We start from the raw sequence: 226164 nt of genomic DNA, 5'->3' as shown, positions 1-226164 counted from the left end.
ACCGATAAATTATCATATTACTTAATGATCGAATAATCCGAACAATGTAACTCCGCCTGTCTCGCGGCGAAATAAACGAATGAAAAATCCGGATATTTAAGATATTTATTCGGTCCGAGCTGACTAGAGCGCACTTACTGACGGTAGCACGATCGCTTTACGACAAATTTCAAATCCATTCATAACTTTACGAAACAATGAGCTGGAGTGTCGCAAAAACTCTTAAATCAGGTACGCGACACTCCGTTCAAAACACCTGTGGCATATTACTCCTGAAATTGATTACCTTCAACGTGCCGAAGACTTTTGTCGCTAAAATTTTTACTCCAGTACGATGAACAAAATCTAATTTCTAATACGAACTAACTCTAATGAAATATATCGAAAGATGTAACAAGTGAAATTCCGATTCTTACCGAAAAACTGATTTATTTGCTTTTGACCATTCACTCCTCGATTACTGTAGCCAAAATCAGTAAAAACCTTCGACTACATGTTTTTTTTCTCTATTTTTCAGAAGTCCTATCAATATTCAAAATTGAAATGCTATATGCTTCGAGAATTTTAAAAATCTAAAAATTTCCACCGCATTCGCATAATGATCGTTTGTGAATAGTTTGCACCTGTTCTTTATTACTTTCGATAACGAAATAAAGCCAGGTGTACTTGATACTTGTATATGATGTATATCTACTAACAATTATTTTTATTAAATCGCTCATCAAGACACGTACATACATCATATTATTTGAGCAACCATTATTGTTAGTGCAGATCGATGTTCTTATTTTTGTCTATCTAATCTTGCTTTAATCGAGCAGCGAGTCGAGGTTATAGATATAGTAATGATTATTATTATCGCACAATCATATATCGTAAATATATAAATTAAGTCATGCGGATATTGTAGAAAGTATAATTAACTACTCTAAAATCAAAATTGTGCGGACGTGCTCATTTATTTCCTTCAGTTTCCTTTTTTTTTTTTTTTTGCACATAATAAGTAACTCCAGACATCGTATTCGGCATCCATACAATCATTTTTTACTTTTCATCGCCTTTATGGATCTAACAAAAGTATTGATTTCGGTCGAAAATCACTTTCTGATTTCAACGACTCTTTCAACCTCTAAAATCTGAAAAACAAGTTTTTATAAAAATCTCGGTCTGTCCGACAAATTCTCACGATGATCTCGGAAACGGCTCGATGAAAATCACTAAATCATACAAGATTTTACAACAAAATAATGGGCATGAAAAATTGCCATGTCCCGTTCAATCTAAAGTTCCGGTTCTACCGGAAATCTCTCTATTGTAAATATTTCTAATGAAAATTAAATTTTCTAGAGTAAAATCGACGGTAAATAAAAACAAATTAGTTTTTTTAATCACGCGTCGTTTGAGAGCCGTCAGAGCTACTCTCATTGTCAAATCTAACAGCGGGAGTGAGTCACGTATGAGATAATAAATACGGTCGTGGATTACAGAAACGCCGGAGAATTTCTTTCCCGACTGACGTGTATTCCTGATACTTCTCTACTTCACTAAAGAATATCGTTTTTCCTGTGAGAACAAGAAAACTGCGGCCGTTGTGGAAATTCCACTTTTACCGCAGTTTTTCACACGACCTTCTGGCAATGCTGAACAAATATCGAAACGTCTGATTCAACTACCATGGATACATATCATCCCAGTCTGAGTCACGAAGAAAACGCGCATAAAATACCCAAATCGAAGTGAATCAATTGAATTGAGGCAATGCCTATAATTCAGGAACTTAGAAGATATCTCATTGTTAACACTAGAACTACAGTCAAAATGACTAATCTTCAAAAAATCTTAATAATATAAAATTTTATGAATTGGTGTTTTTTGAAGACCAGTTATTTTGACTTGTTTTGGTAGAAATAGCTTCGTCTTAATTTCGGTATTTCTAATGTTAATTACAACCGAATAATCGACGTGCTGGATCGTGTGGGAAAAACTGTAAATCAAAGAACCTTGACGCGTTATAATGATATCATACATCTGAACGAGAGATCAGCTTCGAAGTAAGTCAAATGCGTCACTTCAACGTCTACAAATGTGTCATGCATTTGTATCATACGTTGATGACGATAAATAGTATTTTAGTCGGTACCCGAAGGCATCGCAACTGCTCTCATACCACTTATACAATAACTTCGCATAAACCAGTTTAATACTGAAATAAACTAACTTCAATACGGTGCATTCTTCGCTACGTAAAAAAAAATATAACCGACAAAAGAAACATACTTACGATTGTCGGTAAAAGAAAACTATGAACGATACATGGTTCTATGGATAAAATTATTTGGATAAACTTCCATTTGTTCTCTGATTGAAATAGTCTCATAATATCCATATTCAAAGATTTCAACGAAGATGGAACTACTTTATTCTCTTTGCGTTTTGAAATTATACTAGATACGTTAAAATCTGTTCGAAATAGTAGAAAGTCTTGCTTCGATGTTTTCCATGAGCGGTTAATGAGGACAGCAAAATAGGAAGGAAAAAAATTATATTGCAATATTAATTTAAGCACCGTAATATTATTTGACCGCGATAAATGCTACTCCTAATTCAAGGTCTCGCGTGCCTTGAATATACGTGTAACGTTCGCTCGAAATTCAAATGCGAGAAAGCCGTTTAACGGTGATGCGCCAAATTCGCAACTATTCGCAACTGTAATAACAAGTATTCAGCTGTTACTCCACCTAATTCGAATGTAATCATACAACGTGTCTATCCAAGATTTTTGCACACCGCATAAGTGAGCTGAATTCGTGGCATGAAATTAACCTGATAAAAAATTCTGATCGGTGGAAATGCTAAAGTGCTCGTAAAATCGTTTGTCCTTTTTTCCTTTCTTGTTTAATTATTTCTACTCGTTCAGCAATTGATACTTTTTGATATACACGGATTGCGACTTGTTTATATTATTCTGGAAACGGTATATATCGCATCGCATATGCTGCAATAAATTTCCACACGGCATTCTGCTGTACGTACATGGAATATCAATGCTACCCACTGGCCGCCTGATTTCTGTTTAAGTAGTTCGGTTAACAGTGTATTTTTATATACTTGTAACGACGTATTATCATTATTAAAAAACCGTAGGTTTCGAATTGAAAAAAAAAACAAATTATTCACGTACACATTCACGTGTTATTAATAACTTCTGTTCGAATCTGCGTGATGTTTAGTTTACTATTAATTTACTTTGCAAGTAAGAACTGACAATATTAATCATAAGATATAATTAGATACGGACAGACACAAACATACTTTTATTCCCGACTCACAGCCATAATGTTCACGTTTTTTACCTGAAAAGCGGGACAAAATTGGGATATTATTCCCGCTTCACTGTTTTCCCCTCATCTTTGGGAAAAAAAGTAGCATTTCCCGCATCTACGGAAAGTATTTCCTCCAAATTCAAATTAGCGGGAAATATGAAATCGTATTTCGCGCAGAGCAAAATTAGCGGGAAATATGAGATCATACAAAAAATAAAAGAAATTGGAAAAATTCACTGGTTAAGATACGTTCGAAACGTCGATCTTCTCATTTCGATTTTGTCTAGCGGTAACTAAAATTAAAAAAAAATTATCGAAACTCTCAATAAATGTGATCATTTTACAGCTGTTGAGCGGCTTCGTTCGTAAGAAACAAAAGTTAAACATGGAGGAAAGAATTAATTTATGCACACGATGTATAATAAATATGCATACATACATGTATTACGTACTTGAACACAATACAGTGAACACGAGTTGCTAATTGTCTTTTTGTATTTCTTCTACTTTTTCAATTTTTATTCTCTTCTTTTTTTTCCTTCTCTTTGTTTCACCTATCACACAAGTTTTCAACGACTTACATTAATTACGACGATACTAGCACGTGCAGTTAGAAGCATTAATGAAGACAAATTTCAATAATTTGTATATACGTTTTTTGATCATGTATTTTCAATGGGAAATTTGAACAAATTCACATAATTAGAAGTTTTTGACTAACAGCTAATATAATTACACAAGCATATCAATGCGGTTTATTGGAAATTTCGGGGTTTGATAGAAAATTCTTTTGATCATACTTGTCGTCGCAGTTTTCGTTTACAATTCGAATAAACTTTTGTATGAGAAATAAACATAACAACTATATAGTATACTCAGGGGGGAAAAAACCTGAACACGAAACGACAATAAGAAATACGTATAAAAATGTGTAAAAATAATAATACGTATGTACGTGTGAAATTATATTTCGATGAATCATTTCATCGTTTTAATTAATTGTCAGTAAATTTCGTTGATTGTATAAAATAATGATTGTATATTATTTACTGTGTATCATTGTCATGGAAAAAATTTAGTGCTTTTTTTTTTTTAATTTAAATTTATGTAGGTACGTATTTCTGTATTACAAATAGGATTCCTCTGAGGCGAGAGATTGAAATTTCTATTACTGATATGTCAGCTAATTAAGCGCCATACTATTTAACGTAGTTATATGCTTCATAGAAACGAAATGAAAATTTTTCGGCAATAGTAATATCTTATTCATACCATCACCAAGCTTATCCTTTTTTTTCGGCACCCTCATCTTTACTTGTCAGGTAATTTATATTCTATTTTATTTATTTACAAACACGTTGATCAATTGAGAACTCAGTATAGAAACTCATTCACATTCACATACGATTTATAATTGTATCAGTATGTGTTTCTATTACGTACGCAGCTAAAAAATCATTTTGTACTAAGGTTACTTCATCTATTTATATACTGTATCTATATATCGCACCAAAATTAAACAGCCTAGTATTCGTGATAATAATTAATTACGGGATGTTATAAGGTATGTATTTCATGAACGACAAAGAGCGAAAGTGAAAAAAAAAAAAAAAAAGGAATTTAACAACGCTTTAATATTAAAGCCGAGAATCCTGCGGTATATAAAATAATATTTATGTATGCAAGATTGATTAAGTGAAGATTTACAATTCTTACGTCAATTGATAATCAAGTCAATCGACTAGATTGCTGATCTTCGATCCATTTACAACTCTTTCTAAAGAGCCGAAGAATACGAAATTACTACATGCTTGCCAATCTTACTAAATGTTGATGATTAGATTATTGTAAAAACCATCGAACATGAAGCATAGAATTTTGTAGTATTCCCAGCTGATGTCATACACATACATAACACAATCGCGACAATTATGTACATAAATCAAATTAAAATTCTTTTTTCTTTCTTGTTTTGGTTGAGTGTTTGGTATTTTTTATGACGTAAATGTCAAATTTCTACGTAAATAGAAGTATATATAAGACAAATATATACTACACTTATACAGTATAATGTATATTGTTACTATTGTTGTTGTTGTTGTTGTTGTTGTTGCTGTTAATATAATTGTTAATATTATTATAACCAGGCAAGATTGCGTAAAAATTATGCTATCAATAATTAATTATACACGTAGCTGAAAAGCATTTGTTTTTTTTCCCCCTTTTTTCATCTACTAAACTTTTTCTGAAATCTCAATTTTTATATCGGTTCTTCGATTATTTCTTGTTACGATTTTTTTTTTTTGTGCTCTTCGTTTCAGTTTTCACTGAAATAAGAATTTGAAACGAAAGACAATTAGCATTCAATTAGCAGTTAAAGATTCTTCGAGTTGAATTGTTTTGTGTTTTTGATATTTTTTTTTTTTTTTTTCTACCGTGCTTTAATTTTTCGACCTGCATCGTTTTGCCAGACCGTTCATGCCGAACAATTATTATGACCTATCACAATGAATATAATAGTATTAGGTATAGTTACTAAGAAGTATTTTCTAGTAATAGTTTGTCTTTTTGTCTTGTTGTTTTTTCACCTTGTTATTTTTCGTTCTTTAAAATAAAAAATCATACACAAATATACATATACAATGTGCTCGTTTGTATTATTATGTATGAAATTTGTACCGCAATTATTGCAGCAGATTTAATATTACGATTAGAAATTAAACATTTCCCCCATAGTTTGCTGTTTTTCGATGTAGCTCTATTTACCTGTAATTTTTAAAATTCGGAATATTCCCAAATCTCGTCATTCGTCATCAACAATTTTTCAACCTTTCTTTTTTTTTTTTTTTTTTTATCACCACTTTACTAGTGCAAATTGTACGCGAAAGTTTTTTTTTCTCTCATTCTTACTTTGTTCGTATTTTCTTTCTCGTTTGTTTTTTCCTTGTCGTTCGATAAGTTAAAAATATTACATTACATGGATTCGATTCAGCACTGATTTGAAAAATGCTTAAGAATTGTATCTTCGCAATTTTTACGCCGTACGACAAATTTTATTATCATTATCATTATTATTATTAATATCATTACTATTATTATTTTATTTGTTTTTTTTTTTTTTTGTTTTTCCACACTCGCAATAATTAATAACTATACACAGGTGATATAGGTATACAATGAATTACCTATTTCAATTTATTTAACTTTCCTTCATAGTTTTCTCCCGCAAAATTTTTGTTCAACTCTTTGTCTTTACAACTAGATTCATTATAAGTATATTGCAATTGACATTCGTTTACATCTATATATTATTTATACAATTTCCAAGTACAATTGTACAACGGTTCTCGGACTTGATATTATTCGCGTAAAATTTTTGGGGGGGGGTGTTTTGTTTTGCTTTGTTTTTTTTTTGGGGGGGGGGGGAAGGGATTGAAAAATTGGTCGGAAGTATTTTCAAACTTGTTTATGTTTTTTTTTTTTTTTTTTTTAATTTATTTATTTATTCTTCTTTCTTAGAAAACAGCGCAAGGAAGCAATCAGTTTTACCGATAAGCACTCAGGCTACGCGAATTATTCAAGTCGAAGAAACATCGTTCGTGTAAATATATTATTAAACTATAAAGTTCCTATGAAACTATACAGTTTTGCATGAAGTTTTGGCATGTCAATATTTCGCCTCCGTTTCGAGCAGAGATTGCAAATTAGATGAGAGTGGAATGACCACGGCGATTCAAAAGAGAACCGGATGAAATAACTTGTAAATAATTTTACACAGAGTGCGCTCGTTATATATCGGAGACGAATAATTGATTAAAAAAGATTTTCAGTACAGCGTAGGCACTTGTAGGAAATAAGGTCAGTCCGAAAGTTTTCACGGGGAAAATATCGATGCCATCGCAATCGTTCCGGTTTTGTAACGTTAAATATTTAAGATAGACAATCTTTTCGCAATCAACTTTGGCGCTTCAAGGATTCACAAACGCGAAATACAATGACAGTTTACAAAGATTCGTCTATTTCATTTATCAGGTTTATTGTGTATTTAGCTTTCTGGTTTGTCATTACAGACACAAAACTTGAGAGAAGGAAGGTGATTTTTTTTTTTTTTTTATTCGCTCAATGCAATTAACAGCTGACGCATGGATTTGCAAAAGGTGTTTAGGTTTTTTAGCTCTGCGGTACAGGGAAATTTTCTGCTACGGCTCGTGTATTCGTGACAAAAATCCCTATCTTTTACAACAACTGGAGCTGCGATTCATTTCTAAGCGGCGGCATTTACTATAGAACAATTTTAATACCCAAGCATTTTCTTATCATTACCTCCGACGAATAAATAAAATCACGCCAAGTGTCCTCGGTGAATATTTTTTTCCCTGCAAACTTCTGTAGATCATTTTTCATTTAAGCTTATAGAGAATAGATTGAACAAATTTTGCCAATTTTTAATGAACATTTGTTTTTGGATAATATTTACATTTCTTTCTGGTTTTTCGCTACCGAGTTTCAATCCACAGACTTATGCAAACATATGTTGTTTTTTTTTTTTATTTTATTTCGTATTTTTTTTTGTTTTTTTTTTTTTTTGTTTTTTTTTTGCTGATAAATTACACCAGGAATGCGTGAACATTATTTCTACGTCTACCAATATTAGTGGATGTAAAATCTTCCTAGTCGATAAGAGTACATTTCACCAACAAATAAAAACAAATCAGATCTATCAATTACACAAATAAAATTTTACACTCTTACTCTTCATCGCTTCGTTTTACACCTTCTTCATTATTATTCTTTGTTCACTTTCATCGCATTACTCGGACGCTTTGTGGACTAGAAGAATACACGAAATAGAGATTAAAATTAGGGAATGAAGGCATACGTGCATCGACAAAGCAACTTTGAATAAAAATTGATTTTGAATAGAAAACAAGCGTGGAGAAAAAAAAAAAAAACTCGATCGTAAAAGGATTTACATACGTAAACTTATGTAAGTAATCAGGAACCATGAGAGAAAATTTAAACAAAATAATATATTATATAAATATATATGTGTATATATAAAATGTATCTGTATGAAATAAATATGTTAAATTAATAAATATTAACCAATGATATGCCTTAGAGGCGGCAAGAAAATATTTTTAAACTCAGTTGAGATATTACCAACGGATAGAATGGCGTGTAATGATAAATGAATTCTATATTCAATCTAAACTATACAGTGTTTCTATATTCACTTAAACGAAGCACATTATATTCTTTACTCTGTCATGCCATCTATTTTAGCGATAAAAACGCATACCCTTAAATCCTACGTATTAATTGCTTTTCGTTGAACATTAAAATTACCTAACATTGCTATAACGATTTATTATATTAAATCATTTTTGATTACATCATCTATTCCTCAGTTTCCATTTGACGATAAAATAGGGTAAATTTCATTCTATAACGCGTGCTTTTATATATTATATAGCATATTATACGCATTGATAGTTTGTCAAATAATTATTAGTCCATGATTGAAAAAATGTTCACACCTACTTTCGCTTCGAATTTAAAAAGAAATAATTGAATTTTCATTTCTGAATTAAAAAAAAAAAAAAAAGAATAAAGTCATTCTTTCAAAGCCAAAGGCCGGACAACGCGCCAGCAGATTATTTACTAATTAATTTTCTTTTTCAGTTAAATCACAGCGCTCTTTTTAACCCTCGTTAAGATCGTGTCAGCGATTTCGCAACAGGTAGTAATTCGCAAGCCACAATCGAACACGTACAAAAAAAGATTGGCGTTCAAATTAAGCAATTTCAATATCTGCGGATGAAAGTTGAAGTAATTGAAACTCGGAAGTTTGGTCACTTTGAGAGAGGGTGGCAAAGATACTGCGATGGAATTCAGATTCCAGTTTCTTAACGTTGCAAGTTACGGGCATCGTGAAAGCGTAAAAACAGCTTAAAACCAAAAATATTAATGCTGCGATTGACTTTCAAGTCGTCGTAATGTTAACGTCGTACGTTAATTTAGATTTGATTAGAAGTATCGCGGTCCGATTTACCGCACGGTCTATTATAATAGTAAACCTATCTCGTCCCTGATTAAATTGGCACTGTCGTTAAGAGTTTAGACTATGAAAATTTTTCTCATACCGTAGACGACATCAGAACAGACCAAATTTGCTTTTTAAAAATTCCCTTATAGGTGCGTAGCACTGATTCCTAAGAGCAACCATTTCCGGTGTCTTTCGCATGCTGTTGAACAGCGCGGTGTCAGTTTCGAATATCAGCACCGTCACAATGCAGAGTACAACAATGGTCAGCATCAGCGCCGGGACGAAGATTTTTATTACATGGAGACGTTTATGGGACACTTTTCCCGAACCCTGAACTTGTAAACATAATTTCGAATTCTGCAGCTTCTGCATCTTCGGCACAGGCGTCACCGATCTACTGTGAGGCTTTCCTGTCGCGTCTAATAGTTGGCTTTCGGATGAAGAATGGTCGAACGAATCCCTGAAGTAATAGTCGTTCGTGTCCGCCTCGTCAGCACCGACTGCAACAAGCATATCAATACCTATATTAGTTATGAAAATTCAGGTTCTCTTGTCTCTTTTTTCCATTATTCTTTCAAAGATTTGCAGCAATCCTTAAACGAGTTGAGATTAGATTATTCTGGAATCTGTTCTATCTACGAAAAAGACTTCAATAATATATTATTCTTGTTACGACAGAAGACTATTTGCTCACCATTACCAGTTTCAAGAAAAACACAAGGTGAATATTTCATGCGTATCCATTGTCAAGTTTATATAAAATGGTAAAAAATCAAGGCAGGATTTATATCTCATTACACAGAATACAGCTTTTTCCATGTTAAAATATTTACAATAACACAATTTAGATGAACCGCATTTCTCTGTAATAGCGTTACAATTATATTCAAATCAAGGGATTTCATGAAATCTCGTGATATCTTTTATTAGTGCCGTTTTTGCAAATTTTTTTCTACACTGATTATCGAAAATTAAAGTAAACAATAAGTATTCGGTCCCTCTAGCTTGACTAAATCGTCGGTGACCTAAATAAAAGAGTTTTTCAAGTCTCATTATTACGTATATTTAATAACGAATGAAAAGACATGCGAGGTAAAAAAGCCTGCGAGCTGTTTATAAGAAGAAAAAAAATAGAAAATCTATACACATATAATGTAACATATACGTATGAAGTATAAGGGATAATTTACAATAGGCAAATTACAGATAGAAAGAGAGAAATAAAAAAAACTAATCTGATTTATGGAAGAATATATATTTATACAAATTTACAAAGCTCACCTGTGTTCGAAAGAGAATCACCGTCCGTAAAGTTAATTCGATTTCGCCCCGGTGCTGGATCGTCTATCTTTGGGTTTACCTGGAACTTCCTCATGCCTGCGATATCCTGGAGATCGTGATCGACGAGCAAAGGCCCGGACGAGGAAGATAGACCTCGGCTCAAATCCGTTGGGGCAGAGTCTTTGGATAGGTAAACGTTACCGTTCAACTTTATATTTGAAGTTGAGTTGAAAGTCGATGAATTTGGGCAAGAAGAAATTCCATTTGCCAGTGTTTTTGACGTTTTAACAATGAGGGCCGTGGATCTGACGACTTTTGGACTTTTTTCAAATGAATCTATCTTTTGCCTCACCAGTTTATCGATATTTTTTCCACTTAACTCCTCCGTACCTATCACTATTCTCTGACTGTATAACGGCGGTGCCTTGCTGAACGTCGTCTTTGCAAATTTCAACTTTTTCACCGGCTGTATCTGTTCGCCGGCTGCGCTCGCATGCGAATCATTCTCGTCTACGGCTAAAGAACAGAAAGAGAAATAAAAAAAATAATAACAAATGAAAATCTAAAAAAGCCTATGAGTAAAAAGCAAGACTTTGGCTAATCGTTGCAACCCGCTTAAACTTATCAATAATTATATAATCGAGATAAAATTTTACCATGATAATAAGCTTGATAGTCAAAAACGTTTCGTCATGCAACTAATTTGTGGAAACTCAAATAATGCTCCTAACATATCCGAGCTCATTTTCAATGCATCGTTTTTTATTTAAACTCTAGATTCGCTAACCGTTTCCTCATTATTTTCTCGTTTCTACTACGGTACATACCTTTTTTCTCTGAGCACAGATCATATCTCAGTAATAAACTTAGAAAAAATAAATGTCTGATCCAACAAACGAATGTGATCGGAAAAAATTAAAAAAATTAAAACTGTAGTAGTTATGATCGTTACTGACTTGCAGTTGTAAAAACTTAAGATTTCTGAAAAAAATTTCCAACTTGGTGAAATGATTGTTCAAGAAAAAAAGAGAAACAATTACTATCGAAAAAATTAACACCTGCATATTAAAATCGTGAACATGTGATAAATTTCGTGAGTGATGAGTGAGTTTATAAGTAATTAAATTTAAGATACTATGTGCACGTCGTATACATACATATGTATACATATGTATACTAAAACTATACAATATATATCTACACACAGTGTTTTATAATTTCCCATATATTTCCTGATAGCAGCCTGTTTCTGCTTTCTCAGGTATGTACATAATTTTAAACGCGGTGAAAAAATCTGACACCTTGCTTAAATCCAACGGATTCAAGGGGACGAGACAATTTGGAACGGGGTTTGGAGATCGAAAAACGAGGATGAAAAAGCTGGGAAGAAGTGGCGGCAACCAACCGTTATTTCGACGAGCGTGAATCTCTTGATCTTCCGACACCGTCTCCAACAGAGGCAGAGTGTTGTCTGGGCAGTACGGAGAGCTGAAAGGAACTCCGCCACTTTCACACATCCCAGTACCGTCGAGACCAGCACTATGACAGCTCCGTGGCAAGCTCGAGTATCCTGTTGATTTTCAAAACAGTCGTATATAAGTATCGCTGGTATGCAACAGGAACAAAGTATTACTAGACCTTGAAAAAATATTCCTACAAAAAATGTATACACGAGAAGGAAAATCTCAGTCGATATGGTTGCGAGAAAATTCCAGAGGCATTCCAACTTGGAATTACAAGAAAATGTGGTACAAGTAAGTATAAATTGGCGTGATTAAAGCTGTCTGAAGACTATAAAAATTTTTTATTTTATACACGGAACCCTATATTTCAGTTACGATAGAAAGTAAAAACAGGTACAGACTTCATAGTGTTTTATGTATATATAAATTCAATGAAAATGCGTTCGCTTCAAGCGTAGCTAATTGGTTCCACCGATCAAATTAATCCAACGACTCGGCTTGATCCGGGTTAATTTACTCAGTCTGTGCATAATTGCATTACGTTATGAATAAACTGCTTACGAATTTCGACCAAATCTTGACTCGGGGTGCTCGGCGTCGCAGGAACGCTGCTTGCCTTTCTTCTGAGACTAGATGTGCGTGCGTTACCACGTTGAATAGCAGGTTCCTCCTTTCGAAGCGGACCCGTCTCTTCGAGAACTTCTTTCTCTGTGCGACCGGTGTACTTGAACTTAGTGCCCCATGAAAATATCGAACCGCCACTAACCACAGGAGCGTCGGAAGCCCGGGGTAAGCTGTTGATTAAAATTTGTATCAGGACAGTAATTGCGGTGCTCTCACCTTATTTTACAAGTATATTCAGGTCTTTCAACCAACTCTATGACGTATCAGATAATGCCTCGACAATTAGCAATTCACAGAAATGATATATGGGAAAAAAGTTTATCCCTATGATTGTAATCGTTACATCACGGTTTAAGAAATCTGTATCGATACTGACTTTCGAATACTTTTTTCTAAGCTCCTTGTGGAAATGTTTCACAATGTTTTTTTTTTTTTTGTTTTTATTTGTGAACGTATTTTTTTGTTATGTTTTCTTTAGAGTAAATAACTGTATTGTTTTTAGGTGTGTGTGACATTTTCTTTCCGTCCGGACAAAATAAAAAATATAGAAAATCTTATGACTACAGCAGAAAAATTTGCACCTTCGACTGGTAGTCAAAGCAATCGTGGTTTGACATTACTGGATTGTAAAATGAGCGTAAAGGTGATATTTGCGGTATAATGAGGCAAATTAATTCCTTCGAAGAACTGGAATATCAACAAGTATTCGCGTGCGTTGCAGTTGAACTTTCTAACTGTATGCAAAGGTGCAATTTTTACTGCACATAATATACCTATAACGTATCCCGCATAAAAGCACTTAGCTCTAATTCAAACTCGCGGCTCATACCTATCTTGGACAACGGCCAAAACTCGCACCTCATTTCGCCATTCCGGCCGTAAAATTCAATTTCAATATCGGTATAAGATTCGAATGAGTGTCTAGATAATTTGAAAAACGACCGAGAATATCAACGAGATGTAATTATATATCTATTTCAAACGATATCCGATGAAATAGTTTGGAAAATATGACGATAAGAAAGCCGCAAAAAAAGTTTGATGATTTCCGCAACAAGTTTAAGCCTGAGTGTCGATTTTTAAAAAATTCGAACGTTGTTCATTTTTTTTTTTATTTTCTTTCCAACGGTTTATGTTCTAAATTTAATATAATTCCGTTCTATTTGGTATTTCTTTCCGCAATTCTTAGACTTGTTCGAATTTGGAGAAATTTGAAATAAAAAATTCTTTAAGTTTGTCAACCCTACAAGTGATCCGAATTTGTTTTGTCTGTCTCGCTTGTGACATGAAAATGTTTTCAACTATAGATTGGATGACCATACATTCTAGGCTAACACTAATACTTGAGAATAACGAATTCTATCGACTAGTGCCGTGTATGACTAGGTATTGTATGTATGTATGTATGGATGTGTGTATAGTATCCTTACTGGAAAGCTCCGATGGCAATTACGGTATTCTTTATTGATAGAACAATCTATACTAATTTGCATCATCTGTCTGGAGATAGTCTATATCTATTATTCAAAATAAGAAAAAACTGAAAGTAAGGAATGGTGAAAATAGGGACGATACGATGTTATAACTAATATAGCTAAAAACTCTATTACATACATTAAATTTACTGTTGTATATTACAGTATTTACCTAATTTAATACGATGCGTACGGAAATAATAAGCTTAGTAGAGTAAAAATGAGAGTTCTGGATACAGATTCGATGACCGACACGTCACTTAGCCAAAACACAAACCTTTTTCTAGAATGTTCAACGGTGGGGGATATTCCAAATCCGATTGACTGACTTTACCGATCATCGGGTCATTTCGTTGCTCTACCTTACCAGCAATTTTCCCTTCCTTACCAAAGTTTCAATCCTTATCAGGCAAAATCCCTCGGTAATGCAGATCCTCGATCTTGCTCGATGACGTACGCATATCGCTAATACAGTTCCCAGATTTTACCCGATAAGTGTTGAAACTACGATAAGTCAGACCGCAATCCCGAGTGATTTTGCCGAATATGCGTTGAAACTGTGGTAAAGCAGAGCGAATTATCGGTAAGGTAGAGCAGCGATATGATCCGATGATCGATAAAATCATTCAATCCGAGCACGGACATCCCCCATGCTCGAACATTCTGGAAAAAGGTTTGTGACATGTCTAAGTGACATGTCAGTCACCGAATCTGTATCCAGAATTCTTCTCGCTACTCTACTAAGCTTCCTTAATATAAATGATGTGGCCAATGTAATACTCACGTGAAAAATAGCATTTGTTCTATCGCACACCTCCAGACGTGCCGGCAACTCGAACCGGTTGGGCACTTAAAACCAACCGTATGCTTTTTCTGAAAATTCGTGAAGAAAGAACAAAAAAAAACACACAACGACAACAACAACAACATAACAACAAGAACCCAAAAACACCCAAGGAAATTCTAGCTTCTAATAAAACTACTCTTCTCTATGTGTATATAATATTATATTATATTCAAATAATTCTCAATAATCACGGTATAAATAGTATTCTATATACCTGATTTTTCAAGTTACGGGGCTAGTTTAATCATAGGTATAATAACGATTATAACACGAAAATTTTTACTATTTTCTCTTCCATATCTATTTCAAACTAGTTTCTTATACTTGCAATATTTGCATCACTATATTATATATAAGAATATATCTATAAGAAAAGCTACGTGTGTATGTGAATTGAAAAGGAAATGCAGGCTTTTTTTTACTATTGTTTTAATCAACAATTTATTCCACAATTTAAATATTATAACAAGATTGAATAAAATCAATGCTACAAGACAACTGGAATTAGGAAAATAGAATATAAAAAATATAAAAATCTTAGTAGGTTTTCCTTACAGTCTTCAGTATTGTCAATATATTGTGGTTTATAATTGCGGGACACGAGGTGCACAGAATGGCGAGAAGTGCGATAACGAGATTAAAAGTTGCGCAGCACTTTTTTTTTTTATATTTCTTTTCTTTCAATCCTTCCTTACGCTTTTTTTCCACTACTGCGATAATACGGACAATTCAATAATGTAATATTACTTGTACTCACTTTCCACGTGAGAATTTTGCGACGAAAAATTTCCGGGATTTTCGACACCATCGAATACCCGCGTTTCTCTTCTTATAATCGTAATCATCATCACTTTCAGCCTGCATTTCCCTAAGCTTTGCTAAATCTTATTTATCGTCAATCTCTCTTTTTTCTTTCTCTAATTGGAATTAAGTGCCGTGTGTAACATAATTTTAATTTCGCATTTTAATACCTCGTAACGATGGAAATTCGACCACTCGGGATTAAGATTAAACCTCCGGATTACTTATATTTCGTAATAGTTAAAAATCTGCACAGATTCGCGAAACGCAATTCGACCAAAGTTTGTAAGTAAACTTATTCGATACTTTCTTTCTTCGCACTTTCACGCGATAATTTGAAAAAGGCGAATAACGTGTAAGAGAATTTTCACAAACGCCCGAACTTCAACGACCGATTCGATAAACGCGACTGACTTACCTTCGTCCTCAAGTCCTGAGCAAAGCAGAATGCGAACAGATATAATCGAATTAGTTTCGCATTCAGGCCACAATACGTACATATTATGTGTCCGAGTATAATGCACCGGTATTGTATCTACATATATATGTGCACACATGATGCAATGTAAGAAAAGGGACTGAGCTGAATTTGCTCGAGTTGCGAATGATAATTAGATAATATAATGAGGGATGAAAGAAGAGGTACAAAATTAATTTCAATTGACTCGGTCTACCAGGCGAGAGATAGATTTGCAATTAACTTGGTACTGAAGAGTCTCTTCATTTGAGAAATTAAAATATCGCGTTGTCGGAGAAATTGTAAGCTCGGCAGAAATTTTAGCGAGATTTTTCTTCTACTTTTATCAACTCTTTTTTACATCGTTAAAATTGAAGAACTAAAGAAGAAAACATATCGTTATTCATTGCGTGTTCTCAAAACTGCAGTGAATGTATTTGAGAAGAGATTGTAATATCATTGAAAGACTATTCGTAAATTATACGAAACTACCGAACGAAATTAGAATCAAAATGCAATTACGATGTCGTATGAAATAAACTCTTTTGCTAGTCATTTTTATGTGCATACACCTGTATTCTCTATATTATGTATATACAATTTGAAGAAAAGCTGAGATCTGCAACTTACGACAGCAAATTTTTTATTCCCCCGTCTGTTTTCACACCGCTTTATTTCTCTCTCCGCTAATTATTTTCATAGCTAAATTATGCAGTTTTCGTTACTGATATGCGCCTAACTGTTTCCGCGTTTTTAGTCTTCCTCTGTTTTCTCTTCGCGGTTATTTTAACAGTGAATTAACAAAACTCTGTTCCCTTTTTTTTTCGTATCTTTTAAATTACGTTGAGAATCACAAAATATCAGCTACAAATATCACAGACAAAAAAAAAAAATATATATATACATATATAAGGCAGTAGTATGAGTGAAAAAAGTGTAATTTGCTTTGGGATTCCCGATTAAACTACGTAACGTGTATAAAAGCATGTACAATTGGAGACAATGAATCTGAGACGGCTAATTTTTTACACTAGACAGTTATGTTGGCAACACTGAGAAACCTACAGCGCCACAGTCGGCCGAGCGCGAAACAAACTCGATCTCTATAAACGTAACATAACCCATGACCGTCGAATTTAACCTTTGAACAATGACTTGTTAGAATGACACGTATGCTAAGGTTAGATTCGACGGTCATGGGTTATGTTATGTTTATTGAGATTGAGTTTGTTTCGCGCTCGGCCGACTGTGGCGCTGTAGGTTTCTCAGTGTTGCCAACATAACTTCTTTTCTTTCAACAAATTTCTTAACTTGTATAGGATAAGTGTAGGCGGGTGTATCTTACATGGATATGTATATTGTATATTTATATGTATGCACGGCATGACGTAACTAATAGCACCTTATACTGCAGGTCAACCCTCCTCTGTGTAGGTATAAGTATACCGCATTACGTCCACCTCATATGCATGTAAAGGGTGTTCCAGTAATATTACGACAATTTCCTAAATATTATATACCTCGGTGAAATTTTTTTCTTCTCTTTCTTCGCTCCTCTTTGTTGGATGAAATATGTTGGTTATTTTATATGATTACTAAAAAATATTATATGTGTTCTAAAATCGGTATTGATTTACAATATAATTTTTCAAATATTGTTGTACATAAAGTTCGATTTTTTTTTTTATTTCATATATATATCTCCCTATTTTATCCGGAAATTATTGACAATGTACATCAAATCCATAACTTTATTCATTTTTTTTCATTTTTTTTTTTTTCATAATCTACGACTTTTTTATACGAAATAAAAAAATTTAAAAACAACCTGAAATAATCATCCAACCGCGCGGTAATAAAAAAAAAACTTCAAGATTACAATGTTTTACTCTCGTTTGTCGTTTGTGTTTTCGTGCCAATTATTTTCCAACAAATCAACCGCACAAACTGCACAATATTTTTACGTGTTTTTTTTTTCTTTATTTTTCCTTTGGTCGTATGAATTAATTGAAAATATATATTTGGTAGTGTATATATATATATAGAGAGAGAGAGAGAGGTATAAAAAATTTGCTTAGCAAACACAGTTAATTTTTCAAATATCATTTACGAATATATCGGTTAAATATTTGAGTTTTCATTTTCCGTCGTTATAATTCACCAATATCACATAGCATACGTCTGTTTCTCAGTCACGTTTGTAAAATTTTGCTATCATACCGATATCATTTCTTATAACGGCCTTGTTTTTTTTTTGTTAACGACTCTTTCATTCCATTCCATACTCCATTTCCTTGTCTATAATGCTTTAGAAATCACGCGTGATCGGGTTTATTGAATTAATAATATGGAGGGAAAGAAATGAAATGAACGGAATAAGAATGAAAAAAAAAAAAAAAGAAAACAGAACGCGCGAAAACATGACTAGTTAGGTGATAAAACACGGCAACAGCTGTACGGGCAGTGATCGAAATCGCGTGTCGTTTAATCGTAAGCGGCGATAAACGCAAGACAAAGGGTAATGCTATATACATATATATTAAATATATCTTCACAATGTTCTATGGTGCATGTAAAATCAATGAGCGGGACAAGTTAGACTGTAAAGATGAATAGACAGTGAGATGGATGATAGATACATAGATAGATAGACAGGTAGATAGACGGATAGAGGAACGGACAGACATAAGAATATGGATAGACGTATAGACATATAATTAGATATGTAGATAAATAGAGAGATGGATAGACAGATAGATATATAGATAGATGGATAGATGGATGGAAAGATAGACAGGTAGGCAGACAGGTAGATATACGGATGGAGGGACAAATAGACAGATATAGATAGACGCATACGTATAGATAGATAAATAGATGGATAGGTAGATAGATAGATAGTTAGATAGGTAGATGGGTAGGTAGGTATATAGATTCGATAGATGGACGAATAGATAGACAGACAGACAAATGGTCCGCTTACCTCGTTAAACGTGAGATGTACAATAAACATCTTCCCCTCGTAATTTATCTTTTGTACTTCCGGCCAGCGGAAGTGATGCGTTTTCCTCGATCCTTGAAAGGTCAGAATGCCGCAGTGATTTATACCCAAGTACAGTTGAGAACCTCTGTGATCCTGTGAAAAAAAAAAAAAAAAACGTGAAATGGTAACGTTTTTTTAGCAGTAATTAAAGAAGAGGAAAAAATCAGAAAACAACGGAAACCGATTAAAGCGAACTTGATATGATGTGCAGAGAAGAGATAAGCTGTTATTATTGTTCGTATATTTTACGGTACACCTAATGTAAGAAGAATACGGATTATAATGCACTTGTTATTGTTTAACTTGAAAATTTCACATTTCGTAATACGGTATACCTAATATGTAAAATCAAATCACATGAATTTTAGGTTGAAGCGTAAGTGTAATCTCAAATAATTTTAATACTGCATGAAGAATAATAAACTACAAAAATATAAAAATTGTTAATGTATGTATGAATAATTGCGATTTCCAGAAAGGCGAAAATTATACTGCGCACACTTCTTGCCTGCGGGTGAAACGAGTATAAAGAGAAGAAAATCCAAACATTGGGGATGCGATTAAAAAAAAAAAAAAAAAAAACCAATGCAAACAGTTATCTCCAGAGTAGATAAAAATCGATTTGTACAACTCAGCTAACAAAACGAGTCCAAAAACATTACAATCGCATGAAAAAGACCAGAGTTTGATTATTTTGAGCGTTAGAATCGTCAAACTTTTTTTCAAATTGTCGACGTCTCAACTCGGGTTCTTCGAAGTTGTTCCGAACAATATTTATTAGATATTAGTAAGGTTTTTTTTTTTTTTGCGTTTGTATTGAGGATAATCATTGCGTTGGGGATAAAATTGCTAAAGATCCGATGTTTCGAACATTAATTTTATTTTTTTTCTCTCCATCTTATACAACTTTTTATTCATCGTTAATCGGTCCAACCACACACCCACACCGGATGTGGGATACCGATAGCCGGTATATGTGTGTCAGTATATATACATATATGGGGTCAGCCGAGCTGCAGATATAAGGTATAAGGTCGAGCTAAAAAATGCAAAGAAATTGATCGGCCTAGCTGTAGCATACAGCAAAGAAGCCGAGAACCCCAGGAGAGCTTGGCCTCCCTTGGAGAGAAGGCTGACAAAAATCGGAGGTCGAGGCGGTGCCGATATACCTTAAAATAAAGAATACCAGAATACTACGCTAGAAACTTCAGCTCCACGTTTTTCTCGTTTATAGCGTTAAAAAGTGTCGGAAATCAGCCGTTTTAGCCCCCTTTTCTAATGATCCAGTAGTAGTCGTCGTAGAGAAAAGACCCGCGAAAGCTTTCACATGTGACAAAATTAAGGTTGCTGCATAAATCAAAATTATTTTAGAAACAGTCGATTCTTTTCAACTTTAAATTGTAAGCACGCATTTTGATATTAAAGCATTTGTCCGAAAATTTTACTTAGTTGGCTGATAATTCGTTTGATAAGATCACGAACCTAATTATTTATTCTCTAAATCCTAATTCGTTACAATGCGTTAAACTTTCTTCGCCCTGGCGATATGAAACTGAGGCCAGGAGCCTGAGAGTTGGCAACAAAACGTGTCAAACTTTTTGGAAACCGAAAAATTCATACAAATTCTATACACAAGTAACAAAATTCTGTAAAAGTATTGAGGTGTTTAAGGTGTTTCAAAAAATGTTGATTTTTAGACTTCACGCACTTTATTCGAATTAACATTAGAACGTTTGGGTTCTAATTCAGCCTCGTCCTCGCAAGCCTGGTGAAAATTTCTACTGCTAAGAATTTTTACAGAAATTGTAACATTTCGTATTATTTCGTACAAAACTGTAAATATGCATAGTTTGTCCGTAAAGAATCGTTAATTCTCGTTAAAAATTGTAGGGTCTTGTAGATTTTTTAATGAAAAAATACAAATTTTCATAAAAATCTACAAGTTTTTATTAGAAACTATGCATAAATTTACAATATTTACGAAATGTCCCAATTCGCCAAAAAATTCTTACAAAATCGTAGAAATCGTTTTTACCAGTGAATTTTCTGCCTATAAATCATGTAAAAATATTTCACTTGTACGTTTTTCGTTTAGACGTTTTTCGCACAATTCTTATACGCTACGTACTCCATCCTCTAGAGCTGTTCTCTATTCATTTTTTAGATTCAATGTTTAAATTTTCTACCGCTAGTTGGCGCGCGCGTTTTCATGATTCGTGTACTCGTTTACCGCTGGATGGCGCAGCTTGAGATGCGCACCTCAGCGTTGCCAATCCTAAAAAAATTAGAATCCGTTCAAAGAAAAGAGAAAAATAGTTTTCATTATTAACAAATATTGACGTTTAGGCAAGAATCCGAAGAAAAGAAACGACGGAGAAAATATTCACTAATTGTACAGCGCCTGCAATTTTCAAACCCATTTATTTGACAAATTGACGGTCTTAAATATTGAAAATAAATGGATATGTAGGATATTAATCTGTCTGTGTAACCTCGTTCGTTAATTATCGTTATATATTTATAAGAAAATTCATGTTCATGTTTATAAAGCTATTAAAATTAAATATATTATGTATTTCTGTATTTATTGAGTTTCTGTATTCGAAAACAGAGAGAAGAAAAACAGAAAAACATTCAAACGCGAGGTTGAAATTTTTTCGCACTATTTGCAAGTACATACCAACATAAAAAAAATGAAACACTAGATGCAATTGTATAAATTTATCTTTTTATTTGAGAACATAAAAATATTTAGTAACGACTAAACAGATTTGATCCGAATTGAAAAAAACAAGATCAAAAAAAAAAAAAAAAATTTATTCCGGGGTGATGTAAGACTATAAAACTTTGTCCAAAAAAAAAAAAAAATAAATAAACCCGCAAGAAAAAGAAATAGTTTTTCTATAGAGGACGATATAATAATATGTACGGGGATTACAATTTTCGAAACGTCGTAATAGACAATTTTCACAACTATCTTATCTGTATGATAGAAGATTTCATTTACACGATGTATACTGTTTATATTTGCACATATATGTTATACGCGTATATGGTTATGTACATATTATATACAAGCCTAGACTTCACGTCCGCATCGTGAAGTATTGCGAGATAGTATTTGGGTCAAGGTGCATCGGTTCTTGAGATTTTAAGACAGTCATTCGAATCAATACGAAGGAGAATCCTCGCGTAAACATGCGTGTAGAAATTATTTATAAATACAACGAGTGTAATTTGGATGTTTAGAAACTTTGAACTTTGAAAATTCAAGATTACAGGATTATTACACTCGGATGGAAGAGTTTTTGAAATATTTGAAGACATTTTTTTTTTTTTTTTCTCGTCAAAGAACGATCTTAAAGTTTAGACAACTTCGTTTTGGCTGTTGAATAAAATTACTTTTTGAATCATTGGTTGCGTTGTTTTTTTTTTTATTTTTTTTTTTTTATTCACTTCATGTGGATACATATTTTCTCTCGTTTATTCCAGCAAGTTTTATTTTACAATTTTCACGAAGATAAAGATCTGAAGGAATTTACAGTCTTTGAAGGAAATCAATGATTTACACAGGCGTGGAGGTCTGACGTTGTAACTTCGATACTGAAAAATATCCAGGGGCCTGCACATCGTTGTATAACTTCACATATAAATGTAAATAAATAATATAGTGTCTATAAATATATCCCTGTCTGTACAATATAAATAAACGAAATTCCTGCAATCGGGCGCGGAATTTTTCTATTTCTTCTTATTTTTCGTGTACGTTATACAAACGCGTTAACTGCATAAATATTTATCATCAAGTATTATATATGTATATTCTTTCCACCGTACTTGAGTGGTTTGAAAAAAAAATTTCATTCGCGTGCAATCTTCATTTTCTGTCCTTTTTTTTTTGAAAAAAAAAACCCTGATTCTATTACCATCCTTGCAATTAATTGTGGAACTTTGATCACATGATTATATATCGACTATATTCAGATGTTTTTGCTTTTAAAGTAATTACAAGTAATTATTTTCCCATTGCCACGACATGCGTCAAGGTTTACTAGCTAGTAAAACGATCGTGTGTTTCGATTAAATAATTTCTATTCTTCATCTCTTGAGGGTGAATAATGACTGTTGAAAAAACGAGATGAAAATAATTATTCGATAATCTTACACGTTGATGGAAAATATTGTTCAAGCTTGTTGTAGTGTTGAATTGTGAAAAATCTATCTCGGGAGATCTTCAGCGAATGATTTGTGTTTGTGAAAACATTTTTGAATATAAAAAATTGTGACGATCGTGTCTTAAAAGTTTTTAATACATAAATATCAAAATCGAAGAAATCCATAACAGACGTTCAATAACTTTTCATTCGATTTGACATTAAGCATCGATATAAAATTCTGGTATTTTCAATTTTTTTATTTTTTCATAAACACAATACATTGATAAATAAACAACACGCGATAATTTCGTAATAGTGCATAAATACAGGTATATGGATATGTATATCGTATATAGTCGGTGCAAATAGAGAGAGAGAGAGAGAGAGAGAGAGAGAGAGAGAGAGAGAGAGAGAGAGAGAGAGAGAGAGAGAGAGAGAGACTGACCGCAGATGCAAATTACGGTAGAGAATCGATTTCGCCATTCTGCAGCAGTTGCAGCAGTCGAGAGTAATTCACGAAGTTTGGTGATTGTAAATTATTCTATCTGTTATGCCACAAACAAGTTACATCGTTGAATTAAACCGGTCGAGAGTTAACAACGTATGAAGGTTTCCGGAAGAAGAATAATCCCGCAAGATATAAGCTGCGCGATGCGAAATTTTCGATACTGCCAAGTGGAAAAAGTAAAGAAAAAACAGCAAACGGAAAAAAAAAAAAACCTGACATAAATTTCCCTGATCAATAATTGTTTACGCAGCTTGATTTTCCTACAATGAATTCAAACTTTTTATAATATAACAAAAAAGCCAACTTTAATATATATATATATGTATATATATAAATATATATTTGTGTGTGTGTGTGTAAAAAAACAATTCTCGAGAAAATATTTATAATTCACTAACAAAATTTTTTGTACAGTGTTGTTCGCGGGAATTTAAAACGCTGCAATAAATCACGAGCAAATATCTGCAGCGCGGATACGAGTAGCTGATAAATTTACTGCAAGGGAACGAAGAAAGTGTAGGAAAAATTCTAGTCGAGGGGATGTTGCTGTGTGTATATAAATATATATATGTATTATGTACGTTACATCGTACGTGTGGGGAGAAAAATAAAAAGCTGATAAGGAGAAAAGAGAAAGAAGAAAGAATCGACTTGCGCAAATTAACAGCGTAAATGCTGAGCGAATGTTTTTTTTTTTTTTTTTTTTTTAAACCGTTTATTTCGTTGCGATTTTTTTCTTTACTCTTTTTCCTCTTTGTCCTCCTTGTCCTCTTGACGTACAAGGAATAATCATGTAAATTAGTTTGTATAATTGTGTAAACGTAACGGAAATCGTCTCTCGATTTTTCCATCTCTTTTTATATTTTCATTTTGGATTATTTGAAATATTGATCGATACTTGTACAGAATTGCGCGTAATGGAAGTATGCAATTTTTAACGTCGAATAAAAAAAAAAGATGGTAGATTGTTTTTACGGTTTTCTCGAAACGCGGTTTTTCAAAATGGCGGACACTATAAAAAGAAGAGTTTTTAAGCTGTCTGTATAAATAGGCTGGATTCGATACTTTTTTTTCAAACCAGCACCATTTCGTTAATTTTGATTAAAAACAAAAACAGATCTTGGTTTTGATTTTCTACGTAAAGTATGACGTTTGGAGGCAGAAAATGCAGTTTTTCTATTTTCAACATTTTTTTCTACACTTTAGTTTCTCAAGTCTATATATTATAGGTACATATTTTGTGATATTCAATACATATTTACAAAAAAAAATTTCTACAAATGATTGTCTAACGATGTGAAAACAATACAATTCAGTTTTTTCGGTATCGTGCGGATGGAGAAAGATGTAAAAACAAGTTCTCAACGTTTTTTCGAAATTTTACGTAAAATGGAACATTTTTGATTTTCACATTCCTGTTGCGGAATAATAATTTTATAGTGATTGATTACAGAGGTTGGCGCGAAGAAGGTAAAGAGAAAAAAAAAAAAAAAACGAAAAACAAACAACAATAAACCAACTTTAATATCACTCGATGAAAAAAACTTGATCCGATGTAAAATTCTTTGATAATCTGTTTTTGTAAATTTATACACGCCGTGAATGAGTTTCTGTAACAAGAGTCCGAAACTCATGTATAAGATTATAAATGAAAAACCTTAAAATTATAGGAAACAATTTTTATAGATTTTTTTTTTTTAAACTTCGTTTCGTTTGTATTTTCGGAGAGTTTATAAGGAAAATTATCTTAGATATAACGACCGTAATATAATGAAGTATACGAATATTTCACCGTGGCTTGATAATTGGAATCTCTGTGAAGTTGGTGAAAAATTCATTGAAAATTAATGTCTTGTAAACTTTCATCAGACAAGCGTTTCCATTGTAAAGACAGGCGTTTCTATTGGGGCATGCGTGTGTCTATAAATGACTCGTCGCGACTGGTATAGAAGACCATCAGGGGTCGGGTCAAGTGCCAAGTTCATAAATACTGTTTTCAATCTATATTTTATTCACGGAAGGTATATATCGGCGGATGATGCGGTAACTTTGACGGGAAGAGGCTAAAACCTGTTCGATGTAAACTCGTTTATGGGATAGAAAAAGAAAAAACGAGATTAAGGTGGATGTAGATGAGTAGAAGGTACGAATCGATACAGCAAATAAATTTTTTTACTCGGTAGTTGCAAATAAATGTTCATAAAATGCACAAAATATCCAAGTGTAAAGATGGTTTGTTTAAAATCGGTTCAATGTTTTGAAAAATTAAGTAGTTTCGTTCGATTTCGACAGGCGAGGATTGATTTTATTCGAAAGCAGTATTTATTATGTGTACTAAGGAGTCGATGAAACTAATTTTCATTTTTACGACAGTCGTGGCGATTCGATATTGTTATTTGTTTGTAATAATCAATATCGGCGCAATGTGGAAAACCGAGTCAACTTTTATAACAAAATAATATTCTACGGTTTTTGGGGTCATTGATTACGAATCTGAAATCAGAATTTGAAAATTTCAAATTTCAAATTTGATCGAATACGACCAAAAAAAAAACTTTATCCAAGGGTTTTCAGAGTCACTGATCGGATTCGCCATACTGAATTTTCAAAATTTGATTTCAGATCGTAATCTGCTACCCCAAAAACTTGTGATTTATGTAAAACATGTATCGTGCAGAGGGGTAACTTTTTCGAAAATGAATTATTTTTTCAATTTTCACAATTTTTTTTGAATCAATTTGTTTTTAACAATAATAATTTACATTATACCGCAATAATTATTCTAGAGTATTGAAAACCTATTAGTATACTATCAGAAATAGCAAAAAACCGTAAAGAAATAATCGTTCCTAATTCCGGTCTCTTCAATATTTTTATTTATACAAAAATTTTCATAGCTTACAGGAATATAAATATTTGATGAATACCTACTCAGTGTTTGACTATCTCTTGGTAAAATAAACGAAAAGTAGTATTTATTTAAACTGGCAAATCTCTTTTTGAGCAAGTATAATACCCAACAATAAAATAACTTCAAAAATCTTAGTAAGAAACCAGTTTTGACAAGTTATTTGATAGCCAAATACACAATGACATATTATTTATACAAGTTGTAATTATCCCGACCAAGGAATCGATATTTTTTATACACAACGCACATGAAGAACTAATTAGTTTCAAAAGTTCATCTCTGACCCCTCTCTGTATCCGTATGTCTGTATGTCAAAGTTCAAGCACAAAGATTCAACGTCCCGAATAACGATTTGACAGAAATTAACATAATACACAAAATTTTCTGTCAACTTACATTTTGTCTTTGCTCTTTCTATTTTCTATTTTTTTTTTTTTTTTTGTTTTTCGAGATGTGCTGTCTACTATTTGCAGTTTCTAATGTGTCAACTGCAACTGCCTAGCTTTAAGGATACGTGGGACGTACAGTTGGGTAAAAAATTATTCGAATCAAAAGCATAATAAAACGAAATTTAAACAGTAGAAATGAATCAAGAAAGTCTCTGCGATTCAGATGAAAACGATTCAACGCTGAATTTAAATCGTAAACAACCTTCGAAACAGTCGAAATTTGCAATTAGTTTCGCAGAATTTAAAGTAAAGTGTGCAGCATATTTTTATCGATACATAAAATTTGAAGAGAAATATGTTGAAAATAAAGTCACATATACTATACCCGTAATGCAAATATTCGTTTTTATGATAGGCAATTTCTGAGCGACATTTTACGGCACTGACATTTGACGACATTTTTATTTTCATTTGAAACACCAGTTAGAAATTTAATTCGCACACCACGCAGAATATCGATCGTATGAAAAACTTTGGCGAAATATCACATCATAGACGTGATGTTGTCCGATTTGACGCGTAAAAGGGAGACAAAAGTAATCGACGATAGTCGCGAATTGTATACGGACTCTGAACAATAAAAATGATGAGCGTGTTTATCCAGCAGTCGTCTTTTTATACAGCTGAATTTTGTTCGACAAGCAGAAGAAACAAAAAAAAAAAAATAACAAAAAAAAAACAAAATCGAAAAGATGACAAGCACAAGTAGAACAGTATGTAGAAATCCAAAACTTGTATTTTTTATGTAATCTTTAAGACTGTGAGACCGAATGATTCGTTAAAAGGGCCAATTAATCGGTTGCTCTAAAGAGAATGATTGATTGAAAGGGGTGATTGTTCGATTAATTGGAAAAAAAAAAAAACAACTAAGCGAAGTCTAGGATGAATTATTAATTGCACTCGGAGTATATATTTATTAAATTTATACATTCGTCAGGTAGAACGGTTCACGGAGAAACAAACACTGAACTAATTATCAACGAAATATTGAATACGAATTGATTTTACATTTCAAAACAATTTTGAAACGGTAAAGAAATCTAGTAAATTTATTCAAATTTACTTTTCACGATGGTTTGAATCTTGTTAAGAAAACTATTTTTCCTCACAAATTTACTGGGACAGATTTTTTTCATCCAATAGTCAATTCAAAATTGCCATTTACTGTTGATAAAAACTTGATACGAATTAGTTCAATATTTAAAAATGAAACGTTCGACGATATATCGTCGTAATGAAGAAAAGTGTCTTACAGTGAAATAGTGGAATAATAGTATACCGAATAAACAATTTACCGAATCGAGACAAACTATCGAGCAGACTAAATTCGATCGAAGAAACTAAGTTTTCAACCATTCAAAAATGATTTAAAATTAAAAATCGATACAGCTGCAAGCTAGCGTTTAAAGTTTTGCTAGTTTTAAATATTCACCGGTACCTTCCAAGTTGGAATTGCGATCTGCCTTACCATAGTTTCGAGTTTCCAAGCCTGATCGGGGATAAAATTCCGGAACTGTATTGACGATACGCGTAACTCATTGAGCAAGATCGAAGAACTGCATTATACCGAGGAATTTTACCCGATAAGAATTGAAACTACGGTAAGGCAGGGTTAATTATAAATAAGGTGGAGGAAATAAATAATCCGATGGTCGATAAAGGGGATATTCTTAATCCTCGAACATTCTAGAAAAAGGTTTGCGTCTTGGCTAGGTGTCGGTAAGATCTCGGTACAGGAATCTGTAAGTAAATAATCCGATGATCGATAAAGAGGATATCCTTCATCTTCGAACATTCTAGAAACAAGGTTTGCGTCTTGGCTGAGTGTCGGTAAAATCTCGGTACAGAAATCTGTATTCAGAACTCTCCTTGTGTATCCATTCCGGATCAACGTATATAAATTCGATGAACACTAAACGCGCAATTATTTCGTACAACAAAATTACGAACAAGTAATAATTCTGAGTTACGATACTCTTCGAAGGAACTCCAGCCTGTAAAAAAAGCATGAGGAGAAGAAGAAGAGGAAATAGAGGAGGTAATGGCTCACCTTAACCGGATGTGGGTCGACGGCGTAGGTGTCCAGCTGAGAAGCCAGCCTCAAAAAATGCGTCTCTGCCTGTTCGGGCGTGAACCCCTTAAGTTGGGTCTGGTGGAGATCCATCGCCTTCTCCTCGATCGTCTCGGTCTGTTTCAGTAAGAGCTTGTGTTCCGAAATGTAGTTACCCTCGTGTATTTCCGGATCGTAGTCACCCAGCTCGCCTGAAAGCACAAGCCGACAGATTTTGGAAAACCATCAAGTTCCTCAACTCTGTAAAAATTGATAAACATTATCGAGCATCTCGAGTCTCACGTCTGTACAATTAGACCCACTCGACATCGAATCAAACTGGAAACTCTCGTTTCACAATCAGCGAATAAATATCAAGCTGTAAAATCGAAAAAAATTAACATAATAAAATACCCTGGCTCTTTGCCTGACTCGAGTTGCGTGTGAATGGATGAAAATGTGGGGGGATTCCGTTCCTTCCTTTTTCCGCACGGATCACTCTGCTATCACTTTGTGCTGCGTTGATGAAAGAAACTTACTTTGAACGACGCAAGCAGCCAGCAAAGCAGCCTCGCCGGGACTGCAGTAAAGCCTGCCGTGCAAAAGGTCCCTTTTCAGCTGCTGATACACCTGATATCTGGTTATTTCCTCCTTCAAGCGAAAGGGATCGGGAGGGTAAAATTTTACACGGAAACTGAAGAGGATCGGATCCATGTCTGAAATAAGATTGAGCCTTTTATTAGCTCACGCACCGAATTACTGTTAAATATAATTGATGTAAATAAAATATGCAATGGCAATTAACGAATTTCGTTCAAAAAAATGACGCCAGAAAAGTATTGATAATAGGTAAATACAACGTTTCGATTCCAATGACATGGATTTTAATTTAGATGCGTCTGATATGAAAAAGAAAAAAAAAAAAAGAAAACGACAAGTAGTTGGCCAAAATTTGTTCTTATGATTTTTATAGTTTGGTTGCAGAAACATTTTTTATGTGACAATTTTTTGGCACCTTAATTAATTATCCGTTATTAATTGGTTACATAAATCTTAAAACCCTTTGATTATAAAACTTTTTCAAAGTTTTCAGTGTTTTGTACAATTATATGAAGATCGTTCGCGGCATGATAATTTCATTTATTCCTGCATTTTTCTATAATACTTTGAAAGTTTGGGACTCACGAGAACGAGTTTTTCAGTACGCTAAAAATTTTCAAAATGATTTTAAATCTCTTCAAATTCGTAAAAAACAAATTTTTAATTATATTTACGTTAGAAGGTGAGATCAATATTTGTACTATTTTTCATTACATTAGCGAACAATGTTACAAAAAATTAATCTCACCTTTTGACTCATTTCACAAATTATTATGATTGCAAAAGTGCGATTTTCATACCCTTCCGATAAATTGCAACTGATTTTTCATCGTCTCCATAAAGTTATAACGTTCTCTAAATGTATAATCGCAATGGCAGTAGATAAAAGGTATTCCACATATACGGTGGATCATGAATAATGATTACACGTTTCTACAACCAGCCTGCAGCCGATTTAATGCAAGGTCTTGGAAGGAAGGAAAATGTCTGAAATTAACCCTGTACAGTGCTTTACCTTTTAGATCTTTACTCATTAAATTTTTACCGCAAGTTGGATATTGCGATAAAAATAAAATGTTTAAATAATTCCCCAGCTGACTCAGCAATGAACTTGAGAGTACGAAAATCGATGAAAAAAGAAAAAAAAAAAAAGAAAGATCCATTGCTGCGTAGCGAGAATTTCGCAATTCTGGCAAAATTTCAATTTGTTTTACGTTATTCTGCGGAGGAATTAAATGAAAACAATCTTCGTTTTATATATTTATGTGCATTTTCGTGATACTGTTTTTTTTTTTCCTTCATAACCGAATCAGCGAAAAATCCTTTTTTTGTCTTTCTCTGTGTATTTAACTTTAAAAGTGTAACGAACTCGAGAGTTTTAATTGCTTTCAAAGTAAACAGCTGTAGTCATGCGAATAAGTGCATGCATTTGCATAGAACAGCGAATATATTCATTATACTGACCTTTGACTTGTTTGATCGCGGTTTTGGCCAGATCCAACCAATGCTGAAAAAAAAGAAGAATAATATACATATAATATGCATATGTATCGGAAAGATTATAAATGTGTAAATTAAAATACCTAATTAATGATAAATCGGTAAAAAAATAAAATGGAAGAGAAAATATCATATGTTTTTTTTTACATGATAAATAACTTCGGATTCGTTATTTTTAATTTCGATTTTTTTTCCCCGTAAAGTTTAGGTAACTCAAAAATGACAGACATCACGAGAATTATATTGATGATCGTGGAAAAGTATAATTTAAATCTTTGTAAAATCATTTAAGTTTCTGCAGGATTTTACTTCGATTGGGAAGAGGATTTTTCATTGCAAAACAATCAAGGAAGTATGAATTGAATTAGATTAAATTTAGAGATAATTGCTAATGCCGCAACATACGTTTTTTTACACCATTTTATAAACATTTTTATTACACATTCAATTATATTATCAGTACGCGAAATTGTGATTCGAGAATAATTTTATTTCTGGTGTATTATAATATATGTATATACAATCCATGTATACGTATATCTTTATATACCCGAATTGAGTTACTGCGTTTTTTTAAATACCCAAGTTACACATATATGTATACTTATAGGGCATTCCACGACATTTCTATCAAGACTCCAAGTCGATGTCTCAGATTGGTTTTATAATTTTTTTGTATCAAAGTACATGACGAAAAACGCAATCGCAATTTTTTTCAGAATTTTTCAATCCCGCGTAACTGAAGTATAATTTAAATACTTGAAACAAAAAACCCCAACTTTCTAAAATCTGAAAATTTTCGAAAAATCTTCGACACCTGTTAGAGGATGGAGATTTTATAACTTAAAAAGATAAGAGATGTAAATATTAAAAAAAAATATATACATTAAATATAAATATTATCGTAACATATTTGATTCATTGTAACTCTCCAAATAAACATTTTTCAGCCCATATTATAATCAACTTTCACGTTCATTCTTATGCCAAAAATCCAATCTAATAATAATCAGTATAATTTTTTCATTTTTCTTATTCATCTTTTGAAACGATGAAATCTCCATCTTCCAACAGGTGACGCAAATTCTCTTCTATTATATAAGATGTGTTTGAATTTTTTCAGATCTCAAAGAGTCGAGGTTTTGTGTTTTTTTTTTTTTTTCCAAGTTTTTAAATTACACTTCGGATACGCCGAGTAATAAAAATTCTGAAAAAAATTGCGATCGCGTTTTTCGTCTTGCACTCTTTCCCAAAAGAAAAAAAAAAAAAACAAAAAATATCACAAAGCCAATCCGAGACATATCGGACTTGGAATACTCATCGAGATATAACGGAATGCCCCGTATACATATGATATATTTATACCATGACATCGCGAATCAAGTGCTACAAAGGTTTATTATTAGCGATCAAGTCATCATTGAATACGGTTGCGTTTCTACGGTAAAAAATCATCACCTGAATATACGTATACAATATTGTGTCAGCAAAAGAGGAGATCAGTATGGAGATATTTTGTACGGATATTCAAATCGAGCCAGCGTGACGTAATGTACTTGTATACGTTCACGATATACATATACATGTAACTACTGCAATAACTACGTATAAATACATATATATATATATATATATATATATATATATATATATATATGTATTTATACGTATATATATATATATATATATTATATATATATATATATATATATATATATATATATATATATATATATATATATATATATATATATATATATTACACATTCGGTCTGTACGCGACTTTTACATTAGCGAGAGCCCGGCCAGATTTTCGGATCTTACATAATCATATCACTGCCATTAGGTCATCGGGTAATATGTATAACGATCCGCTAGATATGCATTATATGTGAATTTGTACACTGAGAAAAATTTCATTTGTTATAGTAACTAATACGGAAAGAAATTTCGATATATACTATATATATATATATATATATATTAGTGTTTCAAATAAAAAATTTTGGATTTTTCTTAACGCTACCCAATAAAATGCCTGTTTGGGGCCTAAAAAATAACCTCGTAAAATTTGAGCCACGTAGCTTATGCGTAAGAACCGGCGCGATTTGATTTTTCGTTTTTTTTTTTTTTGTATTATTTTTTTTTTTTTATTTACTTTTTCCTAAATTCTCCCAAAATACAATACACGACAAAAAGTCCGAGAGGATCCTTTTTATGAAATTCAATTCACGGTAAGAAAAGTCTGTTGTGATTTTTTCACACATTGCGTATTTATCAAGATACACAAAATTACAACTTCAATTACGGACTTTTATCTTTTCCGAAACAATTTCCTTTTTTTTTTTACAAATCTTCTTCAGATCTCATATATTAATTTTCAATTCTCAATAAAAAAAAAAAAAGAAAAGAATTTTCATATCGAATCCCAAATTTTGTTGATCAACTCTGAATTGACAAAAAGAAAAAAAAAAATTGTCTTGTAAAAGAAAAGTCAATATTTGAGTTGCAATTTTGCATTTTGTAAATATCTTGATGTTTCGTCAGATTGTTTATAAAAAGAATTTATATTACAACGCAAAGATACGTTGAGAATAAAATGAGACAAAGTTAAATCGAATTGACAAGTTCTGAATTTAGATATAACAACAAACGATAGTATTACATATTATACATGTAATGTAAAAATTAATTCCATTTGAAAAGATTTCCCAAATTAAATCGTCAAATTGTTAAAAGCATAAATATACAAGGAAAAATTTTATTCCATTTGCAAAAATTCGCAAGTGTGTAATATGACGAAGTGCGGGAAGACGATGGACGAAAATATGTGTGAAAAAAAAAATAAATAAATAAAAAAAATTACTTCGCCAAATTTATCTAAAAGCATAAACTCACCCTCTGCCTCGAATGATCGACGTATCTCAGGCCGAAGTAATCCGTCTCCAATATGTTCAACTGTTTACACACGTACTCGAGGATGAATCTTCCCTTGTGTTGAGGCTGTTGTGACGAAACAGAGAGAAGAGGAGAAATTTTAAGACGACTTCTGAAGAGAGATGGAGAAAAAAAAAAAAAAATAGCTACACGTGCAAAGTTGTATGTAGGTAATTCCATACGAACCTAACCAACACGTCTCACCCTCGCCAATTTTGATTTTCTTTGAAAAAAAAAATTTTTTTGCAATTTTCCGAAATGTGAAACAGTACCCTGAATTTTTTTTACATTTTTTATTCATCAGTTTAATCATTTGTGAATCTTGATGGTGATTTTGAAAAGAAGCTTCTTTAAAATTGTCAAATAATTCTCAATAGCTTATATTTTGAGGAGTTGAATAAAAAATCTGAAAAAATTCAGAGTACCGTTTCCGACTTGGAAAAATTGCAGAAATATTTTCAAGTCGGAGTTTTAAGTTTGTATTGATGAATTTTCGGTGAAAAATCAAAATCTTCTCTTATAAAACACAATTAAATAATTCCTTCACAATTTTGTATAATTTTTAATCGGACATTTTTTCATACACATGTAAACTCGCAAGTTTTCCAGAACATGCAATATTTTTTCAAAACGGTGTAAGCACCGCAAAATATAAAAAATGCGTTCTTTTTTCTTCTTGAAAAATTTATAAAAAAAATCCACACGCTCGTCCTCGCGAAACTATGCATATATACGACTGACGAAATTTTATACGCGAAATTATGAAAAGTTGACAAGGCAAAACGATGCAAGCGCGAATATTCAAGATTGTTTTTCAGAAAAGCAAAAGAAAAAAATTGTCCCAAAATTTGAATGATTCGTTCAAAACGAAAACGATAAAAGCACTTTTTAGAGTTTTCTCAAGCTCGTCAAAATTTCCCAAACTCGGAGGTAATATTGTAATCCATATTCGAGAAAATGATTTTTTTCCTTAACGGTGTTTTTTTTTTTTTTTTTTTGTGAATGTTGATTAAAAACACAATTAAAATGTAAAAATTACGAAAAATTAGAAAGTTAGGGAAATTCTGAAAAGTACTTTTTGATTACTTGTTCGATTTTTTTTTTTTTTTTTTTTTTTCAATCAATTGTAATCAAATTTTGGGACAGTTTTTTTTTTTTTTTGCTCACCTGAAAAATCATTGCAATGACACTCGAATCGTTTTGCCGTGCCGCCTTTCGTTTCAAGATATTACAACATACAAGTATAACACACGGATTAGACTTGTAGGAAAACGTTTGATTAGATGTAGTTGTACAGCATGGCACGATATTGTAGACCGAATGAATGGGTTGCATGATCAGAAGACCGGGAATCAATCAATTTTCGCCGGGTGATTGGGGGTGTCAATATTAGAGTTTGCGAGAAGATTGAATTTCGCCGGCGCGGGGCGTGCAGATCGTTAAAATTGAAAAAGCTTATCTCAGCTTCTCTCTGCAACGCTGCAGGAAGTAAGAATCGATCGAGAATGCAAGTTTCTTACCGTGTAATACCACCGATTACAAGGGTTAAAAAATGGATTTTGTTTTTTTTTTGTTTTCTTTTTTATCAGTTATTAGTTTATTTAGTTATCGAATAACGACCAAAATCACCATATTTTGTCGATTATGGTAAAAAAAAAATGAAAATAGTCAAGGACTGAGCGGTGACCGGAATTAACAATAACATGATCTCATGTAACAAAAATAATTGATAAAAGGTATCAATTTTTGGCCCACCAATTTTGATCCTCAAAACAAAAAAACCTAAAACGTACTAAAGCTCTGTTGTTTTTTCTTTTTTTTTTTTTTTCTTTTTCTTCTTCTTTTTTGTTTCTGCTACAGATTTTCGGAATTGACGAATTTCGTGCCAACAAAAGACGTGACACGAAAGCTGATCACGCCCAATTAGGTAAGCAATAGCAGCTAAGCTGCAGTCGTTTAGATTCGTTCCTTTGAACTGACCGCAAAAACGGTGACTTCTGGTAGGCTGACCGTAATATATTACAATATGACAAACAGCCACGCACACACACATGGATTACCTAACCGCAAATTAATTTACCTTCGTGTGAGCGATCATATTTTTATACATCATACGCGTGAGACGAGTAGACTCGAGTACTGCAGGAATTATTCGCATTCTTTTTCGGAATAAAAATTGAACTTTTTTTTAAACAGATTGGTTAAAGAAGTGAACCTGATACCTGATCCTTGAACCAGAATTAAATTGAAACTGTGTATTTGTAAGGGGGATAAAAAAAAAAAAAAAAAAGAAGAAAACGTTAAAATCTTGATCGTCACACGTAATACAAAGTCTGAGCGACCGTTCACTCCTCATCCTGAAATCAAAACTGGATAGGTACAACAATTATAGACGATCGGTAACCGGTTACGGGCGTGAAAAAGGATCGGCAAAAATCCACTAATTATCCAACCACTCGACCGTTAATCCCAGAACACACGACGATGATTGGTATCAAAGGTTGACTGAACGTTGCTAAATTTTGTCTAACGTGTACGTAAGATATCAGCGATAAGTGAAGCGAGTGTCTGTATACTGTAAGAATATCAGGCTATTGTTAAGCTGAATCTCTCTGCTGCTATTTGACTTTCCGTCTTTGCTGCTATTTGTCAATCGGATCGTGAGACTTGAAAGCGACCAGCAAAGCAACTTCAGCAGAAAGCCAAAGGTCTTAGCAACGAAATTTCAGTGTCAACATACATCTGACCAAAGATTATTTTAACACGGCGAAAAAGTTTCGTTGATTTTATACAGCACGCTGAAAACATGATGTTTTATTAATGTCTAAGAAAAGGTTCGGCATCACGATTCCATATATTCCGTTGCTATTGCGAAATCAGATCTACGAAACGAAATCGTTTTGCAAGGATTGATAAATGATTGTTTAGTTGTCGCGACTGAAACAAAAATTATCGTGCGATTTTGTTTTGAGAAATATACCATTGCGAATTTTAACACACTGATTCAATGATGTTAGACCACGAATGATTTCATTTCACCGACTATACTGGACAGACGCCTGAAGCCTCTACTAATAACTCCTCGTATCACTTCTCTTGCGAGAAAGGACTTTCAACGCGTTTACAGAGACTATTTTTGCACCTCAATAAAAAGTTTTATAGTTTTACGATGTAAAATATTACTTGACAGCTGTAATTAATTAGTAGCTCTGATGAATTCGTAAATTTTATTCGGGGATATAACGCGATTTAGTCGAATCAACCAGAGGGTATTGAATATTTTGATAATACCGTGAAAAATAGTAATATTAAATTTTCACTCAACCGACTGAATTAAAATCGAGATTACGTATTTATGAATGTATTTTGTACAATGAAACGCGTCGACAAGTTGATTTTTTAGCAAAAAAGCAAAACAGTTTTCTCTGATTATACTTCCGCGTTACGATTGCCGTCAGCAATCCATGAATCAATCGACCAATCTCTGAAAACCAAGTACTCGTAGACCGTGTTTTATATATTATTTATATATGTATAGAATGAGCCGCGAGCTATTGGAAAGCAATATTCCAACATTCGAATTACGATTGCAGCAATGAACGTTGACGTGTTGTTGAGCTATCGACGAGAAGTCGATTCCGGTTATTCCACTCATGATCAAAGTACATTACAATGAGCGGCGACAGCTGCTTTCCAACAAACTTACAATTAATTAAACTGATCATCGAATAGGTGTGGAATTTATGAGAGGAAATTCCGGGACGAGTTTAATGCGAATCGAAAATCAATGCTTAACGTTTAATTGACGACCAGACGATACGGCACCTTCGGTATTTTTAACGTTAACTGTACCCTGATTCACCAACATCCTTGAAGTGATGATAACACCTCGCGTACACAAAATCAAGGGTTATTTTCTGCACTTTATCATTTCAAAACAAAACGTCGGTGGAGAGGCTGATGAAGAAAACATCTTTTTTTTTTTACAGGCAGGTAGCAATTTTCAATCTAGAACAAAAAAAAACTAACAACGCTGAGAGAAATTTTTATTTTCGGTTACCGCTCAGTCCTTAAATATTTTCATTTTTTACCACAATCGACAAAATATAGTCCTAGGTAGAAAATGAAAATTAGTTTTCTAGCCGTTACCGGAAAGTCTGGTATCCGTTACTATTCTTTCTCATTACGATCACTGTTACTAGATTTTCTTGCAACTGTTGCGAAAATTTAACGCTCGTGCAACGATAAATTGACGTTAAAGCCTTGTTTAACTAAAAAAGTAGAGTAAACCTCACAAACCGATTTTGCGTTGCAATAACGAAAGAAGGATCGACGATAGCGCAAAATCGTTACGTTTACCTCGTTTTTCGTAATACCAACAATATTTAAACAGTTTTTTCAACGATACCAGTGTTACTGAATTTGTCCTAGTTACTGTAACAAATGAAATTTTTCTCAGTGAAGATTTTAAAAGAAGATGACAAAATCTAGGTAAGTACGTAGAATTTTCTCATAAATATTAAATTATACAAAAAATGGCGTCAATTTTGTCGAAAAAGTGAAAAAAAAAAAACGTGAAAAAACATTTTCCTTCTCAAATCGACGCCATTATCATAAAAACTATTCATTCTGAGGGAAAATCCTACGTACGTACTTCACAATAGATTTTGCAATCTTCAATTAAAATCTTGTACAAGAAATTGGACTACATATAAATTGGCAAATTCGTGCATGAAGTGAAAATATCACGCGGACAATGTGAATAAATTTGCAATGGTGAAAATTACAGATCTGGCTAAAAGTCAGCGGGCGGCTGGCGTCTGCAAGGCGACTGGGATTCGGTGGCTCCTCGATTCTCGCTTTGTTGAATTTTCGACGAAAGCAGACGCTCGCTATTTTCTTCCCTTCGTCGCCTCGGCTTCCCCAAACTTTGCCGAATATGGGTCAATAGGCCAAGAGGGTGAGAAGAGAGAACAGGGATGAAAAGGTATGAAACCTACTGACTAGGGTCTCGCGTACCGAAGCTGCCACCGAAATTCGCGCAAGCTTTCGATATTACCTGTGTTACACTGGTTGTGAGAGATATTTCTCGATGCGGTTAGCGTGAATTACAGTCCTTGTATGTATTTTTGTTTTTTTTTTTTTTTTTTTTTTTTAGCGTAACCACAAAATACAGATTACACAGACACAAAATGAAACTGCGGTTTCATAGCTGTATTCGATTACGACCACTGGTATTTTAATTTCTCGTAACCGTTGGACGCTCAACGTACGAAGTACAGTATTTTTTCAAATTGTTTTCAATGCGTCGATTGATCGTGAACCTAACTTCATTACTGCACGACTTCAAAAGACTTCGTGAAGTCAATTGACTTCAAATGACTTCCAGTGACTTCACTCACTTCACTGACCTCAAGTGACTTTAAATGACTTCAGGTAACTTCACCGATTTCAAATGACTCCGAGTGACTTCATTGACTTGGCTCACTTTACTGACTTCATTCACTTCACGGACTTCAAGTGGCTTCGAGTGACTTATATATCGTGACTCTTTATTGACTGCACTGACTCTACCGGCTTCAAGTGACTTCAGGTGATTAAGTGACTTCGCTGACTCTACAGTGACTTCGTATGACTTCACGTGACTTCAAATAAATTTAATGATTTCGCTGACTTCACCGGGTTCCAGTGACTCCAAGTAACTTCATTGAATTGGCTGATTTTTTCGACCTCACTCATTTTGCTCACTTCACGGACTTCGAGTGGCGTGAAGTAACTCTTTATTCACTTCACTAACTTTACTGACTTCAAGCGACTCCGAGTGATTAAGTGACTTCGCTGACTTTAAAGTGGCTTCAGATGACTTCACCTGACTTCAAGTAACTTTACCGATATCGCTGACTTTACCGAGTTCCACTGACTCCATTTAACTTCATTTACTTGGCTGATTTTTTCGACTTCACTCACCTCACTCACTTCAAGTGGCTTCAAGTAACTTGAACCGACTTCAATGACTTCACTCACTTCACTGACCTCGCTGAATTTATTGACTTCGCTGACTTTACTGACTTCAAGTGACTTCGAATGACTTCATTAACTTCGAGTGACTTCAAGTGACTCTGAGTAACATGTATACGGGACTTCGGGAAACGGTTAACCCCTCGACGTTAATTAACTTTAACTTTCAACCTCTTACCAAACTTTCCAGCAAACTGCACTTCTGGTCAATTACTGATGTCATCAACTCTCTAGCTAACTACACTTTCTCCTATCCTCAGATAATCTGCAAATATACGACAAGTGACAAGCGATTCATTCGGACTAGAAATTGAATCTTCCCTCTTTTCTCGCAACTCTTCGTCCGTGCATAAACTTACACACATAATGCAAGTTGTGCCTAAACAATACACAGAGGATTATTGCGGCAGTGTAACAGCTAATACAACCTGTCGTTCTTCTCTGTTTTGCAAGTACCGGCGGTTGGCATGTAGAAAATGGCGAGAGAGAGAGAGAGAGAGAGAGAGAGAGAGAGAGAGAGAGTTTTCCGCCTCCTCCTCATCCTCCTCATCCTCCTCGTCGTTCTTCAACCACTTGGCAAATGATCCTCAACAACAGGCGTGCAGGGTGAATTGTAAAACAGGTCAGCATAAAGCTGCCTCTGACTACCGTTCTACGCTTTTGGGGTTGACTCGCATCAACTGCTGCGACCACTGATGAACCGGGACACATTGCCGGACAATAGAGAGAACGGACAGATAGACCTGGACAACAGATGCCGGGTAAAATTCTCCGTTCGGCGATGATAGTGTCGCGGTCTTTGAACTTCCGATTGTTATACTGGAGCTTTTGATCACACCGCAATAATCAGATAAGAATAACAACCTGTCGTTCTTCCCGCGTCTGATTAAATTTCGAATCGCGTTACGAATACCTTTTATCCCATCACGGATTACACGTTTTACACGAAGTTCAACGGGCATCGATTAACTTGAAGTGACGAAACGTTGAAGAAAAAAATCGCTGCATATGTCATTCAAAAATTCAGAATTAATCTGAGACGCAATTCAGTTCTCAAACTATGTCTTACTTTCACTTTGTTATATGTTCCATCTTATTTCAGACAATCTCAAAGTTAAGAGGTAACGATTCTTTACCCCCTAGAAAAAAAAAAAAAAAAAAAAAAATCATTAATTCAACTCGGGCAGCGTTAATTGGTCAATAATTATCAATTCTGCAGGCGTTAGGACATGTTATACAAAATCTTACACAACGATGAAATAATAGGTACGTTATTACAGATGTAGATAGTTTGCTGTGTAGATTCACGCGTTAACGCGTTACGCAAACTATTTTTAAGCAATACGTCAATACGATATCACATCAAGTACTATTACAGCGAGCTAAATACAGGTATAAAGGGTATTTGTTAGAAAATCGGCGAGTCATTCATTCCTGTTCGTCTTAAAAGCTCTGCCCGTTACGACAACGTCACCCAGCGTTCAATGTCAGACACGCGGTCTGCAGTTAAGCATACATATTGCGTATTATACACGTGTATCTAATAATTAGTGTAATGTACATGGGAAATTCCACGCGAATCCGACCAACCTTTGATCCTCACCATATTCAAAAAATTTTCCGCAGTTGTTGCAACCCTGAAACGACGCCCTGAATTTTGTAGATTTTTTTTTATTCACCTACTCAATTATTTAAAAATATTTCGAGTGATTTTGAAAATACTGTAGTTTCTATTCCAAACATTTCAAGACTAGTCAATTTTTATCCGTTTTGGTTCGGTACTTTCAATTTTTTCAATCAACTAAAACATTCTTTGAACGGTCTGAAAATTTTCAAAACTTCTGTTTTCCACTTAGAACATTTCTAGACCGATTTCATTGTGGAGCGATTATTTGTATATTTTTTACCGCATTCAATTTTTTATTTATCAAACGGTCTGGTAATGTTACAAGTGATGAATAAAAGTTTTGAAAATATATTGGGAATTCTCGCACTGTTTGAACGGTGTTTTAATTGATCGAAAAAATTAAAAATGCTTAAAGAGAAAACGGAAGAAAAATTCAGCCCGTTACAGGGCCGGTTTTGAAATGTTTGTAAAATAAAATACAGTTTTTGAGAATTTAAAATAATATCCTTTTCAAAATCACGCTCAATATTTATGAATAATTAACGAGTTGGATAATAAAACTGAAAAAATTCAGGCTACTGTTTCAGAATTGAGACAATTGCGGAAGAAATGTTGGAGTAAATAAAAAATAGCGAGCGTCAGACGTTGATTGAGTTCGCATTTAACGGTAAAAAAAATATATTTTTCTTTTCCGAAATTAATTACTTCGATGAATGAAATACGAAGAATTATACACGAAAGCGTGACGATTGACTTGTTTCTTCTTTTCCTATAAGATCCACTTTCAACCAAATTTATGTATATAATAACAAGATCGGATATGTAAAAAATGTATATATATATATATATATATATATATATATATATATGTATATATTTGCGGAAGAATGAAAAAAATATTGATTCAGAAAATTTAAAAATCAATTCCTCGGTCAAAATCTCAAACTATAGGTAAGTATACACTGAAAGAAATTTTTAGTTCCGGTTAGTTAGTTTTCTAGCTGTCGCCGGAAAGTCTAGTATCCGTTACTATTCTTCCTTTTTTTTCTTTTAACGATGCGTGTTTTACCGAATTTTTCCAGTTACCGTAACAAACGAAATTTTTTCTCAGTGTAGAAAGTTTGATCACAACTTTAAACGTCGATTCCTTGACGATCAAGAATAATCATCATCCGTATACATAATATAATATCTTTGTTTCCGAATCCCCCCCCCCCCCCCCCCGGTCTTAAAAAAACATCGTAGTTAAATTATACAATCACCATTGTATGAAAAAAAAAAGGAATATATCGTACAATCTCGTAATGAAATTTACGGAAGAAAAAGAGAAGAGAAAAAGCGCCGAACCCCGTTGAAAATAATACTTCCGGGCGCTACTCGAGCTGATTCCCAGGGGAATATATGTATGGCAAAGAAACGCGAGGTTGTGAAAAGCGCGTGTTGTATACAGAACCGAGCGCTTTATACACCGGGAAGGAATAATAATGATTAACGATTCATTCACGGCCTCAAGGGTGGTGGTGGTGGGAGTTGACGGGGTGGGATTTTGCGCCGCACCAAACTTTTTGGCTCGGGGGCCAGAGCGAGGATCGATTAGACCGGAAATAGACCGGAGGACGCATTATTGCTCGGCGTATGATCGCAATAAATATACCGGAAAAGTTATCTCGCTCTGCATGCCGGCTCAATGCTCCGTGGCTATTATGGCTGATCGCTCTTACAGCGATTATAATAATAACAATGACGATAATAATAATATTGTACAACCCTGCATTCTGTGAGAATTCGAACACGTTTCGGGGTGTCTCGTGTAACGAACGACGAAGATAATAATTCTCTCCACTCGTTGTGATATTACGTAACGATACGTGTGTGATATGGTTACACTGACCTGGGAGAAATTTTTATTTCCGGTTACCGCTCGGTACTTAAATATTTTCATTTTTTACCACGATCGACAAAATATAGTTCTAGGTAGAAAATGAAAATTAGTATCCGTTACTATTCTTTCTCATTACGATCACTGTTGCTAGATTTTCTTCCAACCGTTGCGAAAATTTAATGCTTGTTTAGCTAAAATAGTAGAGTAAACCTCAGAAACTGATTTCGCGTTGCAATAACCAAAAAAGGATCGACGATAGCTCGTTTTTCGTAATTCCAACAATATTCGAACAGTTTTTTTTAACGATACCCGCTTTGCTGAATTTTTCTAGTTACTGTAAGAAATGAAATTTGTCTCGGTGTAATAGGACGAGATATGTATGTTATGCAGAAAAATGATTCTGTTAAAATTTGACCCGATTGAAAATTTTCTATACTTTCTTCTCTCTCTCTCTTATTCTTTGTTGAGTTAATGTATTGTTTTCAAAACAAAGAGGCGATAAATACTTCCTATAAAGAATGATGAATGTGTTTAATATTTCTGGTATGAATGAATGAGAAAACAATTTTCATATGAAATATAAAATCATTGTACCGTTCAAATAAAAAAGCTGGTTGAATTTTTACTTTTTCAAATCTTCAAATAAAATATTTTCTGAAGTTACTTCGGCAAAGAAAATTCGCTGACTTGCAGAAGATAAAAAAATATTGAATCTCCGATTCGGGGGTGCGCAAAATTTTGAACTTTGATTCGTGTTTTACCGTAATACGTATATATGTGGCATTCCGTGTCAAATTTCCAACCCAAGTACCTCACCCCCTTCGATTTTTATAATTTTTTTTTGTGTAATTTTGCAACCGACCCAAAAGGGGTCTCGAAATTTTTTTCAAATTTTTAGTCACCGATGAAATTAACAAACAAAAAAATGACAAACCAATTCTTAAAACCCTATTTATAAAAATCTAAATTTTTTTTTTTTCTTCAATTATAGTGTCACGATTAAAAATCACATTTCAAATCATAAAATCAGTGTACATTTTTCAGTTTTTTTAAAAATGGCGTTTTCGGAGTTAGGTTTTAATTTTTTTTTTTTTTTAACTTCATTGCTGGCTAAAAAAATTTAGAAAAAAAAAATTCCGAGACTCTTTTTAAGTCGGTTGCAGCATCCTACTAAAACATTATCAAAATCGAAAGGGGTTGAGATACATGGGTTGCAAATTTGACGTGGAATGCCCCATATACATATCTACATATATATGTATACATATATATTCGAATACTTAGAGTGTAATTCCAATTAGATGTAGTAGAAAATCAGTGCCAATTGTGTTTTTGAATTGTGAATTATAATAGAATTAATTTTTATATATCGTTGTTAGTTATATTCATTGCAGAGAGATTCTTCAGTTGCACTTATCGAGCCTTGATTTTGTGGATTTAAAAAAAATTCCAATCATCTCGACTCGGTTAATTGAAAAAAAAACCAACTAAAAAAAAAAAAAACCCTAGTTTGCCTTTCTCTTCAGAAGGACGAGATATACGCAGTAAATAAACTAACAAATGAGTATATAATCACAAGATAAACATTGTTGAACAAAGTTTTGTTCTGTTTTAAAATAATTCTACACTATAATACGGGTAAATATTTAATATCTTATAATACAATCTGTATGAACGGTAGATATTTATTTTAATATACTTAAATACTAAAAACAGAGAGACCCCTTTTTAATCTAACACGCTCTGCTGCCCTCGATACGATATTATATTGTAATATGTATAGATATATAATGCATAAAGACAATAAAGTTCTGCCGCCGCCCTCTTGGGTCATTTTTCGGTTTGGGGACTCGATATGATCCGCAGGTCAGGTCACGCAACGTTTGGAATTTAACAATAAGAACGGGAAAAAGTGATGTATTATACAATCGGGATCGAGAAGCTCAATTATTACGTAATCCAACGCGTGTTTCGATTCTTCAAGTTTAATTAACAAACTGTTTTTTTTTTTTTTTTTTTCTTCAACATTCTCTGTATAGTGTACCGTGTATATTAGGCTGTATAAAAAAAATTCGTCTACTGTTGTTTGTTGTTTTTTTTTTTTTCTTTCAAAACTCGAGTCTAAAATATTGTTCCCGATGATGAAAATATAATGCTGTCCAAGTTTCAGGTCTTAATATTAATATTTTGAGCTGCCTCGTGGCGGTTTTCTATTTTACTGTACATAATTTAAGAGACAAGCTTCTGGAGAGAAAGAGAGAGATAGATAGATAGATATAGAGAGAGAGAGAGAGAGAGAGAGAGGCGACGGATCGATGAAGAAGGGGTATATATAATAGAACGTAAAGTTGCGTATCGTAGAATTTTTTTTTTTTTTCGCTTTTTTACTTTTGCTCCTTTCGTCTTTACTACCCTCCGTGGCTTCTGCCACGGAAGAAGGATATAAAAAATTCATTCAACTCCGCGATTCTTTCACGATTCTTAGAACATGTAATGAGAGAGGTGAATTTTATCTTACATTATTACGAGGCTGAAGTTAGTAACGTTGTTGTGACGATTAAAGTTCCGGAAGAGCCGTTATTTCGTAATTTTAGAAATCTCTAAAATCCGGCAAATTATAATAAGGCAAAGCGACGATTCGTATTTTCAAAACTTGACCGCTTCAAAGTCACTAAAAAATTTCAAAATAGTAATTTTTTTTCCCCCCAATGTTTCGTTACGCTAACGTTACCGACTTCAGCCTCATACATTATTCAAGTACATATAACTAGGATTTGAAAGAAATTTTATTACACGCGAAAATATTGCCAGTTAAGTAACACCTCCGTACACGCATAAATATAAATGATTTGAATCGATTTGATGATATTGGCGATTTTTTTAAATATGTACTGTTCGTATCTATATATATATATAAGCTGACGAAAAGTAATAACGAGCAATTAGTTATCCTAGTTGAGTGAAAATTTTTCTTCGAGTATAAAAATGTAACTGAATTATTTCTGCTTTGAAATCGAAGAATCGTTGTATGATTAAATTTACGGCTTTGATATCGAAATATTTTTCTCGCATTAACAAAGCGCAAAATTTCCTGCTCCGTCACGTTGAACGTACCATGTTTGTCGTTTTTAGTTTTCTATTCCATTTTTTGTTTTTCTTTCACCCTTTTCCTTTTGGAAAAATTACCGTACCTACGAAATATTCAATTCGGGCTTTGATACGCATTTGACGATTTCCATTTTTTCTACATCTTCTTCTTTATCTTTTTCTTTTCCCCCTCGTTTCTCGTACACCGAACAATATTCAGATACATTTACATGTATAATGCATCCGGCATAATGCGCGCTGCGCGTTTTTTTTTTTTTTTTTCTTATTTAATACGCACGACGTCGTTTATACATCGATTCGCGATACAATTCGATCTTCGATCTTCTCATTGGAATTGCGAATATCGCTCAGCAACGATTCTATGGAAATTTAGCACGGGAGCATAATTCAAGGCGAGAATAATTGATTGCTTGGTGTGATTATTGTACATAGAATTGTACTAAAATTACAATAAATCGATACATTTTCTGCTCGGTGGAATATTCATTATACACCTCGCAACGAATTTTATATTTTTAGTAGGAAAAACTAAAAAAAAAAAAAAAAAAATACCGGATAGTGATTTGTAGTATCGATGTTTTTTTCAAACATCTTCTATGATCGATTGATTTTTTTTACTCGATTCTGAGAAAGTTTTAAATAACCAACCGATCTTCACGATTAATTGTAGAATAAATAAATCGAAGATCGAGGATTATACTCATGCAATTTCATTTGAGGAAACTCTGCCTTTATTTTTATCTTCATACTTTTCTATTTTCATGGAAAAAATACAATGAATTTTCTGGGGAAAAAAATTGTTACAATAACATTTTCACCGTAATTAAGGAAATAAATTCTATTTCACAAGACAATATACGAATTTATTTTTCAATCGCGTAACGAAATATGTTAAATTGCACAGCTTGAAAAGTATCCCAACTGTATTACAACCCACGTTAGTGTTTATATATCCACAGAAAAACAATAAATTTCTGTGTTGAATTAGCTTAGTCAGATGATCTGGATGACATCGCGGCATAAAAGAAAAAACATCCAAACCTCAATTTCAAATATCGAACAACCATTCGAATTTCGGAGTACATAGTAACCGGATACGGTAAAAAAAAAAAAAATAACAGCTTTGAAACGTTTTCGTACCTTCAGGTCTGTTAGAATAAACCACCGAGGCTGAAGTTTGTAACGTTATTGCATTAACGCGTCTTGTAAAAATAAAAAATATAAAAAAAAAAACTAATTTCTTTGGAATTTTCGGTTTCCCTGAATTTTAGGAAACCTTTAATAAAGCATGAACAAACTGAGATTTAGTAAATTCAAAAAATTATTCTAAAGGCGCAAAATATTAATATCTCTTTGAACGTTTCGATACGGTAACGTAGTTAAGTTACTAACTTCAGCCTGGTAAGTCTAAGGGATGAAGAAACTTACCTGAAAATCGCACTGTATAATCTCGGTGTCATCCAAAAGGCGAATAGTGGCCCGATGCACCACTGTCACGTCGTTTTTGCTTCCAAACTTCAACATTTCTAGTCTCAAATCTTTGTCGGCAATATCCCCCTGTCCCTCATCCCTCACCCCACAGCACCACACACTGGCTTGAATAAAGAAGGGGGATGTGAAGGAAAAAAGAAAAAAAAAAACAAAGAAAAAAAAACCGACTATCGGCCGCGGTTTCTCTCCGTGTTTTGTTTTTTCTTCTCTTCTCTTCTCTTCTAATTCTCTTATTTTACACGCCTTTCCGTCGCCCTATTTTTGAAAACATTTGCTCGTCGCTGACGCTCGTTTGTTTTTACTATCCTCCCTGCGCCGCACTCGATGTTCACCTCGCTACTTATCGGCGAATGCGGTATGACTACTACGTTCCGTCCTCGTCTCGTCGTCGTCGTCGCCGCTGTCGTCTCGACAAAACACACCGAGACATCACTGATCGTGAGGCAGGTTTCGGGCCCGTTTGCAGTCACCCCAGTACCCGCGGTATAGCCAGGCTCGACCACTCGTCGTAAGGAATACCGATTGACCCGTGGAACGACGGAAACCGTGAACCGAAACAATCGAAGCTCGAACGTTCGAACCGCGGAACGCTGGAAGAGGAACTCGAACTCGAACTCACTGACCGCGAAGTTTCAAACTATTGTAGAGTTTTGAGAGATTGATGTTTTGATTCTGAAGAGAGCGAGACTAATTGATTGGCAATGTCACATCGTCAACTTCCATTAGGCTGGCGATATTTCTTTGGAATATGGTTACTCGATATCTGATTACAACTGGGTGAGTCGGTAGGATAAAACTCGGAAGTCGCCTCAAGCCATAGAACTGCGAAGCTTGTTTGCTTGAAAGAACAAACTATGATGGAAGACAAACATGGCTAAACTGCAAAATTAAAATTGATTAACCATGTTCTACTAAAGAGAGCCGGTCCTGGGCAATTGTTCGTGCTGGTTCAGGGTCCGACGGAATCGAAGTCCTAGTCGGTAATCTTAACATTTTGGTGGTCTCTGTTGATGAAAGAAAACGTCTGTAGGCGTTTCGTGGATAACCGTGCATATTTTTCATCGTCTGAAAGGGGAAATGGAAGAGGTATTGATACCGGTATTATCTCACTTAACCATGCTGGTGTTGCTAAATGCATACGTAGTGGCTATTCTTTCAAAAAGTCGGTAGGTTACCATTAATCTCTTCAGTAGAACATAGTTACTCAAAGTTTGAAATAGCAAACTTCGACGGAAGATAAAACAAACGGAAGTATGTGTGCAATCTAAATTGCTCGTAGATTCGACATTACCGACTATGACGACCCCACCCCCGCCGAAAAATAAAAAATGTAATGTAACAGAAAATCTCCTGAAATAAAATAACGTAAGAACTTATAGATACCGCCTACTCAGCTACTTAAAATTAAATCACTACAAAGAATCAAAATCCACAACCACTAAGTCAAAACTGTCATACTGACTGAGCAGGTAAGCTCGTAAGGTAAGTATGCGGTGCTCCTCTACTCGGTTGGATTCTGAAGATGGCGCCACTGTACGAAAATACAAAGATCGCGGATGCACTCTTCGCATTGCGGCGGGGGCACGGCGAAAGGTGACTCATGACGTACGACGCATGGAAAAAGAGGGGGGGAGCCGGTTGCCTTGGGTGCGTTTCCGTGGCCGTTAGGTCGTCGAGCGGTCGACAGCTCGCATTCACGATTCAAACATGGCAGCGGCTACAAGCGTCGTGGTACTCGACCGAGGGAACAATACCACCTGCACGATTAATCTACACGGTGTGTGTTTATCCTATTGTTATAGAAATACGTAGCGTTTTTTTTATTATTCGGTTTACTTTTTTTTTCCTCTGGTTTCCGCTGATAATTTTCTCATTTATCCATTCCCCCGCATCTTTCTTAATTTGTCTGATATACGGGATCATTTTTTGCCTTCTCCGAGTGAATAAAGTGTTCGTTTCGTTTGTTTTGTTATTTTATTGGTTTTTTTTTTTTTTTTTTTTTAAGGTTAGGATTTTTCAAAATCGCACCAAACGGCTGTACGTCGGCTCGCAAATTCGAAAAAAATGTATCTAGTTACCCATGTAAATTTTACCAATGAAAACAGAAAATAAGAGAAACGGATATTGGCGATATTAAGTGCGCTCCGTTTTAATCGGTGCTACGGAATCACGGCAGAGAAATGACTATCGCAATGGGAATGGAACAGTGATAGTTTCTGATACGGCGAAGCTCTGTACATAAATGCATACTATACAACAGTTCAAGTGTCCTTTACGCATTTTCTATTGCGGAATAATTATGTCACAATTACACGAGGTTTTTTTATCTTTGATTTCATTTTTTTACTCACATGTCGTTTATCTTCAATATCCGTTACTCGCGAAGTTTACTTCTTCTGTGATCTGTGTTGTGTTTGTGTTTTGTTTTTTTTTTCTAGACCGTGTTCTTTTGTTTTTCCCAACCAACGAAAGATGGGAAAAGTATAGATGAGAAACTCGATTATACACGTAGAATAAAACTCGATCTAGATCGTCGCGGTAGATTTAATCGCTTGTAAATAGTTGACAGAAAATGATACACGGAATTTAGTTTACGCACTCAGGATAGGCGATGAATTTTTCACATACATATAACATAAAACAGAAATTGTTCAGCTAATTCGAACAATTGAAGATACATGATGCGAAATACAAATGCAGAATATCCTTCACGTGTCCTCTTAAATTCTAAACACACACATGCAAGCGCTATGAGTGATAATTACTGACAAGGTTAATTGCTAACCGCTCCGCGAGGCTTTCAATGAGAAATTAATAATAAGATTGTACAGAAACGGGTTGAAGGATTGGGAAAAAAAAAAAAAAAAAAAATTGAAACCAACTATTGTATAACTTTTATTTATAATTTCAGGAGCTACCGTGGTCTCCTGGCGAGTCAACAATCAGGAACAGCTATTCGTCAGGTGAGTTAATTTATTACCGATTTATTATCCTCGTGACGCGTATTCCCGAAAAATTTTCATAAATATAATTTCATCCACAGGATATCGAAAAACACGACATTTTTAAATCATTTTATACTATGCGTCACGATCGGCGTTTTAATTTCTGTTTTTCCCCGCCGTTTTGTAAACGCGCGAGTGTTCGAAGAAGAATTCGACAGAAAAAACGCGTGACCAGATGACAGACATATTAAACTCGAGATGAGTTTCAGGTCGTTCAATAGTTTTTTTTTCCTAAGTTACTCGTGATCATCGATGCATGTAAAAGGCTGTTCAGGTTGCGTTCTTTTCCTGTTTTCATCGTTACGCCGTCCTGTTGTTGTTTTTTTTTTTTTTTTTAGTTACCCCTACCTACTATATATTTTCATTCTTTCATTCGCCATTCGTATTTTTCGTCTTATCATACGGAAAATAAAAGTCGCTGTAACACGATTTTTATTTTATTTTTTTTCTTATTTGCTTCATGTCTTCTCTCACGAAATCTCACCCGGTAGAAAACGATGCAAATGTGTTGAAAAAAAGACCTGCCTCTCACCCACGTTCATTAATTGTACGAAATTGGATTAACAGTTTTTGTAAGGATTATATTTGGATTAAGCCACGTTTTTCAGCAGAATGTTAACAGACGTGTGTATTTGAATATTTATACAAATCCGGCCATTTTATTACATGTTAGTCCCGCATAATGACGTCACGATGCTCGAATTTAAACCCATCCAAACGCTTCTTACTTTCATATTTGTTTGTATCACAGTATTTGGTACTCGACGTAAAAAATATCATAAAGCAAAAAAAAAAAAAAAAAAGAAATTAACCACGCAACAACGAAATTGAAACATTATCAATGCGATATCGTTAATTTAGACGACGAAAGTTGGAATGACAACGTTTTTCGATCCCGAGAACGTGGAAAATTACACAAGTATAAATAATTTTTCGCAGGTACGAAGCAACTGTGTCAATAGGTATATAAAAAATATAGAAGATAGATAAGATATGACGAAAGAAAAAAAAAAAAAAAAGTGAATAAGATAAGAAAGATACTACGAGTTAAGTGAAAAATAAATATGTATAGTATTTCGCGCGTGTGATATACAATCGCGTGTATGTATATGGGGTATTCCCTGTAAAAATTAGCAACCCATGTACCTCACCCCCTTCAATTGTGATCATTTTTTAATATAATTTTCTTACTAATCTAAAAGGGTCTTGAGAATTTTCTCAGCGCTTCTTCAGCCACTTGTGAAATTTATACAAAATCGCAAAACCAATTACGAAAACACCAGTTTTAAAAATCTTTAATACAATTCACACCGATTCTATGATTCAAAATGTGATTTTTGAGCAGCAAACGATAAAGGGATCTCAATATTTACTACATTTGTCGCAAATTTTTAGTTTTCCCATTTCGGAACTGCGTTTGCTTATTTTTTTTTTTTTTTTTTAATATGCCTCGATTTAGATAGATTGCAGAATCACATTATTTTCACGATTCCGTGATCTATTTAGATCGGGATGTAGTAGAAAAAAAAAAAAAACTTGGGGAAAAAATACTAAATATTGAGACCCCATTACCAGCGTGGTGCTTGCAAATCAAATTTCAAATTATAGAAGCTGTGGGAATTTTTTATGATTTCATACAATGGCATTTTCGGACTCGGTTATTTCGATTTTCTTCAAATTTCACCAGTGGTTGAAAAAATAAAAGTGAAAAATATTTCGAGACCTTTTTGTATCGCTGTGAACATCATACTAAAAAATGATTAAAATCGAACACGATGAGGAGGTACACTTGGGGACAATGAATCTGAGACGGCTAATTTTTTACACCGGACAGTTATGTTGGCAACACAGCGAAACGTGGGTTACGTCATGTTCATTGAGATTGAGTTTGTTGCTCCGCCGACTGTGGCGCTGTAGGTTTCTCGGTATTGCCAACATAACTGTCTGGTCTAAAAAATTAGCCGTCTCAGATTCATCGTCACCAACTATAAAAATGTGCTACTAATTTATCGTGGAATGCCCCACATAAATAAGTATCAAAGTTAAGGATCTAAACGCGGGTTTGATATCCATAACATATCATAAAAGTACGTGTAATCGAAACAACGCGCAGAGAACGTGGCAAAGAAATTCCAGTTGGCACGCATGATCTGTGTGAAGCACGTAACCTAACCGCATGAGTAACGCGTTGCGTTCTGTTTCCTCGAGTATCGAGACGACGAAATACGAGGACGAAGAGGACGAGATGATGGCGGAGAAGGTGGGGAGATTTTTAAAGAGAGCGTTCGTCCGCCGCCGTTCCTTTTTTCCTATATATATATATACATATATATATATCATATATATATATATACCCTGGTATACTTATGGACGGCGGAAAAAGGAACGAAAAACAAAAAGTAGAGCGAAAAAAGGAGGGAAGAAACGGGGGGGGGGGGGGCAGCGGTTAACACTGCGATACGTATGTACGTAGCTGGTATACCTCAGTACTCACGGTCTACGTCTCGACATTGGGAAGCGGCAGTCGGGGCCCCCGGGCCCCTTTTTTCCCCTCCCTTCTGCCCTGCGAGGGACCTTAAGGCCGCAGCATTCGCCTCCGAGACCAATCATCTCGTATTATATATGTGTATGTATACACGTGTATATGGGGCATTCCACGCCAATTCTACCTGGAATTTTACGCGATTTTTTCTATGATTGTTCTCACTTTGAAAGGTACTTGGTTTTTTTTTTTTTTTCTCGTGTCAATTTGAATTTTATAAAAAATTTTGGAAACTATTTTATCGAACGACCAAAATCAGAAATTTGAAAAAATTCTGATATATCCTCTGTCAGATGTAAAAATATTTAGGTTCGGAGTGGGCCGATTTTCCCTTCTTATTGTTTTCAAGTTTTATCTGGAAAAGAACGTAAAAAAAATAAGAAGCGGAAGTCATTTTACTACGGATGGTTACTGAAACATTTTTATATGTCACATTGGATATTTGAAATTTTTTTCAAATTTTTCGCAGTTTTTTTTTTCTCCATTTTGCCAATAAAAGAAATTGTAAATGTCGAAGTGGCGTGGAATGCCCCATATACACATACTTACGATTGAAGTAGCGGTTAGGACCCTTCCGCCGGATGTTAAAACTGTAGGTATGAAGATATCTGGAGGACAGTTTTGAAATGTGTGTCACGATCGATTGACAACAAAAGAACCGACGGGTGGAAGTCAAGAAGTAGAATGATTATAAGGGCCGTAATATCGAATATTTAAAGAGGTGAAAATTTAATTTTTAAAGAATTGAAATATGTAGAAAGCCAACGCATAGAAAAGATATATAAAAAAAGAAATAAATAAAAAAGGTTAGAATATAAAATGCCAATATGTAGAATCTTCAGAATTTATCTCGACAGTGTAGAATCGTGTACCTACAGATTGTAGATCTTGCCGTTCTACGTTTCGACATTTCTGGATTTTACCTTTCTATGCTTCAACTTTCTGTATCGTCAATTTTTTATACTTGGACTTTTTCTACATTTTAATCATTCTACGAATTTGAATGTTCGCATCACTGAAAATTCTATGTTATTTTGATGATAACTTGCGCGTCAGGATGATATATAATTGTTTGAATAGTTGGCCACGCCTAACTTTGAACCTTCCGCACATTTGAACTTTTGTTTCGTAATGTTATTGTTTTCAACTTGTTTTTGTAGCTATACTGTACGTTTGATACTCCATCCTTAATTACGATCCTTCAACTCTCGTTGTCTTATTTCTTGTGTCAAAAGTTCAGCGAAAGGTCGCTCACGCCTGAATAATTTTCTACAGTTGAAAACGACCTACAGACAAAAATAACAAAAAATAACAAAAAAAAAAAAAACAACAACAAAAAACACCCCGGTTGGGTTACGTATTTGCAATAAATTAAACTATCACAGCTCGAATTCAACTGTACAAATTAACTGTCCTTGTATCTGCAGAAATGGTGATTATAATAATTATATCGCAACGAATATATTTGTTCATATTCACAGCAAAACGAGATTCTATAACGTTTTTTTCGTTTTCAATTGGCACGAGCGAAATTTTGACATGCAGAAAACGAGAATAAAAAAAGTAATTCAAAAAAACGCCAACGGGCCATTTTATTGCTCGGCAATCGTTAAAAGAAGCAAGAAATTCGATATTCGTTTGCGAAAATAAAAGGATCGCGACGTTAAATTTGCAAAAAGATGAAAGAAAGAAAAAAAAAAAAAACTTAAATTCGTAGAAAAGTCAATGAATAAAAAGCCAAGCAACAGAAACGTCGGAGTTCCAATGCTTTGATATTCTGGTTTTCTATCCTTTACCTTTCCACATTTCGATTTGTTAAATATTGCAATTTTATTTCGTGTTTTCGAAAACTCGTTATTGCGGCCGTTCCATTTTCTAATCCTACATTTGAACCCTCATTTGCAGTTTGTTTTTTATTTATTTATTTCTTTTTTTTTTCTTTGTCTCTTTTCTCCCGTTCCACACCCCTCGGTAAGACCTCCTTATACACACAAAAGGAAAATTAGTACGTAACGAATTGTGGACACGATGAAGAAAGAGACGCGGATAAATATCACCAGCAATATAATTCAGCTCGTGACGTAAGGACGCGACTTTTTGGAAAGCGAGCGAGAAACTTTCGGAGGGATTCTAAACACGCAAACTCCCCGGTCAGGGCCTCCGGTGTTTCTCCGAAGGGTCGCGCCTATTCTCATAGATCATCCTTCGGGACGGAGTGAGTGTAACACGAGCCATGTGGCATCAAACTCCGTCGTTAACTGAAACTGGAATAACACCGCGACGAGGTTCACGCATCCATTATATCTTTCATTATACGAATTACAATACGTCTTGTTATTCCGACATGCAGGATTTCGTCTCGTCTCCGCGGAATTAAGACAAAGCCACATAAAAAAAAATAATGTTGGAAAGAAATCAGAAAGCACGATTAGAAAAAAAGAAATGGAACTTAGTTTTAGATAAAATCTGGGGTTTTTTTTTTTTTTCTTCTTCTTTCTTTTCGTTGGCCATGGTACAAAATCAGACATTCTTCCACTCTGCCTGTGAAAATAAGAAAAAACCGGAGTTGTAAATGACTGGAAGTTTAAATCCTGAAGAAGTCGGTGGAATTTATCTAATTACTGGAAAGATTTAAGTTTGAACGTTATATTTTTATAATTTTCAAAAATATAATACTTGACGTAGGTTGAATCTTGTGTATGCCTTTTGGATTGAAAAGTTTCCCGTAAGAGAAGTACAAAGACTTTAATATAAATGAAATATAATTTGTATACAATTGATGATAATATTTTTGTTCGTTGTGTGAATTTCGAACGGGCGCAAAAAGTGTTTGTAAAAAAAAAAAATTACAAAATTACAGACGTTTACAAAAATTACACAATTCTAGATTTTTATCTGGAAAACCTGACAGATTCAGGGAAATTTCATAAACCGAAGTTGGTGGAAACTCTGAAAATACACGGATTCAAATTTTTAACAGTATAGCAGTTTGGCTCGTCTTCACTTTGCGATACGATAGAGATTTAATTGATTGGATATACTTGTATCGATTCGAATTGATTTGAAAATATTTATAACGCCATAAAATTGTTCACTTTTTGATGATTATACGAAGTACCGTTCAAAAGAAACGACGAAAATTAGACGAAAATGTTACGAGGCTGAAGACAGTAACATTGATGTATCGAAACGTTGAAACAAAAATTACTATTTTTCACCTTTAGAATAGCTGAAGAAGTTGATTTTACAAAATCTGTGTTTGTTGATGCTGTATTAATAGTTTACCAAAAAATTTCAGATTTTCCACTCCGTATTTTATTATTTTTCTACCGCGTCTTGTCAAAAATCACGACGGTGAAAAAAGGCTGAATTTCGAGTCTGTTTAAATCGAGGAAATTGAAACTCTACAAATTTTACCACCTGGACAATGAAAATGCGGTGAAAAAGGGGTGAGAAAAATCCGAAATCAAAGCTGCACAAATTCTCTTAGCCTTTACTCGAGTCGATGCACCCTTTGGGTAATATTCGGGCGGGTCTTATATAGAGGACCGGTTAGCAGAGTGTATTCTGGCCCGGAGTATCCGCTGTAAAATAGGGGAAGCAAACCACCACAGAACTCGTGTGGAAAATCCCAGGTCAACGAAGTGTTGCAGCAGGTAACGGATGGCAAGAGGAAAGATAAAGGAAAGTGGAGGAAGGAGGAAGGAGGGATGGGCTGTTGAAAGGAAGGGATGGTAGGGCGATGACGAAGGGTTGGGGGGAGGAGGGGACGGATGAAGAGAGACGAGCAATGCACCTAATGATGCACTGCAGCAGCCGTTGCTCGAATAGTTTTTGCCCGTGCCCCCCATTCTCTAGAGAGAAATGAGAGAGAAACTTTGAGGATTCGGATTCTTCGCTTGGATCACGTCCCTGCAGTCTGCAGTTTCAAGCTTGAAATTAATCTACGGCAGGGGTTGAAAAGCACAATTTTCAAACGACGCGGAAATCTGATAAATGCATTAATTTTCAACATCGAAATACATTTCCAGTCGTCATTTTTCGTTACCGAATGATTATCCAACGGCCGAATGGCCCGTCGTCTGTTACGACGTAATGCGCGTGCGCTAAAATCTGAGGGTAGTTGTTTGCCAGGGTGGCCAACCGTCAGGACCGGAACCTCAAAAATTTTGACAGTTTTAATCGGCAGTTGTGCTCAACACCGATAGCTGTCAACGTTTTTCAGGTTAAATAGATCGCGGCGAACTGTCGTCTGGATTTACGACGGTTGGCCGCCCTGACGAACAACTGCTCTCGAATTTTAGCGCATGCGCATTACATTCTGTCGCACGACGGACCATTCGGCCGTGTTAGGTAATCATTCTGTGTATATAGCGCTGGGTATATAATGAAACGTGAGTTTTGTAGCTTGTGAAACCAGAAAACCTGATATCACCATTGTTATTGATGATGGTTATTCGCACGATATCTTCTCGGTAACTATTGCGGCGATTTGACGTTGGTGTAGCAATAAATTGATTTCAAGGCCTTGTTTAGTTGAAAGAAAGAGAATATAGTAAACCAAACAAACTGATTTCGCGTTGCTATTACCGGTAAATGTATCACTGGCAACTATAATCGCACAAATTTATCGTCGCTTCATCTTACAATTCAAATAATATTCGAACAATCGACGTAACGATACCCAGTGTAACAAAATTTTCTATTCACTAAAATCAAATGGAATTTTTCAATTAATTATGAACGTTAATATACCGTACGTACGAATGATTTTTTTAACCCTCCTCCAATTTTTCTGTTTGATTTTTTTATTTTTCACGCTCGACTTTATCTTCTCTTCATCTCTGACGAAAAAATGAAGGAAAAAAAAAAACGGCATTTTTGTTTTAACTTTGTTGCAAGAACGCAACGCGCAAGTCGACGATAAACTTACAATTAGACAGAATAAGGAGGGAAAGCTGATTTGACCGTGACAGCCAGACGTGTATATAATTCGCGAAGCTACGACGGTCAGAGATCGGTCTCCGTAGCCTCCGGCTTCTCGGGTACGAATCACGTTCGAACAAAGTCTCTCGGTAGCATCAGCAACAGCAACAGAGCACAAGCTTAACCAGCGGCGGTATCCAGCTGAATGGGAATGCTGTAGAATGTCGGCAAAAACGTCCGCAGCCACTGAAATCATTAGTCGATTGTGTGCAGGACCCGGCGAGAGAGCCGCGTGTATAACCGTACACACAAACACGTACAAAAGGGTATATATATATAGGGTATAACGTGATGTAACGGGTGACGCGCGATTTTCGAACATCGCAACCAGTGTCGCCAACAAACGAATTTTTCTTCCCCCTGAGAAGTATTTATAAAATGCCTAAAATAAAACTAAAACCCCTAAATTGGACAGATGTTGAAAAATATGACACAGGTAGGAAATGTAGGATTCTATTCTAATATCTAGATTTTGGAGCTAATGTATAGGCAAGTATTTTACAAAATTATTAAAAAAAAAGTAACTAATTATTAACAGCATCGATTAAAAAAAAAAATGTTGTGGTGAACAACTGTGAAGCTGATCAGGTGACTGTAAACTGATTGGGCTTTATGCGGTTCACCACCAGATATCGTACCTATGGTAAGATATTTAAATATTAGAGTAACAAATTTAATATTCATATTCATGGGGAAAAAATTTTATGTAATTGAATAATAAATTTTTTTTCTGTCTCGGAGCAAAATTTGTCAAGTCCCTAAAAAATCTCTAAACATTATTCTCCCTTGAAAACAACCCAATCGCAATTATTTCCCCCCCTAAATTTAGGGGTAAAACATTCAAGTTGGCGACACTGTTCGCAACGCTTCACGAAAATTCCGCCAGAGTGCGCGCACTGGAACATGGAATTGATGGAAGGATGCGAAAAGGTTGCAGAAATCAGAAGTTTGAGGTTATAAAGTCCGGAATGTTGACGGAACGATGCAATATTTTAAAGAAATATCGATATTTCGCAACTTCGGAATTTTGTGAAATTCGGCGAATCGTAATAGAGCAAAACGCGTACGTTATTTTGGAAATTCAACTCCTCCAGTCATTCGAAAATGGCAAAACAGTTGTTTTGGTTCCTATAATGTTTCGCTTCGTTCAGACTCGTGTAGAATTTTGAGCTTTGGTTAAGAAATTTTTTTACGGAAATTTCGATTCTACAGCAATATGTCGCACGAATATATTATTCTTTTTGTACACATTTTTACTCAGTCATACAAATTTACTCGTACGAAATTATCAGGATCAACTATTTACTTTAATTGTAGTTTGTTTGAAAGGTAGAAAATGATTCACAAGCGACATTTTCTTCTCTTACCCACTTCAAAATTCAATCTTTGCTTCAAATTTCTTCTCTGAAAACTGCTATTTGTTACAGTAATCCATTTTTTCGAATAAAAGAACGTGAAAACGTTTCAAAAACGATTGGATATTTGAAAAATTAAGATAGATGAAGAGGAAACAAAACTAACAAATAAGATGTGCAAAAAAGTTTCACTTTTAAAAGACGTCCAAAACTATCACCACATTATCCAACAAAGTACTGTTCAAGATTCATTCCAACAAAAGCAAGAAAGGAAACAAATTCTAAAACTCTTTAAAATTCACGATGAATAAGCTGTTGCAAGATTTTCGAAAAATTCAGTGAAACGTTGATAATTAATTGTTTCACTGTTAGAATTTAAAGGAGAAAAAAGAATGAGAATCAGGGATTTAGAATGTAACTTTTTCGTGAAATTTACGTGTTTACCTGAAAACGGTGAAAAATCGGTTCGACGATCGATTCTTAATTGACCCCAACGAGAAGAGATGGGGGGAAAAAATTTCGATCGATGGATCGAGCGAAGAAAACTGAAAAAGAAGAAGAAGAAGAAGAAGAAGAGAAAAAAGGAGGAAAAGAAGAGACGACATCGATCCTCTGTACATGTGTACCGTGTATCTATATGGATAAATTCACCGAAGATTCCTTTCCTATTTTTTATCCGATCGTACGTACCTTTCTGCTGCAAAGGATAAAAGAAGCGACGGTGAAAAAAAAGTAAAAAAAAAAAAAAACTGGCGAGTTTTACGAGCGTGACTAATTATTATGCTCGCCCCGATTGTTACGCCCTGACTTCAAGTCGATCTGAATTTGTTGTATAGGTATGCAGGCATCGATCAATTCGCTCTAGGAATCGATTCTCACTATTGTTCACCGGCAAAAAGGCGACGTTTTAAATCCGAAGAAACGACACGGAAAAATTGAAAAAAAATTAAACAAATCGACGATAATGGAACAGAGAAATGCTCAGAAATAGGAACAGTTTTATTTTCCTGATTTACAATCGTCTTTGGTTTCTTATATTTCTATATTTTTTATTTATTTATTTTTTTAAAGTATTACGCTACCATATAAGGATATTGTTGTTGCGGTATTGTTTATAAATATACCTATCGTCAAGCATCTAGAATTTACGCGAGGATTTAATTTATTTATATATTCTCCACGCTTGTTACGATAATTGGAATTTCCCAAAGTTTGTATACTTTACCGAGAGACGAAAAAGTTCACATTATACTTATTAAAATGGCCGTCCATCAGTCAGTCCATGTGCATAAATGTGTCATTTTTACTGAAAGTGTCCTTGCAATTTTTGTAATAATTTTTAATAACCCCGAAGACGAAATTAAATGCTGATATTAGAATCCTGAAACACCGGAATTCTTCGATGCGTTTTACGATAATTCGTGTTCAATATTCTATTAGAAATAAGGAAACGTCGGGGATTTACAAATTTCAGGTTTTATAGCTACCCTGAATTTTCTATACAACGACCAATTCATTACTACAATTTTTGTCATTTTTCATCAATTTTTCGAGTCACAAATTGTGAGATCGTCCAGTCTGGTATCAATTTTGATTTATTTTTTTCTTCACGTTTACCAATTGTTCAATTTTCTACATTAATGAATTTTGCCAAATGTTCAACATTGGCGCAGAAATGGCAACATGCAATTATCGTTCAATTCACACACGAATACACAGCAGACGTTTGTATGCGTTATCGTTGTAGAAACAACGAGTCAGTCCCGAGCAGCGATATAATTTCCGTACATAATAATATCCAACGAAAGCTATGATACGAGTTAAGGCGGTGATATGAGCTGATTTAGCGGCCCTTTGTCAGTTTACAACGTTATATCGTATAATGTAAGTTGATAAGTGGTCGCGTGGGCTGCGTTATATGCTGCAAGAATTCTTGAGGAATTGTTATATCCTCAACCGCGGCTCGGTTGACTCTCTGACAACGATTACGATGTTGCAGCAGGTGATTGCAGCTGTATCGCATGCAGGGAGGTCCGAGAAACGGACACTTTGTGACACGCGTCTGTATTCACAATTATTTCTTACTTTTATGTCTGCTTTTAGCAGGAATAATTGTATCGAAACATCAGTTCCTTTCGATTAGTACCTACCTACCGATCAAAAATCTAGTAACAACACTCGTATATCATAGTGTTTAAATCCAGGATCAGAATACCTGAACAGATGAGATAAAAATCGAGCCCCTGCGTGCAGCAACAATTTAACACGGGTCAAATTTTGAACAACGAAACATTGGTAAAGTATTTGTCAACCTATGTTGAGGTGTTTTAATGAAAAAATGGATCGTTTTTTGTTTTGACAAAAATTGTCCTAACTTTTGTTATCCAAAACTTAACTCGAGTCAAGTTGCTGTTGCTCGTAGAGGTTCTTATTCGTTGTTCGAAATTTTGGAATACCTTTCAAATTTACTGTCAAACAGAATTCATAATACAATTGGTACAGTTTACCAGATTCAAAGGTGCGGTTCGACTTACAGACCAATAAAACTGCGAAACCATTCTTGACTTGTGGAGGTAATTCAGGAACACCCCAAGGATACTGTATAATCGGCGTCATTGGGGTGTTGGTACAACTTATACACCTATGCGTTGAACCGTGCTAAGGGAGCGGGGCGTATAAACAATACATGTATGCATAAGGTCTTGAGAGCCGGTGCAAGCACCCCGGAGCAGCTCGACGACCGCAGAGGAGTTTTTGCGTTATCCCCAGGCTTGAACGCCGGCGACTGAGTCAGGTTAGGTTCGTCGAAACCTGCAGCACACCCTCGTATCCATCCCGTCCCGACCACCGACTCCAACGACGCTATAGCACAGAACTTTGTTTAACTAAGCAGAACAAGAACCAGACCTATTTATACCGAGATGAGATGGAGGGAAGGAGAGGAGAGGAGAGCAAACCACCGTCCGTTCTTCTTCTTCTTCGCTAAAGTCTGGAAATCGGATTTCCACCCTTTGGTTTAATCTGGTATTTCTCTTCATACAGCAATTAGGGTACTGATCCTGCAGGTTTGGTATAACTTCACTTCCGAAATCACGGATTACATACAGTGTCTCACGATGCAAGTAAGTAAGGTGTGTCAGGAACTGAAAACCGATTTTTCCTCAGTCTGCGTTACAGAAATCATGGATTCTGATTCAGATTCAGCATGCCGAATCCCTCTGATTCATTGGTGAACAACATTCGGTAATCTGCTGTCAGAAATTATGTGAAGCTATTTTCATTGTCACTCTGGCTTGTTGTCGTAGACATTCAATATTGCCGAATCGTGCTGTACTCCAATTTCCAACTGCTCGGGTACTCAATGGTTAATCTTTGATATCCGGAACAGATATACTGGATGTCTGTGAACTAACAGCGTTTTGGCGTTTCTAGTACAATACCGAAGATAAAATGAATCGTTTTTAAAGTTCAGACAGACTTCGAAATAGGTTGAAGTGCCGAAGTCTTTCGGCTGATGTTACCACTAGATTCTGTATTCCATTCAATCGATCTTTCGGTAACAAAAGTTTGAGGAAACTCACTGACCGAGCAGTGGATTGAAATGTACTGACTCTTCAGTGTTAGACATAATCAGCTAGCTGATTAGACAGTGGACTAGGGTTAATGAAAGTGCTGGCGATGATGTCTGTGACGTTACTGCGATAGTGTTTTGTTTCTTTAGAGAACTTAATTCATGATTTTTTGAAGATGGTAAACTATAATACAGCATTAACATTTTGACGGTACAAAGTAATGATTTTCCTTTCATCGTTTTGTTGTGTCGACGTTACTAACTTCATCATCATTCAACATAACACTTCCTATTCCTGTTACAGTTGCGTTTCAAATTACGAATGAAGCATGGAATCATCACTGTTTCAAATTTGGAGAGTCTAAAATTGAAACATTTGCTCTAACGGTCTATAATAATCATGGATGATGCAATGTGCCTTAAATTTCTGATATACGAGATCCGAAGAACACGAATAAAAAAAAGTTCGAAAAGTCCCAGAACAAGGTGTCGTCAGTGTTGCAAATCGAAAAAATTTCTGCTGAGTAAACGCGAGTGATGCATAGAGAAAAGTTGACCACTGAGCCATAAAATTAGAATTTCGAACAAGTTTTCTAACTAAAGCAATCGGAAATGATGGTATAGGGCTGCGGCTAACCCGCGTGTGATCTGCGGACCGAGACCATGGTGGGCCGATGTATGTCCCCCAAATATCGATTTCGCATTAGCGAACTCCATCAAAATAGTACGCTTCCTCTCATACAGATATAAGTGTGTACAATCTGTGATGTATACATTTAAAGTCCGGAGTTTACTGTGAACACTTGAAAAGCATGCATGCCCATCATTCACAACGTCATCGAATAGCGATATTTCCAACGCCACCAACGCCGTCCCCCACATTCAAATCAGAGAATCCAAACAGCCTAGGTGATTATCCGGGTGTGTTTGCTCATCGTTAGTTAGTTTTCCATCCGAAAATGAGCTCGAAAAAGGTTCAACAAAAGTGACAGTAACGAAATGGGGGCTTTTTGTAATCGGGGCTACCTCTGCTGATCTAGTAGAATTTTTGTGGTACCGTCCCATGGTTTCATTTTGTTCGTATCAACGAATGACTAAACGTTTTTTAGTCCACCTCACTTCGTGATCCGACCAGTGTAAATTCATCATCGAAATATTCAGCGGTTCCGAGTCCGAAGACGATCTCAACCTTAAAGAATCCTTTCCATCTTGAAGAGAATCATCGAGAATAATCTGACAACATTCAGGATTATTCTTGCTATAACATGGCGACTTGGAAGGTCGATTTTTAACCTCCGAGAAGATACTAAATTTTAAGCGTAAATAAAAAACTCGGAATAATTCTAAGCAAGTTCTCCAAATTGGTCAACCATATTCGTACACCTTGCAGCTATGACGAAACTCCCGCATGACGAAATGGCCATCTTTTAAACTGGACAGATTTCGTTTCTTCACTCTGCACTCCCAAGAAATATTCTCCGGTTAACGCTGCTGGTGCTGCAGACTCTGGCTCCAGCTCCGGCTTCAGCTCCGGCTTGGTCGATGGTGGTTGGAAACTGCGGCGCCCACAAAAAGCTCGGCAGACAGCAGAGACGGTTTTTGCTGGGCATCAGCATCAGCATCAGCCACTGGCACTGCCTCCCTTTCTCTGCCCCTTCGTTCCCCTCGTCACCTCTCCTCTCCTCTCCTCTCCTCTCCTCTCCTCTCCTCTCTTCTCTTCTTGCCTCCTTTCCTCCCCGCAGCTTCCTGCGTGTGTGTATGCCTCCGTGTGTGTACATGCACACCATCCACTCTTCCACTCTGTATAACTACTCTACCCTTCCTCTTACACTTTGCACAGGCTTGAACAGGCTATAACCATCATTTGCGATCGGTATACCAACTCCGAAACCCGACGTGAGTTCCTCAGGTTTCAAATATCCCCCGACGAAATTCGTGAATAATTTATCCCATCCATCGGCAATGCAACCCTGCCTCTCTATAAATCGGCTTCTTTACACCGTTTCTCTGGACGTGTATATAATACGAACTACTCCACGATCAGTTTCAATCTCGAGTCATCTTCAATACCTGATCGTGTGAAATGCTTCACTTTTCATTCTTTTCAATGTTATTTCACTGGTACAAACACTCAGATTTCTGCCCGAGGCTGCAACAGCGCCGATGGTCGAGCTGATGATAACGTCTGGAAGTTGATGCATGGCACATTGGACAGTGCGAATGGACACTGGAAGGATCATTATTCAAACCTGTCGCATAGGGTCCTTAGAGCGTTGAGAGTGGAAAGTCGAGTCCACTTGCCCTTGCTAACACTTTAGGGCTGGTATGTTATGTTCAAAGCAAATCTAAGTCGCAGTTGAAACATAAGAATGCTCCTTCATGGACTATAATGGATCCTTGGAATCTCTAGCTTTGGAAGAGAGGCAAAGCCGCTTCTTTAAACTTTGACGATAGTCGCTCTTCGTCGATTAGTCTTCCGTTTCCTTGAGATCGAGTTATTTGCTCGAAAAGCAAGAATGTTTTCGGTGTATTCACACTTTGCTGGCACGTGCAGCGGATGCGATGACAATGAAGGAATTTGCGCAATGGGGAGTAATGCGGAGCCGATCGTCGAGGCGTGAAGAAGAGTCTCTAGTACAAGCGGCCACAAAACCCATAAGATCGAGAAAATCCATTATTAAGTTTTCATCGAGCACCACCTGTTCCGCCTCACTATCAGCGGGAAAGCAGTGAATAAAATCGCGTCAGGATCGGAGAACCAGAGCTTCTTTGATGCTCGCTGTATGTAAAGAGATTTCGATCAGAATTCGAGATTAATCTCTTTCAGAATTAGATTTCTTTAGATTTTCTCTCAGCCTTCGACGGGGCGATTTGCTCTGCGATTAAAAGACGAAACCTCTCTCCCTCGTTCTAGTGATTAATTGCAATCCAAAAGCTATTCCAATTAGCTAATGACAATCAAGGCTCGAACGACTAAAACGGAGATAATTCTCATTATTTTTGTTTCAGTAAGCAAGCTGTTTTCGATGGGAAGAAGGCGATCAGAGGCGGGATTCCATTCGTATTTCGTAAGTATAAATTTATCATGTTTTTACGATTTATAATCACGTTTGCAGCGAGCTCGATATCCCCAACATTTCTAGAAATTTAATTACTGAACTTAAACATCCCAATAATATTACCAAAATCATGTTACAATTATTATTTTCAATGATGGATGGGTGGATGGATGGAAGTCCCTGATGTTAATGGTTTGTACGTCCTTTGAAATGATTTTTTGTCAAGATTAATCGTCTCATAACGTTGTATAACGAGATCACGAAGTTAATTACGAGTTTCATTTGCACAGTGGAACGTGAATACGTTTTACAGTAGCTTCAATTTGTCGCACGTAAGACTTTTTTCACAATCCAGGTCTCTGCCGTGAAGTTTTTATGTTAGCATTTCAGTGTTCGGTACACTCATGCAGCTTCGAATTGTATAACCATCTATTTCCTGAGAATCCTATTTTCTCATCATTTGGAAAACAAATCTCCGATTGATAAAACTTGTCTGTAATGTTTCCTTTCATTGTCCTCGCAACATCAAACTAGCAGTTTTTTCCAACAGTTTCTAACATTATGCCTTCCAATCTCAGTGAATAATTGTTAATCTTATATAAATTTGCAGCCCAATTTGGAGCGTGGACGTTCGGTCCAGGTCATGGATTCGCTAGGATCGTTCGTTGGAATCTTGAAAAGTCACCAGAACGTCTGCCAAGCGGTGATATGGAAGCGATATTTTCAGTAATGGACAGTGAGTTCACACGCTCAATGTGGAACTATCCGTTCAGGGTTACGTACAGGCTGATACTGCGGGAAAAGGAGCTCCACTTCAACATCGGGGTCTACAATCCCAGCAAGGAGCACACCTTCAGCTTCAATTTACTTCTCCACACGTACTTCAAGGTCCCAGATGTAAGGCGGTGTCAAGTGACTGGACTGCACGGATGCACGTTCATCGACAAGGTTTGACATATCCACCGATGTCCATCGCTATAAGCTTGAGAAGAAAGGCCTGAAATTTTCATTCGCATTCACGTTAACATTACATGTATAATTTTCAGACAAGGGACAATCAAATATTCCAAGAAGGCAGGGATGTCGTTACCATTTGCGAATGGACGGATAGAATCTACCAAAACACACAGCCGGAACACATAATCACCAACGTCGTCTCCGGCAGGAAGATGAGAGTTCAAAAATACAACTTCCCGGACACGGTGGTTTGGAATCCGTGGCAGGACAAGGCTCGAGACATTCCTGACTTTGGTGACGATGAATTTCCAAATATGATATGCGTCGAAAGTGGACATGTCAGCAGTCCCGTTATGCTGTTGCCAGGGACCGCCTTTGAGGCTAGCCAAATTCTACAGGTAAGTTGAATTCGTCTTCTGCGACTCTCGCAAGCTTTCAAAAAAGGCACGGTGTAATATCATGATTCGACAAATTTCAGCGGTGAAACTATGACACATTCAGGTACAAATTCAGACTCAATATTCACTCCCAAAAACGCATTATCGTACAAAATGTCTTAACCAAGCATTCTATAAGCCTGCTAGTGTCTTGCTATCTTCGAAAGACGAGTCCTGACAGAGAATCTTTCAGTTTTACACGACACCAAAAAGATCCTTAATCTGTTTTCCAAAGTCCAAATCCTGAATTGTAACCGGAAAAATGTGAAAATCTAGAATTCACATCAACATGATCTGGGTTTATTCGATTAATGATCACTTTCGCTGGTCGTTAAATTATATTTAGATTAAAAGAGGTGATCTAAATGACCTAACGGCAATTTAAAACATGTGACACCACATGAATGGTGGGTTTATTTCATATTCTCAATTTGGAAACTGACTGCCGGTCGCCTTTTGTAAACAGAATGACCCAAACGAGTATCGTCAACTTCACAACTTTTCATTCTCGTTGATAATATCCTCTGTAATTTTCTTGCATAGGTGATGTGAGCGGAGAACGGACCATCAAACGGGCCCAGTTCCTCGCTTCCGGTAACGTCGACCAGAGCCATTGCATCGCATGTTTGGCTCTCGGAAACGGAAAACAGCCTTTGGCCCTACCAAGCGGAGTTCGAACCAGGACCATCGCCACCACAGCTATGTCGAGAGAGACACTGTAACGCTCGACATTGCTCGATATGTACTCTAAACCTTTGAATATCCAACCGTATAAACAACGATAAGCCATGTGTGAGAGACTTTTTACTATAAAAAGTTAGGTTCATCATATCTAACTGTTATTCTTGCCAGCAAGTTGATATGCAAATAAACTTTAATGATGCGCTGTTCATAGAATGACTTGCGTTGAAATTATGAGATATCAAAGTTTTAACTCCTACTCGTAAGTTTACAAATTCGTATTTCTCATCAACTTGCCAAATTATTCAGTATTGATTATTTTCAAGATTCAATTCAGTACTAAAATATGCGTTCCATTTGTTAGGAACAATCTGATTTTAATGATGCGACGTATTTTTCGGTTTATATATATATTCATAAACGAAGCTGCGGCGCGCAAATCACTCTTACAAAAATATGGGGGTGAGCAGGTTTAATAATGTATAAATAGAGAAATGGAGAAAGAAGGAAGAAAGGGAGCATGAAATAGCGTAGACAAATTATAAAATGGTTTAGCAGAGTACCGGTGACGTCGGTTAGTTGGGCATATAGATTGAAAAAAAAGCGTTTTTCGAAATATGTACGTTGGTCGATTCTAAAATTAATTCTAGTATAAATAACGAGTAATTGAATTAAGGTAATTGATAACCCACAATGTATTTTACACTTATTATGCGCGTTGATAGCAATTCCAGAGTTCCAACACGAAAAAAAAAAAAAAAGGGTAAATGTTCGCATACATGTTACGTTTGCTTACCACGTACTATAATTCGTTACCTTGAATGCATTCCCGCTAAGTAAAAATTTCGCTAGGATATTATTTTTTTTCCCGCTTTTGTCACCGACGAAAAAGATGAAATTTCTATTTTGTAACAAGTACATATTGCCGTCTATCTCAACGTACAAAATATACCATTCCATTAGAAATATATACATACGTAGATCACACAATGTTGTATATCCACAGAACAAAAAAGGAGATGCGATACAAGGTTGACTGTTAATATTATATTATCACTTTTTATCATCACTATAAAACACGTTTCCGGGTGTATGAAATGTTTCTTCCGCATTCGAGCAAAAAGAAAGGAAGGAAGACAACTTTAAATTCAATATATAGAGATGGTTTTCTTTTTCTTAGAGATAAAGATGAAAGAAAATAACTAGCAATTTTCAATCTTTCTTCTTCGATATATCTACCACGATAATATGCATATTAAAAAATTGTTTATAAGGTGGAAAAACTGGTCGATCATCTGCAAACAACACAATATGATACATTTATGGTGCTATAATAATATATATAATACTATAAATAAAAGGAATTAACTCTTTTTTAAACTACGCAAACTTGTACGTATAGTGAATAATTTTTATAATAGGAGTTATAAACCGTCAGTTTGACAAATTTATTAGCGACCGGTTTTCTTGTTCCCCTGAAGTTACGATCTAATACTCTCTTCTTCAAATCTAGGCCAGCAAGAGAATATATATATTGGTGAATATAATTAAGGATATGAAATAAAATATAAATTACAAATGGGAAAAAAACAAGTAACACAGTTAAACTGGCAACAAGTATACGATTAACAACAGATTTAACAACGATTTTACCTTTTACCGTAAAGGTTCGTTTATCAAATTAGGTAAATAGTAAAGAACGAACATGAGATTAATGCATACGTGAATCATACGTACCATGTTGAAAAATTCAATAAGTTTTTCTTATCCTAATTTTATGATGAATGTATTTTTTATTGAAAAATATATATATATGTATGTATACACATATATATATATATATATAAAGAACGTAAGCAATCTGCAGCAGTTGGTGATAGCGGCGGTGCTCAATTATTAGCGAAACGAAATACAGACAAAACTCGTTCAAAGAGTTCATTTTCCGTACTGTTAGACGTGTAATTAGAAGAATTCGATCTATCGTTTTCTCATATCGTTGAAACAAGAGACTCTCTCAACAAGATTACACGTCGTTCAAAGAATTTTACTAACAAAATTATACTTACTGTATGTTGAAAGCTGAGACAAACGTTTCCCCCAGTTATGAACTAAATTTCATTTAATAAAATTGTTCGATTATTTTATTCATGTGTTCAAAAAGAAAAAAAAAAAAATGATTTTTAGATTATAAATAACAATAATATGCGATCGTCCATCTTCCGCGAAGGGACCGTCAATTAATAAGACATTAGTAGCTCGGATGCCTTAATTTCGTGTATGAAACAGGATACGTTAAAAATAATAATGTATACGATGAGACGCACCCTGTTCCTTTTTTAAACGTGAAAAATTAGTCCTATAGAGCGTATGTGAAAAGAATCTTTTTCTCACACTTTAGGGTTCCAATTTATTTTTCTTTCTTTCATTCCCATTCTCTAATATATCGCCAAAGTTCCTCGGTTAGTTTGTATACTCACATAATAAGAAGAAAAAAAAACATAAAAGTTAACGTTTGACCTACAAACGTGATAATTTCTTGCGTATGTTTATAATATTACGTATTATAAGTGAAAGGTCTGGTGAAGTAGTATGAAAAAACGTAAAATAAAAGAGACAAACGAAAGAAAAATCGACACGAAGGAAATATACCTATGCTTGGGTACGTTTTGTATACATGCCTGCGTGTGTATATATATATATATCACATATATATGGATATGCATATGCAATACAGAAAGTACGGATATAGACCCGAGTGATTGATTAAGCAATTCGTATAAGTTATAGCAATAAATTTCATTACCGTTAGCTACGTAGTATTTAGTAGACAAAAGAGTAACAAAAAATGAATAAAATAATGAAATATTTGATAAGGGTTTTTGGTCTTTAGAGGCTAGACAATATTTTAAACAATTTTAATACAAGAGAAATAATGTAATTCTTCTTTCCAACTGTTACTCTTAATTATGATTATTATTATTATTATCATTATCACGTTTTCTTTCCCACGTCAGCGGATTATAATATATACATATATTTACAACGAAGTAAAACTCAACGATCTTCCACGAAGGACGAAATGAGAATCCGATCGTATGCGCGTACTTAGTCGCGAATGTAACGTTCCTTTTGTTATTCAAATTTGCTAAGAATTGAAAGCTTATAAAATACGGCGATCCTTCGTAATAAACAATGCATTTACACATTACCATACCATAGCATATTAGTATGGTATACAAATTAAACTTAAAAAGAAGAAAAAAAATTCCATCACGATATTGTAAATGATTAATGAATATGTTGATTAAATGTACTTTGGGAAAGTGCAATAAAAAAAAAAAAAAAAAACATTACGTGAGAAACTGTTTACTAATTTTCAGTGTTTACTGTTGTATAACAGCATAATCCTTACTCCACTCAATCAGCACAATAATGATAAGAACGTGATAGTAATTGAAGAGTTTCGCGTAGAAATTAAAAACTATGCAACTATTTGTTACATGTAAATTATTTATTCATGAAGACAGCTACTCATTGCTCAAATATGAATGAATGTATTGAATGAACTCAACCTGATTGAAATTCTGTTAATCAGAGTTTATCAACGACAAAACTGGGGCAGTTCAATGTTGAGGGGATTGAAGCGAAAATTTTTTGAAATTGGAATCTTATCGAAATAAATCAAAGATTTCCATACTTTGAGAATAATGGAGATTGAAACGGTTGGTGAAAAGTTTGTGATTACAAAACAGAGCTATTAGTTCTTGAATAGTAATCACTAATGAAGATCAAGGCTGACACAGAAGTTGATACTCAATATTTTCTATCATCACACAGCATAAATTGAATTTATTTGAAATGACTTTTGGAAAATTGATTTTTCATCGCGATCAACTACAACAATATACATGTTACATGCGATATAATATTATATAACAATACATTCTGCAATTACCTCACCGTTTAAATGTAATATAACGTCTTGCTGGATTATTATCACGCAGAACTAGAACGTGTGCATGTGCATGTAAATACGTACATCACATAGGCGAGAGTATCATATAAATTAAACCATAACTAACCGTGAAATCGTTTAAACAACAATATTGCGGTTCTATCACTGCATGCTTTTCGCACGTGATTATTCATAGTTAATGATAATAGTAATAATAGTAATAATAATGTACTCAGATAATGTAGTAGGCAAAGTGGTGTTTTTTATTATTAGGAGGCTGTTTGTATTCTCAGTATTTCAAAAACTTTCTTTTTTTTTTGTGCTTTTCGTTTTTTGATATTTTTTTTTCTTTTCTCTTTTACTTGTCGTTTTTATAATATGAGATTGACTTACTTATAACTCTGTTAATATTTGAATCTTGGTATTATCTATGACCCGGTTAATTAACTCGCCCCTTGTTGCACCTTCCCATCAGCTGGCTGCTTTTTCGATTGCTTTTCTCTCATTCGGTCAGCATCACTGTAACAATACAATTAACAATTATTCATTTAAATATCAGAAGTAACATTTATATCAAAAAAAAAAAAAAAAAGAATAACAAGTCGAGCGGTACAACGATGAAAAAATATTTGACGACAATTCAGAACTGCATCAGTAAATCATTCATATTACAAATTTTTCTCTCGAGCATGGCTTCGCAGACTTATGAAGTCTGAGAACTTGTTGTTTTGAAACTAATTTTAGAAGGATAATGGAAGAAAAATTGTACCGTTGTTTGCGTTGCTCGAGGGTTAGACCCTTGTTGCTCTCCTGTTCTGCGGCAGATTTCTTTGCAGCCTTTTTCATGTTTTTGGCCCGAGCTAAGTCTCGCTGATTCCCACCTGCGGGTCATTATTTTCAAGACATAAGTACTTAGGTGGGTAGAAAAATGCCCCGGGCTTTTTCGAAGGACTTATACAATATGTAATTTACGGAGAGCCGATGGCCGCGGGCAAATACCATCGCTACCTTCACGTTATTGATGGAAAACGAATTTTCGAACCAAACGAAAACCGGACGATAGTCATCTGTTTCACAACCGATTGCCTTCCCAGCTTTGACGGCCCGTTTCGCAAATGCTTTTTCCGATTGGGCATAACTTTCTATAGCGTATGACGTGTGTACGTGAATCATCACCTTGAAAATAAGCCGTACAAACTAAAGGTGCAACAAAAACGAATAACAACATGAAGACGGGAAAGAAGAAAACAATCTCAATAGTACAAGAAACGATGTAACGTTCAGTTGTCTTACACGCGCATGAATATGGTTTATTTATTTTTCTGACAAGGTATTTCGCGTACGCATGATATATGCATACACGAGAACGAACGCTGATAATTTTATTAGCGATGGTATAAAATTAGAAACGATGATAATTTAATATTTAGGTGTAACAGGACAATTTTTTTTTTTTACGAGAACATGGAACGTTAATTGATCTTGTTATGCAGCGTCGTCGAACTTCAGGTCGTACACATGAATATCGAAAATAACGAACTGGAACGTCGGTAAAAATGTATAATCGTGAGGCTTGGACAAGGCTTGTAACATATTCGCTTTATAATCGTTGGGAAATATCGTTGTGAATTAAGTCGTTGACTACGCTCAATGCGACAAGTTCGATTCGTAGATGACACGTTCGTTGTATGAAATGAGGACAGTGATATGGCGATGTGACGACAGAATGCGAACAGAATTGACACTGGTGAAAGAAAAAAAAAAAAAAGTAAAAAAACACTGCAAAACAAAAGATGATGCAGAAAAAAAACCAATACTTACGAGTCATTTTTCAGCCTTGATCTCCGACTAGCAAGTACTTCGAAATTTGACACGCAAATATCTGCGACGTCTCGATCAACGAGCTCCTCTATCTAACTCTCTCGCTCGAAAATTTCTGAAGTGAATAGCGAACCAAAAATAATCCGATATAAAAGCCTTCTGCTGTTCACTGCTCCACCTGTAGTTCGAGTTCTGTTATCGTCACGATGGCGCTACTGTCGACAAGCGGATAAAACTAGTAACGCCTTTTGGCATGGAACTTAGCAACTAAATTTCAAACTTTCCCACGTAACCGACCCGTTGTTATCACGAAAACAGTCGATCATGCAGAGCTGATTTCAAGAACTAAATCATTGGCTCATTGTTACTCGATAGATAAAATTTTTGGGATCTTAATGAAAACTTTCATCCTGATCCACAATATCCCAATGAATTTCGAAGACCACAGTAGCATGTACACAATTAGCATGCGGTGTACAATAACCATAATACCTATGGAAGGAATATAAGAATGTGAAGTTCCAATGATTAATGATTGCAGATCACACAGCAATCATTCGTAAATTTTATGTACGATTACGTTATGGGAACGAGAGTAAAGGTTTTATTATTCATTATAAAAATTCTATTTATTCAATCGATCGATCTATAATAATAATAATATTATCATTATCTTAATCACACATGAAATAATTTCGTATTTCCTATACGTATGCATATATTTTATTAATTGTGTGTGTGATATAAAAACAAATTTACGTTTCTGTAAAAAAAGAGAAAAACTAACTCGTAAGTAATTATTCCTACTCATTACCGCTGAACTCAGCCGAGTTCTGCGACGATGTTGGAATGATACAATATCTAGTTAAAAATTCTTTTCTCTGTGAGAAGGAACGCGAATTATTCAGTTTCCATCGGCTTTCTTTGCCATTATATAAGTTTGTATAGAGATTGCTAGTTTCTTTGTTTTTTTTTATTATTCTTAATTTTCAAAGAAGAAGATCTAACCGCACAACTGGTATTCAAACGTATAGAAATACAGAAAAATTACCAAACCTTACACGGAAAAAACGCGAGGATAATGATCACCGACACATTCAAAACAACTTTGTATATGTTGATGAGTACATGTTCCTCTGTTACAATCGTGGCATTGTTGTGAATGTTTACTGACCCTCTGCGATCTTTGATTCCTTAAAGTATCGTGCAAATGAGAAATTAAACACTTTCACGCTATCAGCAATATTTCCGCTATTCGCGCTCGCTTCAGTTTAGGTACGACGAATATGATACAACCCAATTTATACAACGCAAGTTTGAGTCATTAGCCGATAAATGTCATTATGTACGTATGTATGCATGTATGTATGACGTGTATGTATGTACACAGATCTCAAAGTATACTATGTGTACGATTATTTTTAATGTTTATATTTCAACGGATGACATTATATCGTTATCACTCTCCCAAAATAAGACTGTTGATAGAACACCACCTTGTCATACTTTACTATTTACGATTCATACCCTTTATCTCGCACGGACTTAGATACGCCTGGAACATCGTTAGTAGGGTGATAATCGAACTTAAAGTTCGTCAGCCGGAGCCTTCTTGGCCTTTCCTTTCCGGTCGTATCCTTGGAGCTCGTTAGTCGCATGTTTAGCAATGTATTTAATGAAGTCATCGAGATCCCTGCCACCCTCGTATTTGATGGGATCGTCTTTAGAGTTCTTGGGTGCCCAGAAGAGCGTTGGGAAACCTTTCACCTCGTATGGCGCGGGCACATCGTTATTTGATGCATCGAATTTCACAATTTCAACATCCTCATTGGCCAACTTGTCTCCCAATTCGTCGTAAATTGGAGCGAGTTTCTTGCAGTGGCCGCACCAGGGTGCGTAGAACTCAATTAGCGTATCCTTGTCATTGTTGGTTACAATCTCGTCGAAGTTTTTGGCTACCGCAATCTTTACGTTTCCACTATTGTCCTCGGGGATTGGCTCGGACTTTAGATAAGGCTCGAGAACTCCGCCTTCGAAGTCCTTCAAGAAAGCCTCAAAGTTTTCGACGGAGAATTCGTCAGTCATTACGAATTTCTGGTTCTTTGCATCGCGCGCCAATACGGTCGGCTTGTCACCCTTGGTGAAACTGATTCCATAGTCATTGAGCTCGTGTTGGAAATCGTCCTTCGATGAAATCGCAAAGTTTAGACTTGGGAAATCCTTTGCAACCTTCAGTATCCTGTTACGCCAGTAGTTTGTTCCCTTTACGTTCTTCACATAGTCGACGTTGTAGTACGCAACTACCAACGGGTTCTTGAAGTCTGCTGCGTTGTCTCGTGTTCTCACGCCAACAATGCCAAAGCTGGAAAAGTGATGTTCACGATAAGTTATCATGATTTAGTACCTTATAATTGTCAATATAACAGATTCTATAAAAACCAATGAAATCAGTGGAGAATACTTACTAGTTCTTGGTGATAAAGTCATTCACGTCGGCAATTGAATCGCCACCTTCGTAGGTCACGCTGCTTGGCTCAAATTTGCTGTGCAAAATTTTTGGACGGTAGAGGACAATGTTATTTCTGAAAAATAGAATTGGCATAGTTAAGATTTCAGCTGAAACAGAGAAGTTCGTGATAATCGGCACGTATATTTTAGTGTGAAGACTTTTGTTAGTTGGTAAGCAAATTGATATTGAGTTTTCTGAAAAATGACGCAGTTACACTTACTTCAATCCTTCCTTTTCAAGTAGTGCGTTGGCACTTGTATGCGCGAACCTGACCTTCTCCCTCAGTTTCTTAGCAACAGTATGGAAGGCGGCTGACAAGGGTGAATCGTCCTTCTCAAAGTAACCGATCACTCCAACCTCGTCAGAATCCAAGAAGCCCTTCTGGCAGTCTTCGCCAGTCAATTCCTTGGAGGCAGGTCCAACTTGAGCCTACAAGACGACACAAAAACAGTGTAAAAGGAGGCTCAAAAATTTCAGGAATCAAATAAATATATTATTTGCATACCTTATTGTGGTTATTTTATTTAGTCATACCTTCATGTGCTTTGCGATACCAGGAGCTTCTCTTGGGCCGTTGTAATCGCCGACCATTTCATTTTTGGAAAATACCTTCAGCGTCGGATATCCGCTGACCGAGTATTTGTTGCAGGTGGTTTTACCCGCCTCTGTGCAGTCAACCTTGGCCAAAGTGATCGGCGGATCATTACCTTTGAGAAGTTCCGCCGCTTTGGCATATTCGGGCTTGAGGCGTTTGCAATGTCCGCACCTGTACGAATGCGAGAAATATGAACCATAATACATAATAAACTTAGAATAAAGCGAGACATAGAGATTCGTTGTGGCGAAGTTCAATATTAGATAACGGCATTCTGCACACAAAGAAGCAACGATTTCATGCGAGATAAGGAGGTTACGTGATTCTGAGAGAATACATCTCGACTTGAGAGTATATGTGCGTATGTATAAAATATTGTTGTCAACGCTACTAAGATTGGTGAATAATCATCGTCGCATATGTCCCGAAAACAGCGGCGAGTCCGTCTGACGTTTAACGTCACGTTCGAAAGGAGATAAGCGGTCTTTTCGACCGGGTGCCGGTGCTTCGGTAAGCTATGGGGCGGGTAGCGACTGTTCGAGATTTTCCGAATCCAAAGCCACGGAATAAAAAGTGAGGTAAATAACAAGCTTCGAATGCTTACCAAGGCGCGTAGAACATGACGAGTGAATTCTCATGGCGTTCCAACTCGTGGGAGAAATCGTCGTCCGTCAATTCGAGGACGTCCTCTTCGGCGGCGAAAGCGCCGAGAGCCAGAGACAGCAGGATTAAACTTCTGAACAGCATTTCGCGAGCTTGTCGACCCTCCGCTGGCGAAAATTGTCCTTCTGAAGTACAATGCTCGGGAATCGGAAGCAATCGGAAGACTAACGACTGACTGGAATCAACGACTGATAGACGGAACTGAAGGGAGAGGACGACGTGGCTCGCGTGGAGGCCGCTCAGAGCGAGGTACGACCTGCGCGTTGTCGCGAGCTGATTGGACGAATTTGAAAACACGCCGCCGGATCGCCCGCAATGGAAGCGCAGGAGGTGCTCGGAGTTTTCTTTTCTTATTCCCCGTTCATCGTTTCTCCCTCCCTTCTTCGTACTCATTCATCGGCAAATTACGTTTATTCGTTGTCAGCGCTTTCAGCATTTTTCGGCGGAATGCCAGACAAGTCTAGGTCCTCGTTTCTGAAATCGTAGATTAGGTTTGAACAATCGTTTGTCAGCTGTTAAGGCTTCTCTCTGGCTGTTATACGATTCATCGAACCGAAATCTATCCCGAAGATTTTCTTTTTTCTCGGAGTTTTCATTATTTAAATATCTTTCAAACAACATCGGTTCACTGGCTCACACGTAAAAATAAAAGCGAACTCTCGTCAATCATGAGGCTGAAGTTCGTAATGTTTACGTAGCAAAATGTTGGGGGGAAAAATTACTATTTTGCAAATTTATACAGTGACTTTGAGATAGTTAATATGGGTAAGCTTTCAAAATATCAATACATTTTGCCCTGTTGTGATTTACTGAATTTTAGACATTCCTGCAACTGCGAAATAACGATTTTCCAAAATGTTATTCATTACGATAATGTTACTAACTTCAACTTAATCGTCAATCAGCTACCGGCGATTCAAGTTCGACAAACAAATCAAAAGGATCTGATTCAATTTTACAAGTGAAACTGACCAATCGCATCGTCTCGTGTTTAGAATTCAATATGGCCGCCACTGTTCAGCGTAATGTCTTCTTTCCTTCCTCGCGTACTGCCGCATTGTAGTTTCGATGGTATTGTCAATCAGAAGAAATTCAGAATAACAAGAAAATTCTAATTCCGAGCTATGACTAGCCGTTCTTTAACGAACGGCATGAGGCTGCGATCCATTTGCCGTTGCCTTGCGACAAGAGGTTATGTCGGCGTATGTAATCGCCCGGATTTATGTACGAACGACAAATCGGGGCGTACAAATTTCGCAATTGCTAGTATTAGCGATGCGTCTCGTTGCTGCAGGAATTATTCGAGCGACTTACCCTCTAAATGTTGGAAATGCGACTTCCAGTACAAGTCAGATTTATTTTGCTCCAAGTGCAGGGCGCTACAGGAGCCGCCCGAGAATCTGAATTATTTTCAAATAATCGGCGTCAAACGGGATTACGACCTGAAGAGTGACGAAATCCATAAAAAGTACAGAGAATTACAACACTATTTGCATCCTGACAGGTTTAGCAATAGCACAGAGGTGATCGAGTGCTTTCACCGAATTTTCTGTTTTATTTCATCTTTACTGAGAAAACTGACCCATCTTTTCAATCCTCGCAGAAAGAGAAGGAATTATCGGAGAACCTATCGTCGCTTGTCAACAAGGCCTATAGTACGCTCTCACACCCTCTGAGCAGGGGTCTGTATATGTTGGCATTGGAGAAGTTGGAAATACCTGAGGGGACGACTACTTTAGATCCTGAATTTTTGATGACGGTGATGGAAAAAAACGAGGAGATCGAAGCGGCCACTGACAATGCTGAGAAAGTGATGAAATTGATCATGGAAAATAGGGAAATATTAGCCGATTACACCAGGTAATTTTGCACTTTGTTTGACAAGGATTATAAACGTATGGTTAAGGATTTCCTTCCGATCTTATTCAACACTTTTCATACTTCATTATTACTGCTTTTCTAATTTTTACAGACAAGTGTCAATCGCTTTTCGAGAGAAAAACATTGAGCTGGCTAAAAAACTTCTTGTCAAAATGAAGTACTATGCCAGTATGGAAGCAAGATTGAAAAATCTGAAAGAAAATCTAGGCATTGTTGAGTAGAATGACTATTGGAGCTAGACTATAAAGCATCTCGAAGCTAGAGGAACATAAATAGCAGAAAGCTTCTGTTCTGCATTCGTAATTAGTATTTCTCGGTTGATCGGTAATCTTGTTTACCTTATTTTACATTTCACAGACGGTTTCCCCTGTTCAAAGTCATCTCATAATTACGTAACACATAAGCTACACTTTCCTAACAATATTTTATCATTCCTAGACGTTCCTTTATAGACTTCCCTCAGATTGTCACTACAAAGCTCCACCAATATTCAATTTGTAAGCATGTCTTACAAGAATCAGACTGCACATCACTTAATTTATAGCTTCTGAGACTTTCGCTTCGACATCCTCGAAGCTATTTACTGAAGATTTAAATTCGAATGTATAGATAACGTGTACAAAAGTTGAAAAAGTCTTCTTCAGGGGCAGAGGATTCTGAAGATTGTAAATAAAATTATAGAATAGTCTTGGATGGATGCAATATGTAGTAATGATTCTCATCTTTCAATTAGACTTTATTTAATTTGAGTCTAGACTTGCAAGAAACTTCAGCAAGAATCAAAGCTGTAACACATTGACTCAATGCTTTGGGTTTAATAGGGTCAACTTCATTGCATGAAAGGTGATATATCGTTAGTAACCGTGTAAGTTTAGATGTGTATATAGCATCTTGCTGAAGTAGAAAAATTGTGATCAGAGCCAAGGATCTCTGATGATTGTAAATAAAATTATAGGATACTATTTGCTAGTTACATCATTGCGATAGTCTCAACAACTAGTACCTTGGGGGAAAACAATTTTTATGTTAAACAAAAATTTCGATTTATTTATTGTCAATTTTCCACTGCTCAAGCCACTGGCATATCCTGTTTACATTTTGCTCCATTTCTTCAGGTGTGTTGCTCTGCAATTCGTGAACTATTTCATCCCTATACGAGGCCTTGGCTTCCTCCAATATCGTCTGAAATATCTCGCAATCAATGTTGTCTTCGAGTTTCTTACCAGTGTAACCCCTCGCCACCAATCTGTCGTATAATATAGTGTTGTCTGCTCGCAGCACGAATACAATATCGAACCAACGTTCTGGGAAGAATTCTGCACCGTGGTAATCCACGATTTTTCCACCCTCCTGCATCGCCGGTTCCATGCCATCCAAGAGCTGCTTGCAAACCCGAAGAAAATACACAAATGTGTTCAAATTTTTCGTTCGAGATGAGAATTGGAAGAGAAAATTAAAGGCGAGGTGAAGTCTAGAGACAAATTCTCCAGAAAAACAGAACTTCAAACAAATGGAGTCCAAAGGGATTCGAAAATACCTTATCCTCGTCTAAAACAGGGCATCGATAAACCTCGTCGTACTCCTCCAGGCATTTGTTTTCAATAGCTAACTTGCTCACTTCTAGCCACGTTAAGCCTGATCTTTCCGCGAGCAGACGACACATTGTGCTTTTCCCGACACCCGGCGTTCCTGTAGTGAAAAATTCATGACATAAACAGAAATCTAAAAACAAGAGATTATGAGCTTCGACATTAGCCGGAATTACCTGTGATCAATATATTCGGACCTGGGCGATTTGAACCGTTCATTTTGTCCCTAAATTGATCAAGTTTACCACGTGGAAATAGTTTCCTCACCCCTGTTGGACGCTCACGCTGAATCAAATTGTCGCGTGTCCCTTAACCTGTCAGACACGCGTGCCGGCGATCAGCTGTGCTCGGTTTTTTCCAGCTATTAGCGTGACGTGATTGGTCAAAAACTATCATATAAGAAGATATGGGTGTGCTTCTGCGCAGCTATCGTAAAGAACAATTGCGTGCCCCGACCATATGACGGCCATCCTGGATTTTCAACCGATCGTATTCAAGATCATTTAGCGCACAATTTAAAGTAAATATCAGTGGCAAATCTCCAACATGGTATATAGCGGCGTATATTTTCAGGATGGCTTCGATACGGTCAGCGCAGAACGAGACGAAAATGCGCCCGCCGGAAAAACACTCCTAATCTTTTCGCATGATGGGTCAAACATTTCTTGGATTTTGGTGGGGATTTTTGCAAGGGAGGAAAATTATGCCCTCTAATCCCTCTAATCGGTGTTCCAAGCAGTTTAGGAAAGAATTCGTTATTTCCCGCGAGATTAGATTGAAATCGGCGTCGGTGGCTGAAGAGCATAAAAGAGGTTAGAATGCGGATATGAGTCCGTTCTCGAATCTTCGTCTACAAATTCTTTTGTGCACAGTAGTTGGCTTGCACGTTGCCGCGTTTTTTGTCAGGCCGATTTTCTCTCCGAAAAAGAGCAGCAAGGAAGATTCGAGGCTCAGAGTGCAGCCGGACTATTTGAACCTAGCAGAAGACAGAGAGCTAGAAACGCAACATGCGGTGCGTGAGGATCAAGTCAGCTGATCGTCATGAGGATTAGGAAGCGTAGAACTATTCTCAGGGGTGAGATATTCCTCGTTATTGTACTGGGAACTCTTGGCGGTTTCTACACCTATAATTCTTTGCTTCGTAAAACACTCGGGCAGAACAAGGAGCCAAAAACCACACCGGACGCGACTGCTGAAACATAGTAAGTTTAGTCGTAACTAACCGAACTTAACCTAATCCAGTTACCTGAAAGATTCTCGAGTTATTGGGTTATACTCTTATTTCCTAAAATTGAACATGAAGATATGAAGAAAATTACTATTCCTCATCTTTAAGAAATATGAAGTGGAAATTTTTCCATGTCTTTTTGTGTCGGTAAACTTTATACAAAAACATAGTAAGTATGTATCAACAAAAATTTTCATTCGGTTATACCATTGGGATACGAATCAATAAAGATACAGTATATTTGGGAAAAATTTCCAACTCTCAAAATATTCCTGAATTTTTAACAGGGTTGAAAGTTATCTTTACCAATGCCATTTATCGATTTTACACGCGTTTTACACTCATTTTTAGAAACATGTTGGAGCGGTATAAAAAGTTTGTCAGCGGACCAACAGGCTTGTTGGCAGCTGGAGTAGGTCTAATGACTGGTGTAATACTGGGATGGAAGTAAGTGAAGTTTAATGGTATTATTTAATTTGACTTTATTCAGTAATCAATCTCATTTTTAATCATAAATTATTCCTCAAGGTGGGGCATTTCACCGATTTTAAGGAAACGGAAACGAGACCAAGCCGAAGAATTTGCTGAATATATATTTCAAGAGCGTTTAAAGAAGAGTGGAGAAAATGTACAGCAATGAATATTTACAATCCAAATGGAATGTATAAATTTAAATACCACCTTCTGAGGTCTCAATTCGTCGTATGCTGTGTTGGGAGAAGCAATGGTGTTAGGTGTATACTTGAGTAAATAAATAAATAAATCATAGAAATAGGATCTTACATAGTTTTATCTTAACATTTGTCACAATTATTCTATGTACCTGGCAAATTACATTATTTAAACTTTCTCAGTAATCGTTCTAACGCGAAAACGCTGATCGACTAGTAGTAATATTGTTTCGTTTATACATGCAACTGTTCCGTTACTCTTCGCGGTATTTTAAATTCCAAACTGGCACGTATTGGAGAACTTCTTTCCATTCAGTAAAGTATAGAACACCTAGACCTGAAGCGGCACCAAAGGTCATCAACGTAGGTACCCTGGAACACAACGATGCGAGAATATTGAGATCCACAATTGTTGCTGAAGTGATATTCTTCACAGGTCTAATGATGTCAATGGGAATGAAGTTAGGTTAGGATCGAATTTGTCGAGTTACATAATACGGCTTACGTAAATATTTTACCAGAAACTTGAGACAATTGTTATTTCTTTTGATTACCAGAGATTAATCCGGCTGAAGAAAAAAATAATACCGATTCTCGAAACGACAATTGCTCAATAATTTATGAACAAAAAAAAAACTAGATACGATTGCAACTTCTTTTATGATCGGAATTTTCTGTTCCTCACCATCTGCTTAGTTGTTCAACGTGTTTTCTGCCGAACATTTTCAATGGTCCAACAGGCATTTTGGCTAATCGTTTATAAAAATAGGCAGCCCACTTTCGTCAAACTTCAACCGAAGGACCAAATAACTTTAGTCACTTGGGGTTAGCGGACAGTCCGATTGATGTTCAATACCACATACCCGTGTTCCTAAACTACAGTTGTTATAGTTCTATAGTTGAGGCACCAGATAGCGCAACGCAACCAAGAGCGGCACTTTCTGCGGCGCAAAACCAAAAAGGCGGCAGACAGAGTTTGTCACTACGCTACGATCGAGTACGAACGTTTGTCATGTTGTACCGTTCGCTATATAACGATAAAGTGCATTTATTCGTGTTCTAATCAACGTGCATTGATTTTAATATACCGCAACAGTAGAATATGACAGTGGAAAAATTTCAGTGGTGGTAGAAAAAGAGAAAAGCAGCCGAGCTACTCAACGGCGGCGATGTTCACTCGCCTTACGGATTTCGCCGGACTCATTTCCCCGTAAAATTGAACACCAATGTCGTGAAAGAGCTCTGTAGAGTATATTTACTTAAGGTAATAATTATATAGTTGTGTTTACCTCAAATCTAAGAACAGATCGTATTATGGTATTTAAATTTCAGACGCGTGAATGTCTCTTCGCTTGCCTATCGCAGTTTAAACTTTAGAAAATATAGCGAAATGCTGACAAGTTAATGAACGTTAAAACTTGTGTGAAGTGCAGAATCCACAGCGATTTATCGGGTATTACTGTAATAAATCGCCGCAACGGATAAAAACTTACCTGATTACTGCTTAAGCACACGATTGAGATCAAACGGGCGGTGTGAAGTGTGTTTATATGTGGTGAACAATGATCAACGCAATCAGTTGTTTACGTTCTTGTTCATCCGGATTGTTGCGTTTGGTGATTACCGCGGTGAATACGTTGGTTAGTACGAATAAAAGTGGATTTGTAACGTTTTCTCTGACGTATTGTGCACAATGAGTAACAAAGGTACGAACACGCGATCTGTAATTTACGTATATTTCTTTCTTTCTCCCGTGACAAGTCGAGTTCTAACATGTTTTCTTCATTATTTTAAAATTGAAACGGACTAAATGTCATTTGTATGTGTACAACGAAAGTGCGTGATTAAATTACAGTGAAGTTTTACGATCTGACAAAACGCCGGCGATTGAAACGACGCGTCTTATTGTTGATCACGATGATTAGTCAACTTGATGCAACTGCAGATGCAGAAAAGCAAGGTGTGTTGATATTTTGCAGGCGTTCAGCAATGAGTAAGTCCCTCATCACACATACATAAGTATTATTACGCCTTTTGATGAACAAAGCACCATATTTCTGCAAAAGTCGTTTTCATTGTTTCCTCACATAAGCAACTAGGCATTTACTGAAAATAAACAAAAATATCTGCTACCTGTTCTTAACGAAATTTGCCTTCAACAAAAGAATGTTCATTTCTTTTCTTTAACTGATGAGTTTAGAATAATGAATGTCCATTAAACGAATGTTACTTTAGTAATGTGAAGTTTTGGTACTTGTTTCGAAATACAAAATTTCTACAATTAGTAGCTTGAGAATCCTCAAGTTCACAACAACTCTTAACAAAATATACAAACGGTATATGGAAACTTTTCATTTTTATAAATTCCAGTCAGTTTTTTCAAATTACCTTGTAGATCCTCGTCGTCATCTAGAAACTCACTATAATTCATACGATGAAATATGAAAAAAAAAGAACACCAGTTTTTTTTTTAGCAATTAAACATTTATAATGTATAACTCGATTATATACAAAACTCTGGACAACTGAACAGTGAATTTGTCATAAAATACACGCCATCTTCATAGTTAATATACTTATATGTGTATCAATACTTTGCAGTAAAACGGTCGCAAGTTACTGAATACCTTACTTATACTTTACAGTGAAAAATAACATTTAAATCCGTGCCAACAGTTGTCGGATTTGTAAAGTAACGAGTAAAAGTGATTCCGATTTCTCTGGAAATCCGAGACCTGCTCTTCTCGCGCAATCATTGACTAATAGAGATAAAACTAGGGTCATTTTCGGAGACTTACTTTGCTTAGTAATAACTATTACCCGACTACAGCATGTCGAGTTAAATACTTACATATGTAGTTAAATTGATATGAGATTAGAGGTTCCAGATGTTGTTTATGCATTGAAGTAGCATATGGCTGGAAGATTAAGATCTGCCGGCTATCATTTTAAATTTGAGTCGACTTGGCGCTTACAATCAGATTCCCCCTTAGTAAGCTTAATCGTTATTCGTGTAGGTATGTATCGTACGATGTGTTTTTATTACCAATTACCATTCGATGGACTATTCTGACCTAATTTATTCTTCTCATTCTAATTTAATTTCCTGCCTGATCCGCGTCCAATTTCGATCCTTGATTCTTAAGGTTGTCTTCATCTGCTGCCTCTCCCCCATCAATATTTTCGTCAATTTGATCTTGTTAAAAAATATTTTCAATTAAAAACTTGAGATCGATGGACGACAATTGAAGAGATGGATAATCCATATAGTTCCGAATGATTATTTTTACTTACCATCTATGCGATCGTTGCCAGCATCTATACCGTTCTGTGCATCTTGATTACCGCCGTTCTGCGTTTCGTTGCTCAAAATTGGAGTTTCTGGTGCTGGAAATCATTCAGTTATACAATTCTACTAATCTATAATGAAACACGAAAGGTGCTGGTTTTTCTTAGTCCAAATTTTAATTGCATCTATATGTATGTACATATTTTCACATGTACGTAAGCATTTGATTTTGATTTTTCTCCTGTGGTTTATTTTTTTTATTTTATTGTTTTATTCGACGTTGTATTTATTAAAAAACTAAAGTCCTGGTCTTATTACAGCAGCTTATTGGGCCAGTTTATTATCTTCGTACTAATCAAACTGCACCAGTATCTACGAAAAATCAAAATACGTTTAGTGTTTGTGATTTACGTGTCAACGATTCGGTACTGAAGCAACACAGAGAATGTTGAAAAAATTAGAAAGTTTTGGTGCATCAAATCTACTGCTATACTGCTACGCTCATGCACCAATGATTCGTTGTTGTTAAGTCTCATTTTAAAATGATCGGGATATTGTAAAAAATCAAGCATACGATGATAACTTTGAAAAACGTGACAAGGAAGAAAAGAAAATCATCATCGCATTACAAACCGAGGTGAAATTTTTCTCTGCATAAGGCTGTGCAATATTTTTATCCAGGCTTACAGAAACTTTGAGAATAATTTAAAAAAAAAAAACAGAAAGTCGGCTTGAATAAAATTAAAAATCTATTTCAATAAAACGACGTTAGACTGAAAAAAACATCACCGAAGAATGCAGTTTGGCGAAAAGAAAAGTGAAAAGCGTTATTTGCTGAAAGAAAGGCAAAAGCAGAAATCGTTTGATCTTTATGCAATTTTCATCTCGGTGAAGAAACAGGGCGATCACGGTTGAAAGATTTTATTTCAATGTTATTGAATCTGGCGTCGGGTGGCTAGTATTCTTCCTCGCATCAGATTATACCTTTGATCATCGTGACCGAAAGTCGAGGGAGTTGCCGCACGGCACCCGGCGGATCTCGAGGAAGAATCGGAATGCCGTGGTACAAAAGACCTTGCTGACCCGGGTTCGATACCTTCACTGCGCCCTCGGGAACTGGTCCCAAGTTTGGTTTACTTGGTGATACAACCCTTGGCGGCGATACTAATAAGTAAGGCAGATTCCGTGTAAAAACTTGAAATTACTGTGCGGCTAACGAGCGATGCGATGATATCTTGCCCCCCCCCCCCAACCAACCAACCAAATGTTTTTTACACAATCGAAGTTCTGTCTCGCACCAAGAGCTATGTCTGTTTGGAGAAGTTGGAAAGATGGTTGAATGATGAACGGGAATCAATTAGCGATCAATGCAGTATCTACTAGAGTTCGTTAATTTTTTTATTTGCAAAATTTCTTTCCACTCTTGTTTAAATTTCATGCAAAAAGCCAATAGCAAAACGACATGCGGTTTTTCACCCACTTTGCTAATCAAACGACACGTCGCAACTCAATAGGCAATACCATAATTTAGTAAAAAAAATTATTCACAAGCCAATGTGACGCTGGACAAGTTGAACGAACCAAAAATAAAAAGAAAAACAACAAAACACTTGTCAAAACTTGGCGATTCTCACGCGCTGAACTTACCTTGCGACACAGGACTGGACGGTTTACTGTTTCCTGGTGAATTTACGGTCAGTTTTAACTCACTCAACTGATCCCGGGCCTAAAACGAACGATATTTGGACATCTGTTGTTGATTCTTATTCGTTTAAAAAAAATATTCCACAGAATACGTTTTTTTCCAAATGATTTGGCAGATAGTAAAAAGTCGAGATAAACTTAATAACAACATTCGGCGTTTGAACGGCGTTGGGTTGACCGATTTGATTGTAACATGCGACAAGCCGCTATAATATTTTTACACGGATCAACTTACTTCTTCCAATTCGCTTTGCAGTCTCTTAATATCCTCTTTCTTTTCATCAACCTCTTTCGTCAACGCGTCCTTCTCTACTCTGAGAGAATCCAAAGTGGCTTTTTGTGTGATATCCACTTGTTTCTGAGATTCAAGCTCCGTCTTGCACATCATCTCACTGTCTTCTTGCTTCTTTTGCAAAACTTTCTCTTGCTCGATTTGGACGTGGAGCGACGCTACCATCTCGTCGCATCTCTTGTATCGCTGCTCCAGAGAATTTCGCAGCATTGTGCATTGATTTCTGTCCTCCTCGCTGAAAATCATCACACACGAGCGATTAAAACTTACTTTTTTTTTTATTCCATTAATCCTTATACTTAGATACATGGTTTCAAGTTTTGGGTAAAGTATTATTGTTGCGATCAGAAATATGTTATTGATTCTAGCGACCAGCCGTAGTGAAAAGAATTGGCATGTATGTTGACATAAATTTACGAAGTTGAGGTTGATCGTCAAGTTGAAAGGACGGTTGACTTTTGGAATTAAAACGCTATATTCGCAATTTTAGAGTCGTCTAAACACTAAAAAAAAAAAAAAAAAAAAACTTGTCTCTTTCAAAGTCAATTGAAATTTGTAAAATTGTGATTTTTTTTCCTACGTTTCGTTACGAAAACCTTAGTAATTTCAATCTAGTTTGAATTTGAGTTTTTGTAACACCGTGTTTTTAGATGTGGTACTCGAAAAAATTTCAATTGTTCTCATTAGTATACAATACAACTTGAATTAATCATACAAAAAATTGGTGAAATGTTTTTGAAACGCGTAATTGCGGGAGTTTTAGTGACGTCACTTATCACTAGCCAATGAGAAGAGACGGCGGAATGCGGGACTATTTTTCATCGCCGTTTTTATTTTCGAAGCAAGGGGTTGGTACAAGGTATTCAAACTTGTAAAAAAACAAAGAAAGAAAAAAAGAAACGACAACGGAAACACGAACAACGCGTTCGAGATCTGAGTGGGAAAGTCAAGTATTACTTAACGGAATTTACAATTTATGCAACGTATAAATAAATATTCTCGCAAAGATAACGTGCTGGAAATAAGTTATCCGACCGCAAGTGCAATATCTGCCAATGCGTATGAAATTTAATCCCTTTGTTACAGCGGTTTTTTTTTTTTGCAAATTCGCGTAAAAATAATTTCTCCTTTTACACTATCGCCGGTAATAGCTAATACGTGGCACGAAATGTGGCAGTGAAGAGAGAAAAATAAAAGAACTGCTTAAAAAACGTTACCGATGTACGTGCATACATCACAGGATGTGTCGATAAGTTATAATCGCGATACCTTATCAGCGCTTTACGCACATTCATAAAACCGACCTGGTTTTCAATTGGAGAATAAGGTCGTCGATCTGTCGAAGAAGTTCCGCATTTTCCGTCGAAAGCGTCCACCAGTTACATACGAGTAAAAAACACGCGAGGACCAAACCGCCCACCAAAAGTGGAGGGCACCGACCACCACCAACCCTCATACCGTCGAATCCCATCGTTCGATTATTTTCCCTGATTAATTAAATTCACCCCTGATTAATCCGGGAATAGTTATCTGCGATCTGGTTGGACGGTAAACGGCATCGACGCTGAGACGGTGATTTTTTTCGAGACACTTAAAGCTCCTCCGCCCTAACCTACAGTTATAACTGATTTGCTCGTTCTTTAGGCCTTTTGTTTGATCAGCTTTTCGCCACGTCTAACCTCTGCGGTTTTATACGTCAAACTGTTGTGGCTCTTACACTCGTGAAATAAGCACCACGAATTACCCGGGTCAATGTAGACGACGTAAACTCAACGCCAATCCTAACCTTACTTTTTTATAACGCCAATGGTAAGAAGGCGACGGCTCCCCTCCTTACCGGTTAAAGGTAAGACTCTTTCTAATCGGTTGGAGTTCTACTCGCGTTATATGCTCTTTGCACGCCTTGTTTTGTTTTATATTATCCCGTGAATCGTAGGTTATCAATAATTGGGATTTCTGGAATAGATGAGGACAGTTGTGATATTATATCTAGTAAGAAACTATGTTTAGTTACACACGGACGAGTCTGTTGGTAAGGACGGAACTTTTACAAGTAAGAAACTTCTATGCGACAATATTAATTTGTTGGGGATCCTAATTCTCATCATTCATCAAATCTCTATATTCGATCAAAACAATCGAATATGACGGGAAAAATTCATTATCTTTGCTTCCAATTTATGTATACGAAAAACTCTTGCCTCGGTTACCGACGATCATTTTATCTTAAGAGTTGAACTCTGACATTCGGCATATTTACCGTTTTACGGTACATTCTCTTTTTTTTATCGTTGACAGAGAGGTTTATAGTTTTGTATACACGTGGCATTCGGTTCAATTGTGTTTTGATTTGCAATTTTACACGTTGCCAGCAAGATTTGGAAACAACGATAAGTCGGTATTAATTAAATCATTTCCCGCAAGTTGTTGAAAAAATTATTATTACGCTAACAAAGGAGATTAATTGAAAAGTTATAGCTCTCATTAATCAATAACTCTTATAAATTTTTCAGCAGCTGTAATTGTGAGTAGCAAAAATCTATACGTATAACAGATTTCACTTGAAATTGAAAGTTTCTCGAATTAAAAAATCTCAAACACTCGTGTTATACCTTTGAATGTATTTTTTTTTTTCTGATAAACACAGAAAGACGTCTACTTTCAAAGAGAGCTCAATTAATCGCGATTGAATCGACGCGCGCGCATATAGCGCTAAATAATTCATTATAAAAATCTCCCATCGATGTACGAATTAAAACGACGCTCCATTTTTTACAGGCTCAGTTGGATCCAGGAAATTTTTATCGATATGAACCAATAATTACGTCTATATATACAGGCACGTAACGTGATACAAGGTAACCGATACAGGCTGTCGACACGGACACACACGCGGTTAATATTACACTCTAAATCTTGGCATGAGAGCATGTGGCTAATTACATTTCCTTTTTGGATCAGCCTATCATTAATACCGATCGTTAAGTAATAATTGATTATTCGAAACCCGACGTTGTAATTTTTATAGAGCGATAAACGGCAGGTAGGCAAAAATATATTCATCCTTTACGATGTATGATATAATTATCCTGCATTTACTGCCTCCTTCGTCAAACAAGTGTGAGAATTCAGGCTGTTGAAATAGTTGAAAATGTCTGACACTAAAGTACTCGAGTACAAAATAAACCAAGTATTTCTAACACGCGGTTGTGTGGAGTTGTCTTTTTTTTTTTTATTACTCGTATTAAACGATCGAGTGAATAATTTTTTATTAAATTTCCTTGCAATCATTTTATCACTTTGCAAAATTTTCGTATTTACTCGAGAAAATGTCGAAGCCTTAGCGTTGAATATTTACCTTGAAGATGATTAATTTTTTTCATTCGTAACGAAGGGTTCCGTGTGTCGTTAATTAAATTTGTTTTCATTCCACCTCGGTGTATTTCGATTTGTCGTTAAAACATTATTTACACATCGGTTTATCGAAAGTGATCGACGAGAGAGGACAGTCGGTATAAATATTTAATCTGATGCATTCGACGCTCGGAAAGTTTAAAATAAAAAAAAAAAAAAAAAAAAAAAAACACTATCAATATTAATTTTACTTTATTTTCATTTCAATGACGCCAAAGAATATCGATAACTTCATTAAAGCTGTTCAACAAATTGCAAGTCATTGGTAAATATTTTTCATCTTCTTCTTTCAATCTAGCGATTAAAAAATTCTCTACCAAAAACTTCGATCAGCATTTGTTTTTTTTTTTTTATAATCGTCGACGTTTCGACGTTGAAAAATACGAAAGAAATATATTACAAAAAAAAAAAATTGTAGGAATGCCAAAATTGGATAACAATCTATATTTCTCGGATATCTGTTCTATTTTTTTCAAAAATAATAACCACAAGCCTCGATAGTTTTGATACAACTTCTCTTAACTTCTTCTTGATGCTAGGAATTTGTTGCAGTATTTCGATTTAAAAATTGTAAATGCTTTATGCCGCGGCTGCCACATACAGACCACACATTGCTTTTGTCTACACGTACGTATATGTATATATTATATACATATATTTATATGTCACACATGGGTGTATATACATATTACATATACACATAAGTTGTAGCAGGAGAGCGAGTATTGCTTTTAACGAATGACTCGTTGAGTTAAAAAGCGTTTAGAATTCAGGCTTGATTATCCTTTGAGGGTCTCTCTCTCTCTCTCTCTCTCTCTCTCTCTCTCTCTCTCTCTCTCAGGGCGGCTTATACTAAACCGTCTTTCAAGTTTCTACTTCGAAACTGCTGTTCCCGCTGCCGTTGGTCTGCATGCACCTAATTCCTCAATCCTCTGCACACCGTCACGAGAGAAGAAACCTTGAATAACAACGTCTTAAGTTTTCTTTTAATTATATACGCGACGACGCGTTACGCCAAGTCTAACGTCTCTAACACCTTACTACTTGCCGTACCTCGTGTTATCTCTGCCGTGCTTGGGAGAAGAAGTAAAAAAAATGAAAAAAATAAATAAAAAAATAAATAAAAGAAAAAAACGAAACGTACGACGGATGAAAAAGAAAGAGATACCCCCATCCATATCGAGTATTCCCTCGTATTATCGTTGGCATAATACGGATGTTTCGTGGAGAAATTGAGGATTGAGAAGAAGAAGAAGAAGAAGAAGAAAAAAAAAAAAACTCGAGCGAAGATAGAAGGAGTTCGAATATAGAAGTGGAATAAACAAAGAAAAAATGAAAAAAATTCTAAGTAAAAGCGAAACTAAGCGCTTCGAAACATCGACGTTTCCAAAATCTCGAACCGGATACGTGATATAAGCTTTACTAACCCGCAGAAGAAAATATCGTAAAAAACGTGTAGTAAACTGTTGACGAAAAATTTAACCGATTATTTAATCGATAATTGTATACCAATAATTTATATAATAGTAATAATAATAATATGGAGGAGCTGGCTGCAGGTTGATCGATAATCGATATTTACTGTTAATTGTATCACAATTTTATGCTTGTTCATAAAGAGTATTTCCTGAAATATGAACGTAAAAAAATAGTGAATACTAGATTATAATTCAACAAATGTCTGAAAGTTGGACGGATTCCTTCGTTTTCACTCCACGATGACTGTTTTCATTCATTACGCAGAATTTTCCACAAAGTCACAGTAACAGATTTTTTTTTTTTTTTTTATTGTTTGCCAATTCATCAACATTATCTCTTCATTATAATCAACATCGATGTAATTTTGTGAATTTGAATATTCAACGACGCCAATACAATAAAACAAAAAATAAACAATAATAAAAAACATTGTCCCAGTGAATTTGGTTGAAAATTTAGTGTTCCGAATGAAACGAATTATTGTAGAGCGAAATCTAACCAATTCGCTAGATTTTTAAACGTTTTAAAGAGGTTTGAAAGGGTGCATCGATTTATATATAATTTCTTATTTATAAATTGAGTATTTTTTTATTTATTTTTTTTATATAGAAAGAGATTTTCGTAGATTACGAATATCGTAATTTGACGGTTTTATACATTTTCGTGATAAAATGACTAGCAGGAAAAGTATCGATTTGAAGCTAACCCACAATCTTCACTCAAGGGTGTAGGAATGTTGTATAATATCGATTTTTCTATTTTCTATTTTTCTATAACCCACCTCTCGGCGACGTGGATCGAGAGAGGATGCAGATGGTTGGACTGCAGGCTTTTTCACGGGTCAAAATCAAACTGTAATATTTGATTTCGAACTGGTATGTACACGCACGCAGAGGCGTGACTTGGTGAGAACTCGAAGAGTCCCCATTATGCCTCGTCTCAAGGGGGTATTATATTATTATATGTATTATGGGCCTTACAGAATAGGTCAATCAAATTCTACTGTGTGATGCTTACGTTGGGGAATTTTTCCTACAAATACATGCATACTTTTATTACATTATCATACATCGTATGAATACGTCTATTGGTACGCTGAGAAAAATTTCATTTCTCATAGTAACTAGAAAAATTCGGTAAAACAGGTATCGTTATAAGAAAAACTGTTTGAATATTGTCCGAATTATGAAAAACGATATACGCCTAACCATTTTGCGCAAAATCAGTTTGTGAGGTTTACGCTACTTTTTTTAGTTAAACAAGACTTTAACGTCAATTTATCGTTGCACGAGCTTTAAATTTTCGCAACAGTTGCAAGAAAATCTAGTAAAAGTGATCGAAATGAGAAAGAATAGTAACGGATACTAGACTTTCCGGTAACGGCTAGAAAACTAATTTTCATTTTCTACCTAGACCTATATTTTGTCGATTGTGGTAAACGATGAAAATAGTTAAGGACTGTGCGGTAACCGTAAATAAAAATTTCTCCAAGTGCGCTGCATCATTTTTACATGAAATAATCAATAATGCTTTTCAATCCAATATCCCTATAATTTTATTGTACAAGAAAACCAAAGGCTTAAAATCGGATCAGAATTTCGATATCGTGTATTAGATAAAAGCAAAGCAGCTGGTACAGAGATTCTATGACGATGTTTTTTTAGTATCGTTATTACAAAGTAAAAAAGAATTTTATCATTTGTTCAATTCGTATTTTAATTATTATCGACGTTTACACGTAAGAAATATTTTTCAACGACTGCGGAAAACATTTTTTTTATTCTTCTTCCTTCTTGCTTTCTTTTATTCTCGAACAAAAGTACGCAAGAATAATTTTTTTTTTTTCTTTTTCCTTACAACCATTTTTACACATTCTGGTTTATCAGCTTACCGACATAACATCGAATTTTGTTACGTATACAATATAACCGTTTCAATCAGATGATTCCAGCGCTTCCGCCTGGAACGGTTTTAGAACACTTTATGTTTCAGGGGTTGTTTTGAGGGTTAAAAAAAAAAAAAAAACTAACACAGGGGGCGGGGTTGAAGTTCCGAATTTGAAAAATTCCGAAAGTGCCTGATTTTTAATTGCTTAGGGGCGAAATTTGAAGTAAAGAGATCAAACTTTGGAGAAACAACAAAGTTTCGAACGGTTGAAAACCCGACGGCTTAAAGTTCCGAAAATTCAAGTTACGATTTCCTTTCAACTTCGCCCCGAGACGACAGGAACAAATTTAATCCTTGAGTGTAAGGAATAAACAAAATTCGTAAAACAACAAAGTACCGGAAAACAGATCATTCTACTCAAATAATCATAATTCAACCGATTTTTCCAATATTTTGAGCTGAAAATTGGCCAACTCTCAAGACACAGTTATTTCATAAACAAAAAATAAATAAAAAATATGGAGATACCGAGCAATGAAAAAAAGGGTATTTGTTCGATCGAATGATGTTGAATTATTGGAAATAGAATGAATTAACGATTTTTACGATATTTCATTACTTATCTCGGATAAAATCAGGTTATCTTGAATATTTTTCACACGAAATTAACGGCGAACATACATCGGGGTCATTTTGACCCCGGTGTGTATCGTGAGGGTTAAAAACCGTAATAATTATTTGACAGGAGAATAAGCAGGACACAATATTATCTTATTACGAACGAATCGCAACGGTTTTTTAATCATAAATTTTTACACATGTATAATATTTATACGTCACAGGCCGTTTGCGGGTATATTTAATAACGAGCATTACTCATGGCAATTTTGGATAATTATTCAAGTGGCATGACAGATGACGTAGTATTTTACGTTACGTACACCGAATGGTATAATAGTCGCTAATTCTCCTTGTCTTTGAATCAAAAGATATTGTTGACTAATGGCATATGTTGCACGCGTGTGTGAAACATTGGATTGGATTTCGTTTCAACGATAATTTACACGATTTCACGCAACGATCAGCCACTTGAACCTTTTTATCATCATCTCCGTACATCTCTTGCTTTTAATCCTCGGAACGTTAATTCTAAGATCGTAATCCGTGTAATCAATTATTGAGAATTTTTTTTCTCGTTCTTCGTCTTCTTTGTTACGCTTTATATCCTACAATAATTCATTAACATGTCACGCGTGCCTGGTTCTTCGTAATTACAACTTTTTTTTAACGATACATGTTTTGCTCAATTTTTCCAGTTACTGTAACAAATGAAATTTTTCTCAGTGCGAAAATTGGTGACGTAAACATGGCGTAAGATAAAATTTCAGGTATCTACCTGATTCATTTCACTCGTCGAAATTAAAAATATACGACAAGTGTAACGAGAATTTTTTTTTCTCATCATTCATTTTTATTAGTACGACATTTCTGATTTCATTCAGGTTTGATTTTTCGAATAATTTGCAGATCGTTTATCCGCAGTAAAATTTTTCGCTTCGTATAGTACGAAGAAACTAAAAGAAAATGAAACGCTTCCGCCGGGTATTTCAACCTTTTTTAATCTTACTTTTTGCGTCACTTTTTAACTCGTTTTTCAAATCCTCACCTTTCTCGACTCGTTCGCCGGATATACCAGAGATTGGCGATCGGCTTTTAACGGGTCTTGTAGCTGCGGGATTATACGTATTATATCAGCTGCCTGACCCCCAATTTCGTCACTTTATTCAACACGGGGCATATATTTTGCGGGCAATCTTTTTTCCGCCCGTGTTTTTCGGCACCGCAGAATCACGTGGATTACGCGAGAATAATCCCTGGAGAGAATTTCACCCTCCCCCCCCCCCCCCTCCCCCCCCCCCCGTACCTAAACATTTAAGAATGCTGCGCAAATTTTATGCTTAAAAAAATACAGCAGCCTTCAAAAGTATTTCGATAGTATGAGATTCGTTGTTACTTTGACAAATCGTTTTTCTTACTTTATTTTCGAGTAATCGAGAGATAATTTTTAACAATTATGTAGAACATCGAACTCGTTTCAACAAATGATGTTACTGATTTTTTTTTTTTTTACTTTATTCTTGCATTTAATTATAACTCGATTACTATCTTTGTCAAAATACTTTTTAGCGCTACTGTACCTGTACCGTATATTTCACAACTTTCGGTATCACAGTCACGAGAAAGTCAGAATTTTGTTTACCGTGCGAAAAATGTCGGTAAACAAATTCGAAAAATAAATGTATGAATAAATAAATGAATAAAAATAACTTCACATCTTTGCAAATTATTTTTAAGTTTTAGCAACGAACCGGATGATGAGGAAAATTAGTAGAAAAGATAATATATTTGCGGTAAGAATAACCGGGAGATTTACGTCTGAAATGAAACATTATTGTTATTATTATTATTATTTTAATACCGTTTATACGTGTGCTTTTCGAAGTTCGTTCAGTTGATTATTTTTAAACGACGCGATCGTTTCAACAGCTTTCGAATCAACGTCATGGAGACTGAATCAGTGGATAGTGATGTATATATATATATATAGGTTGCGATGGAAAAATTAGATGTTTTCTATTTCATCGTCAGATCGTTTATTATATAACTGTACAAAAACGTTGATTTTTCTATTTTCTTTTGCTTTCTTATTCCATGTTGTAAAAAGAAATTAGGGAATAGGAGAAAAAGAGGAGAAATTGCAGAAGAACAAAAGTTTAACCAATATCGAACGTAGGATTTTAGAAGGAGAAGAATAGAGCAAAAAACAAACAACGATTTATGACACGGTTCTTTTTATATGATTCTTATCTTGATCAAAATCTCGAAAAAAAAAGCGTGTCGCACAGTTTTCAATCTACTATAACATATTATAAAAGAAATGAAATCGAAGGTATCGACCCGGGATAACTTCCTTGTTGGAAAAAAAATTGCCCGTACTTAATCCTGATCGAATGGCGGCAAAGCGGGTGAAACGCTAGGATGAGAAAATCCGTCCAGAGCTGCAGACGCAGCAGAAGCTAGGCTTAATTATATCCTCTTGTTTTTACACGATTAGCCTAATTACTTGTTTACCCTTTCAATCTTATCCTAACGTGTGTCAACATTGCGCGGCCATATATTTCAAGAGGTCGAAAGCGATGCCATTGCATTCTTTGGATGCGACGGGTTGTGTATCATGAAACCTCGATGCGGACGACGACGACGATGACAAAAATAAAAATAAAGGGAATCTTTAGAACGCGTGAAACGTGCAACCGTTTGGTTTAAAAATCTTAGGAAAAACCAACGCGTGGATACACGAAATCAGTTTAAGGATGTAGCCGGTGTACATTATCAACCAAAAGTGAGTCTCGTCGAACAATGTTGGATACTTTGTGATTAGATGAAAGTCGGAATGAAAATCAACCACGGTAAAGATGATGGGAAAATTAAATTTGAATAATAACAACGTCCAAAAGTTATAAATAAATTTTTCAAATAAAACATTGTGCAAAAAATTTGTTGGGAATGTTTTTTTTTTTTTTTTTTGTCATGTGAAATGAATTCATCTGATTTTTCTGATCAGGGATGAATTTTTTTAAAGAATTTTCTCATTGTTTTGAAATTTCCGCGCTCGGAAATTTTGGATCTTGAAAAATGGAGGAGAAATTGAGAATTTTCGATACGTTTTCGTAAAAACGTTTTACATCACAATTAAGAACTTTCCGGGGAATTGAATTAATAGTTTTGTAAATACAACATTTATAAAATAATGAAAAAAAAACTCTTGAAAAATCAACGAACTCATTTTACACGTAAAAAAAAACAAAAAAAAACACACTTCCTAAAAATTTGTTACACAATATTTTGTTCAAACAATTTCTTGATAACTTTTTGGCATCACTGTTATTCAAATTTAATTTTCTTTATCGCTTTTCTTGCGGTTGATTTTTTCCGATTTTTATCCTTTTATTAATATTGTCGTGATCAGGTGTTATTTATTACTTTTGTATCACAGGGAAATTTATAGTCAAGAATTGGCAGTAGGATTATCTAATTCAGTGACAGTTTTTCGGAACCTTCGTTCCATTTCACCTTTTTCTTTGGACATTTTTTTCCACCCGACTGTACATCATTACACGCACACATCCATAAAGGCTTCCCCTATTTCATTCAACGATGCAAGAGAAAAATGTCAAAAGGGTGCGGAGTCCTTTTCACGGGTCATTATTCTGCTCTGGGCGGGGATATTTTCAAACGTGCGTTTTGAGGTTTCACTCGAGCTACGAAAAAAAGTTCACATCCTTGCGTTTCGTTTTCTTCGCTAACGATTCGATACGGTTTTCTGAATTTGAAGAAAAAAAAAAAAGTTTTCGTATTCAGTCGATAAAGCGGGGACAATCTCTTGAAACTTGAAAATGAACCACGCATGCGCCAAACAATTGAATATCATTGGTCGGCGAAATCTTCCCGCAGCGATATTCTTGTCTGCGATGCAGGCCGGCCAACCTACGCAAAATGTGTACGTTTGAATTTTCAAAGGGTACAAGCATTAAATTCCGACCGTACTTCGAAGAATCAACTTTCCGAACCAACAACAAATTCTTCCCAAACGTTTACAGAATCTCAATTATTCGAGATTCTAACCTCGAAAATTCGTATCAACTACATCGCCGGCAGAAACAAAGTTTGAAAGCTGAAAACTCGGGTTGGCCAGCCTGCGCGAACAGCCGACAAAACTCGCGCATGCGCGGTTGGTTTTCAAGTTTCAAGACATTGTACCGGTATATGTAATATCGGTAAATTCAACGAAACTGTTGCAGAAATTTTGGAAAAACGGGGAATTTTAAAGTTGCGTCTGCAAAACTAAAAAAAAAAAAGCAAAAAACCAAATAAACAAGTATATCAGAATCGAAATTCTTTGTAATTGAATTTAAAAATTACTAAATCGTAATACGTTGTATTACGTAATACCCGAGCATATGAGGTTCGAGAGGAGAAAAATTGGATCAGGGAACTAAAAATGTGCATAATATTATACAGCTATATATATATATTATGTGTATACTGTAATATATATATGTATATATATATATATATATATATATGTGTGTGTGTGTAAGATCTACGTGAAAAATGTTGAGACATAGCGTAGATCCTTCTCGCATCCAACGTGAGCTATCAATCAAACAGCGGGTCGGAACTGTTCCAGTCATTCGCGCTGTGCATGCCTACATCATATACTTTGTACATTATACATATTTACCGTGGTATGTGCCGCCCTGAGACTAATTAATTAATTTATTTCCGACACATGCAATCAGCCTAATTACAGCTTGGTATAAAGGTTCTATAAGGAACTTCTTGCGCGTTGTATTTAGATTCGTTAACATTATTATTATCATCATTATCGTCGTCGTTCCTTTTTTTTTTCAATTTTTTTTTTTTTTTTTTTTGTGGTTCTCTGATTCGTTTCGTTTTCTCCGAATGTAACCTATTCGTCATTTTCATATTTATATACGGAGCGAATCGCTACAACGATCTAATGGTTTGATACGCGTGCGCAAAAATTGTAGAGCAAAGAACAACGGTCGTTTTGTCAGGGTTACCAACATTCATAAGGCGCTGCGCTGTATCTAACCTCAAAAATATTGGTCACCCTCACCAAACAAATGCTTGTTGCTCTTGAAGTTTGGCGCATGCGCATTAAGAGGGTGCGTCTAGTGCGAAGACTGTTGTTTTTTTTTTTTTTTCTTATTTGTAAGGTTTTCTGGGGATTTTCTTAAGACAAACCGTTGAAACAAAATTTCTCACAATTTTTACATTATATTTATTGACGTTTAAAAAAAATTTGTGAACTTTTGGAGACGAAGCAACGAATATAATCTGATTTATACAACACGATAAGAACGTATGTAAAAAACAAAAAAGTTTAGCCATAATATGTCAAAAAGCACTAGACCGATCCTGCTCAAATTTTTACAGCATCTCTATTGCACTTTTTGACGTATCATGTCCACACTTTTTTTTTTCAATACGTTCCTATCGGACTGTAAACATTAGGTCATATTCACTATTTCGTCTCCAAATAATGCCCAAAAATTGTTTAAACGTCCTTAAATATAAAGTGAAAATCGTGAGAAATGTTGTTTCAACGGTTTGTCTTCAAAAAAAAAAAAAAAATACCAAAAACACGATGAAAAAAAAACAGCCTTCACACCAGACGACTCCGTTAAACCATTCGGTCGTTAGCAATTCAATCTGTACGTATATTATATGAAGTTTTCATTCAATACGCGAGTGAAAACGAATGAATGAATATCCCATGTATAATGGATTGTATACTGTGAGAAAAAAATAAAATAAATAAAAAGTGAAAAAAAAAAATCAAGTAGCCAGTTGATTTTGTAGGTATTTGATAGCTGGTGTAAATATATTTAGATTTGTTTACCTATAATATATACCCTCTGTATGCATACATGTCATGTTATATACTTGGATGCATGTATATATACAGCTATTTTTGTCGGACCATTCATTTCTTATTCCGTGAGCCCCGAGGATGGACGCACGACTTTGTGTATATTGGCCTTGCCCTTTATTTATCCACAAGTTCGACCGCCCTGAGTAAACAAACCGTCATCTCAAATTAGCTCTCCCCTCTTCTTTTCTCTCTCTCTCTTTTTTTTTTCTCCCCTGCATCTATAGTGGTTTTATATATATATTATATTATATTATTATATCATATATTACGTATATGCATACATACATATATACATATATATGGGGCATTCCACGCCAATTCGACCCGCGTTTTACCCTTGACCTCTCAAATTTGGCGCGCGATTTTTTCTACGAATGTTCTCACTTCTGAAAAATCCTGCGTCGGATATCAAAATTTGTTAAGCTTGAACCCCGAGTGAGCCGATATTTCCTTCTTACTGTTTTCAAGCTTTTCCGAAAAAAAACAAAAAAAAACGTAGGAATCGTAATTCTGTTTCCATTTACGATTCATTCTTTTCTCCAATTTTTTTAAGACGGTTAGTTACAAAAAAAAAACAAAATCAGCGATTAATTCTATCACAAACAGGCAACAAATTGGCGCGATTTTCAGACAACGTTTCTTTTTATTAATAATTTTTTTTATTAATTTTTAACGCGTACTGTATACAGTAACATTAGAACATAATACAAGGCTATAGAAAAATAATTAGCCCCGAATTAGGCCGCGTCTCGCGCTGTCGTTTGCGATAACTACCCATACAGACGAGTCGAATACACGTACGTAAATTATATTTACTATTTCTACTACAACTACTGCTAGCGCCGATGCGATGGAGATAATCGATGTCGGAAACCGGATGTTGTATGAATCTGAAAATTATGTGAACCGGAAAACTGGAGCGCTGAATCATCTGATTGAAACGGTTATATTGTATACGTAACAAAATTCGATGTTATGTCTGTAAGCTGATAAACCAGAATGTGTAAAAATGGTTGTAAGGAAAAAAAAAAAAAAATTATTCTTGCATACTTTTGTTCGAGAATAAAAGAAAGCAAGAAGGAAGAAGAATAAAAAAAATGTTTTCCACAGTCGTTGAAAAATATTTCTTACGTGTAAACGTCGATAATAATTAAAATACGAATTGAACAAATGATAAAGTTCTTTTTTACTTTGTAATAACGATACTAAAAAAACATCGTTATAGCATCTCTGTACCAGTTGCTTTGCTTTCATCTAATACACGATATCGAAATTCTGATCCGATTTTAAGCCTCTGGTTTTCTTGTACAATAAAATTATAGGGATATTGGATTGAAAAGCATTATTGATTATTTCATGTAAAAATGATGCAGCGCACTTGGAGAAATTTTTATTTCCGGTTACCGCACAGTCTTTAAATATTTTCATCTTTTACCACAATCGACAAAATATAGGTCTAGGTAGAGAATAAAAATTAGTTTTCTAGCCGTTACCGGAAAGTCTAGTATCCGTTACTATTCCTTCTCATTACGATCACTGTTGCTAGATTTTCTTGCAACTGTTGCGAAAATTTAACGCTCGTGCAACGATAAATTGACGTTGAAGCCTTGTTTAATTAAAAAAGTGGAGTATTCGAACAGTTTTTTTTAACGATACATGTTTTACTAATTTTTTCCTAGTTACCGTAACAAATGAAATTTTTCTCAGTGTGTATTCCTCCAACGATTTTCTCACATATAGGCAGAATTTCATATTATTACAAGTACATGTTTCATTCGACGAATGGAAGTGATTTGTAACTTGAGTCAAAGACTACAGTGTCACTCGACGGAAACATCGTTGTTTCATATATCCGATATCCCCGCAGTCTGCGTATGTCTCGTCTCAACGTCGCTGACACGAATGACCATATTTCATGTCGTTGAAAAAGCGAGAGAGAGAGAGAGAGAGTAACGTATATGGCCTCCGGCAAGGGATGATCATTTTTGTTCGATTTCAATGGAGGATTGATCACGCGACGATCACGGGCACTGGGCGACACGAAAATCGGTTGTGTACCACTTTTGTACATCGTTTCTTGGCCATTCACTAACCTCCACAATCAGACCTGCAGTCCTCCTAGCTCTCTAGAATTTTCATATTATACGCTTATTCCGCGTACTGTGAATTCGACATTTTTACTTTTTTGTTTACACGTTAAATCGACCGTTTTTAAAGCTTCGTACCATAATTGCAAACAATACGCTCACGACGGGTATTTTAACACGTTTGTCATAGAGGCGAAGAGAGTTTTTAAATTTATCATCGTGTCATTTAAAACATTTGAACGTTTGTTTCTATTTTTTTTTTTTTTTTCGGGGTTTTTTATTTTTTTCCGTTATGAATTTAAATTTTTCAAAGTACGGATGAATACAAATGAAAAGAAGATTGCACATTATGTAGAACGTGATATGTACGTATATTTTAGTTTTTCAAAATTGTACGTCGCCGCGTCGTTCAAATTGATTCGTAAGAAAAAAAAAAACTAACGAAAAATTCCGAGTCAAATCAGAGAAGTTGAGTTGACATGGAATGCCCCATATATACATGTATATATATATATATATATATATATTGTACGTAAAGTAAATTTTCGTCTTCTTTTCGTGATTAGTAAATATACGATGATGAAAATAATAAGAAAAACAAGCCCGAAAAAATCTAGGCATTTGTAAATTTCAAATAAGTTTCTTGTACCGATTGGCGTCTAATGTATACAAAATATCGATGCATCGATTAATCGAGCCTAAAGAAATAATCGAAGACGACTCGATTGAATAGGTAAAAATTAATCGATTATTTCGTATTTTTTTTTTTTATTTATTTCGTTTTTTTTTTCCATACTGTGCGTATGAAACTAAAATTTCGTAAATTTCAGTCTGTTGTTTTAATAGCGGAAAAGTTTTTTAATAATTTCTAGTTTCATTAATTTTCTTAAGCTTTCACTTATTTTATCAAATGGATATCTCGGTAAGTAAGGCAATGATAATAATTGAAAGTTCAATCGCGTTAATTAATATTGTATCGCTCAGTTCAATCGGAGTAGAAAACGAAAACCGATTTTTAGAAAAAACAATCGAGTTTGAAAAATAATCGATTATCACCCGATTAATCGGGGTAAAAATAATTCGATCTGATCGAAAATCGATTATTTTTTCGTCACTATTGGTTTCTTGGCGCGGGAAGTGATTCTGCCTATAACAGAGATGTAAAAATACCGGTATATCAAGATTCTCAATCAAGTTATCAAAAAAATACCGTGAATTGACGTTGTTCTTTTTTTATCATCTAATCTTGTGTCGCGAAATAACGGTCACATTTTTTGTCGGTAGTTTTACGGCAAAAATAAGGTGACGCCACTTATTTAGATGCAAAAATACCTGTCACGTTTTTTATTTTATTTTTTAATTTTTTTATTTTTTTATTTTTGGTAAATTGACGATCGCCAAAAAACATGACCGTTCGTTTACAAAATTACAACTGTAACAGACAGAAGCAGCGCGTCATCTGTTTTTCCATCTCTCATAATCATAATTTTCGTTGTTGTTGTTTGTTTGTTTGTTTTTTTTTTTTCCCTATCAGTAGAAATCAATCCAAAATCCACAGCCGATACACGAATATGTCGATAAATTTATTACAGTTTAATTGCAAAAATATATTCCTAAAAAGATGATTCTTAGATTTCGTCTCAGTTGTTTTTTTTTTTTTTTACATCAAGTATGACATGTTTCAAGATTCGACGAACGTGGTAATTTTATTCGCCGTCACGTCACCGGGTTTCTCCGACCGTAAAAATACGGTAAAGTTTTACCCGTCACGTTTACGACTCAGACTTACGTCTCTGATTCCGCGCATTTTAAACACTGTCGTCGTTTGGAGTGGGGAGAGTCTCGTTAGATCGAAGACGCGGGGTTCGACCGTAGATGTAGTAGAAGCTGTAAGAATGATCGAGGCGGAGGTGTGTCATTATCGTACGCGATAGCCAGGCGTACACCTTGTATAATATACACATACGTGTACGTATATTTGTCGAATTAGAGGAACATGTTAATACACTTCCACACGACGAATAAAGCCGCGGTGTAATACTGCGGGTGGAATTCGATATCGGTATTCCTCTGATCTCTGTTATACGCGCGTGTGTGTATATCGTATATATGTATGTATACACACACACATGCACACACACACCTACGATGACGATAATAACGCGTGTTAAGGGTTTTATGCCGCCCCGACGCACGGCATGCGTGCGTGTATGTACGGAATGATCAGAGCACGCACCGATCCATCGGAGGAGAAGAACGGGAACACAAAACCGGAGCCGATTGAGACGGATCGTTTATTGATCGATGGAAATTTGTGCCTCGGTTGTCCACGACGAGGGGATTTAGTCGCGATCAGATTATAATATTTATTGTTGTTGTGTACATCTTGACGTCTTGTAATATATACATATATATACACATGTGTATGTATATATATATATGTATAATATATTGTCCCGTATGTTCGACGCTCTGCACAACTATGATGCACAGCCAGCGGTGTATAGCGTTTCAGGTATCGTAGCGTCGATCGTGTACAATATCCCTGAGATGAGACCTCCTATCGTGATTTCCCGCGTGTACGTTTTTTTTTTCTTTTTTTTTTATCCTGTCCACTAATCCTTTCCCATTTCTTTACGTTTCTTTCCTCTTATTCCTATCTATTTTCATTTCCGTGTTTTTTGTTGTTTTTTTTTCCCTTACCACTCCGTTTTTTTCACGTCGCGAAAGTCGCTTGCACGGTATCGCGAACTTTAATTGTACGTAATAATATGTTGGATTGGGTAAAATCGAGATAGACTGGGTTTGAGGATATATATAATTATATATGTATATATGTATATGTGTATATATTTATTTATTTGAAATCGAAGAGAAGAGGAAAAACGACGAGCCGGTAAAACAGTTTCTTTGTTCGCGATAGGTTTCATCGATGTGAAGAGGAAAGGGTTGTACAACGTCGGTCTGTCCGTGAAACTTTGGCGACGATCTTGATAATGGAGGAGTGAAAAAATGTGAAATTGAAAGGACTTGGGAGCGAATGAAAAAGTTTCGAAAGAAAACTTGGAAAAGTCTCATTTTTATCGGGAAACAAAATATTTACACCTTTTTTTTTCTAAATAAACGTACAAACTGGGAAAACCTTGATCGTTTATTTGGAAAAAGTAATGAGAAGGAAATATTTTACGGCTGTCGGGAAATACGTTTCACGGAAATTTTTCATGTCCATTATTTTTTTATTTTTTTATTTAGCTCTTGAAACAACTCTTTCAAAAGTTGACGACGTTTCTCATTGTTGTTTAATTTAATCCCCTCCGGAGGAACAAAAAGCGACGGGATGAGAAAAAAAAGTAACGTTTACGTACATCGAGTGGAAACTGTCGCTTGCAATTTGCAAGCAGAATGTATCATCTGTACAATGTTGAACACGCTTATTGCAAAACATTATATTTTCCTTGAGATTACACGTTTGCGGCATAAAATACCGACGTATACGGACAATTTACCTCACATTTGCATTATCTTATGACTGGATATTAATGATTATTCTATGAGCTGAGATGAGAATAAAGTCAGCTGCAAAACGTCGCCAGGATCTTACGGAAGACTTCTCGAGTTCCAGGTTCAAGTCCCGTCGGTTTGATAAATTGACGAGCAGCGGACTTCCTGCTCTTTAATCTCTCTATCGATTTTTCAATTCAATTAACATTCGCAAAGTTTTAACACGGTGGCGAAATTGACGCGTTTTCAAAGCCTTGTATATGTTATTTTTTCGACCGTTTTCACGGTGAGTTTGAAACTAAAATTCATAAGCTTAAAAATACTGCCAGTTATCGGTAACTCTCATGATTTTTGATCATCGAGTCAATGATGATTTTCTGAGTGTTAACTGTGACTAAATTTTCGAAAGTACTAAAAAAAAAAAATAAATAAATAAATAAATAATAATAATTCCTGGAGTTGAGCCAAACAAATTTGGGGATATCAAAGTCAGTCGGTACAGTTTACTATATATTTCAGACAACTGTATGTGAACCAGGCACCAAACATGTTCAAAAATCAACTTTCAAAATTTCCATTGATTCTTAATCGTTTGCAGTTGTTTGTAGCGAAGAAATTTTCGTTTGTAGTTAATAATCAAAAAAAGATACAGCGCTTCCAAAAATTACCAAATTATGATTTTTTGAAAATTGAAAAATCGCCGTCACTTTTTTCCCAGACTACTGTAAACAAAAAATTTTTTCACTACAATCAACCGCAAACGATTCTGCGTTCGCAGGAACGTCGGTATACGATGCAGTTGAAAAATTATCAATTATGATTTGCCGAAAATTGAAAAATTCCCGTTACTTTTTTCCTGGACTACGAAAAACGAAAATTCTTTCACTAATCGGCACAAGTTTTGATAATTGATTTTTGAACATTTCAGGTTCACACAGATGCGAGGTAACGACGTTTTAAAAAAATTTCTATTTTTTTTTTCTTCATAACATGCACCGTTAGCGTAACTTTCACTAACTCTAATCCAGAATTGGGCAGCAGAAGTTACTTTCGTCATTTCATTACCCGTAAATTACAATTACTGTGAATAACTGTAATATTTAGTAACTAATTACAATTGCGGGAAATAATTGTAATTTTGATTTACCAATTACAGTTAGTATAAACAATTGTAATTTTATGATTATCAACTACAATTACTCGAAATAATTGTAATTTTTTTGTTGTCAATTAAAATTACTTCAAAAAATTGTAATTTTTTTGCTACTAATTACAATTACTTGGAACAATTGTAATTTTTCTGTTATCCATTACAATTAATGGAAATGATTATGTTTTTTTTTCAAATTTCAATTGTTTTTCATAATTTATTTAAACAAATTACCTTTGGAAACGTAATGTCGAATTCTCAACATAATTTCAAATTCCGAAAACATTGGGAACTTCATGGAGCTTACATATTCACATTGACTGGTCAAGCAAATTATTTAAACAAATTAATTTTTCAAAGTAATGTGAAATCCTTGATCAGCTAACCAAAAAACTTTGGTAACCATAGCCCATTCACATATTGACTGTAAAAGACTCGTTCCGATCACACCATTTGAATACTCCAAAAACGGAGTAAATTTATTTGTCTATTTGTTATTATTTCACAGGAATAACGTTAGAGAAAAAAATTCAGTTGGACCACATCGTGTGGTTTACAATTACTCAAAAGAATTTTAATAATGTCTGATTTAATTACAATCACTGAGGATAATTGAAATGATTTCTGATTAAATTCCAATCACTGAAAGTAATTTTGATAAACTTTGATTAAATTCAAATTACTCAATGTAATTTTAATGAAATCCAATTCAATTACAATTACTGGAAATAATTTCGATGGACTCTGAGTCAAATACAATTATCAAAAGTAATTTCACTGAACTCCGATTCAATTATTATTACTGAAAATAATTTTAATGGAATTCGATGTCATTAAAAATTATCCTTAGTGATTCGTAATTGTTAATTTTTTATTACAATTTTGCCCAGCACTGCTCTAATCACGTAAATTTCTCGCAGATCTCTATCGAAACGTCATGCCAAAGCCGAATTACTTCTCTGCTCACTTGACGATCTTGAGAATTTTCGGTCTCTGGTCTTACGATGATTCGAAGTCGTTTCTCTACTCCGTGTACCAGGCGACCCTCCTCTTCACCTTTGCATACCTCTTCACAGTGCTCGAAATAATCGAGCTACGTTTCTCCTGGGCAAAATTCGACGACTTTATAAGTAACGTCTGTTACGCGATTGTCCACACAATGGCTTGCTTGAAGATATCGTTGATACTCGCCAGAGCGAGTGACATACGGAAAATTATCAACAGCTTCGAAAATGGGCCTTTTCAAATTCGTCCCGGTGAGAAAACTAACGAGGAATATCGACTCGTCTCGCAACGCGTTCGTCGCAACAAGAAATTGCTCAAGATTTACTTCACCATCGGCACTTCCGTCGTCATCAATGGCCTCCTATGTCCGCTCTACGTTTCTTCCGATTCTACGGTGATTCTACATTTTTTTCATTTCATTGCAAAATTGCAATTCTTTTCCCTTCTCGCGCGCTTTTCGATTGATGAGACGAAATTTTGTTCGTCAGAGCCACGAGACGAGGGTGAAAAATTTCACCACGGAACCTGATCGAGGGCTGATTTCTTGGGACGATAACGAAATCGTTTCACGGAAACTACCGTACATGAGCTACTTTCCCTTCGACGTTGGAGTGACGCCTTATTACGAGCTCGCCTACGTTTACCAAGGTATCAGCCTGATGACGTTGAGCCCGATAATCGTTACGACCGACGTTCTTTACGGCAGTATTCTTCTGCACATTGCTACCCAGCTCGGAATTCTCGCCCGGACTTTGATCTCCGTAAGATCGATCGGGGCTAATAGATTGCTTCGATACGACTTGTACAAAAGTCACGGTAACGGTTGGAAATTCGACGATGGGGAAATTTTTTCGAGGAAACGATTGGACGTGGAAATTTATCGGCTGTTGAAAAATTGCGTCGCGCATCATCGCGCCATTATAAGGTACGAACAAGTGTCTTGTTGTTTCAACTTTCACTTTTTAACCGTTTAATTAAAAAATTACGTGGCTTTTGGCCTCGCTGATTACGAATCTGATATCGGATTTTGATAATTCAATATGGCGGATCCAATACGGTAGACAAAAATTTCAAATCTAACGAATTCGCCGTACCGAATTTTCGAAATATGATTTCAGTCTCGTAATCAGCGACACCAAAAACTACCCGGACAAAGTTTTTTCCCCGGATTTGATCGGATCTGAAATTATTGTCCGCCGTCTTGAATTTTTGAATTCCGACGTGAGATTCGTAATCAGCGAATCCAAAATCTTACAATGTATCACAATAATTACTCCCGAGTATTGAAATTCTATTAGTATGTTGTAAGAAATAGCAAAAAACTGCAAAGAAATATGTTTATCAAAGTTCTCTAAATATACAAAAAAAATAAAAAAAAAATTGATACAAAATAGGTGGTAAGAATAATTACCGAAAGGGAAGATTCGTTTTCACTGTTCGAACTTTGAACTCTGATGACTCGAGGCTTTTTATACGCAACGTTATTCCAACGATAGATTATTTCGCCTGTGTTCAATTCAAATTTTGAACGTATAACGGTTTCTCTGTACGTTTCTAGCTTGGCCGAGAATATGGAGGAAATATTCAGCACACTTGTCTTGCTACAGTTTCTGAGCAATTTGGTAATCATGTGTTTTCCACTATTTCAAATAACCTCGGTAAGTAATATCAGTTTCAACTCCGCGCTCGGCTGCCTCTTTTCTTTCACTATTTCGTCTTTTCATGTTTTATTTAACCGTAGTTTGTGAATCGCCTCCTCGAATCATGGTTCAACCACTTCACGTCTCGACATATTTAAACCGCAATCGTTTAACGCGTTACTATCTCATCGTTATTACGAGATTTTTCTTTTCTCGTTCTTTACTTCGTGTTTTTTCTTGTATTCCAAACCCTACGTTTCGCTTCAGGTACCCGTAATGAGTTTTCCATTTTTCTCTATGGTTTCCCTGATGACCGCAATGATGTACCAGCTATTTATATTCTGCAATTGCGGCGACGAAGTTACTCAGCAAGTAAGCTATGAGACGTTGTTGTTATAATACGCAATGACAACTCGAACAAATCAAAACTTCAACATGCTGCCTCTAATGAAAGAAAAAAAAAAAGAAAATCAACTTTCGTTTTGTTAGGCCATACAAAAAGTTCGACATTTAGTTTCAGGAATCAGCCACTTTTTGTGGTTTTATTTATTTATTTATTTATTTTTTTGTCACATTCCCAAGATATTTTGTTCTTGACTTAACGCCACATGCGTATATGGCAAAAATATCTTGAAGACTAATTTTTTTCTTTTGCGATTCCTATCGTTAACCGGTAACAATCAACGAGAAATTTCGTGTACGTTTTAAAGTCATGTACGAATTTTCTCTGAATAATTGTTATCGATATCATTTTTAGTTGTATTGAAAATTATTATATGCAATTCCGAATTTGAAAAGTTCCGAATTTTTCGCTGACGAAACTCGAAGTAGAGAAGTCAAACTTTGACGAAACATGAAAGTTTGGAAATGCTGAAAAGGCGTAACTCCGACAAGTCAAAGTTCCGAAAGTGCGAAAATGAGAAAATTTCAAAATCTTATACATCGAAATTTCAAACGATCAAAGATTTTCAGTTCCGTGAATTTCCGGCTTGGTGAAATTTCACGAATTTGATCGTTCTGTGTTTTGGATTTTCGACACTATTACGTTCGGAATTCCGGTCATTCTGATTTTCAATTTTTATAATTTTCTTTACAACCGCTCGTTGAGTAAAATACGCTGTCTGAGTATATTGAAATTTTCGGAATTTTTCTCCATCGGAACGTTTACTTTTCGTAACTTTGCGCAATCGTGCCTTCATTCTTCGTAATCTTTCATTTCGGAGCTTGTGAGACTTCGGCTTTAACCGACAATTCGAATACTTTGTCGTTCCTTCAAAGTTCGATTTCTTCACTTCGAGTTTCGCCACGAAATAGTACCAAATTAGACGCTTCCGGAAGCTTTTCAAATTCGGAACTTGAATCCCGCCGCAAAACGTTGCAGAGCCTGCTGGTAGCCGATGCTGCGTGTTTTTGCGATTGGTACGAATTCTCATCGGCTAAAATGCGTCGTGCCTTGTTATCGATCGTTCAGAGATCTCAGAGGCCCTTGAGACTTACAGTTGCAAAATTCGCAACACTTTCGCGCGAGACTTATCTCAAGGTAAGCGAAAAAGAAACAAAAAAAAAAAATAATAATTCAACAACTAATTCGCATAGCTCAAAGAGAAAAGAAACGGGGTAAAAGTTACGTCGAATAATTATTATAAAGTCAGAGCCGAACGATGAATGAAATTTTATCATATATATATGTACATATACATATTGTCGCAAATATTAATGAAGCAACTGTTATTTCTTTTTTTTTTTTTTTTTCTCTCTTCAACATTTCCGGTCGTTACATTACATAATACACGTAATGTTTGTACATATCTATATATAGGTATGTAAAATCAGGCAAATTTTAATACTCCTAAGTGATTATCTTTACGCGCGGCGTGATGATAATTTTTAATGTCCGACGACTTGGCTTATTAATATTATTATTAATGTTCTTATTATTATTATTAATAATACTATTATTAACAGTCGTTAGCGTTAGTGTTACCGTTATTATACAACGTGACACATTGTGTACGGAATAAGTTTTCAGGTCGTTCAAGGATCCGCATCGTATTTTATGTTCCTGCGTAAAATGCATCGTGCGGACGACGACGACGAGCAATAAAAAAAATCCGGATTAGATAACAAGAGGAGTATAAAACTTTACACGGTTCGCGCTGCAACTTTATGTGTCTGTGTTGCACGCGTGTGTGGTTAAGTGTGTGTTTTGTATGAAGAAGGGAAAAAAAAAAAAAAAATAATGATAAAAGAAAAAGAAAGAAAATCAAACGCACACATGTCACACACTGTAGTTTTATTGCACGACTCCCACAAGAATTTCGCCAGCGACGTTAACGGTTGTGACACGAGTATTCTGGTAATTAACTTAGCTCAATTTATTGTTAAAGTTTTATGAGAAACTTTTTTTCGACTTCAAATTTCACCACGCAGATATTAATAAACGACTGTAAGATAAATATCGTTGTAAATTATTTTTTATTTTTTTGTGATATTCTTGAAGAATTTCAGAGGAGAAATTTAATATCTTTTTTTTTTTTTTTCTCTCAGGAAATGACAAGAACGATGTAATGTGAGAAGTTGTAAAATTTTTAAAAAGTCGCATATTTTTGATTATCAATTTTTTTTCTTTTACCGATCATGCGTAGAATAAAAAATCCACGCAAAATTCAAAATCATGAGATAAAAAATATGATATTATTATATTATGTATTATATATGGGGCCTTCCACACCGATTCGACCTGGGTTTCACCCTTGACCTCTTAGATTTGGCGCGCGATTTTTTCCATGACTGTTCTCACTTCTAAAGGTACTCGGTTTTCTTTTTTTTTTGTTTTTTTTTCGACTCAATTTGAATTGTCTACAATTTTTAAAAACGATTTTATCGGTACCTAAAAAAATTAAAAGTTTGAAAAAATTCTGAAAAATTCTGCGTCAGACATACAAAATTTTCAAGCCTGGACTTCAGACTATCGTTTAATCCCTTGAACGAGGATTCTTCTCGCCGCGGCCAATCACGTCCTCTCCAACTTGTAATGATTAAGATCGCAGCTTAGCCAGCCGAGAAGCAGCAGGCTCGTCCAGTGGCCCATTAGTTGGATTTATCTATAATAGACGTATTCCTCCCTCTTCTTTTCAATTTCTCTATCCTTCTCCCCCCCCCCCCCCCTCTTTGTCCAGCTATTTTTATTTTAGTTTCTTTTCTTGTCATTTCACTTGACAAACAACCGGAATATCACAGACTACGCAGTGCGTAAAAATAATTGGAGCATCGATTAATCGAGTCCGAAAAAATAATCGAACACGACTCGATTGATTTGGTAAAAATTAATCCATCGGTCGATTATTTTCTACTTTTTTTTTTTTTAGAAACCGCGCGTATGGAACGAAATTTTTTTAAATTTCGTCGCGTAGTCTTGATGGTAGAATAGTTTTTGGATTATTTATAGTTTTATTAAAGAACATTTTTCAATTTCAGGTGAAAATATTCATTTATCTTTCGCTTGTTATACACATATAATGGGTATCTTAGTGAGTTGGACAATGATAATAAGTGATACTGTAATCACATAAATTTATATCCTATTGCGCAGTTCGTGGGAATGAAAAACAGAATCAGATTGTTGAGAAAAATAATATCGAGTCGTGGTCGATTATAATTTTTAAATAAAATTCGATTTAATCGAGAATCGCTTATTTTTGTCTAATTTTTTCGGCGTTACGTGCAATGAATATCGTTTCAATAACAAAAGTTTTTTGCGTAAAAGTGAGAAAAAAGTTTTAACAATTATGTAATAATGAAAAAACAAGTTTCGTCCAAACTGGTATAAATATTCGTCAATGTTAGTAAATTTTCTGCGGAAGCATGATTGCCACATCGATTTGTTCGTTCGGTTCGCTTGTTATACATATTTTCTTTCCTTTTTTTTCTTTTTTCTTTCACCTAACCGCAACATTACTTAATAATTATACATCGTAATAGTCGAAAGAAAATGTATGTACGAGTGACTTTGGACAAAAAGAACAACGACGCATGAAATAGCACCAGATTTTCTAGCTGAAAAATTAATTTTCATTGCGGAACATATTTTTTGGTTACGGTTAGTAGAAAAAGAATAAAAAAAAAAAAAATTTTTATAAATCGAAAATAGTTCGAGAGTCGTGCACAAGAATTTTCTTACTTGAAAATTCCATTGTTTTGTTGCGTTTCGTTTTTTTTTCTGGGATCGGAGTTTCCGAAACGTTTTTTCTTTTTTTCCTTCCATTTTTTCTTGTTTTATTCTTTGAAAGGTCGTAACATTTGAAGAAAAAAAAAAAAACTCTTGTCGTTTATAGAGTCGAGTAAAGGTCTTCAGGTGGTTGGATGGTTGTTTTTAAGGACCGCATGTCACACCCTGTATAATATAAAGAATGATATTTATATAACACGTGACTTTTATGATCCTAGCCCATAACCTCAGACCCTCGTAAATTAATTCATCCCATTGCGGCATTTAAGCAATCCGATTCACGGTAGCATTTTATGCATAGATATGTATATGTATAAACGTAGGTTTGTCCTATAATAATGTATGCTTACAGACACACACAAACACTAACTCACAGAGACACGTCTATGGATTGGTCTAAAAATAACTGTTCCATGGTGTCTGTGATGTATAATCTCATACACTTGAATATGATTATTACAATCAAAGTTTCGGTTAAATTTCTTACATTAATTTGTCGTTTCTTAAATTCCTCACTGCTTCTCTTTTTTTATGTAACGCAAAATGTGTAATACGTGGTACTATTGTTGACTTCTTGATATTATACATACGTACAAATATATATATATAATAGAGTTTTGGAATAAATATTTTTGAATTTTAATATATTTACATTGTGAATTTACAGTGAAAAGTATTATCGTCTACTTCAACGATTTGCGTTGTAAAATTTTTTTAGTCTATTCAGTTGAAGTGATATGTTAAAATAAGATTTGATTGTTGAAAAAAGAAAAATCGGCAATTCTTTGGATCTTTGAGAAATCGACCGGATTGAAGTTAGCAACGTCAATGTCACGAAATGTTAAGACTAACATTGTTGTTTTGAAAATTTGGATTTTAATTTCCAAAAGCTGAATACACTTTGCCTTTTGAAAATAGATTCCTCAAATCATTTTTACTAAAAATGAATCTTTACATCAACGTTGCGAACTTCTCTCTCTTGTATATCGTAGAATTGCTGTTTTAAAACAACGATCGATCTTTGCTTTTATTTGCACGTAATTCACCCGTCGACTCAAAGTGATTTGGAGAAATCTACGAAAGGTTCTCTAAATCCGTCGAGATTATGTTCAAAGTACAAGAGTCTCGAGATGCAGAACTCAAATTCGCCAGGTACATGATTTATCTTCAGTAAGATTTTCTCGTGAGTTAGATGCGACATCTAGCGGTGGTTTAAAAATACAATTTCATACTTTCTCGTACAAATATTTGTTATCTGATAGAAAATAATGTCTAGGCATAGACAATCTCCTACGATATTCTACAACAAAATAAAAAAAAAAAAAAAATTCATCTTTATAGAGTTGTAAATATCCTCAAGACTCGCAAGATCGTTACAACTATAATTGAAGCGAGACTGATCTGCGACAGATCTGCGAAGAGTGAACAAAAAATAACGGCTCCACATATTCTATTCATGTCGCAGAATATTCGTGGGGATCATTTTTACCGGCAGAGCGGGCATGAATCAGATAGAACACGAAGAGACAGATCTGGAAGGAAAAAGAAAAAAACACCGACTCTCTATATTCAATTCGCGTCGCAGAATATTCGTGGGGATCATTTTTACCGGCAGAGCGGGCATGAATTAGATAGAACACGAAGAGACAGATCTGGAAGGAAAAAGAAAAAAACACCGACTCTCTATATTCAATTCGCGTCGCAGAATATTCGTGGGGATCATTTTTACCGGCAGAGCGGGCATGAATCAGATAGAACACGAAGAGACAGATCTGGAAGGAAAAAGAAAAAAACACCGACTCTCTATATTCAATTCGCGTCGCAGAATATTCGTGGGGATCATTTTTACCGGCAGAGCGGGCATGAATTAGATAGAACACGAAGAGACAGCTCTGGAAGGAAAAAGAAAAAAACACCGACTCTCTATATTCAATTCGCGTCGCAGAATATTCGTGGGGATCATTTTTACCGACAGAGCGGGCATGAATTAGATAGAGCACAGAGACAGATCTGGAAGGAAAAAGAAAAAAACACCGACTCTCTATATTCAATTCGCGTCGCAGAATATTCGTGGGGATCGTTCTTACCGGCAGAGCGGGCACGAATTAGGTAAAAGACGAAGAGCGGCGCGACTCTCCGCGGGTAGTTCGGCGCTGCGCCGCATCCACCGACGACCCAAGATCCATCCGACAATCCATCCCATCCATCCCACCCATGGAACACGCAAGACGGTGGTGCAGAGCTTGGCTCGCGATTAGAGCCGTGCCCTAGCCGAGCAGAGAGGGCAGAGTAGCAGCAGTTAGACGTGAATCGTTGTTCGCGTCGGGGGGATCAGGCAGCAGCAGAGCCACAAGCCGCGCGTACCCGGCACGTTCACAATCAGTCCGGTTTCGTCGCGGGCCACGGCAACACCATAACAGACAAAGACACCAGCGCCGCTCGCTTCAAATTCGAAACACGCGGTTGCTGGCTTCCGAGTTCCGCCGATTAAAGAGCTCGACGTGTGTAATTTCACTTGACTCGGAATTAGCGATATAATAGAAATACCTCTTTCTTTCTTTTTTTTTTTCTTTGTTTTTTTTTTTGTCATCTTCGTAAAGTATCCCCATAAATTATATAAAAAAAAAAACAAAAACACACCCACACAGACGCACACTGACAAAAGAATATATTTATATTTCATCACTGCACTAGTATTTCCGACTTCTTCCTCAGTTTCTTCAGTTTTCATCGTTTTTTTTTTTTTTTTTTTTGCTTTTTTCTCCTTCTATTCTCGTTTTTGCAAAAAAAATAATTTTACACGCCCACGCACACATCTAGTAACAGATATTTCCGCGCTTCTATCTTGGCTTACTTACCCAAGAGCCTGAAATTTGCAAAAACGAAAAAAAAAAAATCAACTAAAATAAATAAATAAAACCCCGCTTGTACACGGGATCTGGACAACGTTTCACCGTAAATTTAATTCGCAGATCTCCGCAGGCACACGCCGGATCTGATATGTTTTACGTATAAAACGTAATGTAAACGAGTTCACGTATACATTTATAGATATATATATATATATATATATATATATATGAGTGTGTGTTTGTATATACACGTAAACCCTTACAAAAATTATATACATAATTAACATACGTGTAGAAACGTTTGAATACATACAGCCCGGCGACGATCAATTTTTATTACCTTTGTTTAATTATACACAACTGTACCGCAGGTAAATAAACAATTACACAAATACGCGGTGTTTTTCTGCGCGTGTGCGTGTGGTGCGTGTATTCGTTGTGACATTGTGGATCGGTACGATGTATGTTACAGGTGTCGTCTAACTCGCGTACACGTGTGTTGATTTTATTGTCGTTTTTCAATCTGAATTTTTGTCTCATTTTTTTTTTTTTTTTTCATGTTTATCCAATTATTTTTCATTCCACTCGAAATAAAGAGTAGAAGATAATAAAAATTGTAGAAAAAAAGAAAATCGGTTCTTTCAACTCACGCGTTTATTGTATACGTATATAACCACTTCCTATATATAATACACGGTGGACGACGCACGCGGCTTACGATCTGACGTAAGAATGTCTTCAGGATGAAAATATCCCCGGATTATGGTGAGCGGTTTTCGTTTTATGGTTTCATTTTAATTTCTCTCTCTCTCTCTCTCTCTCTCTCTGTCCCGTCTATTCCTGCTAGAATTCATACAGTCGAAGATAATTTTTCACTCGAGACAAAACCAGGCTAGAAAAAAAAACGTCGTTTCTTTTTTTTCTATCATTCATTTACAATCTTTTTTTTTTCCCCCACTTTCCGCTGTCGCAATTTCGTTCGATTTTGCCGATTTTGCCAAATTACTTGCGAGGAACAACGGGTAAAAGAATAAACGAAGTCGTTATTACAATACGACCGGTGTTTGTAACGTTGGAAAATTGTTAAGGGAAAGAAAGAAGAGACAAAAGGGAGTAGGAGAAGTAGGGAGGTGGAGAGGAAAAAATTAAGAAAAAAAAATGAACGAATAAAAAAATAAAAATAAAAACAGTCATAGCCGAAGAATTTCACTCTGTTAATTTAAATGACGCGAGAGTATAAATTGGCCGGCATGCATACGATTATTACAGTTCTAACTAGTACTACCGGTTTCAAGTACAATACAAGTATACAACAAACTATACTATGTGCCGTAGTCGGCTAGTCTAGGTCCTATTCACGCTTTGTGAAATGAGAAAAAAAATAAATAAAAAAGTATAAAAATAATATATATATTTTATATATATATGTATATGTGAATTTATTGACACTTTAATTCTTTCATATCTGAATATTATACGAGGTCAAGCTTGAGATTGCAGAGGATATTCTCAATCTTTGATAATTTATAATATTTATTGTATGTGAAAAAAGTAAATAAACAATAACAATTTCCGGTGGAAAAAAATTGTCCGGAATATTGACGAGATAAAAATTATGAATTTAACAGTTCAATATCTTAATGAAAATTTGACGACAAGTTTTATGATACTTTAACGATTGGTCGCAGAAACATGTAAAATAACATTAACAATCAGGTTATTGCGGTGAATGTGAAAAATGACTTCGGATTCGACAGTGCGAGAAATTTTTATGGAGGAAATTCTGTGAAAATTAATTACGTCAATTTTAATTCAAATATTATTTTATTAGAATTTAAAACTGGAATGTAATATTTTACTCGAAAGCTGCTTTCTTACATGTTTTTCTTTTTTCGTTTAAACGTACAACAGTTCTAAAATTTTGCAAGCAACGTTTATATATAAATGTGATTATTTCGTAATTCTTCCAATTTGAATATTAATTTAAGATGGATTTATTTTCTTTACATCGCTTTGCGGACACTTTTTAGAAAACGTGACGTGAATAAGATTGAAGTTTCAAATTTTTTCGCAGGGTGTAAGATTTCAGTTTAGTTATCGTGCCTCGCGTATTTCTTTCAAAACACAATTCTTACCTTCCACACTTAACAAGGTGTATTAAATTTTCTCTCTTCTCCGTTTGTTTTACACAGGAGGAAACAACAGCGATGATGACGATGATAAGCGATCGCTCGAAGATTCGCACGATGCTATTCGCGCATATTGGGTGAGTTGGGTCAAGGTTCATAAACATTTACGATCCGAAACATTTCGCAATAAAGAAAATGAATGAACAAACAAAAAAAAAAAAAAAACAAAACAAAACTACCACAGTCGTTAAACAAATTTACGAGTTTCAAGTCACAGTGACGTAAACGCAACGCGGAGCATTTGAACAAATTTTCACCATTTTACGACTTGGGAATGGTGGGAAAGATTATGCGTTAAGCCCTATAAATATCGCATATTAATTAACAAAACATGCTTATTTCGCAATCGTAAGGCAAACCCTTCGAAATGATTGATTAATTCCTAAGTTGCGAAACGACTCGTCGCTTCTTTTAACGTTCTATTTTTTTTTTTTTTTTTTTTTTCCCCCCATCGAGATAACGCTGCGAACTTCAACCTCGTCAAAATTAGACGTGAATCAATCAACGCAATCAACGAAATTTATAACGAATTAACGTTTGTTCCGCAATGAAAAATTAAACAAATTAAAATCAACGGTGCGTTCGAAAAATTGTAAACTAAATTTCTTCAGTTTTGTACGAAAAATGCAGTGTTTTTTTTTTTTCTCACAAGCGAAGTTGAAAGACTTTGAGATTAATTTATTGTTATTTGCGCAACGATTTATTCAATTTTCTTCATAGCTGTTGCAATTTTAAAAGACACAAATAGCGTAATATGAATAAACGTGGAAAAGTTGGGGAATTTTGCGATCCAAAATTAATGGCAACCCTGGCAATCATTATATTGCATAATATATCCTGCAGGTAACTAATCGTACGTATTTGTTTATCTTTGTAACAGTTAATCTTTACGGTACAGATCGTATAATATAATTGAATTGTATAACCGCGGGGATAAATTTGGCTTGTGTTGAGCCTTAATTCATTGATCGTTGAAGTCGTTGAATAAACCTTCTCGGATTCTTTATGCGAAATAATATTATCATTCGCAAGTATAATTTACATTTTACGTGGGTAGATCAGACGTTGAAATTCTAATACATTGTGCGAATGTGTTTTTTTTTTTTCTTTCTTTTCTTTTCTTTTTTAAGTTCAGTTGTTTATTTTTCACCGAGAGTTGGAGGAATATCCGGTACAGAAATTGAAATGCGACTAATTTAGGTTTAATTGTTGTGTGGAGAAAGTTGTTTCATCGAGTTAGAAATTATCCCGAGAAGCTTGGGGATGAAAAATTATTATTATTTAGTTGCTTAATCCGATTGCGAAAGGGAGAGCATCGTTGATTCGATGTCGTAAAATTACATGGCGTCAATTCATAAGTCGGCTTCAATTATCGGACCGAAAGCAATATTCATTGTCGAACATTGTATGCAGTTGGAGAAATTATAAAATTTGGTTTTAAATTTTAAACCGTGAGACTGAAGTTGATTGATGTTAATTTTGATTACAAAAATTCTTTTCCTAGCGTGTGGAAAAAAATTTTTAACATAAAGTTCGATTGAAAAGGGTTTTTCAGTTGTTGACAATAGCTTGAGGAACTTTTTTTTCATAGCTTAGGAGAAATTCTTCGTCTTATGAAAATTCATGCAGAGACCGTTACATGAGTTTTAAATTAATCCTCGTGTAGTCTATGTTTTAAATTTTTCTAATGTCAAGGAAACACGTTCATCGTTATATCTTTGTTTCCATATAGAAAATTACGTTGCGATTTTTTATTTTATGTTGAATTTTTTTCTTTTTATTCTCTTATCGCAACCCAACGGGTAAATCACTCGCGATGAAATCTGGTGTGCATCTTTCCGCGAATCTTACGAAGTCTCTATAAATTTTCGAAATCTTGTGCAATTTTTGTAATCTTGAAAATCTTTCGGAATTTTCTGAAATCCGCCGAAATCTCTCGAAATCTCTTGAAATCGACCGAACTCCTCTAAAAATATTTTGAAATCTCTCGAAATCTCTGAAATATTTATAAATTCTTAAAATCCTTGAAATCTTCTGAAATCCATTGAAATCATTTTTAATCTTTCGAAATTTCGAGAAATCATCCGAGTCTCTTGAAATCTTTTGAAATCCTATGTAATTCTTGAAACCATTTGCATTCCACTCCGTTTTGAAATCTTTAGAAATCATGTAAAATCATCTGAAATCTTATTTCATTTGAAATCTTGTGAAATCCTTTGAAGGCTTCTGAAAGCTTTTGAAATATTGTGAAATCATTTGAATAATCGTCTCTTGTAAAATTTTCAAATCACCTGAAATCTTTAGAAATTTTTTGTAATCTGTTAAAATCTTTTGAAGTCATTTGAAATCTCTCGAAAACTTTGAAATCCTTAGCAATTCCTTGAAATCATTTTCGATCTGTTAAAACCTTTGGAAATCGTCTGGGTCTCTTGAAATCTTATGAAATCCTTTGAATTCCTTTGTAATTTTTGAAATCTTTTGAAATCTTTTGAAATACTTTGAAGGCTTCTGAAAGCTTTTGAAATATTGTGAAATCATTTGAATAATCGTCTCTTGTAAAATTTTCAAATCACCTGAAATCTTTAGAAATTTTTTGTAATCTGTTAAAATCTTTTGAAGTCATTTGAAATCTCTCGAAAACTTTGAAATCCTTAGCAATTCCTTGAAATCATTTTCGATCTGTTAAAACCTTTGGAAATCGTCTGGGTCTCTTGAAATCTTATGAAATCCTTTGAATTCCTTTGTAATTTTTGAAATCTATTGAAATCTTTTGAAATCTCCACAACCGTTAGAAATCTCTTGAAATCATTTGAAGTGTCATCTCTTGTAAAATTTTGACGTCATATGAAATCTTTTGAAATATTTTTGTAATATATAAAAATCCTTTGAAATCTTCGTTGTCTCTTGAAATCGGGTGTCGGGTACATCGAAACGATGATTAATGCGATTAACCGGTCGTTGCGAGCAGATTTATTCCTTCTGTCACATTATTCCCTTCGCCTGGAAAATTTCTAATTCAGATGTAGCTGACGTGACGCGGAATGCGTCAAGAGATGAGGCTACATTTGTGCGGCGTATTCCACAGTCTTCAAAAAGTGTTTCGAAATGCCGCCGAACCGCAGAAGTAGAATGAACATGTATATATAATACGCGTTACACACGTTGAACAAGAATGAAGAAATCCGATCATCCAAGGGGAACGATTCGCTACGGCTAAAACGTGCACCCGGTGCAATGCAACGATGGGCCGCTGCTACTCAGCCGCCATGATTTTACGGGGTTTATACAAGATGCGCGCGAGGCTGCAGTTGGAAAAATACCTCACAGTTACACATTCGGGTTTGGTGCCTTAGAAATAGGGGGGGAAAAAAAAAAACTAAAAAAATTTAGTGATACAATAAAGAAATGCGACGAACTACCCGGCTCGAATTAATTCGTCGCCCTTCAATCCCCGCACCCTTTAACCCCGTAGCTGAAAGCGTTCGGAGGGAAAATGTCCTTTTAAAAGATTTTCTTTCTTCTTTCTTTTTTTTTTTTTTTTACACTTATGTGTATACACACGTTTTTCACGTACACCCTTTTTTATTCGACGAAAGTTCAACGGTTTGGAATTTTGGTATTTCTTTTTTTTACAACTAACATACCTGTGAAAAATTTTACCAAGCATTTGTTATCGGCTTGATTTGTTGGAGATATTTTTGTATTTTATTTTGTTCTTTTACCGCGCGGGTTATTTATAAGAAAATTCTTTACTGACAGTTAATTAATTACAATGCAGTACCGATGATCTAGCTTTCGAATTGCTTATTATGATCGATAACGATACACGAACTACGTTGATAAAGATCTGTTTCTCGACTGTTATTTTTCAATTAAGTTTTGTGCGTGGGTGGATCTTCTTTTTTTTTTTCCTGCCGGTCTTTTTATCTTCCTCTTTGTTTCGCTTTAAGTTTTACTTTTGTTTCTCGCTATCTCGATGAATTTATGGTTTTTAAAACTCGAGGTCGAGAAGAAAATAAAAATTACACGGGTAACTCTACTCGCCGAACAAACTGATATTCACTATAAACCACTCGATACGTATTATTATATGTATGATACAAGTTCAGAACGATATCTATCGATTTTACTCCATATGTTGACCGTAAATCATTACTTTCTTTATCTCTCTGTTTTATCTTTGTACACGATTGCGAAAAAATTTTCAAATCAAATAGGAATGACGAAAAGTGCCGAAGTAAATGTTTGAGAACGTGTTAAATAGAGGAGGAAAAATTGACAATACAACGGATTATAAATTTTTATAATGGAAATTCGGCATAATAGAAGTGAAAAAACGAAAACTCGTTACCGTTAATCGTTCAATTTAATTTGGTTTGTTTGATTTAATTACAATTCTTAAAATTCTCACAACTATATATAAACAAATAATTTGTCGAAACGAATTCAATGTTTCTCATCGTCGATTCTTCAATCTTACAGACAATAAAAATCTGTAATACCTGTACTAAAGTGCTAAAGTATAAAATGTGAGAATATTTTAAACAGTTGTCAATAACGATAAGTCAAATCATACTCGTATGAAAATCTGTTTTACTTTATCGTTAAAAAGTCGTTGAATCTGGATACGATAAATTATAAACAAAAGAAATGATACATCATGTTACAAAAACGTTTTCATTCACGGTTTTACAATTACGTTGAAAATATACCCACCGTACGTGTGTTTAAAAAATTTCATCCCACGTTGAGAATTTTCATCAATGAAAAGCTACGTTTATTTTTCAACAATAACGTGCGTACGTACATTATTCGCGTAACCCATTCTCCGAATGATAATTCTTACCGCTCAATTATCACAACGTCGATATCTGGTTTGTAGTTTTAAGATAAATTATTATTCGCGTTACGAAATACATACGCCGGATACGCTTCGACCGTACAACCCGAGGTATAATTTATTTGTTATTACAGCCGGCGTTTTATCATGATCGTATTATTTTACCCACGCGTATGAAACTGCGCAAGCTGCAGCAAAAATTGCATATTTGTGTGTGGGTGTGTGTGTGTGTTTGCCAATAGTTAACGTGAATGTAATTGGCGCAATGTTGCACGCAGGTATCGCATAATTTAACCTGTAATAAATATACACGCAGTTTATCCGCCCTGCCTTAGAAGGTACCTTTTACCCTCATGATTGGCAACTAGGATAATTGTGTTGTGTCTATAACCAGCTGACGTCGCTATTCTCTTTCCTCCATCGGGCTACCGTGTAATCACCCATCGTTCGCGTTGCAGATCATACCGTGTCGTATTACGCGAATCGATGAACCTATGTATATAATGTATATAACCGTCTAACGAACCTTGTTACTCGACTTTATACGCATATATACTTATACATATGTCGAGGCCGATTAAGGGGGGGGTAAGGGTTTCAGCGTAAAAAAAACAACACTTTTTTTGTGAATTTTTTTTAAAAGTATGGATCGAGCAAATTTAATCAAACCTTTTGTACATTATTAAGGGGGTATTCTAGTGTAGAGGCATGAATTTGAGGTGTTTTTTGAAGTGCTATAAACAAAAAACAAAAAATATTTTTACCATCCATTTTTTTATCAGGCGTTTATTATTATTTCACGATTACAAAAAAAAAAAAAAAAAAAAACAAGTCAAAAAATACAAAATTGAAAGTGCTATGAGTTGTTGAAGTGGGGGGGTACAAAAAAAATGGCGCGCCAATGTTGTCACGATTGCAAGCATTTTCAAAATCAGAAAAAAAAAAGATTATTAATCTACATAAATGCAGCTATCGTACTAACTAAAAAAAAGTTGAAAAAAAATTTTTTTTTGCCAAATTACGGCTGTCCGAAAAAATAATACGTTTTTTTTGACTTTTTTGGACGTTTCTGAATTTTTTAAAAATAGTAAAAATTATTATTTCGTTATAATAATAGTTCGTGCGATAGAGACATGTATTGAGAAGATTCTCACCAAATTTCAAGTAAATCGGTTCAATAGAACTTGAGAAATCATGTCAACCGTTTTGAAAAATGTAGTTTTGAGAAAAACGCGTTTAAAGTTTCGAGTAAAATTCGTTCCAGCCGAGCCAGTATTGAAGACGTGTCACTAAAATAGCTATATCTCTGAAAATAATTGAAATTTTGACTTGTCCTTTTAAGGACACATTCTTGAAAGGTTAAGCTTTGAAAATATAAAAAAAAAAAAAATCGATTTTTTCAAATTTCTACACTAGAATACCCCCTTAAGTATACTTTTAACGATATTTCGTAATTTTTTACATGCGGAAATATTGAAAAACAAGCCGGTGACAGAGCTTTCCCCAGAACGTCTCGGAAAAAAAAAAAAACAATTTGCGGTGTTCACTATATCTCGGTCGGAAATTATCCGATATAAAAAACCGTTAGAATTTAGTCAAAGTATCGTCAAATCCTTTCCCCCCCCCCCCAACGTTCTTTGATTTTTTTTTTTTTTTTTTTCATTTCAAAATTTTGCGGCGGCCATCTGAAGTGTAAACTGCTATTATCCACGAAAAATTCCGCCATTTTGTGGGTGGGAAAGCCCCTTAATGTAAAAAAAAAAAAAAATTTCAACCAAACGTTGGTGGGAGGTATTTTATATGTAGAAAATTTGTACCAAGTTTGTAAACGAATCGGTCGAGTAGTTATTAAATGGCAGTGAACACGGACTTTGAAAAATTAGTTTTGAGAAAAAAATCACAAATCGCACGATCGAACGTACAACGACAAACTGACGCTCGTCTCTCGTTTTAAAATATCGTACAGTGTGCAGTATAAATATAAAATATGTCTTTATGGCTTTACTTACCTGTGTTTACTAAATAAAATATTCTCGAAACAGGATAATGGACCGGAACGATAGAAGTGAATAAATAAGCTGTATACCTGCTGTCAGAGCTATAGTGTTAAAGGGCAGGAGACTAACTAGACAATAACTTCAAGAGTTTTGCTCAGATCGACTTAAAATTTTAGGAATATATTCTTGATATATAGTGTAATATAATATATTCCAATTCCAAAAAATGTCATACACGTGGAGGGATAAAAGAGAAAAAGAAAAAAAAAAAAAAAAAAATCCTCACTCACGCATTCCGAGCTTTATAATATGTAATCTGTATTACGGATAGATAACTAAGGGACAGTTTATTACCGCAGGCGTTTCATTCCATTCTATTTTATTTTATTGCATTGCATTGCATTGCATTGCATTGCTGCACTAGGTGTATAATACGTATATCGCATGTAAAACGATACATAACTAGGAAAAATATCAAGTCTTATCGCACACGTTGCACATTCCTATTTGTATTCATGTAATATCTGTAGTTGATTGAATTCAACGAATGTTTCGCCTATTATAATTACGTAACTTCTGATTCCAACGGTTATATTTATACATTCTGTATTTTTATACCCGGCACTAATTTTTATTTTAGAAAGGTGTCAAAAAAAAAAAAAAAATCAAAGTGCATAAAAAATTACCTAAAACAATCGCTTGAATGTAAATTTGTAAGCAATTCATTCGCGAAAAAATTATTATGCGTTGTTTATTATTTCGATAACAATTCGCCGTTTATAATGTTTTTTTTTTTTTTTTTATTCCAAGTTTATTCATATTTTCCCCGCAGCTACAAGAGGATATATAATTATCGGATAATAAAACTTGTCGGAATATAATTTTTGACTCTAAACCTCGTGTTTCTTTAATTGTTTCGACACGTAATTGGTGATTCAGAACAAGTCGTAACGAATCAGATTGAATCACCGTAGATTCAAAGAAGGGGTTAATCACTATTGTAATCCGATGTACACGCGTAATGTAATCGTATGTAATATCACGTAGTTACATATAACCTCTGTAATTTCTCGTAATCGTTTGTAATCTTTCCATTCTCTTTGTATTCGGCGTGTTATCGTTATAGAACTTGAAATCCCTGTAACAATTGTAATCACTTTGTAATCCCTGCAATCCGTGTAATCTTTGCAGTCCTTTGGCAATCTTTGTAATATTTTCTGTCTCTGGATTTTTTTTGTAATCCTTGTAATCGGTGCAGTTTTTGGTAATCTTTGTAATATCTGCTACCTCTGGAATATTCATAATTCTTGTAATCTCGTTGCAATCCGTGTATCTAGTTTCAATCTTTGCAGTCTTTCGGTAATCTTTGCTGTCTTTGGAAGCTTTGTAATTCTATTAATCTCTTTGTAATTCTTGCAACCACTTCGCAGTCCGTCTAATCTTCTTGTAATCCTTGCAGACTTTTTGGCAATCTTTGCAATCTTTGCCCTGTCTGGAATCTTTGCAATTCTGTTAATCTCTTTTGTAATTCTAGTAACCTTTTTGTAATCCGTGTAATATCTTTGCAAGCCGTACGAACATCGTGTAATCTTTGCAATCCTTCAGTCCTTCCTTAAAATCTATGCAATCGTAGTCAGTGTAGACCACTTTTACACAGTGATTAACACCGTGAATCTAATTCGTTATCAGCCGTGAAAAGATCCTGTCAGATTGATTTAATCTTTCCCCAAGTACACATGTAACGTCAATTTGTCCACGTCGTCATCTCAATTCTAATACACACGTGCTTAGGCGAGCGTTTAACCTATTTGAAAATTTTCGAATGCGACCCATGTATACAATACATATTTCATGCGTGTACGCGCGTGTATTAATGTAAACAACACTTATGCATCAGCCGTTGGTGGTGCAGTAATTTTGTGTATTCAAATCGCGTTTAACTCAAATGGCGTGTACTATACATCTATATATATATATATATATATATATATATATATATGTATATACACCACTTCTAATATAATGCTTGAATACATAATCTATGTATGCATGCACACATACATATTCGAAATAGCATATTATCCCCTCCGTATCTTTAAGTTGTCCCGTTTTGTTCCTAATAACGGACCGTATTTAACAAGTTCTATGCATAGCTTTTGTTTATCGCTTAGGTTACCTTTACGAATACAATTATATATATATATATATTTATATATATATATGCACATAACTCGTGCATATTTTACTTTCTTTCCGCAAAGTAGGTACATTTTTACATACGTAACTCGTGATTTCTACGGATCCGATCAAATTTATAAATCAAATTTTAATAATTTTTATTTTCTATGAAATTAAAAAACGTCAACTTTGACATTTCATTTCTCGACAGTTTTTTTTTTCGACTTTCACGGCTCGTAATTGTACGAATTTGGAGTCTAATAAAATCAATTCCAGGGTCTGTTTTTCAGAAAATTTAATGCCCTGCAAGAATATGCTTCGAAAATTTTTTTTTTAATTCAAACGGTTCGATAGTCACATCGTTTTTAATGAGAAAACAATTATTTATGCGTGTTATTCAAATGGGAAATATCAGATAGCCTGCGACATCTTTGAAAATTGAGCTAAATATTTTTCCAAACGGGAGAATATTTTTCTCAATAAATAGGTCCTTTCAAGCCCGTAGATTCGATAGGTTAGTTTTTTTGGCTCACCCTAATATATACATTATATATATATATATACCATGCCGCATGTATTACATCTGCAAGACATCTGCGTGTCTAATTGTGCTTTTAAGAAAGATTACCTAAGAAAGGTGTATTATACATATATATAGGCATGTGTGCGTGTGTATGAACGCAGTCCAGTCGGCTTGAAAATTGAATGGAAAAATGGAAATCTTTCCGCTCTACTGGCTTTTGCTGCTACCGAGCTGTTTTATACCTTGTTTAAAATTTCACCTAACTTTAGTACGTACGTATACGTATACATGTAACGTATATTACTGTATAAATTATACATAGAAATAGTCATTAGTTAGGCAAATATATTTATATTATACGTATTACGGCTACTTACATTAGTTCTATGAATGTTTTTATACACTGTAGATATTTGTACGGAAGGAAAGAAGAGATTTAAAATATTATTGAAATTACCAAATACGTGGTGACCAAATTGAGGTGTAATATAACGGGGAAAGAAGTGTTTTCTTAACCTTAATTATATTTCTGATTAATTTTTATTCTCACGCGTTTTTTTTTTTTTTATTTTTTTCCCTTCATCTTTTGCTTTCCAACTTGAATCGAGTTATACTTCTTCCAATCAAAAAAATGTTCAGTCCTTTTTCCGTCTGTATAATATCTACGCCATTTTTCACCGAGCTGCTTTTGTAGAGGAAAATAAACGCAGATGATTATACGTTTTAAAATTATAAAACGAAAATTGTATAAACGCAAAGTGAAGAAAACAGGCAAAAAAGCTTTGCCGTATTTACACCGTTGTTTGTAAAAATATAAGAATCATCAAATAGAAGGTTTTGATTTTTTTTTTGATTTTTTTTACAAAAATTTGGTCGGATAAAAAGTGGAAATTTTTTAAAATAACTCAGAAATAGTACAAATCGATTCGCTGAAAATTTTGTCAGTTCCGAGTTGAGAAGCGAATGATTCAGACCGAAAACAGACATCATATTCGATAAAAAAAAAAAAAATTGTTCATCGATAAAAAAATTGTCGGTGCGGATTTTCCATGGACGTTAAAATGCTAATTTTTATATTTTTTGGAGTCACAATTTTTTGAACAAGTATATCTACAAATTTTTTTGTTCAACCCGTCGCCACTGGATTCGGAAAATTTTTTGTCAAACGAATTCGAGTAAGCTTCCGGTTGAAATTTTTTCGAAAAAAGAAAAAGGCAAAGAAACATCAATCCCAGAATAAAATGAAGTACATTTTTCTACAGAATTTTGCACCGTATAGAGTAACGAAATTTTTATTAATCCCCAGACCGTTTTACTTGAAATTTATGCGGTTTCGAATATTCATCGACACCAAGCATGAATCTTTTTTGACGTTCTTTGTTTTTTTTTTTCCGTTGTTTTCTTTAACCGAATTCAACATCTATACGAAAACTTGAAAGCTACGGACTATAAAATTGACTCTTACACCAATTTACGCGTAATAATTAGGCAATCCCGTATGATGAAGAAATTACATTCGATGATTTTATTGGTGTGAAACGACGTGAAACACGAAGTGGGAATTCATGCTTCTTCTCGAATGACGAACGTGCAAAGTTTTATTTCCTAGCATGAGAAGATGAGAGCTGCGTAAAATGTGGTCCACAGAACGTACCATATATATATATATATGTGTGTGTGTGTGTGTGTGTGTATTATAAAGTACGATAATTAGTCAACCCGCTTTCAAAAACTGTACGCGAACCTCGCGCGAGTTAAAAGCGAGTCATTTCTTCTTTTCCTCCTTGACCGTTTTTAAATATCTTTTTACTAATTCTTCTTTCCTCTCTGGCAAATTTTGTGTAACGGTTTTTAATACGCTCTAAATTTACACACAGGCATCTATGTACGTTTATACGTATGCGTACGTGTACGTACATTTGTATTCGAACGTGCATACAATTTAGTTGTGAAATCCATTTGTGGATTAACTCACAGCTGACCAGAGTCACCGGTGACATATTGCTTTTTCGCTTAAAAACTGTTTAAAGAAAATTCGGAGGGAAAAAGTGTCGTTAACAACAACGTCGTTGTATCTCGGATAAAGATATATACGTTTATTTAACGTGACGTGATGTGTTCGTTTCTTTTCCTACAAATGTTTCTCTGTCGAGATTTTTCAGGCATACACGTGTTATATACAACATCGCTTATCACTTGTTTCTAAATTAATTTTATACAATTTTATTTTTCTCTTTGTTGTCAAATCTAAATATGTCACTCGCAAATATTATTACAGGTAGATTAGAATTATGAAAATTGAATAATGATATTGAATTTGATCAAAGTTTGACGGAAATTGAATGATTTTTATCGAGTCGTTTTATAATTTGTAACTTTCTTATTTAACTTTTCGACAATACGTATATCGCGTGACATTTTCGTCAGATTTTAGTATACCGTTGTTACGGAAAATTTTCCGCTTTAAAAGTAAGAAACGAATTCCGCATTGGATCGGATTGAAAGTAAATGTATAAGATTGGAATTTACGACTGTTTTTTTTTTTTTTCTTCGTTTTCTTGACTTGCTTTTTGTTTCCGAACTGTTGTAGAAAAATCGAGACTAATCGAACGGAAGAAAGTTAATTTATCTGTACATTATGTACGTGCAATTAAAAGAAAAAAAAAAAAAAAACTCGTTCACACGAATTAACAAAAGATAAATTTCGCTACGTTTGCGCAAATTTGAAAGAAATTTTTCAGTTCACTTTTGTAACGTTACGTTTTTGTTATTTCTCAACTGCTCGATGATCGTTGTTGAAATTCACGATAAATCGTACGTACGCATATTTTGAAAACTTTCTTCCTCGCGATGTCGATGTAAAAAAAATTTAAAAAAAAAAACAAAAAAAAAAATGCGTCAAAACAAGTAAAGTCTTTTCCATTCTCCCGATATCGTCTGCGTTAAAAAATAGCAAGACAAACGATTGAACGGTAGTAAAAATGAGCGCTTCGCAATCTTTCGATGTAAAAAAAAAAAATACCGCATACACGTACCATAATTTCAATTTGTAGACGGAGAGTGAAGAATAAATGAATAGAAAAATAAAAAAAAAACACACATGTCAAAAATTTCCTTGTACTTTCTACGCTGCAATTTTCTGCAATACAATTTCTGCAACAACCGAAGCGTTTGCACATATATGCATAATGTGTTATATATGCATATATGCATATATGTATGTATGTATATAATCTCTCTTTTACGTATCTGGAACAGGGCAGGGCAGGTTTGGCCGTTGGCGGCGATCGAGAGATTAATTACAGTTCGTAAAAGGGTTTATTGTTGGCAAAAGATACAGAGCTATTCTTTTTCATTTCCTGGCGCCGCCGGTAGGAAACCAACCGCGCCTTTTTTTTTTTTCTTTTCTTTTTTTCTTTTTTTTTACCCCCGATCCGTGAAACGTTTGCAACGTTCGATTTCCCACCGTGTCGATAAAGAAGAAATCGTTATCCCCGGTCGTCGACCGTCGTCTTTGTTTTATTTTTTTGTTATTCGTTGATTATTGTTTATTTTTTTTTTTTTCTTTTCATCTTCTCTTCCCTCACACAGCGAACGTTTTCTCTTTCACTCATAATTTCGATCGTCCATTGATACACGAGTATCAACGATCTTCGTACTGTAATTATTATTGTTTTTGTTGTTGTTGTTTGTTTTTCTTCTCTTTTTCTTTTTTTTTTTTTGTATTACTTTGTTTCACGTTTACGCAAAAACGAAAAGGATAAAAAAATAATACAATAATATAGACTTCGAATCAGCGTGACCGATAACGAGATCGTCGTTGTCTTGTTTCGTAACTGTTACGAACAACGAAGGTAAATAGAAGTTGAGAAAATAATAAGAATCGTATGGAAAACAACAAAAAAAAAAAAAAAAGAAGAAAACGGAATACAAATTTTTCTTCGTGTTTCCTAGTTTCTTATCGTTATTGTTCACTCAACGATTTCTATGGGGTTTTTTTTTTTTTTTTTTTTTTTTTTTCCGGCACCCCGTGCGACGTTATTAGGTTTGCTTTTATCGTATACGGTGCGCGTGGAGAGAGGTGCTTTCTTACCTCGCCCCATTCCGACAACATGCGCACACGCGCACACACCTAGATTATACATATTTTCTAAGCACGTAGAATTGGGTACCCGATAGAAGGAACATCCTGCTTTTGCTCTCCCTTTGAAAAAAAGAAAAAAAAAACCCTCTCAAAGTCAAAGTGGTTTATCCTATTTTTGTGAATAGGTAATGAATTTTTAGAAACACGTGTATATAATATATATATATATATATATGTGTATATATGTTTATATATATTATATTATATACATAACCTGGCTGCGGGATATTTTGTTTACATTATTCTCTCCGCGTAGTGCCTCGTTGGATCTTGGCATAATGTATAATATTATATACGGGGTGTTGAAAAAAGGTGGATACACCCGGATAGCACGAAAACGAAGTGACTCAGAGACAAACTGATAATAGATTCCCGAATAATTTTTCTCTGGGAATCCAACGGTAATATTTGTTTTTTGGGCCAGATGGGCCCAATGGGGGCTTTATGAGGCCAAACTTTGAAACTTCAAACGGAGACCCCGATCTTCTCGTTAGAATTTGGATTCAGCGGGAAACTTTACGTTCGAATACGTGAAAAAATGTTTCTCTACCATGAACGCAACCTTTTGTTCTTCGCAACTTAATATATATATATATATATATACTATATATGCAGTGCGCACATGCAACTTGTTAAGATTATTAAAAGAACAAATATTTGATCATCGCGATGATGTGAATATGATGTTATGTCGTAGAAGCTGCCTGGGATTTTTTTTTTTTTTTTACTCTCTTTTCTCTCTCTCTCTCTCTCTTTCTTTCTCTCTCTCTCTCTCTCTTCGTTGTTATAACGAGATTGCTTTTCTCACAGAACGATGCAATCTCACTCCGGAAAAGTGTAATAGCTTCTTCAAACAACGAACTTTATTTATATAATGCAGCTCAAACAGGGGCATTTAAACAAAGTCGGGCTTTTCTTTCATGTCGTGTATATATATGTATACATATATACACCATGGGTAATACACTCTTAGATTATAATATGTTCGAAATAATGCGGTAACGTATGAAAAGAAATTATAATAAAAAAAAAAAAAAAAGAAAAAAAAGAAAAAACAATCGAACCACTTTCATTGGTCGCAAGTGCAAAAAGTGGGACAATGAGAAGATAAAATTTGTGTTCAATCTCAGCAAAAGAGTCGATAAAGAAACTACTTTACGTTGAATAATTGTTAATTTATTGTTAATATCGTTTTATCATATATAAACATATATTTTATACTGGTATAATTTTTTTTTACCCCTCCACCTTTATTTCACCAATTCCAAATCCGCAATTTTGAATAGTATCGAACGTTGTAAACTGAGAAGAGAAAAAAAAAGTGGGGGTGAATCCAATTGACGTGGAATTTGAAAGGTGCGTTTATACAATATACGTATGTATACATAACACATTATTTATACATATATACGTATGTATTTACGTGACTCGATGGTTTAATTGGCAATTAGTTTGTTACTTCGTGGGTATATAATGTAACCATTAACCTGCGGCTTATGGTATGTACGTATATGCTTGTATACATACGTATATATGGGAGGTGTCGATTATGGTCTATTCAGTATAAAAAAAAAAAAACTGGTTTAAAACGACGATGCAGCGGATCAAACGGCCACACGGTAATGCAACAATACGCGTTGTCTCGATTCATCAATTACTAATTACTGACCCAGTTAAACGCAACAATACCTCACATACGTGTATGCGTGTACGTCGTGCGCCTACGGAAACTGGGCGCATTTGCGGATCGTGCACTGAGAAAAATTTACGTTTGTTGTATCAGCTAGAAAAATTGAGTAAAACGGGTATCGTAAAAAAAAAAAAAAAAAAAAAAAAAAAAAAAAAAAAAAAAAAAAACTATTCGAATATCGTTGGAACTACGAAAAACGAGGTACGCGTAAACATTTTGCGCTATCGTCGATCCTTTTTTTGGTTATTCCAACGCAAAATCAGTTTGCGGGGTTTACTCTACTTTTTTTTTTTTTTAGTTAAACAAGGCTTTAACGTCAATTTGTTGTTGCACGAATTCGAATAATCGGAGCTTGGTAGTAAACTTTATAATTTTGGAATTAAATTTTACGGCACATATTGCGTCACTTACGTTCCAATTGAGAATAGTTTTGAATCCGCGATAAATATTGCGAATGGAATTGAAAACAAAAATTTTTCTCCTCAGGACACGGTTAATTGTAATTTATTTCAAGTACAATTTTTATTAAAATGGGATCGGTTGTGAAGCATTTTATACCAATTTAAACAAGAAATTTTCACCCAATAACGTAATTCTTGATTTTGGTGAAACTTTTTCGGACGATAATAACGCCTCCAAAGTCTGAAATTTTGTTGTTTTTTTCTGTCTGTTTTTTTTTTTTTTTTTTTTTTTCCGTACAAATGTCTTCGACTCGTGAATATTTAAACCTCTGTCTAGTTATGGCTTTTTCTTAAATTCTCGAGCAACTTTTTCATCAAAAATTTGATTCTTTTTTTATGATTATTTTTGCACGATCTGTGCCACAATGATATCATTATTTGTCCCTTTTTTTTTTTGTTTCAACACTAAAAATTTTGCCATCGCAAACGTAAGTGATGAAAAATGTTTAAACAAATCCTCAAATTCTTACGACTTTACAGCAAAACTACCGACATTTAGATTATTATGCAGTATTGATGAAAATTAATTCTTTTTCAATATTTTCTTCTTTTTTCGTTTTTTTTTTTTCAAACGTACCTTTCAAAGATTTCATCAAAATCAATGAAAATGGTAACAATTATAACGCATGTGAGTGAAGAAGAGAATCAAAAAAGGCTGTGAATGCCGTTTTTTTTTTATTTTTTATTTTATTTTTTACAAACAAAAAATGGCACCAGCAATCCTTTTTTAATTCTCTTCTAAATAAGAGGGGAAAGAATTGTAAACGGCTGTGAATTCCGTTTCCTTTTTCAAATAAAAAATGGCACCCAAATCGCTTTTTTATTCCCCTTTTCAAACGATGGGAAAATGAGTTAGAAATCGTATTTATCGTCTTATAAATTGCAGTCTTTCACACCACAGTTTAATCTTTATAATACGGACAATACAAAGTGCAGTTCCATCCTCGTGTTCAGAGAGTGACAATTTCCGGTTGTATATATATATATATACACACACACACACACGGGCCGATATCACGGGAGCGTGTAATTGTTTCCTGTTAACTAACAATTAGTAAAATTGCATTGTCATAAGCTTGCGCGAAATCGTGCATTTAAGCCAATCGCATTGTTGTAGGTATTATCACAATGTGTATCACAAATGGAGGAGCAGGTGAGATTTTAAACCGTTGAAATTACGCTTCAAGTTTCCGGTTCGAAAAAAAAAAAAAAAGAAAACAAAATGTAAAGAACTCTTCGTTATTACCACCTTCCTTATTTTTAATCGATTCTATTTCCTCCGTTAATTTTATTCATTGCGATTAAATCGTTATTGTACCGAAGAAAAAAAAAAAAAGAAAAAAAACCACGAAACAAAAGTTTAAAAACTAAAAAAGTTTGTCAAGTTTGATCTGATCCAAACGATATTTTCTCGATGTGGAAAAACGTTCGATTATTACTGCTATAACAATTTTATGGACGAAGAAAAAAAATTACATCATTGTACAAAATTTTCAATTGTATAAACGTTTCTTTCTTCGTAAATCTATTTTTCATGTAACGCAAATTTTAATGAAATTAATTGTTTTTTTTTTTTTTTTTCTCCCTCAACTTTCCTGCAACCGATAGTACAAAATATTTTCTCAGCAAAATTGTTCCAGGGCTGTATTTGATTAACTTGGGATTGATTATTTCGAAGAAATGTTACAGTCGGCGAAAAATTTATTTCAAGCGATTTTGCAGTGAATCGTATTTCCAAATAAAATTCAACTCAATGAACATCGATTAATTTGTTTTTTTTTTTTTTTTATCAACTTTTGTCGATGAATTTTTCTATTAATAAATAAAAAAAAGGAACCTACAAACTTTAGTTTTTCTACAAAACCTTAAAAATATTGTATAAAAATCAGTTTTTTCAACGTTTTGTCGCGAATGTGTTATTAAATTATGTAAATAAATACAACCGATCAATGTATTTTTGTTTTATTTTGCTCGGTCAGTCGTCGTTCGATTCTTAAGATCGGTATTGCAGATTTCGCTCAGAAACGGGTAATTACACGGCAGCCTTCGGTACCGAAACTGTTCCTTGCGGGCAAGAAAAGGAGAGAGAAAAAATTTAAAAAAAAAATAAATAAATAAATAATAATAATAAAAAAATAAAAATAAAAAAAAAAAACGAAAACAAATCCCGCCTCTTTCATATCTCTGCAAAGTTAATTGCGGTAGTCGTCGTCATTCTTACGACGAGGAGAGATGCACGCGTTGATTTCTCGAAGAGAGTCCGTAAAACGAAACGGCAGTCAGATCGGATTATCGAGGTTTATAACCGAGTCGTTACTGCGTTTAACGTCGTTGTTATTATTCATGTACCTTGACGCATCAATTATATATCCTTATCATTTCACAAGCACAGAACTTATTCGAATTAACGTACCTACCGATTTTACCGTAGCTTTGTTGGTTGGATATTTTTTTTTTTTTTTATTCACGGTGAATAAAAAGAGGAAGAAGAAGAGGAAGAGGAGAAGGAGGAGGAGGAGGGAGCAAAGATATTTCGCAACAGTCTGTAATAACTGATGTTTCGACCGCGAGGTTTTGTTTAAGCATCGCGTGCAGAGTTGGGTATTATTAGGAAAGTAAACGATCTACATAAGTCGTATAATTCATCGCAAGGTATACTTTTTGAAAACGTCGCCAGTCGCTGCTGAAGTTTTATTCAAAGATTGTATCCGCTGGAGATAAAAGAAAAGATTAGGCAATACTATCTGCATTATCCGCTCATCAAACTTCCTTAGATATTGGAACTTTGGTCAAGTTCTCAAATTGTTGACCGATCGTTCTGATATATTGGATTGAAGTTTACCAAGTATCGGGAAACCAGGTCAAAGTTTGATTCGGACATGAATCGAGCACTCGAAGCGATTCGATAGACGAATTAAGAGGGTGGTTTAGTTTATATTTCGTCTTCAGAAAATTCACAAAGTTTCTTTAAATGTCGATAAATGTAATGTTAAAATATATAAAATATACAAGCGTTAAACTTTTCCAACAGTTGCAAGAAAATCTAGCGACAGTGATCGCAATGAGAGAGAACAGTAACGGATACCGGAGTTTCCGATAACAGCTAGAAAACTAATTTTCATTGTGGTAAAAAATAAAAATATTCAAGAACCGAGCGGTAAACCGGAACTAAAAATTTCTCTCGCAATCTGTGTAGCAAACATTCAATTTTTTCATTCACACCGCAGAGCTGGATTTTTAGCGCGTTTGACTTGAACGTAGTTGGAGAAGGAGATTTGATCTCGGTCATCGGACTTCTGGTGTCGATTGGCGTGTGAGAAGAATATATTACTCGAGTACCAAGAAAGGAAGATTCGAATGAAAGAAAGAAAGAAAGAATGAAAATGGACAAAAGGCTTGTCCGAGTACCGTATCGTCTCGAAACACGTTCCCGACAATTTGAGACGATGTTTCCGCTTAGAATTCGGCAGTCGAAAATAAGACGTAGACTTACAACGTTGATCCTTTGGGTCACGGAAATGGCAGCTCGTCTGCCGAGCACAATGAAGCGGTGATTGCAGCCAAGGTGGAGTAAGTAACGTGATTGAGGGGCTTGCCCCCTGACACTGACGGGTCCCGATGACAATTAGGTAACGTGATCGAGAGCCGTTCGTCCGGTCCTTGGAACGATTGATTTCACCCTTCATGGTAAACATCGATTTCTACCGATGCGATTTCTATAATTATTTAGAGACGAGACTGGAAGCTACGAACGCTGTGCTTTTGAATAACGATCAATGATCGTCTTCGCCTTTTGTCAGGGGATCCAGCATCCAACGGTTCCTTCGATCATCCATTCACGTGTGATCTGGGAAACTTTTAATTCGTTATATTTTGATTCACCGACTTATTTGGCAGCAATCGTTCGATCTCTTACTAACGGTAATTAAACCTTTTTTAACCGCATTCAGCTCGTCTTTTTTTTTTTTTTTTTTTTTTGAGGTGGACATCGTTACGCGTCGAAAGTATGAACGACCAGCTCAAAAGCGGAAGCTGATGTATATACGTGTGGTTGGAGATGAAGCTCCTGTTGCAAAGAACGTTGCTCACCTTTCAGCTATACGTATGAATTATACTTGTCATTAATTACTGCGGTCGTATTTCCTTTTGTAACGTTCAATTAAATACGAATAATCGCTTTTAACATCGCTTTTCGAGGACGAACGTTCCGGGGCGAAAGTGTTGGGGAGAAGTTCTTCGCGTTCGTTCTTTGGAGAAAAAAAAACAAAAAAAAAAAAAAAAAAATGCATTTTTTACTCCTTCCAAATTTATGGGTTCGGTAAAAGTCCTGGATCACAATTGAGAATAAAAAAAAAGTGAGTCTCGTCGACGATATTGCGCACTTTGTCACCCACAACGAAGAAGATCAGAAAATTAAATTTCATTAATAACAATGCCCAAAATTGATAGGCAAAATTGTTTAAACAAAATATTGTGTTACAAATTTTTCGGGAATGTGTTTCTTTCTTTTTTTGGCATGTGAAACGAATTAGTTGATTTTTCCGAGTACACACGAATTTTTAATGAATTTTGTAATTATTTGGAAATTTCAGTTTTCCAAAATTTGCAAAGACTGTACTTACCAAACCATTCGTTCGATGCCCAGGAAACTTCTTATTACTTCTTCGTAGAGAGAAATTTTCTATTTCCGTTTACCGTTCAGTCCTCGACTATTTTCATTTTTTACCACAATCGACAAAATACAGTTCTAGGTAGAAAATGAAAATTAGTAAAAAAGTTACATTTGCTTGGTTTCTTCTTCTTCTTCTTCTTCTTCTTCGTTTTTTTTTTTTCTTTTTTGTTCACTTAATTCCAACAATATAATTCGAAGGTTAATTGTTGTAAAGATATCGGTTTAACTAAAATCTAGAAGAGAAAAAAAAAGGAAATTTTGTCTCAGCGTTAACGTAAATGGAATAAAGGAAGTTATGGGCGGAGATCGAGATAGGAACGGATAGAGGCGCCGCTTCTGTGCTTATCATCCTTATTTACGACCCTCGAGACGGACAAGGTGCATCATATGCACCATCGTCGAGGCGCCGCGTCGCGTTGCGTCCACTTCCCTGCGTTTGAAAGGTTTACGAGGATCTCCTGCAAGCAGTGCAGGCAAAGAAATTAGAATCGAGGGGCTTTACCTCTAGGCTCGATTCTCGAACCTGACGTCTCTTCTTTGTACCGAGCGGTTCTCTTGAAAGGACCTCCTCGAAGCCCCCGCGATTTGATTTCCTTCATTTTTATTGCCCGACATCAATCAACTCTCGCAGCCTTTCGATGATAAAAACAAGTTCCCTAGAATCGACGAGTGACGGTCAAACAGTAACCTGTCGCGTATTTGAGAGGTTATGTCCGGTCAGGGGGCCGAAAGAAAAAAAAAAAAAAAACAACAATTTTTCAAGAAATTTTCGCGAAGAGACATTTCAATTTATTAATATATGTGTAAGAATTTGTATACATGTTGGGGGTTTAACATTGAACTTTGTTCTGATATATTTTATTTGTCAAAAATATTGATTTTTCAAGCTCCTCTAAAAAAAAAAAAAAAAAAAAAAAAAAATGGCGTCTTGCGGTCAGCGAGATATCTCCGGACTGGATCATCCGAAATGAAAAGATGAAATATATTTTGTCGACACGAGGTGTTACCTGGTCTTTAACCGGAGGAATAAGTAAAATATTAATTTTTGAACAAAACGGCGGCTTCAAAAAAAGAAAAAAAAGAAAAAAAATTCGATTTTCCATAAAAATTTTCGCCTCAATTTGTTCGTCAAACGGAAAATATTTATCGGCGAGAAAAAAAACCTTCGACCGTGGAGTGAAAAGGGAGTGATTCGTAAAGCTCGTGTAAAAATTTGATACCGATCGGTTTAACCGTTTTCGAGAAATCTCGCTCACAGACTTTGAAAATATAGTTTTAAGAAAAACTCGCTCAAAGTTTCAAAAGCACTCTCAAACGCTCCGTCGCGTTTTTGAAAATATACGCTTAACTCGGAGAATATTTGTCGGATCGACTAGAAATTTTCTTTGTATATACTTGAATATATCTGTATTAATTTTACCGTAAATTGACGTAATTTTTTTCATTTAATCTCGTATTGTGAAATAACGGTCGCAATTATTTTCGTTCAGTTAACGGCAAAAATAAGTTGACACCACCTTGTTATTTAGACGCAAAAATACCTCTCACGTTTCTTTTTTTTTTTTTTTTTTTTTTTATCGGTAGAAATCAATCCAACATTCACAGCCGATTGCGAACATATCGATAAATTTCTTACAGTTTAGTTGCAAAAATATATTACCAAAAAAATGATTCTCAGATCTCATCTCAGTTGTTTTTCTTGCAATATTTTTCCCACATCACGCGACCAACGAAACGTGGTAATTTTATTCGCCGTAACGTTTACCGCGTTTGCTGTGGCAAAAATACGGTAAATTTTTTACCGCTCACGTTTACAACTTGCATATCCGATACAGCTGTCATTGTCGAGAAGGTCCTTTCGAGAAAATCTCTCGGTATATTATTATATCCACGTGGTTGTAAGCCACGCCCGTTTCATTGCCTGGTTAAAGTAAACATTGGTTTAAGAATTCGACAGAACCGCATGCGCTGCTTGCCTTGGGCGTTACATTTATCATCGCCGTTCAACTTGAGAGTCCTACGTTCGAAATTGAGAATCCCGCGCCGTTGATTTCATCTTTATTTAGGGTGGTCCCTTCACGACATCGCCGATTCAAAGTCGATGCCTTTTCCTAATTGCTTCGCCAATTTATTAAACGATAAAAAGATTTTTTCCTTGTTTCAAAGTTTTTCGAAAAATCAAAAAACAAAAAAAAAAAAAAAAACGAGAGCTTCGGCGTTTCTTTTGAATTGTTCTCCAAACAGTTGAGAAAAAAACAAAAAAATAAAAAATAAAATAAAACCGTGTACACAATTATTTGTTTCGTTTGGAAAAACTTTTCTTACCGAATTCACGATAGCAAGTTTTCTAAATTTTCTTTTCAACGGGCTGTTCAACACCGATATCCTTTTAACAAAATCAATATCAGTGTGGGAGTCTTGAATGTGATGAAAAGAAGAAAAAGAAGATTTTGAAGAAATTTAAACAACGCGCTGAAATGAATCGAATAAATTATCCGTTAATTTTCTTTTCTTTTTTTTTTTTTCAATTAATATTGCATCAACTTATTTGCAACGAAAAATTTACGTCTCAGCTCAGATTCATGTATATAATTTATGTATTATTTTCCGGAAATTTAGACATTACTTCCGAACGATAATAAAATTGTAAAACGTCGCGTCGAGAATTTTTGCTTGAATAGAATTCCGTGACTTCGAAGCACGATTTCCGATTATTTTTTTTTTTAGTTTTTTTTGATCGTTGCAAGGTGATAAACTTTTGAACTAGATTCTGCTATCCGATAATTTATATTTACGGAATCGATATAATCTTCGCGAATCGAACAGCTTCGATCTGCTTCACATGCTTGCAGCAAATGCGGAAACTGTGACGTAAATACGAACCACCGGGAATAGAAAAAAATAATGAAACAAGTAACCGACTGAACGAATCAAGTCTAATTAGAAGCGCGGTGTATAAAATGGTCGGAGAACATGATACGTGATGATGATAATTATTATTATTACAATATTTACAAGGCGCAAGTTCACTGCCATAGCTTATTGTGTATGTATATATATGTGTGTGTGTGTGTATGCATTTGGTAAACCAGTGATTGCGATGACAATAGAAACAATTAACGCTAATTAATACGAAAGCACGGTCTGAGTGCAGAATGCACATTTATTTATCAAGACGTACAAGTACAACACAATATATGGGACATTCCACGCCAACCGAACCAGCCTAGTAACCTTACAATTTTTCATTTACTTCAAATTATTTACATGCGATTCTCCCAAACTCCAAAACGGTGCTTCAATTTTTTTTTTTTTTTTTTTCACCCTAGATCTTCGAATCACGCTGAAAGACGCGTCAGTTTCTAAAAATCGGGAAGAAGATCAAATTCACTGGATGATAAAAATTTGACAAGATTCAGGGTATCGCTTTTGAGCTGGGAAAATTGCCCGACGTTTTTTTACAAGGAACACCGAGAGAAATTTTTCTCAGCGAATAATCGGAGGGTTTTCGACATTGATCAAGTCGACGTGGAATGCTCCATACATACCTCTACATACACATGCATGTAATACGTGTCCAATTTTGTTTCATCCCGTTTTTAATTCTTTTCCGACTTTTCTGCAAACGCTGTTTAAAAATTTTTCTCAACCCTATCAAAGTTGACCTACTTTTATCCTTGATTTAATTTTCTTTCTCCTATTTTTTTTTTTTTTTTCCGTCCCATCCATTGAGAAATACGTTTACCATTGACAATGATTTATCAAGCGGTAATTATCTGTAATGCACTGTCAATTATCGCGTTAAAAAAACACTCGCCGAACATCATTATTCTATCATCTCACACGTTGGACAGGAAGTGTTGATTTGGCAAACGGATATGACGATTTGAATACGCACGTATATTCATTATCTCTCGATGATGAACTAGAACGGCGAAGGAAGATTTCACACTGTTGTTGTTACGAATGGTTCTGCGATAAGAGCAAAAAAGAATGAAAAACAAGTAGAAAATAAAACCGAACAATAGGAACGAAGCAGACAAAATCGGTAAAAGTGAAAAATGTTCTTACGAATGAAATAGAAACAAAAAAAAAAAAACACTAAACTCATTGTGATCAAATATTAACAAAAATAGGAATTAATTATTGAGTCAATTTTTTTATTTCTTGATCTAATCGTACGTTATATTTATTTGAAGATGGTAATTAACAATTCTGTTAACAATCTTGTAATTCGTCGTTCGGTCTTCACATTTTTGTAACGCGAGTTTCAGAATTTACATGCATGTATTATAAATTAGGTGGGACGGAGGAAAGTAACGAAAGCGGTAGAGAGCAAGAAAAAAAAAAAAGAAGAAAAATTTGAAAAGAAGAAGAAGAAGATGAAGAATATGAAATCAGCCGCAACGTGAAAGTTAACGCACCAAAAACTAAAAATCTAAAGCCGGGCCTCTGCCTGTTTTGTACGTTAATATACATGCATATATATATATACATATATAATAAATCCTTACATATATATAGAATAAACTTATATATATATATATATATGTATATGTAAGCCTCGGAGATTCGTTCGGCGCGGTAAAAAATTTGTCGCGGGTCAAAGCGTGCAAAATTAGCGTATACACTATACATATATGTACATATTTATATATATATATATGTGTATATGAGGTATTCCATGCCAACTGAGAGGACATTTTCCCTGACCCCGGCCAATTTGCTTCATTATTTTTCATACGATTCTACAACCTAAATAAAGCGCTCACCATTTTTTTTTAGATTTTTCGTCCCAACCATTCTTTTTTCAAAAATGTTACAAACCCTTTTATGGTCCTAAAAAAAAAAACGCCATTTTTTATTTTTTTTTACAAAAATTCACATGATTTCTGGGTCCCAAAACAAACATTTTGAGCCATAGTTCAGAGTGGAGAATCGATTCTTTGTATTTTTTTAATATTTTTTTAGAAGAATAATTTATCTTCTTTTGTACGTATACAAAACATGTGTTGTGTTTGTAGGATTTTTTAAAAAAGGATGGTTGGGACGAAAAATCTGAAAAAGAATGGTGAGCGCTTTTTTTAGGTTGTAGAATCATGTAAAATATAATGAAGCAAATTTAGAATTTGTATACATAGAAAATAAGAAAAATTATTCCTCTGAAAAAATATTTAAAAAGTACAAAAAATCAATTCTCCACTCTGAACTATGGCTCGAAATGTTTGTTTCGAGACCCAGAAATTATGTGAATTTTTGTAAAAAAAAACTAAAAGAATGGAGTTTTTTAGGACCATAAAAGGGTTTGTAACATTTTTTGAAAAAGAATGGTTGGAACGAAAAATCTGAAAAAGAATGGTGAGCGCTTTTTTTTAGGTTGTAGAATCGTATGAAAAATAATGACGCAAATTACCGGGGGTCAGGGAAAATGTCCTCTCAGTTGGCATGGAATACCTCATATGTATTACACGTGCCTATGTATAAAGGGCACTGTATGCATGTAAAATAACAATATTCCGCACATATATTTTTATATTACAGGGATACGTATGCAATCTCGGTATAAAATAAAACTACGACGATGGTTTATGCAGTTTAAACCCTTTATATTCTTATTCGTTCGACCTATCCGGAAGATAATCGCTGTAATAAATCACTTGTACTTATGCCGAATAACGCCGACTTTACGTTCACCTTTTTATGTACGCACACACACACATCATCGAAATTGTTCTTATCAAAAGGAGAAGAAAAAAAAAAAAAAAAAAAAAAAAAGAAACGAAGATGAATAAATGAAATTGTATTTTCAATGAAAAAAAGAAAGAAAAGTAAATAAAAAAAAAATTAATACCTATTTAAAAAAAATGTCAACGGTATCTTTACCGAAAGATTTTTACAAATTTCGACTGAATAAAAACAAACGAGAAACAAAGATTTTCGAAAGGTTTGATGCGTATGGAGAAAAAGAAAAAGAGGCGAAGAAGGAGAAGAAAAAAAAAATAAAAAAAAAAGATGATACGAAATGAAGAACGAATCGATATCCTACAATTATAATACGATGAGAATGTATAGTGTGTATATATAATATATAATTTATGTTACGAAGGAGGAACGAATTCCATACACGTTATACGATGACACGCCTGATTAGCCCTGACGAATATTGTAATATATATGCTATAAAATCAAATCGTTTTATACATACATATTGTATATATATATATATATATATATATATTGTTTAAATGCAATAAAAATGAATGGTCGATAAATAATATTTGAATAAATGGTATCGACGACGATGCCGATGTGATATATAATAATACGACAATGTAGAATCTCGCCTACACAATTATAAAACGATATACAGTATATATAAATGCCTAATAATGAACCCTGTGGATATAATATATTGTTATGTAAAACTTGAACCTACATCGCTGATATATTTTTAATTTTAAATACTGCAAATACGTGTAGTCGGTATTTACCGACCGAGTAAAAATATCATCGTTATAATTTCAATGTTGATACACGAGAAAAATTTCATTTGTTACCGTAACTAGAAAAATTCAGTAAAACAGGTGTCGTTAAAAAAACTGTTTGAATATTGTTGGAATTACGAAAAACGAGGTACGCCTAACGATTTTGCGCTATCGTCGATCCTTTTTTGGTAATCGCAACGCAAAATCAGTTTCTGAGGTTTACTCTACTTTTTTAGTTAAACGAGGCTTTAACGTCAATTTATTGTCGCACGAGCGTTAAATGAGAAAGAATAGCAACGGGTACCAGACTTTCCGGTAACGGCTAGAAAACTAATTTCATTTTCTACCTGGAACAATATTTTTCGATAGCGATAAAAAATGAAAATAGTTACGGACTGAGCGGCAAACGGAACTAAAAATTTCTCTCGGTGACGATCGTCGTAACCGTCGCGTAAAAAAAAAAAAAAAACGTCCAAAATCTCCGAACGATAATTCTAAAAATAAACTGTGACATTTTACTCAGTCGGTAAGACGCAGGCGCGTAATTACCGACTGTGCACACATAATACAGCGTTAGATCCTCTTAAATCGATCGTGAATCAGTTGGTTATACTTCGAAGACGAAGGAGGGGATTTTCTGTGACGAAGAGGCATTACGACGGGAATAAGGTACTTATAATGTCGCGTGCATCGTGTATCCCTTCGGAACGCCTTGTATATACATATAAACACACACACACACACACACATGTATATACATACGCTTAATTTATTAACGTTGCGCGGAGCGCGTTTCGAGTTATGGACGGACCCACGGGGGGATAAATAAAATTGGTTTTTGATTGGGCATAAAATGCAGTTTCGGCCCTCGCTGCAGGTCTGCTTCTAAACGTGAATGCTCGTCATTGTGATCTTGAGATTATAAACCCGCGGTCTTCTCTTACACGTCCACCCACTGCCAAAGCCGCACTTCGCTGGTATTAAGCTCGGAAACAATACCGTACACGTATATATGAGGTATTCCATACGATTTCGACCTGGGTCGTCTGACCCTCGACCCCTCAAATCTGGTTCCCGATTTTTCCCATCGTTACTCTCACTCTATCGAGCGATTACAACTTTTTTTTCAAATTTTTCAAAATAAATTTCGAGCGCGTCGTGAATTTTTGGATTATTTTTTTTTTTTCGGAACACCTCGATGACCGTGATCGAAAAATCTGCGAAAAAATCCCAAAAATACAGCGTCAGATGTAAAAAATATTGGTGCAAAATTCATAATGTCTGGGCTTTTGCTTCAACCTGCTTTTCGAGCGAAAAAATAAAGAAAAAAAAAAAAAAAAAAAAATAGAAGCAGAGGTCAATTCACTGCAGACTGTTGCCTGAAATTTTGTACGCACGGTACCAGATTTAAAAAAAATTTTCTCCGATTTTTCTAAAGCGTATTTTTTAATTTTCGAATTTTTTTCTCGTAATTTCAACAATATTCGAACAATTTTTTTTTTTAACGATACCTGTTTCGCTCAAGTTTTCTAGTTACCGTAGCAAATGAAATTTTTCCCAGCGCACCTCACGAGCTATAATGTAATTTTATAAATACCTAACGCGCAATTATCTCGCAATGAAAAATTGATAAAAACGTATCGTTGCAGCGGCTGCTGAACGCATTTCATCTCACTTCGCACTATCGGATATTATGCTCTGTAAGCTTAAACTTACGCGGCAGGGCGTCGACCGGTTTTTTGCAATTAACATACGGGACGTTAATTTTACGGAATTATAATTTCACGTCATTCAACGACTTCAGGCTATGGCAGCCTGACGAGAAAACAAAACAATAATAATAAATAAAAGAAAATCTCTCTCTCTCTCCCTCTCTCTCTCTCTCTCTCTCTCTCTCTCTCTCTCTCTCTCACCGCCGCAAGATGCCAGGGAGAAAATTTTAGCCGAGTAGCATGTGGAGCGAATGCACGGCAGCTTCGGCTTTAATTGTCGACCGTAAAAAAACCGGGGATGAAAATACCGGAGAACACTCTCGGCTAGTTACACGCTTTGCCGAACTCCACCAGCTGACGAAATATTGCTGCCAAATATTTCTACACGCTCACGAAAATATCTGACTGAACGAATTCTTTTTTTTTTTTCCTTTCTTTCGTTCCCTGCACCAATTTTTGGGGAAACACCTCTTCCTGAATACCGCTAGTCGTTTGGATTTTATTAAATTTTACGGACGGACTATTCTAATTATCCTGCGATAATTGAAGCGAAGAATTAAAAAAGATAACTTGAGTGGCGTTGGGTAAAAAAAAAAAAAAAAAAAAAAAAAAGAAAACGGGAACGGTGAAAAACTGATTATATGTATTCACCGCGTTGTTAATTCGTTAGTCGAATTTTTATTTTTATTTTTTTTTCTTCTTATTCTTGGCTTCAATTAGACACAATTCGGAGTTAAAATCTGCAGATGAATTAAATTTTTCTAACCAATCAATAGTAGATATTAATTCGCTACTGAAACGAAATGTCGGATTAATTTTGAAAATTCGTCACGAAGAATAAACTCATTTTTGTATTATACATATATTTTGTGTTGGCAGAATTATCCAATAAATTTCAAGTGTCATTTCAACGTCATTTTATAAATATCGTGTATTTTGAAAATTTATCAACGTTGAAACGATCTTCACTTTACTCTGCATGTATATATATATATAAAATATTAGCTTAAAAGTAAACGCGTTGTGTGAATCAAAGAATTTGCAAGCATTAAAAATACAGCAAAAATAGTCTTGAACAATAATTTTGAATGATTTTTTTTGCACTCTTGAAACATTACAAATACCTGTAGTTGCAAGTCTCAGAAAAATTGTAATGCCAAGACATTTGGTGTTTTATGGCTTTGAAAATAAACGTACGAAGGAAAAATCATATCTTCAGAAACGGTTTCTCAAAAGTCTGTTATTCGATAATTGAAAAATATTCTTTATTTCTTTCAACAATTTAGTCTCAATAAATTCAACGTGAATATGTAATCAATTTCTATAAGCTATATAATCTACGAGAAAGAGAGAGATTGACGATCGAACGTAGTAAAAAATATCAAGGCTTACGAATCTTTTATTCTTCTAAGAAAAGAATATCCCCATGCATAGATCAATACTCGATCTCGCTTGATGGAAGAGTTGCGGTCACGATGATCGAAAACTATCGAGATCGACGCGTGGAATCGTAGATCAGTAACTCCTCCTCCCTTCGTACGAAACATAAGAAATGAAAGTATAAAAAGCAAAAGAGAAAAAAAAAATAAATAAAAAATCAAAGATAAGAAACGCCAAAATAAAAAAAAAATTAAAAAAATAAAAAAAATCATAGACGACCAATCTGATATTAATTTTAGATAAAATCGGATGAAATTTCGTTTCGGCGAACCAGCCGGGCGTTCAGTATCATTGAATAATTGATTTCGACGGGGCGCGTTGAGCATCGCTGTTGATCCTATATAATGTGTATATATACGTTGGCTTTGTCAAATGCCGTCTATCGTCGAATCGCCTATAGCCTAGGTTTATAGATCGGGTTTAGAAACCAGCTTCTAGCCGCGTGCGACGATTTATCACGCAAGTTTACCGAATCTCCGATCATCCGATCGATTTTACTTATCGCAGTAATTAACACTTTCAAAAATCAATTCAATCTAGCGGAGAAGTTATTTATTTATTTATTTATTTATTTAACGTGAATAAAATTCTTATCGGTTTCAATGCAATTTTCGGGTAATTTGAAAATTCATAGCTTTTGTCCTAGCTCGATATCAAAGTTTAAGTTTTTTTAGGACTTGTTGGGGATATGATAGACCAAATTTACTGAAAATTTTTAAGCAAATCGAGGCTCAAAGAAAAAAGTCACAGCTATCTGAAAATGGCGATTTTTCAAAAATCGATTGGATTTTTGTGGCTATATATTAAAGAAATAGAAGGAATTAATGTAACGTAGGGAAGATATCGGTGGAATAGACCTCAATGAAAAATATCAGCAGTTGGTCAAACCTCTACATTGAAAACTGTAGATTTGAGAACATTTCAAAAACGGGTAAAATTTCGCTAAAGCAGTGACTCGGTTTGAACTAAAAGTCTATTTTTTTTTTTTTCTTGAAAGTGGAAGGTCAACAGAGAAGAATGCCGTTTTGAACGAGACTTTGAGTTAACTAGGAGCTAAGATGCGAATTTTAAAAAATTATTGAAAAGCAGACTTTTTTTTAAATTTCAAAAATTTCCCCAGCGGCCAAATTTCATCGTATCGGCCTGAAATTTTCAGGATCCTTTCCTTTTCTACCCTACTTTCAAAGAGAATATCAGCATCAAGATCGCTGAACCAAGTTCGCACACTTTCGTCGAAAAGTAACGGATCTGCCCACATATATATATATATATATATACAGGGTGTCCCTAAATTGCCTCCCACGGACTAGCCAGCATGATACCTCGTTAAAATCCAACCGAGAATTTTTTTTCCGGAAGCTCGTCCGACGCGTAGTTTTTGAATTATAAGCGATAGCGCTAGGCCAATCAGAGTGCACCATTTCATCTAGATTTGCCGCCACGGATATTGCTGTTTTGTTCGTCTGGGTGAATTATTATTATTCGTTTACAAATTAAATATCGGCACCTCCCCTCTCTCCCTGTTGTACCCCTTCTCGAGCGCTGACCTCGGTATTGTTGCCGCGGCATACGCTGCCGGCCGCACATCCATGGGCGCACACTTGTGTGTGTAAACAGAAGCGCATCCTCAAGCATAAGGGGTACAGCAGCGAAAGAGGGGAGGTGCCGATATTTAATTCGTAAACAAATAATAATAATTCACCCAGACGAACAAAACAGCAATTTCCGTGGCGGCAAATCTAGATGAAATGGTGCACTCTGATTGGCCTAGCGCTATCGCTTATAGTTCAAAAACTATACGTCGGACGATCTTCCGGAAAAGAAATTCTCGGTTTGATTTTAACGAGGTATTATGCTGGCTAGTCCGTGGGAGGCAATTTAGGGACACCCTGTATATATTTAGAATAGGTGTTGGAATTTGTCACAAAACTTGTGACTCGAGAAAAAAAAATCTGACGGTTGATACTTTTGGTATGAATTTTTGAAATTTAATATGTCCACCTAATTATCTAATCGCGTTATGAATACATATTAAATATTCATACACTTTCCGTATATTTATATTACAGGTATCGTTTTTATTATTAAATAAAATTTTTTTTATCATTCCTATTCCTTGTTCCATTTTTGACGTTGTTTTTATTTGTTTCCCTGCTCGTGCAACCGTATGAGCAGATAAAATCACGTCCAGTTATTTTACATGCAAGACGTAATGTATAGGGCATTCTACAAGGCATCGATCAGGATCGGTAGTTAGGATATTAAAATTTAACACGGGAGTCTTTAACTCGGCCACGGTACGTGCGAAAAACGTAACCTCGTTTAAAAGGATATGCAATTTTTCAAATGTTCCTATTTTTTTTAGATAACTCTGATTTAGTTTTACCAATTTTTTTTTTTCTTTTTTTTTTCATCTATTACTCAAAGTCAGAATAATCTGGTAAAATACGGCAAAATTTTTTCCCACCAGTTTGTCGAAATTGAAGTTTTTATTACTACAAAAAAAATACGCATATTTGTGAGAAATTATGAATTATCAATATTCGTAAATCACAATATTTTCCTTACCTTGTCGTTTTTTAAAAATTATATTTTATTCGTCCGATATTATTGGATACTTTTTTCCTCATTTTCGTATCCAATGTTCATTCCCTTAGTTACTCTTTTCGTTTTTATTATTTAAAATCAGAATGCGGTTATTTCTTTGATTGAAAAAATGGGACACCATATGTATAACAACGTCTGCCTCGGTTCTTGATACGTCTTAGAATTAGATAGATAACACGAGACAGAAATTGGAGAACGAAATTCCGCTCGGTTGAGTCTTCCTCTTCCTTTATATGCATATATACATATACACGGCATATTATATAATGTGCATGATAAATTTAACATCGATGCGTTATTGACATTGAATCCCCTTCAATGTACATCATATGTATGATAATAATAATGACAATAATAATAGTAACAACAACAATAATAACAATAGTCAGAACCACTATCAACACTTATTTATGATAACGGTATAAGAACAGTAACGAGAACAAGAATACCAACAACAACAACAATAATAATAATAATACGAGGTCTTGCCAGAATTTAATATACGCACATAGGATATAATATATACAATAGTTACAGTAATGTACCACTAAATATAACATAACACAGATATATTCTTCAAATAGTGATAATAATAATTGTTATTATTATAATTATGACAACGGTAACAACGGCAATAATAATAACCCGATCGCAGTAGCGATTCTTTATATACACCTATATACACACACGCATGCGTACATGAAAATATATTTATTGCTTGAAAATAGAAATATGTATAATTAAGTGTGTCATATTGTACACCCGCGAACAGCTGATAAATGAAACGAAATTGGGGCCAGTTGGACCCAAAAGTCGATCATCAATCATGAGTGGAAACTATAATGTGCCAGGTATTTGTCAGCTCGTCAATTATACTTTTAAATTCAATCGAATATACCAGAATTTTGAATGATTTCGGAGAATTTGGATCCGCGTTTAAAGTTGGTGTGTAAAAGTGCTGTGAAAATTGATCGAAAACTCTGCGAGTTCTCTATTTTTGAAAAGTTTACGTTACCGACATTTTATTGGCGGAAATCGTCGAAGATGAAAGGTGGATTTTAGCCTGAATTTACTTTAATCAATCCTGAATCGATTGAGAGTCTGTAAATTCCTCCGGAATTCAGAATTCAATTTTACAAAAGTCTAACGTCTGGGAAAACTTTGGTGAATCATAAAGAGGCGAGTAAAGAATCCGATCGATAGTCACACTACTTTAATAAACAATTTACGGGTAATAGCGTCGGTAACATTTTGTGACGAAATTTGAAGACCATAGAACAACCGACAATGAATCGTCCACTGAGGTCAACTCACTTTGTGTCCTATGACTATCTTATTAGTTAGCCGATCTTTTACAGGCTTATTGTTTTTCCAACTGTGCATGTTGTACACAGTGATTATCTATCGATAAAATGTTTCGTCGTCTTCTACGTTTTAACGCGCATGCGCTAAAATTCTGGGGCAATTTTTTTCCAGGGCGACCAACGGTCACCAATGTAACCTCAAAAATTTTCACAGTTTTCACTTTAAAAGAGTTTCGTTCATCGTCACAGAAAGCTGTGAAAATTTTTGAGGTTATTACAAACATCGCGGCGACCCGTCATCCGAATTTACGACTGTTGGTCACCCTGACAAACGTTACAAATTCTCTTGAATTTTAGCGCATGCGCATTAAACTGTACAGTAGACAGACAGATGGATAATCATTCTGTGCGTTAGGGTGAGACAAAGAAACTAACCTATCGAATTTACGATATTAAACGGACCTATCTCGAACGGGCAAAAGATGTACCATTTTTAATGAAAGAGAATTTTATTTGCCCGTTCTTTAAATGGGAATTTTCAAACTGCCACTGACAGCATTTAAAATTGAGCTAAAAATTTATCCGAACGGGAGGGATTTTTTTCTCAGTCAGTAAACAGGTCCTTCCAACACCATAAATTTGATAGGTTACTTTCTTTGGCTCACCCTACTCCGCGCATTGTAGTATACACCATGAAGTAGGTATGACACAGAGCGGTAACCTCTGGTAGAATAGTGAAACGGTCACATTGACCATTTTGAATGAAAGAGAATTTTCTTTGCCCGTTCTTTAAATGGTAATTTTCAAACTGCCACTGACTCCATTTAAAATTGAGCTAAAAATTTATCCGAACGGGAGAGATTTTTTTCTCAGTCAGTAAACAGGTCCTTCCAACACCATAAATTTGATAGGTTATTTTCTTTGGCTCACCCTACTCCGCGCATTGTAGTATACACCATGAAGTAGGTATGACACAGAGCGGTAACCTCTGGCAGAATAGTGAAACGGTCATATTGACCAGCGGAGCGAAGAGAAAGAAAAACGCGGAGCACCTCCACCTCGGATGACGCCGGGCAGGCTGCTGATGATTCGGTCGCGACGCGATGACGAAACGCGACTATGTATTTAATACAACAACATAATATGATGTGTCGCGCGTCTCTTACTTTTTATTTTTTTTTTTATTTTCTCCTTTCCTCGCTCTATTTACAGTGATTGCTACATTGTGTACACAGCCGTTTTCGTTGACCTTATGGAACATTAGATAATAATATATCACACGCATATGGTGCATTCCGTGCCAAATCGATCTGGGTCTGTTCGCTGAGAGAAATTTTTAGTTGCGGTTACCGCTCAGTCCTTGAATATTTTCATTTTTTATCACAATCTCGAAAAATATATTTTTAGGTAGAAAATTAAAACTAGTTTTCTGGCTGTTGCCGGACAGTCTAGTATCGGTTGCTATTCTTTCTCATTACGATCGCTGTTGCTAGATTTTCTTGCAACTGTTGCGAAAATTTAACGCTTGTGCAACGATAAATTGACGTTGAAGTTTTGATTAACTGAAAAAAGTAGAGTAAAACTCAGAAAATGATTTTACGTTGCAATTACCAAAAAAGGGTCGAGAATAGCGCAAAATCTTTACGCGTGCCTCGTTTTTCGTAATTCCAACAATATTCGAACACTTTTATTTTTAACGATACCTGTTTTAATGAATTTTTCTAGTTACTGTAACAAATGAATTTTTTCTCAGCGTTGGATTCGGTCCGCGATTTTTCATACCGTTGTTACAACTCCAGTAAACGCTCGAATTTCTTTTTCAGATTTTTTTGAACAGAATTTTTTTCATTCAATTTTCTTTTTAAATCTGATGAAAAAAAAATTCTCAAAAATCTTTTTTCAGGTGAGAAATATTTACTCCAATAAATGTGAAGAAAAAAAACATTCGAACGCTCTTTAGAGTTGGAACGAACGTATCAAAGATCGTGGATCAATTTCATAATATGACATTGATTTATGTGTCCGTATGCTTATTTTTGTGCGACACGTAATTCTAAAATTTAAGTGCTGCAAATGCCCATGTAAATATGCACATATATGTATAGGTATGAAATGAGAGTAAACGGCGAAGGAATTCGATTCATAGTTTGTTAATGTATTTTTTTTTATGCTTTCTTTTATTAAAAAAAAAAAAACATTTTTTTACGGACTTCGGTACATTTTTTTCATTTTATTTTTTTTATTTCTCAGCCTTTACGATGGATTCGTTTCAAACCTGTGAGCACGAAATTTATTCCAACTCTTGTTTTTATTGGTCTCTTTGAAATTCTTTCAATGTGACTTTTGTTGTGTGAAAATTTTACTTCTCTTATGTTTGTATTACAACAGAGAATTTACGATCATTGAGTGGAACGGAACGATTTGAACGAATCGAAATTTTATCGACGCTTCAAAGTCATTGGATATATAATATATATATATATATATATATGCTATAGAGTAAAAATACATTCAAATGCAATTTTTTTTTTTTACATCAAAATGAATTTCAAAAATTTCTTCCTAATTTATTTAATAACAATTCATTATTAATTATCAATACACATTAACATGTCAAGTAAAACGTGAATTCGTCGTTCATTTAGTGTTAAATATATTATATATCGTCTCTCTTCTTGAATGCGTGCAACGAACATAATATTTTCTAACATATTATTATCCAGCAATTCCTGCATTATTAACATATCCTTTTGAGGAAAATTTTTTTTTTTTGACAATTATTATTTTTTCGATAGCGCCGAATCCAAAAATCACTTCCATTTCCCTCCGTCGCTTACGGTATTTTTGTAAAATACAAGGTGTTCGCGTAAACGAAAAAAAAAAAAGAAAAGCATAAAAATAACGAAAAAAACCACAATTTCATCACAACGAACTGAACAATATGTATTATAAAATTTAAAAAAAAAAAAAAAAAAAAAACCAATTTATTCATGAAATGTACTCAACATTCCATGTTTATTTTTTTTTCTTCTTTTGCCTATGACACCTTTTTGCCTGTAACGAAAAAAACTGACGCGATGGAATTTTTCCAGATTTTTTCCCGCCTTCGGTGAGTAAGGATCTCCGAGAAACGGTGTAAAAGAAAAAATAAATAAATAAACAAAAAAATTGGAAAGAAAAAAAAAAAAAAAAAGGCGCAGTTTCTTGGTCGTAGATCCATCCTTCGTCCCGATTGGCTCGGATCGTCCGGTTCACTGTTGTTACGATCATGCTTAATAGGAGTCGGTTTAAACTTACGCGTCCATTGTACGGTCGAACAATATGCACGGTGGCCGAACGGCGAGTATCTCGACACCGAAGACAATGCGCTATCGGCGAGCGAAGCGTGCGTCATATTTCACGGTTATGCTCCTTTCCCGTTTTTGTCTTTTTCCTTTTTCACATTTCGCCTCCTTTTTTTTTTTTTTTTTTTTTATCCCCCCTCACCCGTATCGTCCTCGGGTATATATCGAATATATTCTCCTCGCCTCGCCTCGAGATTCTCGAGGAGTTGGACCACCCTTAAACAGCGCGGCTTTCTCAGACGCTGCTACTGCCGCTTCACTTTTTGCCGATGCTAATCGTGCGCTGAGAAAAATTTCCGTTTGTCGTATCAACTGGAAATATTGAGTAATACGGGTGTCGTTGAAAAAAAAAAAAAAAAAAAAAAACAAAAAAAAACCAACAATTTCTGTGGCATTTTTTGCTCGCTGTTTGAAATCCGTCACAGCTGGGAAGTAATTTTTCAAAATGAGAGCAAAAAAATTTTTAAAAATTCCAAATCTGCACAGTGTTATTCCGATCATCGGAGGCCATGTGCTTTGTAAAATGTGTAGCTCGTAAATGAATAACACAGCGACAGGCTGCGAAACGTGAGAGACACATGACATAATTCGCACAGCGCGTACCTACTTGAGTCGAGAGTAGATATTTGCAATTTACGATTTGCGCATTACGCGAGAGTGAATTAGTAGAATGCGTTTACTACGCCGCTGCGCGTCTATAACACGGAATTGAATGCATCTAGTGTAATTTGCTAGGCTTTTAATGCAACGCTTCTGCTATTATGATTAATTACCGCAGCTTCCCAGAATTCTAAACAGGCGATGCGTTATTTCTTGCTTTAAGTGACACACTTATTCTCTTGGAGTTGAATGGTGGCCGGGAATTAGTTCAATTAACTCTGATCCGTACAGCTTTTCGTCTTATCCGTTCGGAATGATGCTTTATTTATCGATCGGGCCTGATCGGTAAAAAATTTGAATCATCCGTTCGAACGCAAGAATGAAACATTCGGGCGAATTAGTTCCATTGACTCTGATCCATACAGCTTTTCGTCTTTTTCGATCGGAATGACGTTTCTTTATCGATCGAGCGAGATTGATCGAAAAAAAATTTCAGCGATCAATTAAAACATAAGAACGAAACGTTTAATCGATGACTCGATCGTTATATGTATTGAAAAATCTAAGTATACGCTTCCAAATTGGCAACTTGGGTTTTCGCTTGGATTCAATTCGTTCCTCCATTCATTTAAAAAATTTCCAATCTTCTCTCTCAATTCTCAAGTCGATTGTGAAAAGGATGAAAGCGCAAAGTTGCGCCGATGAAATCATATTACAATTCTTCATTGACTCATTGCTGCTGTTGTTGCTGCTTATAAAGGAAGAATTTCATCTCTGTTTCAGATTGGTCATCCTGTCTTCGATCGTTTGGCAAACGGTCAATTGCGACGAGTACAGAAATTATCCAATTCAGGTAAGTTTGCGGTGGCAAAATTTCAGAATATCGGACACTCTGCGAAGTATCGGCTTAAGATCGGAATTTCATATTTCCGATTCGATCCAAATTTTTTATTTTTCTTTTCTTTTTTTTGCAAAAGTAGTGTTCACAAAACAAGTCAATGATTTTAAAACAAAATTTTTGCTATACGATCAGAAATAGCAAAAAAACCGCAAATAAATGTGTGTTAAAAATTCTCTAAATATCCAAAATAAAAAAAAATAAAAAATGGATATAAAATAGTTGGTAAGATTACTTACCGTTATGATTGAAGCGGTTGACCCGACTAGAAGGAAATATATATATATATATATATAACCATTAGAAAAGGCATAAACTGTTGTTATATTTTATCTAAATAGGTATTTAGAGATGAATTAAGGGTATTTACCGGAGGCTCGCTGCTGCGTTTGTGTATCACTCTTGTGTGTGTTTAACAATGATCGTGAAAAGAAAGGAGCATCCGAATCCGTCTCTAATTGACCCGTATGCCACCGATATACCCTACGGATATCAAACGGAATTAGTCCGTGTCATGATAAATTAGACAGTTGAGCCATTACTTCGTTTTAAGATGTCTCGGCAAGGCATCCATTACACGCCCCTCAACCCCCTCCCCCCCCTAAAAGGCTGGGCCCCCGACTTCCGGTCCAGACTCGTATTAATCCACAGTCGCAAAGAGAAAGAGAAAGAGAGAGAGAGAAGGAGAAAGAGACAGACGGGGAAAATGAGAGAAGTGATTTTAAAACAAAAGATGACGGTCGAATCATTTTCGTCCAAGCATCCAATTCTTCGTTTCTCTTGTACCGCAAATTTAATCGATTCAATTTCTCTACCCATATATTCTTCTTTTTTTTCTCTCTCTCTCTTTTAACGTTTTTTTTTTTTTTTTCTTTCACAATCAAAATTTACCATAATTTAGTGCCGATTTCTTCTCATACATTTCATAGGATCAAATCTTGGAGTGAAGAATTTTTAACGATGATTAGGTGTGAAAAAAAAACCGTTATAATTTTATTCGAGGGGTCTTTTTTTATTAAACGAACTTAATGTGTTGGAAATCAAATTTTATAACTATGGAAATATTAAACTACTTAAATCTTGTTGGAAATAAGAAGGAGTTGGTCGAGATGGTTTCATCGTTGTAAATCATTGGGAATCACTTGACGAATCGCGATACGATTGCGTTGAAGAAATCGCGCGGTAATCCGTGGTGGAAATCATGGAAATCGTCGTAACAACTTGCTACTAATTTCTGTCTTATCATATGCGATTTCACTGATTTCCGATTATCATCCAGTGTTCTAAATGATTTCCGGTAATTTCCCGTGATTCATTTGGAATCATATTGATCTGATTTCCAAGCAAATGTGCTGCCACGATTTTATTCAATGTTCAGTTGATTCCAATTTTAGATTAAGGAATATAAGTCACGTAAGCCGAATAATAATACTTAATGGCGAAAGTTTCATCAAATGCAACAGTTGTTGAGAGAAAAAAAATCACTGGTTTCTAGTTTACGCCGTGATTTTCATTGATTTCCGATGATTATCCAGTGTTCTAAATGATTTCCAGTGATTACCTGTAATTCTATCCAATGTGGAAGTGACTAAAAACCGTTTGGACCGTTCGGCAATCATTTTAAATCAATGAAAGTCACACGATGAGGTGGAAATCAGTATAAATCACTAAAAATCAATGTTACGGTGAATTGGAATCATGTTGATTTGATTTTTGAGCAAATACAGCGCCACCATTTTATTTCGTAATTCGTTCCAATTCATGTTTAATGAGAAATTCACGTGAGTCGAATAATAATATTTAATGGTAATAATTTACCAGGCGCATCAGATCTTTCAAGAAGAAATCACGGATTTCTAGTTCACGCCGTGATTTCCATTGATTTCTAACGATTACTCAGTTTTCTAAATGATTTGCAGTAACTTTTTCCGATACTATCCAATCCCGAAATTACTAAAAACCGTTAAGATCGTTCGGCAATCATTTTAAATCAACAAAAATCGCACGATGAGGTGGAAATCAATATAAATCACTAATCGCTAAAAATCAATGTTTCGATGAATTTGAATCACGTTGATTTGATATCCAAGTAAATACGGCGTCACCATTTCATTCCTTAATTCATAGAAATTCATGTTTTATTAAAAAAAAAAAAACGTCACCTAAGCCGAATAACAATACCTAATGGCAGTAATTTATTATTTTTGCTTCAGGTGCATCAGATGTTTCAAGAAAAAATGCTTCGCAGTTCGGAAAACATGGAACGAGTCAGAGGGAATTGGGGAAGCTGGGCTGCGTGGTCGGATTGTTCTCGATCCTGTGGGACCGGGATACAGTCGCAGGCTAGAGATTGCGTTCCGATGCGGTACGGTTTAAACTCACCCTGTTACATACATATACGGGTCATTCCACGCCAATTCAAAGAACGGTTTGACCGTAAAATTTTTTTACTTCACCAAGGATTTTTACTGCGTTAGTACGACACCTAAAAATCTTGGGATAAAAATTTCAACATTTCCTTAATCACTCGTCTTTACCCTACGATTTTTTAAACTCGTCTCAAAAACACGCAAAGTGATGTTTGTGAAACTACAAAGAAAAAAAAAAAAAATTAATAACAAAAATTACATTCGGTTTTCAATGTGAAACATTTTCACGCAAAATTCAGAAGTGGGACCTGGGTTTTTGTTTTCAATTTCTAAATAATTGTTTCCCATCTTTTTTTAATTCGTTTCTTCTATTCTCATACCTATGTTAAAAATCTGTTACAATGCGTACCGCATTTATTTTTATTTTTTTTTTATTGCTACTCTGGTTCTAAAACAGATTCACAATTTCTTCATAATTTTATAATAGATTCTTAACGGGTCATAAAAATAGTAAAAACGATTGAAAAATGATTAAAAAAAAAAAAGAAAAGAACCTAGAAAAGAACGAGCTCGCACTCTGAATCTTGCGTAAAAATGATTCATTTCGTCTTTTCTTTTCTTTTTCTCGTTTTCTTTCTTTGTTTCTTTTTTTTTTTTTTTTTTTTTCTTGTTTCATAAAAATAGATTTGAATGTTTTTGAGATGGATTTTACAAAATCACAGGGTGAGGACGAGTGATTGAAAAGATTTGTGAATTTTTTTTGAAGCTTTTTAAGAGTACCAAAGTAGGAAAAATCCTTGCTGAAATTAAAAAATGTCCCTGTCAAGTGTTTACCGAGTTGACGTGGAATGTCCCATACATAAATATGTACATTTTTTTTTTTTTTTAATTTATAATACAATTGTCCCAAGATTAATACTCTCATCCCTATATTTTCTCTCTTTTTTCCTCTCTCGTGTATCGTAATTCGTGATTTTTCTTACGCTTATAAGAATTAACAAATATTGATTATAGAAACTTATTATTCGTTTTTCCCTTGATCTTCTTCAGCTTGTAATTCAAAGTTAATTACCGTTTTCTTTATCGATTGTATGTTTTAGCATGGATAAAAAAAAAATATTCAAATATTATGCATAACGAAATCTTACAAATTTGGTATATTTGAAAAACTTCCAAATATTGTTATTATCAAATACAGAACTTTCCGATATCCATTCTACTTCTTGACAAAAAATACAAGTTATTAACCCCAGTAATCGCGAGTTTTTCACCGTCAATTATTCCATCTTACTAATTTGTTTACATACGTGTAATAATAAACGTAATTTCAGGGGTTATTTGCGGAAACGCAGCATCGCCAGTATCGAGGGTCAGAGATCGGAAATCAAGCCGTTTTGCATCGGGACTTACAAACGATATCACGTCTGCAATACTCAGGTAATAAACGTTTGAAACAAAATTTATTTTCCTCACAAAACTAATTATATTTTATTCTATTAATTAATTTCTTCGCGACGATGAAAAAATTTACATTTTCATTTGTACAGTTTCATTTTCTATTTCCGTAATAACGTGATTACACAATTACGAATACAAAAAAACAGATTTCAAGACAAATGTGACAACTCTGCGTTTGGCAAAAAAAGTGATCAATTAATATCGCTGATTCGGTAATTAATTTATTGCGCGACACGATAATCGTATACATGTATACACACGTTTAGGGTGGCCCTTAATATTGGTAAAAACAAACATGTTTTTCTCTCACCCCTCAAATTGACTCGGAATACTAAAAAATTATTTTCTAAAAGTGAAATCCGCTCTTAATTTTAATATCAACAAATTCGAGGAGTTAAAATCGATTACTTTTCATCAATTTTTTCAACAATCTGCACGTAAACAATGAAGTAACGTTATGCGACAACTTAAACTAATCTAAAAGTAATTTTACCGCGTTCCGGACATTTATCTGAATTTTGTAGAGAAGCAGAAATAAGGAATGTTTTAAGGAAAACTTTTAATGTGAAAAATAGTTAACACTTGCATGTATACAAAATGACCTGGAAATCAATTTAACATATCCGAACATAATTATCGCCGATCTAGCGTTGTGGTTTTATGATCCGATTATTTTTCGATCTTCTCGTATCTGTTTCACGTCAAAAAAGTAAAGCTGTCGAAGCACGGATAACGGCATTAATTTTTCGCAGGGAAAAATTATGTAAAACTTATTTTTCTCAAATTCTTTTACTTCGATAATCCCTTCTAAAATAAAAAATTTTTTTTTCTTAACCAATATTAAAGGCTACCCTAATATTTGCTTCGTGTTCCATGTACATAATAATACAAATTCCCGGATAATAACAATGATGATGATAATGATGATAATAATAATAACAATAATAATCTTGAGTCGAATTAAATCATGCATCGGTAAGGTTATTATATCGTATTATACGTATACTTTGGCACAATAATTCATTATTCTTGGATGTATGAAACAACGTAATGTACAATAACTCACGTTTAATTCGAGGGGAAATTCTTTGTCGGCGATTCGAGCCGACGCGGTTTGTCAGTAGTTATAAAAGTAATCATAATTAATAGCGACCTATGATACGGAAAATTATCAAACAGTTGATTCAGTCGTTTATATTATCGTATATGTATATGTATAAGTTTCAGATTTGAATCCCGTTCAACACGCGGCGATCTATTTTATTCCCTTTAATTACGATACATATGTTTCGTCACCCGCGTGCATACGTGTTATACAGATTTAAAAATAATGTTAAAACGTAAAACGTGTAACGCATGTACATAATATATATATCATATGGTGAAATAGAATTGAATACAAAACCATACAGTATATATATATATGTGTATGTGTGTATTTATAACGCGATATTTCATTCGAGATTAATGAACGGAACAGTTTAAAACCAAATCTTGTATCTTGTCTACACGATCTGTTTTAATTTTTTTTGTTATTGTTTTTTTTTTTTTTTTTAAATTCTTTTCACATTTCCTCCAGACGATCATCTCTTTACAGATCGTACAGTCTTGCGGAAAATTTTTTTCTTTTCCCTACACAATTCGTCCGACGGAACAAATCCGGGAATGAATATTTTACATCGAGCTGATCGAATTTTCACGATAAATATCAAATTTTCTTTCACTTCTCCACTCTATTTTGCAGAATTATTTATTTCACAATCGAAGAAAAGTTTGCCACATTTTCCGTCTATCGCGTAACTTTGTCGTTTCTTTAAGGTAAATCTTTCGTTTTTTAGAAAAAAAAAAAAAAAAAAATTTTTTTTTTTTCACCTTCTTCCTGTCGTCATTTTCGCTTCCCATAAAAGAAAAGTCTGACAATTATATACGGCGTGTTTTAGATTCGTCAACAAGCTGGAGACGACGATTCGTACATCTATTAGGTATTGCGCATCATTGTTATAACCGGAAGTTGCAAACAGTCGGTTTAGTCACTCGTGACGTTAACGCGTCGATGATTTAACGATATGCATTCGTATACATGTAGATATGTAACGTTGAATCTTTTTCTTTATCCCTTTTTCTCCTCGCTCTTTATCTTCATACTCCTTTTTCTTTTTTTTTTTTTTTCTTCCTCTTCTTCTTGATATAATTAAACAACGATTAGAATGACACACGGATATTTATGACACAGACTTCGCATCGCGTTTATGTAAAGCGAGCTGCGGATGAAACCACGTTTTATGTATAACAACGTTTTTCGCTCCGTATTTCCTCCTGGAAATCATCGAGGAAAATATAAGATTTGAAAAATTGTTCGATAAACGAGTGTGAAGGATGTTAAAACCGTAACGAAGAGACGTCGCGGGATAATACAAAATTTTATCACGCCTGTTACGTTCGATTTTCTGTCTTTTTTTTTTTTTTCGTTTCAATCAAACTTGATAATAAATTCGACGGCGGTAATTTTATTTATTTTTTTTCTCTTCACCGTCGAGTTGTAAAAATCGCACGACGGTTATAATACGATATTATAACGACGAATTAAACGCGATTGCTTTTTTTTTTTTTACCTCAGAGACGAGAGGAGAAAGGGAACCGAAAAATCGTGAGAAATGCATCGAGAAATAAGTAAAGAATGGTTGCGTGCGTGCCGGCGATAGATAATTCTGAGGTGCCGAAGAGGATGTTGTTATTATCATTATACGATTATATTATTATTATTATTATTATTGTTGTTATTGTAGGACGCGAACGATTATACCTATAACCGAACTCTGAGAGGGCGAGACTTAACGAGGTGTTAATTTGCATTTGAATTTGAATTTAAATTCACCCCGTCGGTTATAATAATATATCCATGAATATATGAATTTACATAACTGATATATATATATATATACATATATATATACATGATTTAGCAGTTTTTTTTCTGCTTTTTATCTTTCCAAAACAAAAATTCGAAACAAAATATTTAAACAAATGATCCAAAACTTGAAAAAAAAGAGGTACGATGTGTGACGTCATCAATGCTAAATTATTGCGACGTGTACGCTGTTGGAAAAATTTAACCGAACATAATGTTCAATAATGTCTAATTTATGTCAGTGGTATTTTTTTGCGTGATATTTAAATTGTATCAAAATTTTATCTTTTGGTTTTACATTGTATTTTTTTTTTTCACTCTTCCAGTACTCAGTAACGCATTAAAAAGTGGGATGTAAATGAAACGAAAAATTTCCGTTGACCTGCCGGGATAATTTTTGCTTCTCTTTTTCTCAACCTTGTACATAAAACAGTGAGAATTCAGTGGCTTGTAAATTTTGCAACGATTATTGTTTCTAACGGGGAGTGAAAAACTAATAGCGAAAAATGTGAAAATACTTTCACTCTGTGCGCATTCCGCGAAGCGGGATCTCTTTTTACCTGTGACGTAAATACGTGCGTACTCATTTAATTATTACTGTTATCGTTTTTGTTACTCTTATTTTCATTCGAGGATGTCGATTATCCTCATTGACACCTGTATAACTTACGTATAGTTAACAGAGCGTAGGTATCTTGTAATACGGTTAAAGTGGGAGGATTGCGTAACGTTGACATATTTTTCAACGTGTGCGAGCCAGCTGACAACTTTTATCACCGTACTATACCTATAATGTACGGAGGAATTTTTTACGCGCGGAATTTCAATTGTCTTACGGATATTTATTCTATCTTTGTGACTCATCTTTTCTTCATCTCTCCGCGTAATTTTGCTATCTTCTTTTCTCGAATGACGAAGCATATGTTCAGTAATGTTCATTAATGTTCTTGGTCTTCCGGATAATTGACTTGTTTTCGATTTGAAATTCGAAACACAAGTTCGATTCCATACGATTCATGCCCAAGGCATTAAGGGAATAACACGGTCAGGATTTTTCAAAAATCGATTTTCTTCTTTCAATTCCATTTTCGTAATGCAGACAAATTCAACTTGTTGAAAAGAAAATTTCTAGTCGATCCGAAAAATATTCTCCAAGTTAAGCGTATATTTTCAAAAACGCGACGGAGCGTTTGAAAGTGCTTTTGAAACTTTGAGCGAGTTTTTCTTAAAACTATATTTTCAAAGTCGGTGAGCGAGATTGCTCGAAAACGGTTAAACCGATCGGTATCAAATTTTTACACGAGCTTTACGAATCACTCCCTTTTCACTCCTCGGTCGAAGGTTTTTTTTCTCGCCGATAAATATTTTCCGTCTGACGAACAAATTGAGGCGAAAATTTTTATGGAAAATCGAATTTTTTTTCTTTTTTTTTCTTTTTTTGAAGCCGCCGTTTTGTTGAAAAATTAATATTTTACTTATTCCTCCGGTTAAAGACCAGGTAACACCTCGTGTCGACAAAATATATTTCATCTTTTCATTTCGGATGATCCAGTCCGGAGATATCTCGCTCACCGCAAGACGCCATTTTTTTTTTTTTTTTTTTCTTAGAGGAGCTTGAAAAATCAATATTTTTACAAATAAAATATATCAGAATAAAGTTCAATGTTAAACCCCCAATATGTGTATATAAATTTTTATACATATATTAATAAATTGAAATGTCCCTTCGTGAAAAATCCTTCAAAAATCTCTTCTCTTCAACCCCGACCTCGACGTAAAAATATAAAAAGAGTGCTCCTTTTATTCCATCATTTTATCAGACGGCTAAGTTTAATATGTCGACAACTTTTGTTGTATTACAGGGTTTACGCTACGATACGTCTAGGAATTTAATTCACGAATTCTTGGCTGCATATTTTTATATCGTCATCGCCGAATCGACGCTGATGGCCTAATAAAGTCAACGATCCGTATAATTCCTTCTCGTACATGTATTACAGCGTGATGACTTTATTGACATTGTTGTATATACGTAATATTACAAGAAAATGATTTTTTTCTTTTTCTCCTCCACTTATTTTTCTTAATCGCGTTTAATCGCGATGTTTCATTTTATTTTTCCTATTGCGTTCGATCGTTTTTTTGTGTGTTTTTTTTTTTTTTGTTTTTTCTTTTGTACCAACGAAATTTTCACAGGAGTGTCCAGATTTTGGGGATATCAGAGCTGAACAATGCGCCAAGTACAACGGAAAATTTTACAAGGGGCAGAGTTATCAGTGGGAACCATTTCCTGATGGTGAGTTTTTACTTTATTTTTACGCGTATATATGATATTCTATAATTTTTACGACACAAAGGCTTTTTTTATTTATTTTTTTTAACTTCTATTTCTTTCATTTCGAGGGCCAAATACCGGTTTCAGCATTTTTAGCGCGAATGAAATACTTGCAAAAATCATGACAAATTTGTTTTCAAATTCAACAACAGATTTTTAGAAAATTTACTACCAAAATTCTTATCAATTATCGTTACAGATTTCAACATCACATCTTTGTGTATTGCATTTGGGAACGAAAATGTGGCACAAATATGCGCAATTCTAACTCCGCCATATTTAATTTTGAAAGTTTTCGTCAGTCGTATTTTCAACGGTATCTCGATTCCATGCGAAAAAACTAAGTCTAAACAGCTTGGATTGTTGTATTTCTCTACTTTGGTGTTCGATTATTATTTGAACTGAAAGAATTAATTTGTTGATAGGTCCTAATTATCGCCGCCATGTTGCCAAGCCATGCTCTCACGTTCGTTCCCAATAGCTAAGAGAAATTAATATTGATGGTATTTGAATCTCGTGCAAGCGATTGGCCGTTCACTTAGAAATCAAACGGATGAATCTAGTTCATTAACACTGATTTCGAACGATTACCATTCATTGTTTTACAGCCTACCAATCGATTTCCATTCATTTCCAATGTTACCGCTGATTACCAATGATTTCTGAACGCTCGAGGTGGTTATCAGTGATTTCCTTATCGGATAGAGTCACAGGTAATCGCAATGAAATCACTGGGAAACACCTGGAACACTGGCAAGTTCATTACCCATTGTGAATCAATGGGTGATTACTTGGTAAATCGGAAATCAAGTGTAAAACGGACGATGAGATGTGGAAATCAATAGAACGTTAATGAATTGAAACCATTTGACGATTATCGCGAAACGTTATAACGATTTTTAACGCCTGCCAGTCGATTATTATTCCTCAAAGCCATCGTCCGATGTATCAAGCGATTCGATTCTCAATCAATCATCAAGATAAATGAACGAGAGAGTTGTCTTCGCGACAACTGATGCATAGAAACATTATAGATGGAAGACAACGAATTAACATGGATAATAAACAATACGGTTAGACTCAATTGTCGGTCAATTCGACAGAGTCTGCTTAAAGGGTAACACCACTGCAAAAACAAAAGAAGAGCGCTTTTACCAATTTTTTTTTTTTTTGGTTTCTTTGGATACAAAAAACTGTTACAGATATTAATGTTTAAAGAAGTTATTAGGCACATGTTTAAGTATGATGCGAAAAATTGTTAAAAACAAATAGATGTACAAAAATTGCGACACCGGAGCAATTCTCGCGAGTCGCGTTGAAATCTGCGGTACGTTGTGTAACTGGTGCAAATTTGAATTTAGGAAGGAAAAAAAAAAAAAAAAAAACCACTTATTATCTTAATAGATTTTCTTCCATCGGAAGGGGAAAAAAAAAAAGACAACCATAGACGGGAAACGATAAACGAACGTGGCAAATATAGTTATACTCGACATTCGTCAAACTCGACAATCCGTTTTGAAACAGTAAACGTTATTCAGAAATTTTGCTTCTTTTACTTGACGTGAAAACTTGTTTCAGCTCCGAACGACTGCGCGTTGAACTGCCGGGCTGTGGGAGAGCGATTTTACGCCACCCTGGAACCGGCCGTCCTGGACGGGACGCCGTGTAGAGGAAACCCACGACGACGCTCCCGGGTTCCCAGAGTCCTTGCCGTAGGCGCCGCCGATCGTTGGCTCTGTGTCGGGGGCCAGTGCAAGGTGATTTGCAGATCACGCCAGCGGCGATAATGCCGTGCCGTTTTTTTCTTTTTTTTTTTTTAATTTTTTCTTTTTCTTCCACTCGCTTTTTTTAACCCCACGCTGCTGGTTACCATTTTTTAGTTTTGAAAACCGGAAATCGGAGGTAGGAAACATCGACGATACCTATCGCTTCGTCGATATAATGCGCGAGGTTTAATGCTTTCGATGGTAAATACGAACTTGCACGCGATGGTGCGTTATGTTTATTGTACGTCGAGAAAAATTTCATTTTTTTTACGGTAATTAGAAAAATTCGGTAAAACGGGTATCGTAAAAAAAAAAAAAAAAAAAAAAAAAAAAAACCCGTTTGTTGTACTATTTAATGTATGTATGTACATCGGGGTGTTTTTTTTTTTTTTGAATTGTTTTCTTACGTACCCTTTGAAAAGTTAGTTTTTAGTGTCAAACGAAGCCTCGTTGAAACCAGACTCGTTAGCAAAAATTGTAAAAGGTGAATCATTCTGGTTTGAATTCTTCAAACACTCTGACCGATGTATCTGAAAAACTATAGAAGTTAGGAATCCGTTCTTGGTTTCATTTTGTAGATAATCGAGTGTTCTTTAAAATATGTCGTGACTATTACGTGACATTATTTGTATCAGCTTCATTCGTTTTTATTGTAATTCGCATCGATTGTAGAGCATATATGTATATATATATATATAGTGAGTGAAAAAGATGACAAAAGAAAACATGGTCAAAACTACTCAGAGCTTTATAGAAAATATTGAAGATTCTTTTTAAAAAAACGGGACATGTATGGTCAACAATTTTTTTTTTTTTTCTTTTTACAAATGAAATGCTATGTATGAGAACAAGAATGAAGATAACCGAAGTACGATGTGTGTTCGCTATTGATCAGAAATGACCTTAATGATGGAAATCACCAGCATCGATATAGACGGAATAGCGAGAAATAGCCGTGAGAAATGTCAAAAAACATTTCAAAGATGGTTAAAACGTGGTTAATTCTCGTCGAAAACGGAGGAAGAAAAATTATTCCGATTCGCGAGTATCAGTATAAAAACAAACAGTGAATTATAAAAAAAAATGAACGAACGTGCTAAAACCTGAAAATATGACCTGAATAATGATTTTTCAATTTATATTCCGTATGAGGATGTTTTAAAAGAGAGAATCTCTTCATTTGCCAAACTCCTTTGAAAAGAATTCTTTTCCCATAGCGAATGAAAAATTTCGCCACTCCCAGTAGAAAGCGAGAAAGTTGCGTATTAAAAATGAACTCGAAGCATTGGCTACACCAAGATATATTGTTAAACGGTGAAATCAATTCGAAGATATCGATAATTATAATTTTCATTTTTGCACATATTCTCAGACCTCGTTTCCTTTGCGAGGTAATGATAAAATTAATCCTTTCAGGGTCACATTTTTCATTTACATGAAACGTAAAAATCATCGGCCAACCTTAGGTTTTTGATTATGATTCAGCAGTTGGAATTTAAAAATTCAAAATGGCGGATCCAATATGGTGGCCATTTTTGATTAATTTCAAATTTTTCCATTCAATTTGCACAAAATTGAATGTGAGTAGGTTTCTTACGTTGTCGGTTACGATTCTGCAGTTGGAATTTAAAAATTCAAAATGGCGGATCCAATACGGTGACCATTTTTTTTACTAAATTCAACTTTTTTCGTTCAATTTGCACAAGATTGAATGTGAGGGGCCTTTTTAATTGGCCGGTTACGATTCTGCAGTCGGAATAGAAAAATTTAAAACGAATAATCTACTGGATTGGCGTCTATTTTCGACCAATCCGACTTTGTTCGTTCAATTTGCACGTTGAACTGCAAATATTCAGTAACGATTGTAATCAAGCAATCAAAACATGATCAAATTTTGCAACCTCGATTCTCCGTCGGAGTCATTTTAAAAATGTAAAACGGTAACTTCTCGTCGATGTTTCGTTACGCTAACCTCGTAGACCTAAAGGAAACCTGGAAATGTAAAAACGCTTCTGAAAATTGCATTCGCAGTCGGTTGGATGTGACGGTGTCGTTGGTTCGGGTCGAGTCTATGACGCCTGCGGTGTTTGCGGAGGTGAAGGAAACAGCTGTCGACTTTTCGAAGGTATTTTTTTAGAGCCAAAATTATCGGCCGGTCATCAGCTCGTGACGACCATTCCAAAGGGAGCAATTTCGATAAACATCACGGAGATTCGGCCGTCTAAAAACGCTCTAGGTAAAATTTATATTAATTACTAATTAACAATATTCGTTTTAGAATTTATAAAATTAAGGCGATAGTTTTTGTGCTTATCTGCTGGAACAAGGCATAAACATTACAGTTTTTGCCGTACAAAAAAATAAATGAATAAAGAAATAAAAATCCTTCCAAGGTGTGGAATTTTCAACTCAAATTTTAGAGGTGCCTTACGGTTTATGACTTTTTTTTTTTTTTTTTTTTTTTTTATCACGTGTTAACGAAATGGGTGATTTATATAAAAAATTCCCAATCGGTATCAGTCCAATTCATTCATCCGTTCAACTTTGTTTAAACTGATAAAGATAAAATTTCGTTTTCGATCACATTCTTATTCATAATTGTAAATATATTCTTCATTATCTTTATATCTTTTCGTCTTTTCCCCATTTTTTTCTCTCACGATTCCGACCCTTTTAAATCCTCGATGAAAGTTTTAACGGTAATAGTATTTTCGCCTTCGTTTCTGTCTCAAGTTTCGTTCGTACGAAATGTACACATAACTCATATTATGCTATACGTATTACATAGATGTATACGCAGAAATTAACATACTATACGCGCGTATTGTTGTGTACCTTGTACACGTATATACATGTATAAATTACGCGTGCGTGATGTTATAAGTCAAGAATTCTGTATATAATGCATTACTCATGTGGTGAATTGGAGGCCTGAAAAGGAAGAAAATTTCTTTTTTCCACAATTCGCAACACTATTATTGTATGTATATACGTCCATGTGGTAATACACAACACGTAATTACATGCACATACAGACAGATCTATGTAACGTCTATTCAAATTTATTTTTTTATTTTTGCATACGCGAATATAACGGTAGAATTATAAAATTTTTCGAGTACTTGCTTCTTTATTCTTCCTCTCTTGTGATTGTTTCTGAATTTTTGTGTCTTTTAATCTTTGCAATTCTTTTTTCAATCGTCTCAAAATTCGTTCATTTGCATTTGAACTTGTGATCGACTCTTGAAAAATATAGCTGCGTACAATATCCAAAACTTATCGACGATTTATTATAAATTAGACGGTAGTTTTTCGTGTATTTTTCCGTCTTGGTATGTATTCTCTGTCGATCACTTTCTACGTTAGAATTGTTCAAATTCTCTAATTCGTTAGCGGGCAATTTATTTTTACGTCTGTGATAAACAAGAAGTGAAATACTTTGCGCAAAGTTTAAAATAATTTCCTTTTCTTCACTTGTTATACAAGTACATAATGTTATATAGAAGTATACGAAGTTAAAGAAACAGAAATTTGGAATTCGAGAATCTTGACGTCATAATTACACACATACCTTCTTTCTTTACACTCCATACACTTGTATTTTTATTTCTTACCAAAAATTTCTTGTATACCCAGCTGTGCAGTTGCAAATTGTCATATACACTTCAAACATTATACGCGAAAAGTTAAATACGATACTAATATTTTTTATTATCGTACATGTATAAATTTTTCTCTCGTTTACATTGCAGAATTAAATTTTTTCATAGTGAAATTAATTTCTGTCATTATGTAACTTTATGAAAAAATTGTAAATTGTAGTAGTTTTTAATACATTTTAGTAATAATTCACCTTGTTCCAACAGGTTAGGTTTTATAAAAAAAAAAAAATTATTTTCTACAAAAATTTATACAATTTTCCAAATTAGCATTGAAAGACCGTCGTAATTTTCTTACGCAATTTTCCTTGATATTTCGTTACTTTTTTCACTTTCTACGTTATTTTTAAAATTTTAAAAAAACTCGACAGTGCTCGTTTCGACGAGTCAACAATTTTAAAATATTCGATAAAAAATTATATCCATATCAGCGATTGATGTATGAAAAACGAGCGTTAAAATTAAGCTATCAGTTCTACAATTATCTCTGTGAAAAAAGTAACGAAATATCAAGGAAAATTGCGTAAGAAAATTACGACGGTCTTTCAATGCTAATTTGGAAAATTATATAAATTTTTGTAGAAAATAATTGTTTTTTTTTCTCCGCGGTTCAGTTTCCTTATTTCGTTTTTAGCATTGAGAGGCGCGAATGGCAGCTTCATACTCAACGCTCCGTCTCCGTCGTCCTTACTGAGTTCGTCTGGAGCTTACGAAGGTGCCGGGACTGTTTTTTCATATCGTCGTGGAAACCTGATGCATGCCGAAAATATTTGGACCGAAGGTCCACTCGAAGAGCCCGTAGACCTAATGGCGAGTTAATTTTATTCACCTTTTTATTCGACAATTTTGAATTTGACTCTATGTTTCCATAGTTCGATTGTTTTTCTTAAACCCTAATTTTTTTTTTCCACGCAGATTTTATCCGAAGAATTGAATCCAGGGATATTGTATAAATATATGCTGCCGGTTGAGGAGAAATTTGAAGACATCGCGATGCTGGCACCGCCTGTACTCGTTACTGGTAATTAAATTACATCTCGTTTATACAATATGTTACACATTAGGCAAGACGATGCAACCGAAGAAAAGCGAGAATAAGAAGGAGATGAAGAAGGAGAGAAAAAACAGTGTTGCAATTCTAGTTAGTGCAATTACAGAGGAATAGACAAAGAAAGAAATTAACGTGTTTCCTTAGGTCCCAATGAGAAAATCGGCAACGAAATTCCGGAACATTCTGCCCACGTGGTGACGCCGCCAATGGATCCCAATATGTAAGTATTATATAAAGAAATGAAGAGAAAATCAAAATGGATATCGAAGAGGTGTATTTACTGACTTTGAACTCGACCTCCGCGACTAAAGGACCAAGTCCGAAGGTGGTAAGGATGCTGCTTCGGGTCGTCTAGACCACGAGGCCGTTGATAAAAGGAACTCGAATCAATCTAACGCGATAGGAAAAATGGCCGGCGATCAACCGATGCAGAAAAAACTGATTGGCAAGGATGAACGAAATAGGAAGAAGAACAGGAAGAAGAAAAAGTTCTTCTGGAAAATAGCCTCATTGTCTCCTTGCTCCAAGGCCTGTGGCGGCGGTGAGTGATTGAGCTTTTCTTGGCGTTTATGAAAAACTGCAAAAGGGTGGATCACGGAGTAGTAGGAAGGAGACAACAGTAAGAAAAATTATCTGAATGCGATTTGAGCGCTTCTTACGGAAAAAAGTGAAGTTTTCGCCGTAAAATGTAAGAAAAAAAGGGCGGTGATCCTAACCTACAAACCATCGTGCCGTGAACATACTGCGTAAATTCGTAAAATACGCATTCAAAGTGAGCGAAAACCGGCGAAAACTGAGTAATTGCTTTTCCAACCAGCGTTAAATCCGAGGAAACGGTGGAAAACGGCGAATCGTAAGATTATTGGGAGAAGGGGGAAGAACGTTATAAGGGCTTGGCCGCAAGAGGCGCTCAAATCGCATCTTGACAATTCCTCTTGCGTTGCCCCAAAAACCGGGCCAACTTTTGTCGTCTTCTTCTTACTATTCCTTGCGGTGGCTTATGCCGAACCGCAACATGGCGTCGAAAAGAAGTGAGATAAGTCAGCTGACAGTTTATTTAGGGGGAGTTGTACGATTATCGAGATTCCGAAATCTTCGTGCAACACGTCAGACTTTTATTTTGTTAAATCGAATCGAGGTTGAGTCAAAAATGAGATAACAAACAAGTTTTATAATCAAATGCGGGAGCCCTGATCATTCTGCATTTTCTACTGCCAGATGGCGTTGCGTCTTGCTAAGAAAAAATTCTAGGATAAAGGTTTGAAAACTAAAAGTGAATTTCATTGAAATTAGTATATCGCCCCTTAGGGTCGAGGAAAAAGTTTAAAAAGCAGAAATTCAATTAAAGGACGAGTGCTTTAAAATCCAGACAAACTTTGTTCAGAAAGTCTTTTAATACTAAAATCACATTTGTATTAGCCGTCGGGAATTATTTTGATTGCGAACAGATTCTCTACAATTCGCCTATAACGTGAATTGCTGATAAGTTGATCACGCACTTATTTCATAATAATCCAGTCAATAGACGATGTAAAAAAACAAAGCAAAAAAATAAATAAATAAAATCGTGACACTCTTTTTATTATAGAGAATAATTCAATCATAACAAGGGTGAGATTTTTGGTGTTGAAAAAATACGGCGAATTTGCACTGCTATGGGTATAATAATTAAATGTGCAGCTGGCGTATTTTTTTTTCTAAACGATGTGAACGCCCCTCGTGTTTCGTAACTTCCATAGACAGTGCACCAGTTCTTGTATGAACGCTGGTGAGAGTGATGGCGTGGAAAATGATGCTTGTTCTCGGAAGGCCTGCAGGTCACCCCGTGTCAACGGGCGAAGATAATTTCATCAAATTCCTATGTTTTCCATGGCGTATGCATAAGCTGTAATACGCATAAATATAGATACTGACGCAGTGGAACCGCGCTGCTGTGCAACAGGCTCTTCCTATATAATATTACACACCGCATATTAGTTACAGCAATAACGATAATTCCTCTAATCACTCTCTCCAATATATTTCCTTTCTTATTTCTTGCGAGCTCCAGTTTGTGGCTCATCGCTGCCGTGCCTAATCATGACCTGCAAGCCGGGTATTATTTTATTATTTTTTACACCCATAGAACCCATGGACGCCGTTCTTTAAGTAACAAGACCATCCGATTCCGCTATCAGCTCGTAAACCATGCGAGTTATGAGGGAAAACAAAATTGTTGAAGAGTTCGAAAGGGGAAAGTAATAGAAAACAAAAATAGGAACAGCATTTACACATGTTTCAAACTGTTTCGCGGCGTGTTTTGTTCTTGGTCGATTTTTAAATACGAATTAAAACCCTCCTTCGAAATAACGTAAAATTCAACTTAGCACTAATTCACATTTCGTTAATTTTTATTCAAAGATTTCGATTCTCTCTGGATCATAAATTCATCTTACAAATTGAAAGACATCGTCTACGCGATTAGAATACTACGCACTCTTCAAAAATCTGTGACTAAAAATGGTATCCTTATTGTAAAACCCGTATACCTTTTTGTATTCTGGGAATTTTTCGTACTCCTTTTTGCGATTTTGTCCATTCATTATCAAATATTTTTCTTCGCAGGCGTGCAATACGCGACGTTCAAATGCTTCCGAGAAAGCACGCAGGCAACGGCGCCCGAAAGAAGATGCAAAAACGTTGCTCGACCACCTTCTCCACCGCCTTTAAGGTGCAACACGCTGCCGTGTCCCGCAAGGTTTGGAATTTAAAATGTAACCTCACTGAAATCGGTCAAAGAATTATCGAAAGATCGATTTTATCGCTGAAAACTGATGAATCTGTAAAAACCTCTCCATAATTATTAGCTACGTCATACGCTAGGTATTCGAGAAAAACCAAAAGATTTTATTCAACAAATGAAAACTGTAATTTAAAAAAATTTCGCGTAAATTCTAATGCCAAAATACTTTTTACCGTTGTCAAATCTTCCCTAGAATCCCCTATATACATAGTATAATCAAAGAATATGCAAATTGTGTGTATGGTACAGAAGAGACTTTCAGAATTCTAACTTTTTTTGGGATAAAATCCTATTTTTGTAATTTTTAACCCATTGCTACCCTCTATTTTCGTTTCTGATCATTTTCTTTTCCTTTTTTCTTCACTTTCAACCGAAAATGCGTAAATTCTTTCATTCGCACAGATGGCGAGCCGGTCCGTGGAGTCAGTGTTCGGTGACTTGCGGCACCGGAATTCAGACCCGAAAGCTCGAATGCGTTCAGGAGTTGAACCCCAAGTTGACAATGCGCGTTGCTTCCGGTGCTTGCATTGAGAAACCCGATTTAAAAACGACCACTCAGTGCAGGCTAACTTCCTGCATATTTCCTCGGGCTCCTCCTGAGGCGAGACAAATGCATCCGCAGGTCGAAGCCATCCCGAAGGAATCCCATTGGACGACCGGAAATTGGGGAGAAGTGAGTGCAGATTGACGTTTTATTTACTTACACTTAAATTTGTCGGTTTGTGTTTTAACTATTCTGCATTATTCGTCGGTGGTTAATTTTTAGCAATGAATTTTAACGCGTTTGTGAAAACCACAGCGATAATAAATCAGGGAACGTGAGGTTTTCCTTTTCCATCGTGCAATCGGAAGATCCAATTTTTCAAAATAGTAGCTCAGTTATACTGTAATACTGTAAATTCGGGCTGTGCAATTAATGAATTATAATCGTAGACTTTGATTAATCGTTATTCCCAGTTAAACGATTAACCGATTAATCGTAAACAATGACGATTATTTGAAAAGGTCGATTGATCGACTAACTGGTAAAACGTTCAATCAAACTCTATACTGTTCTAATATTTTTGGAATTTTTCAAAAGTTTTCGATGACCGAATAAGAAAATCAGGATTAAGTTTATCGTTGAAAAATTATAAGAATAACGTAATATTCCGTTGTTTACGAAAAACTAGATAAATTGAACAATTTCTCAGGATTTAAGTTATCGTGAAATTATATTATGCAAAAAAATCGAGAAATTCCGGACCCTTATGTTGTCTTTATTATTTTTTCTTTCCCGTCCTTTTCGTCGCCAGTGTTCGAGCACCTGTGGTCCAGCGATTCGTAAACGAGAGGTGATATGCATAACAGCAGGATCGACAACCTGCCCCGATGAAACAAGACCCGCGAACAAAACAACTTGCGATTCTTTACCCGAGTGCAACAGGATCCCTGCTCAAAATGCGCCCTGGCTGTACACAGACTGGTCGTCTCAGGTGAAAGACAATAGACAGAAGGAATAAAAAGAAAATGGCGAAACACTGGCGTGTAATAATGGTGATAATAATAATAATGTTTTGTTTCTTTTTTTTCTATATAATGCAGTGTTCCGCCGAGTGCGGAATCGGTTTGCGAACTCGTCAAATCGTCTGTAGTGACGTTAACGAGGTGTTTTGCGACTCCTCGAAAAAACCAAACCTTGTCCAATCTTGTACCGGAAATGGTACACACTGTGACCGGATGCGGTATCAGTGGTTCGTTGGAGCTTGGAGTCCGGTGAGTAGATTGCTGAGACAAATTCTGTATTGATCAGCATGATCTCTATTAGACGAGGAATGGAAAAGAACCCGATGGAAATTGAAATTAATGTATTACTGGCCTGATTTCTGTTTTTCGGATTTTGAAAGTCATGCATGCAGTAAAGGCAAACTACGCGAAACTCAGAGAACGTTGGAATTCACTTGATATCTTCATCAAAAATCCCAAAAAATAATTACAAATTATAAGATTCGGCACAATTATACATATAATATCGAAGTTTCCTTTATTTCCTTAACTTTTTAACAGGAATTTGTAATTCTACGTTGAGTGAATAGTTGCAGTCTATCATTATTGTTATTATTAATTATCATCACCGAGTGATTGCAGCTTTATACTGTTTTCGTTTAATTAATAATTCCTGTCTTGCACTGTGGTGGATTAAATGGTTATTTGGATGAAAAATTTTATCAGTGTAGTCAAGTACTGAAGTGAACAAAAATAATGAAGTCCCATTTCTTCTTAACATCAGAATTTTCAAAAATTGAAGCAAGTACGGTTTAATGAAAAATACAACAGTATGACGTCACCCATGTCACGTTGCATCGGTTATGAATCCATATTTTACAAAATACAATACTACTACAGTAAAATTCAATTAATCTTAAGTTATTGTTATATTTGCCATTAGCTCATACACGGAAAAAGAAAGTATAAGACCCAATTGTTTTAAATTTCTCTGCTTTACTGGGAAATGTTCCCATGACGTCATAACCTAGTTTTCCGCGCCATTTTGTTGCCACATAACCTAAGTTCGCAATTTTTTTATTGTAATTTTTCGGGTTCCAAATTATCAATGTCATATAAATTAATGACATATAATCAATCGTACGCTTGTTCAACCAACCATACGCGGAAAATACGGCCAACGGTCAGCTGTTACAACTTAGTCGTATCTTACGTGACAGAACGTGACGTCATATCAAGAATAAATCTCTACCTATAAATGTCGATCTTTACGGCTAGTTCGAAAATAATACAACTATAATCTATTTGATTATTTTTCAACCGATGTTATGGACAACATTTTTCACTCATTATTTCGATTTATAGAAAAAATGTTAACAATTATGGGAATAATTTTCCAACCAAAATGACGGTGTAATGACAATAGAATCCAGACTAATGTTTTCAGCATGATATGGATAATTCGAAATTACCCATGATGCTTCGTTTCACCGATTTCACTTACCTTTAATACAGTGCACCGTTAGCTGCGGTCCCGGTTCTCAGCATCGCGACGTGGCTTGCCTAGCGTCAAAGGGTGGCGATTTGAAAATCGTCGGGGAAACCAATTGTCGCGAATTGACGCGGCCTGAAACAGATCAGAGATGCCTAAGGCCGCCGTGTCCCGTAGAATGGTTCACATCCGACTGGTCCGAGGTAAATTACTATTACCAATTCGAGAACCATTTCGATTCACAAGTTTTTAACCATTTTTAACCCTCAGTGCACCCAGAGCTGTGGGGCCGGCACGCAGAGCCGAGTTGTTCGTTGCCTTTTCGAAGGAGTTCCGACCACCGGTTGTGCAAAATCTAGCGAACCAAAGTCTCGAAGAACGTGCGAAAAGCAGCCATGCAAATCGAAGGCCAATTTCGACATTCCGCCGAAACCACCGAAAAGTAAGAAATTTTGCGACGAGAAACTAATTATTTACTGCAAAAAATTTCTTATTTATCGTTAAATGTAATGTTTATACGTTTTTTTTTTTTTTTTTTTTTTTATTAAAAATTTTTTATTCAAAATTAGTTCTATTATTATTATTATTATTATTTTTTTTTTCTTTCTTTTTTTTTCTTTCTTTCCTGTTAATTCATATCACTATCATTATAATGTATAACATAATGTTATTTGTTTCCAGAGGTTCACGAAAAGTCCGACTGCGTTGACAAATATCCAAATTGTAGTCTGGTCTTGAAGGCTCGATTGTGTCGAATAAAGTACTACAAGCATTCCTGCTGCGGCTGCCGCGACCATCTATGAGTGAAGTCGAATAAATGTCAAACTTTTTTTAAACTCATTTTCGCCACAATCCGTTGAATTCTGAAAACGAAGCCTGCGTATGTCGGTATAGTCGTAATTTGTATTCTTTTATCTTTTGTCGCTTTAATTAAATTACAGTGCGAAAGAAAAAGAAATAGCCAGTGGATAAATAAGGTGTGAAATGCCTGTTACGATCATAACAAAATACGGAATCTCATTTGTTGCAAAGAAACAAAAAAATAGATTTTATTAGAATTTAACTGTCGTAATATTGCAAAATTTATTTTACTTTCAATTCTCTTAGATTGCAGCTTGTCGCGCATGAACAGTATTTGCCAATATCGTTATTTGGCTGTATAAGTGACAAAACGATATTATATTAACGATTAAAGATCTTTCGACGGGCTCGTATGTATAATATTATACCTATATAAGTACAGTTAATTGTAATAGTACGAATTTCTATTTAATATAATATTTAAAATTTATTACTATCTATTATGTATAAATTATCATTGTATCACACTGTCATCAGACTTTATCAATATCGTATTCGAGTATAAATTATTATACACGACGTAGATTAGTTTCTAACTAAAAGCATAAAGATTTTTAGAAACAATTGAGATGTGAGAAGATTGCCTGTCGCTTTCTAGAATTTTTCTTCTTTTCTAAAGTGACGCACGCGAGGTAATTACGGATTTCAAATCGCGTGAAACGTAAACGGCGGTTTTTGTTATTTCTCTTTTTTACTTTTGTCAGTCACTCTTCTCCCTGCGAGATCTATCAATCAGTTTCTTCGTTTATACTTACCTTTTATAGGTATTCGAAGGGGATTATGACGCGCGCTATTCACAAACGTATATAGATGCATACATGCATGTACTTTTTTTTAATCGTAGCTTATAAATCACAGTCATATTATTCCGCGTTTGAAATTATAATTCAGCTAAGCGTATGTAACGCAACTACTACTGCCTGACTGTCTTGTGATGGTCGTTTATTCATGTGGCTGACAGAGTATGATGATGGAATATGTATATGTATGCGGCTTGCTGAGAGATTCGTCGCGGCAATTAAAAAAAAAAAATATACTCGCATATATGTATATTTTTTCACATCGCTGTATTTCAACACCCAGGTAAAAATAACTCTTTTGCACGCAGAGATGCGCGATAGTGTGACGAATGGCAGATCTATTCAACCTGATAACTCTTTGGAATTTATAATTTAAACGCTGTTTTCTCCCCCTTTTTCCCACCTCCTCTTCTTCTTTTCCAACAAACTTTCATTCGTTATACCTAGTTAAAATGAAACGTGAGAGTAGAATTACATGAAGATTTTGACGACAATAAAGATATGATTAATTATTCTTTGCACCTAAGAGAATTGAATAATTATGAAAAAAATTAGGAACATTGACTTATCGCGATGAATAATTACTCTTATAACTTGGCAAAGTAGAAAAACAAAAGAGTTTCTCACTACTAATCAAGGTATTGAAATTTATGCGTCGAGGTTCTTGTTTCACCTCCTGATTTCTTTTCAATGTCAAGTATCAGGCTATTTTGCTTCAATCACTTTGACTGATAATCGTACATAACTTCTCAGAGTGGATGAAAGTCATGAAACTATGTATAGGCAATAAGATATATAATTGTGATGTAACGCGATGAACGAAGCGTGTCGATAGTCGGTAATTAATTACTACTAATAAATATTAAATTAACGAGTTGTAGTATAATTGATTAACAATAAGTGTGAAAAATCTGTAAAAGTGAAACAAAAGAAATTGAATATTCAATAGCATCTACACGATTTATATCAATACAATATGTAATGCTTTGAATTGTAATAATTGCGACAAGTGCAGTTAAATATCATTATTTATATGCGTTTTTAGTGTTAACGTGATTATTCGACAAAAAACAATATTGCGAAATTAAAAGCTTTGTTGACATTTAGATAACAGCAATCAAACAATGCATGCATGTATTAGCATCAGTTCAGTCTACGTTATTAAAACGCGAAAACCGAAACTACATCGCATTTTTATACTTTCATTGGAAATATATAAATTTTTCTTCAACCGTGGACCGAATATAATAGTAAGTAACAGGAGCAATCAAATTCAATTTTTATACAAATAATATAATTTGAACCGTGCTCGCTGATGTATTTCTGTATCAAAGAAATTACTAATATTATGCTTAGCTTTACTAGTATTATACGAATCCGTATTACTGTTACTTAGTTGATAGAATTACATTAAACGATGCATTAGTATTGTATGAAAAACATCGTTTGAAATTATTCAAGCTTACGTGAACTGCCATTAATATAGTATTTTACGACTGTTTGTATATATGTATAATACATAGTATGTATACAATACTTCGGAATTGCAGTCTTATTATAACTAGCAAATATCAATATCAAATTAATGCGCCAGAGAGCATGGTAGTTTAAAAATATATCTTCAACTTGTCTTTTTTTGATTCGAATAGCACAAAAAATTTACTTCGATGCTTATTGACTTTTCACACGCTCCGATGAAATGAGGAAATGGATAAGTTGCACGTTCATGGCAAAAACAAGCGAACAAGGTGGAAAATATAAACATGCTATATATATTTGATATAAAAATAGTGTAAAGTCAATTAGTCTTATCGTAAATACATAATAAGTAATTATAGATGGCAGTTAAGTGACGTGAAAAAAAAATTACTTAATAAAAATGCATGACGATAAGTATATGTTATATAACAGGTTATCATAAAATTTCGTGTAAAATGTATAAATATATATATTTTATAGAAGAAATAATTTTTCTAAGAGAAACAAATAAGATCCAAACAAACGATATAAAAAAAAAAGAAATTTTATGTAATTAATTCTTGCTTCTTGTTTTTCGATTATCTGTTATGATCATCGGCATTTACTCATCATGAACGGAAAAACATTTTTCATATTTATTTATTTCGTAGGTAGTGCTGGAAAGAATAATGCAATTTTTGTTCTTTAATACAAATTTAATTCGATCTTTCCTCAATAGTGATTCAATTTGCAGGAGATACCAATACTTAGGACAGTCTTACTTTTCCTCGTACGGCGGAATATGGCCGTAAATGTTGCTCAGCGAAATTGATAAGTTATTACAAGAAAACGATAAAGCAATGCCTGTTGCTTTTAATTACTCGTCGTGCTTTAACGAATCACCTTTACCGACCCACCTTTCCTTTAGTGGGACATTCAGTCCCAAGTCTCTGAGAGCAGCTTTGATGTCTTCCGCAAGAACATGATCGTGGTTCCGCATGACGGTTTGTAACAGATCTTCGATACCATGCACCAAAAATTCGCGTGACTCGGTTTTATTTCTAACAGACATATTTCTCACAGCCCAAGCAGCTTTTCTTATCACGTTGCTATTGTTTGGATGCGTCTTTATTGTGTCTACGATCATTAATGGTGCACCACAATCGTAAAAAACACCTGCGTTAGATGGATTCCTCAGTGTCAACGCTGAGATACAACCCATTCCTGCTGCAGCAATTGTCTCAAAGTTCTGTAAGTCAGGAAATAATACGGATTTATAAAATATTGACTCAATCTGTGTGAAACTACCGACTGAAATTTACTACCTTAAGTCTGTTAATTGCAGATACAATCAGAGGCACTCCGCCAGAGGTGACAATCTGAGCTTTGATATCATCGTTTCCCGCCAGAGCTTTGAGCAACTTCAACGCTTGTCGATTCAGCTTTTCTGCATCAGGATAATCGACCATTACATCGAGGATAAATTTCAAACCACCGGCATCATGTACTGTCTGGCAAAATTCATTTCTGACAATCAGAGATGCCAGAGTGAGCATCAAATCTCCGACAACGCTTTTGTCGTTTTGGAATCCTGGAAAATTTATTCGTTGATTACATTTAAATGTAATTTATATATGTTGTATATGTAATGATAGGGACAATAATTACTTTGAAGCAAAGAAGTCAGCGGAGCAAGGGAATCTCGCGCAATAGCAGTTGCATGTTCGTGGGCTCTTCCATATTCGTGTCTAATATCATCATCTAGTACCAAAGCCCTGAATACCGCACAAATGTCCTTCAACTCGCTTCCCGCCGTTTCTTTTCTGTCTAACAGTTGTTTAAGCTTATCGAGGATGTTGGCTTTGAATATATTTTGCCTGTTCAATTCGTGCCTTATACAACATTCTCGTACCCAACGAAGTACCGCCTGCACCGTCAATATGCCCCTCTGGCAGTCCAAAAGTCTGCAAAATGAATTTGTGAAACAGTTTATGCATTGAAAATTGAAGTCGCAAACAAATCATACATTTCTCATACTTTCTGATTCTTCATAGAAAACACAGTGAATAGTAGTACTAACTCTATTTGTAAAGCGATGCCTTTGTCGTCTAATAAATCCGGGTATCCAGTCATTAGAGAAGTGATTGTTTTCAGTGCTGGTACCAGTATCGTGTCATTGTCTTTGGATTCCTCGATTATATCGATCAATGTAGAATAGGCTCCGAGCTTCGCAGCGAGAATACGTCTCGCCATGTCCTTGTTTAGTTCAGTTTCAAGATTCTGTAGAGTTGCAACAATCTCTGTATCATCTTTGTTGCTTGATTTGAAACGTTCGATCACTGCATTCAGACAGGCTTCTATCGTTTCGGAGTTGGTAGTAATGACCAAATCCTTAATCACGTTACTCAGATCGATGCCCTGGAAATAAAAGGTTGGGCAATAATGATATCTCTAAAGATATTTGAGACTCGACTCCGAAACGGAGCGGGTTGACTTAGCGAATGGAGAATTTTCTTCTTGGTTAGAAAAACTGTTATCGTTGGATAAAGATTGTTCTATATTCAGGCGAGTGTTAAAAAATACGTACTTGGGCCTCGAATTGTTTGATAGCATCGTCGATCGCTTCTTCGGCCGTCATCGAGAATTCTTCAATATTTTCCTTTACGACTTCGTCGTAGGTTTCTTGCGTTATAACGCGAATCATGATCGAGTGTTTTTTGCTTAGTTAGTCGAATTGAAAATATGATAAATCTGTACATGGATGCGAATTATCACCAGCACGTCTCGTCCCTGATCAACGATCACCACATTACCATCTTTGGCAATATGAGGCACTTTCAGGCCTTGTTGTTTCCATCCCTACTTTATTTTTTTTCAACAGAAATTCTACGTATTTCAAATCTTCGTACCTGGTGGCGCCACTTAAACCTCGACAGATAACGGCGCCTTGCCGTGATTACATCAAATAAAATGTGTGTATTAGATCATTGCCAATTTGGCATTGTTGGTAATTGTCGCGAGACGTCGAGGTTACGAAAATACGCGCGGGAGCTCTCTCAGGCTCCTCAAACTGCTAGCCTGGTGGACTTTATAGCGTAATGATAAAGGCTGCTGATGGGAGCGAAAAAAAATAACAGGATTCTGCTATGCTGAATCGATTTTACATTGGAATCCCATAAAACCTTAGAGCCATCTTAGAGCATATAGACATGTAGCGAGCCAGTCATATCTTTAAAGAGGCTGATTATAAAAGACTTGATTCTGCCGTCACGATTGTTATCCACTTGGATTATAATTATCGTGCCAAAGTTGGGTCTGTTATAATCAACCCCTTTAAAGTTGAATGTATTTTATTAGGGGCCGTCGACATACTAATGCGTTGATATCTTCAGTCAACACCATAGGCATACATGCGGCAAATCCGTGGGCAACATTATTCGCCTCTCTGAACCGGCTTAGATTGGTTTACGGTCTGCTCGCCAGACGGCGTGCGTATAGCTTTTGACACTTGGTCTGATCGGTCGGCCATTGTTCGTCATAACGGCTCGTGGCGTAGTCTGCGACGCTCGAGATGAGCGGTTGCTACGTGTAAATTCTGAGAAATACGTGTAGTACAGTGAAAGAACCGGTATAAGAAATGGGCGATTCGCTTGACGGATCGGGCGATCCATCGCCGGAATCACAGAACGTCGCAATAGTTTCGTATTCGTCATTTGCAAAGTACTTACGAAGGGTTGTAGCGATCTTGCTGCCCGACGAAGACGATTCCCCGCCCGCTCTAAACTTTGCTTTAGAGGACAAAAATAATCAAGAATGCATAAAGAAATTCCTCAGCGATTCACAGGTCTGGTCTCTGTACGTACAGAGAAGCTCGGCGAAAGGTAATTCTCGCTGTCATTTTTGACATTTCAATCGATTCTCTAATCCAACCGCCCGCTCTCGCCTCCATTACATATTAACGGTACACCTGACATTATCCGATGTATATGTTACTCCTGGTATACGTCACCTCTAATAAAATCAATATGGGCATTAGTTTCGTTTTGTTTGACTTTTTTTTTTTTTGTTCAGGGCCTCGCATTTTTAAACCCTGAATTTTCATGTTCTTACGTTCACTACCATTAGTCGTAACCTTTGGATTTAATTAAGTAATTTTCCCTATCTTTCTCAATATTTCTAAATGAGTATTTCTCCATTCTTCGATCCAACTTTATGCGATCCATGCTTGAAACGTGGATTGATTATTGATCTGGCAATGTTATTATTACTTCTGGTATTATGACTCATTCTAGTTACGAGTCACTCAGTCTTGATCCCATGCTGAGTTTATGAATTGCAACAGTAACACAAATTGTTGAATGAATAAATAAAATCATTTCAGAGGAAGATGGCGGGGACGGAGACGAAGAGAAAGAGAATGTGATGTATTACATATCAAATGAGATTTACTTCACAAATCCCAAAATGGCATCGCTCGTTTTTACGAAACGTGGCACAGTCGTTGAGGCTGACAAACCAATTCATCCACAGTTGCGATTGGTCACGCTTTCTGATGGCCCTCCGTATGAAACTTTACATGCTATTAGCAAGACTATGGCTCCATACTTTAAAAGTTACGTACAGGGCACCGGTAGGGCTGATCGAGACGGTGATAAAATGGCACCTTCTGTTGAGAAGAAGATAGCGGAGCTCGAAATGGGGCTGTTGCATTTACAGCAAAATATAGATATACCTGAAATATCTCTCCCCGTTCATCCAACTGTTAGCCTTGTAATAAAGCAGTGTGCGGAGGAAGGCAGGAAACCCAAAGTTGCTGACTTTGGAGAAAAAGCAGAGGATTCTACGTTCTTGAACCAACTTCAAAACGGAGTCAATCGTTGGATTAAAGAAATTCAAAAGGTTTAAGATTTAGAAGCTTATAGTCGTGATAATTTTTCAACATATAAACAACATATAAATTGGGACCACCCTCAGAGGATTATTCATAATATAAATTTTCTATGTGTCTCGAGATTTAAAAGAAATCAAAATTTATTTCTACAAAAACTCTGGTCAGTTGATGGAATATAAATCACTTTGAGAATGACAAATCAAACTTTCAGAATCTGCGAAACCTTCTACTTAAAATTTATTCCTTTACTAATATTGTTTTCTTTGGGAAATATGCTGTCAATAGTCGATACTGGAAATCTTGATAATAGAGAAGATCATTGATAGAAGATTTATTTGAATCAAGCAAACCACAGCGTAACTAATTTCGACTATTCAAAAAACGTGGAAATTAATTTTCAATCATGCATGACTTGCACCCAATTCTGAACTGACATATGACTTGTCCGCAGGTAACAAAATTGAACAGAGACCCTGAGTCAGGTACAGCTTTGCAGGAGATATCGTTTTGGTTGAATTTGGAAAGAGCGTTGCATCGAATTCAGGAAAAGCGGGAAAGCATAGAGATATCGTTGACCCTGGACATTTTGAAATATGGAAAGCGTTTTCATGCAACAGTTAGTTTTGACACTGACACAGGTTTGAAGCAAGCATTAGCAACAGTGAATGACTACAATCCATTGATGAAAGATTTTCCAATAAACGATTTGCTGTCCGCAACTGAACTGGAAAGAATCAAGATAGCTGTTCAGCAGATATTCATGCACTTGAGAAAAATCAGAAGCACCAAATACCCGATACAAAGAGTCTTGAGGTTAGTTGAAGCGATCTCTAGGGACTTGGGACAGCAGCTGTTGAAAGTACTTGGGACTCGAAGACTGATGCATATTCCATTCGACGAGTTTGAGAAGGTGATGGGCCAGTGCTTCGAGGTGTTTAGTACGTGGGACGACGAGTACGACAAGCTGACCGGGCTCCTTCGAGATATAGTGAAGAAAAAACGAGACGAGCACTTCAAAATGGTCTGGCGAGTTTCGCCGGCACACAAGAAGCTGCAAACTCGAATGGAACACATGAGGCGTTTCAGGCGTCAACACGAACAACTGAGAACGGTGATAGTTCGTGTACTGAGACCCACTGTTCGACAGAGTAATAATAACGCAAGCATTGAAAGTGCCGATCACGATAATGCCAAAGTAGAATTTGCGCTTGACGCTGCGGATGCTAACGCCATTGGGGAAGTAAATCTTGCTTACGAGAATGTCAAGGAAGTTGATTGCCTCGACATCACTAAAGAAGGTCTCGAGTCTTGGGAGGCAGCTGTTCATAGATATGAAGAACGAATCGAGAGAGTCGAGGCCAGGATCACTGCTCATCTCAGGGATCAATTAGGCACTGCTAAGAACGCCAACGAGATGTTCAGAATTTTCTCCAGGTTCAATGCCTTGTTCGTTAGACCTCATATTCGTGGAGCTATCAGAGAATATCAAACTCAACTGATACAGAGAGTGAAAGACGACATTGAAGCTCTCCATGAGAAGTTTAAGGTGAAATGAATTCTAGTGCCATGTGAAAATTCAATCTTGACTGTCCTTATTTTCCAGCTATGACATTAAATTTTTTTCAAATTCTATTACAGGTCCAATACTCGCAGAGCAAATGTTGTAAAATGAGTATAGTCAGAGATCTTCCACCTGTGGCAGGATCTATTATATGGGTCAAACAAATCGACTATCAATTAACGATGTATTTAAAACGAGTCGAAGATGTGTTGGGTATGTTTGTTTAAGGATTCATGATGTTATTCAATTGACTATGGAAAGAGTAATGTTATTTTCGTTATCATTGACCAGGAAAAGGTTGGGAGAACCACATTGAAGGACAGAAGCTGAAGGCTGATGGAGACAGTTTTCGCATGAAACTATCTACCCAAGATATATTTGATGATTGGGCGCGCAAAGTGCAGCAAAGAAACATCGGTGTTACTGGACGCATCTTCACAATAGATAGCGTCAGGTCTCGTTCTGGACGCGGCAACATACTTAAGCTGAAAGTCAATTTTCTTCCTGAGATTATAACTCTAGCCAAGGAAGTGAGAAACCTTAAGAATCTTGGATTCAGAGTACCGCTGGCGATTGTGAACAAAGCACATCAAGCAAATCAGCTTTATCCGTACGCGATTAGCTTAATCGAGAGCATCAGGACCTATGAAAGAACTCTTGAAAAGGTGAGCGATTCATATTTGTATTGGCGATCATTATTTTTCACTTATTTCATACTTATATTTGGATTTGTAGGCAGTAGATTTGATTTGAATTATATAAGGCGCGTATCTTTTGCCGTTTAAATATGATAGGTGTGCTGTGTTACTCTCAGCCATGCTATTTCATTTTCGTTATTCTCTTAACGAATTAACAGAGCTTAGAAATCGTGAAAAAACAATTGATAATGTTAGAGAAAAATGGGTAAACAAAGTTAGTGCCAGATGAAAAAAAAAAGAGGATTCTTTAGTCGCGCCAAATTGTCTAATCGCTCGGATCTCCGATATTTTTAGCTTACCAATCGGAGTCCGCACTGTCCCACATTGAAGGTAGTTTCTACACGATGCTTGAATAACAACTATGCATCCTGCCTAAATCTGTTATAATTATATTATTATTGTATGCCTGCTTAGCTAACGTAGCATTGATATTGATATTTTAATGGAGATGGAGCAAGGAATATGTTTGTCTAATATACCCTAATACATTCTTCTTGTATTCCCGTAATGATTTATAAATATTAGTATTCTTTATCGAACGTGTTCCATCTTCAGAATCTATGTATGCCCAAGCAGATTTTGTCTTACCATTTTATACCCCAGTAACGCTGAAAGTCAAATAAAGATATTTAATTTTGCATTTTGTTTATTCCCAATTCTTGACTTGATATAGTAAACGTGCGATTTGTGTTGTATCATTGTGACAATGAAAAAAGAAACTGTTCACAATATCACTGGATTCAATAAATTTCAATTTTCTTTGTCTGATTTTAGATCGAGGATAAGGCTAGTATCATACCACTGGTTGCTGGCATGCGAAAGGACGTTTTGTCCCTGATTTCAGAGGTAAGGATTCACACTTGAAAAATACCCAACATTTGACTAACTTCGAAATTGTATTTACTTTGGATTTCTTTTTCTCACTCAGGGTATCGCTTTGGTCTGGGAGAGCTACAAGTTGGATCCATACATCCAGCGACTTTCCGAGGTTGTAGTGTCATTCCAAGAAAAAGTAGAGGATCTCTTGGTTGTCGAGGAACAGCTGGATGTTGATGTACGGTCGATAGAAACGTGTCCGTATTCGGCAAACACATTTGCAGATATCTTATCAAAAATTCAAAAATCGGTCGATGAATTGTCGTTGAAAAATTACTCCAACTTGCACATTTGGGTAGCCAGACTCGATGAGGAGGTTGAAAAGAATTTAGCCAGCAGATTGGAGGCTGGGATCAACGCCTGGACTGATACGCTAATGGGACAAAAGAAAGAAGTCGACTTGAGCATGGATACGGACGCGCCTGTACAACCAACACATAAACCAGGTGGCGATCCTAAGATACAAAACCAAATACACGAAGTTCGAATTACAAATCAAACTATGTATCTATATCCGAGTATCGAAGATGCTCGTTTCCAAATAATGCAGCAGCTTTTTGCTTGGCAAGCTATCGTTACATCACAAATAAGACTTCAAAGCTCTAGGTATCAAGTCGGTCTCGACAAACCTGAGTCTGGGACTTATAGAAATTTGCTGACTAAATTGCCAGGAGGTAAAGTTCCACTGGAAGCAGCTTACGAGGCTGTTGAAGTAAAGATGAAAGATATAGTCAACTACGTTGACCAGTGGCTTAGATATCAGTCGTTGTGGGACTTGCAGCCTGACAATTTGTATGGAAAACTTGGAGATGATATTAATTTGTGGATGAAATGTTTGAACGACATCAAGAAGACTAGAACAACTTTCGATACTTCAGATACAAGGAGAGAATTTGGTCCTGTTATAATTGACTTTGCTAAAGTGCAGAGCAAGGTTTCACTCAAGTATGATTCATGGCACAAAGAGACCTTGGGTAAATTCGGATCCCTACTCGGTAATGAAATGTCGAGCTTTCACGCTCAGGTGTCGAAGTCGAGGGGTGATTTAGAGCAGCAATCCATCGAAGCGGCAAGCACTTCGGACGCTGTTGGATTCATAACTTATGTCCAATCTCTCAAGCGAAATATGAAGGTTTGGGAGAAGCAGGTCGACGTCTACAGGGAAGGTCAGAGAATACTGGAACGGCAAAGATTCCAATTTCCAAGCACATGGCTGCACGTGGATAACATAGAAGGAGAATGGGGGGCGTTCAACGAGATTATCAAGCGCAAGGACAACAGCATCCAGACGCAAGTCGCGTCTCTGCAGATGAAGATTGTTGCCGAAGACAAAGCAGTCGAAACTAGGACAACAGATTACCTGGGAGATTGGGAGAGAGGAAAGCCAGTCGAAGGACATTTGCGTCCAGACGAAGCATTGCAACATCTTCAATTGTTTGAAAGTAAATTCACCAGGCTCAAAGAGGAACGGGACAACGTTGCAAAGGCCAAAGAAGCTCTGGAGCTTCAAGAACCTGGCGGCGTTTCGACCAGCGAAGATAGGATGCAAGTTGTGTTTGAAGAATTGCAAGATTTGAAGGGAGTCTGGTCGGAATTGTCACGCATCTGGTCACAGATTGACGAAACTCGTGAAAAACCATGGCTGTCCGTGCAGCCGAGAAAACTACGTCAACAACTTGACACAATGATTGCTCAGTTGAAAGAGTTACCTGCTCGTCTCAGACAGTATTCTTCCTACGAATACGTTAAGAAAATGTTGCAAAGTTACACTAAGGTGAACATGTTGATAGTTGAACTGAAGTCTGATGCACTGAAGGAGAGGCATTGGAAACAACTGACCAGACAACTCAGGGTCAACTGGGTTTTGAGCGATCTTACTCTAGGCCAAGTGTGGGATGTCAATCTGCAAAAGAACGAAAGCATTGTTAAAGACGTGATACTTGTTGCTCAGGGAGAAATGGCTCTGGAAGAATTTTTGAAACAGGTACGCGAGTCTTGGCAATCCTACGAACTGGACCTCATCAATTACCAGAACAAGTGTAGATTGATTCGTGGATGGGATGATCTTTTCAACAAAATCAAGGAGCACATCAATTCTGTCGCCGCTATGAAGCTGTCGCCGTATTACAAGGTATTTGAAGAAGAAGCTCTGACTTGGGAGGAAAAATTGAATAGAATAAACGCTTTATTCGATGTTTGGATCGACGTGCAACGGCGCTGGGTTTATTTGGAAGGTATATTTTCGTGCAGCGCTGATATTAAGACATTGCTACCTGTTGAAACATCGCGTTTCCAAAGTATCAGCTCCGAGTTCCTTGGATTGATGAAAAAAGTGTCCAAATCTCCAATGGTTATGGATGTTTTAAATATACCCGGGGTCCAGAGAGCTTTGGAACGTCTGGCTGACCTTTTGGGGAAGATTCAAAAAGCTCTTGGAGAGTATCTCGAAAGAGAAAGGACCTCGTTCCCTCGATTTTATTTCGTGGGAGATGAAGATTTGCTTGAAATCATCGGTAATAGCAAGAACGTTGCCAGACTGCAAAAGCACTTCAAGAAAATGTTTGCTGGCGTAGCAGCGATTCTGTTGAACGAAGACAACACCGTTATAACTGGTATCGCGTCGCGGGAAGGTGAAGAAGTGATGTTTAATGATCCAGTGTCAACAACGGATCATCCAAAAATAAACGAGTGGCTATCGATGGTTGAAAAAGAAATGAGAGTTACTTTAGCTTCTAGTCTCACAAAGGCTGTGCAGGATATAAAACAGTTTAAAGATGGTAACATCAATCCAGAAGCCTTTATGACTTGGTGCGACAAGTACCAAGCTCAGATCATCGTTCTTGCGGCTCAAATCCTGTGGTCAGAAGATGTCGAAGCAGCATTGCATGAAGCTCAATCTAACCCAAATAAAAATCCACTCGAGAGAGTTCTAACGCAAGTTGAAGGCACTCTAAACGTGCTTGCCGATTCCGTACTACAAGAACAGCCTGCTCTCAGAAGAAAAAAACTCGAGCATTTGATCAATGAATTTGTACACAAAAGAACGGTGACCAGAAGGCTATTGGCCAACAAAGTTTCGAACCCTAAAGCTTTCGAATGGCTTTGTGAAATGAGGTTCTATTTTGATCCTAGACAAACCGAGGTTCTTCAACAGCTCACCATTCACATGGCAAATGCCAAATTCTTTTATGGCTTTGAATATCTTGGTGTACAAGACAGGCTTGTCCAAACACCGTTAACAGACAGATGTTATCTTACAATGACCCAAGCATTGGAAGCTAGACTTGGAGGATCACCATTTGGTCCTGCTGGTACTGGAAAAACAGAGTCTGTAAAGGCATTAGGCCACCAGCTCGGAAGATTCGTATTGGTGTTTAATTGTGATGAGACCTTTGACTTCCAGGTAAGAATTATGCCAAACGTAAAATATATATAATTCCCTATATCATGTGAAATCATTAATATATCAACAATTCTTTCTACAGGCAATGGGTCGTATTTTCGTTGGGCTTTGTCAAGTCGGAGCCTGGGGTTGCTTTGACGAATTTAACCGTCTGGAAGAACGCATGTTGTCCGCGGTGTCACAGCAAGTACAGACAATCCAAGAAGCGCTCAAGAGTCAAATGGAGGGACAAAAGGGAGGAACTCTTTGCGTCGAACTTGTTGGCAAGCAGGTCAGAGTCTCTACAGATATGGCTATCTTCATCACTATGAATCCTGGATATGCTGGTCGTTCCAATTTGCCTGACAACTTGAAGAAATTGTTCAGATCATTGGCTATGACTACACCAGACAGACAGTTGATCGCTGAAGTAATGTTGTTCAGCCAAGGTTTCAGATCTGCTGAGAAACTGGCCTGCAAAATTGTTCCATTCTTCAAGTAAGCTTTGATCACTCTGGAAAACTTATGTCAAAAACGTTTTATCCACACATCTTTTATCTATCATCATTGAGTATTTCACTTCCAGACTTTGCGATGAACAGCTTTCCAATCAATCGCATTACGACTTTGGGCTCAGAGCTCTTAAATCTGTGCTGATATCGGCTGGAAACGTGAAACGTGACAGGATCCAAAGAATCAAGGAGAATATGCAGAATCGCGGAGATTCGGACATCGACGAGGCTTCCATTGCCGAGAATCTACCGGAGCAAGAAATCCTCATACAATCTGTCTGCGAAACAATGGTACCAAAACTTGTCGCTGAAGATATACCGCTGTTATTCAGTCTTCTGAACGATGTATTCCCCAATGTGAATTATACCCGCGCCGAAATGAAGGGTAGGTTTTTGTTAAATACGAAATTTAGACCGTTGATTTTGAAACATGTTTAATTGCAGCATCATCACTAATGTTTTAATTGGTTACAGGATTGAAGGACGAAATTCGAAAAGTCTGCGCTGAGGAATATCTCGTTTGTGGCGAAGGCGACGAGCAAGGCGGAGCATGGCAAGAAAAGGTAAATTTGTTTATTTCAAGTTGACATACTGTTTTTAATTGGTAGGTAGCGTGTATTGTCACACCTCCATTTCATCAATTCACAACCACATACACAAAAACACTTTTCCAAGTAAAGAAAAAACAACAATACCGGGCATACAAATGACATAAACTTTATTGCAACACGAATAACGGAACGAACTAGTTGTGCTAATTGAAATTGATATTTTATCTCAAAGCATGCTCAGGGGATGGTCGGTGAGACCTGGGTCGCTAAGGTGAGATAGAACAAGAGTATTGTTGTTGTAAATTGTTGTTGTAATCGAAACATGCAATCAGTCTTTGCTTAACCAGAGCCAACGCATGATTGTCACTTTCCAGGGATATCGAACTAGTCCAGTGTTCCAAAACTGTTCCTTTTTCACAGGTACTACAACTCTATCAAATCTGCAACCTTAATCATGGTTTGATGATGGTGGGTCCCAGCGGTTCTGGAAAAACAATGGCCTGGAAAGTTCTGCTGAAGGCGTTGGAGCGATTCGAGGGTGTTGAAGGTGTCGCCCATGTTATAGATCCAAAAGCCATCAGCAAAGAAACACTTTACGGTGTTTTGGATCCAAATACTCGGGAATGGACTGACGGTCTTTTCACACACATTCTAAGGAAGATAATAGACAACGTCAGAGGAGAGATTAACAAGCGACAATGGATCATCTTCGACGGTGATGTCGATCCTGAATGGGTTGAAAACTTGAACTCTGTTCTGGACGACAACAAGCTTTTAACACTCCCCAATGGTGAACGTTTGAGTCTGCCACCAAACGTGCGCGTTATGTTTGAAGTTCAAGATCTAAAATACGCTACCCTGGCCACGGTATCTCGTTGCGGTATGGTCTGGTTCTCCGAGGACGTATTATCGACAGAAATGATATTCGAAAACTACATGCTTCGGCTACGTAACATTCCGCTTGAGGATGGCGAAGAAGACAATATGGGTAAAAAGTCGACAGATAAGGAAGATACCGTTTCTCCTGCACTTACGGTTCAACGTGAAGTTGCCAGCATTTTACAAAGCTACTTTGCTCCGGACGGTTTAGTTGTCAGATGCCTGGAGTACGCGATGAAGCAAGAACACATCATGGACTTCACTAGATTACGCGCCCTTAGCTCTCTTTTCTCCATGCTCAATCAGGCTGTGCGAAACGTTCTGCAGTACAATCATACGCACATAGATTTTCCCCTGCCAAGCGAACAACTCGAACGTTATATGCCAAAGTGTTTGGTATACGCACTTTTGTGGAGCTTTGCCGGTGACGCTAAACTCAAAGTCAGATCCGACCTTGGTGATTTCATAAGATCCGTAACCACTGTACCTCTGCCAGCTCAGTCCAACACACCGATTATTGACTTCGAAGTCAATATTACCGGAGAATGGCTACCATGGAGTAACAAAGTACCTCAAATCGAAGTAGAGACTCACAAAGTGGCTAGTCCTGACATTGTTGTTCCTACACTGGATACGGTCAGACATGAGAGCTTGCTCTATACCTGGCTAGCCGAGCACAAACCGCTTGGTAAGTGATCGAAATTTATGGTTCAGCATGAAAATTAGTTAATTGATATTGTACATTTTCTTAATTATCAAATCTCTTTTACAGTGCTTTGTGGTCCACCTGGATCTGGTAAGACTATGACTCTCTTTTCCGCGTTACGAGCTTTGCCAGACATGGAAGTAGTGGGGCTTAATTTCTCATCTGCAACGACGCCAGAATTGTTGCTAAAGACCTTTGACCACTACTGCGAGTACCGAAAAACGCCAAATGGAGTAATACTCTCTCCAGTCCAACTTGGAAAGTGGCTTGTACTATTCTGCGATGAGATAAATTTACCAGACATGGACAATTACGGGACTCAGCGAGTTATATCGTTCCTACGACAATTGGTGGAGCACCGAGGATTCTACAGAACTAGTGATCAAGCTTGGGTTGCTTTGGAACGGATCCAATTTGTCGGTGCCTGCAATCCTCCCACAGATCCTGGCAGAAAACCTCTTAGTCATAGATTCCTCAGACACGTACCAGTCATATATGTTGATTACCCCGGAGAAACATCTCTGAAACAAATTTACGGAACATTTACGCGTGCTATGTTGAGGTAAGATGTTCTAAACACCAGACTAAGTTTAAATTTCTGCCTCCATTTACAACAAAATGAACTTTCAGGCTGACTCCGTCACTTCGGGGATACGCCGAGCCATTGACCAACGCAATGGTTGAATTCTATCTCGTGTCGCAAGAGAAGTTTACTCAAGATATGCAGCCTCACTACGTTTATTCACCGCGTGAAATGACTCGCTGGGTGCGCGGTATATGCGAGGCAATAAGACCACTGGACAGCCTTTCAGTCGAGGGTCTTGTGCGCCTCTGGGCTCACGAAGCACTGCGCTTATTCCAAGACAGATTGGTTGAAGACCCCGAACGTGCCTGGACAAATAAAAACATCGACATTGTCGGTCTGAAACACTTCCCTGCAATTGATAGAGAGAAAGCTCTGGAAAGACCTATTCTTTACAGCAATTGGCTGTCCAAAGATTACATACCTGTCAATCGGCAGGAATTGAGGGATTACGTAAGAGCAAGATTGAAGGTGTTCTACGAAGAAGAGTTAGACGTACCGCTCGTTCTCTTTGACGAGGTATTGGATCATGTCCTGAGGATTGACAGAATATTCAGGCAGCCTCAAGGTCATCTTCTGTTGATCGGAGTTTCTGGCGCTGGTAAAACTACTCTATCTCGTTTCGTCGCCTGGATGAACGGTCTTTCCATTTTCCAAATCAAGGTTCGCAATTTTCTAATACAAATTAAAAAAATACATAGATTGATGTTTGAAAATTGAAAGTTGTTATTTTATGATGCATGCATACCTAACTCTTCGACAGGTGCACAACAAATACACAGGCGAGGACTTTGACGAAGACTTACGTCAAGTGCTGAGACGTTCCGGATGCAAAGATGAAAAAATTGCCTTTATTCTGGACGAATCTAACGTTCTTGATTCTGGTTTCTTGGAGCGTATGAATACCTTGCTTGCCAACGGCGAGGTGCCTGGGTTGTTCGAAGGTGACGAATACACAACGTTGATGACACAGTGCAAAGAAGGCGCTCAACGTGAGGGATTGATGCTGGATTCTAACGAAGAATTGTACAAATGGTTCACCGGACAAGTAATGAGAAATCTGCACGTCGTATTCACAATGAATCCCAGCACCGACGGTCTCAAAGACCGGGCAGCGACTTCGCCTGCCCTGTTCAACAGATGTGTACTGAACTGGTTCGGCGACTGGTCGGACAACGCACTCTTCCAAGTTGGTAAAGAGTTTACAAATCGCGTCGATCTGGAGAAACCGACGTGGAGATCTCCCGATTTCTTCCCTTCGTCTTGTTTGCTTATTCCGACCCAACCAAGTCATCGTGACGCTGTTATCAACGCTTGTGTCTACGTTCATCAAACTTTGCACAAGGCTAACACCAGACTGGCCAAGCGCGGAGGAAGGACAATGGCAATTACTCCTAGGCACTATTTAGACTTTATACATCACTTCGTCAAACTGTATCAAGAAAAACGTAGCGATTTGGAGGAACAACAATTGCACTTGAACGTTGGTTTGGGTAAAATTGCTGAGACGGTTGAACAGGTCGAAGAGATGCAGAAAAGTTTGGCTGTCAAATCTCAGGTGAGAAGATTTTACTATATCGTGGAGGAATTTTCATTAGCACGCTTTATTGTTTATGATCCCACGTGTATTTCGGAATTTTCGGTTAATAGGAACTTCAAGCTAAAAACGAAGCTGCGAATGCCAAGCTAAAACAGATGGTGAAGGATCAACAGGAAGCTGAAAAGAAAAAAGTTCAAAGTCAGGAAATCCAGCAACAACTTGCCATCCAGACTGTTGCCATTAATCAAAAGAGGGATGACGTCATGGCCGACCTTGCGCAAGTCGAACCCGCCGTCATTGATGCTCAGAACGGTAAGTTTATTCGGAAAACATCAGAAATTCTACTCCTTTTTTTTCAACTATTGATTTTACTTCAAGCGCAAAGTTCGTATTCACATTTGACAAAAGTAGACTATTTCAAATGTCTTTCGGGCATAAAATTATACATTGCCAAAAGTTGCCCAGTAACGCATGATGACCAGAAGCGAGACTCTATGTTGTATCATTCCATATATTTTACCTTTTTTGTCGAAATGTACGGATCTATGGCGGATGTGAAATCAAAATACTTTTGCAAATTACACAAACGGAGAAGCTTATATCGTTGCACTTTTTCGGCTCTTTTTTCTTTACATCTAGATTACACCAATAATGTGCTGATATCTTTCCATCTGAATAAGACACCAAAATTTATATCTTCTAATGCAATTAAGTACCTCTAATCACATTCACAACATCATTCGAAAGAACTTCCCAAAAACTTGGGAATTTAATAATTGCTAAGCGCCAATTTGCCGTCATGCGGTGTCACATTTCTAGCTTTCCGGTTCTGTAATCATTTTTTCTATTCGCATACAAACTAATTTCTTTATACGCATACACACATATATATATATATATATATGTAATATATATGCGTATTTTGAAAAGTTTGTTTTTTTGCGTATACCTACCCAAATTTATACTATTTTTAACGGTATAAAATTGCATGCTCGTGTATTGTGTGACGTGTTTACGCAAATTTCGAACGAGTATAGCTGTAAAGGGGATAAAACGTCAGCATCTCGTTGAAATACGATCAATGGCGAATCCGCCGGCGATCGTAAAGCTTGCTCTCGAATCGATATGCCTGCTGCTGGAAGAAAATGCCAGTGACTGGAAACAGATTCGAGCAGTTATTATGAAGGACAGCTTTATACCAACAATAGTCAACTTCAACACCGAGGACATCACGTAAGACTGCTCTAGGCTCAACGTTGAATGTCCCCCATGCTCGCTGGTCTAATAACGAGTCTAATGTCTGCTTGATATATGTTGATATTTCTGTTGTGTTTGTTGGTTGTTCTCATATAATCCTCACCGATGCGGCGTTGAAACAGATAGGAAAAAATCACTTGTTCATAAATTCATCGATCGTGAAATTATTGCAAAGAGCATTTTGATACAGCATATTCCGCAAAATTAGGAATAATTATTGAAGTTCAATAGCCTCAAATGTCAAACACGTTTGAATTAAACGTCCAATTTTATTTGTGTCAACGCCAATTTTACTCGTGTATATACGCATTATATCTTTTTGTTGTGTTTTACATCTTGCCTTAATTTCTAACTTTTATAGGTCCGCCGAATCACACACTTTGCAGCCTATACTTGAAAATGCTTTGTTTTTTCTTCTCTCGTAATTCTCTCTTACAAAGAAAAAATTATGAAAAAATCAAAAAAAAAAAAAACAACAAATCTCACCCATAACTCTGCCAATTCTAATTGCCTGCCTATTTTCTTCTTTGTACTATATGAGATCGTTTAATTTTTCCGTATAGCGGTGAAATCGATAAAGAAACAGCACTTGGTCGAGGTTCGCTCAATGGCGAACCCACCAGCGATCGTCAAGGTTGCGCTGGAGTCTATCTGCCTCTTGCTAGGCGAAAATGCCAGCGACTGGAAATCTATCCGCGCTGTCATCATGAGAGACAATTTTATCAATACCATTGTCTCTAGTTTCAGTACTGAGGACATTACGTAAGCATGCTTTCATTGTTTGTTTTTTCCCCCCAGAAAGAACATTGATAAAATGAATTAATTTCACCAAGCTACCTATACCGAGGGGCCAGCTAATTTTTTTTTTTTTTTTACTTCGTTTTAGTTATCCAAAGGCATATATAGTCTATGCTACTACCCAGTCAATTCCAAAAACGTCTGGATGATTCTATTTTTTTTCCTATCTCCTTAAATAAATTTTCATAACAAAGTTTCTAAATCTTTTTCAATCGCACAATGACGAATCGCTGGTTTGATAACATTTAATACACCTGTAAAAAAGAAAAAGAAAAATAATAGCAGTAATACTTTATTATTAACAGCTTATCATTATCACCATAGTACAAACGCTGTTGTAAAGTAAATTTCGTCGAAAATATAAATCATTCATGTATCGATACTGCGGTAGTGCCAATCATCACGATAGCTTAGAATTTTGTTATGCAACAGAGTTATCACATACTTATTCATATTACGTTGTTAGGACAAAACTTGAGGGGTGGTAAATGCAATTTTTTTTTTGCAAGCTTTATCGACTAGAATGCATACAACGATTTCTGGTATAAAAACAGAATTGAATCATATTCCATTGATGTAGAGCTTTTTTGTTTCTTTAATTATTCATATCGTATCATTTCATTTTCCCTTGCCTGATACTTCAGCTTCGCCCACTGAGTACAATTTTTGTAAAGATGACTTAGCAATCGCTTGATATAATGTTGGCTGGTCCCCTAACACATATTAATGCATATTTATCTATTTAATCTTGTATCATTTCAAGTCTCTGCGACGACAGCTTGTTAGGGTAATGCTATATATTATAATGCTTCCACTATTTATTGCGATCAGACGAAATTGTGTAGTGATTTGCAGCAAGGACTTTGATTAAAAAATTATTTAGTTTATTGAAATTCTAAACGTGATAATACGCAGTATTTCATCTCATTGCAATTCAGTGGAAGTCCATTAATATTTTATACAACTTGTCTCAAGCACGTCATCCTTAGCCAATCAGCGGCTTGCGTGCATATTTTATTTGACAAGTTGCATATAATTGACTTCAGCTTTGGAACGAGGCGACATAATAATAACTCATTGAGAAAAACGTTTATCGGTTCACCCCCCCCCCCCCCCCCATATATTATTATTATTATGATTATCATTATTATTTTTGTTTCTGCTATTTACTCTTTGCTATACTGCATGCTAACACAATGATTGATAAAGTTGTCACTAATTACTGAAGACATGAGACGTGCAATGAAAATTTTACTGATTGGCTAACAATGATTTACCCCGTGATTGTTGTTAATCAAATTTTGTTTCTCTAAGCAATTCTAATCATTTGGCTAATCATCTTTGTCGCATAATAAATAATGAAATATTTGCACATATATATATACATATATATAAATATTTTTTGTTGCAATTGTTAATATAGAGAATATATACAGTTTTTTTTCTAGATTATTTTACATCACCATGGGCTTTTCGATATTGTTTGGATTTTCATTGTTGTTTTCAACGTTTGGTTTTTTTTTTTTCCCTCAAGTACGCTTATTCACGTTCAAGTCCTACACGCATTCTAAATACTTAGAAATTCACCAAAGATCAAATTAGCTGATGCTTCTATATTTATATTAATGCATTAAAATTCGAAAAAAGAAATGAAAAATTGAGTAAATTCATTGGGTCGCCTTTTGTACATTTTCAAATTCATTCATAACATTTAGCTGAAGTTGATATTTTGAGAAATTTAAATTTGAAATTTGACCACTTGAAGGTCATGTAGAATCTTGAAACCAAGTTATTGTCAAACAAAATCCAATTCTAATTTCACTATGTTCTACAGTGATGATGTACGTGAAAAAATGAAGAGTCGATACCTCAGTAATCCTGATTACAACTTTGAAAAGGTGAATCGTGCCAGTATGGCTTGTGGTCCCATGGTGAAATGGGCCATAGCTCAGGTAACTAGACTAACACTGTATAAAACTTATGAATGAAGTTTATCTCAATTCGAGTTATTCGAAATTGTTTTCAATCACTTAGATCGAATATGCGGACATGTTGAAACGCGTTGAACCACTCAGGGATGAACTTCACTCTTTGGAACGTCAAGCGGATACGAATAAATCCAAGGGTGAAGAGGTGAAGGATCTAATAGCTCAGCTGGAGCAAAGCATCGCGTCTTACAAGGAGGAGTATGCTCAGCTCATATCGCAAGCTCAAGCCATCAAAACGGACCTAGAAAATGTGCAGAGTAAGGTAGATCGATCCATTGCGCTGCTTAAGTCCCTTGTTATCGAGCGAGAAAGGTGGGAAGCGACCAGCGAAACTTTCAGAAGTCAAATGTCGACTATTATCGGAGACGTACTTCTGTCCTCAGCGTTTCTGGCTTATGCAGGATATTTCGATCAACATGTAAGTTGCTTACTTGTTATAATTAACACATCGACGAGGGTATTCAGTGGTAATTATAGCGTGACATTTTCTTTTTCAATTTCTAGTATCGTCAGAACTTGTTCGCCACTTGGTGCCAGCATTTGCAACAAGCGAATTTGCAGTTCCGTGCCGACATAGCTCGCACCGAGTATCTGTCTAATCCAGACGAACGATTGAGATGGCAGGCAAATGCTTTACCGACAGACGATTTGTGCACTGAGAATGCGATAATGCTGAAACGCTTCAACAGATATCCATTGATTATAGATCCTTCTGGTCAAGCGACAGAGTTCATAATGAATGAATTCAAGGATAAGAAGATAACGAAGACCAGTTTCCTTGACGATTCGTTCAGGAAAAATCTTGAGAGCGCTTTGCGATTTGGTAATCCGTTACTGGTTCAGGACGTTGAAAATTACGATCCAATACTCAACCCTGTATTGAACAGAGAATTGCGTAGAACCGGTGGTAGAGTTTTGATCACTCTTGGAGATCAGGATATCGATCTTTCGCCATCGTTTGTTATATTTTTGTCAACTAGAGATCCAACAGTTGAATTCCCGCCTGACATATGTTCGCGAGTTACCTTTGTCAACTTCACCGTCACCAGGAGTTCACTCCAGAGTCAGTGTCTCAATCAAGTTCTGAAAGCCGAGCGCCCGGATATCGATGAAAAGAGGTCAGACCTGCTTAAACTTCAAGGAGAATTCCACCTCAGATTGCGGCAGCTTGAAAAGTCGCTGCTTCAAGCTCTCAACGATGCCAAAGGAAAGATTCTGGATGACGATTCTGTTATAACAACTTTAGAAACTCTGAAACAAGAAGCTGCAGACATCAGTAAGAAAGTTGAAGAAACCGACAAAGTTATCGGCGAAATTGAGACTGTATCCCAACAGTACTTGCCGCTCTCTCAGGCTTGTTCGAACATGTACTTTACCATGGATAGTCTGAATCAAGTACACTTTTTGTATCAGTATTCGTTACAGATGTTTTTGGACATATTCACATCTGTATTGTGCCAAAATACAAAACTATCTGGTATTTCTGACCATACTCAAAGGCTGTCGCTCATCACCAGCGACTTGTTCTCTGTATGTTACGAACGCGTCGCTAGAGGTATGCTTCACACTGACAGACTCACTTTCGCGTTACTTCTTTGCCGCATCCACCTGAAGGGTATCATCACCGAGTCAACGTACGACAACGAATTCACGTTCTTCTTACGCGGCAAGGAAGGCGTCCTCAACATCCGTGGAGCACCAGTCAACGGACTGAGCTCCGAGCAGCAAGAGGCGATGATGCGTCTAACAATAAGACTTCCAGCGTTCAAGAAACTTGCTGACAAAATACAAAACAATCCCGATTTCGGCACATGGCTCCAATCACCCACACCTGAAACTTGCGTCCCTAAACTATGGGAAGAAGAAAAACCGCTATCTCCTATTGGAATTACTATGCACCAGCTACTGGTCATACAAGCGTTCAGACCAGACCGTGTAATCGCAGCTGCGTCTTTGGTAGTCACATCGGCACTTGGCGAAAGCTTTATGGCAGCAGCTGAGGCGGAGCTAGATTTTGGATCTGTTGTAGAAAATCAGCTCAAGTCCAATGTACCGGCACTGCTTTGTTCCGTTCCAGGATTCGACGCGTCAAGTCGAGTCGATGACCTTGCAGCCGAGCAATCTAAACAAATTGCCAGCATCGCTATTGGTTCCGCCGAGGGATTCAACCAGGCGGAAAGAGCCATAAATATGGCCGTCAAGGCGGGTCGTTGGGTCATGCTCAAAAATGTGCATCTCGCACCTCAGTGGCTGGTTCAGCTTGAGAAGAAGCTGCATAGTCTGCAGCCACACGCTAGCTTCAGGCTGTTCCTGACTATGGAAATCAATCCTAAAGTACCCGTCAATCTGCTCAGAGCTGGTAGAATATTCGTGTTCGAACCACCTCCTGGTATCAGGGCTAATTTATTGCGAACGTTCAGCACTGTGCCGGCATCTCGCATGATGAAAGCGCCGAATGAAAGAGCCAGACTGTATTTCCTTCTCGCTTGGTTCCACGCTATAGTTCAAGAGCGTTTGAGGTATTGTCCGCTGGGATGGGCAAAGTACTATGAATTCAATGAGAGTGACCTGAGGGTGGCTTGCGACACTTTGGACACGTGGATCGAGGCTACTGCAATGGGTAGAACGAATTTGCCCCCTGAAAAAGTTCCATGGGATGCTCTGGTCACGCTATTGTCACAGTGCATATACGGCGGTAAAATCGACAACGACTTTGATCAAAGACTGCTCGCCTCCTTCCTCGGAAAACTTTTCACACCAAGATCATTCGAGGGTGATTTTGCCCTGGTGGCAAATGTTGACGGGGCGCAAGGAAGTCAGAGGCATATCACTATGCCCGATGGGACAAGGCGTGATCATTTCTTGAAGTGGATCGAATCCCTTGCAGACAGACAGACTCCGTCTTGGCTTGGACTACCTAACAATGCTGAGAAAGTACTTCTAACGACACGGGGAACGGATCTGGTGTCGAAACTTCTCAAGATGCAACAGCTCGAGGATGAAGACGAGCTCGCTTATTCAAATGAAGAGTCACTCGACGCTCCAAGAGAGGCTGTGGGCGATGGTAGGCCCGCCTGGATGCGGACTTTGCACAACTCTGCTTCTACGTGGCTACAATTACTGCCCAAAAATCTACCAACGCTTAAACGTACCGTCGAAAATATCAAGGATCCATTGTACAGATACTTTGAGAGGGAAGTTAATAGCGGAGCTAAATTACTGCAAGATGTCATTCACGATCTTGAGGACGTTGTACTGATTTGCCAGGTACGCGGGGTAACATTGAATAATATAGATATTTACGCAATACACTATTGCGAATAATTTTCGTATTTCAGCAATGGATAATACAGAGTGAAAGAAATTTTACTAGCGAATGAAATGTTACAGGGTGAAAAGAAGCAGACAAATTATCACCGAACAATGCTATCCGAGTTAGTAAAAGGAATTTTACCGGGTGGATGGAGACGCTACACCGTTCCTAGAGGCTGCACAGTCATTCAATGGATTACAGATTTTAGTCACAGAGTCAGCCAGCTGCAAGAAGTATCCAGATTAGTATCCCAAGGGGGCGCTAAGGAGATAAAGGTATGAAAAGTAAAATGATAAAATAGGAAAGGATTTTTTTACAGCTCGCAACTATTCCGATAAAGATTACTTAAGTGGACTGAAACTAATCATAATCCGAGAAATTTGTAACATCTGTCAATTTCTCTTCCAACAATTCCTGAATTGTACGAGAAATTTCCTAAAGAGAACGGCACGAGAACTTTTCACCGAAAAATGTTATTGTCATTTTGGGTAATTATTTTTGCAGACCTTCCCAGTCTGGCTCGGTGGTCTATTAAACCCAGAAGCGTACATCACTGCGACACGCCAGTGCATCGCACAGGCAAACAGTTGGTCGCTGGAAGAGCTTCAGCTCGATGTGACAATCGGGGATGGAGACAACATAGCAACTGACGATTGCTCGTTCGCTGTGACCGGTCTGAAACTCCAAGGAGCGCATTGCAAGGCTAATCAATTAGTTCTCACTTCGACTATAATGACAGATTTACCTGTGACTATGCTGAGGTGGTTCAGGTCGTCGGCAGAGGAACCGGTGAAGGGCAAACTCTCTTTGCCGGTGTATCTGAATAGCACCAGAACGGAATTACTCTTTACCATTGACTTGAATATTATGAATGGGCAAGAGCAGCACAGTTTCTATGAAAGAGGCGTCGCTGTACTCACGTCCACTGCTTTGAACTAATTATAATCCGTGATCTTGAACGGTTAATTACGTGTGCAACTTTTTCGAACCTTGCTTCACATGTATGTCTAATATCAGAATAATCAAACTCCGTATGTCAATGTTGAGATAATTATGTAGCTATAATTTATTTTCATTTTAATACAACTTTAAACTTGAAGATTAATGTAAGTAGCTGCCACGTGCGGATCGGAGGCATTGGGCTAATGTTAATACTTTAACTTGTGAAAATCAGAGGAGAGCAAGGGACGTTACTCGCTCATAGATGCTATAAATTGCAACGAAAGCACGTACCTCGAAATTCGATTTTTATTTATTTATATGCTTGTATTCGTTTCCAGCTTACTCCGGGCTTAACGCTTTTAGTTTTATGTACTAATTGTTATCCGACCGCACGTGAATATATATAATTATGAAGAGGCATTGTATTGATATTGTAGAAGAAAGTTTTTCTACGTATCGCTGATTGTAACTAATGTGATAAATAAACTCTTCATCTTTTCGTTAGCTCTTATGAATTTTTTTCTGATTATGACAATTTTCCGAAAAATGTTGAGGCGTCATCTTTGAAGAGTGAATCTTTATTTTAGGTAATACGATACTTTTTATTTTTTTTATTTTTTTGCATTCCTCGTAGTACAGGCGCTAGTTTTGATTAAGTAGACATTATCATCCGGCGGTATAATTACAATCAGCGCGGCCGGTGCAGCTGTTATAAGAATTTTAGAGGGATTGTTTGGAGACGTCGCAATAGTGCATGCTATCTGTTTATTGTACATAATTCATTACTATACATGAATAACGATTGATTGTAAATCCGATATGATTGGTTCAAAATTTACTTCATATTGTATTTAACCATTTCACTTGTAATTACAGACCAAGGGTGACGATCGGATTGGTGTAACATATTGTGTACTGTTATAAACGAATCAATGGATCGGGTGCTCGCACATGAAAGGAAGTGATTCCTCGCATCTGTGGTCATTGAGCCCGCCACTCGAGTGTAAAGATCCACAATTTTCAGAGCCATATTTATTATTGGGTTCTCCTTTCGCCCATTCGTCGAACCCAGCATTGGCCAGAGTTTCCTCGTGGATAGTGATGTGGTGGCCCTCCCGGCAAAGATCGTGGAAACCCAGACTGACATAATCCGGATGTGGGTTTGTTGCTTTGAGCACCGTCACCACTGCATCCCTCTCGGCCCAAGAATTGATGATGGCCAGGTGCCCGCCTTCCTCTTCGCAGATGAATCGAGCTTGGTTCCACGAAACTGCTTTCGAGTGCAGCTTGTAGCCACCGATGCCCGGAAAGTACCTGAATCACATGACACCAAATTTCATCTAAGTTCAAACTCTCTTCGACCAAGCGTCGACGGTGATACTCACGTGTAGTCGTCTTTTCTGGTAACTTGTGGATTTCGAAGAAGGTAGGTCGAATCTGCGTTTCCAGTTGCTCCTGGAACGGTGAAATCGGAAGGCCGTTATCATAGATATACTGGGAATACGCGCTTTCCGCATCGCGTACAAGAATCACACTGTGAACTTGTTGGGAAATACTCACCGGTTGCTCTACGAGCGAGTGCGAGGACGATGGGCTGCGCAGATAATTTTTCCGCCAGATTAGAAGATACCAAGCACAGCAGCGTTTGAATCGCGATTATTCTGAACGCCATGGCTGACGTGTGATGCGTTATTTCCGCTGCAGCCTCAACAACTTGTTCAATCCTCGCGACCAGGAAAAACTGCAGAGACACGGCGAGTACGATGCTGCCTTTATACCGAACTCGCAAGTCGTTAGCTTATCGTTTCACTCTGATCACCTGCGGTGGATTATTTTAAGTATTGAGAGATTACCTTAAAGCGGAAAATATCCGTATCTCTCAACGGTTGCGGGGCGGTAAAAATAATTGTTTGTCCGCTTGTCGTTTATCTCACGAAACGTTAGCATTATCTGTTCCAAAAATGATCGCGTCATTTTGATATCTGCATCCTGCACTCAGCTTACTTTCATCCACGTTGATCTTCATACGATAGCTTACTGCCGGAATCGGATGCTTTTGCAAAGAAACTTTGCGATCGAGGAAATTATCCGCGGATGGGAGTAATCCGAATCCGCATACCAAATGTTACAGACTGATAATATAATCAATGACAATACGTACCACCGCTAATGAAGTAGCTCAAAGCGATCAATCGGTCAATTCCGATGATCCATATCGTCCAGAACTTTCCGACGACATTTAAAGTTCTCACTCTCATAATCTCTGGGGAACGTAAACGTAATGATAAGGGTGATGAAGTAATTGGACCAAGTGATACTTCGGTTCCATTTGCATTATCATGGGTGATTTCACCTGTTTTTTTTTTATGGCATTAGATAAGAAAAAATTGGATCCAGGCCTGCCAATAATCTCGGAATTCGAGGGTCGTTTGATTGTGCACGGAGGAAAAGGAATTCTAGAATCGACGAAATAGATGTTGTTGGAGTCCATTCACTTCGATCTAGCATCCCTTATTTCTTCCAAGTACGATGAATTCAATTCAACAATTTCGATTTAGTTAGTTCGTTAAAATCATTTAGCCAAGCGAATTCCTTGATTCAACAAAAGCCTTTCTTATCGCGATGGAGTGAAGTATACTTCACTTCACATGTATTAATTCCAGTAAAACTTTTTGATGTGTTTCCGAAATTGAGTCAACTGAATATCATTTCATTTGAAGTTTGTGTAATTGTTCCTCAAGTCCCATGTTCGTTGACAGAAATGATAAGGCACTTCGAATAAAATGAGTACATTAATTTAGCCAACAAAAAATTTTCATCGATCGAATGCCATGCTTTGTTGATCTAATCGAAGCTTGCTTGGCATAATCGGTTAAGTCAATCGCACTAATTTGTCAACGAGGTAAAAGAAACACCACACGCTTTGAAACAAGTAAAGAACTGGTACTATAAATGGCCACTAGGCGGTGAATTCTCTCGCTACGGAAATAGCTTCAGAGATAGATGACAGTTATAAAACCGAGTCGTAGGCCAGGTAGTCAGATACGGATAACGTAACAGAAATATGTTATAAGACCTATTACAAACGAAGAAAGCAAAATACCACGTTTTTTAAGTCATTAAAGATGAGGTTGATAACAAATAACTAAAACTACTGACACGTGTACAATTTATACTTCTACATACACAAAAATGAGTTTTTGGGGCTTACCAATTAAATATCGAACAAAATTGAACTCGCAGTTTTTTTTCGGACCTAGAACAAAGTAGAACTAAGTTTAAGGCATTAACGAATGTTAGTGACCTTATACATACACGCCTATAATGTGCTAACTTCGCGTGGTTTTGAGGCTAGCAAAAGTGGGTAATTACACCCAATTATCCGCGCAATAAGTTTTAATTTATCAATTCATATTCATGGGTTATAGTCTAATTTGTTGAACTGATTAACAATTTGTATTAATATTATCTATGTTCGTTATCCTTATTGCGTATTTTATTCGGAAAATATTCATGTAGATGTTGGGTTCATTCAAAACACTTCAAGTTGATTAAAATGAGGTTTTTTTTTTTTAATTGTGATCTGATTATATCTTTTGTTTCGTCAACGTTTCTTAAAATCTACTTAACGCTTTTCCAACCATTGTCAATGGATTGGTAGCTCGCACATGAAATGAAATGGTATTTGGCAACCGTGGTCATTGAGCCCACCACTCAAGTGCAAAGATCCACAATTTTCAGCGACAGTACCAGTCGGTTCACTAAGCGCCCACTCGCTGAATCCAGTCTTTTCTAGATCCTGACCATGGATGGTGACGTATTGACCCTCCTGGTAAAGGTCGTGGAAGCCAAGACTGGCGTATAACGGTTGCGGGATCTTCGCCTTGAACACTTTCATCACCGCGTCTCTCTCAGCCGAAGAATTGATGATGGCCAGGTGTCCACCTTCCTCTTCGCAGGTTTTTCGAGCCCGGTTCCACGGAAGTGTTTGATCGTGCAGCTTGTAGCCACCGATGTCCGGAAAATACCTGCATCACACGACACCAAGTTTCATCAAAGTTCAAACTCTCTTCGACCAACCGTCGACGGTGACACTCACGTGTAGTCGTCTCTTCTGGCAACCGGTGGATTTCGAACAAGGCAGGTCGTTTCTCCTTCGCCAGTTGTTCCTGGACCTAACACAACACAAGGCGGATGTCAAAAGTGAGATGCAAAAATGCGCTTTCCACGTCGCATAGGAGAATTACATCGTAAATATGATCGGGAAATACTCACCAGGAGTTACACCGGGTGTTGCACAGGATGCTGTACGAGCGGGCACGACGACGAAGGAATCGAAGCATGCTTGTTGCCCCAAAGTATAAGATACGAGGCACAGCAGCGTTTGAATCGCGATTATTCTGAACGCCATGGCTGACGTGTGGATGCGTTATTTCCGCTGCAACCTCAACAACTTGTTCAATCCTCGCGACCAGGAAAACCTGCAGAGACACGGCGAGTAAGATGCTGCCTTTATACCGACCTCGCAAGTCGTTAGCTTATCGTTTCACTCTGATCACCTGCGGTGGATTATTTTAAGTATTGAGAGATTACCTTGAAGCGGAAAATATCCGTATATCTCTCAACGGTTGCGGGGCGGTGAAAATAATTGTTTGTCCGCTTGTCGTTTATCTCACGAAACGTTAGCATTGTCTGTTCCAAGAATGATCCTCACTTTCATCCACGTTGATCTTCACACGACAGCCTGCCACCGGATACTTTTGCGAAGAAACTTTGCGATCGAGGAAATTATCCGCGAATGCGAGCAACCCGAATCCGCATACCAGATGTTACAGACTGATAATCAATGACAATACGCACCACCGCTAATGAAGTAGCTCAAAGCGATCAATCGGTCAATTCCGATGATTCGTATCGTCCAGAACTTTCCGACGACGTTTGAAGTTCTCACTCTCATAATCTCTGGGAAACGTAAACGTAACGATAAGGGTGATGGAGTAATTGGACCAAGTGATACTTCGGTTCGATTTGCATTCTCACGAGTGATTTCACCTTTATCTTCGATGCCCTCCGCGGTAAACGTTCGTCCAGTCGTAAGTACAACCGGGCTGAAGAGATTCGGCATATATTATGTGTCGTCTAAAGTTGGGTATAAGCATCAAAATTTTTTTTAGTTCATTTACGACAGCGCTGTGAAATTACTGGCTTAATTCAACGCGTGAGATAGCAATGAAATCCAAGAGTATGTCTCATTTTCGGCCGACTTAGCGCAAGTTTAATTTGTCGTCATTGATGTGCGGGAGAGTAAGTTTATTCGAGTAACATCCGAAAATTTGCTCCTTTTTCTTTAAACTGTTGCTTTTACTTGCGGTTCAAAGTTTATATTCTCGTTCACGGTTAGCAAAAGTGGGATTTTCCAATTTCTTACGGGCAGAGCATCATCATCCAATCTGAAAATTTTCTCAGTTATTTAGGATGATTGGAAGCCAGGAGCGTTCATGTTACATCGATTTATGAATAAATTATGTCTTGTATGTCGATTGGTATCAGTGAAAATTTGCAAGAAAACTTGTTCGCTAAACGTACGAAACTACGGCGGACGTGAAATCAAAATACTTTTGGCTAATTTCACGTACCGGAAACTTTGAAATATTTTTGCGCCTAATTGAATTTTTTTCTACTGCTTAATCCTAATTCAACCTAAACCAATAATGCTCGTATGAATTAATATGTAAATAACACACAAAAATCCGTGCCGTTTATGCAATTAAAGTAGCCTAAATCACATTTGTGATGTTATTTGATGAAACTTCCCTATTTTGGAATTTGATCATTGCTGATTGCAAATTCGTCACGCCTTGTTACAATTCCAGCTTCCCGGCTGTGTAACTATTCATTTCGTTATCAAACACGCCCTTCCCTGTGCATGAATATGTTACATGTACAATACGTATGCATAATACGCATGCGTGTCGGAAATAGTATTTATATGCACACACCTACCTAAATAACTATACAGTGAAACTGTCATCGAGACCTTCTAACTTTATTCGGAATACATAGTGGGCAATTGCAATAAATTATACCGCGTACGAAGTTTTAATTTTTCATTACATTTTCACGGCTTATATTGCATATCAACATGAGTTTTTGTTTTGAAATTCTGACTTGATTATATATTTTGCTTCGTTGACGTTTCTTGCAATCTGCTTAACGCTTTTCCAATCACTGTCAATGGATTGGTAGCTCGCATACAAAAGGCAGTAGTACACTGCATTTCTCATCATTGAGCCCGCCACTCACGTGCCAAGCTCCACAATTTTCAGGGCCATATTGATTATTGGGTTCTCCGTCCGCCCATTCGTTGAACCCAGCCCTGGCCAGAGTTTGCCCGTGGATAGTGACGTAGTGGCCCTCCTCGTAAAGGTCGTGGAAGCCGAGACTGACATGAACCGGATTTGGGTTCATTGCCTTGAGCACCGTCACCACTGCATCCCTCTCGGCCAAAGAATTGATGATGGCCAGGTGCCCGCCTTCCTCTTCGCAGGTGATTCGAGCTTGGTTCCACGAAACTGCTTTCGAGTGCAGCTTATAGCCACCGATGCCCGGAAAGTACCTGCATCACATGACACCAAATTTCATCAACGTTCAAACTTTCTTCGACCAACCATCGACGGTGACACTCACGTGTAGTCGTCTCTTCTGACAACCGGTGGATTTCGAAGAAGGCAGGTCGGATCTGCGTTTCCAGTTGCTCCTGGAACCGAGACATCGGAAGGCCGTTATTACAGATATAATGTGAATACGCGCTTTCCGCACTGCGTGCGAGAATCACACTGTGAACTTGTTCGGGAAATACTCACCGGTTGCTGCACGAGCGAGCACGACGATGATGGGCTCCAAGGATGGTTGTCCCGCCAGAGTGTAAGTTACGAAGAATAGCAGCGTTTGAATCGCGATTTTCCTGACCGCCATGGCTGACGTGTGGATGTACTATTTCCGTTGCAGGCTCAACGACTTGTTCAATCCTCGCGAATGGAGAAAAAACTGCCGAGTTTCTGCAGCTATGACTTAGGAACGACTGTTCGCTTGATGCCATTTCCGGCATCCCCACACACTCTGTTCGATTTTATACCAACTCGCTTTGCGTAACCCAAAGGTTATCTTTTCATTCTGACCAGCGATAAATCTTATTGACGAAATTTATCAGACATTCATTTTTACAGATAAAAACCTGGTTAAGGAAAAAATCTGTTGTTTCGAAGGGAATTACCAAGCACTCCAATTAAATTTGCAATCAATTCTCGTATATCTCCTTAAATTGGCTGGCGAAACACAAAAACCTATTTTGAATTTATTAAATTTTTCGAGTTAATGTATTATATTTATAAGTTTAATGCACATTTACTGTACGGCATTTGAAATTTACTAAACGTACTACCGAATTTACGTGAGACATTTACAAAGGGATACGAATGGTCTGTTGAAATGAAAAATGTATTGTGACGAAAGGATTTGATATCCATAATTTCAAATAACCCATAACTATGATTCGAAAATTACTTGATAGTATGTTAAATGTACTGTACTTATAAAAGTTTTCAACAGTGTTCGGAAATTGTGGGATTTTCTTGTGGATCTACGTAACATGTCCAGGTGTAAACTTTATGTGAAATCCTTAACAGTATATCAGGTTTCAGCAAAGCCCAGAGAACTACTATGTAAATTTCGAAATTAGTGATAAAATTTTCCAATTTGTGACAATCACACCGTCAATTTACAGACAGGTTCTGGATATTTACTGATTTTCGTTACTGAATGCGTTTGTAAATCGAGTAAACATTGTATTAGTATTATTAGTAATCGCATTTATTAATGTTCATAACAATGTTGGACAACATTGGAATAATCTGTCTCATACGAGTCAATCAATTACAAAATAGAACAAAATCTCGAAAAAAATCCAAAAATACTACTCTAAGAAATAGAACTGCCAGAAAAGATTCAAAATCTCATCCTGCGGATCGCATTCTCGAAGGATAAAATGTATTCTACAGAAAATCTCTTTGAGGACACGGACTGCTAGAAACTCGACAAACCTAGATGAGGCTGCGGCAATGAAAATACATGAATAAATTTAACGGACGAAGCATACAAGATCGTACACGCGCATTACACAAGGCTAAAGATCGATAAAGGTGTAACAAACTTTCAAACACAAACGCAGCAGGAAAACATCAAGCTGACTACATGGGCAGACAAGTCTAAAACAAACAAGCTCATGAGGTAAGGAAACAGTGAATACTGAAGTTTGGAAAACACGTGAAACAATAGATCTTGGACCGTGGAAGAAAATACTTCGACATTATTACGAACCTAGAATAAAGCTGATCGGAATTAGAAGTCAAAACGGAGGATGGACAAGACCGAACAATAATGCGCGAATCGACTGCTGAGTACTGCATGGCCTACCGATGAGTTTCCAAACTTATGTGAAGAGAACAAAGTACTATACATGTGAGAGTATATTACGGCTTTAGATTCAGGTGTATTTATTCGTGAACAAATACGTAAAAACTGAGACGGGTAACAATGTTTAAGAAGAAAAAATTTATTATTTCCATACGTTGCTCAGATATGCATAAGAATGTAATCATGAACACAAGGGGGTAAATAATAAACAAAATTGAATCACACGAGACGCCTTGAATTTTTGACGGAAATTTCATCGTCTTTGGGAAATGCTGCGAAACATTCTTTTATGCACTATTGCGACGTAATTTTGCGAGCGAAATCGATTGGGCGCAGTCTCAATCGTCTGCAATCAACGCACAAAAAGTTACAGCCAAAAAACGAGAACCTGCGTTTTCGACATTGTTCAGCAGGTGCTTTTTCCTTCGTAATTTTTCTCCTGTTGATCCCACGCTCTTTTCGCTGCGTTTTCTGAGTTCCTGGCGGTCCAATGAGTCCGAAAAGGGTCGTGCAAAACGAATCCGAGACCCAAAATTTTTGGTCGAAAAATGAAGAAAAGGTGAGGCTAACCCCTTTGCATTTGTGGCGAGAGTTTTCGTGATTTTGGAAAGTGCTGGAATAAGCTAATTGCGGCACTATTCGGACGTAATTTTGCGGGAGAAATCGATTGGGTGCAGTCTCAATCGTCTGCGATCAACGCACAGAAAGTTACAGCCAAAAAACGAGAACCTGTGTTTTCGACATTTTTCAGCAGGTGCTTTTTACTTCGCAATTTCTCTCCTGTTGATCCCACGCTCGTTTCGCTGCGTTTTCTGAGGTCCTGGGTGTCCAATTGTTCAGGAAACGGTCGTTTGAATCAAATCTAAGACCTAAAATTTTTCGGCCAAAAAAAAAGCAAGGCTAACCCCTTTGCATTTTTTGCGAAAATTTTCGCGATTTTCAAATGTGCCGGAATAAATTCATTGTGGCACTATTCCGACGTAATTTAGCGAGAGAAATCGATTGGGCGCAGTCCCAAAACGCTGCGATTATTGTATAAAAAGTTACAGCCAAGAAACGGAAACCTGTGTTTTCGACATTTTTCAGCAGGTGCTTTTTCCTTCGCCATTTCTCTCCTGTTGATCCCACGCTCTTTTTGCTGCGTTTTCTGAGTTCCTGGGTGTCCAATTGATTAGAAAACGGTCGTATGAATCAAATCTTAGACCTAAAATTTTTCGGCCAAAAAAAAAGCAAGGCTAACCCCTTTGCATTTTTTGCGAAAATTTTCGCGATTTTCAAAAGTGCCGGATCAAATTCATTGTGGCACTATTCCGACGTAATTTAGCGAGAGAAATCGATTGGGCGCAGTCCCAATACGCTGCGATTATTGTATAAAAAGTTACAGCCAAAAAACGGAAACCTGCGTTTTCGACATTTTTCAGCAGGTGCTTTTTCCTTCGCCATTTCTCTCTTGTTGATCCCACGCTCTTTCCGCTGCGTTTTCTGAGTTCCTGGGTGTCCAATTGATCAGAAAACGGTCGTTTGGATCAAATCTAGGACGTAAAATTTTTCGGTCAAAAAAAAAGCAAGGCTAACCCCTTTGCATTTTTTGCGAAAATTTTCGCGATTTTTAAAAGTGCCGGAATAAATTCATTGTGGCACTATTCCGACGTAATTTAGCGAGAGACATCGATTGGGCGCAGTCCCAATACGCTGCGATTATTGTATAAAAAGTCACAGCCAAAAAACGGAAACCTGCGTTTTCGACATTTTTCAGCAGGTGCTTTTTCCTTCGCCATTTCTCTCCTGTTGATCCCACGCTCTTTTTGCTGCGTTTTCTGAGTTCCTGGGTGTCCAATTGATCAGAAAACGGTCGTATGAATCAAATCTTAGACCTAAAATTTTTCGGCCAAAAAAAAGCAAGGCTAACCCCTTTGCATTTTTTGCGAAAATTTTCGCGATTTTCAAAAGTGCCGGGATAAATTCATTGTGGCACTATTCCGACGTAATTGAGCGCGAGAAGTCGTTTGGGCGCAGTCCCAATACGCTGCGATTATTGTATAACAAGTTACAGCCAAAAAACGGAAACCTGTGTTTTCGACATTTTTCAGCAGGTGCTTTTTCCTTCGCCATTTCTCTCCTGTTGATCCCACGCTCTTTTCGCTGCGTCTTCTGAGTTCCTGGGTGTCCAATTGATCAGAAAACGGTTGTGTGAATCAAATCTTAGACCTAAAATTTTTCGGCCAAAAAAAAGCAAGGCTAACCCCTTTGCATTTTTTGCGAAAATTTTCGGGATTTTTAAAAGTGCCGGAATAAACTCATTGTGGCACTATTCCGACGTAATTTAGCGAGAGAAATCGATTGGGCGCAGTCCCAATACGCTGCGATTATTGTATAAGAAGTAACAGCCAAAAAACGGAAACCTGCGTTTTCGACATTTTTCAGCAGGTGCTTTTTCCTTCGCCATTTCTCTCCTGTTGATCCCACGCTCTTTTTGTTGCGTTTTCTGCGTTCCTGGGTGTCCAATTGATCAGAAAACGGTCGTTTGGATCAAATCGAGGACCTAAAATTTTTCGGTCAAAAAAAAAGCAAGGCTAACCCCTTTGCATTTTTTGCGAAAATTTTCGCGATTTTCAAAAGTGCCGGAATAAATTCATTGTGGCACTATTCCGACGTAATTTAGCGAGAGAAATCGATTGGGCGTAGTCCCAATACGCTGCGATTATTGTATAAGAAGTAACAGCCAAAAAACGGAAACCTGTGTTTTCGACATTTTTCAGCAGGTGGTTTTTCCTTCGCCATTTCTCTCCTGTTGATCCCACGCTCTTTTTGCTGCGTTTTCTGAGTTCCTGGGTGTCCAATTGATCAGAAAACGGCCGTATGAATCAAATCTTAGACCTAAAATTTTTCGGCCAAAAAAAAAGCAAGGCTAACCCCTTTGCATTTTTTGCGAAAATTTTCGCGATTTTTAAATGTTTTGGAATAAATTCATTGTGGCACTATTCCGACGTAATTTAGCGAGAGACATCGATTGGGCGCAGTCCCAATACGCTGCGATTATGGTATAAAAAGTTACAGCCAAAAAACGGAAACCCGTGTTTTCGACATTTTTCAGCAGGTGTTTTTTCCTTCGCCATTTCTCTCCTGTTGATCCCACGCTCTTTTTGCTGCGTTTTCTTAGTTCCTGGGTGTCTAATTGATCAGAAAACGGTCGTACGAATCAAATCTTAGACCTAATATTTTTCGGCCAAAAAAAAAGCAAGGCTAACCCCTTTGCATTTTTTGCGAAAATTTTCGCGATTTTTAAAAGTGCCGGAATAAATTCATTGTGGCACTATTCCGACGTAATTTAGCGAGAGAAATCGATTGGGCGCAGTCCCAATACGCTGCGATTATTGTATAAAAAGTTACAGCCAAAAAACGGAAACCCGTGTTTTCGACATTTTTCAGCAGGTGCTTTTTCCTTCGCCATTTCTCTCTTGTTGATCCCACGATCTTTCCGCTGCGTTTTCTGAGTTCCTGGGTGTCCAATTGATCAGAAAACGGTCGTACGAATCAAATCTTAGACCTAATATTTTTCGGCCAAAAAAAAAGCAAGGCTAACCCCTTTGCATTTTTTGCGAAAATTTTCGCGATTTTTAAAAGTGCCGGAATAAATTCATTGTGGCACTATTCCGACGTAATTTAGCGAGAGAAATCGATTGGGCGCAGTCCCAATACGCTGCGATTATTGTATAAAAAGTTACAGCCAAAAAACGGAAACCCGTGTTTTCGACATTTTTCAGCAGGTGCTTTTTCCTTCGCCATTTCTCTCTTGTTGATCCCACGATCTTTCCGCTGCGTTTTCTGAGTTCCTGGGTGTCCAATTGATCAGAAAACGGTCGTACGAATCAAATCTTAGACCTAATATTTTTCGGCCAAAAAAAAAGCAAGGCTAACCCCTTTGCATTTTTTGCGAAAATTTTCGCGATTTTTAAAAGTGCCGGAATAAATTCATTGTGGCACTATTCCGACGTAATTTAGCGAGAGAAATCGATTGGGCGCAGTCCCAATACGCTGCGATTATTGTATAAAAAGTTACAGCCAAAAAACGGAAACCCGTGTTTTCGACATTTTTCAGCAGGTGCTTTTTCCTTCGCCATTTCTCTCTTGTTGATCCCACGATCTTTCCGCTGCGTTTTCTGAGTTCCTGGGTGTCCAATTGATCAGAAAACGGTCGTTTGGATCAAATCTAGGACGTAAAATTTTTCGGTCAAAAAAAAAGCAAGGCTAACCCCTTTGCATTTTTTGCGAAAATTTTCGCGATTTTTCAAAGTGCCGGAATAAATTCATTGTGGCACTATTCCGACGTAATTTAGCGAGAGAAATCGATTGGGCGCAGTCCCAATACGCTGCGATTATTGTATAAAAAGTTACAGCCAAAAAACGGAAACCTGCGTTTTCGACATTTTTCAGCAGGTGCTTTTTCCTTCGCCATTTCTCTCCTGTTGATCCCACGCTCTTTTCGCTGCGTCTTCCGAGTTCCTGGGTGTCCAATTGATCAGAAAACTGTCGTTTGGATCAAATCTAGGACCTGAAATTTTTCGGTCAAAAAAAAGCAAGGCTAACCCCTTTGCATTTTTTGCGAAAATTTTCGCGATTTTCAAAAGTGCCGGGATAAATTCATTGTGGCACTATTCCGACGTAATTTAGCGCGAGAAGTCGTTCGGGCGCAGTCCCAATACGCTGCGATTATTGTATAACAAGTTACAGCCAAAAAACGGAAACCTGTGTTTTCGACATTTTTCAGCAGGTGCTTTTTCCTTCGCCATTTCTCTCCTGTTGATCCCACGCTCTTTTCGCTGCGTCTTCCGAGTTCCTGGGTGTCCAATTGATCAGAAAACTGTCGTTTGGATCAAATCTAGGACCTGAAATTTTTCGGTCAAAAAAAAGCAAGGCTAACCCCTTTGCATTTCTTGCGAAAATTTTCGCGATTTTCAAAAGTGCCGGAATAAATTCATTGTGGCACTATTCCGACGTAATTTAGCGAGAGAAATCGATTGGGCGCAGTCCCAATACGCTGCGATTATTGTATAAAAAGTTACAGCCAAAAAACGGAAACCTGTGTTTTCGACATTTTTCAGCAGGTGCTTTTTCCTTCGCCATTTCTCTCTTGTTGATCCCACGATCTTTCCGCTGCGTTTTCTGAGTTCCTGGGTGTCCAATTGATCAGAAAACGGTCGTTTGGATCAAATCTAGGACGTGAAATTTTTCGGTCAAAAAAAAAGCAAGGCTAACCCCTTTGCATTTTTTGCGAAAATTTTCGCGATTTTTAAAAGTGCCGGAATAAATTCATTGTGGCACTATTCCGACGTAATTTAGCGAGAGAAATCGATTGGGCGCAGTCCCAAAACGCTGCGATCAGTGTATAAGAAGTTACAGCCAAAAAACGGAAACCTGCGTTTTCGACATTTTTCAGCAGGTGCTTTTTCCTTCGCCATTTCTCTCCTGTTGATCCCACGCTCTTTTTGCTGCGTTTTCTTTGTTCCTGGGTGTCTAAATGATCAGAAAACGGTCGTACGAATCAAATCTTAGACCTAAAATTTTTCGGCCAAAAAAAAAGCAAGGCTAACCCCTTTGCATTTTTTGCGAAAATTTTCGCGATTTTTAAAAGTGCCGGAATAAATTCATTGTGGCACTATTCCGACGTAATTTAGCGAGAGAAATCGATTGGGCGCAGTCCCAATACGCTGCGATTATTGTATAAAAAGTTACAGCCAAAAAACGGAAACCTGCGTTTCCGACATTTTTCAGCAGGTGCTTTTTCCTTCGCCATTTCTCTCCTGTTGATCCCACGCTCTTTTTGCTGCGTTTTCTGAGTTCCTGGGTGTCCAATTGATCAGAAAACGGTCGTATGAATCAAATCTTAGACCTAAAATTTTTCGGTCAAAAAAAAAGCAAGGCTAGTGTTACGTGGGGGTGAGGGTGTACTGAGCGGTGGTAGTTTATGATTAATTGAATAATCTAACTCCCACGTAACGACAATGAATAATAATTAAATCTAAGAAAAGACTTACCTTCCGGTAAGCCGGTAATTTGTAGGATCGTGTCGCTATAGACCTGTACAGGTCTGTGAGGTTTGTTTAAATAGTTGAGGCTATTTTATAATAAAGAAAATGGGAAGAAGGTCGCTCAAAATAAATGTTCAAAAAGATTTAACTGGTAAAAGATGAAGTATATTCTGGTTCAATTTAGTTATTGAAATATCTGGTAACAATCGATGGTGATAAATATATATATGAGCCGAAAATAACAATTCATAAAGTTTTCAAGTTTATAAAAATCGTGTGTTATACTATTCTAGAAGATAATATTATTTGGTACCAGGAACATCTACTCTGAACGATGGTTATAACTAGCTGGTCGTGATAATTGTATTGTATCTCTCTTTTAGATTATCTTAAATCGTTTAATATTATGTATATATATTTAATATATATATTTAATCGTTTAGTCTTATTTGTTAATTCTTGGAAACAATAAGTGGAATTTAATTGGGGGTAGTGAAGCTAGCCACCAATTCTATGCTTGGTTTTTGTGAATTTACTGAAGTAGTTTTGACTATCAAGGTGAACAAGAATTCGTCTAATTTTTTGAGGGTTAACACTCGGATTGACTTAGCTTTTGGGTGAATCGGTCGACGAGATTGAGAGCCGTCGGATCGTGTCGGTCTGCGTCGGTAGAATGCTGGACCAGGGGCCTCACCTCAAATTTGGAAGAGTTGATGAATCGAATGATGTTGAACGTTGGTCACTTAGTCTTTGTGAATTTAGAATGATATCTTGTTATCGAAAGTTTGAAAGTGTCTGTTTGTGATTTTGATGATAAGTTAAAATTGATTGGAACGATTATTTATTAAAAATGATAGTGTAATTATTATTATTATTACTTAAGATTACCTGATTCGCTTGAATCAGGGCCGAACTCAATTTTAACTAAGGAAAATGGAATATCATAAAAATGTCTATTCACGAAATGACGATATTTAGTAAAGAACAGAAAAGATGGAAATGTAGAAGATAGTGAGTCTTTTGCAGCTAACAGAATAACTGAATGCTCGAATTTAACGAATTAGCGCGAGACTTTAGGTCGGTCACAACTAAGATTTTCCAAACGCTACTCTTGCTCGAGAGGGCTAATCCGGGTTTACGTCCACGCACTTCGCGACTTGACAGACGAAAGACGCGGCTTCTTGGGCCCGAGGGTCCAAGGAGCTGCAGTTGTAATTAGTTACAACGGTAATTAGCCAATGAGGTGCGAGGGCGTCCTCCTGGCGCCCAAATCCACGTGGTCAGCGTTACTTCTCGCTCTTCGACGGTGTTCCGACGATTCTCAATCTCGTCGGTGACACATTGAAGATATGAACAAAAGATATTTGCATGCAATGTTCACACATTCATTCATACATTCCAATGAGTAATCTATTTTAATTTGATGGTTCTGAAGGTAGTGGTTTATCCTAGTTATTGATTATAATTTTAATTTGAAAAGAGGAATATTTCCAGGCTGAGCGCTACTGATACTAACTCAGCAGTCTCTCATCTCAGTTCTTGGTACCAGATAAATAGAATAAAGTTGAACCTTATACTAGGGATCATCGTTGGTCTCTACGTGACTTTTGCCAGGAGGGGTGGAACTCGCCGTTATTAGAATATGAGATTTTGATGAAATGATATCTGTGCATTGAAGAAATTAGCAATGAAATGAAATGGAATTTTGAAAAAGTTACGCCAAGGCGGTACGTCGGGGCGTAACATCCCTCCCCACTTAGAAACCATCAACGTCCCCGTTGATGAATAATTAAAGTCTAGTAGGTATATGAAAATTGAGAGTAAACAAAATGATAATGTATGTGTGTGTGTGACAATGATAATGATGAATTAACGTATTATATAGATATAAAAACAAATTTCAGGTCGGCGGGAGAGTAGCTCTCTGTGATCAGTAAACTGGTCAGCCGGCCTTCACATCAAGAGCCACTATATATGAAGTTAACATAAGGAAGTAATAACGTAATTAAAGGTGGAATATTTTATGACATGGCGACAGTCGTTGCCATCGCAATCCAGGATGTAAGGTCGGCGGGAGAATAACTCTCTATGATCAGTGAGACTGGTCAGCCGAGTTCTTCATAGCGAAAATGACTTATGCGAAACGTTGGTGGAATGGCTAGTATGTTCTGCGTTGGTTGACATTTGGCTTTGGCGCTGCTGGACATCAGGTGTACCGTGTCCTCTGATTGGTGAACGAGATCTGGATGCTCGGCTAGCTGGAGAGCCTTACGCCTTGGTAGAGGCCGGATTCCGTGCATTTAGATCTTTGTGGTGGGCCCAGTGTCATGTGACCCACTGAGAGTCGTAGTCGTATGTGTACCCTCGTAGCGGATACTCGTTAATAGGTTGACGAACGGGAATCCTGGCAGTACTTTTAAGTGCTGCCTTGTTTTGGCATCTGGGTTCCTTTGGAGTAGTGCATTCTGGACCCAAACAGCCCGTCGACTGCATTCAGCCACTCGAACTCGCCTTTTCTCCT

The 226164-nt window shown here is 36.0% G+C and overlaps 12 protein-coding genes, 2 long non-coding RNA genes and 1 other non-coding gene across 38 annotated transcripts; 6 read left to right on the top strand and 9 right to left on the bottom strand.

The window, feature by feature from the left end:
* Positions 1–5563: 5563 nt before the first annotated feature.
* Positions 5564–49119, bottom strand: LOC107225378 (FERM domain-containing protein 5). Of its 7 annotated transcripts, XM_046744804.1 has the most exons (13): positions 48539–49117; positions 34437–34541; positions 31503–31545; positions 29978–30154; positions 29439–29650; positions 19304–19456; positions 16282–16296; positions 15000–15088; positions 12678–12910; positions 12059–12223; positions 11044–11169; positions 10654–10833; positions 5564–9872 (listed from the first exon to the last, which is right to left on the bottom strand). In XM_046744804.1, exons 1-13 carry the CDS (start codon positions 48632–48634, stop codon positions 9481–9483), a joined length of 1986 nt encoding a protein of 661 aa, XP_046600760.1. In that variant the 5' UTR covers positions 48635–49117; the 3' UTR covers positions 5564–9480. The 7 variants fall into 7 exon arrangements, with proteins under 7 accessions (XP_046600760.1, XP_046600762.1, XP_046600756.1 ...); XM_046744806.1 differs by lacking the exon at positions 11044–11169 and having other exon boundaries at positions 48539–49118; XM_046744800.1 differs by having other exon boundaries at positions 10654–11169; positions 48539–49116.
* Positions 49120–50233: 1114 nt separating this feature from the next.
* LOC107226373 (glucose-6-phosphate 1-epimerase) lies at positions 50234–72450 on the top strand. Its single transcript, XM_015667168.2, has 6 exons — positions 50234–50378; positions 51513–51564; positions 67070–67128; positions 67730–68067; positions 68166–68474; positions 69057–72450. The coding sequence occupies exons 1-6, from the start codon at positions 50309–50311 to the stop codon at positions 69063–69065; spliced, it is 837 nt and encodes a 278-aa protein (XP_015522654.1). The 5' UTR covers positions 50234–50308; the 3' UTR covers positions 69066–72450.
* Positions 72451–74607: 2157 nt separating this feature from the next.
* LOC107226375 lies at positions 74608–75458 on the bottom strand. The gene is made up of 2 exons (XR_006905200.1): positions 74971–75458; positions 74608–74893 (listed from the first exon to the last, which is right to left on the bottom strand). It is a non-coding gene; the product is annotated as an uncharacterized LOC107226375 (transcript).
* A 216-nt stretch (positions 75459–75674) lies between these two features.
* Positions 75675–79145, bottom strand: LOC107226372 (protein disulfide-isomerase A3). The gene is made up of 5 exons (XM_015667166.2): positions 78679–79145; positions 78014–78245; positions 77700–77908; positions 77436–77552; positions 75675–77332 (listed from the first exon to the last, which is right to left on the bottom strand). The coding sequence occupies exons 1-5, from the start codon at positions 79128–79130 to the stop codon at positions 76558–76560; spliced, it is 1785 nt and encodes a 594-aa protein (XP_015522652.2). The 5' UTR covers positions 79131–79145; the 3' UTR covers positions 75675–76557.
* Positions 79146–79727: 582 nt separating this feature from the next.
* On the top strand, positions 79728–81311 carry LOC107226370 (iron-sulfur cluster co-chaperone protein HscB). Its single transcript, XM_015667164.2, has 3 exons — positions 79728–80260; positions 80341–80597; positions 80710–81311. The coding sequence occupies exons 1-3, from the start codon at positions 79862–79864 to the stop codon at positions 80837–80839; spliced, it is 786 nt and encodes a 261-aa protein (XP_015522650.1). The 5' UTR covers positions 79728–79861; the 3' UTR covers positions 80840–81311.
* Positions 81312–81651: 340 nt separating this feature from the next.
* LOC107226371 (adenylate kinase isoenzyme 6) lies at positions 81652–82524 on the bottom strand. The gene is made up of 3 exons (XM_015667165.2): positions 82384–82524; positions 82156–82307; positions 81652–81998 (listed from the first exon to the last, which is right to left on the bottom strand). The coding sequence occupies exons 1-3, from the start codon at positions 82424–82426 to the stop codon at positions 81663–81665; spliced, it is 531 nt and encodes a 176-aa protein (XP_015522651.1). The 5' UTR covers positions 82427–82524; the 3' UTR covers positions 81652–81662.
* A 188-nt stretch (positions 82525–82712) lies between these two features.
* Positions 82713–84217, top strand: LOC124295278. Its single transcript, XR_006905177.1, has 4 exons — positions 82713–82727; positions 82781–83409; positions 83787–83882; positions 83964–84217. It is a non-coding gene; the product is annotated as an uncharacterized LOC124295278 (long non-coding RNA).
* LOC107226368 lies at positions 84208–85010 on the bottom strand. The gene is made up of 2 exons (XR_006905176.1): positions 84792–85010; positions 84208–84478 (listed from the first exon to the last, which is right to left on the bottom strand). It is a non-coding gene; the product is annotated as an uncharacterized LOC107226368 (long non-coding RNA).
* Positions 85011–86585: 1575 nt separating this feature from the next.
* On the bottom strand, positions 86586–91160 carry LOC107226374. 4 transcript variants are annotated; one of them, XM_015667169.2, is made up of 6 exons: positions 90696–91160; positions 89335–89626; positions 89043–89121; positions 88380–88559; positions 87401–87493; positions 86586–87302 (listed from the first exon to the last, which is right to left on the bottom strand). In XM_015667169.2, the coding sequence occupies exons 1-6, from the start codon at positions 90860–90862 to the stop codon at positions 87205–87207; spliced, it is 909 nt and encodes a 302-aa protein (XP_015522655.1). In that variant the 5' UTR covers positions 90863–91160; the 3' UTR covers positions 86586–87204. The 4 variants fall into 4 exon arrangements, with proteins under 4 accessions (XP_015522655.1, XP_046601183.1, XP_015522657.1 ...); XM_046745227.1 differs by having other exon boundaries at positions 90681–90810; XM_015667171.2 differs by lacking the exon at positions 88380–88559 and having other exon boundaries at positions 86587–87302.
* A 17244-nt stretch (positions 91161–108404) lies between these two features.
* LOC124295416 (odorant receptor Or2-like) lies at positions 108405–114533 on the top strand. Of its 4 annotated transcripts, none has more exons than XM_046745363.1 (7): positions 108405–108568; positions 110353–110831; positions 110926–111362; positions 111996–112095; positions 112345–112449; positions 113459–113617; positions 114100–114533. In XM_046745363.1, exons 2-7 carry the CDS (start codon positions 110370–110372, stop codon positions 114145–114147), a joined length of 1311 nt encoding a protein of 436 aa, XP_046601319.1. In that variant the 5' UTR covers positions 108405–108568; positions 110353–110369; the 3' UTR covers positions 114148–114533. The 4 variants fall into 4 exon arrangements, with proteins under 4 accessions (XP_046601319.1, XP_046601320.1, XP_046601321.1 ...); XM_046745364.1 differs by having other exon boundaries at positions 108408–108568; positions 112408–112449; positions 114107–114533; XM_046745362.1 differs by having other exon boundaries at positions 108410–108568; positions 114107–114533.
* Positions 114534–118599: 4066 nt separating this feature from the next.
* LOC107223738 (thrombospondin type-1 domain-containing protein 4) lies at positions 118600–185822 on the top strand. Of its 5 annotated transcripts, XM_046744621.1 has the most exons (21): positions 118600–118806; positions 119278–119323; positions 119900–119922; positions 121350–121423; positions 160127–160196; positions 162455–162606; positions 163942–164047; positions 169173–169272; positions 170890–171068; positions 173109–173313; positions 175371–175546; positions 175652–175757; positions 175932–176007; positions 176099–176328; positions 178392–178524; positions 178972–179242; positions 179865–180044; positions 180154–180324; positions 181570–181749; positions 181817–181988; positions 182228–185822. In XM_046744621.1, exons 3-21 carry the CDS (start codon positions 119920–119922, stop codon positions 182347–182349), a joined length of 2706 nt encoding a protein of 901 aa, XP_046600577.1. In that variant the 5' UTR covers positions 118600–118806; positions 119278–119323; positions 119900–119919; the 3' UTR covers positions 182350–185822. The 5 variants fall into 5 exon arrangements, with proteins under 5 accessions (XP_046600577.1, XP_046600578.1, XP_046600575.1 ...); XM_046744622.1 differs by lacking the exon at positions 119278–119323; XM_046744619.1 differs by lacking the exon at positions 119278–119323 and having other exon boundaries at positions 119529–119922.
* LOC107223739 (armadillo repeat-containing protein 6 homolog) lies at positions 184854–187603 on the bottom strand. Its single transcript, XM_015663527.2, has 5 exons — positions 187253–187603; positions 186746–187083; positions 186334–186629; positions 185991–186256; positions 184854–185914 (listed from the first exon to the last, which is right to left on the bottom strand). Exons 1-5 carry the CDS (start codon positions 187367–187369, stop codon positions 185543–185545), a joined length of 1389 nt encoding a protein of 462 aa, XP_015519013.1. The 5' UTR covers positions 187370–187603; the 3' UTR covers positions 184854–185542.
* A 597-nt stretch (positions 187604–188200) lies between these two features.
* On the top strand, positions 188201–209646 carry LOC107223737 (dynein heavy chain, cytoplasmic). 8 transcript variants are annotated; one of them, XM_015663522.2, is made up of 23 exons: positions 188201–188546; positions 189047–189564; positions 190008–191102; positions 191195–191330; positions 191409–191782; positions 192110–192145; positions 192590–192661; positions 192744–196094; positions 196177–196571; positions 196660–196970; positions 197060–197148; positions 197369–197407; positions 197557–198703; positions 198788–199283; positions 199352–199967; positions 200068–200862; positions 200955–201156; positions 202665–202863; positions 204734–204851; positions 204934–205305; positions 205392–208154; positions 208278–208475; positions 208705–209646. In XM_015663522.2, exons 1-23 carry the CDS (start codon positions 188303–188305, stop codon positions 209137–209139), a joined length of 14001 nt encoding a protein of 4666 aa, XP_015519008.2. In that variant the 5' UTR covers positions 188201–188302; the 3' UTR covers positions 209140–209646. The 8 variants fall into 8 exon arrangements, with proteins under 8 accessions (XP_015519008.2, XP_046600568.1, XP_046600569.1 ...); XM_046744612.1 differs by lacking the exon at positions 202665–202863 and adding an exon at positions 201882–202077; XM_046744613.1 differs by lacking the exon at positions 192110–192145.
* A 39-nt stretch (positions 209647–209685) lies between these two features.
* On the bottom strand, positions 209686–213828 carry LOC107223733 (hemolymph lipopolysaccharide-binding protein-like). The gene is made up of 4 exons (XM_046744639.1): positions 213736–213828; positions 213418–213623; positions 213242–213317; positions 209686–210456 (listed from the first exon to the last, which is right to left on the bottom strand). The coding sequence occupies exons 2-4, from the start codon at positions 213551–213553 to the stop codon at positions 210072–210074; spliced, it is 597 nt and encodes a 198-aa protein (XP_046600595.1). The 5' UTR covers positions 213554–213623; positions 213736–213828; the 3' UTR covers positions 209686–210071.
* A 1341-nt stretch (positions 213829–215169) lies between these two features.
* On the bottom strand, positions 215170–216252 carry LOC107223736 (hemolymph lipopolysaccharide-binding protein-like). The gene is made up of 3 exons (XM_015663521.2): positions 216006–216252; positions 215830–215899; positions 215170–215758 (listed from the first exon to the last, which is right to left on the bottom strand). The coding sequence occupies exons 1-3, from the start codon at positions 216115–216117 to the stop codon at positions 215374–215376; spliced, it is 567 nt and encodes a 188-aa protein (XP_015519007.1). The 5' UTR covers positions 216118–216252; the 3' UTR covers positions 215170–215373.
* Between the last annotated feature and the right edge of the window lie 9912 nt (positions 216253–226164).

Source organism: Neodiprion lecontei, chromosome 7, assembly GCF_021901455.1.
Source record: "Neodiprion lecontei isolate iyNeoLeco1 chromosome 7, iyNeoLeco1.1, whole genome shotgun sequence".
In the NCBI taxonomy this organism is placed as follows: Eukaryota; Metazoa; Arthropoda; class Insecta; order Hymenoptera; family Diprionidae; genus Neodiprion; species Neodiprion lecontei.
Note: the sequence above shows the minus strand (reverse complement) of the source record. Positions and strands in the feature narration are given on the sequence as shown.

Bases quoted from the DNA above. Each gene is read 5' to 3' on its own strand.
- LOC107226370 (XM_015667164.2), top strand. From the start codon at position 79,862: ATGACTAGCCGTTCTTTAACGAACGGCATGAGGCTGCGATCCATTTGC. The intron at 80,261-80,340 runs GTGATCGAGTGC...CAATCCTCGCAG, and splicing joins GGTTTAGCAATAGCACAGAG to AAAGAGAAGGAATTATCGGA. The intron at 80,598-80,709 runs GTAATTTTGCAC...TAATTTTTACAG, and splicing joins ATATTAGCCGATTACACCAG to ACAAGTGTCAATCGCTTTTC.
- LOC107223738 (XM_046744622.1), top strand. The intron at 176,008-176,098 runs GTAAGTATTATA...CCGCGACTAAAG, and splicing joins CCGCCAATGGATCCCAATAT to GACCAAGTCCGAAGGTGGTA. The intron at 180,045-180,153 runs GTGAAAGACAAT...TATATAATGCAG, and splicing joins ACACAGACTGGTCGTCTCAG to TGTTCCGCCGAGTGCGGAAT.
- LOC124295416 (XM_046745362.1), top strand. From the start codon at position 110,370: ATGCCAAAGCCGAATTACTTCTCTGCTCACTTGACGATCTTGAGAATT. The intron at 112,450-113,458 runs GTAAGCTATGAG...AAAACGTTGCAG, and splicing joins GCGACGAAGTTACTCAGCAA to AGCCTGCTGGTAGCCGATGC. The intron at 113,618-114,106 runs GTAAGCGAAAAA...ATAAGTTTTCAG, and splicing joins CGCGCGAGACTTATCTCAAG to GTCGTTCAAGGATCCGCATC.
- LOC107226373 (XM_015667168.2), top strand. From the start codon at position 50,309: ATGGCAGCGGCTACAAGCGTCGTGGTACTCGACCGAGGGAACAATACC. The intron at 50,379-51,512 runs GTGTGTGTTTAT...TTATAATTTCAG, and splicing joins CTGCACGATTAATCTACACG to GAGCTACCGTGGTCTCCTGG. The intron at 68,068-68,165 runs GTTTGACATATC...TATAATTTTCAG, and splicing joins GATGCACGTTCATCGACAAG to ACAAGGGACAATCAAATATT.
- LOC107226372 (XM_015667166.2), bottom strand. From the start codon at position 79,130: ATGAGTACGAAGAAGGGAGGGAGAAACGATGAACGGGGAATAAGAAAA. The intron at 77,909-78,013 runs GTATGACTAAAT...GTCGTCTTGTAG, and splicing joins GTATCGCAAAGCACATGAAG to GCTCAAGTTGGACCTGCCTC. The intron at 77,333-77,435 runs GTAAGTATTCTC...TCACTTTTCCAG, and splicing joins GACTTTATCACCAAGAACTA to CTTTGGCATTGTTGGCGTGA.
- LOC107223736 (XM_015663521.2), bottom strand. From the start codon at position 216,117: ATGGCGGTCAGGAAAATCGCGATTCAAACGCTGCTATTCTTCGTAACT. The intron at 215,900-216,005 runs GTGAGTATTTCC...TCTCGGTTCCAG, and splicing joins GCTCGCTCGTGCAGCAACCG to GAGCAACTGGAAACGCAGAT. The intron at 215,759-215,829 runs GTGAGTGTCACC...CATGTGATGCAG, and splicing joins GTCAGAAGAGACGACTACAC to GTACTTTCCGGGCATCGGTG.
- LOC107223733 (XM_046744639.1), bottom strand. From the start codon at position 213,553: ATGGCGTTCAGAATAATCGCGATTCAAACGCTGCTGTGCCTCGTATCT. The intron at 213,318-213,417 runs GTGAGTATTTCC...GTGTTGTGTTAG, and splicing joins AACACCCGGTGTAACTCCTG to GTCCAGGAACAACTGGCGAA. The intron at 210,457-213,241 runs GTGAGTGTCACC...CATGTGATTCAG, and splicing joins GCCAGAAGAGACGACTACAC to GTACTTTCCGGGCATCGGTG.
- LOC107226371 (XM_015667165.2), bottom strand. From the start codon at position 82,426: ATGAACGGTTCAAATCGCCCAGGTCCGAATATATTGATCACAG. The intron at 82,308-82,383 runs GTAATTCCGGCT...TTTTCACTACAG, and splicing joins TCCGAATATATTGATCACAG to GAACGCCGGGTGTCGGGAAA. The intron at 81,999-82,155 runs GTATTTTCGAAT...GTTTGCAAGCAG, and splicing joins CTGTTTTAGACGAGGATAAG to CTCTTGGATGGCATGGAACC.
- LOC107225378 (XM_046744800.1), bottom strand. From the start codon at position 48,634: ATGTTGAAGTTTGGAAGCAAAAACGACGTGACAGTGGTGCATCGGGCC. The intron at 34,542-48,538 runs GTAAGTTTCTTC...TCGTCACAACAG, and splicing joins TTATACAGTGCGATTTTCAG to CCTCAACACAAGGGAAGATT. The intron at 19,457-29,438 runs GTGAGCCATTAC...TTTTTTTCACAG, and splicing joins TCGACCCACATCCGGTTAAG to GATCACAGAGGTTCTCAACT.
- LOC107226374 (XM_015667169.2), bottom strand. From the start codon at position 90,862: ATGGGATTCGACGGTATGAGGGTTGGTGGTGGTCGGTGCCCTCCACTT. The intron at 88,560-89,042 runs GTAAGTTCAGCG...CTTACTTATTAG, and splicing joins GTCCAGTCCTGTGTCGCAAG to TATCGCCGCCAAGGGTTGTA. The intron at 87,303-87,400 runs GTAAGTAAAAAT...TTTTTTAACAAG, and splicing joins TGGCAACGATCGCATAGATG to ATCAAATTGACGAAAATATT.
- LOC107223737 (XM_015663522.2), top strand. From the start codon at position 188,303: ATGGGCGATTCGCTTGACGGATCGGGCGATCCATCGCCGGAATCACAG. The intron at 192,662-192,743 runs GTAAGGATTCAC...TTTCTCACTCAG, and splicing joins TTTTGTCCCTGATTTCAGAG to GGTATCGCTTTGGTCTGGGA. The intron at 200,863-200,954 runs GTGAGAAGATTT...TTCGGTTAATAG, and splicing joins GTTTGGCTGTCAAATCTCAG to GAACTTCAAGCTAAAAACGA.
- LOC107223739 (XM_015663527.2), bottom strand. From the start codon at position 187,369: ATGATTCGCGTTATAACGCAAGAAACCTACGACGAAGTCGTAAAGGAA. The intron at 186,630-186,745 runs GTTAGTACTACT...TTCATTTTGCAG, and splicing joins GGCATCGCTTTACAAATAGA to ACTTTTGGACTGCCAGAGGG. The intron at 185,915-185,990 runs GTAGTAAATTTC...CCTGACTTACAG, and splicing joins CTGCAATTAACAGACTTAAG to AACTTTGAGACAATTGCTGC.